Genomic DNA, 288,358 nt, shown 5'->3' with positions numbered 1-288,358 from the left:
GAGGTCTAACATAATTTCCTTTTTGTTTGCTTTTGGTTTTAGGTACATCTATAGCAAGCCTAATTATTGGGCAAGGGACTACAACTTGATTGTGAAGGAAATTGAAGATAATAACAAGATGAAGCTGCAGCTGATGGTGAATCACACGATCAACTTCGGGGACGTGTTGGAGAGGCAGATCCGGAGGTCTGAGTTGCTCTTGGAAGTGAAGAAGATGCTCCAAGAGTTGGACATAGGCTACAAGCTTCTGCCACAGGAAGTGAGGTTGGCAAAGAATGAAGTGACCCACAGTGCCATCTCTTCTCTAGTGAGGAGCTCACAGCTTTCAAATTAGGGGATGAGAAGGGTTCCTTGGTAGTCTTTCCCACATAGATAAAAGAGAATTAATCAAATAGAGAGAGAGAGAGAGAGAGAGAGAGAGAGAGAGAGAGAGAGAGAGAGAGAGAGAGAGAGAGAGAGAGAGAGAGAGAGAGAGAGAGAGAGAGAGAGAGAGAGAGAGAGAGAGCATTCCTTTGTCTGTGAATGGAAGCATCCTAGGCCAATTTTGATTTCTTGAGTTGGAGATAGAATTGGTCATTTCTTTTTTGTGTGTATATACACATTTACATAATTGGAAGTATCACAAGACAATTTTGATATCTTTATTTGGTCATTTCTTTTTTGTGTGTACATACACATTCACATAATTGGAAGTATCCCAAGACAATTTTGATATCTTTATTTGGAGATGGAACTAGTCCATGAACAACTACTCCATAAGAAATTGAAGAGGAAATATCAAAAGTAAAGAGAGCGAGAGGGAAAGGAGGCTAATCAATAAAACTAATGGTTTCAGAGTATAAAGAGTATCTTTAAGGGTTTGCCTTGTTGTTTGAAAGGCCCTAAAACAAGGGTTGAAGTATTAATGGATTTAAAATTTTTATATTCTACATTCTATATCAATATCTAAGTATGTTCATGCTTTAAGCTTTAGGAAGCATCCCCCATGAGTAAGTGGGTTGATGTATATATTATTCATAAATTATATGTATCGTGAAAAAGGGATTCTAAATTGAAAAGTAAAGGTCCACAAGTGTGTGTATAGTGCATCAAAAAGCGAGGTTTAATGAAAAACTAGGCACCTAGATTCTCATGGTTGTTCACATCAATGTTGTCTCAGTGCTGCTTGACATCGAGGTTCAAAGCACCAATGTCAGTGAAACAATTAGGGTGCTTCGCATCTTGATGTAGGTTTCATGTACTTGTATGCCATCACCTACATATATTGCCCTCTCTCTCTCTCTCTCTCTCTCTCTCTCTCTCTCTCTCTCTCTCTCTCTCTATCTATATCTATATCTATATATATATATATATATATATATATATATATATATATATATATATATATATATATATAGATATAGATATAGATAGAGAGAGAGAGAGAGAGAGTGTGTGTGTGTGCTCTACGTGAGGACTTGAACAAGCTCAATTTTGTAGGGCGCTTCTAAAGCGATGATGGTATTTAAAACCTCTCCCCTCCCCCTCCCCTCCCCCTCCCCTCCCCTCCCCCCCCCCCTCTCTCTCTCTCTCTCTCTCTCTCTCTCTCTCTCTCTCTCTCTCTCTCTCTCTCTCTCTCTCTCTCTCTCTCTCTCTCTCTCTCTCTCTCTCTCTCTCTCCATCATTCCAATTAGCTAGATACCAAACTATCTACACTATCTCTAAGATTAGTGCAAGAGAAAAAGCAACATCTCATCCTCACTTAATGCATGTTTGTGAGAGGGAAAATAATACCATGAAATGCCAGCGTAGATTGCCCATACATAAAAGCAGTAAATAAATAATCAAATATCATTTAGTCTTCAAAGAGTTTTCTTTTGCTAGCATTGCTATCAATGATAGCAAGTGTTCTCATTTCCACATGCACTAGCGATGAAATTTTAGTTGAAGCATTGTATGTGGACTTCTCTTCTTTACAAAACATGTCACAACACAACATTAGAAAGAGAACATTTTATGAACCCACGAAATAACAAAACTAATTATAGTGAATGCAAACGAATACCTTTGTTGATATCCATATTTAGTTGATGTAGCACAATCAAGCAACACACGTTGGGAAACTCCCATCATTGCCACGAAGGAGGAATCCTCCTTGAGTGTGATTGAGATACAATGTGGATGTGCAGATAGGGGGTGCTACATAATAGCACTGCATATATCCCTTGTAAATTATCCCAATAAATAGAACTTCAAACCTTTGAACAAACGAAAAACTCCCAAGGCACTCAACCACATGTGTAGGATATCTATACATTTTAGGCTATTGTGCAAAAGGTAGGAATTTCTCTTGCAACATAATCTGAGCTTGAGATGTAGAACATCTAGAATCATCATTTTCCTACAAAACAAAAGGAAAAAAAATTAAATAACAAAGATGAAATGATTCTAGAAAGAGCAATAATGTTCGAAACAATCAAGTGTCACACACATCACACTCTTTGTAATACTTCTTTGTATGCAATATTGACAGTGGAACGTGCTCAACGATCATTCTCATATAGCAAGATTTTCAACCCAACAAATGATTTCACTCCAGAAAACACCACATACAACTACCTATGCATGAAGCCCAGGCTTTTAAGATATAGCCACAACAGAAGTCAAAGTCTATCCTTGAGCCTTGTTAATAGTCATTCCAAATATTATGGTTGCCTCATAGAGAAGGAAAAGTGCAAGGTTGTAGGAATGAATGTGATTCTTGGAATGAACACCCTAGCACCAATGTTTGTACTTGCAATTATCTTAGCTCCCAAAATCTTGCTACTAAAAGCCTTGCAGATTAGCCTCGCCCCATTACATAATATTGCCTCATATCTCTTGGAATCAAACACAATGCTTCTAAATTCAATTGTTCCACCTCTACATTCCTTGGAGCAAGAATCATCCTTTCAATAAAGAAGGTTGCTTAATCATGCTCATTGGAAAAGTCATTATAGACATATGCAATGACATTGCCAACTAATCCACCCTGTATTGCCATGCTTGTAGGCAATGTAACTCTATTACTAGCATCTGTTAAGGCAATACCATATCTAATACCTTGAAGCCACCCACTGAATTCTGTACCCATAGAGTTATCATTAGGGCACACTCGTATGTTTTGTGACAACTTAAAATTTTCACATGTTGCCACAGAGCTAAGCGACAAAGGGATGCACTCACAATGTCCTCACGACCTCCCTTGATCACAACAAGCAAGATTTGTCTAAAATATTCTCCAAACAACATGATCCTTCCACCTAATCGTTGATTGCAAGACATGATATCTCTTTAACTCCTGTACAAGGCTTCAAAAGCATAATAGTGCATCATCAAAGCCTCATCATACAAAATGAGGCAAGTCTCCCTTAATAATCTCGATAGATCATTCTATGCAGGCATGTTGCATGTAGAGTGACCATCCAATTGTAATGGGATATTGAATCTCGAGTTTGCTGTGCGACTATTTGGCAATACCAATGCAACAATCCTTGATGATGTAGCATTAGAGAATTTTAATGGTCAAAAGGAGGGAAAATAAGAGGAGAGGGAAGGAGTAGCGTGTTCAATAGGATGGAGGCCAACATTACATTGGATTTTCTCAAAAATTACTCACAAAATAGGAAAAAATACCCAAAAACCTTTTTTGTTTAAGGAGAATACCCTCTAAATGTCACTATCTACAGGCAAGAAGAAGATTTGGAAAGATTCTGGAGGGAGGTTTTTCAAAAACTCCCCCGCCTTCTCCTAGCTACCGAGACCTTCTCCTCCTCCTAGAGCTCTTTGCACTCTTTCTCTTTGTTGTCAATCTCTAATTACTTTCCACCCTCATCATCTAAGTTCTCGATGTTCTATAGTGGTTGCAAACAATGCTACTCCATTGCCTCGCAGACCTTTAACTTCTGTCTTCTCTATCTTGGTTCCCATTACCCTTGATGGGAATACATGGACAAAAGTTCTCATCTCTAAGGGATCTTGGGTGCTCATGCAGCCACGACAAGGAAAGCACAAGCATGAGGGAAGTGTCTATAAATGGGCATGGAAGGGATGTGTGGTGGACTTTAAAATTCCATAGCGCAAAACAATTGTGAAGGAGGTGCTCATGCAACACGTGCACATGCACTATCAGATTGTAATGGCACTCGGATATGAGACAAGGCTTCCACCTCATAGCCAAACTGTAGGTTTGACTTAACCTCTTGGTTTTTATGTATTGTTATTGTCATTGCTTCAAACATTTATTGTATTTTATGTGAGAATATAGTGTGTCACTGTTTCAGACATTTATCCTTCATTCTATGAGGGGTGGCAGCACATTGAGTGCATTGTAGGAGTCATCCATGTGCTTCATGGACATTTTGGATAGTTATAGTATGAGGGAAGGACTAGGGAGAGCTTGCAGATGAAGACCTCTTCTTTTATGATCATTTTTACCAACTTTAAGATCGGTCTCATACAAAAGGTTACCTCCAAGCACTCCCTTTAGATGCAGACAAGAATAGATTGACATGGCTAGTGCCCAATTTCTTTGGAGTAGAGTCTACACGAAGCGAGATATACAGAGATGTGCAACGATCATTACGGGCTACCATTCCAATGAAATTAGTGAAGATCATGCTGTCTATCAACCCATTGCAAGGGAATGTCATGAGCTATGGCATCAATCAAGAGTCAGATCCAGGAGAAGGTGGACTTGATGATGACTTCATCCTCTTTGGGGAGTGCTCTTGGTCATTCTCATCTTCCACCTCTAGTATCAACATCACCATGGAGGGGCCTTCATTAGGTTGGGGCAGTGCACCCCTGCATAGCCTGGTTTTCTTTTTCCTCATGAATCTTCTCTTCCCATATGGATGCAGGTCCTCAACTTGTGTCATCCCCGCTGCAATAGCTTGACCCGTATATGACAAATAATATGGCATTCGAAGCGCTTGGCATCCATATTCTATACCAAAAACTCACAAAGCGAATTGCGTTGCTACCAATATCACCTTCTCAGCATTGGTTGCCACAGGATGGCCACCCAAATACCTTGAAACTACCTTCAATGCAAAAAGAGGTAGCACCGCATTGTTTGGAGAGAAATTCTTGTGAAATATTATGATCTGTCAAGAAACAAGAAAAGAAAAGATGCTTGTAAGGAAACATTGCCAAATAATATGTATATAGATATTTGTATCCCCGTTGTGTATATGTACATGTGCATGTACCACTTGTTACTTTTTTATGATTGAAACATCCCACATAGTGGGCAAACCCGGAATCCTTTATGGTCTCTTTTAAATTGGAGGAAGATGAGGATGCACTTCCTATCGACCTGCTTTGTTGGTTCTTTTAATGAACTCATCTTTGCAAATGAGAAGCTGGAAATCAAACATATCAAAATTGAAAAATGCCATAGGAATAGCAACCACTTAACACTAAGAACAAAAGGAACACACACTACCACATGCTTCTCATCGTTTTCTAGCATTCTTTTAGACCATAGCAGGATTGTCCCCCCAATGTCTGGCATTGCTTCTCTCTCTTGGATCTTGCCCATGTCCAACACTCCTAAATGCTCTACAGCTTGAGCAGTCTCTATCTCGGGGGGAAACGGGCCTCCTCAAAAAACTGTGTGAGTAGTTATTTTCGTGTCATGTAATCCCCCTCCTTGACTTTTGAGTCGGCCAAGAAATATTTATCTTCTTCATCCGCAATGAAGCCAATATCATCATTGTTGAATTCAGCTTAATGCCGCAAGACAATAGTTCTCACACATATTTAGTTGTTGCATAATGTCCACTAAAAAAATAAACTCTTCATTTTTCGGGCCCATCTTGAAGCTCAGCAAGCATGATAAAGGAAGGACTTGAGGCTCGTCCTCCATCTCTTTACCCTTCCCTGGGTCATCCACATCAAATCCCGGCACTACAGGATCGCTACTTGCCAAGGCTCGCTCTTCCTCTAAGTTGATGGGTATCTCTTCATCATAATCCTCATCCTTTGCCAGCAATTGAGTGCCTAGAGCCTATGCTTCCGCATCATCTCGAAGCTGAAGGTGCAAAAAACACAAAAATCCGTACTTGTACACTGAACAAGTTGACATTTCTTTGAATGCAGGGGACAAGTGTCCAGGCACACTATGCCACATGAGGGGATCTTCTCCAAATCCCTTCTATTCTTTCTTGCACTTGCTCTATCTGATGACCAAAGCCCTAGATGGACATAAGTCACTCCATCCAGCACAACAACACTCGCCACGGTCAAACTTTTGAACTCACATTCAAAGTCCTCAAAGGCATCGAATGCTAGCACCTGCTCTAATGGAAAATCTACCGTAAACATACAAGAGAGCTCGTGTGCTCTAAGCACAACACTTGCTTTGTAAAAAAATTCAAAAAGCTTGTCCTCTAGAAGCTCCTCAGCAATCTCATCATCCCAAGAAGAACGATGTTGAACAACGAACTTCGGGCCATCACTTGATCACAACTCCCAAAAAAGGGGCTCAAGAAAATAGGAACCAAAGATTAGTAAAAGAATTAGGAAAATAGGAACCAAAGAAAAAAAAAAATCAATGAAATAGAAAAAAAGGAACTTCGGGCCAATGGGCAAGAATGGCGCAAGTGAGGCCCAAGGACCTTCTTAGGGGCCCTCTATCACACCATTGTGACCCATGTTGATCGCCTTGGGTGTGTTGAAGGCCAATGGGTCAAAACGACGTGAGTGAGGTCCAAGGACCTTCCTAGGGGGGCCTCTATCGCACCGTTGTGACCCACGCTAATTGCGCTAGGCATGTTGAAGGCCAATGGTCCAGAATGACGCGAGTGAGACCTGTTGAGATGGCAAGCTCAACACATGTGGACATGGATGATGGACCGCCTGGTTAGATGGGTCCACACGTCTACACTTAGCACGTCGGTGGTCATTATGACTCTCACATGGCCACTAACTCATTACTTATTATATTCAGGTTGTTACACCTATTTACAACTGGCATAGTTATAGCGCCAGTCGACTAGTGTAGTCGGTTATGCATTGTTTGACTTAGTAGGCCACTTTCCTTTTATGTTGTATCTTATCTATACTTTGTGTACATTGTAAAGAGTGTGAAAGAAGAAGAAGAAATCAGCAAGAAAACGTTTTGGCCTCCATCTCTCTTCTTGTCTCTTGAGTGAGCTTCTCCTTGTGCATTCTGTGTGTGTTCGGCGCAGCATCTTGAGCAACCCCCTCCACCACGCGATTCTTGACAAGACCCAAGGACTACCAATTGGTCCCCTTATTGCACGGGAGAGTTCTCCTAGTCCGGTGGTGTAAATATTTTGAGCTAAAGGCGAAGATTCCCCAAAAATGACCTAAAGACAGACAAAGGAAAGCAGGGAGAAGATGAGAAATGCAAGAGGGATTACTTTTGGTTTGTGACAGGAGAAGACGAGAAGCAGCAAGAGGGGCCGTCATCATACATCGTTGTGACCAGTAAGGGAAGATTAAGCATACCTTGTATGAGATGGAAAGGAAAGCAGATAAAAGACAAGAGGTGTAAGAGGAAAGAAAGCATGTAGAAGACACGAGGTTCATCAAAGCCAATCATATGAAGAAGATGCGAGGTTTGTCAGAGCCAACTGCTGACGACAACATGGAGAGGACATAGAAACATGACTCACAAGACTGATTTGATGGGAAGTGTGTCCGTATTGTTCACATTAATGCCACTTAAAGTGACATGTATCAAGTTTGTTATGGGGGCCCACCAGCCCACGGCCCTGGTGGAAGCTCATTCCTTATTATTATTATTATTCTTTGAGAGAAACAAAATTTGATTAAAAGGAAAAAAAGAAATTACAAAGTGCCATGAGGAAGGTCCATGGAGAGACTCTTAGTAGCAACACATACTAACCATGCACGCAGGCTTAGAGCCAAGCACATAATAGGAATCATACCCAATATGGAATGTACATAATAGTCTTAGAACCAATCACATAATAGGACGAGTTTGTAGACAAAACACAAGAAATGGGCACCGAATCAGACATAGGAAATGGATGCTGAATTTGCTCACCTCGTTCCCTTGCCTCTTCATATTCGTGTTGCTCACTTGGTCCCCTACCGCTTTGTCCTTGCATCTTCGAGTTGCTCACTGTTAGAACGTAAAGCTTCTCATCTACCAAAGTATGTTAAGCCTCTCATCTTCCAAACCTGGTTGTATTTTTTGCAATAGGGTTCCATTACTCTCTGTATCGCTTCCTTTCTTCTTAGGCCATCATAGTGTGAGAGAGGCCCCTCAATTCGTCAACCTCGCCCCCTCGCCCTATGATGACCTCCCTTCTTGGGCCATCACTGTCAAGAATCACGTGATGGGGGAATTTTCTTGAGCTGCTACACCAAACACACACTGTATACACAAGAGGAAGCTCACTCAAGAACACAAGAAGAGAGATAGAGGCCAAAACGTTTTCTTGCTGATTTTTCTTCTTCTTCCACACACTATACAATGTACACAAAGTATAGATAAGATACAACATAAAGGAAAGTGGTCTTTTAAGTCAAACAGTGCATAATCGATTACACTAATCGACTGGCATTATATCTTTGCCAGCTGTAGGTAGGTATAAAAAACTAAATATAATAAGTGATAAGTCAGTGGCCATGTGATTATTATAATGACCACCAACGTGCTAAGTGTAGATGTGCGGACTCATCTAGCCAGGGGGTCCATCATCAATGTCCGCACATGTTGAGCTTGCCATCTCAACACTCCCCCTCAAGCTCAATTCTATCTCTACAACTCCAAGTAAGCTTCGAAACTTTCGAAGCTTCTCTGCACCCAATGCCTTTGTGAAAATGTTAGCTATCTGATCCTGTGTGCTGATATATACCAAGTCAATATTTCTTGCAAGTACCTTCTCTCTCACAAAGTGGTAGTGCACCTCAATGTGTTTTGTCCTAGCATGGAACACTGGATTCCTTGCTAGATGTATGCTGCTCATGTTGTCACAATGAATGACAATTGGACCAGAGTCCCTGCACGTCCAAATCACCTAATAACTTTTGCGGCCATACCACCTCACATGCTGCCATAGCAGCACCTCTATACTTAGCCTCTGTACTCGATAAAGCAACTGTAGGTTGCTTTTTGCTCCTCCATGTAACTGCTGTACTACCAAGGGAAAACATGAATCCACTTTTAGATCTTGTCTAACATGCTACTAGCCCAATCTGCATTTATGTATCCAAAGACCTGTACGTCCTTACATGCCTCATAAAAAAGTCCATAATGTAAAGTGGACTTCACATACCTGAATATACGTCTAACTGCATCCAAATGAGGCTTTCTAGGCATCTACATAAACTGACTGACAAGGCCAACAACATAGCTCAAGTCTGGCCTTGTGATAGTCATGTAAATCAAACTCCCTACTATCCTCCTGAACATAGTAGGGTCTTCTATCTCATCCCCAACGTCAGCACTCAACTTCACATTTGCTCCAATGGTACTGAAAGATGCTTACATGCTGTCATACCATACTTAAATAACATATCCAAGCCATATTGCCTTTGGGATAGCCATATACCATCATCATATTTGATCACCTCAATACTAAGAAAGTATCTCAGCTTACCCAAATCTTTCATCTCAAACTTCTTCTTTAAAAAGTCCTTAACTTCAGCAATCCCATTGTCACTGTCACCTGTAATAATCAAGTCATCCACATAGATGACTATGATGACCAAACCTGCATCTCCCTTTCTCACATAAAGTGAGTGATCAACATCAGAAATACAAAATCCAATATTGACAAGATACTCTCCAATCTTGTCAGACCATGCTCTAGGTGCTTGCTTTAGCCCATAGAGCGCCTTCTTTAACCTGCACACATATGTGGGATGCTCTAAATCCTCATAACCTGTTGGCTGCTCCATATACTCTTCTTCTTGCAATTCACCATGTAAGAAGGCATTCTTAACATCCATTTTCTACAAACTCCAACCTTTGGCTGCTGCCAAGGCAATCACATACCTAACAGTTGCCATCCTAGCAACCAGACTGAATGTCTCTTCATAATCTATGCCATATGTTTGACCATAGCCTTTTGCAAACAGCCTAGCCTTATACCTGCTAACTGAACCATTTGCATTATTCTTGACTTTGTAAAACCACTTACAACCAATAGCTTTCTTACCCTTAGGTAAGGGTACCAAATCCCAAGTCTTATTGGCTTCTAATGCAGCCATCTCCTCATCCATTGTTGCATCCCAATGAGCATAACCAACATCATCCTCAAAACATGTGGCATGCTTCACAGACTTTATGCAATTCTGTAACTCTAAAAGAAGGCAACCCTGTAACCAATCTTCTGGACTGCATTAATTTCAGCCTTTGCACATTTGCATATCCAATATGTTTATGCCATATTCCAATATCTGCAACTACTCCTTTTCCTTTAGCATATATAGCAGCATCCATTACAAGAATTCCAGCATCTAAAGTGAACATTCGACCAACTCTACTTACTTTTGCGACTAACCTGCACTTATCATTAACGTGTTCTACAAAACAACCTTTTGCATTGAATTGGACCTGCAACCCCTGCTCTATCATTTGGCCAACATGTGCATGTGTTGCTTTGTTTTTAGGATATTCCATTGCATTGCTATAGTGACTCGGCTGCACTCGGTATACCCTGGTCACTCAGCAGGGTATACTGGCTGGCATTGACAGTCGACAAGTCGAGGAGGTAGCGCTACGAGAAGTTAACGAGTGTCAGCAAATGGAGCGCCTTACACAACAAGAAGAACTAGATCGTGCCATTGCTATAAGGCATGTAGAGGCTATGCGGGAATTTGAAATAGACCAAGCAAAGGTGGAGGAGTTTGTACGTGCGAGAAGGGTAGCCGAGAGGGAGCGGAGAGAACAATTGGAATAGGTAGCATGGGATGACATGGAGGCTACCCGTTGACCAGAGGGAGTGCCAGACACGACCCCTTCCACGGTGCCAAGGAAGTCAACAAAGGGGGAGGCGGAGTGGGAGGGGGAGAGAATTAGCTCATTGATAACAAAAGCAATAGATAGTAACTCTAGAATATCAAATGTATTATCATTCAAAAGCATGTATAATACATTGGGGTGATAATAGTTATCAAGTTTACAATGTATCATGAATTTGAGAGGTCTCCTCTTGTATTCTAACCCATCGGCGATTGTGATAGTGTCGACCTTGCCTCCATCTTGTGAGTCCTTCAAGTGCATTTGAATTTTTGAATGCTTCGATCTTCTTGTCTTTCTTTATCCTAGCATCTTGTACTGCTTGTGGAATGGCTGATGATTTTAATTCCTCTTTTGTTTGTAGTATCTGCAATATACTTCTGTAAAACTGTTGGAATAGCTCGCAAAGATTGTTGACTTTTCTACTACCACCACCATGTTGGGTATGCTTGAAATATGCATTGCGTGCCATGTAATGGGACTTTTCCATGCCTTGTGTGCTCCAAATACTTGGATCTCTGTACTTTTCAATGAAATATGGCATATGATTGTATATGATGTGCTGCAGATAAATGTTTAGTCTCGGAACAGTGTTTAATAGACACATACAATTTTATACTAACATGTATGAAACCAAAGACTTGTCTTACCATGTACGGTGTGAAATTGATGTCTTCCCATGCTTTTAGGAACTCTTTCTTGAATAGATCTAGAGTAGTTTGAAACATCTTCTTGTCTGTATTTGTCCATGTCTCCTTATCCAGCATATGGAATATGATATCCACAGTATGCCACACTTCTACCTTTGCATGTCTTGAAAGAGGTTCATGATCCTTTATTATGTTGTGCAACCTTCTCCGTTGCTCAAATTCAATCCTACTTACATGTGTCCTTTTGTAGTAGTTTCCACATTTGGTAAGCTTTTCTCGCATGTTGTCGATGGGTCTTGAGAGGAATCATCTTGCCTTCACGCCTCCAAGAGAAACTTTTCTTGGTATGTCTATTTCATTGTTTGAAATTTTTTGATCTTGCACGATTTGTACCTCTCCTCCATGAAGCTTCATGTCTGCCAATAACATCTCAAGAGCGGAAATCCCCTTCTTTTGTTTTGTGTGGTTCCTGATCTTTCAAGCAAATCCAATGTACAGGTTGACAAGCTTCTCAATCACCTGACAAAGTGCATGCATTGTACATATATGTATGTTCGATATAGGTATATCAAAGATTGGTTTGAAATCTTTGTCGAATTGGTGATGATTAAGCGCCTTCTTTCACCACTTTTGATCAAGTGTTTTTGCATCCTCCATGCAATACATGCAAGGAAGGGTGACTAGGCCTTTGTTACAATTATATAAGCACTTTAAAGTCTTGAAGTCTAATGCAAAATGCCAAGTAACTTGAAAGTTTCCCCTGTTTGGAGCCGATAGTGTCTTTTGTCTTTTCATTTGACCATTAATAGCATTTGGTATTGGAGTCATTTGAGCATTAATAACATCTGGTAGTGGAGTCTTTTGAAAGACCCATTCCAATGCTTCATAATTCTCTGACACAACCAGAAATGTCCCAAGCCACCATAAATTCATTTTGGACTATAGATTGAAGTAACGGGGATCATCCCTTGGCATGTTTGGCATTGCCCTGTCCATCAATGTAATGGCTACCCTCTCCATCTTAACGTCTTTGAGAATCTGACACTCATCCATCTTTAATGTAAAGTTCAATATGCCATTTGTCTCTGCATGTGAGATGTTGTAAAACTCAACCATTCAGACTTGTAGTATCTCCAAATCCATGAAGATATTGTTGTATTCGTCATAGACAATCAAACCCTCTTTTGCTTGAAACTCTCCATTGATGCGATAGGACTTTTCAACATACTCCTCCTACTTTAAGTTAAGATATTTCCGAAGGCTCCAAATTGCTACAATTGTGGGCAAGAGCTTTGGCTTAATACCCTGTGATTTAAATGAACTTGTAACCTCTTTTTGTTAGAAACCATAGCCATTGAGACTTATACCACTCTCATCCATGGCACTCTGTATACCCTCCACAGAAACCGTGTTTTGGCTCACAAATCACTCAACAACTTGCCTTTGCACTACCTTAAACTTCTTCTCATGTATGAGTTCTTTTGCAATCTTTGAGCTAACAAGTAAAGTTGCTTTGCAAGGTTGACATTGGGGTTACAATTTTCCTTTTTTGGCTATAGCACATTCCTAAACAAGAGGGACAATGTAAAAAGCAAGGAGACATGATAACAAAAAAGCACAGAGTAGTAAGACAAGAGATTCCTAACCTGATAGCCCTTATTCGTTTCTTTATAGCTCCAGCCTTCGAATCCTCTATGTTCTTTAGTTCTTGTTTCCTTTGTCGAGGGCCAAGCAATGTTTGCTTCTGTCTCAAAATTTGCAGTTGCTTGTTCAACCTTGCTGTCTCCTATTGTTGGGCTTTGATCTTTTCTTCTTGGAGGTTGCATTCTGCCTTTAAGTTATTGATGGTTCTACTCTTGATGTGCATCATTGCATTCTCCATTGCAGGTGTTGTAGTGATAGCTTTGCAATAGCCAAGAAGGCCATTCTTACCATCTCCGACAAAGCTAAGAAGGGTAGTCGGGTTTGAAAAGGGTGGGGTGTTAATAGTGTCAGGATCTTTGGGATAAAGAGACCCATCACACCAAAGGTCGACATGCCTTGCTCCTCCCTCACGTAGTTGTGTCTTCACTGTTTATGAGATGTAATATCCTCCCCTCCTTTTTTGTAATGGGGCATAAACATTCTCTAAGTCTATGTGGAGTGATACTTGGCGTTGATGTTGAGAGGAGGTTGATGCATGTTTGTGTCTGCCATTGCACCTATGTGTGGTGGATTTTGCACCATTGCTATAGAAGCAGGAAAGGCTTCAAAAACTCTCATTTTTTGAAAGTTTTAAATTAGCGGCATTTAATGATATTGCTTTCACCTTAGGGAAGAAGATAATTTAGTATCCTGACCATTTGGTATAGATGGGGACACTTTTTGGCCCAAAAATAAGAAATATGTTATTTTTCTAGAGAGAGAAAGTTCAAGGTTGTATTTTCTTAGAAGGCCCGTTTTTGACCACTAAAATTATCTAATGTTGCCAAAGTTAAATGACCTTGTGCATGCAGTGTCACTAAAATACATTTGTAAACAAATGTCATGCCTGACCTTCCACGACCATCCAAAAAGAAGACATGCCTCTCACCAACATGCAAGGTGCCAAGAACAGCATGAAATGCGGTAGTATGTGCCCCCTCACATTGATTAGATTCAAACTCCTTAAGAATAGGAGCATTCCCTTGCAATGCTCCACTTTGTAAACTAAAATTTTGGCATCCCAAGGAAATCAAACAAAGTTTGGCCATGCTATCTCAAGAGTGATTACAAGTGTTTCAAGGATTTGTTTCTTGCCTCTAAATGTATTCGATCACCAGTGCATGCCAACCATTCTGAACCTTTAAGAAATATTCTTTGTGAGTGAAACTTAAAATCTTTCCCACAACTACCATAGAGAGTTTGATTTGCAAAACTCCAATATTGCCATATATAAATTCCTTAACTGCATACCTAGCTATATGTATGAAGCCTCTTGTAAACATTGAAATCATTTATCATCACTCTCCAACATACCCATTGTTGTGAAAGCCTACTTGAAAGTGGAATATAACACAAAGCCAAGAGTTCTCAAAGTCCTAAAACAACGTGCTCTCTCTCTTAAGCTATTAAGAGCATTCGTATAGATAGTACCATTCACCACATGTAGGAGAAACAAAGAACATCTGACCAAATGGCATTACCTTTTTTTCTTTTTGTCCAAACCCTTCTTCTTACATTCCAAACCCATTGAGTAGAAAAATCTTGGTACAACAATGTCCTCACTTCTAGGTACTATTGTTAGTTGTAAGACAATAAGAAGAAATACAAAGAAAATCATGCCTACAAATTTTGGAGAAAATAATTATTTATGTAACACATGGTGCTATTATTCATAAGAGCAAGGCTGCCTCCCATGTAAATTGTACTTAATAGCTAGTATTTTGTGACTAGTTGATTCTTTCATCAAGACTATAGCTTACTTGCATATAAGCAAGGCCATGATCGGCTGAAAAGGACCACAAAAGGGGTAGGATTCCCAAGGGGGATGGGAAACCCTAGCCCTAATCTTTTTGTATTTAAAGGATGAGAAAGAATAGAAGAGGCTATTCATGTGTGTGCAAATTTTGAGCTATTTCTTTCTTGCTTTTAGTTGTGAGAGAGTGAGAAACTTGAGAGAGAGAGAGTGAGGGATTGAATAGGTGACACTTTCTTTTTTATTCCCTTAATCACTCTCTCATGCCTAAGCTCATGCTTCTGAAAGGTAGAGTGAAAGTGGAAGCACAAGTGGAAGTAAGAGAAAAGAAAAAGCTATGGACGTTCAAGCAAAGAAGAGAGAGACCAATATGTGGGAACTTCAATAGTCACAATGTGTGACATGACTTTCTTTATTTTATTGTGATAATAAGAATAAAGAATAAAGTAACAATGACTGTCGACCACCATTGTAATGTACATGTATGTAGGCATAAGTATAAGTAAATGTAAGTGGCTAGGCATAGGTAGCCTTTAACCCCCAACAACATCCCACTTAAAAGCAAATGTGCCCAAGTGAAAAAAGTGACAAAGTATAAAGTGTACATTGAAGTACAACATGATAAAGAATAGACGTCATCTCACCCTACGCACATCCTCTTTTTAAGGAAGGCGTAGCATTCAACTAGGGAACTTTTAGTGAGTAGATTTGCAGGATTCTTGTAAGTTGAGATATTGACAACTCTATCTACTTGTCCTCAATCACCTCTCTAATGAAGTGATAAGCACCTCAATGTGCTTGGTTTTCACATGAAAGATCAGATTACATGCCAACCAAATGACACTCATAGAGTTTGAATGCAATGTAGGAGTCATAGTCATACCTGCCCGCAATGCACGAGACAACCTAACCATAGGGCTTCCTTGCAAGCCTCAATGGCTACAATGTACTTAGCCTCAATAGTAGACAAGGCCAATGTACTGAGCCTCAATAGTAGGCAAGGCCATGAATTTATGTGCTTAGCACACCCAAGAAACAACACATTTAGCAAAGTGAAGGCATAGCTAGGATAGATTTTTTACTATGTGCATTTCTTGCATAATCAGAGTCCATGTAGCCCACAATTCTAGTTTCTTGGCCACAATAACAAATGCAAATATCTACAGTGCCCTTCATGCATCTTATGATGCTATTTACAATGTTCTAATGTTGCTTGCAAGATGTCACCATATAACGAGCCACAACTCCCACTGCAAGTGCTATATTAGGTCTAGTGGCTATCATGGCATACATCAAGCTACATATTGTAGATGCTTACATAATCTTAGCCATCTCAACCTTCTCATCATCTAACTGGGGATAATCTTTGAGACTAACATTCACATGAGAATGTAATGGGTAGCCATTAGTCTTATCACTTTGCATATAGAACCACTCAAGGACTTTATGAATGTACTCCTTTTGTGAAAAGTAGAGAAAACCCTTAGAGCAATATGCATGCATTGTGCATATCAAGTATATGAGAGGTACATCCCATGTCCTTAATCTCAAAGCATCCAACTCATCATGAGCACTCCTAATAATTAGCATATCATCAACGTATACCAAAATGATAAGGTTGCCATCACGGGCCTTCTTGTGCAAAGACATGGATCCATATTACTATGGGAGTAACCCTATGAATGGATAAATGCACAAAACTTATGATATCATTCCCTAGGTGCCTGCTTAAGTCCATAAAGACTCTTTCTTAAATTGCACAGTAGGTATTCCCTACCCTTTTCCTCAAAGCCCTTAGACTACTACATATAAATATCCTCATGCAAGTTCCCATGAAGAAAAGCCATTTTCATGTCCATCTGGTTCAAGTCCAAATTCATATATGCAACCAAGGCCAATATCAAGTGTAGGGTAGTCATCTTGACCACATGAGAGAATATCTCATCAAAATCAACTCCCTTCTCCAACTTAAAACTCTTAGCAACTAACCTAGCCTTACATGTTGGCTTGGGGCGATTGACTTGGGGCGAGCAGGGGTACTTTTTGACCTTTACATCCACTTGTATGGCAATACATGTTTCCCATTGGAAAAACATGTATGGTTTTTCTATAGTGAATCATACTCATACATTGTGTGGCCCTCTTCCAATGGTGACTATCACCTCTACACATAGCCTCCTCATAAGTGAGAGGCTCACCAACATCTATCACCATGACATAATGCATAGAGGGATCAAAACAATCAAGAGGACATGAGGCTCTAGTGGAGCATCTCAAAGTTGGATGTGGGGCCTACATCACTTGTCCTCTTTGTCCAATAATAGAGGTCCAATATCATGATCTTGTATAACAGGTGGATCCTAGGCTACTACATCATCAATTGTTTTTGTAGACTGTCCAACTAGGGCTGGCTCTAATGTAACAGGAGGCTTCTCCTAAAAGATCATCCTATGAACTTGAATTGTAATAAAGCATAAATGACTTAGTCTAGGGTAGACTAGGGTTAAGTATAAAGGTGGAGATGTAACATGTGAAGTATCTTTTTTCCATTTTACAAACATTACATGTTTGAGGTCTCAACCTCCCACCATCTAAGAGGGTGAATACTCTTGGCCACCATAGCTTGGGGTGCATACCATGCTGCAGGCACTCATCATTTGATTCTCATCCAACATTGGTAATATCATTTCATGCTTAGCCACCTTGGCTATGGTTTCTTGGCATTTTATGTCTATTTCTTGTATTTTTCAATTTAATGGCTTGCTATGAGAATTAGCTTCTTTACATTGGTATTAGAGCATGGACTTTGATCCATGGGAAGAGTCATTTTCTTGGAGAATTTAGTCATAAGGATAGGTACCAGTTAACTGGAGTACCAAGATTTGGTCACAGGGTCTGGTACAGTTCAAACCGTGACTAGTCAGAGTTCTCTGCAGTAAGTCGGGAATAATTTTGGAGGTTTCTTGAAGAAGATGGAGGTTCTTGGCTGAAATAGCAGGACATGATCAAATGGAGGCCCATTTTGAAGATTCTTGACCTTAACTAGAGTCTAAACTGGGGATTATAGAAGTTAAACCTTGGATTACTTTTTGGAATAAGCTTCTTTCCTCTTTCTCAAGCTTTCTCTTCAAGCTGCCATGGAGGAAATTACTCATCTCTCTCTCCCATTGTTTCTATCATCTATGAAACTTATATAGGATCAAAGTAGGCATCCTAAGCTTGAGATTAAACACCTATATGCTTGGATTTAGTGAAGTATCCATCACGTGGTTGAAGAAGCATGCTGGCAGTATTTTGTGCCAATTTTCCAGCACTTGAAACTACCATTTCATCAAACGTTTGAAGATTGGAGGCTACAAGCTCTTCCACAAGGTTATTTGGATCACAAAGGTGATGTATAAGGCATCACTGGCATTCTTCCTTCTCTTCTCTTCATGATTGAAGCTCTCTTCAAACCCTAGCCAAGGCTGAATATGTACATGATGAATAATCCTACAATTTCTTGAAGATCTTGACTTCTTCTAGCTTCCTAATAGCAAGGGCAAGCATCTACATCAAGCATTGGACATTGAGCAAACATTGGAGCTTCTAAGCAAGATTGAAGTATTTTATTCATCTCAGATTGGGAAAAATAGGGCAGCCATCAATCTTCATCAAATCTTACTTCATTGAGGCTTCAATTCATGGGACTTTTGTTGCCTACAACCTCGGAAGGTTCAATTGAAGGTATTTCTTAAAGATTGGGCTTACATTGAAGAATTTCTTCAAGATTGAAGGCATTTTCAGCTACTTGAATATGGCAATGTCTGAAAATTCATGGAATCTTTGACTCTAACAAGAATCTCTACTCTTCAAAGTTCAAAGGAACTTCTCCAACAATCTATTGTAGATTTCTATCAAATCATTAGCTTCTTTTGATTGCATTGGAGCAATCTTATTAATGTGGAGTTGAAGATTACATGGGAGCAATCATATTGGACAAAGATTTCTTGAAGTTGGTCGAATGATCTTAAATCTTGGTTTGTTGATGGTCGTTTATGTTGCATATTGATTGATTGGATTCATCTACTACTCTTCATCAACATTAAAGAGGTAATTCTATTGCTTTAAGCTTAATCTCTCTCTTCATCCAATTGTTGAACCAATCCCATTGTTCATAAGAGAGATTGAGTGTAATAGAACCTCTTAATTCCCATTGAGGGGCATGTAGATTTCAACCTAGGAATGATTATCATTGCTTGATGAAATTTTTTCTTGCCCATTCAAATGTTGATGCTCAATTGATTGCATAAATGCTACTCGCTGCCTACTTAACTTGGAATTTTGTTGGATGTTTGAACATTGATGCAACAAGACTGAAAGAATGATGAAAATGGTAAGTGGGAATATTGTAAAAGTAGTGAGTCACTGCTAAAGGTTAGTGCCCTATCCATAGCCCTTTCAATTAAGTCATTTCCCAATAACCACTTGCATTTCATTAATGAATTTAAAGGCTTTTTCAGTCAATGCATAGCATCCTTGTTTGATTAGCCATTAGAATGATGTTGGTTCTTGCAAGGAAAAAGCGAATGCCAGGTGAATCGAGAAGACAAAAGAGAGATGACCCTCCCTTCCCGATTAAGACCCTGAAGGGATGCACAACCTGGCTTGAGGTGGAACTTTACACACCCCTCTTGTCTTGGAGCCTATGTAATTTTCAAATTTAGGTGCAGATACATTTCCTATTATCAGATTTTGGTAGTAGTACAGTAGCGATCATCCGTATTCAAGGTACCACATGTGGTTGAAGGTTCATTTGGAACAACATTGGAAGAGGTGCAAGGCATCTCCTATTTTTCGGATACCTACAGGTGTTGGATAGAGTTTTTACATTTCAAATAGTAGATATATACCAATCTACAAGTTATTCTTGAGCCCTACAGGTACCCCATAACCCTCTTCTGGTTGCTACAATGGTTTACAAGGGTTTCGTCTACTCAGGGTATTCCTACAGGGTCAAACATGGTACTTACAAGTGGTGGATAGGGTGCAGGAAACTCCTATTTAGACCTGAAGATTCAATCACAAAATTTTTTGTCTTGATCCAAATTGAGAACTTGATAGCTCCATTTGAAGAGGGGATCCTAAGCTTTGATTTGAATAAAAAAATTTGGCAATCCGATATCGGGAGACCAAGTTATTGCTGATTTTCAGACACTAGGTATGCTTAGATAGCACCTAGACAGCATATAGGGGCACACTGTTTGACATTGTTCCACTCAAAGTATCCAATGTAAGTCCATATCTTTTGAAGTCTGGTATATCCCCATATAATAAGCTTCCCATAGAGCTATTAAGCATTGGTATTAGTGCCATATTCTAAGAGAAACAAGGGATTAAGTGACAAACTGTCTACTACTACATCACTGTCTTCTAATGGCCAGGAATAAGAAGAAAGATCCCATTGCTGAGGCATTGAATGATGGTGCTAGGGACTTTCAAGAGGATAAAAATTACACAAATGAAGCCCATAATTTTGATCAAATAGATGAAGAATTAAGCATTAGGATTGCTTACAGCACACATCATGGACAGATGACATACATGAAGAGCATGCAGGGAATGATTATCTTTTACTATCAAAAGAGTTGGGACATGTCAATGAAGGCCTTTCTAAGGATTTGAAGACTTTGAATGAAGGCTTAACACAAATAATCAAGGTTTGTTGCAAGGGATGGTACAAGTAAACCAAGGAATCTCTGATTTGCAGTAAAGCAACAAATCTTTATTCCAAGAACTCATCTTAGCCACAAAGGAAATTGGAAGCACGCCACAAAGGGAACCTCAAACTATTGAAGACTCCCATGCAATTCCCTTTGTTGCTAATTGATGGGACAAAAAATGGGCCGGCACTGGCTATGGCACTAACTTGACCTCATGCACACAATAGACACCTGCACCACCACACGGCCTCATGGGCCAGGAGCGTCTGTAATAACTAAATGCACACTAGACACATCTAATATTGTGTTTGTAGCTGGATAAGAGTCCAACGCCACCTTCCCCAAAACCTTGTTGGCCTCCCGAGCATCCCCAATTCCCCATTTGACATCCGATTTGGCCATTGAAAAATTTTGGGCATTCGTCTTGAAGTCCCACACTGCCAGACATCTCCAGAAGTCTTGTCTAACAGTTAGAAAAATTATGAAAATTCCCCAACCGCTGCTTGGTGGGACTTTAAAGCACTTTTGGGGCCTTGTCACTTAAAATCGTACTGATTGAAGCTGCTGCCTTCGACGAATTCTATTTTTTCCCTGAAATTTGGATTTTTTGGCTATTTTTAAGCACTTTTTGACATCAAAAACCATTTGTCATTGGCGACCACGGGATAGGGCGACTCAACCCATCGAATCCCACGAACAGATCTGCACAAAAACAACCAAAGGAAGCATCAAGCTAATACAAAATAGATACGCATCAAAACACATCACAGCTCTCACCCTACGCCCTGACAAAACCAAGGCATGAAATCCACAAGGAGTAGACCTAGCATAATCTAATAAGAGCCTAAAGCTAGTCACTAACCTGTTGCCCTAACACAGCCAAGCTGAAAAGAACTATCAAAGAGGTCATCCTAAGTGGTGGTCTGAACTACCTACCTAAGGACAACTCAATTAGGAGCACCTACTAGGCGAGGACTCCTATAGCCTAATCAACAAATATTATCTTTTAGCACATTGGTCCTTTAGTCTCTTATTTTCCATGCTCGAGTGTGTAAAAGGAGGGAGTTGAGCATAGTAACCCAAGGAGAATAAGGCATCGACCTTAGGTCCTGTCTTGGTACCCAAGAACCTACCAAGCCCTCGCGAGGCGACACTTAATCCTTTTCTAACGCTCACTTTTATTTTCACTCCAACCTTCTTTTATTTGCTTTGCTTTTTAGCTAGTTGCAACCCCTAGGAATGTTCAAAGAGTAGAGAGAGAGAAAGGGAAAGACTCCATATCCATGAGCCTTCAGGCTCTCAAGCTCATTCCTTCATTTCCACACACTCTACTGAAAAGCACACACACACTACAAGATAAAGTGACCTAGTGTAAACGTAGACTAGACTGACTAACTCTAGTCAGGTTACTGACTGACTACTAACTCGACTTATTTAATGTAGTCACATGTAGACAGCTGTACACACTAGCTGTCATAGATGTCAGTCATAGATGAAGACACACTGACGGTGAGCTTGATTTCTAACACTCCCCCTCAAGCTCAAAAGACAAAACTCAAATCATCTGCATCACTCCAAGTAGCTGTCTAAAGTGAATGAACTTATCTTTACCAAGTGATTTGGTAAAGATGTCTGCTACCTGGTCTTCAGTCTTCACATGCTCCAAGTCAATCTGATCTGCTAAAACCATTTCCCTGATGAAATGGTAGTGAACCTCAATGTGTTTTGATCTTGCATGATAAACAGGATTACTTGCTAACATAACACTGCTCAAATTGTCACAGTACAGCTTGACTTTGCTGTCCAACTATACTCCCAAATCATTCAGTAACTTCTGTAACCACTTAGCTTCACAGGCCGCTAAGGCCGCACCACGATACTCTGCTTCCGTACTGGACAATGCAACTGTAGGCTGTTTCTTACTCTGCCAACTGATCATGCTACTACCCAATCCAAATGCATAGCCGCTGGTTGACCTCCTGTCATACGTGCAACCAACCCAGTCAGCATCAGTGTACCCCATCAAGTCAAGGGGTTTCCCATATGCATAAAACAGCCCATGATCTGTGGTACTCTTTACATATCTCAAAATTCTTCTGACTGCATCCAAGTGTGGTTTGCGAGGCTTCTGCATGAACTGACTGATCAGCCCCACAGCATAACTCAAGTCAGGTCTAGTGATCGTGAGATAGATCAAGCTGCCTACCATCTGTTTGTACATAGTAACATTCTCAATCTCTGTCCCAACATCAATCTGCAGCTTGACATTCTGCTCCAAAGGCGTATCATAGGTTTGCAATCAGCCATACCATATTTCTGTAACATGTCATGAGCATACTGCTTTTGTAGTAGCCATATGCCTCGAGGTGTAGAGACAACCTCAATCCCCAAAAAGTATTTCAAATCTCCAAGGTCCTTGACCTTAAATTCAGTCTGTAAACATGTCTTTATTTCAGCAATCCCATTTTCATCATCTCCTGTAATGATTAAGTCATCAACATAGACAACTAGAAAAACATAGCCACTATCTGTCTTCTTCACAAACAGACTATGATCAGCATCTCCCAATCGGAAACCATGTTGCTGTAAATAACTGCTGATGCGAGCATTCCATGCTCTGGGTGCCTGTTTCAACCCATATAATGCCTTTTTCAGCCGACATACATGTGCTGGAAATTTTGGATGTACATAGCCTTCAGGCTGTTCCATGTAAACCTCTTCCTGTAATTCTCCATTGAGAAATGCATTCTTTACATCCATCTGCCATAGTTTCCAGCCTCTAGCTACTGCCAAAGCAATCATAGTTCTAACTGTAGCCATCTTTGCTACAGGACTGAAAGTCTCCTCATAATCAAGACCATACTCCTGCGCATACCCTTTTGCAACCAGCCTGGCCTTATATCTTTCCAATGATCCATCTGATTTACATTTTACCTTATACACCCACTTGCATCCAATAGGTGTTTTACCCTCAGGCAACTGTACCAAATCCCATGTACAATTTTCAGCCAAAGCTGAATATTCCTCATCCATAGCAGCACGCCAATTCTCATCTGAAACTGCCTCATCAAACTTACTTGGTTCTCTAAAACCTGTTACTTTCGTCATATAAGCATAATGACGGGCTGAATATCCAGTGTAAGTATACCTGTCAACAGGTCGTTTGACCCTCTCTGATCTCCTGAGCTGTGGCTCACTGTGAGCTTGCCTCTCATGAGGCGGCACATAACGGCTCTGTCTAGCACCTGGCGTCATAACAGACGGAATCCCCAATTCACTATCTAAGCTGTCACTGCTAGATGAATCATAACCTGCAGTGAGTGGACCTGTTACATCTTCAAAAACCTTTTATTTTCCCTTATCTGTTCTCCCCTTCACTGACATATCCGTGTCAGTGGATGCAGTAGTGCGACTCCGTAATCGTCCTGTCCAAGGACTCACTGTAGATGATACATCACCTGTCTGACCAGTCATGGAAGTACTCTTTGCAGGAGTATTTTCAGCATGACTCATACTGGGTGAGCCATCAGTAGGCACTGCAACAGGATTCCCATACCAAGATGCTAACTCATCAAATACCACATCTCTGCTTATGAGTGTCTCATGCGTAGAAGGTACATAACACTTATAAGCTTTCCGTTCCTGTGCATATCCAATAAACACACTTTTCACTGCCTTAGGATCCAATTTCTTCCTCTTCTCATCCGGTATATGCACATATACAATGCTGCCAAATACCTTCAAGTGTGAAATATCAGGTTTATGACCATACAGCCATTCATACGGAGTGACCTCATGAATCCCTGCTATAGGGGTTCGAATCAGCACATATACAGCAGTCACTACTGCTTCAGCCCAATAACCATTTGGCAGACATTTTTCATTCAGCATAGCTCTAGCTGACTCCATCAAAACCCTGTTTTTCCTCTCTGCAACACCGTTTTGCTGCAGTGTATAACTGCATGTGAGCTGTCTTCTGATCCCATGTTTAGCAAGATACCTGTCAAAGTAGTTTGAGACATATTCACCTCCTCCATCTGATCTCAAACATGATATGTAACAGCCCAATTCATTTTCAGCATGTTTCTTGAAGTCTTTGAATGCATCAAACACATCATCCTTATGTTTCAAGATATAAAGCCAAGTGTACCTGCTGAAATCATCAATAAATGAGACATAATACCGCGCACCGCCAAAAGAAGCATTATGTGAAGGACCCCAGACAACATCAGAGTGTACCAACTGTAAAGGCCTAGTGCTGTTTTTTACATGTCTCATGAAAGGAAACCGTGCCTACTTCCCAAACTGACATGCAGGGCATACATGACCAAAATCATTATACTTGAATTTAGGTAATCCAAGTACTACTTCTTTCTGCTGCATAGATTTCAGCTTTTGTACATTGACATGTCCAATCCGCTTGTGCCAAATCTCTACATCCCGAATGGCACTCTCATCATGAGCAAACATCGCTGCTTTAAGCTCAAGAATGGTCGCTTCCAAAGTAAACATCCTGCCATCCCTTCTGCCCTTGGCAATTAGCTTGCAGCCATTTCCATACTCCTCAATGAAACATCCATCCTTGTTAAACCTCACTTGCAGATTCTGTTCTGCCATTTGACCCACAGACAACAAATTCTTTGTTATGGTCGGTACATGTAAGACATCATGCAGGCCTTTCTTCTTGCCATCAAGCATCATCAATGGAACAATCCCTTTATGCTTTATGTCATGTTGGGTATCATCCCCAGTACATACATGACCATGTGTACCTGCAACCATCTCATCAAACCACTCTCCATGCGGGGTCATGTGGTTTGACGCTCCAGAGTCAATGTACCATCTGTCATCTCTATCATGTCTCGATGCATTTTTAGATACATGCTGCATGGCAAAGAGTCTATCAACTGATTCATCATGAGCACCACTGGAAGATGCATAGTGCCCATGCTGTCTGCTCTTTGCCTTCATATCTCCTTGCTTCTTGTAACAATCCTTTGCAATATGCCCATACCGGCCACAATAATGGCAGTCCTTGTCCCTGTTGGACTGATCAGACAACTGCCATGAACCAGAACCACCACCTCTACCTCGGGGTGATCTCCCCCTGCCTCTAAACCCACCAGATCCACGCTGGCCTTGTGTATTTGCACCATGCCAATTACTCTGCTGCTGCTGCTGTCCATAAGTATTACGAGTGTCACCACGGCCTCGAACTGAACCACGACCTCTAGATCCTCTGCCACGCTGGCTAGAGTACAACACAATGTCTCTACTCTGAGATGCACTAGAACCTATATTCAAACCAAGTTTGACTTTCTCATGCAGCAACAAAGCAACTAGCTCTTCCCAGCTAGGGGGCTCTTCTCTGACAGAAATGGAAGTGTCAAAAGCTTTGTACTCTTTGCCTAAGCCATTCAAAGCAACAACAATCATATCATCTTCTGATACACTTGAGCCAATAGTAGCAAGTTGATCAGCTATGGTCTTAATCTCCGTGGTATACGTCTGGATGCTCTTGCCATTCCTAGACATGTTGTTGAACTGCTGTTTCAACTGGATCTTTCTTGCATGTGTCATAGTTCCATAATTTTTCATCAGTATGTCCCAAGCATCCTTCGGAGTCTCACATCCAGTGATTTGAATTACCATAGCATCAGATATACATAAGGAAAACCAATGCAGCACCTTGCATGCTCTTTCATTCCATAGCCTGTAGGCTCTTTTCTGTTCATTTGTTGGATTGTGTGCAGGCAACTCAGGAGCAACTTCATCTCCTGTACATAAATCCCAATAACCTCAGCCAACCAAAAAAATTTTCATTCTGAATTTCCATAATGTAAAGTTTTTATTATCCAACTTCTCTCCAACTATCTGAGTGATATTGTCAGTCCCATGTGCATTAGCCATGATGCAATAGACTGCCTATCAAGTGCCTAACTCCCTGCAGTCCAATAAGTATGACTGACTAAGTTCAGTCCGTAACAGTTTATGACAGTTTTCTGCACTAAATTGCAGAAAAAAACCAGGGTATTTCAGCCCACTGACACCCCAAAACAACCCTCAAACAAGTGGTCTCAACTGTAGATATAACTGTCAATACATAAGCTATGTGTTTGCTTCAGCTTAAGCTTATGTAACCTCACTGCCAGGGTACATACATGTAGTCTGAAAACTGTAAACTGTGAGTAACCAGCAGCAATTTCAAGTCCAAAACTGAGTGTTTCAACAAATTCAGTTTCAGGTTGCAGTCAACCAAAATTCAGCATACCAAGCTCCAAGCAGCTCCAAAATGTCTTTTGACCATGTCATACATTTACTTTGTAGTAAGTTCAATACATGAGCATCTGAGTAGGCATAGACAACCTGTCTTCATTGACCAATGGCATAAACCTCATGTGAGCTGTTTGTAATTAACCAGGACAGTGTAACTACATTTATTTCAGCTTCAAAATTCAATTTTCAATGATGCTCATTGCTTGCTTCAATTCTCCATGCATTCAGCATGTATAGGCCAGTTCATATAGATGATGGAACCCCCAAGATGACCTGTATTGCTTCAGTAATGCACAGTACTTGTCATTGACTGTATATGACAGTTTTCAGTCTGTCATTGATTTTCAGATCTGAGTATTCTGAGCAACTGTGTATGACAGTTTTCAGCCTGCCATTGATTTTTAGATCTGAGTATTCTGAGCAACTGTGTATGACAGTTTTCAGCCTGCCATTGATTTTTAGATCTGAGTATTTTGAGCAACTGTGTATGACAGTTTTCAGCCTGTCATTTATTTTCAGATCTGAGTATTCTGTCATTGACTGTGTATGACAGTTTTCAGCCTGTCATTGATTTTCAGATCTGAGTATTCTAAGCAAGAGATCTCAGCTCCAAGACATTTGATCCAATGTATACATGCTTTGACACATTCTTGTGCTCCAAAGATGCTTTCTGAGTGTAGTACAGGGCTCCTGTGTGTCAGTAATGACTGAATGCATGCTGTCCATTCATGTTTACAACAGTTCAGAAATGATTACAGGTCTGTGTCTGTCACTCCAGCTCATAACAGAGCTCCCACACAAGCATTTACTCCTTGCACACTTCAAATACCTTCAATAGTGAGCATACATGCTCTATGAACCTTGTCCAGGTGCCCCATTGAAGATTGACAGGTTGCTGTCCACTCAGATCAGCAGGCGCAGATTTTCAGATACAGGTTGCTGTCTATTCAGATCAGCAGGCACAGATTTTCAGATATAGGTTGCTGTCCATTCAGATTAGCAGGCGCAGATTTTCAGATACAGGTTGCTGATTTTCAGGAGACAGTCCACGATTTTCAGACACAGGTTGCAGTCCACGATTTCAGGACACAGGTTTCAGGAGGCAGTCCACGATTTTCAGACTCAGGAGGCAGTCCACGATTTTCAGAAGGCAGTCCACGCTGATTCCTTCCTTTGACTATGGCTTCATTTGCAAGTGTCCAGCTTCTTCCTCATTCCTTACTTCCATCTCCTTTGCACTGCAAGTTGTCATGCCCATTCTCCCACAGCCTCATGGATGAAGCTCTGATACCATGTTCAAAGAGTAGAGAGAGAGAAAGGGAAAGACTCCATATCCATGAGCCTTCAAGCTCTCAAGCTCATTCCTTGATTTCCACACACTCTACTGAAAAGCACACACACACTACAAGATAAAGTGACCTAGTGTAAACGTAGACTAGACTTCTAGTCAGGTCACTGACTGACTACTAACCCGACTTATTTAATGTAGTCACATGTAGACAGCTATACACACTAGCTGTCATAGATGTTGGTCATAGATGAAGACACACTGACGGTGAGCTTGATTTCTAACAAGGAAGACAAGGCATTCGCCTCGGGTCTGACTTGTCCCCAGGAACCTACCAGGCCTTCGCAAGGCGATAAACAATGGCTCAAGGATTTTTCTTTCTTTCCTTTTCTATATATATATTTTAATAGGGGTTAGACCCCTTTTTACACATTTTTGTATATTCATAGATTTTCTCTCATATATTTAGGGCTTTACTTCTTTATATCATCATTTTAGTAGGCTTCTCTAACTGCCTCACACTAACAGGACCTCCTAGAACGGCTGCCTAGTAGGTCAGTAGAACACGGTCACTAGAACTTCCTTCAAAAACAGGTCTTTTAGTGCCTGACAATGCCTTTGCAGGAGGCAATGACTACTCAGACCTCCCACAGACATACAAAACCTAAACCTGGGACGCCATGCCTTGATTGTCAGTCCCCAACCAACAAAAAGTACCCCCTTACACATGTATCATTATTTGCTTAAGGGAAAAAAAAAGAAAGGGGACGAAACCACTTGGAATGGCCACAAGAAGCTCCTCCATAGCAAAGGCTCTCTATAGTGACTTCATCAACTGGTATGATGCAATCACTAAAACAACAAACCATTAAACGTACTTGTACCAAACAGACACATGGCCCTCTTGGCCTAAAGAAATAACACATTTGTACTACAAACTAACTGGCCCTCTTAGCCTAAAGAAATCAAACATTAAAACCTTAAAACAACTGGCCCTCTTGGCCTAAAGAAATCAAACAAACTAGCTCATATAGATCCCTCCTTGGAAGAAGGCAGATATGCAAAAATATGCTCTATTCCAAGGGGAAAAATAAAGCTCTCAGCCCTAAACTAAATGCATCAAGTTGTGACCCATACCTCTTGCATATATAGCAAGAGGTGTACACATAACATGTCGTTTGACCAACCTATGGGTCCAGGATAATAGTGGTAGATGGGTCTCAGCGACTCTTTGCATTACCCATATCAACCATCACCTAGACCCAACCTATGGGTCCAGGATAATAGTGGTAGATGGGTCTCAGCTACTCTTTGCATTACCCATATCAACCATCACCTACCATATAATGCGTGGTCTGATAACATTCCCCACAAACGACCAGATCTTGTCTTCCGGACTGTATATGTCTCATTGAGTTGATTTAATATCAGATGGGAATTCCCTTTTACTAACAATTGCCGAATACCACCTTTCTTGGCAATATTCAGTCCCATAATCAAGGCTTTATACTCCCCCATATTGTTAGTGAATCCTACCCCGAGATAAGCAGCTAATTTCATTGTAACTCTACGTTGGGAATCTTGGATAACTACTCCAACACTCCCTTTTTTATTAGGGCCCCTGGACGTCCCATCAAAATATAATGTGTACATCCACAATGGGTTTACACAGCCAGCCATCCAGAACTCCACTATTCATAATTATGATAGTCAAAATTCAACATATTGAGAGGATGAACTGACTGCTCCATCCCACCTTCATCATTAAAGACTACATGGATGCTTGTCAAAATCTGCAAACAATGATGATATAAGACCTTAATCTCCCAAATGAATGTCCCGTCGTCTTGCTCAATCACTTTATAGTCTTTACTCCACTAGATGAGCTTTCCTTGATAATATCGTTGCTCTAAGTATGGGTGCTCTAAGTGAGGGATCAGTCGACCCATCAACCTCTATCGCTGTTTCCTTGCAGATGTCTGATTAAACGCGCATAGACCTACAAGGCACTTATGTCATTAGCGTAGTGATACATAATAAGGTTTAATCTTATTAAGATTAACCTTATTCTTAAACTCCACACCCTCAAGATCTACCAATAATGCTATGGATTTATTCTTCTCAATCTTGACAATCCTATACGGACCATCCCATTTGGGCTCCAGCTTTTCGAGAAATAATTCTCTACGAATGCTATGGATTTATTCTTCTCAATCTTGACAATCCTATATGGACCATCCCATTTGGGCTCCAGCTTTTCGGGAAATAATTCTCTATGCGCATCATAGTACAACATTAGCTGCCCCTTCTTAAAAGTGTATTTCTTTGCTTTTAGGTCATGGAGTTGCTTCATTCAATGCTTGATCACCTCCTAATGTATGAATCTAGAGCAGTAATTATAGGTTGAATGATGAAGTACACCTTGCATTATGACAAACAGTTAATTGCAGACTATTCTCTGTGAATGCAGTAAGATGCATCTCAATTTTTATTGAATACATAGGAAGGACATACAAAATCAACGTGAACTAACTAGCATTGTTTATGCCTTCAAAATCTTGTACCTGAGTATGAGTAGGAGTCCAAACTTCAAAGATCTAAATGCATTTACAAATCTGGAATGGTCTTGAAATTAGTCCTGGAATTGTACCAACTTTAGTCTGGTACTACAAGCACATTGAACTACATGTTGATGTCATTTGATGCTTGGATCTTACTACATGGAATATGGATGTCTTGAAGAATACTAGAAGATTTTAGTGCTCAGTTTTGGGCTAATTTATTGGTGGTAAGACATAGAGAAAATTCAAAATTTAGTAAGGAACTTGCTGTTGGTCACTCCCAGTTGATATTGCAGACAACTTGGCTTCATATTTAATGGATTGATTGGAGTGCATACAAGCACCCTATTTGTGAAAATTACTTGGTTTGTAGGAAGTCAATCTGAGACAATTTTTATTACTGCAGTAAATACATTGTGTTGTAGACATCGCAAATGCAGAGAGAACAGATAATATCACTCAAATAGTGGGTGACAAACTTAATAACAATAATTATGCCATTTGGAAGTTTCGAATCAAGAACTTCCTGATTGGAAAGGGTTTTTGGGATTTAGTTACAGGTGTTGAAAATGAACCTAAACTTCCTGACAAGAATTGTACAGCTGAACAGAAGCACATCGAGCATGAATGGAAAGTGCCCTACAAGTGTTGCATTAGTTGTCTTTGTGCATCTCGGATGCACTGGTCATGCAGATAATGAACTGTAAGTCACCAGAAGATGCATGGAATATTTTGATGCAACATTATGGCACGACCCCACTAGTGCTCGCAAAATCCAGCTAAAGCAGAAGTTCAACAATATGGATCAAAAAGGTTGATGTATACAAGGACTATGTGACTGAAATTAAGACCATTGCAGATCAGCTAGCACTAGTCAAAGCTAATGTTCATGATGAGGATTTAGTGGCTGTTACTCTAAATGGTTTCGGACCTGAGTACAAATCATTTGACACCTCTATATCTATGTGGGCTGAAATGCCATACTTTAATGAGCTTGTGTCATTGTTGATCCATGAAGAAGTCAAATTGGGGTTAACTACAGGATCAAGTAGCTCTAAAGGCAAAGATGATGTGTTCTATTCTAATCAACGTGGCCATAGCAATCGAGGAAAAGGGTTTGCTCATGGATGAGGAACACAACAACATGCATCTCATGGTAGTAATGCCTTACAGGGTCAGCAGGCAAGAGGTGGTGGTCATTCTAGAGCAAGGGGGAGATCCACCCAGCCCTAGGGGCAAAGGATCCTGGCAGTCACAACATATTCATGACAATCCGAACAAAGATAAGGATTGTCACTACTGTGGCAAGTATGGCCACATTTTCAAAGAGTGTTGGAAAAATCAGGCTAATCAAAAAGGTAAACAATAGGGACATTATGTATCATCAAATCATATAGAGGATCCTTCCACTAACAGATTATTTGCCATTACATATGTTCAAGATTGTGCACCTAAGAATGCTGAAACAAATAATGTTTGGTACATTGATTCTGGAGCTTCAAATCACATGACACCTCATGGTGATTGGTTTACAAATATGGTTCGTGAAAAGAATGGATATGTGTATACGGGATGATACTCAACACACCATTGAGAATAAGGGCATAGTTCCATTTGTAAAGCATGTTCGAAACAGTACGAGACCATTACAGTTGATACACTCTGATGTATAGGGACCATCCCCCATAATGTCTCTCTGGGAGGATCTAAATACTATGTGACTTTTATAGATGATTTTAGTTAATATACCTAGGTATATATCTTGAAACGCAAGTGTAATGTCCCCATTACTTAGTTTATTTTAAGGTGCGTATACATGGTATTGTACGTCCACACTTTTTTTTTTACTACAAAATCTCTATTGGATTTACAAGAAGCAGGATTAGTTTTCTAGTATCATGTTTAGATGACTTAATTTCCACTTAAGATTGATTCAAATATATACTGTGACTTATTTTGAAGGGAATAAGTCGTCCAAGACAAAAGATGGATAAAAATAATGTGATTTATAAAAATCATCATTTTCTCCTAATTTTGATGGATTTTTGTAATTCTGCCCACCAGCGCTGACTTGTCGATAAGATGTGTTCCAATTGTTTTAAGTATCCAAATGTCTATATTTGGAGTTCATACGACGAAGTTATGATCCAAACAAGTTGCAGGACAGAAAAAGAAAACGAAATCTTGTCATCGATGATGTCATCAAAAACGTCAAAAAGTAGGCGCCCTCTCTTTACCCCTCCCCCCCTTGCAAAAACTATAAATTGAGGGCTTGAGGATGACCACAGAGAGCAATAAGAGCAATCTTGATGAGGGCAAGATGCTGATCGAGAAGGAGGAGCAACAAGAGCAATCTTGACGAGGACGAGACGTTGATCCAGAAGGAGGAGACTCTATCTGAGATATGCCGAAGGTCTCTCATCCTCTTCTACTCTGATCCGAGAAGAGAAAACACTGAAGAACTCTATCATATTCTATCATACCTCTACTCTCGTCTCTATTCCGTTGTGGCCGTGAAGAGAAAGAATTCAAAGTACAAATCGGGAATGACCCTAATAACGTGAAAGCAACAGTTGGAGTTGCGAGCACGGGAGTCACTAACAGAGTTACAGGCGCGGATAACAACTCTTTACCAATTACGATATCATAAGTTTTTCTAAAAAAGTTCTATCCAAATAAGATAAGTCTCTTGAGAAATACTAACTTAAGGCCTAGAAACTTGGTTACAAGAACTGGGAAGTTAGAGATCCCAAAATCTAGATGCCCCTAATTAAATTCCAAGGGGAAGATTTTTATTATGTAAAACTCAAGTGTCGATTGTTACTAGAATTAAGCATCACTTGAAATTTTCATGATTGATTGAAGTCATAACTGCTTGTAGACATCAATCTTGTTTGTGATTTTCTAGATTAGATCTTGATTGAATTAAGTATTGGAACATATAAGAATTGAGGAGCCCTATACCTCCCCCAAGGGTAGGTGTTGAATCCCCATACCAAGAGGGGATGTTTTTACCACTGCAGAAGCATGGACCGGCTCCGATGGGGAGAGGTCTCCTAGCAAGGATCGTATTAAGTAGGAGGTGGAAGGGTGCCAGGGGGCTCTGGCTAGTAAATCCTTTTTCGCACCTAGGAACTACTTGGTCCCCTGTATGGCCCGAGTTCTACTTGGGACACCTATGAACGCTAGCTATAGGTGGATTTGATCTTGGTGACGTGTAGATGCGACGAATGAGGTAGCACGTGACGTGCAGATGCATCGGATGAGGCATCACGTGAAATTGTAATTTTTCTCCTGTATGGGTGGGAGAACACACATTATGGAATATAATCAATGAACTTGTTTTATTCTGATTGTATGTTCGTGAATAAATTACGTAAACGAACAACTGTGCATAAAAGGATTTTAATTAATGAAGTTGTTTTTATATGTTTCACATAATGTGGTAGGTAATTAGATAACTAAGAACTTCCATAGAGGGAAGCTGGTGGATGGATTCCCGATGAATCTAGTCCTATGGCAGGGTAGTCTCGGTTAGCCAAGAGGTTTCCCCAAAAACAAACATTAGGAAGAAACTCTAGGAAGGGTCGATTTGTTGACTTACTTAGGGTTTGGTCTCAGAACCCGAACTGTAAATTATCTTAGGGGAAAGGTACTGCAGTTGTGCCAGAGCACTGCAAGGGATTTTATAAATCCTTAGCCTGCTACTAGAAAAAAGCATTGTACTCCATGAACCAAAGGTAATGGCAATTGCTCCTTCCAGAAGAGAAGCCTCTCAAGGACACCTCCGGATGTGAGTTAGTTGTTGATAGGTGACTGTTAGGTCAATTAGGAACCTTCAAGTCGGTCCTCCATGGGTAATGGCAGGACGCTTCCCTTGCGGGGTAGACCTAGGGTTAACTAGCCAGACAAAATCCGATCATTCTAGTTAGAGTATAGATGGCGACGGCTGGAAGATAAACTTTAGGCGACTACTAAAACGTTACTCATCACGTAATCAAAGGCGAGTATGTCACAGCAAGGACGAAGTGTTTGCTGTTTTCAAAGAGTTCAAAAGGCAAGTTGAGAAGGAATTTGAATGCTACTTCTCATGCTTGAGATCTGATAGTGGCAAGGAATATATATCTAATGAGTTTGACAAATACTTAGCTATAAATGGCATTCGCAGGAAACTCACATGTAGTTACACCCCACAATAGAATACTCGGCCCTCGGACACCTGGGTTCGGATCGGCCGAATTTTTCATTCGGACAGTCACACACGACCCTTACCACTCGGCCCTCGAACGTGCCGAATCGGGCACTGGGACCCTGCAACTCGGACCAGTTGGGCCGAGTATGCAGTTTGACCAAACTTTCAGAAAACTTTACCTGACCCAGCCAACACTCAACAGCGTGAACTGTCGGAAGCCCTTAGGAGCAGTGCACCGCAATTGAGATGCTTGCAGAGGGTTAGATACCCAATGGATAGACTTACATACAATGGATATTATGCAAAATATTATGCATACATGACAAAGATTATGGAGTATAAAGAACCTGCTACATTTGCTGAGACAGTAGTGGATAAGAATTGATGCAAAGCCATGGATGAAGAAATGGCCACATTGACTGAAAACCAAACTTGGGATCTTGTTTTATTACCTGATGGTAAGAAAGCCATAGGCTGCAAATGGGTGTACAAAATCAAATGCAAGTCTGATGGCAGCATAAAGAGGTACAAAGCCAGGTTGGTTGCAAAAGGGTATGCTCAACAATGTGGCTTAGATTATGAAGAAAATTTCAGCCCTGTGGCCAAGAGGGCAACCATTAGAACTATAATTTCCTTGGCTGCAGCAAAGCATTGGAAATTGCAGTAGATGGCTGTAAAGAATGCATTCTTGAATGGTGACCTTGAAGAGGCTGTACTCATGGATCAGCCTGAAGGGTATGTACACCCTTAGTTTCCTCGTTATGTCTGCAAGCTGAAGAAAGCCTTGTATGGGCTGAAACAGGTACCAAGAGCTTGGCATGCACGAATTAGCAGTTACTTGCAAAGTTTTGGTTTTATGGTTGCAAGGGTTGATCACAGTTTGTTTGTTAAAAAGACATGTAGAGGATTGGTTGTTGTAGTCATCTACGTGGCAGTCTTTATCAAAATTGAAAGCCTACCTATGATCTTCTATGTGATGCCTAACACCAAGGCTGCTGGTGAGGAATCACTGCTAGGATGTGCATTCAAAAAACAAGCACACTGCAATGTCAACTATAACTCACAGTGCATTCACCTCACTATTGGCAATGTTTGGATAGTGATGCCTTTTACTAAGGGTAGCATGGCTCCGTCAAAGCCTACAGTGCCACCAGTAGAGGAACCTAGTGCAAGATCTAAAGAGGGGGGTCGTGACTTGTCTCACCCTACCAAGATGAACCGGCCACAACCCAAAGGCGCCATACCCAAAACCATTGAGCAACAGCTCAAATGGGTGCCCAAACAACAACCACCCCTAGAAGCCAAACTGCATGAACTTGTAACCACAGAACCTTATGCCCTAGGCCTAGGGGACAAAGCTAGTAATACAAAAACGAACGAATAGTCAAGCTGCAATGTATGCCCAAAGACCTATTGCACGCTTAAGTCTACTACGAAGGCAACATCTGGATTTGGTTGCCCATGACCACAAGCGGCATGCGTGTCCCTCAATCCAGGCCAGGAATCCAACCATGAAATCCATTTGATGGACTATAGAGCCCAATTTCTCCAAAGAGCTTGCCTTCATGCAAAGGGTAGACGATTGGAAGCCCCAAAGGCAGGATGGTCTTTGATACCATTGTTGCATAGATCCGATATGAGATGCATATGTAGCAAATGATAGAAGCTCTCCCTCTCACTCTTTTCTCATAAAATGAATAACACGACTAACTTAAGCCAAAATTAGACTAAAGAAGACAAAAAGTAAAGTAAAGTGCAATGAGACGACACACTATTGGGTATATTTTCCCTCATACATGGAGTGGCCTGCTTCTCCATGTATGTAATTTATAATATTTTATTTAATCTTGCTTTGCCCAAAATAGGCCCTTTATATCACTCTTTTGGTAAAAGAGTCTAAATTCACTAAATCAGAGGCCGCTAATAGTTGTGTATCTCTTTACATTGAGAGGCATCCATTATTTATAAAATATCTTCATAAAATCTCTAATAAAACTATCATATCAATAAATAATTACAAATGGTTGTGTGCATGCCATAGCCTAACCTGTGGTGTATCTTATTAAATAAATACTAAATAAGGAAGTGTTCTCCAAATTAAATTGTCTGTGCCGTGCATATCCAATTTGTCATATCTGCTTTACACATCCATTGTCACAAATTTAGAAAATTATTGCTACTAAAATAATTAATTGAATTAAAACAACTAGACATAATAAATCATAAATAATTAAATTTTCATTAAATATCAAAAAACACATAGACGTCAACACTTGTGATGTGGATGTTGTGGCATCACCATAGATGGATTCACCCCCATTCACACCTTCAAGTCTCACACCCAGAAAGGATTGGCATCCCCATCAACCTTCTACCTAAGAGAAAGTTCATCCACTCTTAAGAATGTGCCACTACACATTGAAGGAGAACCATTTATGGTGCTCATTCCTTCAACATGCACACAGGGGAGAACCATTTAAGGCACTCATCCCCTCGTGTAGATGTGCCTTCTAGGAACAAGAATCTCCCTACTCAATTTAATCTTTAAGAGGACTTCAAATATATAAGAATATTATTTCATGCTCCAAGTTAAAATGCTATTCTTATCAAATGATCTTGTTGTTGATATATCAATCCTAGATGATAGTTATGTAGTGGTTTGAGCAAGATGATCATAACATATAGGTATATTCACATCATCCTTAGTGTGAAGGGTTACATTAGTACATGCACTTCTATGGAAGCTAGATTTGTGCAATCTCATGTGAATGAAAGTTGAGGAGAAAAAAAGGAGTATTCTATTATTGTGCCTTCTTTTATTCAAGATAATGGAAGATGAAGATGTGGTTCTCTCTCATTGCTCCTCTCATTGCTTTCCATTAATTGCCTATTTCTTATTTCTGATTGTAAGAGAATTGTTCTATTTGTGGGTGAACTTAGCTTTAATGTTGAAGCAAGCAAGTTAACTCTCCATGACTAGGAGTAGGGACTTCACACTCATCGTAATGCATTAGAATGATGCAACTTCCCAAAGGGTTTTGAGTGAGGTTAAATAGGGGAGATTTTGGGCTTATCATCTTTGAAGATATTTTGGTTTGAGGAAGATGGTACATAAGAGTGTACTTAGTTCTAATAAGGAGATTGCACAACAGAAGCCTTCTATAAATGCCCTTATCTTAAAACCTCAAAAGAGGCTAAGAAAACTTTAAGCCTTAAGTAATGTAAACTTAGAAATAAGCTTCCATGGTCTAAGACCTCACTGCATCTCAAACTACATTCATTACTCTATTTAGTTAACATAAGTCCACATTATAAAATTGGAGCCTCCATCTATGGACTTTGAAGAATAGGTCTCCCTTATACTTGTAATGGGTTGCAAAAAGAAAAGCTTGAGCACAAAATGTCAATATGCAATTCTCAAACATTAGAGTTAGTAATTTTCTTAATCCCAAAATGGATTTGCCGAAAGTGGAAGACATATTTATCTTTCGGCAAAACATAGTTATCTAGTGAAAGTAAACGTTATTATGGGAAAGGGACCTTCTTTATACTTTGAATCTAACTCTGAGTGCCATTTATTTCTTTCATCTTTGTCAACATGGCTCCATCAAGATTGATAACTTTTCAAATTGATTGATTTCATGATTAGCAAAGGAAGACAATCAAGTTGAGTTCTTCTACCACAACTCAAGGAGCATATGAACCTATCTAAATGTAAAACGTAAATACAAAAACCAAACAGGAACGAGTCAATAATATTTTGTTTTGTGAGCAACATACTGATATGAATTTTTTTTGTTAAAACTATTGCAAGACATCGACCATACAAAATTGATATTTTTTCATGTTTGCAAAATAGTTTTTTACGCTCTTTAGATGTTCTTTTTGTACCTTTCACTATTTAAAAGAACACATGGTACTAGCTTCAACTACAACATTATGATGCATTTTAAAGCTCGTGTTACTTGAGTATTGCTCCACACATACCACCTATACCTTTATGAAGACCATCAAAATAAGGTAGGAAGATAATGAGAGATTCAATGCTATTCCCATTTTATTATGATAAAAACTATGAATCATTGAACTTTTTTAATTGCTTATGTAGAACCAAAAAGACCACCCTGCTCTATGAATGTCCCTTTTTTACTTGGAGAATATAAAAATGAGTATGAGTTGGCATAATCAAGGGACTTACTATTTTTTAAGTGTGTAAAGTAACTAATATGTTGATTCTCCCTGAAGAACTTTTTACATGTACAATAGAATCACAAAAGACAAGGAAACACAACATCTTAATCTTACAGGTGAGCTCAATTCTCCACTTAGAGATAAAGTAGACAATACAACATACTATTGTGGCACAAGATATAAGCTAAATTTTATGTTAAAATTAGCTTATACATGTTGAAGGGAATCTTGCATTGAAACATTGTTTTTACATGATAAATTAAAACAGTTTGATATTTTGTGTCAATGATATTGTGTTTCTTAATGACTCAAAAGTTTCGTCAGAGACAAATGATGTAGCTCCCACAAAGCACCATCCTAGATTTTTGTGCCTCTTCACTAAATTACTATTATATCTTCTTTGTTAACACCTTGCTGATGTAGTCTTAGGAGGTCCATGAAAATATCATAACATAGAATATGCATGTTGAAAATGTAAAACTTGAAGATGTACCTTGATACACTTTCTAATGTTTAACATACATTGTGATAAAGAAAGCTACAATAAAGAAAGATACACACATATAATATCTAGTTCCACCTTGTTACGAGGCTGATGTGACTTATACGACTATCTTTATACCTTTAGTATCTAAATTAATTCTTTCTTTAAGATGAAAAACAATATATATTAGCTAGAGGAAATCATAACATCTATTTTCAAGAGCCAAAACACTCATAATAAATTTGAAAGCTCAAACTAAGTTTCTAAATGTAACCATTTGGGTTCACCACAAAAATATTCACAATTTCCATTTTGGATGAGACTTGACGTGTGCAAAGAGGTAGAGAAATTCTTTGAGCAAGTCATAAAGGCTTAGTTTACTCCTTTTTTTATCTAAGGCTGTTTGAGAGCCATTCTAAGCTTCATTTTTGACCTGTAAGTGCTATGTTCTCCTAATAAGAGACAATTATAAAATAGCCACATGTACAAGATGCAATAAGGATGGAGATAACAAAAGTTCAGGAGAGAGAGAGAGAGAGAGAGAGAGAGAGAGAGAGAGAGAGAGAGAGAGAGAGAGAGAGAGAGAGAGAGAGAGAGAGAGAGAGAGAGAGAGAGAGAGAGAGAGAGAGAGAGAGAGGGGGGGGGGGGATATGTATCATTTTAACTTACTCTCTTTCACTTATCAATCTAAAGTGAAAGACTCTTCTAGTTGAACTAGTATAAAAGATGCTTGAAAAATACCAATTTATGTATGAAATGAGTAGCACCCACCTTAATGGTGTGTGAAGGAACTTCTCAATTGATCAATTCTATTTGCTATTTTGAGCTTCATTTTTGACATGTAAGTGCCACATAGGCTATTTAATCTTTTTTACAATTCTACATAGGTTGTTTAGAACTTGCAAAATAGGTCATGGCTTATAGTGTTCATTATATAGATTATCTGTATTTGGTAAACCACTAATAGGCTATTAGAAACAAGTGGTTTCATGTTACATGTTGTTTGATATATGTTGCAGTTTGTAGATTTCACAGTTTTAGAGTTTGTTGTTGGCTGCTATTGTATGCAATGACTATTACTATAATACAGACTTTAATGTATATGTTGTGGCAATTCTTGGGATGTATATATTCTCATAGTTGTAACATACTATCCATGTATATTTGCTCGTGAATGAGCAATAACACTATTCTTTGATGTACTGCAGAGGCTCCAAGGAGATCAGTCTATTGATGTACTTTTAAATAGTTGCACGTTATTATATTGATATATTTATGAGGAGGTAACATTATTGAGTATGGTTCATTTTGTATCTTCTCTTAGTTTTGGTTATACTAAGTAGGTACCACAAAGATTTTACCAATTTTATCATGTACTTTGTTGATATTCTAGTTGCTATTACTTGACAATTAGTTGCTTTTTTACACATTTAAAGAGGATTGATCAGAGCTTGATGCATTGGACAAATCCGCTACTAGGTTATACTTAGTAAAATCTATGTGTTTTACAATATTTGTGAATAAGACTACTGCATATGACTTATGGAAGAAGCTTTGTGACACTTGAGAGAAGGAATTTGGCTCTAATAAGGTGTCTCTCATGAAAAAGTTGTTTGCGTTATAGATGAAGGAGGGTACTATTATCATCTCCCATCTTAATAAATTTAATATCATATTCAGTCATGTGCAAGCACAAAAGTTGAAATTTGAATATGAGGTTTAAGGTAATATTTTTGTTGTACTCCTTGCTTGCATCACAAAACACATTTGAGACACGCTCAAGGACCTTCTAGATGTACTCCTTCTGTTACAAGTAAAGGAGCCCCTTAGTGGTGCGCAGATCGGGTGCTGTACGCTCGCGTAGTGAATGCTGGAAGGTTCCCAAGAACAATAGAACTCTACTTTTTGCACAAATTACAAGGTAAAAAGCATGAACGACAAGAGCATGAGACCAATTGGGTGCAATCTCCCCCCATGCCTTGTGTAAGCGCTCCACAAAGCATGTATTTTATGTATATTTCATCTTCAAGCTCAAATAATAGCCCAATTTACAAAATAGCAAGCTTTTAGCTTTTGAGTTTGCTTTAACACAAAAATAGGAATAAAGCTAATGGACGGTGCCCAAAGAGTCTGGCACGCCCAATACAATGTCCAAATAGAAATAACATAATCGTGTGCCCATGCGCATACAAAATAATAATAAATATCCGACCCCTCAATAAATAGGCGTGACAAAATATAGGCGTGGCGCCTATCAAAATATAATCCATAAATCAAATACTCGCTATCCTCCAATGCTTTCCTCCGCCACTGCTGCTATCTCTACACATCAACTGAAGCATTCACAACCGTTAGTAAAATAATACAATTAAACCGACAAAACTGAATACCTAGCAATCTTCAGCTACATAAATAAATCAACTGGTTAGAAATAAATCCTAACCTTAATTTATTACGAGTGCGCACTCTAAACTCATAAACGTTTGTTAATTTAATATGCATTTTGCGGAATCACCCGCTATGAAATCACCCATGTACACACTAAATTAATGAAACGCCCGAAAAGGACAAGCGTCCCCATCAACCTCGCACAAAGAATCCACTTTGTGTATGAGCCCCGGTCATCAAAGTTTACGAAATCCACCGTAAAACCTCACGGAATCCACCGTGGCACGGAATCCACCGTGAAATATGCCTCCTGGCATCATACCCCCGGGATGGGATAGCAATTGACCTCAATTGCTATTAGCTCAATGTGGAGCTAACAGAGTGGGGAAAGCATTTAAGTCTCTAGCGTGCATCCATTGTGCTTCCTCTACAGGATGGTTCTTAAATTTAACTAGATATCTAGAATATCTTCGGCCAGTTCTAGTGGTCATAAAGTCAGTATCTATGATAGCTTCTGGTTCAAGTATTTCAGTCTCTTCCTCTAATAAAGGTGGGTTTTCATAAACAGGGTGTACAGGTAATTGGCCTCTAAATGGTCTCAATAAACTAATGTGGAATGTGTTGTGAATTTTCCAATGAGGTGGTAATTCTAACTTGAATGCATTGTCATTTATTTTATGAATGATCCTAAATGGTCCATAGAATCTAGGGGCTAATTTCGCAACTGGGTGTCTATCTACACTTTGTAGCCTACGTTTTTCTATTCTCAACCAAACATAGTCATCAACTTTGAAATTCATTGCTTGTCTTTTCTTATTCGCTTGTTTGGTATATGATTGCTGGGCTTTAGCAATCATGTCTTTAACCTCATCAAAAATAGTATTATGCATACTAGCAATATCATCAGCACTCTGAATTCTATTTGACAAAGATGCAACAGGTGTAGATAATCTATATCCATAAATCACTTCAAACGGTGCTTTCTTTGTAGATGTGTGTGCTGTATTGTTATATGCAAACTGTAATAAATGCAAATGTGTGTCCCATGTCTGAGGTTTAGAAATAGTATATGCACGTAAGAGATCTAGAATAGTGCTATTAGTGGCTTCTGTTTATCCATTAGTTTCTGGATGAAATGCAGATGAGAAATCAATCTTTGTGCCTAGGTTAGCAAACAGAGTAATCCAAAAGTTGTTACAAAATCTAGAATCACGATCTGAAATAATAACTTTTGGCAATCCATGGTTAGTGAAAACAGTTTTCAAAAACAATTGTGCTGCTTGTGATGCTGTTAAAGTTTTCTTACATGGTATGAAATATGCTTGTTTACTAAATCTATCTACTACTTTCCAAATCATATCATGGTTAGATTTAGTATTATGTAACCCAAATATAAGAAAGGGGTAGAGAGTATTGGACTTAGCACCACGTGCAATGACAAGATTCCCACAGGTAATCTTCTATGATAAATCATTAAAAGAAAAACTACATAATATGTATCATCCAAAGTGCCAATAGAGATAAGGCTCTTCGTGAGAGTCAGTACATGACGTATATCATGAAGAGTAAACATACTACTTGAATTAGACATCACTAATACCAACTATCTCTGATGCTAGGTTATTACCCAAACAAACTAATCCAGTCAAATAGCGATAAGAGTGAAACCACTCTCTATGAGGGGTCACATGAAAGGAAGCCCTTAAATATATCAACCAACATTGAGTATAGCCTAACAAAGCATCAATCGGTTTGTGAAGTATCAAGAGAAGAAGTTACAAAAATGAAATCATCATAAGAATTGTTGGGGGTAAATGCGCCTCTGTTTGGGCATGACTACATAACTAGTTTGATGCCTACTGTATCCCAATTGATTGGGGGATTGAAGCTACATGTAATGCTATGATTTTGGCCTGATTTTGGGGCTGGAAATACACATTTTATAATAGTAAATGCATGCTGAATACTCTTGGGCTAAAACTATCTTTCATGCTTTGACATATGCCTATTGGTTCCGGATGTATGTCTTGGGTTATGCTATGATGTATTGATCATCGAGGGATGACTTTGAGCTTGTCATTGAATCTGGATGCTTTTGGAAGCTTGAGCTTATTTCAGCCCGCACTTATTGACATTGGTATATGCTTTGACAGTGATGCTTCTTGGGTTTATGCATACCCGTTGCCTACGGCTTGATGCTCATGTCACAATTGATTACCCTATGCATACGTTGAGCTTGAGTGCTCATTGAAGCTCCACCTTGGATGCATTTTGGATTATCTAGAGTAGTCTTGGATGTTACTTGGCTTGTTAGAGTTTGGATTGGGATGTATTTGATGTCTTACATGCTTATGGATGCTACATACGGATGCTCTACAGCCTACATGTTCGGGATGTACTATTGATGTATTGTCTTGGACTTATGTCATTGGCACTGTGTCTTGCCTTGGCTTGAGCTCTTGAGCTCGTACATACGACTTTTGTGCCAGTGGGAGCATTCTTGAATGCTTATCAGACATTGAGCAGGCGGTACTTTTATGCATTGAGCCGTTACATGCTATTGATCAATTACAGACACTTGAGACTTTGGGACTTCTTGATACTTCATATGTCTTGGTTCACTGTATGCTTATGAGCTAAGTCTCAGTTTTTGGATCTGTATCTTTGTGAACTGACACCTACTTGTGTCAAGTTTTGGTAGTGGCAGGAACACTTTGCCCCATTGATTGGGAGGTGTGCCTACTCACTGGCAGATGTTTGTATGACATACTTGGGTGTTGGATTCATGCTTATCGAACGTCATATGCTTATGCTATGCCCGCATGATGCCGGATTTGGACTTGGAAATATCTGATTGCCTTGGAATCCGATTTTGGCACACTTAGCTCTCTTTTACTGAAATCTGAAATTTATTACAGCAAGCATATATGTATGGACTGACATGGATTTTTCATACTGAAACACTCTAAAATTATGTACTTTCACTAGTACTTGGTGGAAAGCAGCTTTGGTTCCACTTTCCTCGCCATTTTCCCTCTATTTTGGTGATTTTTTTGTCATTTTCTGAAGTAAACAGCAAGCAGTTTTGAACTGTCTACAGTCTTCCAGCTGCATTATGGCAAGTTCGTCCACTGATCATGCTATTTTCAACATCACTAAGCTTGATGATATGAATTACTCTTATTGGAAGAGCCAGATTTGGCAAGTGGTGGTGCAGAAATCGCAGATCAAACCTTTGAGGTTAAGCGGGCATCCGCCTGTAACTATGCCAGATGAGGAATGGCCTGAGCTTGATGAGTTATGCAAGTCCACTATTGTATTGTCTCTCACAGAACAGGTTCACTATAATGTCTTTGAGGAAGAACAGAGTGCATGGAAGTTGTGGGAAAATATCAAAAATCTCTATGACAAGAAAAGTCCAGCGAGTCAGATGTATTGGCTGAAGCAGCTTAGAATCTATGCATGAAGGAGAATGTGACTATGTCTGCTCACTTGAGCCAGTTCCATGCTATACTTAAGAACTTGAATTTGCAAGACATCACCTTTGCAGAGGATGTCACTCCTCTTTTCTTGCTTGGTACTCTTAATGAGTCATGGGATGTATTCCGCACTGCAATATGTGCCTCTACTGCTACCTTGAAATTATCTGATGTTGAGAGTGCTCTTCTGTAGGAAGAGGTTAACCGTAAGAATTTGGATGCCTCTCATGTGTCTCATGCTATGACAATTAGAGGTAGGAATGATGGATATGGAAAGCATGGCAGTGGTAGTGGCCGTGGACGGGACTCTTAGAAATCTCGGTACAAGTCTCATGGGAAGTCACGTAGCAAATCCCGTGGCAGGAATGCAGATGTTACTTGTCACCATTGTGGGAAAAAGGGCCATATTAGGCCACAATGCTATGAATTGCGCAATGAAAGGCGCAAAGATAAGGGGAAAGACAAAGTCCAGGATAAGTCTTCTGATCGCAGCATAGTACCTACAAAGTCCAGTGTTAAAATTAAAGAGATCAATGTTATGCAGCCTGAGAATGTTGATGATGATGATTATATCCTAGCAGCTTCTTCTAGTGCTTCGCAAATGACAGAGATACACTCTATGTATGCACAGTGTTGGTTCTTGGACTCAGGTGCATCCTTTCATGTGACACCTTGCCGAGAGTGGTTTCATTCATACCGTACTGTTTCGGGTTTTGTGCACTTAGGTGATGACAGCTCTCTTGATATTGTGGGCATTGGTGATGTTAGGCTGCAGTTTCCTTCTGGCAATAGTTTTGTTATGCAGGATGTACATCATGTACCTACTTTGACACGCAGTCTCATGTCAACTAGACATCTTGATGACGCATGATATCATGTATGTTTTGGAGACTCTGCATGGAAGATCACTCATGGCAGACTTGTGATTGCGAGAGGTGCCAAGGCTGGCAGTCTCTATCCCTTGATTGTATCAGCTTCTTCCCTTGATCATGTTTTGTCTATGTTAGATTTCATGGAAGCAGGAAGGAGAGCAACACGGAGTGAAGCAACATGCTTCCTCTCTCTATTCTTCTTATTATTCATTTAGCACACACATAGTGCATATACAACCTAAGGTCATAAAGACCATTCACACTAGAAGTAACACCGACTTATTTAATACACCTAACTGATCTAGCCAGACTAGCTGTGTCCACACACATGTATGAGCTTGATATTCTAACACTCCCCCTCAAGCTCAAGACAACATATGTACTCCAAGCAGCTGTCTAAAACCACAAAACTTATCTTTACCCAAGGACTTGGTAAAGATATCCGCTACCTGTTCATCAGTCTTCACATGCATAAGATCAACTCGTCCTGCAAGAACCATCTCTCTGATGAAATGATAGTGTACCTCTATGTGTTTCGTCCTGGCATGATAGACTGGATTCATAGCCAGGAGTACACTACTCAAATTGTCACATAGTAACTTCACTGGAGCATCTACCTATATGTCCAAATCAGCCATAAGCTTGAGCAGCCATGAAATCTCGCATGCTGCCAATGTAGCACCCCTGTACTCTGCCTCAGTACTCGACAAAGCAACCGTAGGCTGCTTCTTGCTGCTCCAACTAATCATGCTGCTACCAAATCCAAATGCATATCCACTGGTAGATCTACGATCATATGAGCAACCTGCCCAATCTACATCCGTGTATCCACTCAATATCAAGGGCTTATCTCTGACATAGAATAGCCCATACTCTACAGTGGACTTAACATATCTCATAATGTGTCTAACTGCATCCAAGTGTGGCTTTCTAGGCTTCTGCATAAACTAGCTAATGAGCCCTACAGCATAGCTCAAGTTAGGCCTAGTTATGGTCAAGTAAATCAAACTGCCAGCCATCTGCCTGTACATAGTCACATCCTCTACTTCAGCCCCAATGTTCATGTCTAGCTTGACATTCTGATCAAGAGGTGTATCCAGCCATGCCATACTTCTTCAGCATCTCTATGGCATAGTGCTTCTGCATCAGCCATAACCCATTGTCAGCTGGAATTACCTCAATGCCTAAGAAATATTTCAGTTCTCCCAGGTCTTTCATGTCAAATTCAGATTTCAGCATCTTCATTACATGTTGTATGCCCAAGTCATCATCACCAGTGATTATCAAATCATCAACGTATATGACCAGCACTACTAAACCACTGTCAGTCTTCTTTGTAAATAGGCTATGATCAGCCCTGCCAACAGCAAAACCCAATCTCTGCAAGTAGTTACTGATCCTAGTATGCCAAGCTCTCGGAGCCTGTTTCAGCCCATACAATGCCTTTTTCAGCCTGCATACATAATGCTGAAAATCAGGGTGAACATACCCTTCCGGCTGAACCATATAGACATCTTCTGCTAGGTCACCGTTAAGAAATGCATTCTTAATGTCCATCTGCTGCAATTTCCAGCCTTTAGCAGCAGCCAAGGCAATCACAGTGCGTATGGTTGCCATCTTGGCAACATGGCTGAATGTTTCCTCATAATCAAGTCCATATTGTTGGGCATACCCCTTTGCAACCAGCCTGGCTTTGTATCTCTCCACATTGCCATCTGACTTGCATTTGATTTTGTAGACCCATTTGCAACCAATGGTCTTTTTCCCTTCAGGTAGTGGTACTAAATCCCATGTTTTATTTTCAGCCAAGGCATTCATTTCTTCATCCATGGCTACACACCAATTCTCATCTTTCACTGCTTCAGCATATGTACTTGGTTCTTTGACCTCCATCACTTTTGTCATGTACGCATAATGCTTTGCAGAGTAGCCACTGTATGTCAACCTGTCAACAAGGTATCTGACCCTCTGTGAGCGTCTAAGCTATGGTGCACTACTCGATTCCCCTCTCTCATGAGGCGGAATATACCTGCTCTTCCTTGTGCCAGGCATATAGACAGTCGGAATACCAAGTTCGCTGTCTAGAGTATCACTAGACTTATAGCCAGAAGTCATTCTGCCAGGTGTCATCATCCCAGATGCATCCTCAATAACTTTCTCTTTTCCTTTGATGTCCAAAACATCATGTCTCCCCCTCACCGACATATTGGTGTCAGTGGGTGGACGGCGAGCTCCTCAATCTCCCTGTCCATGGGGATACTGTCTGACTACGAGGTCCTGTCATAACAGTACTCTGCTGTAAATCAATTATAGAGACATGAGTGGAAGGAGTATCCGCTGGCACTGCAACTGGTGATACATACCAAGAACCCATCTCATCAAAGATAACATCCCTGCTTACCAAAGTCTCCCTGGTAGAGGGATCATAGCATTTGTATGCCTTCTTCTCCTGTGAATATCCAATGAAAACACAATTATGTGCTTTGGGATCCAACTTCTTCATTTTCTCATCTGGAATATGCACATAAGCAATACAGCCAAAGACTTTCATGTGACTTACATCCGGCTTATAGCCATACAACTTCTCAAACGGTGTCATATCATGAATGCCTGCAGTGGGAGTCTTGTTCAAAATGTATACGGCTGTCATAACAGCCTCTGCCCAATAGTAAAGTGGCATATGCTTTTCATTCATCATAGCCCTACCAGCTTCCATCAGAATTCTATTCTTCCTTTCAGCTACTCAGTTTTGCTGCGGAGTGTAGCTGCAGGTGAGCTACCTACGAATGCCATTTTCAGCCCAGAACCCATCAAATTCATTTGATACATACTCCCCACCACTATCAGATCTCAAGCAAGAGATGTAGCATTCAAACTCCTTCTCAACCTGTGCTTTAAATTGCTGAGAAACAGCAAAGACCTCATCTTTTGTTTTCAATATGTAAAGCCAGGTATATCGACTGTAGTCGTCAATGAAGGATACATAATATCTAGAACCTCCCATAGATACATTATGAGCTGGCCCCCAAACATCAGAATGCACTAACTACAATGGACGTGTACTCTGTCGTGCATGCCTAATAAATGGCAATCGTGACTGCTTACCGAACTAGCAAGCCTCGCATACATGACCAATATCTGAATATTGGAACTTCGGCAACCCTGTAACCAACTGTTTCTTTTGCATAATTTGCAGCCTTTGCAAATTGACATGCCCCACTCTCTTGTGCCATATTTCCAAATCCCTAACAATGCCAGAACCATGGGCAAACATAGCTGAATTCAGCTCTGGCAAAGAAGCATCAAGAGTAAACATTCTGCCATTTCTGTGACCACGAGCTATCAACTTGCAGCCATTTCCAAATTCTTCAATAAAGCAGCCATGCTTATTGAATCTAACCTGCAAGTTCTGCTCCGTCATCTGACCAACAGATAACAAGTTCTTCGTAATTGAAGGGACATGCAATACATCATGCAAATTTTTCTTTCTGCCATTATGGACCACAAGAGGCACTTTGCCTTTATGCTCAATGCTATGCTGCGTGTCATCACCTGTGCATACATAGCCATGCTTTTCAGCCACCATATTCGTGAACCAATCACCTGAGGGGTCATGTGATTCAACGCCCCTGAATCAATGTACCACATTGCATCATCAGATGATTTTTCAGCAGCCTTATCTTTGACATACTGCATGGCAAACAGTCTATCACCAAAGTCATCTGCCTGACTGGACGTAGCATAATGTCCATGCTGCTTGCCCTTCTGATTTCCCTGCTTCTTCCAGCATTCCTTTGCAATATGCCCATACTTTCCGCAGTAGTGACAATCCTTATCTTTATTTGGATTGTCTGACTGACGCTACTGCTGCCATGAGCCTCTGCCACGGGAGTTAGATCTCCCCCTCCCTCGAAAGTTTCCACCACCTCTTGCATTTGATGACTGCTGATTGCTATTACTATAGGATGCATTCTGCTGGCCTCCTCTGCCCGATCCATAGCCTCTACCATGGCTACCACGACCACGCTGATTCGAATAAAAAACTGCATCCTTATTCTTTGAGCTGCTTGACCCTGTAGCTAAGCCAAGCTTCACCTCTTCATGAATCAATAATGCAACCAGCTCATTAAAGTCAGGCATCTCAGCCCGCACAGATACTGAAGTGTCAAAAGACTTGTACTCCGGACCCAAGCGATTTAAGGTCACTGCAACCATATCCTCATCTTCTACCTGTGAGCCAACAGATGCCAGCTGATCTGCTATGGTCTTAACCTCTGTGACATAATCTTGTATGGATCTGTTCTTCCTCTTCATGTTATTGAATTTCTGCTTCAGTTGTATCTTCCTTGCACTTGTAGTTGTGCCATAGTATTTGACCAATATATTCCATGCATCTGCTGGGGATTTACAGTTTATGATCTGCATCACCATAGCATCCGAGATACATAGTGAAGCCAATGTAAAACTCTGCGAGCTCTTTCCGTCCAAGCTCAATGCGCTCGTCTTTGATCAGCTGTAGGATTCCTATCTGGAACTTCAGGTTCAGCCTCAACACCTGTCACTAAGTCCCAGTATCCTTTGCCTATCAGAAAGTTCTCCATGCGGAACTTCCATATTGCATAATTGTTGCTATCAAGCTTTTCTCCCATAATCTGGGTTACATTATCAGTTCTATCAGCATTTGCCATGTTGTAAACCTTGCCTCACTACCTACAAACCAAGATCTTCTTAACAGTTTAACTTCAGCCCGGAACTGTTTATGACAGTTTTCTGCAATTAATTATAGTAAAAAACCAGGGTATTTCAGCCCACTAACAGTCCAAAACAGCTCACAACCAAGTGGCTTAACCTGTGAGCAAAACAATCAGTGCAAATACTATGTATTCACTTTGGTTTGAACTGCTGCAACCTCACTGCCAGGATACATATATGCAGTCTGAAAACTGTAATTCTGTGAGTGACTAGCAGTGATTTCAAGCCCAAAACTGAGTAGTATACATGTCATACATGTCCCAAACTTCCATGGATAGCTGCTAGTACATGTGTCAAGCCATGCATAGGCATAGAACCACAAAACAGTATATAACCAGCATATATGAATATCGTAAATAAATTCACAGATTTCAAACAGCCAATGCACTGGCAACAGGGATTAATTTCAGTCCCAAAAATCCATAAACCATCTGCATCACTTCTGTTTCCAATGCTCAAGCATTCAACAGTCATAGACCAAGTCTTCAAGTACCTGTGGAACAAACCCAGCCAACTAGTTCTTCAGAAATAACCAATTTGTGCTTTATGTCTGCAAATTTTTTTTCTGTTTTCAGCCTATCACAGGCTCTCAAATCAGGTCATTCCAAGCTCCAAGTTTATGTCAAAATACCCAAGAAATATGACATGTCTTCTACCAAGCATCAAGTGCTACATTCAAGTTCAATGTACATGCCAAAGAGCATCCAAAAATGCAGACTTCCCAAGTGTATAATGTCACTGTAAGTTCAATGACAGTTCAGCCCTGTGTATTCAGATCTGTACACCTCTATTACAGCTCCCACATGAGCTCCCACAAGAGCAATAGTAAGGTATACCCTTCAAGAACCTTCCTTGGTATGCATCCAAGCTCTATGCCACCTGACAAGTGCTATACTTCTTGAATCTCAGCCAATGAGAGCAGCCTGTTCATAGGCACAGCCCACACAGATTGTTCAGAGTATATTCAGATCAGATTTGCCCACTTGTTGATGCTCAATGGAGCTTTGGTGAGTCTCCAGACAAGCCACACTCTTGGTGATGCTCAATGGAGCCTTGGTGAGCAGTCCATGTGCTGAATCTCAGCCATGGAGTTCAACCTGAAAATAGGCGCAAACACGCTGGCTGGGCAGATCTATGCTGCTATACATCTTGCTTATTACTATAATAATAATGCACTCACTGGTGCTCAATCATTGGAAGGCTCCTCAGTAAGCCACAGCTCTTACTTCAAGCAATGAAACTCCAATGCTTCACAGTACATACCTCTGTGTGACCATTGATGGAAATGACAGTCAGTCCTCTTCTTTTTCCAGCCCTTCAAGTCAGTCTTCAAGTCTTCTTCTTTAGTGCATTCCACCAGTGAGCCCATTCATGGCTCTGATACCATGTTAGATTTCATGGAAGCAGGAAGGAGAGCAACACGGAGTGAAGCAACATGCTTCCTCTCTCTATTCTTCTTATTATTCATTTAGCACACACATAGTGCATATACAACCTAAGGTCATAAAGACCATTCACACTAGAAGTAACACCGACTTATTTAATACACCTAACTGATCTAGCCAAACTAGCTGTGTCCAGCTCATGTCGGTCAAACACACATGTACGAGCTTGATATTCTAACAGTCTGTGGATTCTATCCCACATGTATCTCTTTGGCATGCCCGTTTGGGCCATATGTCTTTGAAGAGAATGAAAATGCTTTCTGGTTTGCAGTACTTACGGCCCCTTGGTTATGCATGTTTTGATTCATGTGAGCATTGTCTTTATGGTAGGCGGACTAGGTCTACACATAAGAAGTCTGGTAGGCCACGCATGAGTGAGCCCTTGGCATTGGTACATTCGGATGTCTGTGGGCCCATGCCTTGTCAGTCTATAGGTGGTGCAAAGTATTTTGTTGCGTTCATAGATGATTTTTCACGGAAAGTTTGGGCTTATCCCATTAAGCTGAAATTCGTTGTCTTGGCTGTGTTTCAGAAATGGCTTGCATTGGTTGAGAACCAATCTAGGTATAGGCTAAAATGCCTAAGGGCAGATAATGGGGGTGAGTATGTCTCACGTGCTTTTGAGCAGTTATGTGATGAGAGGGGTATTAAGCATCAATTGACCGCCCCCTACACCCCCCCAGAATGGTTTGGCTGAGCGGATGAATAGAACCATCCAAGAGCGTGTACGCAGTATGCTTAGCCATGCAGGCCTACCATAGAGCTTTTGGGCTGAGGCAGTTACTACATCTGTGCATGTCATAAACAGATCACCCTCTAGTGATTTGGATTTCTAGGTTGCAGAGGAGGTATGGATTGGAAAACCTCCCTCTTATGTGCATCTCCGTGTCTTTGGATGTGAGGAATTTTGCCATGTGCCCAGGGACAAGAGAAGTAAGCTGGATCCCAAGAGTGTCAAATGCATTTTCCTTGGTTATGTGGATGCAGGCAAGATGGGTTATCGTCTCTGGGATCTGCAGGCGCGGAAAGTCATCCGCAGTCATGATATAGTCTTCCATGGAGACAAGATGCATAGGCAGCCTGAGAGAGTTGTTGAGATCTGCAGGGTCATATTCCAAGAGGAGCTGAGAGCTCCCGCACAACTAGTTGGATAGCCTACAGCTGCAGTAGATACTCATGGTCAGGGCATTGGACAAGCAGCTAGGCAGGCAGTAGAGCCTGCCGTGAGATAGTCTACTAGAGACAGACGTTCACCAGATAGATTTCAGCCCTCGATACATTATGTCTTGGTTACAGATGCAGGAGAGCCTTTCACTTATGATGAGGCTATATGCAAGGGTGATATTCACTCCTAGGAGAGGGCTATGCAGTCTGAGATAGACTCCCTGCATATGAATGACACTTGGGATTTGGTTTCCTTGCCTATGGGCAAGAAGGCTTTGCCATGCAAGTGGGTGTACAAGCTAAAAAGTACCCCTGGACACCCCAAGCCGGCATACAAGGCTAGATTGGTAGCAAAGGGTTTTAAGCAGGAGCATGGTGTGGACTTTGATGAGGTCTTTTCTCCTATGGTTAAGATGACCACCTGCGCTTAGTCTTGGCTTTGGTTGCTCAGCTCGACTTGGATTTATACCAAATGGATGTTAAGACGACTTTCTTACATGGGGACTTGCATGATGAGATTTATATGGAGCAGCCTAAGGGCTTTGCAGAACCTGGTAGGGAGCACCTAGTGTGCAAATTGAAGAAAAGACTTTATGGCTTGAAACAGGCACCTAGGGAGTGGTATCATAAGTTTGATGCCTTTATGCAGTCACAGGGCTACAGCCGGAGTGCTATGGATCCGTGTCTTTACACGAAGAAAGCTCGTGATGGTTCTTTATTGATTTTGATACTCTATGTGGATGATATGTTGATAGCAAGGAAAGCTCATGATGAGCTAGATACTCTTAAGGCTCAGCTCAAGAAGAGCTTTGAGATGAAAGATCTGGGACAGGCCGCTCACATACTTGGTATGCGCATTACACACAACAGGCATCAAAAACTCCTCTACTTGTCACAAAGGGAGTACATTCATAAAGTCCTTGAGCGCTTCCGCATGCAAGATGTAAAGCCTATTGGCTGTCCATTGCCTTCTTATGTGAAGGTATCACGTCTGCATACAGAAGAGCAAAAGGCCGAGATGGCCAAGATTCCCTATGCATCCGTAGTGGGCAGTCTTATGTATGCCATGATAGCCACTAGTCCAGATATTGCCTTTGCAGCTGGTGTTGTGGCACGCTATATGGCTACACCTGGCAAGAAGCATTGGGATGCCGTGAAGGGTATTATGAGGTACCTGAAGGGCACTGCAAATATGTGCATATGTTATGGCAGCCAGGATACAGGAGTCGTGGGGTACACTGACTCTAATTATGCAGGACATGCAAATAGTAGGAAATCCACTTCCGGCTATGTATTCACCTATGCTAGAGGTACTGTTTCTTGGATGTCCAGGGTGCAGAAATGCATGGCCCTTTCTACTACAAAGGCCGAGTATGTTGCAGCCACTGAGGCTTGCAAGGAGGCCACTTGGTTGGGTCGTTTAGTTGCTAACCTTGGTATTGATGCTATCCCTACACTGCATTCGGATTCTATGAGTACTATTCAGTTAGCGGTCTTCCATGCAAAGACGAAACACATTGAGGTGAGGTATCACTTCATACGTGGGTTTGTTGAGGACAAGTCTATTGATCTTATCAAGATCTCGACTGACCAGAATCCTGCAGATCTGCTCATGAAAAGCCTCTCTACAGAGCGCTTTGTCTTCCTCAGGACGTTGATGGGCATGGGATGAGATGACATCTTTCCTCATCCTGTTGTACATGTGTACATGTTGTACTGACTTTTTTCTTTTTCTTTTCACTCCTCACTGGGGCAGATTCGCCTTTAAGTGGGAGGTTGTTGGGGGTAAAGGCACCTCTGTCTAGCCGCCCGTGTATTACTACACTGACAGTCACCGCCACTACACACTGCAGGTGGCGGGCGCCCATCACCGTCACTTTATTCTTTATTCTTTTAGTGACAGTTTGAATAAAGGAAGGCCCTATCACACATTGTGACTGTTGGAGTTCCCATTTCTAGTCTCTCCCTTTCTTGCTCTTGCTCTCCCACCATAGCTCTCGAGTCCAACCTTCGATCCGTCGCTCCCTTTCAAGAATTAGTCTCCATGAAATTAATCTCTTCAATCTTAACACTAGACTTGCTAGGGACAATGTTGTGATCATCATTTTTGTCTTATACTTTACCCTTGTCCTTTTCCTTGCACTTGTCCTCACATATTTTATGGCAATGTGGTCGAATATGTCTTTCTTTCCCACAGTAATGACAAGTCACTGAGGACTTACAGTACGGGACTTACTACGAGACTGTCCATATGACTGAGAACGAGACTATTGAGTGTCTCTCCCATGGCAGTCATTACTACTCCTACCATTGTTGCCTCTAACTGTCAAAGCATGTGAGGTTTGGAAAGCATCGATATTCTTTTTGTTAACCTCTTCATTCAAAAATGCACCCTCTACATCTTGTAACTTTAACACATCAGTAGTAGGCATGTTTACACACATAACAGTACAAAATGTATCTCATGATTCAAGCAATGTAAGAAGAGAAACAAAGGGGGAAGATTACCCTTGAATTCAATCCCCTACTACGAAGACAAATGGTTGAGAATGGAATGAAACTCATTTAAATGGGTTGACATGAAAGTGCCCTCCTTCATGCGAAAGTCCATGAGTTGCTTCAGCCAATACATCTGAGAAGCAAGGATATGCTTGTCACAGACATTGTGAATCTTATCGCGCATAAGTCCCATGTGGACTTTCCATCAGAACTCATCCAGTTCAGCCCAATCTTATGCATCAATATGTTTGTTGTTTACCGTATTTACCGCAGCACAGAGGAGCGGGAAGATGGAGCAGAGGAGCGAAAAATGGAAAAAAAGGAAATAGCAAAAAAGGCACAGGATAAAAAGGGAAAGGCGCCTTGACCGGTAACCCGACCCCGAAAAATTTTAAATGTTCGGGCACGACCCCCAGAAAGTCTCAGTGTTGCCCCGAGACAGCAAAAGAGTAAAAGGTGCACCATTAAATGTGGAAGCGCTCCTCAATCCTTGTAAAAGAGTGCCAGGCTCGCTCCTGTGCAAATTGTATACATTTGTTGGGAATAGGATAAATTAGAATGGTGGGAAATGAGAAATGGGCTTACAGGCCAATAGCCGGCCTTGTAAAAAAGGGGATGACCGCCCAAAGAAGAGAGGACATGTATATAAAGTTTAAAAGTGAATGAGAAGCTCATTCTTGTGTGTGGCAAAAAGTGGCTCTCTTCTTCTTCTCTTCTTCTTGCTTGTGTGTGCTCTTGAGAGAGGAAGTGTGAGAGTGTGAGGGAGGGAGTGTGTGGGAGTAAAGGATCAAGAGGGTGAAGCTCTTCACCATCTCTTCTTCTCTTCTTCTCTTCTCTTCTCTTCTCTTCTCTTCTCTTGCGCGCACGACTATGGAGGATGGAGCTCATGGGAGAGGGATTGAAGTTGCTTGAGCTTGCCACAAGGATCATGGAGCTACCGGTGTGCAAGAGAGAGGAGGGTACTCGATCGAGCATCAAGGTAAGCTCACTACACTCGTAAGGTAGGCATGGCACATCGGCTATGTGAGAGGTAGCCATGGCCGCTCGGCTTGAAACACTTGATCAATAAGCAGTCCGTAGGTCTCGGGGTAGAGCTTGTAGCTCCCCTTCATTTTGGTTCCGTTGTCGGGACCGATGGAATTGAGCCTTGAGCGCCGTGCGCATCAAATCGAGCATAGGAGTAGGGCCTCTGCCCGAAATGGTGCTTGAGATAGATAGGAGATTTAGGAGGTTTAATCGTTGGAACAAGTAAGTATTTTGGGTTTTTGATGAGTGCTTGAGTAGGTAAATACAACTTATGCTTAGTTTGGTGATTTTTTGTTAGCATTAGATAGGATAGGATTAAGATTCGAAGCTGAAAGGGTAGGGTTTTTGCTGCTGTAAATCTGGTTGCAACAAGAAAAAGAAGGCAAAAATCATGTTTTTAAGGGGGAAATCGCAACGGGGAAAGGCTCTAAGGTTAGGGAGTGGTTGGGCAATGCTATGTAAGGCTGGGGTAAGGGGAGAAGAGCTCATTTGCATTCTGACTTAGTTGAGAGAGAGCAAGAGAGAGTGAGAGAGAGCTACAGGCACAGGAGAGGAGCGGACACCCTTCGATCACACTTCTGGGGTGCTACAAGTATACAAATCTCTTCCCCGGCATGCCCTTGTGTGTATTTAACAACTTAGAGTAGCTAATCGTCAGCAAAACACTAGATTCGGCACCATTTTCATTGTCGAAAGTGCGCCGACCCCGACGCGTTCGGACGCCCGAACCCCAGAATCGGGCAGTTGGCTGCCCCGAACCTAGGGTTCGGCATTCGGACTTCGAGCATTCGACCACGTGCCATTCGGGCTTCAGGCTTCGCCCGCCCGAACGAAGGCATTCGGGCTTCGGAGTTCGACCTTCGGGCCATCTAGCCATTCGGACCTTATCATTCGGGATTCGACGGTTTGGCCCCTCCGAATTCAAGATTGGGTCATTCGTATTCGGACGGTCGAATCGGCCCGCCCGAACCCGGCCATTCGGCCCAACTCGAGTTCGGCCCTCGAACCCAGCCATTTGGACTTCGGCCCTCAGACTTGGCCATTAAGCCTTCGGCCCGACCGAATGAGACATTCGGAATTCGGCGGTTCGGATGCCGATTCTAGGATTCGGACCCTGCCATTCGGACCAATTTTGGCCGAATGCATTTTTCACATTATTTTAATAATTTAAGCCCAAACCCGCATTGCCGACACTAGTGTGACCTTGTAGGTGCAAGAAAATCAAAGAAAACTTGGCCGAGTGGCTAGGAAACCTAGCAAAGTATGTTGATGCAGCCTAGTCGCAACCGCAGAACAGACATCAGACCCCCACATACCTGAGAGACAAGGCAGAGACCCAGATTTTAACTAGGTAGCTGTGTGCTGACCTCATACCCAATGGCCAAGAGCTGAAGGTAGCATTGACATCGCACTTGAGTGCCGTAATCCAGCACACACAGTAGGCCACATTGGTTGTGAACTGAAAGAGCAGAAAGCCTGATTTCGCACCAAACGCACAGACACCGCACTGAGTGTACATAATTTGAGGATTGGTTGTAATAACAAGGAATACACTTGAACATAATCATTCAAGGAACCCACCAATAGGAGTGAACCCCAAGACTTGGCAGACAAATAGGGTTAGGACCCAGGAGGACGTTAAGTGGATGCGAGGATCCAGAAGACAACAACATAGAGGATTAGGCACTGCCAGGACTACTCGAACTGATCGCGACAGCCTCGTGGAATTGGAGGCAGAAACAATGTCAGGATCAAGAGGCGACCGAGAAGAGGACCTGGCTAGACCTAGGACAATTCCCAGTCTCAGTACAGGAACTAGTCCATGACTACGATTTACTTACTAGGACCGTGATCCAGGGCAGACCTGTAGAAGAAGTGGTAGCAAGCCTCGAGAAAGAGAGAAGAGCAATCAAGAGAGCGCTAGAAGGCATAATTGCCTACAACCACAAGCAAAGGGCCAGAAAGCTACAGCAAGTTGTAGATATGTACGAGGCTAGAAGGGTGCTAGACCTAGCTGGGGCAACCAAATTTGGACCGAATGAAGAGAGGGAGTGGGCAGCAGAGGCTGACATGACATTGAGCAAACTTGTAGCCAAGCGACTCATGGACAATACATCTGTTGAGTAGAGTGCTATAGCCCTAGCCACCACACTGCTCTCGGGATTGGGAGTCACGCAAGGGGCTAAAGGCAGGCCAGAATCCCTATCGTAGCAAAATAGCTAGCGAAGTATGAGCCTAGCAGTGACCCATACAGCTTCATGGAGCAGTTTGAGCAAGTATGCGAAAGCAAACAGTCTTACTGACCTTGCGCAACGCTCTCAAGCTTTTGGCCTGTGCTTAGGCGATAAGGGGAGAATCTGGTATTCTAGCCTCGATGACGTAGAACATACAAACTTTGCTCGCCTTAAGGACCTCTTCATCAAGAGATTCTCGGAGGCAGGGTATTCTGACAACCTCATCATCCGGTTGATGAATATCAGCCAAAGGGAGAAGGAAGACGTCAGGGACTACGTCACTCATGTGCATAGCCTCTTCAAAAGGATCCTTGCCAATGAATGACCTACTAAGAGGGCAGTGTCTACAGTATTCATGAACGAAATTCGGAGTGAGGAGCTCTACAAGGCTTTGGCCAGTAACTCTACCTTGCAACGAGACGTGCTAGCTAGAGTTTTTGAATAGGCAATACATGTAGATGATCAGCTTAGGGAACGAAGCATGAGGACTGCCAGCCGAGAAAGTGCAAATCAGAGGGATCCAGAGAGATCAACTATTTTAGGAGAAAAAACAACTGCTAGTGTGCAGGAAAAGGGAAAGAGTATGGACCAAGGCCAAGAGATGGCGAAGATAAGAATGGAGATTGCACGACTGCAGGAACTGATAAGGAAGCCTGCGCGATCGCATGTATAGTATATGTACTGTGGTGGCAATCACCTCCCAGCTGAATGCCAAGATCCTAGATCTAGGCCATGCTCAAATTGTGGTAGATTTGGGCATGATGCATTGCATTGTAGGATGCCGAGGAGATTCCCATACACACAGCAGTACAATCCTCCGTACTTAGTAATAGACCACCCAATTTCCTTGGGAGGGGAGCCCAATTGGCACTCCCTGCACCAAATGACTCGAGACCTACCGTACCTAGGCTGGAGATGAACCCAACAGGCATACCAAGACCACCAGGGCCTTTTGTAACCCACCCATCGACGAGCGATGCTCCAGTTCACTATGTGGAAGAGCCTACTGAAGAGGAAACATATGTCAACCCGTACATATCCTATGACGAGGAGGGCAACCCAATCCTGATGGACTATCGGCCACCCAGTGCCGGTGATGGCATTAGGTAGAGGAAGAGGCAGAGGCTTTGGAGGGCCAAGCCAAGATCCAATCACATGCTAGACCTGCGGTCATCCAGGCCACATTTTATCACGTTGCCCAGAGAAGGAACAGGCTAACAAGGACAAAGCGGATCTCTAATGCCAGGACCTAGCAATCTTAACGCAGCCTCGATAGGGAAGAAAAGCCGCAGGCAGAAGAAGAAGAGATCGGAAGCTAGAGTCGCACTAAAAATCGAGAGTGCTACGACTCTGCCTGGAAAGAAGGTCTCAGATGCAGAGGCAGAGACCTCAGCCCCGAAGACAGCTGAGCTAGGGAGTACCAATGTAGGGGAATATCCCCATCCCAAATGGCAACTCGAAGCTATAGTCAAAGTCAAGGAGTGGGTCAAGGATGCCCAGGAGCACCTCAAGGATGCTGAACCCATACTAGAAGATCCAATGGACGATTTTTCCAGCGTGAGCACACCAGTCTCACCCACAAAACCACAAACTAAAAGTGTATCCTTGCCACAGGGGGCAACTCAGCAGCAAGGCCAAAGGGGGACTTACCAGGGCAGACAGAATGCATGGCCCAGGAGTGCTAGCCTTAGGGGAGGACAAGAGCCCATCAGTCTCCTTGCAACCTTGCTATCCACCCCAGTAACTCTAAGTGTAGAAGACCTGCTTAGGCAGAATCCTTCTTTGTGGCAGGAGTTAAAAGATTTGGTGGAGGGACACACAGGACTTACGGGTGCTGATCAGCAAGATCATGATGCAGTTACACAAATCCTAAGTCTAACTCTACAGTCCACTCCTAAGTCATTGCACGTCAACGCTTTCTCGGAAGGCACTGAAATGCATGTAGTCCTACCTGTTCTTGCCTTAGGAGATATGATGCGGAAAGGAATTGTAGACACAGGCTCCGGTGTTAGCGTACTAAGCCATGTAGTTTTAGAGGCATGGGGAAACCCTCCTGTAGAGACTGCCAGGTTCAATGTCACATTAGCAAATGGAATGAAGATAAGGCCATTTGGAGTCTTAAAGAACTGGCCAGTAAAGATTGCAGGTATGCAGTTTTCCATGAACTTCATTGTCATGAAGGGAGTGGACTACGACATACTGCTAGGCGGACCTTGGATGAGAAATGCTCGAGTCATTGAAGATTGGGGGAATGGTTTGATCTTCCTAGGGAGCAGAGCTGAAGCAGTAAGGGTAGAGTTGGACACTTGGAAGACGACCCCCATTGACCTAAATGCCATCTCAGTCATGCTGAAAGGTGATGCTCAAACGACCAAACCCTATGGATCACTCACTAAATATATTCCCTGCCCTGAGGATGAGCAGGATTGGATGCATGTCTTGGCAACCATTGACCTACCATTCTCAGATGAGGAAGAACTATATTGATAGGCTGCCAAAGCTGAAACCATGCCAATAGAGGATCCAACTGTGCCACTCTGCATGATGGCAGGAAGCCCACTCAACCCAAGGAAACCAATCTCATTCCATATCCCCAGCAATAAGCTAGAGCTTCAGGAAATCGTAGAGTATCTGACAGACACACTGAAGGGCAACTTGGCTGCCAACCTAAAGCCTCTACGTGATCTGTTGACTAAGCCAGAATGGAAATGGACCAAAGTCCATGACCTGAATTTGTTATACAATTGGGCTTTAGTTACTGACGACAAGGAGACTTAAGAGGAAAGCTTAGGCGATGATGAACGGTCTGAAGAGCAAGTTTCTGACAATGAGGAATATGAGGATTGCCGCTCTACAGGAGATGAAAGTGAGGAAGGGATAGATACACTAGAGTATGACACAGAAGGGAGAACGATAGAACAAATCAAGGCAGAATCGAGACCCAGGAAGGAAAGGACGAATTGGAGTGAAAAAGGAGTCATGCGGATGGAGTGCGATAGATCCTGGCTAGAACACATGGGAGCCGTGGATTAAGAGCAAGCCGGAGTAGCACGACCATGAATGATCCTAGTGCTCAAGACGGATGCACCTACTAAACTATGACCCCCTGGGAAAACTCCTTCCTCGAGTGAGGGATGCGAGTTTAACTCGGAGTCGGAAGTCAGCACTGAGAGTGATCCCGAGATACCCCAACCCTCTAAGGTCAAATGCACAAAAGGGGACTTGCCAGTCCACCTAAGGCGCAGGAGATTAAAGGAGGAGGCCAGGATGCGAGCGAAGGGCTTAGAAGTAGAGAGGCAAAAGAAACCGCAGGATCTACCTGAATGATTTACAAAATTTAAAAAAGGTGACAGAATAGTGATTTTGCTAGGTACAAAGAGGCAGGGCCAAAATAGTGAATCGATCGAAGGACCCCCCAAAGTCAAGGAAGTCAACTTGGCTAGGGAGGGAGAAAAGCCAAGACCTGTATTCATTGCAGACGATTTGACCGAGGATGAGGAGGCCAAACTTGTTGCAGTCTTGCAAGAATATATTGATGTATTTGCCTTGACATTGGAAGAACTTAAAGGGGTCGACCCTAGGGTTGTGACTCATAATATCCCAATGGTCCCTGATGCAGTGCCAACAAAGAAACGACCTTACCCCATGAATCCCAAACACGCCCATGCAGTAAAAGAGGAGATTGATAAGCTCATGAAGGCGGGATTCATATATGAGATTGAGCACACGGACTGGGTATCAGTGATTGTGATCGTGATGAAGAAGAACAAAAAAATCCGAGTGTGCGTTAATTACAAGAAAGTTAATGCCGCTACGAAGAGAGATAACTACCCTTTACCATACACCAAGCACATGCTTGAGAGAGTAGCAAGTAAAGAGGCCTACAGTTTTTTAGACAACTTCTCGGGCTACAATCAAGTGCAAGTGCACCCCGATGACAGGCACAAGACTGTCTTCGCCACGGAATGGGGTTTATTCGCCTACATCGTCATGCACTTTGGGCTGATGAATGCGCCTTCGACTTTCCAACGCTTAATGTGCACTATCTTCAAAGATATACTTAGGTGCAAACTAGAGGTGCTTGTAGACGACTTATGTGTACAGTCTAGTTGGGCCGAACACTTAGAGAAATTGAGAGCTGTCTTTGAACGGTTTCGGTTATAAAACCTCTCGTTGAACCCCTTGAAATGCCAGTTCTCGGTGAAACACGGATGTATCCTAGGGCTCGTGGTGTCAAAGAACGGCATCGCCACGGACTTTTCATAAGTCAGAGTCATTGTCGACCTTCCGCCACCCAATAACTACAAGGGAGTTCAGTGTTTCTTAGGACATATTGGATACTATCACCGCTTTGTACTAAACTACGCACTGATTGCTAGACCATTGTACAAGCTGTTGATTGTGTTCGAGTGGACTGAGGAATGCCAGCGCGCATATGAAGAGTTGAAGAAGGCTCTTACCACTGAACCAATCTTACGAGCCCCAGACTGGAACATAATGTTTCATGTGCACATAGACGCCTCTAAGTTTGCTATTGGGGCCATGTTATGCTAGCCTGGTGAACATAACTTAGACTATCAGGTGAGTTTTGCCAGCAGGCAGCTCACAGAGACCGAGATGAATTATTCCACCACAGAAAGGGAGGGGTTGGCCATGGTATTTGCTGTAAAGAAATTTAGACATTATCTATTGGCCACTCCCTGTTGAGATATCAAGCTCCACCCGTGATATGCCAGGGTGACCGTTGTGCATTTATATTACCGACTTGTCAGTTGCAGATGCGGTTGGCACACCGCCCATGAATAATAGCTAGATGACAACTATCATTATCTACTCTAGTTCGTGGCTCAGTTAGTATGCCACCTTGTTAGTTGAGTTTGGTTTGAGACCCATATATAGGGTTCTTCTATTTCTTTGTACTTGAGTTCTTTTGGCTTACACAACTAAGAAGAGGAAAACTGTTTTCAGCCTCCACCTTTGTGTGTATTCCCCCATTGTGCAAGCAAGAAACCTACAAGTGAGATTCCTTCCTTCTCTCCCACAATCTTGACATGGTATCAGAGCCTTGTTCGTGGTAAGGAGCTCAAGAAAGCAAGCCAAGCTCACGGTGTTCTAGTAAGAGGAGCAGTGTTACTTTCATTTTTTCTGTTTTGGGAGCAGATCTCTGCAGGTAGCACAGCCAAAAATTGCAAGAGTGCGTTGTCTCAGGTTAAGACGCCCTTCGCGGTGAAGCAAGAGGGCAGTATATGATGCGAGTAAGGGCTTTAGCCCTTGGTGACCCTGTTTTTTTTATTTGAGGCCATTTCGGGGCCTGTTTTGGAGGCGGAAGTTTTCTGCACGCACTCAAGAAAAGGCCTAGTTTTATGCTGTGCAACCACTGTTCTATAGATGCAAAATCGTCACTAGGAAGTGACTATGTGGTCAAATACCACTTTCGTCAGTTTTGCAGATTTGCCCTTGTGAGGCTGAAGCTGTGTTCTTTGCAGTGACAGAATTTTTTGCAGTGTTCTGTAATGGCGTCTGATTCTCTCTCACAGATTGTCACTGAAAAGCTTGACAAGAACAACTTCCAAGCATGGAAGTTTAGAATGACGAATTTCCTTATGGGAAAAGGATATTGGGAATTTGTTGCAGGAAATGAAGACAGCAAATGCAGGCATTTAAAGCATGGCATGAGAGAGCCAGGAAAGTTATGTATTGGCTGTCTATCAGCATTTCAGACTCTATGATTGTGCATATTCAGGATGCAAGTATGCCAAAGGAGGCATGGGATACTTTGTCAAAAATGTATAGCACAAATACGCAAGCCAGGAAAATGCACTCAAGCAAGAGTTGCATAATGTGCAAAGAGAAAATATGAGCATCAATGACTACCACATGAAGGTGAAGAAGATTGAAGATGCACTTGCTTCCATTGGGTCGCCAGTGGAAGATGATGATTTAGTTTCTGTGACCTTGAATGGTCTAGGAAAGGATTATGCACAGTTCCAAACATCCATTTCTGTCCGTGAAAGATTTGTTTATTTTGAGGAGTTGATTGCTCTTCTAATTTCTGAGGACCAGAGAAATGGTGGTGCATCTTCTTCAGGAGGAACTTCAAAAGAACCTGTCTTCTACTCAAATGTTGGAAGAGGTAGAGGCAGAGGTAGAGAAGGCCGATCTGGAGGCCGTGGTAGAAATCAGAATATGCAGCAAACGCAAGAAAACCAGTCCTATGGAAGAGGACGTGGTAACTCTAGAGGCAGGGGGAGCCAAAGAGGTCGTGGTGGATGGCAAAGAGGCCAAAATGCAAACAGCAATGTTGAATGCTACTACTGTGGTAAAATGGGTCATATGGCTAAAGACTGCTATAAAAAGCAGAATGACATCATGAATGGGAAATTACAACAAGGAAATTATGCATCTTCTAGTAGACAGGGTGATGACAGAAATGAGCATTTGTTTATGGTGCAGCACATGAACAATTCTGTGACAAGTGCAGAAGAAAGCAACGATGTGTGGTATGTTGACTCAGGTGCATCAAACCACATGACAGGTCATGCAGAATGGATGGAGGATACAAGGAAAATGGAAAAACCAGGATTTGTGGAGACTGGTGATGATACTGCACATCCTATTGTGCAGATTGGAAATTTTCCTTTGTCTATGCAGGATGGGAAAAAGAAATACCTGTCCGATGTATTTCATGTCCCGAATATCACCAAGAATCTGGTTTCTGTTGGTTAAATGGTTGAGCAGGGCTTGCAGGTCATATTTAATCCTCATGGATGCTTTGTTGAGGATATGAAAAATAAAGGTCACTTGATAGCAAAAGGAAAGAAGAAGGGCAGAATGTTTACGTTGGATGCAGACATGCCTGAATCGAGTGCAGCAATGTTTGCACATGGGACCAGTGTAGTTGCAGATATTGATATCTGGCATAAACGCATTGGTCATGTTAATGTACAGCGACTTAAATCAATACAGGCTCGAAATATTGTTGCAGGAGTGCCTAAATTCAAGGTTGCAGAAATGCATAAGGTATGTGAAGCCTGTCAGTTTGGAAAACAGGCAAGGAAACCATTTCCTAGACATGTTCAAGAGAGTAAGAAGCCATTGGAATTAATCCACTCTGATGTGTGGACTACTAAAGCTGCATCTCTTGGAGGCTGTTATTATTTTGTCACTTTTATTGATGACTATAGCAGAAAAGTTTGGGTGTATTTTATGAAAAAGAAAAGTGAAGTTTTTGGGCATTTCAAAACTCTTAAAGCTATGGTTGAAAAAGAAACAGGCCTGCAAATAAAATGCCTAAGGTCAAATGCAGGGGGAGAGTACCTCTCAAATGAGTTTGCAAGGTTCCTGCAGAAGCATGGCATAATGCAGCAATATTCATGCAGTCATACCCCACAACAAAATGGAATTGCAGAAAGGAAAAACAGGCATATTGGAGAGGTATCTCGTGCCATGCTCAACGAAAAAGACTTGCCAGATTTTTACTGGGCTGAAGCAGTTGCTACAGCAGTCTACATAATGAACAGGACTCCCACTACAGCAATATATGGGATGACTCCAGAGGAGAGGTATACTGGTAGGAAACCAAATATTTCTCATTTGAAAATTTTTGGGTGCATTGCCTATGTTCATGTGCCAGATGAGTTGAGATCCAAGTTGGATGTTGTTTTTTATGAGATGAGTAGCTGGTATAAACCAGTAAATGTGATTGATGATGTAGATGCACAAAATGGTAATGCTGCACAGAATTCACAGCAACAGTCACAAAATATTAGTGGACCTGGAGTGTCCTCTAGCAGCAGTTCATATTCTTCGCCATGGACAGGCAGATTAAGATCAAGAGAATCTCCTCAAAATAATGCAGATAGTGGTATGCAGGTTTCACGAAAAGGAAAAGAGAAGGTAGATCAGTCCATGTTTGATGTGAATGCAGGTCACTCTTATATGGATGGTGAATCCAGTGGCTCAAAACAGAGCATTGATGATGAGTTGGGTATTCCTTCTATTGCTACACCTGGAGTAAGGAATACCAGGGATGTTTTGAGAGCACCTGGGAGTGAACCTACTTTGCGCAGGTCTACCAGAGCTAGGTATCCTGTGGATAGGCTAAAATATGATGGATTTACAGCCATTCACTATGCCTATATGGTCAAAGTGATACAGGAACCAGAACCCACTTCTTTTGAGCAAGCCATGGGAAAAGAAAAATGGGAGAAAGCCATGGATGAAGAAATGGATGCCTTGGAAGCAAATGCTACATGGGAGTTGGTATCTTTGCCTAAAGGTAAAAATGCAATTGGCTGTAAGTGGGTTTATAAGGTGAAGCACAATACAGATGGTTCTGTGAATAGATACAAGGCAAGATTAGTAGTCAAGGGGTATGCACAAACATATGGCATTGACTATGAAGAAACATTCAGTCCGGTTGCAAGGATGGCAACCGTAAGAGCAGTCATTGCTATGGCTGTATCAAAGGGATGGTCTTTACATTAGATGGATGTAAAGAATGCCTTCTTGCATGGTGATTTGCAAGAAGAGGTCTATATGGAGCAGCCACCAGGTTATGTGCATGCTGTTCATCCTGAGTTTGTTTGCAGGTTGAAGAAAGCCTTGTATGGCTTGAAGTAAGCACCTAGAGCATGGTCTGACAAGATAGGATAGTATCTTGTCACTATTGGCTTTCAGATTTCCAAGGCAGATTTCTCACTTTATGTGAGAAAAACAGAGAAAGGTATTATGCTACTTGTCATTTATGTTGATGATTTGATTATGACAGGTGACAGTGATGAAGATATCCTTCATGTGAAAATGCTATTGAAGCAAAAGTTTGAGATGAAGGATTTGGGAGAGCTGCGTTATTTCTTGGGCATTGAGGTGATTAGATCACCAAGTGGGATACAACTCTTGCAGAGGCAGTATGGATTGGACATGCTGTCCAAATATGGGATGACAGGCTATAAGCCTATTTCAGTTCCTTTGGAGCAGAATGTGAAGCTGAGCGCAGATGCAGGTGAGCTTCTGGAAGACCCTACTATGTACAAACGCATAGTAGGAAGTTTGATTTATATGACTATTACCAGGCCAGATTTGAGCTATGCTGTTGGATTGGTAAGTCAGTTTATGCAAGCTCCAAGGAAATCGCATTTGGATGCGGCTAGACACATACTCAGATATGTAAAGTCCACATTGCAGTATGGACTATTTTATGAGACTGGGGTTCAGATACAGTTGCATGGATACACTGATGCTGATCGGGCTGGTAGTATTTCTGATAGACGATCTATCAGTGGATATGTGTTCTCTTTTGGGAGTGCTGCAGTCACTTGGAGCAGCAAGAAACAACCTGCAGTTGCCTTGTCGAGCAGCACAGAGGCTGAGTACAGGGGTGCAGCAATGGCTGCATGTGAGGTAGCTTGGTTGCATAAGCTATTTTATGATATGCATCAGCCTACAGATGGACCAGTTGTCATTTATTGTGACAACATGAGTAGTATAAACTTGGCAAATAACCCAGTCTATCATGCTAGAACAAAGCACATTGAGGTGCATTATCACTATGTACGGGAGAGGGTTTTACTAGGTCTTATTGATCTAGTTTATATCAGCACAGAGGATCAGGTAGCTGACATATTCACGAAGGCATTGGGCGCAGAGAAGCTGCGCAAGTTCAGAGACCTGCTTGGTGTGCAGGAATTGGGATTGAGCTCGAGGGGGAGTATTGAGATATCGAGCTCCACTCATGATATGCCAGGGTGACCGTTGTGCATTTATGTCACCGACTTGTCAGTTGTTGCAGATGCGGTTGGTACACCGCCCATGAATAATAGCTAGATAACAGCTATCCTTATCTACTCTAGTTCGTGGCTCAGTTAGTATGCCACCTTAGTTAGTTGAGTTTGGTTTGAGACCCATATATAGGGTTCTTCTATTTCTTTGTACTTGAGTTCTTTTGGCTTACACAACTAAGAAAAGGAAAACTGTTTTCAGCCTCCACCTTTGTGTGTATTCCCCCATTGTGCAAGCAAGAAAGCTACAAGTGAGACTCCTTCCTTCTCTCCCACAATCTTGACACTCCCTTTGTTTTCTTTGTTGACCATCAAGCCTTGCTCTATCTCGTGAACAAGCCTTGCGCTACTGGACGCATAGCTAGATGGTTACTTCTCCTATTGGAATTTGACTTCTCTGTGGTGGTACGCAAAGGAAAGCAACATTACATGGCTGACCATATGTCCCGCATACCCACAGGAGAAGCCGTTGGACAAGGCATACCTGACGATTTACCAAATGCTCATCTCTTTAACCTGTCTAGTGAGAGCGAATTGTTTAAAGCTGATCTGATGCCATATTGGGCATATGATATAGTTCAGGTGTGCTGGAGAACTGATTACCTAAGAGACCAATTGAAAAGGCCAGGCTGAGGAGACTTATTTTGAAAATCCAACCATACCAATTGATAGCAGGCTAACTCTATAGGTTAGGACAAGACGGTTTGTTGCGCAGATGTGTGTGTGAGCACGAGATGCACGATGCATTGAAAGAAGCACACGGCGGAATCACTGGAGGACACTTTAGCGGGGATACAATAGCCCGAAACGTGCTGCAATCCCAACTATGGTGGCCCACCCTATTCCGTGATGCTGCTAAATTTGTGAAGCACTGCGACGAATGCCAAAGAACCAAGGTGTCCATGTGCAAAGATAAAATGGAGTTGACCCGTGTCATAGCCCGACAACCCTTTGAAAAATGGGGCATCGACTTCATTGGACCTATCAATCCCACGGCACAGTACTCTCAGGCTTGCTACATCATAGTGGCAACTGATTACCTAACGAAGTGGGCCGAGGCAAGAGCTACAAGGAAGAACGATGCTAGAACCACTACAAAGTTCTTGTGGGAGCAGGTCATTTCACGGTTTGGATGTCCAATAGAATTAGTCAGCGATCAGGGCACACACTTCGTTAATGAGGTGATATCGCATCTGCTCTCTACTTTTCTAATCATTCACAGAAAATCCTCGCCCTATTATCCTTAGGCTAACGGACAAGCGGAATCCACCAATAAAATCCTAGTCAATGTACTCACAAAAGTGGTATCTACATCTCGGAGTGACTGGGACAACAAGTTAATGGCGGCCTTGTGGGCCTATCGTACGGCTTATAAAATGGCTACAGGCCAGACGCCCTTTAGGCTGACTTATGGAACAGAGGCCATCCTGCCCTTAGAGTTTTTTGTCCCTAGCTTAAGGATAGCAATGCAGGAGCGCTAGGAGGAACGAGACGCTTGGACAAATCGCTTGGTAGAGCTAGAATGTCTCATGGAAACCCGGGTCTTGGCCACCCATGCGCTCATTTGTGAGAAAGCATGAAGGAAAATGTGGTTTGACAAGCATGTCAAACAATGCGACTTTGATCAATACTCTGTGAAGGGTCACAAACAGAAAATGAAATTCCATGGACTGGGACCTTTCCGAGTACGCGCAATTAGTCGAACGGGCAACATTGAATTAGAGACGCTCGAAGGCGAAGGAATCGGCTTTTTCAATGGCAGTCGCATTAAAAAATACTATCCTCCTTCCCACCCGTTGCATGAGCCACCTATGCTGGAAGCCCCTGTCAATGTCTGCGTGGCTACTATTATGGAAATAACAAATCAAGATGAAGAAGCAGTGGCACCCGCCTACTTACGAATCACCGTCATTGCGGAGAAGACCTATTCTTTTGATGCTTTGATTGACGAAGGTGCTGATTACAATATCTTGACGCATGACCATTGGACACACATTAGTCAACCTAAACTGCAGCCCACCAATGCCAAACTCACCCCATTTGGGGGCAATGCTTACACGCTCTTAGGTAAGTGCAAAGTGGTCATTTCTATCGAGTCTGAATGTATACCAGCTTTCTTTCACATGTTTCCTAACACAAAAGGGGCCGGTAATATGTCACTATTAGGTCGTACTTTTAAGAAGCAGACGAATTGTAATGTGGATTATAATCTAGATCGCATCCATCTTGCCATAGGCAATGTGCGCATAGTGACCACTTTTAGCAAGGGCTATTCTAACCCTTTCAACAGTATGAAGCCACCGGTAGGAATCGCTATGACCACACTTACGCTCCAGTCTACACAGAAGGACACTAAAGTCTCACGCCAAGCTCTAGACCCTAGACCCAAACCCACCAAGAGTGCTCACAAGGCCAAGGAGTCTAAGCTTATATGGGTGCCAAAGCGGCAAAGACCACCTCCGGGTAGACCACCCAAACATGCTTCTAAACGCCAAACAATCAGTCATCACAGCCTAAGAGGCAATTTGGATGCTATCCACATAGGCACACAACCATGCCACGATAGATCCCCAAGGATCTCTTGCGAGCACAAGGCTACTATGAAGGCAACCCCTAGATTTGGGTGCCTAAGAAGGGCAAGTCTAAAGGATCATCTCCAAGCAACCTCACTCCAGTGAGAGAGGCTTGCAAACATAGCGCGTGGGGCTTAGTTAGCAAACCACTGTCGGCTGTGACTAATAAGTCCCAACTGATTTATTGACCAAAGCAATCGCTAAAAGCCTCAAGCTTACCTCACTCAAAAGAGTTGAATACTTCCATGACTGTGCACTCAGAACCCAGCACGACTCCCATGCCACCAAAGCTTCCTACAACACTTCAAAGTGCTGCGGAGTGCAAAGCCACACCCATGACACCAGCAATGGAGTCACTGCTGTCCAGCTCAATTGCACCATCACCACCAACAGGTCTTAGGCCTTCCTATGCGGTGCGCTCTTTCCTTTCCCTGGCTAAAGACCTTGCTGAAACTTCGGGAGATGACCTTGTGACCTGCATTAAGGTGTTAGACCACACCTTCACCACATTTGCAAGGAGTTATGAGCGGTTCGACCTAGGTCTTCTTGATGAACCACTTGCTTCCGATGTTCGTGCATTACCATGTACTTGGGAGGAATACGAGTTTATGATCGTCAAATTCCCCAAGATTGCTGCTGAACTAATAGAAAATAAAGAAATCTCAAAGGAGCAAGCTGTTCTCAGGCGACTAATCACCTCATACTGTAAGCCTCCTCGTTCTGCTCCCGAACAAGAATTACATGAGCTCACGCAACTTGCAAGCTCAACTTCCTCGTTCTTACAACAGTGGTGCACTCTGCGGACCCAATGGGAAAAGAAAGGCTGTCGTATCATGACAAATGCTGAACAAAGGAGGGCAATCAAGACCATAGAGTACGATCCTACTTATGTGGCACCTCTTTCATTTAGAGTTTTGGCCATTACCCGGAACCAACACTTAGATGACCAGGTCCTAGCCCATCCTTACATTGGCCAATTCCTTACGGAAGAAGCACTGCACGTTGCAAGCCACCGTAATACCAGAGATATTTTTCACGATGTCTTGACCTATATCTCCCAAGTTTCTGTACAACCCTGTGAACTCGATCGTCACGCTCAACTTGAGTACAACCCTACATTTAATGAGTGGTTGTTGGCCGGAACACCCCATCACAATCACCTTTGATATCCGCACCACTTCGTTCAAATCCTAGGAAGGATTTTCATCTTTCCGAGGGGGAGGAAGGCCAAGAAGGCATAAATAATTGTTGAAAGGTTGAACTCAGTAGTGATCAAAATAAAAATCAGTGAGCAAAATTGTTCAAGTTCCTTGCATTCCTATTTGCGTAATTTTCATGCTTAGCTTCATTTAGCCATGTTTTCCTTTTCCACTTGTGATTAATGAAAAGTATTTTTGCTTAGCAGGAACCCAAGATGGCTCGTCACGATCGCACTCATAAGCTTCCCTTCACGGAAGAAGAAAAGCAAAAGTACATGCTGAATCTGGAAATTCAAGCTTACGGACGGCTGAATTTTCGAACTGTCCACAACCTATCCAGGGTCGTGGAAATGGAGGAAGCAGCTAAGCAGGTCATAGAAAAGTGCAAAATGACCAAGTATATGGAGAAGGCGGAGCAAAGGGTGGATCATGCAAGGCGTGTTGAGTTCTTACGAACTTTCGACTCTGCCTCCAAGAGTGCCACGGTGACTGTGGGAAGGGGGGATGCGACTAGGCAAGTCAGGGTGCCCTTAAGCAAGGAACTAGTAGAAAAGGCACTGGGCCTAGAATCAAGGGCCGTAAAGAGAACAAAAAGGGATGTCTTCGCCATGCTAAAAATGGACAGGAAATAGGTGCGATCCAATGATGGAGTCAACATCCAGGACATCCCTGATGATGAAATCTACATGCATGCTAAAGTCATGCACACCCTCTTCTCCAGCCATCGATACACTGCCTATATGGGCAGAATAAATGTGCCTATGCTCGAAAGCCTCGCGGCCAATGCACCAAAAGAGGTCGAGTGGAATGAGTATGTAAGACACACAATTGAGAAAGCTGCCGTAGCACTGGATCTGGGAAACCAACCTGCTGGAGGTGAATCCCCAGCAGCAAAAGACAGGAAAAAGGCCGCCTCCAAAGCATCATTCATTGGATATGGAGGTGTACTAACCGCCCTCATTGAAGAAGCGGTAAAGGAGGCAGGAGCAGCATAGGAGGAGCAGGAGAGACTGCCACCCTCACCACACTATGAAGAATCCTCTGGCTCTGACGAGGAAACAGAAACTGATGAGAGTAGCGATGAAGAAGAAAAGCAAGAGGAACAATGCCATCAATAGCAAAGAGAGCAGTGCACTAAGCGCTTCCAATAGCAAAGGGAAGAAGAAAGAAGGAAGAAAGAGAAAGAGGAACTGCAAAAAGCGCAAAGAGTGTTAAGAGCCCAGGAAGAAGAGAGGAAAAGGAAAGAAAAAGAGGATGCACAAAGAATGGAAGAGGAGTCTAGAAAGGCCGAAGAGGAGAGGAAAACAAGGGCTGAGGAGGAGGAAAAAGCCTCGAGGAAGAAGGAACAAGAAGATGTGGAACTTGCAATTCGCCTATCTGTGGAGCAACATCAACGGAAAAGAAAGCAAACCCCGCCCCAGGAGGATGAGAACCCGGACACGAGATTGAACGTGCCAGATCCCATCCCACCGCTGGTCGTCGTCGCAGAGGGCAAGGGCAAGAAGGCCATCATGCCTGTCCCTTTACCAGTTTTGTGCCAACTAGCCCTGCTGCTTCCATAATAACCATCCCCACCTCAGGAACTTCGCCAAAGGTCTATGAGAGCAATATGGTCACATGGCTGCAATTCCTGGTGGAAAGGGAGTTGGCAAGAGAAGCGGGCGTGGCCACCCCAGTATCAGGAGTGAAGAGGGCAGCCAACGGCTAATGTGGAGCCAAGGCCAGAGCTTAAAAGACAGAAAACAAAAGCTATTATCACCACCGCCACCATGTCCCATCCCCCACCTCTAGCAGGCCAGTACGATGAGTACATTAAAGAGCTACTCTCGCAGCTAGAAAAGGCCAAGGAAGAAAAGAGAACTGCCATGGAAGTGTTGGCAATAGAGCGAGAATCAAGAGCCACTCTCCAGCTGGAGAAAACTAAACAGATAGCAAAATACCAAAGGGAGATTGCTATGCTAAAGGAGGAAGCCAGCAATAGAGATGTAGAAGAAGCAAAAGCCCTAAAGGAACGTGATGCTACCTGGGAGGGAAGAAGAAAAATCCTAATGGATCACCTCAACGAAGAGAGGGAGACCACTGCTCACCTGCGGCGCAAGAACGACCAGCTCACTGTAGTCAACCTGGAGGCACAAAACCAGCTTGAGAAGATCAAACAGGAGACTGCAGAGCTAGACCATCTAAGAGGAGAGCAAGTGCAAAGAATGCAGGTGAAGCTAGATCAGCTCAATGCACAGATTGCCAATGAACACCAAGAGCAATCCTGCCTGCACCGCGAGCTCGAAGACCAAGAGCAACGACTCATGGCTATGACCCTCCATCAGGGGAGAGCCTGGAAGATATGGAGAAGAGAGCGAAGGAATGGGCTAACCACAACGAAAGGAGGGTACGAGACTTGGCATGCCGATTGGCCAAAGCAAAAGGAGATAGAGTGTTGGCTGAAAATCAGGTAGAGGCTGCCCAGCTCTCTATGATAGCCCAGCAGCACACCTTCCTCAACACGCTGCTTCACTCCACCAAAACAGACGAAAATGAGGCCAATGATCAGCTGCTGCAGAAGAAGCTAGCCATTGCACGCAAAGCCCTAACAGCAGGCCTGCACGTACCACTGCAACTAGGAAGCCCGCCACAGAGCCTGGAGGAGCAAAGAAAATACCTTACACAGGTAGGCCTAACAATGCAAGGAATCGACGAACTTGGCTTCACAGAAGAGAAGGCGCAAGAAGACGTGCAAGCAGAAGGGGGTGAACCAGAGTTTGATCTGGGACCTCAGGAGGAGGACTATGTCCCACCACCCCCTCCTCCACGACAAGATGAAGTGCAACCCACTGACACATCCACTCTGAGAGGAAAGCAGCCCTAGCTAAGCACAGAAGAGAAATGGTGGAGAAGGCAAGGAAGAAGCTGAACGTTAGACCTGTCCCAAGACAACCTGGGCCTCTCCCACCGCGCCCTGAGGACCTCCCCGTTGGATTCCATGCAGAGTTGATCATCTGGGAACAGCAAGAATGTGCCTGCAACCCCTTCGACTTGAGCTTTGAGCTTCCCACTACACTAAATAGAGTAATGCCCATTGAACTTGTAAACGATGTAATCGCTATGGGTGCAAGGCTCAAGGACAAGTGGCTAGCAGAGCGAGAGGCCAACCCAACTGCTTGGGGAGCCGAGGACTGCAAATTTTGGCATGATAAAGTCCTCCAGGTGCGAACGGTGGAGGGCTATAATTGCCAACTGGAGAAGACGCATTTTTATGTCAACCTTGACGCTTGGATGGCGTTTTGTAACTCCCTCCCTTCTGAGAGAAACGACCCCACTTTCATGCCGTATCCTCGAAGGGTAGGCGTGGATTTTAACCCGTCCATCCACGGCAGGTTCAACTTTCCTATCATCTATAATGCCAATAGCACCTCCTATAAGGATGCCCTTGTATTTACCCTCCCTAATTTGTACAGTTCCATAGATAGATTCCTTAGTGAGTTCACATCCTGTCCTGACCCCGCCTTCATAACAACCTGTAATTATCTTAGACTAATTAGGGTACTAATCCACCAAGAGCCTGCACCTCAAGAATGCCACCTCCCACCCCTTTACTTTGACCCCAATGCCATAGATAGATTGCCTAAGGCGACTTTCATTGTTCTGGGCTTCCTTCATTTTTTTCTGCTAGCTAGTCCTGCAGGGCCCATGATTCGCCTCATGATGCGCGCTACTCTTTTGCCATCCTTCTATATTCCACTGCTTGAGGATATGAGCGAAAGTAAATTCACACAGTGCAACCACCATTTCCTTTCCACCACCACTCTCAAAAGCTGTCTCAATCTCAAGGGCTACTTGTTGAGTCACAGATTCCTTAACAAAGCTCCTCGCCCTCCACAATCCCCTATCTGCCATTCGGATGACGAGGATTAAACTCCTGTCATGCCCTTGTATCACATGCATCTATGTATAGCCTCTTCAAAAAAAAAAAGGCACAAGGCAACAAAAGAAAAGGTGAACTAGAAAGAAGAGACAACAGTAAAGAATAGCAAAGCCAAGGGATGAATCTACTACTAAGCAAAGATAAGAGAGAGAGGACTTCACATGATGCGCTTGCAACTTCCCTTCGCCTTGTTGTGCACCACAGTCACTGCACCTAGGGTTCTCCCTAGCCCCTTTCCCACTTCACACTTAGGGTACATCAAGGGCAGGACTTTCAGACCTGTCACCCTAAGACTTGCACCGCACCTCCAATGACACACGAACTGGGTCCTCAAGTGTGGGACATTACCAAGGCCTTGCCCAAGGTTAAGACCCATCTCCCAGTTCCACTGCCACAGGCACCACGCACTACACAGAGAGGCAGACACACCCCTTAGGGAGTGCACAACTTTTCTTGCAAGTTATGTTCGAGTTTCAAGAATTGGCTACTCAGTTGAAGAAGATCACCCACGGCATCCTTTAATAACCAAAACTTTTTCCATGTGCCGGACATGACACCATTGTTGCTGTTTTAGGAGCTTTTCCGCATTGGATTGGATGGACCAACATGCTTCATGTCGCCAACCATCTGCATGTTGATGGCTACCATGATTGAACCAAATCAAGCAAAAGGAGTACTCAGTAATAGATCTACCATTGGCATAGATCTTGGAACCTCATCTTCCAAAGATGCATGCCTAACGCCTCAAGATCTACAGATCGCTTATTGATTCCATAAGTCTGAAGATTTTCAATGCAAGGGTGAAGATCTTCAACGCAGCTCTGAAGATCTTGAAATCAAAGACAAAGATCTTCAAATCAAAGACACAGATCTTCAATGCGAAGACAAAAATATCTTTGCCAAAGTAGACTTCGGGGGGGGGGGGGGGGGGGGGGGGGGGGAGGGGGGAAGGGGGGGGTTTTCCTCCAGGATAGATCCCTCCAATACCATCCTCTTAAGGGATTGCTTATTGATCAAGCATTTCTGATGCTCGAAAGATGACCGGCTACATATTTTTCACCAGTCAACTAGAAAACCTATCAGTCGTCGCAGAATGGAAGCCACAACTGTGTGAGAAATGCCGAGCATCTTCATGAAGCCTAAAGCACGCTGGAATCTCTCCTAGTCACTCAATCACCTCTCATTCACACCCTTATCTTTGAATCTGTATCATCGACCCACCAGTTTCACTTAGCAGCAGACCCAACTATCCCACTACTTCCCACCGCAATGCCATGGGATTGGCACTTGGCTAGGAGGGGGGTAATGTTTACCATATTTACCGCAGCACAGAGGAGCGGGAAGATGGAGCAAAGGAGCGAAAAATGGAAAAAAGGAAATAGCAAAAAAGAAAGGGAAAGGCACCTTGACCGGTAACCCGACCCCGAAAAAATTTAAATGTTTGGGTACGACCCTCAGAAAGTCTCAATGTCTCCCCAAGACAGCAAAAGAGTAAAAGGTGCACCATTAAATGTGGAAGCCCTCCCAAATCCTTGTAAAAGAGTGCCAGGCTCGCTCTTGTGCAAATTGTATACATTAGTTGGGAATAGGATAAATTAGAATGGTGGGAAATGAGAAATGGGCTTAGGCCAATGGCCGGCCTTGAAAAAAAGGGGATGACCGCCCAAAGAAGAGAGGGCATGTATATAAAGTTCAAAAGTGAATGAGAAGCTCATTTTGGTGTGTGGCAAAAAGTGGCTCTCTTCTTCTTCTCTTCTTCTCTTCTTCTTGCTTGTGTGTTCTCTTGAGAGAGGGAGTGTGAGAGTGTGAGGGAGTGAGTGTGTGGGAGTGAAAGATCAAGAGGGTGAAGCTCTTCACCATCTCTTCTTCTCTTCTCTTATCTTCTCGTCTCTTGCGCGCACGGCTATGGAGGATGGAGCTCATGGGAGAGGGATTGAAGTTGCTTGAGCTTGCCACAAGGATCGTGGAGCTACCGGTGTGCAAGAGAGAGGAGGGTACTCGATCGAGCATCAAGGTAAGCTCACTACACTTGTAAGGTAGGTATGGCGTGTCGGCTATGTGAGAGGTAGCCATGGCCGCTCGGCTTGAAACGCTTGATCAATAAGATGTCCGTAGGTCTCGGGGTGGAGCTTGTAGCTCCCCTTCATTTGTGCTTGGCATCCTCATGTTTCAAAGACTTAACTTGCATTTTCTACACTAAAACTTGCTAGATTTGGGACCAAAAAAATGTTAAAGATATCACTATCATTAGAACCATTAGCCATAATGGGACCAAGAAAATGCACAAAATGAAAAAACATGCTACTATAATAACATGCAAATCAGCACCGAAACCACTACCAGATCAAGCTAAAAACAAGAGGTACTAACCACGTAATGAGCTGGCCACAAACTTAGTGTAAAAGACTGTCAAATGGAGGTGACTGCTCACATAAACAATGTAGTAAATTGCAATTACAACATGTTGAAAATATAGTACAACAGTAAGAAATCAATACCAAAGAGGGGCAGTCACTGATATAAGATAAACTACAATTGCTAGGGAATAGCTACAACTAGTAGTGAGTGAATATGAAACATGCATCGAGAATTGTCAAATGACCAATATATCAGACTGAGATATATCCCATAGGCATAACCATCATGCATAGAGTAGGTTTCATAGGTAATAAAAGAGACCAATCAATGGCACAATGGACTGAGCAAAGTAACGAAAGCTCAATACATAGCCAACCAAGATGCATAGATAACTGACAACATCGTGCTAGAGATAGGTACTGGCCCAAAAGCAATGTTAGATCAACCCATTAAGCATCAACTATATACATAAAGCAGGAAGAGAGCATGTATATATCACCAGGTCCTATGATCTCATTATAAGACCCTCAAGCTCAATTGTATAACCAAATGCTCAATGTAATATCCAAATGTCAACTAAGCTCAATACATAAAGCCTAGTACCTCCCACTGCAACAAAAATTGAATGCCAAATGAGCAAACAAGGCTCAAAACATCATGTGGAAGGCATCCATACATCTAAGATCCAAGTAGCATATATCCCGGAGCATCCAAGCCAAGTAACTTACAAAGCTCTTATTGTAGCATCCAATGAACATACATAATAGTGAATGACAGCCAATATCAAAAGTCAAAGCTCCAATCTCAGCTCAAGAGCATGTAAAGAGCATAACCAAGCATGTAAGATCAATTGTTGTAATATTTCCATGCAATAAAAGTTAGTTGGTTAGTTCGAAAGTTAGTTAGTCAATTAATAAGTTAGTAAGATTACTAACTAAAGACTAACTAAGGTTAAAAAAAAACCAACTAACATTAATAGCTAACAATTTTTATTTAATTAAAAATATATTTAAAATTTGAGAATCGTAAATCTGATATTTTTCTCGAATTGACAAGGACCGTAGCCACCCTTCACGGAAGTTACAAGGTGAACGAGACTTATGAGCCATATTAATCACTGGTATTAATGTGTATAGTTTGGATGGTCCAAAAATATTAGATTTTGGGCAAAACTAGCATATTCTAGATATTTTAGATATTATCCTAAAAAGATAGAACTGAATGTTATTTAAAAGAAAAGACAAGTGATGTTTTAGTTAGTTTTGGAGATTTTTTATAAAAAGAAAAAAGATAAAGAGAGAGATTGGCAAAATCGCATGCACCGCGATCGCAATCTACAGGCAGTAGACAGCACTTCGAATAGAGAAAAGAAGAAGGAGTGAACTGAGAGCTTTCCAACCAAGTGTCTTGGAGTTTTATCCCCATTTTGGAGCCAATGGAACCATCAGATTTATGAGTTAAATATCAGATCACTGAGTTTTCCAAGAGTCCCTCCACCAAGAACTCTTATTCTCAGCCTCATCCCCTCCTCTAATTCATTATAAATATGAGGCATAGGGAGACACAAGGGAGCAAGAGACCCCAAGAGGCTATGAGAGAGATAGAGAGAAGGATACCCCTCCAAGAGATTGTGAGAGAGAGCGAGAGAGAGAGAGAGAGAGAGAGAGAAGAGTTATCCCAAGAGGCTGCACAATTCCCTCTATCTCGATCCTCGACTCAACCATCTTCTCTTATGCTCTCCCATCTCGAATCTATTCCGCCTTCTTAATCTCTTAAGTCTTTGCGGACGATGGCCTCCAAGCAAAGAATGTCGCGTGCAGATGGCAATCCTACAACCAACAACGAAGCTTTGGTTGAAGGCATCATTGTCAATCCAATTGTGGACCAATCATAAGTAATGTATTTCTAAATTGATAGATTCTTGCTTTGATTCTCGCATGAGATAAATTAGGCTCCATACTATGATGTACGAGAATAGGTCATGGGAAAGGATATGCCTCTTCTCACATATTTGAAAGATGGAGTTTGCAAAGTGCATGTATTAAGAAAAGTTAATTGCACTTAGTTGCATATGGCTTATTTGTTGATAGAGCAATCGGTCACGATTTATGAATAGCATAATCGTAAAAAGAATGACATTAGGAATTGTGCATACAGGTATTTAGTAAATTTTTCATAGAATCACTCTTTGATCCCAAGGGGGAGAGCAAATATGCAATGGAATTATTATCACGCATATTCTTGTATTGTTTGGAAAAAATACAATTAGTTTTGTTGGTTAATTGACCAACACCCTAAATGTTTTTCTTTCAATCAACTGATTATTGCATTATTGTGATTTGGATAAATATTCCAAGTGCTTATGTTTGATGGCAAAAGTATGGCAAGGGTCAAAAATGACAAGTAGCCATGGGAAATAAATGAATGTTTCACCGGAAGATGATATTAAGCTAATTGCCTTGATTGTGCTTGATTCCTAAATGGATTAATTAAGGAAGGATATTTTGTATGGGCAGATCATCTCCAAGATCTCACCATGGATTACCCCGAGAGGGCAATACTTGATGTTGGGGTAAAAGGCCCTTGGGCCTGCCCATGTACAGTGACAGCCCATATTCTTTATTCATATATATATGAAAGTACAATAAGGCTGTCATAACCATTTTTTTGTTGACAGCACCTACATTGTGTGTGCTCTTCTCTCCCGCATCTCCTCAACTAGTATCAAAGCAATTGTCCTCTTCTACAGGTTTTACAGATTCTGTTTGCTTTCATTGTGGAAAGATAGGGCATGTGAAGTGTAAATGCTTCAAGTGGATTAGAGAGCAGAAAAGATTGCACTGCACTAGACATGAGAGTAGAGTCACTGATACAGTAGGTGAGACTATTGTTAATAGTGGTATGGTGCATATAGTTACCCATGATGATGCAGTTGAGCCTAGACTCATGGCATCGTGTTACCTGCAGATTACTTGCTCAGTGATATGGCCTATACCTTTGATTGGCTTTTAGATAGTATGGCATCTTGTCATGTTACTCCGCATAGAGCTTGGTTCTCTTCTTATAGGGAGGTTGACGGATATATTTCTTTGTGCCTTGAGCAGGATTTTCATGTTATTGGTACAGGGGATATACACTTAGCTTTGCCAAATGGGTATTCTCTTATGCTCCGTGATGTCTTGCATATACCTATGCTCAATAAGAGCATCTCTATCAGTCAGTTGCATGGTGCAAGATATTATGTCTCTCTTGGGGATACTTCATGGAAAATCTATCGTGGTTGCTTGGTATTGGCTAGAGGTGCTAGATGTGGCAGTGATTATGTAGTGCATGTCTCTCATGTGGGAGATTCTATGGTTGCAGTTATGCAGATACCACATGTATTGTTATGGCATTGTTGCCTAGGCCATGTACGACACACTGAGATGGATGCTTTATGCGATATGGGCTTATTGCCTGCTCTTCCCCATGCTACTTGCCCTCATTGTACTCATGGTCCGTGCAGAGCCTCTTTGGCTTATGGCGATTGTGTGAGGTATGCTCCTCTAGATCTAGCCCATGTTGCAGTATATGGACCTATGCCTTCCCAGTCACTTGGTGGAGCGTCATATTTTGTGACCTTCATAGATCATGCTATCCACCGTGTTTGGGCTTACCCTTTGGTACGGAGGATTGAGGATGCCACAGCTATGCTTGACTGTTGAGAAACATGCGGGATCTAGAGCATGGCAGTGAGTTATGGTGGATGGAAGGAGAAGTGTGGACTCATGATGGAGAAGACAAAGACACTGTTTGTTACACAAGTGAATTAGGTTCCAAGATTGAGACTTGGACTCATAAACACAATCTTGTGTATGTGGACAATGACATTAACACTTCACTGAAAAGAAAAGAGTACTATCATTGCATTAAGAAAAGGAAGCAAGTACAATGCTTTATAGGAAAGTAGGAAACTGCAGTAGGCACCACTGTGCATATGGGATAGGTAAGCCTGCATGTCCTTAGCCCTAAAGCTCCATACAAAGAGGCTGTTTAGTGAGTGTGATTGCTGATTCTCAACACCCCTCCTCAATCACAACTAGAAAGGGCAAAAAGTGTGTAGAGGCTGTAATGAGAACCACCTGCAAAGTGTGGGCACACCACAAACATGGTAGACACCAGAGGCTGTCGCAAAAAAGGCTAAGTGTGGGCACCAAAACATGATGGACATCCAGAGGCTGTAACAGGGGCCTCACAAAGTGTAGAGGGACTGTAATGCCAAGTTACATGAGGAGTTTACAAAGCTTATGGCAGGAAGCATTAGGGCAAGGAAATACAAGGCTTTTAAAACAGTCTATCAGAGTAATGAGAGTAGAAGGACTGATGAGTCTTGTCCTTCCAATCCTGGTGGTCTTCATCTTCATCTTCTTCTTCATCTTTAGGTACATGGTCTTCTTCTTCTTTCACAGCTGATACCATGTTGAGAAACATGCGGGATCTAGAGCATGGCAGTAAGTTATGGTGGATGGAAGAAGAAGTGTGGACTCATGATGGAGAAGACAAAGACACTGTTTGTTACACAAGTGAATTAGGTTCCAAGATTGAGACTTGGACTCATAAACATAATCTTGTGTATGTGGACAATGACATTGACACTTCACTGAAAAGAAAAGAGTACTATCATTGCATTAAGAAAAGGAAGCAAGTACAATGCTTTATAGGAAAGTAGGAAACTGCAGTAGGCACCACTGTGCATATGGGATAGGTAAGCCTGCATGTCCTTAGCCCTGAAGCTCCATACAAAGAGGCTGTTTAGTGAGTGTGATTGCTGATTCTCAAGATTGACATGTTTATGGATTCTACTGGTTGCAGGCCTAGGTGCTTGCAAATGGATTATGAGAGCTATGCTATCTCTCCTAGCTTACGGATCTCTTATCAGCAGTATGGCATTGATTTCTTATGCCCCCGATATTATGGCATTGCTCATGGCATGTGCTTGACCTTATAGGCGAAGGTTGCTGCTATGCTTACCACAGCTAGATTATCTTATGGTTTTTGGGCTAAGGCCCTTATGATGGCAATCTACTTGGTTAATACGACTCCGTGCTTGACTTTGGATGGTATTACACCGCATGAGGCATAGAGTGGTATGAGACCCTCCTATGATAACTTGAGGATATTTGGCTGCCAGGCCACTGTCAGTATGCCACATGAGCCTATGTCATGCAGATGTCTTCTCCTTGGTTATGGAGATGGTGACTTTACGGCTTGCAGGTTTTGGGATTTGGATGCCCAGCAGGTTTTATGTAGCCTGCATGCTGTCTTTTATGAGACGCAGACACCTCTCAGGCCTCTTGATGTGCGTTTAGTGCACTTTATGGTTGATCCTATAGCCATATATTAGTCTTCCACTTGCTAAGGCCGCATATTGTCTTAAGACACTGTCTCACTTGTGTCTGTGGGATGCTGGCCCTCTTTCAGTGAGATTGACTCTGGAGAGTTTGGATGCTCTTCGTTGTCTTGTATGCACCACGGTGATGCTATGTGCTACTCTGATGATGATGATGTATAGCCTTGCACTCATGAGTTGTGCTGGATTGCTCCATTGTATGGAGCTGCAAGGATCACTTGCCTCCTAGATGTCTTGGACTCGGAGATTCCTTATACTTATTGCGTGGCTCGCTTCCCAATTGGGCGTTGGGTAAGATGTCATGATTCCTCACCTTGTCTCTTTTCTTTTGTTTTATTTTTTCACTCCCTGGCCCATTGGCCTTTTAGTGGGAGGTTGTTGGGGTAAAAGGCCCTTAGGCTTGGCCGTGTACAGTGACCGCCCATATTCTTTATTCATATATATATGAAAGTGCAATAAGGCTGTCATAACATTTTTTTGTTGACAACACCTACATTGTGTGTGCTCTTCTCTCTTGTATCTCCGGCATCCCTTTCACTCCATTCACGAGCCGAAGGTCGAGTGGTGAAAAGACCAACCACAGAAATGACATCTCACTCCTAGACCGCTTGTGGGTCAGGTGGAGCTCTGGACACCCCTTCCCTGTCCAGGATGGAGTTGGAGATCCCCGTGAGCCCAATGTCTAGGGCGTTGGAAGATCCTATTCTAGATAAAGGATGGAAATTTTGGTGCCATGTGATTTGGACCAGGTACTTCTATTCGATAGAAGGGATACATAATTCTCCTGTATGGGCAAGAGACAAAGATTAACTTGAAGATAAGCTAAGGAACTTGTTTATCAAAAGGACTACTTGTTTTGTTTTCGTGTCTGTGCTATAAATTATGCAAAAAAATCATGTTCCCTAAAAGGCCTAATTAAGAAAAATGATTGTGAATGTCATACATAAATGTGATAGGACCTAATTAGAAAAGTAAAGCTATCAAGGGAAGTGGGTGGGCAGAACCCCGATGGGTCCGTCCTACTATAGGGTGGTCCTAGAGAATTGGGAGGCTTCTCACAAGGATTTATCGTCGTTTGACTTGAGGTATTGTTAAGTTAGAACCTGATTTATGTCATTTTAGGAGACCGGAATGGGACTATGCCCTGCGGGCAGAGAGGTTGAGTGGTGCATCCCTCTCGTTTCCCATTCTCTTTGAACCAAGTGCGGTATGGATCCACTTTGGATTGGGTATCTCTGTGTAAAGTAGGATGCCCAAAACCTGATGCTAGAATGCTATCAGGAGACCTTGACAGCTAGAAACCCAGATTTCAGGTCAATACTAGTGGGTTCGATCACGAACATTCCATTGCGAGGCAGACTTGAGAAACCCTAGGCGACAAACCCCGAAACATTCTATGGGAGTGCCGAGCAATGACACTTAGATTCGTTTCTCAATGGACTGCTAAAATGTGCTTGGATAGTCGATAAGTGGGCACGTTACAATTGTATACCCTAGTGTAGCATCTAAAGTGCTCGAGTAGTATCCAATGGCAATAGGCATACAAGATCCCTAATAAAATAGTATTCATCCTTGCTTATTTCAACAATGAAAAACCTTTGTAAAACTGAGCAAATGAGTGCCCAAATCAATCCAATAGCATTCCAATACATTAACATAGTATCCCCAAATGATTCAGCATATCAAGTAAACATCCCGAGAAGCATAAGTAACCTCTAGATAATGAGTGAAGGGCTATCGAAACTAGTAATGCAACAAATTATCATAAACTGTGAGCTAATGGTTGAACTCGAGAGCTTTGAATGATGCCTAGAATCATAAGACAAACGCTAGGAAGAGTCCACAATGTTGCCAAGTTCCAGGAGCAATGGCAGGAGTTGAAGATGAGATGGAATAAAGAAAATCTGATCAGAAAAGGGGATAGCCCAATCGCACAAATTGCATTTGCTGTCCTAGGCTCAATGCTAGTTGGGCTAAGGTCAATATGGCTCGAGGGGAGCTTGTGGGAAGCTCAATGAAGCTCTAGAACATGCCTTGACAAGCTAGGAAGTAATCAGCAATAATACACACCACTTCGAGCTGAGCCATGGCTACCATGAAAATTGTGAACGGAAGGTATTTTCCACAAGCTAAAGCAATGTCAGGTCCAGACTTGAGCTCTCAGGGAAGATGGCTCTGATACTAGTCAAAGGGAATGAGCCTTAAAGTGGAAGCACAAAGCAGTAGCAAGAGCTATGGTGGAAGGAGCAAGAGTGAGAGAGACACACACACACACAAGATGCGGGAACTCCAACAATCACAATGTATGACCTTCCCTTTATTCAAATGTCACTAAAAGAATAAAGAATTAAGTGACAATGATGGGTGCCCACCGCTTGCAATGTACATGTGTGTGGGTAACTAATACACGCTACAGGTACTATCGGTGTAATTAATATATGGGCAGCTAGATACAAGCGTGTTTATCCCCAATATGTGGTAAAATAGTTCATATTAAGAAGGACTATTATTAATAGAAGTAAGATTAAAAAGATAAGAAAAAGGGGGATAAAGATGTTGAAAAGAAAGAAGGTAAATGGAATGTGAATATTCAAGAAATAAATGTAGTGACTGCACATAATTGATTATACTTGGCAAAGCACTTCGTAGTGAGACTTTTCATGAACAGATTTGCACGATTTTTGTCAGTGGAGATCTTGACAAGGTCAATAGACTTGTCCTCCACGACCCCACGTATGAAGTGATACCTCACCTCAATGTGTTTCATCTTCGCATGGAATACTGGATTCTTGGCTAGCTGAATAGCACTCATAGAATCCGAATGCAACGTAGGAATAGCATCAATCCCAAGGTCATGAACCAAACGGCCCAACTATATGGCCTCCTTGCAAGCCTCAGTGGCTATAACATACTCGGTCTCAGTGGTAGATAGAGTCATACACTTCTGAACCCTAGACATCCAAAAGACAGCACCTCCAGCATAGGTAAATGCATAGCCAGAAGTGGACTTCCTACTATCTGCATGTCCTGCATAATCGAAGTCTGTGTACCCCACAACTCTTGTATCCTAGCTGCCATAGCAAATACACATATCTATTGTGCCCTTTAGATACCTCATGATACCCTTCACGGCATCCCAATGTTTCTTGCCACATGTAGCCATATAGCGTGCCACAACACCAACTGCAAAGGCAATATCTGGACGAGTGGCTATCATGAAATACATCAAACTGTCCATGGCTGATACATAAGGGATCTTGGCTATCTCGGCCCTCCGCTCATTCGTATGTGGACAATTGGCCTATGAGACCTTCACATAAGAAGGCAATGGATAGTCAATAGGCTTCACGTCCTGCATGCGGGGACGCTCAAGGACTTTATGAATGTACTCCCTCTGTGAGAGGTGGAGTAGTCCCTAATGCCTGTCGCGCTTAATGCGCATACCAAGTGTTAACCCTCAAACAAATAAGGTGGAAAAGCTGAAAAATCTAAAGCAGAAGACAAGGCCAAGGCAAAAGTCAAACAGAAGACGAAGGCACGCCAAGAAGAATTTAGAAACACAAGAAGTGCAGAAAAGTCCTAAATCAAGGGAAAAGGCGCACAAGAAAAAGCGCGAGTCTATACTTTTGTGAAAAAGTGCAAGGCGCACCATGATTTATTTTAAGAGTGCCGAGCTCTCACTTGTGCAATTTATAAAGATAGATGGGAAGTAGGAAGGAAGCTAGGAAGATAGGAAGATAATGGGAAAAAGGGCCTAGCCGGCCATGTAAAAAAGGGGATAAGGGGATGACCGCCCAAAAGGAATTTCGAGTTATGTATACAAAGTTGAAAAGTGAATGAGAAGCTTATTCTTGTGTGTGGCAAAAAGCTTCTTATTCTTCTTCTTCTCTTCTTATTGCCTTCTTGCTTGTGCTTGAGAGAGGGAGTGAGTGAGGGTGAGGAAGTGAGGGAGTGAGTGTGTGAGAGTGAGAGATCAAGGAGAAGAAGCTCCCCATATCCTCTCTTCATCTTCTTCTCTTCTCTATTCTTCTCTTGTCTCGTGTGGCTATGGAGGATGGAACTTGTTGGAGAGGGATTGAGGTTGCTTGAGCTTGCCTCAAGGATCGTGGAGCTACCAGCATGCACAAGAGAGGAGGGTGCTCGATCGGGCATCAAGGTAAGCTCACTACACCCCATAGATAGGAAGGGTGCATCGGCTATGTGAGAGGTAGCCATGGTTGCTCGGCTTGAAATGCTTGACCAATAAGCAGTCCGTAGGTCTCGAGGGTTGAGCTTGAAGCTCCCTTCACCAAGAATGTGAGAGGCCTGTCCCAAATCCTTCATCTCAAAGCTCTTCTTTAGTTGAGATTTAAGAGCATCTAGCTCATCATGAGCTTTCCCTGCTATTAGCATATCATCTACATAAAGTATCAAAATAAGTAATGAGCCATCACGGGCTTGCTTCGTGTAAAGACACAGATCCATAGCACTCCCGCTATAGCCTTGTGACTACATAAAGGCATCAAACTTATGATACCACTCCCTAGGTACTTGCTTCAATCCATAAAGACTTTTCTTTAACTTGCACACTAGGTGTTCCCTGCCAGGTTTTGTAATGCCTTAAGTTGCTCCATGTAGATCTCATCATGCAAGTCCCCACGTAAGAAAGCCGTTTTGACATCCATCTGGTACAAGTCCAAGTCAAGTTGTCCAACCAAAGCCAAGACTAAGCGCAAGGTGGTCATCTTAACCACAGGAGAGAAAACCTCATCAAAGTCAACGCTATTCTCCTACTTAAAACCCTTTGCTACCAATCTAGCCTTGTATGCCGGCTTGGGGTGTCCAGGGTTACTTTTCAGCTTGTACACCAACTTGCATGGCAAAGCCTTCTTGCCTTGAGGTAAGGCAACCAAATCCCAAGTCATATTCTTATGCAAGGAGTCTATCTCAGACTGCATAGCCCTCTCCTAAGAGTGACTGTCACCCCGGCACATAGCCGCATTATAGGTGAGAGGCTCTCTTGCATCTATAACTAAGACATAATGCATGGAGAGCTCAAATCTATCAGGTGGACGTCTATCTCTAGTAGACCATCTCACGACAAGCTCTGTTGCCTATCCAACACCCTCGCCATGTGTACCAACTATTGTTGTAGGCTAACCAACTGGCTGTGAAGAAGCACGTGGCTCCTCCTGGAATATAACCCTATGTATCTCTAGCACCTTCTCAGACTGTCTATGTATCTTGTCTTCATGGAAGACTACATCATGGTGGCTGCGGATGACTTTTCGCGCCTGTGGATCCCGGAGGCGGTAACCCATCTCGCCTACATCTCCATAGCCAAGGAAAATGCATTTGATACTCTTAGGATCCAGCTTACTATGTTTTTCCATGGGCACATGGCAATATGCCTCACATCTAAATAAACGTAGATGTGCATAAGATGGAGAAAGTCCATACCTCCTCTGCAACCTAGAAATCCAAACCACTGGAAGGTGATCTATTTATGATATGCGCAGCTGTACTGATTGCCTCAGCTCAAAATCTCTGTGTAAGGCCTGCATGGTTAAGCATACTGTGTATACGCTCCTAGATGGTTCTATTCATTTGCTCAGCCAAACCATTCTAGGGTGGGGTATAGGGGGCGGTCAAATGACGCTTAATACTCATCTCGTCACATAGCTGCTCAAAGGCATGTGACACATATTCTCCCCCATTGTCAGTCCTAAGACATTTCAGTCTATGCCCAATCTAGTTCTCAACCAATGCAAGCCATCTTTGAAACACAGCCAAGACATCTGACTTAAGCTTAACAGGATAAGCCCTGACTTTACATGAAAAATCATCAATAGACGTCACAAAATACTTTGCACTACCCATATACTGACAAGGCATGGGTCCACAGACATCCAAATGTACCAATGCCAAGGGCTCACTCATGCGTGTCCTACCAGACTTCTTGTGCGTATTCCTAGTCTGTCTGCCATAAAGACAATGCTCACATGAGTCGAAACACGCATAGTCAAGGGCTAGTAAGTATTGCAAACTAGAAAGCATTTTCATTCCCTTCAAGGACATATGGTCCAAATGGGCATGCCAAAGAGATACATGTGGGATGGAACCCACTGACAAAACATGGTCAACATAGGACCCATCAACTACAAGAGGATAGAGGCTGCCAACCTTGGCACCTCTTGCCACGTGTGATCTTCTAGGTAGAATCCCCAAATGAAACATGAAACCCAACATTATCAAGCTGCCCTGTAGACAAAAGACTGTGTGTAAGCGCAGGTACACCACGCGACTTAGACCTAGACTTCTGTGAGTCTTTGCCACATCCATACCCACGGTCATTCTTTCCATTACCATCTCTGCCTCTAACAGTCAAAGCATGTGATACATGAGAGGTGTCCAAGTTCTTACGGTTAATCTCTTCCTGCAGAAGAGCACTCTCTACATCAAGCAAGTTCAAAATAGTGGTAGGAGCACATAAGGTAGTGCGGAATACATCCCATGCTCACTAAGAGTCCCAAGCAAAAACAATGGAGTAACCTCATCATTAAAGGTAATGCCCTGCGAAGTCAAGTTCTTGAGGTTAGCATGGAACTGGCTCAAATGAGCAGACATTGTCATATTCTCCTTCATGCACAAGTCTATAAGCTGCTTCAGCCAATACATCTGACTTGCTAGACTTTTCTTATCATAGAGGTTTTTAATCTTATCCCAAAGCTGCCAAGCACTCTATGCTTCATCAATCACATAGTAATGCACCTGTTCAGTGAGAGACAAAATGAGGGTAGACTTGCATAACTCATCAAGCTCATCCCATTCGTCATCAGCCATAGTTTCAGGCTACTCACCATGCATCCTTAATGGCTTTATCTGAGATTTATGCACCAATACTTGCCAAACTTGGCTCTTCCAGTAGGAATAATTTGTACCATCAAGATTAGTGACGTTGAAGATAGCACTATCAATGGAAGAAGATGCCATACTGCAGTCCAAAATGTGCTGACAGTTCAAAACTGCTTACTATTTTTTGCTGTTAACACCCAAAATACCACCAAAACCAAGGCAAAATGACCACAAACTCATAGCTAATGATTCTGCCTACTAAGTACCATCAAAAGTACATAAAATTAGGATGATTTGGCATGAAAATTCTACGTCAATCCATGCATAACCGCTTGCTGTAATAAATTACAACCAGGTACAATGAGAGCAAATTGTAGGCAAAATGAATGCACCAAGTCAACTACTGACTGTCAAAGCATAACCATCATCAAGCGGACATAAATCATCAAGTGACAGCCATACAAACATCAAGCAAATAACCAAGCATGTCAAATGAATCCCGTCAGTAAGCCGGCACACCCCTATGTAATAGGGCAAAGTGTGCATAACACTAACAAGGCCTAACACAAATAGGTGTATGCTCAGGAAGTGCAAAGCCCAAATAAGCCCAAGTACATCTATGAGGACCATAGCATATCAACCATACAACATCCAAGTGAAGATCCCAATCTCAAGTATCTGAATACTCAAGTAGCATAAACCACCTGCTCAATGTCTATCAAGCATCCAAAGACACTCCCACTGGCACAAAATCCGTAAATATCAAGCAAAGAAGCTCAACAAGGGCATAGCATCCATAGACATTAAGTACATCCAAACTGTAACTCTGGCAAGCTGAGAAATAGCCAAAGTAAGCTCTAGGAAATCAAATGTCAAGCCAAAGTAAGGCTCAAAAGCATCCAACTCCAAATAATGTAACAACCATGTAGTAGTGGCATAGGCCAAGTATGTGAAGACCAGTCAGACATAAGTGAAGTACATGCCATAAGTACATCAAAGATGGAGATCCAAATGCTATGTGAAGAGAGCTCAATCTCAACCAATGATCCGAAGCAATATCGAGCTCAAAGTCGATCCCCGATTATCAATACATCAAAGTACATCTCCAAAGCATATCCCGATTCCAAGAGGCATAGGCAAACATGAAGTAATAGACTTCAGCCCACTATTGTACAATAGTGATTTACTGTTCAAAACTAAGATTTTTCAGCCCAAAAATCAATCCAAAGGCATGGCAAAATACTAGCACTACATCCACCAACCAATAGACATCAATGGCCTAGTATACGGGCATCAAGTGAAGTGAGATATGCTCCAATATTCATGTAGAGTTCTGTGACAGACATAAATAGCAAGTTTGTTGTATACACAGTCAAACTGGAGCTGAATATAAATGCGCCAAAGCCTTTACAAGGCTCAAAGCATGTCAGGGATCAATGTAAGCAGTGCCACAATGCCCAAGAGACCAAGCTTGATCATCAGCAAGACCATGGGAGCTATCTAGGGGTAGCAGAAAACACGCGCAAATCATGTTGATTTGTTGATGGCTTCTACTGAGGGTAAACCAGATGAAAAAGTGCTCAATCTTGAGCCAATGAAGGCCTACTACAAGCCCAAGCTGTCCTGGAAAGCCTTCAGGCACGGTGTAATGAGAACAAGTTGCAATGGTGGGAGCTATGGCTGCCCCTAATCTTGCAAAACATGTTATACCTATGAACAGTAATGAAACCTTGAAATAAATGAAGAAAAACCCTTTGATGCAATGTCTTGAGGGTGCCCAAAGGGGCTAGGTAGGTGCTCGAGAAGCCGGGGAGTGACGCAAGCTCAAGAGAGTCGGCTATGGCTGTCGGGAAGGAGACCCAATGAGTGTAGGTAATCAATAGGAAGCTGAAGACTCCACGAACCAAGCTTGAGTAGTCATGAATCCATACTCTGATACTACTTGAAAGGTGAGAAGGATAGAAGCTTGCTTAGAAAAGCTATGGCAGGAGAGCAAGAGCAAGAAAGAGAGAGTGACCAAATGGGAACTCCAACAGTCACAATGTGTGACCGAGCCTTCCTTTATTCAAATTGTCACTAAAAGAATAAAGAATAAAGTGATAGTGATGGGCGCCCGCCACATGCAGTGTGCAGTGGCGGGTATTGTCAGTGTAGTAATATATAGGCGGCTAGGTGGAGGCACCGTTACCCCCAACATTGTGCACCATAAGCATTCTTTGAAAAATAATATCTTCACTTAATAAAGTATTGCACCAAGCACAAATCACGTTAGTCCTCCCTACCATTTAACTATCAAGAATGAGCAAGTAGTGTCATATGCAAGCCTATGTATGACAACCTACAATCGTGCGTTGTCGCACAGAATTCGCGCGGGGGTTGTGAAAAGCCACTCATCGCAAGGACGCTTAGCAAGATGGGAGCAAAAGATAATGTTAAGTACTCAAGTCAAGATGAATACATGGAGCAAAAAGAATGCTTGGATTTCATATTTGATCAATTACATATATTGGTATTTTTAGAAAAATGAGAAGTGGGATTACAAGAAATCTAATCCTTTCAATACAAGTTCTCATACATGGATTTCTTGTTTTGATTTCAAGCTATGTTAATCATCACCATGACAAGGTCATGTGCAGAGAATTTACAAGTCCAATAAAGCCCATAGAAACATAGAATTGCAAGAATGTGAGTTATAGATGATCTCTTCTCAGGACCACTTTCAATATTTCGAGCTAAGGTAGAGACCCATAATTCACTTTGAAGGGTGGAAGAAGGGTGGAAACAATCGTTCCATGATCACACTGTTCTCAATAGTTGCTTTTTGGGTCCTTTGTTGATTCTAGAAACATGGCTGATTCAGGGTGGCAAAATTAGATTCTGTTTTTGAAATAGCCCCTTCATCTTTGGTAGTTTCCAGGTCTTTTGATCAAGCTATGAAGTCTTTGAATGGCTTAGAGTCACCTCAGATGACAAAGTAGGAAGAGCACAAGGAATAACAAGAAGCCATGATTAGGTTCGTTATCACAGAGGAATGAAAAGGAAGAATAGTTACATGATTTTCTTGATAGCACGTCGACGGCTTCAGTTCGGTTATCATCCCTTCGAAACACATATTGGTTCTCCTTCTTAATCGTGGTAAGGCTATTGAATGGAGTTGTTGGCACAAGTGCGATCGTAACCATCCGTTGTCTTCTCGTTCTTTTGTTCCTCCCAGTCAAGCATGAATACTTTTAATGATTGAGAGATGCCTCAAGATGTCACCTCCTCGTTACTTTTATACTCTTCTGCACCTCAAAAAAGCTTCAGAAAAAGTAATCCTTGAAGGTGTTGTCATTAATACCATTCTTTTCCTCTGTTTGAGATGCCAACGAAAAGCTTTAAAAAAGCATTCTTTATTTCGTCTCTGATTGACGTCAGAGCTTACATTGTTGTGCTATCGTCATCATCTCTCCGAATCTGCGAGCGCGGATATTTTGATAATCCTTCTGAAGCCTTGGTGGCCTGTGGAATTAGTACCCCAACGCTAGGCTTCAGCCATTACTCTTCCCGACTAACGACTGAGCTTCTCTGCCCCGCCAACTTGCAATGGCACCGTTGATGGTCTCGTGAAAGAGAGTGACGGTGTTGTTGACGATGCTATTAACAAGCGTGGGGTCTTGGAATTTGATGAGCACATCCGTCAAGTAAGGCCAATTCAAAGCACCACATGTGGGTTTTTCTGAGTACAGGTCCTCCATGCGTGGATTCACGGCTGCTTCTTGTTTGTAAGCACCAAGCACGAAAGCGACGACGCTCAATGTAGCATGTAATCAATTCTTGGGGTATCCACTTCGCTTTACATGATTGTCGGTCCATGCCACTCGAATAGGTTGCAAAAGCTCCCCCTTCCCTTGTTGATACCTCAAGAGTAAGCTAATTCTAGGATAGCACATGCACATCCATTATTATCACTACTGCCGATATGTTCATCATTCTACTCCTAGGATGACTCATAATGGATGCCCTGGGTATATTGTCAGCCCAAAACTCACATTGTTTGGTAGGCTGTTGGTTAATTCAACTTCTACTGCTATGGTCAATATAGAGGCATCACTGTTGTTATATTCATCAATGCACTTCACTTGTGCATGTAGATTCGGTGCACCATGAGATGCATAGTGGCCAACCTTTATTGGCTTTTCTTGTACATGCACACCCTCCTCTAAAAGAAACATGGGCAGCTCTACCCTTTATACCATAAGAATGAAACTTTCATGTGTCCTTTTCCCACCCACATGCACGGTCACGTCGCATTGCACACACAACGATGTACCATCCACTGCAAAAGATGTATGCATGGTTAATTTTGCAGATGTTGCAAGGCGGAACTTTTCGAGCCTCTGCAAGCTCTAAGCAAACATGTCTTCCTACATGGACGAGTCATCCTCCAGAAAAGTAGAGACATCCTCAACAAGGTTGCACTTTATCAAATCTCTTCCTTCTAGTCGACAAAGCAAGTAGTATGCTATATTATGACACTCTATTGAGACATATCAGAAATGTCTAGTTCTTCAGAAGCTGCAGCTACTCATGCAGATGAAAGTTCTAGCATGCTTGTTAAGCATGCTTTCAAAGCCTTGAATGCAACACCACTAAACTCCTCATCTTGGAAAACTAAGTCCTCACTCCACTCAAAAATTTGTATCAAGGCATTAGATGCAAGATCAATCGTGCTTGGGCAAAATTTAGCATATCTCGGAATCAGCTCTACAGCAATTCGTTGAACCCTTGAGCACCCTTTGACTTCTGGAAGTAAAGCTTGGTTGCTATCTTGATTAGTATGCATTGTTTGAGTGCTAGAAAAGGGAGTCATGCCTTGTAAATGTGCAACACTATTGATTATGTTGAAAATCTAGCACTCCAGATGCCGATGATTCAAGGAATTTCACCCCCATAATGTTTCCTTCCATGTTTGCTAAAAATGCCTTCTCACTCATGCAAAATATATTTTCTTTGTTAGCTAAAGCAGATAAAATATAACCACCTTTTGCTCAATATGCCCTTTTAGCTTTTGTAGGCTGCTAAATGTTCAACCAGTTTCACATATGAAGAAACATATCATTTGCATTGGCAATATCTGAATTGAGTCACATGGGGAAAGTCCAAAGCGAAGGACCCCTTGCAAATAACATCCTCAAGAGAAACTTACAAACCACTAAAGTAGACTTCATTTGTAATGCTCTTCCTTCCACTTGATTTGTGAGATCTTCTCATGCCAAAACAATGTACGTATCTGCCATAAACCAACAAGTATAGTAATCAAATCAAGAATCCACTTGTAGTGAATACATAGCGAGTAGGTAGGATGAAGCTCATCTCTATGCCTAACTGAAGAGAGCAACTGAAAATCAAGGCATGTCTCAACAAACTATGAGATATCTCTATACATGCCCCTCCACCAATAGCACTCTTTAATCTTCTCATAGGTCTCCCAAATAGCTCGATGTCCAACCCAAAGACTTTCATGAAATTCTTTCATGATTTGCACGTGTGAGGCTCTACCATAGACAACTCTCAATGGCTGTCCTCCTCGCTTCCATGGATGCTTCCAAAGTAGCTCACTTCAAAAGTAGAGGGTACTCAAATAATGACCAATTTGTAAATACTCTCGTGTATATAAAGACTCATCAAAGCTTTCCAAAGTAGACACATGGCCTGCAAGAGTGCACACTCCCAATCGGCACATGCATAACCAAGGAGCAACAACACATCTACTTGCGACAAGTCAACCTCTCCACCAATGAGCTCAGGGAACTTGGATTTGAGGAACAAGAGCAACCCCATCCACCCCCAGTCCAACCCACAATGGAACAAGACACTGAGGAAGGGCCGGACTTTGAGTAGGCATTCGAAGAAGAACCGCAAATAAGAGAGCCCAATCCGTTGCCCTTGCCTAATCTACCCCCAGAACAGCCAAAGGGTGCCTAGGTTCCTGAGCACATTATTGTTCTAAGAAGAAGAAGAAGATGTGAACTTGTGGAGCAAGCTCAATAAAGAGTGCGAGCATGGCCACAGCAGTTGCCTGATGAGCCCATGCCACTACGCAAGGATCATCATCTCGTCAAGTGGCTACAGGAGCTGACTATCTGGCAATAGCGGGAGCTCCAATCGCGACCCTTCGAGTTCTCCTTCCTCTACCCACGAGCCTTGGACTGAGTCTTACCCCTAGAAGTAGTGGAAAGGATCATTCATTTGGGCAATACTCTAGTGAACCGATATGATCAGCATGCATAGCTGAAAGATCAGCCCCATTATCATCATCATCAATGCAAGAAAAATCCATGTCATCATACCTCGCTCATGAAAGTATATTGGCTATTGGATTGTCTTTACCTGCTATGTGCCTAAACTCAGGATTCATGGATTTTATGTACCCGATCCACCTAAGCATGGCAACATAATCTTCTTTTCAAAGAGTCGAAGCAGATCTCAATAATTTCTTCAATTTCTGCGTAGCTTTAGTATGTCTCATCTCCTGAGAAAAATGCAGCCCTTTTCTCAAGAGCTGGTAGAGATCATCTACAATATAAGCGAAATGAGGAATCCAAATTAGATAAAACACACAAGCTCCAAGAAACCTGCGAACCTCCGAAGTAGAAGAGCAAGTCTCCGCAATCTTCTCTATGGCATCAACCTTTGTAGGAGAAGGCTTCTTGCCATAATATCCACACATATATCCAACAATCAAAGCTTCTCTGGCTCCAAAAATATACTTCCACCCTGACAAGGTCAAATTTACTTCCTCTAGCTTGCAAAGAATCCTCTCAACATCTCTAATATGTGTGGCAACAAAGAATCTGCATCCATGATAATCTAAAGTCTTGTCCTTCTCTTTCTCCAAGCAACCCTGGATAGGCAGATCATCAATGAAAGGCATGGTAAGCTCTGTAATAAAATCCCATAAGACCTTGCTCATCCCATTCATCATATGTGCAACCGAATTGGTAGCTCCTTGCAGAAGCATACACATTCGGACAAGGCCTAAAGGTGTCTTCATCGTAGTCAAATCTTTGCTCTCAAGGGCAAGTTGGAACTGGTCATATCCGAAATAAAAATCACCGAGTGAATAGATAGCATGTCGCAGCAAAAGCTTCGGCAAACTCATCCACAATAGGTCTTGCACCAACATTTCAAATAGTGACCTTATTCATTGGATGTAAGTCCTGTATGAATCTGAGTGTCCCATTCTTCTTAGGAATTGTGAACCTTCTATTAGAATATGGAGTTAAAGATGATTCTAAAATTCCCGTCCTGATCCATTCATTCAAAAGCTCCACCAATTTTGACAACTGAGCCCTAGGTACAAGAATAGGTTGTAGATTCCAAGGGACATGCAAAATGGTAAAAATAACCATGCGTGCCACAACCCTAGGATCAATGCATCTAATCTCATGTGGGAAAAAAGCAAAAGCTTTCCCATGTCTGCACAATATCTCTTCAAAACATCTCACCTCTTCTGGAAGTAGAAAATCTTCATCTCTTTCAGTGTCTCAGCTAAAAACTTGTGACCAATACCGGCAAGATCTTGTAAAGGAGGTTGCATAGCAGCTCTCCTAATCATATCATCATTGTCCAAAGGTAGCGGTCCTGCAATTGGTCTAACCTTCTTGTCAATTGTCTTATATTTTGTCTAAACTCTGCCTTCATTGCTACAACCTGCAAATTTTAGCTCTTATTGAAAATACCCTGGTAAACACAAATTCTGTTGTGTATAAACAGTAGCATCCAACTCTTTTTGCTGAAATATGTCAACAAAGAATACTTTTTTATGAGAATCCTTAGCACCCAAATTCTCTTGAAGCATGAAATCAACAATTTTGCAATAGATCGCCAAAGAATGGATTTGTAAGACATATGACAACTCTTAATTGTTAGTTTTCAGCAATACTGAAAGTTCTTCTGTAGTATCTGAGCATGAAAGCCCATCATAAAGACCATCTACCCTGTCTTCTTCGTGCAAAATACCTGCAAACTTCAATTCTTTTTCTTTTCTCTTCACATACTTCCTAGTAGCTCTAGGCATATCAGAAATATTCTAAAAACACAAAGTACTTTCAGTGGATACACCATAAACACATAAGGAAAAACTGCCACTACCAGGAGGCGAGAGCTTTCCCTAACTCGTACCACTATTGTTTTGCAAGACAGTGGTACCTAGCAAAAAATCCGGCTCTCCTATGCTGGAATAGGGGAATCCCTCAAGGAATCCTTATTCCGTTGATGGTTGACACAAATTGTCATGAACTAGATAGCCCTCTTTCCATCCTTGCTTCGGATCATCCATGCATAGGTAGACCCATCATCCAGAACCTTATCCGAAACTCAGCAATAAATGGTTGCCCCAAAATAATAGGATAGGAACAAGAGTTCTGCACAAAGAAATGATAAGACTTACCCACATCTCCAATAGAAATCTTCAAGTTCGGACAAGCATCATACAAATCTCCTACAGTGTTGTTGGCCGCATGCATGCACCAACCAAGACTACAATCTCCGTAGTTGCACGAGCCTAATGGCTATGAGAAAAATGGCTACGAGGCACCAATCTAGGTGCATCTTCACTCTCAGCATATTGTACGGACTGAAGTAAAGGATGAAGAGACTTCTTGGACTACATACATAAGGCTCCATCTGTAGACTCCTCAATAGTCTCCTCATGAGAATTATTCTCCTCAATCTGCAACCCATAGAGAATAGCCTCGGCAATAGCTAAAGCCTCTCGATGGATCATATCCTGTGTTGACTCTTCAATAACCACTCGTTTTCTTTTAATGGTGTCGATGATAACATCATGAAATTCTCTTTTTGCAATCCCCACCAAGAGTAAATTCAGATTTGCAATTAAGAATCTAATCCTCAAGTATCTTTTTCAAGTCCGTAGTCATCTCAATGTTGGAAAGCAACTTGAATCCAGGTTAATTTTTCAGCTTCGAATCCTTTGTCTTTGGGGCCTTCTGATCTTCTTGTACTTTCGGCTTCTAAACATCAGACATACTCTGCTTCGGTTCTGAAGAAGAAGGCTGAAGAGCTGGATCATTCCTCCTAGTCACCCTCTTCAATCCTTTAGGCTGATCATTATCTCTTTTCCGCTTCTCTTCAACAAGCACATCAAATCCTTGAGACTTCGCCATATAAGCATAGATAGAAAAGACATCAACTCGATCGTTCCATCTAATACCTTTTCTGATAATGTCTCTTATGGTTGAAAGTTCAGATGATGAAGCTTTTCCCTTCTTTTCTACGTGCAATGCATAGGACCATAAAGGAGATTTATCCTTCGGCAATTATTCCAATTGAAGGCCATAGGCAGTAGCTTCTCTTGCCACTTCTCACATCACATAAGAAGAGCACAAAAGAGACTCCTCCAATATTCATACATCCTTTACCAAATTTTGGTTTAATCAGTTGATTTGTATCTCCGAAACATATCATCTTGTCCTTCCAGACTACCAGCTTCAGCCTTTTTGCCTCTTCAAAATCTTGACAGTCCTTCCACTCATGGTCTGTACTATCACACCACATGCAACAATGAACGGGATCTTTTCTAGAAGAATTTGTAGGAGTAGAAGAGGTTGGGGCCAAAATTGGAGTTGGGCTAAGTGGTTGCTCCTCCCTTCTGGTAACAATTTGAAAGCAACAAGTCCTTTGTTGGGTTGATAGACCCACTCTTTAAACGTGTTCCACATGTAGCAATACCATAATCCTCTAGAAATATTTGTCTTTGAGTTCTAGTTTGAGACTTGCACAAACAAATCGGTCACTCTAACCCACAATGCAGGCATGACAAGCCATAGGAAATAGTTGCTTCTATTGGACGGAACTCCAAAGAAGCACAGCTAGCTTTCAAAGGCTTTAAGATAGGCTAAAACATTTCAGCCATCAAATAATTTATGCTCACTAACCACAGCCTTGATCGCTTTGGTTGCACCATGAGTATGCTCTTGATCTTGATGCTGCATTCATTGTTGATCCAATTTTTGCTTATGTAACTGTTGTTGGAAGAAAAAGTTTGTAATAATGTCTTCATCTCATCGGTCGAAAAGGAAGAAGTACTCAATATGAAGGCGGATTGTTCAAAGAGTCTCCCATCTCGACGGTTAGAAGTGATGCTTTCACATTGGGTTCACCAGATGTCGCATGGAATTCACGCAGGGATTCGTGAAAAGTCGCTCATCGCAGGGATGCTTAGCAAGATGGAAGCAAAAGATAATGTTAAGTACTCAAGTCAAGATGAATACATGGAACAAAAAGAATGCTTGGGTTTCATATCCGATCAATTACATATATTGGTATTTAAAAAAAATGAGAAGTGGGATTACAAGAAATTCAATCCTTTCAATACAAGTTCTCATACATGGATTTCTTGTTTTGATTTCGAGCTGTGTTAATCATCACCATGACAAGGTCATGTGTAGAGAATTTACAAGTCCAATAAAGCCCATAGAAACATAGAATTGCAAGAACGTGAGTTATAGATGATCTCTTCTCGGGACCATTTTCAATATTCCAAGCTAAGGCAGAGCCCCATAATTCACTTTGAAGGGTGGAAACAATCTTTCCATAATCACACTGTTCTCAATAGTTGCTTTTTGGGTCCTTTGTGATTCTAGAAACATGGTTGATTCTATGGTGATCCTATGGGAGCGATAATCCAAGGTGGTAGAATTAGCTTCTCTTTCTGAAATAGCCCCTTTAGCTTCGATGGGTTGCCGGGTCTTTTGATTGAGCTATGAAGTCTTCGAACAACTTAGAGTCACTTCAGATGACAAAGTAGGAAGAGCAGAAGGAATAACAAGAAGTCATGATAAGGTTCATTATCAGAGAGGAATGAAAAGGAAGAATAGTCACGTAATTTTCTTAATAGTACATCGGAGTGATGACTAGCTTCAGTTCAGTTATTGTCCCTTCGAAACACATATTGGTTCTCCTTCTTAAGCGTGGGAAGGCCACTGAATGGAGCCATTGGCACATGTGCGATCGTCACCATCCATCATCTTCTCGTTCTTCTACTCCTCCAAGTCAAGTGTGAATACTTCCAATGATTGAGAGATGCCTCAAGACATCACCTCCTTGTTGCTTTTATGCCTTGGTGGTCTGTGGAATTAGTACCCCAAAGCCAGGCTTCTGTCATTACTCTTCCTGAGTAACGACTGAGTTTCTCTACCCCTGCCAACTTGCAATGGCACCCTCGATGGTCTCGTGAAAGAGAGTGACAGTGATGTCAAGGTCTACTTAGATCATCATGATGCTATTAACAAGCGTGGGGTTTTGGAATTCAATGAGTGCATCCACCAAGTAAGGCCACTTCAAAGCATCACCTCTGGGTTTTTTTGAGTAAATGTCCTCTATGTGTGGATTCATGGCGGCTTCTTTCGTAAGCACCAAGCACGCAAGTGACGACGCTCAAATTCGTGGGGTATCCACTTCGCTTTACACGATTGTCGGTCCATGCCACTGGAATAGGTTGCAAAAGCTCCCCCTTCCCTTATTGATACCTCAAGAGTAGGCTAATTCTAGGATAGCACCTGCACATCCATTGTCAGTAATGTTGATATGTTCATCATTCTACTCCTGGGGTGACTCATAATGGATGCCCTGGGTATATTGTCGGCCCAGAACTGAGATACTTTGGTAGGTTGTTGGTTAATTCAACTTCTATTGCTATGGTCACTACAATGGCATCATTGTTGTTATAGTCATCACTGCACTTTACTTGCACATGTAGATTCAGTGCGCCATGAGATGCATAGTGGCCAACCATTATTAGCTTTTCTTGTACATGCACACCCTCCTCTAAAAGAAACATGGGCAGCTCTACCCTTTATCCCATAAGAATAAAACTTTCATGTGTCCTTTTCCCACCCACATGCATGGTCACGTCGCATTGCACACATAGCGATGTACCATCAACACTACAAAAGATTAATTTCGCAGATGTCGCAGGGCGGAACTTTTCGAGCCTCTACAAGCTCTAAGCGAACATGTCTTCCTACATGGACGAGTCATCCTCCAAAAAAGTAGAGACATCCTCAACAAGGTTGCACTTTATCAAATCTCTTCCTTCTAGTCGACAAAGCAAGTGGTATGCTATATTATGACACACTATTGAGGACATATTAGAAATGTCTGGTTCTTCAAAAGCTATAGCTACTACTGCAGATGAAAGTTCTAGCATGCTTGTTAAGCATGCTTTCACAGCCTTGAATGCAACACCACTAAAATCCTCATCTTGGAAAACTAAGTCCTCACTTCACTCAAAAAATTGTATCAAGGCATTAGATGCAAGATCAATCGTACTTGGAAAAATTTAGCATATCTCGGAATCAGCTCTATAGCAATTCGTTGAACCCTTGAGCACCCTTTGACTTCTAGAAGTAAAGCTTGGTTGCTATCTTTATTAGTATGCATTGTTTGAGTGCTAGAAAAGGGAGTCATGCCTTGTAAATGTGCAACACTTTGTTGATTATGTTGAAAATCTAGCACTCCAGATATACTGATGATCCAAGGAATTTCACCCCCATAACATTTCCTTCCATGTTTGCTGAAAATGCCTTCTCACTCATTCAAAATATCTTTTCTTTGTCAACTGAAGCTGATAAAATATAACCACCTTTTGCTCAATATGCCCTTTTAGCTTTTGTAGGCTACTAAATGTTCAACCAGTTTCACATATGAAGAAACATATCATTTGCATCGACAACATCTGAATTGAGTCACATGGGGAAAGTCCAAAGTGAAGGATCAACATTACGACCTTTTGCTTTAATCCTTGAGTCTTCAAAATGGAAACCTTCATATGAACCTGTTTTTCCATGCATTGTACCCTAACAAGAATATGCTTTGGAAAAGAATATTGTGCCCAATCATTCAAACGATGCTTCCACACAAAAATTTATGAATGCACTAAAGAAATTGTGCATGGCCTAACTACATGTGCTCGTGCGTCATGCAAAATGCAAACAAAAAGACACACACAATGGGAAATAAATTCCTAGTGATGCTAACTAATGTGATCAAATTCTTGGCAAAAAACTCTGCCCTTAGATTCGTTAATACCTCCATGTGGCGAATTTGTGACTTTCAAACTTATTAATGTGATTATGAATGGTAAGAAATAATTAAAGAATCATAAGTAAGAGTTAAAGATGATTTTAGAATCCACTGGGATTCCTCAAGAGAATGGCTTTTGTATCTGACTAAGTATCAGTGATACTGATCATATAGTGGTTAAATCATAGTCTATTATCTTTTAGGAACTAAAATCTCAATATCCTCATCTAATAAAGATAGATACTCAACGATAGGAGTGGCAAGAGGTATACCTCTAAAGGGTTTCAATAAATTGATGTGAAAGGGGTTATGGATTCGCCAATGTGGAGGTATACCTAATCAAAAAATTTATCATTAAACTTGTATACAATGCAAAATGGACCATAATAATGAGGAGCCAATTTGTTCTTTGGATGTCTGACAATATATCTTAATCAATGCTTTTCTAAGCGCAATAATACTAAATCGTTTTCATCAAATGTAATTGTTCAACGTTCCTTTTACTAGCTTGAATAGTGTAGTGCAATTAAGATTATTTAATGTGTTCAATGACATCATCCAAAAATTTTCTTATGGTGAGATACCAAAGCATCAGCAACAGTAGGAATATCATAAGCTATAGTGGTCATAGGACTTGGCAACTTCTTACCATATACAAATTCAAATGGTGCTCAACTACTAGTGATAGAGTGAGGTGTATTATTATAAGCAAATTGTAAAATAGGCAGACGTTGGTTCCAATGATTAGGTTGTTTGATCATATAAGATCGAAAGAGATATTTCATTCAAGCTTTGCTTTGTTTCCTAAGAGCACACTTGGCTTGGGTATGTGAAAACAATGGGAATAACTCTAAATTTGTATTGCTATGTAAAGCAATATGCTCTCTTTGAAAATCAAAGGATATTGAATGAACACAATAGTTAATGTCAGGGTTACACTAGTGGCGAAAATGTATATCTAGTATAATATTAGAAGATTGTAAAGGACCCATAAGAAAATTATGTTTTTCTTTGTAAGGACCCATAGCTATTTCTAGATCTTTAACTTCAGAGGTTCCATTATATCTTATTCCTTAGAAAGTAAATTTTATCTTATACAATGATGGAGTGGTTAACAAGTGCAATCTTCTAATCGATTTCTCAGAAATAAAATCATGTGAGCAACCATCATCATGCAAAATAACTACATCTAAATCTTGAATAGTGCTTTGCATATTTAATAGAGCATGAAGAGAGACGTGCATATCTTGCTTACCTTCAATTGTTGCTTCTTGTGGTGGTCTAATCTAGAGTATAGGCAAGTAGCTCTAGACCTTCAACTTCATGGATTCCATTACATCATATTCCTTGGAAAGTAAATTTTACCTTATACAATGATGGAGTTGGTACAAAGTACAGTCTTCTAATCAATTTCTCAGAAATGAAATCATGTGGGCTACCATCATCATGCAAAATAACTACATCTAAATTTTGAACAGTACCTTACACCTTTAATAGAGCATGAAGAGAGATGAGCATATCTTGCTTACCTTCAGTTGTTGCTTCTTATTGTAGAGAGTTGGCGGTCTAATCTAGAGTATAGTCCAACAATTCTTCAATATTGTGCAATTGAGGAGTGATGTTATTGTTGGTAATTCTATTGTTTTTATTGTTGTTTGGCAATTTAACTTAGCAATTTACTTATAGATGGCAGAGAGGACCACAATAATAGCATGTAGGTTTAAATTTCTTACATTGAACATTAAGATTTGTATTTTAAAAATTTACCTTGGGTTCTCTAGCTTGTTAGTTCGTAGTGTCTGTAGGTATGAAATTGGGTGATGGGATTGCACTTGAACGGAAAGAAATGAAAGGTTTTTGTGGATTGTGGTTGTTGTTGTGAAAACAATTTTGAGGGGATCGTTGAGTGTAAAGAATATGTACAATGGCTTGGATTTCGTTTTCAACATCATGTGCATGGGATATAACAGCTTATAAAGAGGAAGGCTTAAGAGAATGAAGCTTAACTTGTACACTTGATTGGATTCCACCTTCATATTTTTATTAGAGCATATATTTTGGAACTTTCTCTAGCATACACAAAAATAGAAGTCATTGCCAAAACCGCTCAGTGTAGATAACTACACTCTCACATTCTTACCATGAAAAATTTGCCTAGTTTCTTTGAGTGTTAAGATAGAATTGAGGAGGTAAGAAAGAATCCTTGAAATGCTTTTTGAATGGATCCCATGTGATAGGATGACTAACACTTTGGTGGTGTATATTCCAACATAGGAACACTTTGTCGGAATACATTCCACCATATGAATGCTTTGTCAAATAGATAATTTATGATATACTTGAGCTTATCCTTCTCGGGAAAGGATTATTGATAAATTTTTTTACTAAACTAGCTAAAACATGATAAAATAATATTATTGTCCTTATTACCATCAAAATTTGCAAATTGGAAAGGCTTATTCCTTCTAGATTTGTTGTGCATCAAAGACACCACGAAGAATGCATGCAATGGGATCATCTTCTTCTTGGATAGATAGGTTTGTTATGCTTAAGCGCTCTTGAAGAACACAAGTAACCTCAACCAAGTTGTGATGCAAAATATTAATTTGTTGTTGAAGGGTAATCTTCAGAAGAGGACACTTAACACTCATTTCTTCCATATTAGAAGGCCCTATCATTGTCAAGAAACAATAAGCTTGGTGGATAAATCAATTGATGAATAAATCTGCAAAGGAATGTGGCTTGTGAATAAGCTTCAAGAGCAATAAGAATATTTGAAATATCCTTTGAAACAGTGATCACATCATGCTTTTATAAATTATCCCTCAAATAATCACTAGCGTATGTGTGCATACAATCATCATACTAAAGAGTGTGTATCCAAAATAATTATGTGATACTCAAGTGCCAATAAATATTCCTTGTGCACTTATACAATAATTATCATTTGCACATCATAAGCGCTTTTTGAAAAATGATATCTTTAAGCACTTTTTGAAGAAAATATCTTTACTTAATGATTTACTGCACCAAGCACAAATCACATTAGTCTTTTTAATTATCAAGCATAAGCAACCAATGTCATACGCAAGCCTATGCACGATAAGCTACAATCATGCGATAATTAAACAATATGAAAAATCTAAATAAATTAAATCATAATTTTATTTTCTTATAATTATTCATGTAATTTTGGTAACACCATTATGTATCTTTTGTTAAGAAGTGTAGTAACTGAGAAATCAAATGTATCTTTGTGACATCACCGATTGGGACATATGTCTACAAAAGAAATGGAAATGCTATCTCATTTGGGTTACTTGCCTTCTCTTAAAAAATTTGATCTTTTTGTTTGTGAGCATCACATATAAGAAATCATACATGTTTAGCCCATTAAAAAAACTTAAACAAAAAAAAAATGAGCCACTTGACTTAATGCACAATAGTATAAGTAAGCCTATGCCTAGAAGTCTATAGGAAAAACATCTTATTTTATCACATTGATTAGCTACTAGCGTTCTGTGCGTGCGAAGCGCGCACAGAACGCTAAGCCGCTTTGCGACAGCTTCGCTGCCTCGAAGCGGCAAGCGAACTTTGCGTGCACAGAACGCTAGGTCGCTTTGCGACAGCTTCGCTGCCTCGAAGCGGCAAGCGAAGTTGCCGTGCTACTTCGCTCAACAATCCATTTCTCATCTTTCTCTCTCCTCTTTTTCCTCTCTCTCTCTCTCTCCCCCCCCCCAAAATTCCCTATGTCTAATTTTCTCTCTCTCTCTCTCTCTCTCTCTCTCTTTCTTTGCCTTCTATTTTAGTTTATTTTTTTTCCTCTCTTGGTTCTCTCTCTCTCTCTCTCTCTCTCTCCTTTTTTTCTCTCCCGCTTTTCTTCTCTCTCTCTCTTCATCCTCTTTTTAAAATTTTTCTTTTCTCTCTCTCTCTCTCTCTTCTTTTCTTCTCTTTGTACTTTTCTTCTCTTTCTCTCTATCTCTATCTCTCTCTCTCCTCTCTTTTTCTTCTCTCTTTCTCCTCTATTTTTTATTCTCTCTCTTTTTAAATTTCATCTTTTCTCTCTCTATAATTCTCTCTACATGTTCTCTCTCTCTTCTTATTCTTTTTTCGCTTTTTTCTCAGTCTCTCTTAAAGTATGTAAAATTTATATTTTTCTTATATATAATTCTCTCTTTATGTTTATATTCTCTCTCTTCTTCTGTCTCTCTCTCTCTCTCTCTCTCTCCGTCCCCTTTTCTTCTTCTCCCCTTTCTCTTAATTTTTCTTTTTTCTTCTCTCCCTCTCTCTCTTTTAAATTTTATCTTTTTATTCTCTCTCTCTCTCTTCCCCCCTCTCTCCTTCTCTCTCCCTTCATCTCTCTCTCAAAAAATATTTAAATTTTAAAAAGACTTTTCTCTTTTTTCTTTTTTCCCATCTCTCTTCCTCTTTTCCTCTCTCTTATTCTTATTCTTCTCTCTCTCTCTCTCTCTCTCTCTCTCTGTGTGTGTCTCTCTCCCCCTCTCCTCTCCTCTCCTTCTCTCTCCTCTTTTTTCCTTTTTTATTCTCTTTAAATTTTTTCCTTTTTTTAAATTTTATCTTTTCTCTCTCTATAATTCTCTCTTCTTATTTTCTCTCTCTCATTTTCTTCTCTCTGTCTCTGTCCCCCCTCTCTCCTCTTTTTTCCATTTTTATTTCTCTCTCTCTCTCTTAAATTTTATATTTTCTCTCTCTATAATTCTCTTTCTCTCTGTTCCCTCCTCCTCTTCTTTCTTTTTTGCTCTTTGTATATTTCTCTCTCTCTCTCTCTCCTTATTTTAATTAAACAAAAAGTTTACATTAAAAAGTTTAATCTGAGAGAGAGAGAGATAAAACCTAGGCCCTACGCATGAGAGAGAGGGGGGGAGGGAGAGAAGAAAAATGTTTAATTAAAAAAAGACTATTCTCTTTTCTTTTTCTCCCCCTTCTCTCTCCGTCTTCTTCTTTTTATCCTTCTTCTTCTTCTCTCTCTCTCTTTTATTCTATCTCATTCTCAAAGTGTGTGAAAAACTATATTCGAAAAATTTTAAATTTAAAAAACTTTTAAAATGTTTAATTAAAAATTTTAAATTAAAAAGTTTAATTAGAGAAGAGAGAGAGAGAGAGAGAGAGAGAGAGAGAGAGAGAGAGAGAACCTAGGCCCTACATATGAGAGAGAGGGGGGGAGGGGAGAGGAATTTAAATAAAAAGAGAAGGGGATTTTAATTAAAAAAAGAGAGGTGAAAAAAAGAGGTTTTAATGAAAAAAGGGAAGAGGAAGAGAAAATGAGATATTACACGTGAGAAAGAGAGGAGGGGAGGGGGTTTTGATTAAAGAAAAGAGGTTTGAAAAAAGGGGTAGGTTCGGGAAGCTATCTGGAGGTTCGAGGCTTTCCGAACCTACAACTAAAATAATATAGCAGTAGAGAGAGAGAGAGAGAGAGAGAGAGAGAGAGAGAGAGAGAGAGAGAAACTTTTGATTTAAAAAGAAATTTGATTTAATTAAAGGAGAGAGAGAGTGAGAGAGAACCTAGGCCCTACATATGAGAGAGAGGGGGGGAGTGGAGAGGAATTTAATTAAAAAGAGAAGGGGATTTTAATTTAAAAAAGAGAAGCAAAAAAAAGAGGTTTTAATGAAAAAAGGGAAGAGGAAGAGAAAATAAGATATTACACGTGAGAAAGAGAGGAGGGGAGGGGATTTTGATTAAAGAAAAGAGGTTTGAAAAAAGGGGTAAATTCGGGAAGCCCTCTAGAGGTTCGAGGATTTCCGAACCTATAACTAAAATAATATAGCAGTAAGATTTTCATACATTTGAGAGAGAAGTGAACCATATGAAAAAGAATATAATGCTAAAATTTTCAGGTATTTTGAGAAAAAAGTTTAACATAGTATATTAATATGAATATGAATTATCCGAGCAGCTGACAGCCACCACGCATACCATGGCTTCTTCTATGGCGTCGCCGCAAGCCAGGTCAGGGTCGTTTACTGATGCTCAGGCTTTTACTGATGATAGCAGAAGTGCGTTGCAGGCCAAAGGACCGCTCTCGCTCGGCAGGTGTCAGAGGAAGAGAAGGAATCTGCTTTACACCCATCGCCATGCTAACGTAAAAATGGCAATCACATGCACGGAGATTACCCTTTTCATGGCCGTGGTTGGACGACACCTGCCTTTGAGCAGGATCGTGTGCACTCGGGCCTCAAGTAAACAGCAGATTGAACTCAGTAACATTGCGAAAGAGGAAGAAGCAGATGTGAGTTATGCCATCAGTGACGAGGCAAGAAATCAAAGTACAGCAAGACCGGATACTGAAAGTGCTGATCTCTCAAAAGAAGAAAATGAAGGCATTAACTTTATGGAAGGAGAACTCTTAAGAAGAGCTGCACTGGCATCAAGTTCTGATGCATGCATTGCAATCATATCGCAAGCATGTGGTGAGCCCGGCAGGCTTTTGACAGCAAATGAGTGTTCTCAACTTATCCGAGCAGCTCTTGCAGAAAACAATGCAGACTTGGCGTTTTCTATTTTGAGTGCAATGCGCAGCAGTCAAATTCAAAGAAGAGTTGAGGCAGGCAGTACAGGCATGTATGAGTGACCTTGATCCAGACTTACTCTACTTGTTTGCTACTGGCATTTGCATGATTATGCCAAAACATTTGCATATTTTTGAGGGCTCCCAATCATATGATATGAGTCATATTTAGTGTAGGTGCTGAAAGGATAAATGTTACATACAGTATCAATCATGAAAGGGACTTGAATGGAACATCAGACTTGTCAATTGCTACAATTGCATATACATAAAAAGGTGTACAGGACCACTAAAGTGATACTTGATTCCACTTGTGAATTATATAGGGGAACATTGAGATGTGGTTAAGTGTTTTATGCACTGCTGTAACTTTCTGTCAAGTGTGCATTGTGTTGAGGCTGTTCTATGTGTTTAGCCTCTCTCAAGGCTCAGAAATTTGAAGGTTGTGCTGTAAATGTGGCTTTAGCTGATGCATGTTCAAATGCTTTGGGCAGATGGTACCATCTAATGGAGATTTTGTGTCATGCCACCAAAGTAAGTGAGGAAGGAAAAGGAGACAAAGTTTTAAATGTGGCTTAGGTGGACAGCTGTTTTCCATAAAAGAAAATGAGGCAGATCCATTTGTGTGATCCACCCAGTCTTGCATAGATACGGATATGTGACAATAGTGTGTGCTAAAGCGAAGTGCAAGGCATGTACAAGATGTTGGTTGGAACCCTGGAAACTGTGTTGCCTTATCTTATTTGAAGGCTTCTTCAAAGTTTGGAGTCTTATTGGACCTTCCTACTTTTGTGTTCTTGTATATGTTCAACCACTCTTTGCCCTTTTGTTGCTCATCTCAGCTTGCAAGCTGTGTCGTACTTGCCTCTGCATATGCAGATTGTACAGTTGTATCTATTCTCTCTCTTGTTGGGTATTTATGCATTGAGTAATAATCATTCTTTCCACTTGAATGTTTTTGTGATTTATGAAGGACAAGGTGAGTGAAGTTTGGCTTGTCTTGAGCATTTGGTGGTTTCTGATTCAATGGATAAAGTCGTCAATATCGTGGGCTTGACTTGTGGCCACCTAATAGTGATGGGACTAGCATATTTGGGGAGGCTTTCTTGTGTCCTAGCATGCATGGAGAATCGTCTCATGGTGAGTAGGAGCACACGCCGACTCCTCACATGTTTCACGCTTCTCCATCTTTTCTTCATGTCTTCCTTTGCAAGGGGGATAGGGTTATTTGGGCCACCTTGAGCGTCCTTGTGTTCTTTTCTATGGCCGCCCTAATTTTTCTAGGAGAGGGGGTGGCTGGTGGCCTTGACTTGGTGCCAATCACATGGGGTTGATCTTCACTTTGGTAAGTTCTAGCAACAAGTTTAAGAGGGATCTAGTAGCTAGGGAAGCTTTGGCTCTTTGGATGGCCGAAAGCTGGCTTCTGAGAGAGATGGTAGAAAAGTATCCCATTCGTACTTGATTACTTTTTTAAACAAGGAAAAATGCGTGTACTCGATGATTAGGATATTTGCAAGAAAATTTTATATGAGTCATGATGCGCCGAGCATTGAATATCCTAGCATACACAGGACTTTGGCCTTGGTTACTCATTACTTTTATTGGCCGCATATTGAGACTATGGTTGCGTCTTATGTGCGTGAGTGCCTGCAATGTCAACTTAATAAAGTTGAATGGCACAAGTAGGTGGAGATGTTGCATCCTTTACAAATTTCTAATAGAAAGTGGAGTAACACTTCTATGGATTTTGTAGTAGGATTGTCTCGTACGAATTGAGGCCATGACATAATCTAGGTTGTGATTGATTGATTGACGAAAATGGCTTGATTTATTTCCACAAAGATGATTGTGAAAAGCCACAAGTTGGTTGGTCTCTTTGTCAAACATCTTTATAGACTTTATGGTTTGCTAGATGAAATAGTCAGTGACCGGGATCCTAAGTTCACTGGCCATTTCTAACAAACGGTTTACCAAAAACTGGAAACTCAATCATCCATGTCGTTCTTGAAACATCGTGAAACCGATGGATAACCGAAATGACAAATCAAACCATGGAGGATATGTTGCATGCATGTCTTGTGTAGGCAATTTGGTTGGGAGTGTTATGCTTCTTTGTTTGAGTTTGCTTATAATAGTGCTAAGCATTTGGCTATTGGGTATAGCTTGTTTATGGTTATGTACAATTATGGGCCGAAACCACAGATTGCCATAAAGTTCACGGGGGTGAAAATATAGTTTGTAGTTGACTTTCTATATGATATGCAGGAGATATTGATCATTGCTAAGAAAAGCATTAAAACAGCATAAGATCGTGCTACATTTTATACTAACCAACATTGTACTCTCAAGAGCTTCAAGAGGGTATGTAGGTTTACCTTAAAGTCCCAAAGGACTCTAATTCAATGACTGCAGCTAAGGACTACAAATTGGCTTCGAGATATTGTGGTCCTTTTTAGATTACCAAGAAGATTAAGTAGTGTATCCTATGAGTTGGATTTATCTTTAGAAGTCAAAGTTCACCTTGTGTTCCGTGTGAGTCATTTGAAAGAACGATTGGGACAAGGTGAATTGATTGTTCCAATTGAGGAAGTCCCATGGCTTGAGGATATTGCTTGATATGCTCCACTCAAATCCGAATTGGTTCTTGACCTTAGGACTAAATGACCTCGTCGAGTATTTGGTCAAGTGGAAAAGCCACTTGGAGGTGGAGGCTACTTGTGTTAGAGTGGAATATGCAGTCAATGAATACTGAAATGAGAAGGCTGTCGAAGTATCTCCTCGAGCCGATCTCTCTCACTACTTGAAACACAAGTGATTGTGGGATGGCTGCATGCTCAGTCTAAATAGCTGAAAAAATAGCCGTAAAATCACGAGGTCAGGTAGCCAAAACTAACCGACCAATTGCAAATATTGCCGATTGCACATAAAATAATAATAAAATGAGCGATCTTGATTAGTTGTGCCATGTGACATTGCCATGTGGTCCAACTTGCCTTGTCTTGGTGACTATTGAAAATGCCCAAAAATGATAGGAAATGTGTAATTGTGCTTGATAGTACTAATTGTACCTATTGTAGCCTAACAATGCCAGGCGAGGGGATGACTAAATCTCTAACATGCGCTCTTAAATCGTGGATGCGGCATAAGGCTCGGGGATTTTGAGTGTTGTCATAGAACGACTTGAGGAAGTGCCTTCATAAACAAATCTACCAAATTGTCTTGTGTCTTGTAGTATACCACATCAATAGTCTCATCCAAGATCTTCTCTCAAATAAAATGGTACTATATCTCAATGTGCTTCGACCTAGCATGAAACACAGGGTTTTGTGCCAAGGCAATGCAACTCTCATTGTTGCAATGAAATGTCGCAGGACTTGTCTGTGGGCAACCAAGCTCTCCTAGTAACCTTCGAAGCTACATAGTCTCACATGTGGTAGAAGAGGCTGTTCTATACTTCGTCTCTGTAGAAGAAAGGGCAACTGTGGGCTACTTCTTGCCACTCCACGCGATAACACTTGGACCCAAAGTAAAGTTATATCCTGTTTTGTTGATCTCTATTGGTCAACATCTCTGGCCTAATCTCAATCCTTCCAACTTGTAAGAATTAAAGCTGAATCTGCAGTACCTTCTGAATAATGAATAATGAATCCTCATAGTAGCCTTTCATGAATCTCCTTGGGCTCACTCATGAACCCTACAAGCAAACCTATTGAAAAGCACAAATCAATCTGAGTGTTTAGGAGCCATATCAATGACCCAATCAACTCTTTATATCTGGTGGCATCCATTAGTGGTGAATTTGCATGGGTTGTAGTCTTTCAGTTTAGATCCATAGGAGTAGAAATAGCCTTGCATCACTCCATCTCAAACATAGTCAAAAGCTCCTGCACATACCGCTATTGGGAGATGAAAATCCCCCCTAGAGTTTGTCAAATCTTATGACCTAAAAAGAAATGGAGAAGTCCCATATTTGTCATCTCGAATACCTCGTGGAGTGCCTCCTTTGTTTGCTTGACCTTTTAGGCATGGTCACCTATGAAGACGAGATCATCCACATAATGATCGAACAACGCTTGCCCTCTAGCTAAGGTGTGGACATACAATTGGGGATTAGAAGAGGAATGCCAATATTCTAACATCCCTTGGATGAATGAGTCTATCTTCTCATTCCAAGCATGTGGAGTTTGTTCGAGGTCGTAAAGGGCCTTTCTTAACTTGTACATATGTCCATTGGATAAGGAAAAATCAAGAGATCACTCAACATAGATCTCCTCCTTCAAATCTCCTTTAAGGAAATCAGACTTCACATCAAGTTGATGAACTAGCCATTGCTGAGAACGGCCCTAATGGTAGCCATCCGAGGTGTAGGTGCAAGTTGTCATGGAAGTCCACTCTTGGCTGCTGTCATGGTAGCCATCCGAGGTGTAGGTGCAAGTTGTCATGGAAGTCCACCCTTGGCTGCTGTGCAAAGTCCTTTGCAACGAGCCATGCCTTGTGCTTATCTAGAGTACCATCACTATGATACTGCTGGGATAAGTGCACAATGAAGCACGAGACAGAAATGGAGCAAGAGCAGTGTTGAGAGTGAGAGTGAGAGAATCCCAAGATGAGTGTACCAGTTGAGTATGGGTACACAAAGAATAAAATGTATTTATATATTAGGGTATAAATAAGGGTGTGTTCACACTCGCAAGTTTATACATACGGAGATTAAGAGACTTTACAGCCAACAACCTCCCACTTGAAGGCTTGAAGTGGTATCTTTAAGCTAGCCAATTCCCACTAATCAGATGCAATGCTCATGCTGAGCCTTTGCAAGACTCTTAGTGAGAACATTTGCAAGGTTATCTTGGGTTTCGACCTTAGTCAGTGTGACAAGACCATCATCCAAGACTTGTCGAATGAAGTGGTACTGAACATCTATGTGTTTGGTATGTGCATGAAACATAGTATTCTTAGTCAGACATATGGCAATGTGGCTATCACAACCAAGCGCATTGGAGTACGGGAAGAAAGACCAAAATCCTTGACCAAACGACCAAGCCAAATAGCTTCCTTAGAAGCTTCTGTGGCAAAAATATATTCAACCTCTATAGCACTCGGTGCCACAATTTTTTGCAACCTTGAACACCAAGAAATAGCAAGTAAGGACATACCCAGTGGTAGATTTTCTAGTGTCAAGATCTCCTGCAACGTTCGAATCACAGAGTCCCTGCAGCTTTATTGTACCCTTTCCATAGCATATACAATTTTTTTGTGTATCTTTTAAGTATCTAAAGATACATTTCATTGCTTCCCAATGTGGCTTGCCAGGGCTAGACATGAATCTACTAACAACTCCCACTACATGAGCAATGTCAGGACGAGTTGCAACCATGGCATACATCAAAGAACTACAAGCTGATGCATAAGGTATGCCCTTCATAGTAGTAGTAGCTGCATCTTCTTTTGGGTAATCAGCTTTGCTAAGCTTTGTATGTGGCGGTGAAGGCACACCAAGAGGCTTAGCATCAGCCATATTAAATCTGTCAAGTACTTTGCTGATGTACTTGTCCTGGGAGAGAAACAAGAGATGTTGCTCTCTATCTCTTTTAATGCGCATGCCTAAAATGTGTTCAATTGCCCTCAAATCTTTCATTGAGAAGGCTGAACACAGCTGCCTTTTAAGAGCATTTGAAGTACTCTTTTACTTTCTTGAAATCAGCATTTCATCCACATATAAGACCAGCGCAATAAGGCTTTCATCATTAGCTTTTTTAGTGTATAAGCAATGATGTGCATGATTGCGTTTAAATCCATGACTAAGCATAAAAGTATCAAACTTTTTATACCACAGTTTAGGGACTTGTTTCAGCCCATATAAGCTGCATTTCAACTTACAAACTAAATGCTCTTTCCCTGGAATAGCAAAACCTTTGGGCTATTGCATGTACAGCTCTTCATCTAGGTCACCATGAAGAAAAGCAGTCTTTATATCCTTCTGATCCAACTCTAAATCCAAGGATGTAGTGAGAGCAAACAAGACACGAAGTGTAGTTGTCTTGACCACTGGTGAAAAAACCTCCTGGAAGTCTATGTCTTTCTTTTGTGTATAGCCCTTAGTAACCAAACGTGCCTTGTACTTGGGCTCCAGTCATTACATTTCACCTTGTAAACCCATTTATTAGGGATAGCTTTCCTATCCTTAGGCAAAGGTACAAGCTCCCATGTGTTATTCACATACAAAGACTTCATCTTTTCTTGCATAGCAAGCTCCCACTTTCTCTTGTTTTCACATGATTGTGCCTCTCTAAATGTCAAAGGCTCATCTTCATCAGTTAATAAAATACAATCCAAAGATGGTTGAAACCTTTGTGGCTGCCTTTTGACACGTGTAGACCTTCTTACCCAATGATCTGTATTGTTAGGCAATGGGCCTATATTCTCAGGAATGCTCACATCATCACTTGGTGGATGATTTTCAGCATTTTCTTGCTGCTGTAACCTGTTTTCAGCATGTGCTTCTTGCTGTCCTATTCCATCATGTGCATCTATTTGCTGTCCATTATCTTCTGGCTGTAGCTCAACATGTTGCTGCTCATTTTTAGCATCAAAAGGAACATAATCTTCAGCTAATGGTTGCTGAATAGTTGGCTGTTCATGCTGAAATTTGACATTCTTTTTGTCAAGGTCACCATGTGTAGCATTTTTCAGCAACTTTGCCTCATTAAATTCTATGCCTTGCTTGCGTACTATTTTCCTGTCGTCCTGAGGAAGCCAAACTCTATAACCCATCTCTCTCTCATCTCCATATCCCATGAAGATGCCCTTGATGGATTTCATGTCTAGTTTATTCCTTTGATGTACAAGAACATGAACAAAGGCATCACAACCAAAGACAGGCAAATGGTCATTTGAAGCAGTTTTGCCAGATCAAACCTCTTCAGGAATGCCATTTTCCAATGCACTATTGGGAAAGTAATTGTATACATGGACTGCAGTTTTAAGAGCCTCTCCCCAAAACTGATGTGGGAGATTGGTTGTAGATAACATGCATCTAACTCTCTCACAAAGTGTGCGATTATATCTTTCAATCTCGCCATTTGATGCAAGATTATAAGGGGTTGTCAACTCCCTCTTAATGCCATGCATCTCATAAAACCTTGTGAACTCATTAGAAACATACTCGTCCCCATTATCCATTCTTATAGCTTTTAACTTGAGTCTTTTTTGTGTGGTAACAAAGGTATGAAATATTTTGAAAGCATCCAACACTCCCTTTTCGCTCTTTAAAACATACACCCATGACTTTCTATTGAAATCATCAATAAAAGTGACTAAGAGAGAACTTGAAGGTCTTTTTGGCTTATATAGCCAAGTCTTTTATGCCAAAGTTCCATTTGTGAATGAACTTTAGCCACAGTCAAAAACTTGCCAGGTAATGCTTTACAATGCAAATAGTACAAAGTTCCCTTCTTGTTGCCTTTAACAATTAGCATATGCCATAGAGCCCTTGTGGACCTTTCAAGATCCATCACCTTCTTGTTGCCTTTAACAATTAGCATATGCCATAGAGCCCTTGTGGACCTTTCAAGATCCATCACCAAAGGTAGTGAAGTATCCTCTTGCATTAAGCTGCTCAATTGACAATAGAATTTTCTTTATGCCAGGTACATATCTGACATCTTGTAAAATCAACTCTTGGCCATTTTCAAGAGCCAAGTGAATGGTACCTACACCCTCTATTTTGTGAAGGAAACTACTAGGGTTTGCACTGAGGACACACAGAGTGTATGACCACGACAGAAACATAAAGAGACAGACACAGACACAGAGGGCAAAACTCAAACCCTAAATGCAAAACTCAAAACTCAAACACAAATAGAAGAAGGGAGAGAGAGAACACAACTCTGAAGTGAATGAATGCTGTAAGTGAATGTAAGAGTGTACAGTGTGCTTAAGGGCAGAGCAATGTCGGAGTGTGATGTCCACCGAAGACGGATCCTAAGTCTATGACCACCTGTCGGAGTGTTGAATAGTGAATGGCAACAGGCTGGTCACCAAAACACAATAGTCTGGAGGCTGGAAACTGGTAAACACAGCAGTGTACCACCAATTGGAGGCTGGAAACTGTGCACAGTCTGCTGTAAACAACAGGCTAAAACAGTGTCTGAGAGGGTCACGGCTTGCAATACTGAAAATGTAGGCTGGCTGACCCTGGAGATGATGGACAACAAGCTGAACAGCAGTCTGGGACAATTTGTAGTAGTCGCCAGCAGCAGCTGAGAGCTGTCGCCTATAGCAATGGACAGGTTGAAGATAATGTGGCTGCAGTCGATGATGGCCGGATAGCAGATGGAGGTGGGCTGCAGGCTGGAAGCTGACCGCCAACAGCGGCAGAGGGTGTGTGGGATGGTATAACCTTTAAACAAGGATGATGGCTGAATGGGGACAGCCTGTCTATTTATAGATGTGGAAGGACGGCCCAAAAATTAGGGTTTCCACTAAACTCTCTCGAACCGCTCCCCGTTTTAGGGTTTCCATTGAACTCTCTTGAACCGCTCCTCGTTTTAGGATTTCTCTCTAAAAGAGCATTTTTAGTGTGTTTTGGGGCTGTTTAAGAGGCTAATTAGCAAGTAATGCATATTTTAGCTCAACACCCCTTCTCAGGCCCAAAACTGAGCTAAAAGGTTAGGCCAGCCATTGTGATGTTTATGTACCCCAAGGCGTCCCACCTCAAAGCAGCCAACGCATCGGACAAAGGGTGCATGTCAGCTGCTCAGTGGCCTACCAAGACTACAGAGGCGATGGTTATCTTACCAAGGGAATCCAAGTAGCCACCCAAGAGAGGATAGGGCATCGGACAAAGGGTACACATCGGCTGCCCAGTGGCCTACCAAGCCCTACAAAGGCGGATGGAACTACATGGTTTTTTTTTTTTTTGAATAAGTGAAGTAAAATTGATGGGATGCGGCTGGTTGAGTAAAAGTGACTCAGAAGACGGGAGTAGGGAGGGTACACCCAACACATCACAAAACAGTACAAGCTAACCCATCCACTCAGGGTGTCGACGATGAGGAAAAATAGGGGAGGAGGTATCCATGTGATGAAGAAGGATGGTGGTGTGGTAACAATAGCTGTCGGTGGAAACAGCTTAGGATCCGCGGAAGTGGTGCTCTGCATAATGAGATGCAAAGTATGCTACATACTGAAGAATGCTCATGCAGTAGGTGCCACTTGGACTGTGTTGTACAACATGTATTCATGCAAAAACAACTACATATTGCGTCCACTGTGCCCTTTCAACGAAACATTGCAAACAATAAGTATTTGCAACTCATTGAGAATGAGAAATTTCATGATACCTGTGTAACAACTTGTCTCGTATTTACAAAAGTATACCCTTCAGATTGCTGTGAGTGGAAAAATGTTGAGAGTTTCACTGGTTCTTTTAAGTGTTACCACCTCGAAATTGGTAGATTGCTCTTTGAGAGGCGTACGGCTAAGCAACTCGCAGAGGACCTTATTTTTTTCTATGACTCCGAAAAATTGTTCACTTGCCCAAGCACTCTAGTACAAGGATGATGTAATCAGGCAATGCAAAGGGTAAGGTACAACATGGGGAAGAAGCCGATGTCGAAGACAAAGTGCTGAAGCCTGTAGAATACCAAGAAGGGTAGGAACCCCCTCTCAACCTAGATGTAGATGCCGAAGAAGGAAGAGGAGCTTGATATCGGTCTTCATATGGTGCCGAGAACCATAAGGAATGAAAGAAGATGAAGTGGAGAAGAGCAAGGTAGAAGTCACCGCCATGATAGTATTGAGAGAGATGCTGTATGATCCACCTCGGGAGGGGAAACCGCCATGCTGGAAGAAGAGCAAGCACTCCTAGGATGATGAAATCATTGAAGGAATCGATTAGGCACGGAGATCGAGGCAGACAATCATTACGCAGAGTGAGAGAGAGAGAGAGAGTGCGAGTGAGCAGAGTAGAGAGTGAACACGTTTTTTGGCACAATGACGAGTGTACCACTTAAGGTTTTTAGATAGATATATGTATGAAAGTACAATGTGCTAAGGGTGTGTTCACACCCGTGCACATATAAAAGACACAATGACCCTTTATTTCCAACAACCTCCTACCTAAAGGCAATGTGCCTTAAGAGGAGAAAAGAATCAGCTAAGTTTAAGTATGTACAAAGCTGAAATAAATATATCTATCCAACTCCCATCATCTGTCAGTAATGAGCAAATCGCTCTGCTGGAAGACCCGTCGTGAGAAGGTCTGCAGGATTATCATCTGTGTGCACTTTGACAAGCTCAATGCTCTTGCTGTCAAGTACTTCTCTAATGAAGTGGTACTTCACCTGTATGTGCTTTGTCTTTGTATGAAAGACAGGATTCCGTGCTAGCATGATAGCACTTTGACTATCACAATGGAGAATAGGTAACTCTGTGATGCCAAGCTCTCCCTCGAGACGTGAAAGCCATAAAGCCTCCTTGCATGCCTCAGTGGAAGCTACATACTCTACCTCTGTAGTAGACAATGCAACACACTTTTGTAGCCTAGAGATCCAAGAGACCGCTCCTCCTGTGAAAATAAACACATACCCAGAAGTGGACTTCTTGCAGTCCGTATGACCAGCATAGTTTGCATCCGTAAAGCCAACAACAGACGCCTTCTGCTTTCCAAAGTTTCCAAAGTAGATGCACAACTCCTTTGTGTCTTTGAGGTATCCCATAATACCTTTCACTGCATCCCAATGCTTCTTGCCAAGGGTTGCCATGTATCTGCTAACCACTCCCACTGCAAAAGCAATGTCAGGACGTGTAGCAACCATAGCATACATCAAATTGCCAACAGCTGAAGCATATGGCATCTTGGCCATTTTAGCTTTCTCATCATCAGATGTAGGGCTGTCCTCTGCATTGAGTTTCACATATAGAGGCAATGGAACCCCAATTGTTTCCCCCCCCTCCATATTGAAACACTGCAAAACTTTGGAGATATACTCTTGCTGAGATAGATAGAGTAAGCCTTTAGATCTATCTCTGAGTATTCGCATGCCAAGAATGTGATTTGCATCACCAAGATCCTTCATGTCAAAGCTGCCATGAAGACTTTGCTTCATTGAATCCAAGACATGAGTATCCCTGTCAGCAATTAGCATGCCATCTACATACAAAACCAAGATAATCAGGCTGCCATCTGTTGCCTTCTTGGTGTACAAGCAGTGATCCACTTGACTTCTATGAAAGCCTTGGGACTGCATGAATGTATCAAACTTATGATACCATTCTCTTGGTGCTTGTTTCAGTCCATACAAACTCCTTTTGTTCAACAAACCCTTTAGGTTGTTGCATATATATGTCTTCATGCAGATCATCATGTAAAAACGCAGTCTTTACATCCATCTGTATGAGCTCCATATCCTCAATTGCAACCAAGCCCAAAATGGTTCTCAATGTAGTCATCTTGACTATAGGAGAGAAAATCTCATCAAAGTCAATTCCATGCTCCTGCTTGTACCCCTTTGCAACCAATCTTGCTTTTACTTTGGTGAGGAACCAGAAGTGACCTTCATTTTGTAAACGCATTTGCATGGAAGGGTTTTTTGCCCTTTAGGCAACTGCACCAAGTCCCAAGTGCCATTTTTTTCAAGAGATTCCATCTCTGACAGCATGGCTTTATACCATTTCTTGCTGTCTTGTCTGTCCATTGCTTCCTTGAAGCAAGACGGTTCACCAGAGTCTGTCAACATGACATAATCAGCCACATTAATTGCACCAGGAACAAATTTGTCAGGTTGTCTAGTAGCCCTAGACGATCTCCTAACCCAATGGTCATTATTTGCTGGCTGTTCGTGCAAATTTATTTTTTTCAGCATGCTGTCCTGGCATTTCAGCCTGGAAATCAGCATTAACAACTTGCTGTCTTTGCTGTTCCTGCACATGTAATGGCTCATTTTCATGGGCAATAGTTGCCTGATCATTTCCAGCATCATTTACATCAGGTATTTGTTGCTGTACAGTGGGTACATTTTGCTGTCCAAAAGGTATTTCTTTCCGGAATACAACCCTATGGACCTCCTAAGTCTTTTCGGGCTGTTTGTGCATGCGATCTTCCCAGAAGATAACGTCATTGCTGCGTACTATTTTCCTTTTCTCGGGATCCCACAATTTATACCCCATTTCACCCTCGTCACCATATCCTAGGAAAATGCATTTACAGGACTTTGGCTCAAGTTTGCTGCGTTTTTCTTTACGAATGTGCACAAAAGCCTCGCAGCCAAACACTTTCAGATGAGCATATGAAGGTGGCTTGCCCGACCATGCTTCTTGGGGAAATCCCCCCCCAAAAGACCTGTTTGGTGAGCGATTAATCAAGTGAACGGCTGTCATAATAGCCTCTGCCCAAAAATCATGGGGTAATGCAGCACGAGACAGCATCGTACGGACCTTATCCTGTATGGTCCGATTCATACGCTCTGCAACTCCATTTTGGGGTGGATTATGAGGGGCAGTGAGCTCCCTCTTTATCCCTTTGCTGCCACAAAATGCCTGAAAGGCTTTGGACACATATTCCCCACCATTGTCAGAGCGAAGACACTTAAGTGCCTTATCTGTCTGATTTTCAGCCAATGCCAATAATTTTTTAAACTTATCAAGCACTTCATCCTTGCTACAAATGGGGTAAACCCATACCTTCAGTGTAGCATCATCGACAAAGGTGACAAAATATTTATTTCCCCCTAACGATAATCCTAGCATTTGACATACATCCGAATGCACTAACTCTAGAGGAGAAGATTTCAAAGAAAGAGACTTTTTGTGAGACGTTTGTGCATGTTTGCCATAAATACAATTATCACAGTGCTCAAAATCATCATAATGAAGACAAGGCAAGTAACCCAAACGAGAAAGCACTTTCATTCTTGTTTGACTCATGTGTCGGAACCGGCCATGCCACAAAGAAACGCTTGGCTGCTCGTTCATGGCAACAACATGGTCACGCACACTAGATACATGAAGTGGATACAAAGTATCACTCTTGTAACCTCTGGTAATAACCCTAGGTCCCTTACAGATCTTCCATTTTCCATCACCAAAGGTGGTATGAAAACCATCATCATCTAGCTGCCCTGTGCTAATCTAGCTCTTCTTGAGCTGAGGTACATGTCGTACATGCTGAAGTGTAAAGATAGAGCCATGCTGAAACTGTAACTGTACACTGCCAATACCTGCAATCTCACATGCATAGTTGTCCCTAAGATGGGCAACACCATGTCGACCCCTTGTATAGGCAGAAAATTACTCACGATGAGGAGTGACATGAAAGGAAGCACCTGAATCAAGAATCCAGGTATGCATGTCATCATCTGTATCTGCAAGTAAAGCATGTGCGCCAAAATGTGAAGAGACAAAGAGTACATCACTCCCACCGTCACTGTCATGAGTGACTACATTTACCTCTTCAATTTTTACACTGCTCTTCTTAGGCTGACTGTCCTTCTTCTCTTCCTTGCAATCATCTGTCTTCTTGCCTTTTCCTTTCTCTTTCTTCCATTTGTAGCAGTCATGTTTAAAGTGAGCCTTCTTGCCACAATGATGGCATTCAACATCTTTGCCATGTGATTTACTGCGTCCCTTGCCATCATATTTGCCCTTTTGCTGTGATCTGCCCCTAGTATGCAAAGCACTGGAAGACTTACTGGATGCATTGTTCTGCCGATTCATCTCTTCCATAAGTAGAGCACTCTCTACATCAGCATACAAAAGGATCACATTAGAATTGCTCATAGCAGTCCTGAATGTATCCCAACTCTCTGGTAGAGTGCAAAGCAATAAAGTAGCCTTAAATTCCTCATCAATCATGAACTTCAAGGCAACCGGCTGGCTGAAAATGGAGTTAAACTCACTCAAGTGAGTAGACATTGCTGTACCTTCTTTCATACGCAAATCCATAAGCTTTTTCAGCCAATACACTTTGCTTGCAATACTCTTCTGTGCATATAGTTCTTCCAGTCTGGTCCATATGGTATATGCAGAATCCAAACCTTCAATGTTGAAGAGCAAGGCATCAGAAATCGATAGCTCTATGGTTGAGTGTGCAAGCTCATTCAACTCATCCCAATCGTCCTGATCCATGTCCATAGGCTTTGCCCCTTTAGTTTTGATCGGCTTTGCCTACTTCTTTTGTAACAGGATATTGTAGCACTGTTTTTGCCACACTGCAAAATTATGTGCGCCTTCAAGCTTCTTTATATGCATCAAATTATTGCTGTCATTGCTGCCAGCCATGGTTTTCAGCTCAAATGTGACAAAAAAACCAGTAAATGCAGGCCCAAATTGTCACCCAAGTGACCAAGGTACAAACAAGTACCAATCAGCAATAAATGACCATGCAGAAGTACAGATTTCAGATCTGTAATTCAGTTTTCAGAAGCACCAAACCAAGTGCTACAGCATTATCCAACTGATTACAGCTGTTCCAAGGGCATGTGCATCACATTACATGAGAAATCCCAAAATTTCAGCTGCAATTTCTGTTGTACGTGTACCCACGGGCATAAAATTTGACACGAACGGTCAAAAGCCCCAAAATTTTGTGCTTAAAAGCGTCAAACACACATTTGCATTTGCTCTATCATGCATAGGACTGTCCAATTTTGCCAAAATAAAGCAATTTCAGCAAAACCCCTAAATTTTACCAGGTGTTGATGTCTAAATTGCGTGGAATTCAACCTGCATATACATAAAATGACCAAATGCTGCACAAATTTTGCCCAAATCGCAAAAGCCCCAAATTGCACGGGGTCCAATGTGCCTCAATGTCAAGAAATTGGGTAAATTTCAGCCCAATTTGTGCATGTACATGAAAAGCCCCAAATGTCGGGGACAAAATGTCACAAATTCCTGCAATTTTCGGGACAAATATCACTATTGCATCTTGCACGCATGAAATCTGGACAAATCCCCAAATTTTCCAAGTCCTGCGTTCACTAATTTCAGTGAAATTGAAAGAATTTCTCTAAAAATGTGAAAAGCCTCAAAATTCCCTTGGCAAATGTGCACCGACTTTGCAATTTCTAAGTCAGATTGTCCAATTTTGGGTTGAGATCCCTAGATTCGAGAAAAGCCCCAAATTTTTGAGCCGATTTTGCACAGATCTAAAGTCTTGTGCTTACATGCGTGAAACCCCGTCAGTGGATGAAGCAATTGAAAAAAAAAAGATTGAATTTTGGAAAAATCTGATAGGGACGGGTCCGTTGACCCGCCAGGCATCGCCTGACCGTCACGCCCGCCGGCTGGTCGCGCTCGTCAGTGCCCGGTGCAGTTGAGTCGCGTGGCAGCTTGTCCTCGTGCAGTCCGACTGTCACGCCGCCTCTTACACACCGCCCGACTGCTGGTCGTCGCCAGTTTGCAACGTCGCCTGCAGAAGTCGCACGTCAGCTACAATCCGTCGCACGCTTGGTCCACGCCTGCTGCAGTCGACTGTCACCGCCTATAGCTTACACCTGTGACTCTCCTGCTCGGCTTTGAGCTCTCGTCACCACGCTGGTCTTTTGCCTCAGCCTGACGACCATCTGCAGCACCTTACGCTCTGATACTAGTTTGAAGGAATTGATTAGGCATGGAGATCGAGGAGGCAGACAGTCATTACGCGCAGTGAGAGAGAGAGAGTGCGAGTGAGTAGAGTAGAGAGTGAACACGTTTTTTGGTACACTGACGAGTGTACCACTTTAGGTTTTTAGATAGATATATGCATGAAAGTACAATGTGCTAAGGGTGTGTTCACACCCGTGCACATATAAAAGGCACAATGGCCCTTTATTCCCAACAACCATGAAAGGAACGGTGCGCATTCCCACGTCTCTAGCCCAGGGAGGACCAAAGCAATCTACAAGTTAGCCCTACACTGAAAGAAAAAACCCTGCAAAAGAGATGAGAATCTGCAAATACAAAGGTTAGTGGTGAGATGCTCCAAAGCAAAACAGAATAGAAAGAAAATCTAACTCAAAATAAATGCAATGAATGTGTATGTGTGTGAGTAAATGCAACGGAAGACAAAAAAAATGGAAAAACTAAGGATAACGAATCCTATGGGCCCGACTCTAAGAGTGCGAAAAATGAACGCTAGACTGACCTAGGGTATCCGAAAGGACCTAGAGGCATGTGAGTCGAAGAAGGTGGCTACCATCGCGTATGTCCAGTAGTAGCAGGGCTCTGTGAAGGGAATGCCTGACGAGGTGGAGAGGAAGGTGAGATGGATGCATGAAGTGCAATGGGATCGGAACCTGCAGACCAATCAGCCAATCCCGCAGGGGTAGTGAAAGAGATGGGCTGCTGAGGCTGTACTCGAGCCACATGTCCAACAGCAACAACAACGGGTGCTGAAGGAGCATGAAGCAGGGGCGGAGGGCGTAGCCCCATTGGACTATGCAGTCGCAACGGTCTACAGAGGCTGTTTAGGTGGAAGACCTCGGGCCTTGGAGCGACACTCCTCGTCCACATGGCTTGCTTTCTGGCAATGTGTGCAAAACCGGTTTTTCTTAGGGAGTTGCTGCTAGATAGGTCTAGATTCTTTGGTTCCATCTGAGGAAGAGGAGTCACCCTTTGATTGGCTTGCCTTCGCATCTAGCGAGTTCTTGCCACTAGTGGTTGTCCCTCCCGAAGAAGAGGCAACCAACCCCCTTCGCTCTGAATAAGGCTGTGATGAGGATTTTTTTTGTGGACTTGATCATACAACCTCGCGTAACGCAAGAACTAACACTCAAACTCGTAGAAGGTTGACAATCTAGGTTGGGAGATGATGTGTTGAATGAAATTGAAGTACTTATCAGGCAACTTATTCAAGAAGAATGTAACTTAATCGTCATTTGACTTTGGAGAGCTAGTAGTGGCGAACTCGGCAAGTAACCGCCTATATTCAGCCAGCTTGACTTTCAGATCATCCCCGTCCTTAATAGAGAACTCTTGAAGCTCAAAGTCGAGATTGATGCTCCGAGTACGACCACGAGCCGCATAGCGGTCGAGAAGGTGACTCGAACGCTTTGACGCGAGCGGGAAGTGCTACAATTGAAAGTGAAACTCAGGAAGCAATCCTTGCATGAGCTCAACATTGGCTGTGGCATTGCGGGCTCTCCATTGATGGATGTAATCAGGGTGAGCTAGTCGAGGGTCCGGCAATTGGCTCTAGACCAATGACAAGGTTCCAAAGACTATGAGACTCAAGCACTTGTTGCATGAAATTAGACCAAGTGGTGAAATTTGACCCGTTAAAACGTGTCTTATCCGTGAAGGCATTCTTGCCCGTTGCAATAGGAGTGGTAGTGCTTGAAGATGGATAGTGTGAAAAAGTGTAGTGTGGGTAGGATGGGGGAGTGGAGTACACTTGGGAATGGGCCCTAGAGTGCCCACCACGCATGCGTGTAGTGTGCAAGGTGGATCCATAGGTAGGGATGGGTTGACTAAGCATGGGCATGGTAGCCACATGAGGAACCCAAGGAGGTGGGACGGGAACACGGTGAGTAGAAAATGGGAATCCCTCCGTAGGTGTAACCCAAGGAGAGTGGAAAGACGCACCATAAGCTGAGGATGGAAACCCCTGTGTATGAGTGGTCATGGGAGATGTGAAGCTGGGGATAGTGAGGGGGATGCCCATCATAGTCGTCCCAAGAGTTATGGGTGTACTCATGTGTTGAAAGGTGAGAGGCATTGTGTTAAAGGGTGGCATTTCCCCTAACGAAGTACCATGGTGCAAAGAGGTAGAGAATGGGGTGGAGAAGGAAAAGGTGCTAGGAGTGGAGATGGAAGATCCAGCCCCTAGGGTGTGTGATGCAGATGTGGAGTGTAATCCAAGGTTTTGAAAAGATGATGAGAGGTGTGATATAGAAGAGGGTGGGATGGGAGGGAAGTGAGAAGTGTGTGTGATATGCTCAAATGAAACAGAAGCTGTAGATGTACTTGAATTTCGTCTGCTTCGTGAACCCCCTCTATTGAAGTTCACATATGCAAAGCCATCCGGATCCTGTATCTCAAAAGAAGAAACAAGCGAGGGTTTTGATTCATGCAACACAAAAGAATTGTACAAACTTGACATTGGACCTGGCTGAGATGATGAAGATGGATTGCCAGATGTTCCGAATGCCGTATGTCCTCCATGATCAGAGAGGTGGCCAGCCTCACCAACCGGTCCGGACACCATCCCAAAAAGTGGAGTTATCTACTTTCTCCAAGCATAAGATACCTATAGGAGTATCTCCCAATATTGATGAGATAAACTCATCACTATAAATAACTGCCTCAAGGCACCACTGCATTCTCTTAACTTGCCTAGCATCAAGAAGTTAAAGTCAAATCTAGTATCAGAGTATTTTAAAAGTGTCTTCTTCGACCGCAAAGAGAAGTGATGGCGAAGAAACTAGTGATTCAAAACAAAGCTAACCATTTGAGCTCCTTGCTCTATGACAGGTGCAATCCATGCAGGGATGTGGTAGCAAAACTGGTAGGAGGGGTGTAAACATCACCATACTTGTTGCGATAGTACTTCTCAAAGTCCTCTGTCATGTTAGTGAAATCTGGTGAAGGTGGAGTGTCGTCCTCTTCACTAAGTCCATAATGCCGTCTTAGGGCCTCCAATGATGGAGAAGCTTGATAAGACATCATAGGAACTGGAGAAGGGTCTGGGACATTGTGATTCGGTTACGAGTCATATTGTGTGCCTCGCACAAAGACTAGCTCTCCACAATATCTGCAGGATACTCTTTACAAGAGCACTGGCTTTGATACCATGTGAAGGAAACTGCTAGGGTTTGCACTGAGGACACACAGAGCGTACGACCACAATAGAAATACAAAGAGACAGACACACACAGAGGGCAAACTCAAACCCTAAACGCAAAACTCAAAACTCAAACACAAACAGAAGAAGAGAGAGAGAGAACACAACTCTGAAGTGAATGAATGCTGTAAATGAATGTAAGAGTGTACAGTGTGCTCAAGGGCAGAGCAATGTCGGAGTGTGACGTCCACCAAAGACGGATCCCAAGTCTATGACCACCAGTCAGAGTGTAGGAGTGCTGAATAGTGAATGGCAGCAAGCTGGTCACCAAAACGCAGCAATCTGGAGGCTGGAAACTGGTAAATGCAGCAGTGTTCCACCAATCGGAGGCTGGAAACTGTGCACACTCTGCTGTAAACAGCAGGCAGAAACAGTGTCTGAGAATGTCAGGGCCTGCAATGCTGAAAACGCAGGCTGGCTGACCCTGAAAATGATGGACGGTGGGCTGAACAACAGTCTGGGACAGTTTGGAGCAGTCACCAGGAGCTGAGAGCTGTCGCCTACAGCAATGGACAGGCTGAAGATAATGTGGCTGCAGTTGATGATGGCTGGACAGCAGATGGAGGCGGGCTACAGGCTGGAAACTGGGCGCCAACAGCAGCAGCAAAGGGTGTGTGGGCTGGTGTAACTTGCAAACAAGGATGATGGCTGAATGGGGGCAGCCTGTCTATTTATAGATGTGGAAGGACACCCCAAAAATTAGGGTTTTCACTAAACTCTGTCGAACCACTCCCCATTTTAGGGTTTCCACTGAACTCTCTCGAACTGCTCCCCGTTTTAGGATATTGTTGCCCAAGTAAACCTTGCACAGGCAACATGCAGAGTATTCAGAAAAGGACTCCAAAGAGGGAGTAACATGAAAAGAGGCACCTGGTGCGCAGATCGGACGCAGGTAGCTCACGTAGTGAATTCCCAAAGGTCCCCAAGAACAAAGCACTCTACTTTTTAGCACAAAAACCAATGTGAAAGCAAGCACGACATGAGACAAGAGACAAATTGGGTTGAATCTCCCCCATGCCTTGTGTGAGCGCTTCACAAAGCATGTATTTAATATATATTTCCAATCTTTTTGCTCAAAAATAGCCCAATTACAAAAATATGACAAGCTTTTAGCTTTTGAGTTTGCTTTCTACCAAAAATAGGAAAATAAAGCTAATGGACGGTGCCCAAAGAGTCTGGCACGCCCAATCTCAATGTCCAAATAAAAATAACATATCCAGGCGCATAAGTGCATACAAAATAATAATAAATAGTCGATGTCTCTATAGACATAATCAAAATATAGGCGTGACGCCTATCAAAATATAGTCCAAAGGTCGAAAACCCGCTAGACTCCAATGCTTTCCTCCGCCACTGCTGCTATCTCTACACATCAACTGAAGCATTCACAATCGTTAGTAAAATAACACAATTAAACCGACAAAAGTGAATACCTAGCAGTCTTCAGCTACATAAATAAATCAACTGGTTAGAAATAAATCCTAACCTTAATTTATTACGAGTGCGCACTCTAAACTCATAAACGTTTATTAATTTAATATGCATTTTGCGGAATCACCCGCTATGGAATCACCCATGTACACACTAAATTAATGAAACGCCCAAAAAGGACAGGCGTCCCCATCAACTTCTCGCACAAAGAATCCTCTTTGCGTATGAGCCCCGGTCATCTAAGTTTACGGAATCCACCGTAAAACCTCACGGAATCCACCGTGGAATATGCCTCCTGGCATCATACCCCCGGGGTGGGATAGCAATTGACCTCAATTGCTATTAGCTCAATGTGGAGCTAACAGAGTGGGGAAAGCATTTAAGTCTCTAGCGTGCATCCATTGTGCTTCTTCTACAGGATGGTTCTTAAATTTCACGAGATATCTAGAGTACCTTCGGCCAGTTCTAGTGGTCATGTAATCAGTGTCTATGATGGCTTCTGGTTCAAGGATTTCAGTCTCTTCTTCTAGTAAAGGTGGGTTTTCATAGACAGGGTGGATAGGTAATTGTCCTCTAAATGGTCTCAATAAACTAATATGAAAGGTATTATGAATTTTCCAATGTAATGGCAGTTCTAACTTGAATGCATTGTCATTAATCTTATGAATGATTCTAAATGGTCCGTAGAATCTAGGGGCTAATTTGACAACTGGATGTCTATCTACACTTTGCAGTCTACGCTTTTCTATTCTAAGCCAAACATAATCATCTACTTTGAAATTCATGGCTTGTCTTTTCTTGTTGGCTTGTTTGGTATATGATTGTTGGGCTTTAGCAATCATATCCTTTACTTCATCAAAAATAGTGTTATGCATAACAGCAATATCATCGGCACTCTGTATCCTATTAGACAAAGATGCAACAGGTGTAGATAATCTATGTCCATAAATGACTTCAAAAGGTGCTTTCTTTGTAGATGTGTGAGGTGTATTATTGTAAGCAAACTGTAATAAATGCAAATGAGTATCCCATGTTTGAGGTTTAGAGATAGTGTATGCACGTAAAAGATCTAAAATAGTGCTATTTGTGGCTTCTGTTTGTCCATTTGTTTCGGGATGAAATGCAGATGAAAAATCAATCTTTGTGCCTAGATTTGAAAACAGTGTAATCCAGAAATTATTACAAAATCTAGAATCTCTATCTGAAATAATCACTTTCGGCAATCCATGGTTAATAAAAATAGTTTTCAAAAATAACTGTGCTGCTTGTGATGCTGTTAAAGTTTTCTTACATGCAATGAAATATGCTTGCTTACTAAATCTATCTACAATTGTCCAAATCATGTCATGGTTAGATTTAGTATTTGGTAAGCTGGTAATGAAATCCATAGATATATGTTCCCAAGGTTTAGATGGAATAGATAAAGGCATTAATAACCCATACTGTTTACCATGATGTCTTTTTATTCTTTGACAAATCAAACATTCAGAAACAAAATTAGATACATCTGCATCCATATGCGGCCAATAAAAATCTTCAGTTAACATGCGTAATGTAGAAATGATACCTCTATGACCTTGATATGGGGGACAATGAATTTCATTTAAAACAAAAGATCGGAATGGAATAGTAACACACAGTCTCTTTTCAAAGAACATGAATCCATCATTATATGATAATGAATCAACAGGAATGAAATTATTTTGAACTAATTTTTGCCAATCAGAATGAAAAGTAATATCCTGGTGATATGTGTCTTTCATAGCAATCAAAGAATCAAAAGATATGATAGAAATGTTATGAATTGCAGGTCTTCTACTCAATGCATCAGCAACTACATTTTCTTTTCCAGGTTGGTATTGAATGATAGGATGGAAACTTTGAATGAATGAAGCCCATTTGATATGACGGTCAGAAATTTGGGGTTGGCTAAGTAGATGTCTAATGCTTTGCTGGTCGGTCTTTATCATGAATTCTGAACCCATTAAATAATGCTTCCATTGTTTCAATGCTTGGACAACTGCTAAGAGTTCCTTGTCATAAGTGGAATATTTAAGCTCAGAGGGTTTCAGCTTAGAACTAGAATATGCTATTGGATGGTTATCTTGCATTAACACGGCTCCTATTCCTGATCCGCTAGCATCAGTCACGACTAAAAAGAATGGTCTATTAAAGTCAGGCAATTGTAGGACAGGGGCATTGGTCAATGCACGTTTGAGTAAATCAAAGGATTTCTGCTGGTTTTCAGTCCATTGATAAACAATGGCTTTCTTAAGAAGTTTGGTCAATGGTAAAGCAAGTAATGAGAAATTATGTACAAACTTCCTATAGAAACTAGCAAGACCAAGGAATGAGCGTAGTTCATGTACATTTTTAGGAATAGGCCAATGCAATATTGCGTCAATTTTCTTAGGATCAACTTTTATTCCTTCTTCTGATACAATATGACCTAGATATTCTATTTCTGTCTTAAAGAATTCACTCTTGTCAGGATTTGCAAACAATTGATTTTCTTTCAGTAATTGAAAAACTAATGATAAATGCTCATAATGCTCTTTTTCACTTTGACTGAACACTAAAATATCATCAAAGAAAACAATCACACAATATTGATATTTTAGAAAAATACGATTTATCATTCTACTGAAAGTAGCAGGTGCATTAGTTAATCCGAATGGCATAACTAAGAATTCGTAATGGCCAAACTGTGTCCTGAATGCAGTCTTAAATATGTCGGATCTATCTAGCCTCATCTGATGATATTCAGATTTAAGGTCAATTTTACTAAATATAGAAGATCCTTGCAGTTTGTCCATAAGGTCATCAACTCTAGGTATAGGATACCTATTCTTTACAGTGATCTTGTTTAATGCTCGGTAGTCAATACACATCCGATAAGTATTATTCTTTTTCTTGACTAGGAGCACAGGTGCACCGAATGGAGAACTGCTAGGTCGAATTAAACCTCTATTTAGTAATTCTTCTACTTGAGTCTGGATTTCTTTTTGCTCTATTTGATTGTGCCTATATGGGGCTTTGCAAGGTGGTTGTGTGCCAGGTATTAGGTCAATCTTATGGTCTTCTGGACGTGATGGAGGTAAACCTGGTGGTAGGTCTTCTGCAAAACAATCCTTAAAATATGCAAGAAATTCCTTATGTCTAGGGTGCATATGAGTTTCTTTTGCGTGTAATTCATTCACCCAAATGAGATATGATTTAGTATTCTTGCGTAGTGCACGTTTTGCTTGAGTATGCGAAAGCAGTGGAAACATATGAGATGCATGCATACCAAATAATGTAATAGATTTTCCTTGAAAATTAATATTCATTGTGTGTGTGGAATAATCTATATTGGGATTATGTTGGTGTCTCCATGGCATTCCTAGAATAATGTCGCTAGATTGTAATGGGACAACTAAGAAGTTTCTTCTTTCAATATATGGACCAATTTGAATTTCTAAATTTTGAACTTCTTGTGTGCCATTGTACCTAGTGCCTAAAAATGCAGCTTTTATGCGATAGTGCGTAGGTACTGTATGCAATTTCAATTCCTTTACCAATTTTGCTGAAATAAAGTCATGCGTACTACCGTCATCATGCAATACAGTTCTTTCTTTTCCATGCACCATACATTTCATAGTCAACAATGAATGTAAAGTAGGCATACCTGGTAAAGTGTCGGAAGTAGTAGTAGGATCATCTTCTTCTTCAGTGAAATCCGGCATATCCTCATGCTCTTCTTCGTCCATAGCTCCAAGGTAGTTGATATGTGCTGATGGCTTCTTTGAATGACAATTTGCTGCGAGATGGCCTGGCTGGTGACACTTGTAGCATACGATGGGCTTGGCTTTGGTCACATTATTTGCAATGGCTGGGAGTCTGGGTATATTTGGATTTGCTTGTTGGATAGGCTTAGGATTTGGATTGACAGTAGATGGTAATGCAGGTGGTTTAGGCCAATTCTTGCGGAAAGATGGTGATGAAAAACGACCTGGATTAAACCTTCTGAAATTTGAATTGAATTGTTTAGATCCATAATTACCGTTTGCTTGGAATGGCTGTGGTCGTCGATCTCTTCCACGTAACTTATCTTCAGTGTCGTGAGCTAAGGAGATGGCATCTTCAAGGGTAGCAGGCTTGAACATGTTCACCTCAGCGTAGTAATGTCCAAGAAGTCCAGACATGTACTTCCGCTTATGTGTCGTCTCTGGTACGTCTTCAAGCATGCGTAGCTGTAGGAGTGCATTCCAAAAACGCTCTGTATACTGTGGTATAGGCTCTCGGTCGCGTTGTTGAAGTAAATCCCATTGCTTGATTGCCTTCTCATGAAATTGCGGTGGAAGAAAATTTTGCATAAACTTCTTCTTGAAATCTTCCCATGTAGCAGGACATTCTATGCTCTTGCGGACGACAGTCCACCAAAGTGATGCTCTATCTATCAGATGATTAGTAACACACTTGATTTTATCTTTCTCAGGATAAGTTTCCTCATGGAAATAGTCATCAAACTGGCTAATGAATGATAAAACAGTCTTTCCTTCTCTTATGCCATTGAAAGTGCGAAACTTGAAACTTCGTTTACTTATCTTGGATTCCTTGCGAATGGTTTGTGCTTCAAGAGTGGCGTCAATGGTACGGCGAATCAGATCTTCAGCTTGAGGTTCTTCTTTATCAGTGGACGCTCCTTGTAGCTTTGTCAATTGCGCTTGCAAGGCTTGCCTAGCTCTTCGCTCTTCGTCCAATTGTAACATGATAAGATCCAGCTTTTGCTCCATGGTAGGCTCGGGTAGGTCGTCTTCAGCCATAGGATCATCCATATGTGGGGTAGTCATCCTGTAAAACTCAACAAACCTTACTCACTCAAAATCAGTTAGCGGGATGAGCGTAGCTCAAATTTGGGGTTACAAGGCTATGTATTTTTGGGTATTTTCTTCTTCAATTTTCAGAAATTCTGAAATATTTCTGTCTCTGTTTGCTGAAAGTACTTCAACGAACTTGTAGATAGGTAAAACAGCTTGCTGCGAACAACTTTCCAGTTCTGAGTTTTTGCAAACGAACAAGTCTTCTAGGAGTTTCAAGCGTTAGTCAGTTCTGATTTAGTCTGACTTGCAGAGTTGCAGACTTAACAGACTTGCAGGGTTGTGAACTTGCTGAACTTAGCTGACTTGCAGAACTTGCAGGACTTGATTCCAAGTGACTTGCTGAACTTGACTTCTGTAGTGCGAGACCCGGAGTATTTTGACTTGTCAGATCTGTGTGACTTGCAGAGATTTGTATGATTTGGCTTAATTAGGCTTGGTGATTAAGCTTAAGAGCTTAATTGGTGGACTAGCAGGCCGCCGTTTTTGAATCGTGGGGGGGGGGGGGGGGGGCGTTTTTGATTCCGCGATTTTCGGGGCTGATCTTCTTGCCAACGATTTGAAGTTTATGAAGCTTATAAGCTTCTTAAGCTTAAAACTAAGCTTTTTAATGAAGAAGATTAGAGGTTTCTCACTGTTCTATCACGACTTGTTCATGGAGTTGAGGGAGTGGTCCTCCGCCGACAGAGAGTGGTCCTTCGCGATCTGACAGTAGAAATAGGGGTTCTTGATCGCCAGAAGTCTGCCTGTATCGACGGTTCGCGACGAGATTGACTGTAGAGGCCGTTTGTTCCTGGAGCTCCGCCTTCGCCCGAGATTGGTAGCGATTGGAAGCCCTTGATCTCTGCTCCGCTCTGATACCACTGGTGCGCAGATCGGACGCAGGTAGCTCACGTAGTGAATTCCCAAAGGTCCCCAAGAACAAAGCACTCTACTTTTTAGCACAAAAACCAATGTGAAAGCAAGCACGACATGAGACAAGAGACAAATTGGGTTGAATCTCCCCCATGCCTTGTGTGAGCGCTTCACAAAGCATGTATTTAATATATATTTCCAATCTTTTTGCTCAAAAATAGCCCAATTACAAAAATATGACAAGCTTTTAGCTTTTGAGTTTGCTTTCTACCAAAAATAGGAAAATAAAGCTAATGGACGGTGCCCAAAGAGTCTGGCACGCCCAATCTCAATGTCCAAATAAAAATAACATATCCAGGCGCATAAGCGCATACAAAATAATAATAAATAGTCGATGTCTCTATAGACATAATCAAAATATAGGCGTGGCGCCTATCAAAATATAGTCCAAAGGTCGAAAACCCGCTAGACTCCAATGCTTTCCTCCGCCACTGCTGCTATCTCTACACATCAACTGAAGCATTCACAATCGTTAGTAAAATAACACAATTAAACCGACAAAAGTGAATACCTAGCAGTCTTCAGCTACATAAATAAATCAACTGGTTAGAAATAAATCCTAACCTTAATTTATTACGAGTGCGCACTCTAAACTCATAAACGTTTATTAATTTAATATGCATTTTGCGGAATCACCCGCTATGGAATCACCCATGTACACACTAAATTAATGAAACGCCCAAAAAGGACAGGCGTCCCCATCAACTTCTCGCACAAAGAATCCTCTTTGCGTATGAGCCCCGGTCATCTAAGTTTACGGAATCCACCGTAAAACCTCACGGAATCCACCGTGGAATATGCCTCCTGGCATCAGCACCGCTGTCCACTATCCATGATTGGGACAGCCCATCATGAGTTGAAAGTAAGGCATCAATTACCTCTTTTTTGGTGATGTGCATATCAGCTATTGCTGCCATAACATCTACATCATTGCATGAGGTTACAACAAGTATCTTTCTAGTGTCGGAGAGCTCTTCAATGATCACACTAGATGCAATGTTTGCCTTTGCAACTTTTTTTGAGGTTGAGTTGTCATCATCTTTCTTGTCTTTTTTCTTTTTCTCTCCTTGCTATTTCTTTCTTTCTCGCTCTTTCTTGTAGTACTGACAATTGAGCTTTTTATGCCCTTTATGCCCACATTGATAGCAAGTAGTATCCTACTGTTTGCCCTTGCTTGTACTCTTGCTTTTGCCTTTATTTCTTGCATTATCTCTCTTTTTTGACTTGCCTCTAAGATGATAGGCTGAACCATTGCTTTCTCCATTGGACTTTATTCTGATCTCCTCATTGAGAATAGAGCCCTTAACACCATCAAAGGTTAAAGCAGGGTTGTTGCTTAGTGAAACAACCAAAGACTCCCATCTATTAGGCAAAGTCATCAACAAGAAAATAGCCTTCAATTTATCATTGAAGGGCTGCAAACTAGAGTCCTTCAACTGACTTAAAATCCTTGTGAAAGTAGTCGAATGCTCTGATGTTGGCTTAGACTCATCCAACTCCATGTTCACAAGCTTGCACATGAGATGCACTTGATTTACTGGAGTTGTATTTTCATAAGTGTCCATCAACTTTTTCCATATGGTATAAGCCATATCAAGATGCTGAATGTCTGTAAGTACATCATCTAATACAACTATTTTAATGTATGCAATGGCCTTCTTGTTGAGTCTAGCCCAATCCTCATCTGTCATAGCTGCAAGCTTGATTTCCAAAGGGAGCATCATCACAATCCTTGAGAAACAAAATGCCTTATATCCTGTCCTTCCACAAGTCAAAGTCAGTGCTATCAAACCTCTTGATTTCAAGAAGGGATTTAGTATCATTGCTGCTAGAAGCATTAGTGGCCATTATTCATCAAAGTGTGAAGTACCAATGCTGTATTTTATGACAATAAATATTAGGCTGAATATTCAGCTAATTTCAGCCCAATATTTTAGGAGATAAGAGCAAGATTTGATCCAAGTCCTGTTAGCAGATTAGTCAGCTCAGGGGTGAGTCTGTGCTGCAGAGGCTGTGGCATTTCATGTAGTATTTTTCTGACATTTTCTAGTGCCCTTTTTAGGGTTGGGGAGCATTTAATGCTGGCCGACCAGCATTAAATGCTAGCCAACTGTATTTATTGCTCCCCCCATTTTATGCCTATATATTGTTTGGGCTGCTTCTCCTCTGGTGTACTTCAGCCATCATTTGTGGATCTTCTGGGGAGAGAGGAGCCAATGTCAGGGTGCCCACACAGCCAATGACTCACTGTTGTATGCTGCTGTCTCGTGTTCGATATGGATTCCGTTTCCTGAGCATACATCTGAGTTCTCATTTGTATTTGTGTTCATTCATTCATTCTTTCTCTTGTCTTGTGTTTCAGCAGTTTATTTCAGCATGTTGTTTATGCTTCCATTGCTGCACCACTTTTGACAAGTCCATGTACAGCAATAGAAGGAATGACTTTCAACAATATAACTGATATTTCAGCATATAATCCATGCTTACACCATTGGAAAGTGACTCCCACTTCAGCAATATCACCAAAAATACATTTGCAACAGTCCCAGATTTGCAAGTGATCACTAAGATTGCTGCACCATAAATATTTAGCAATATATCAACTCAATGGGAGCTGCCAAATATGTGTACTGCATATAAATTGCCCATAAGCACTTCTGATACATAGAAACACTAGAATTCTCTGCAATTTCTTCAAAATCTCACAAGTGGGAGATAATAAGCTCGAATTTCATTGCTTACAGCACCAAGATTGCTTCAGCAATGTTCCCAATGTGCATTTCGCACATCAATTTTTCCAAAATTCACAAATTTCAGCAAAAGCCCCTAAATTTCATTGATCAATCTGCCCCAATTGCATTAATATGTGTTCCCGAGAGCATAAAACATGCAAATTTAGCAAAATTTTGCAAAAGCCCCAATTTTCTTGGGTCCAAATGTGCATCGATGTGAGTAAATTTGGCTCAGTTGAGCAAAATTTCATTGATACATGAAAAGCCCCAAAATTTTCAAGACCAATGTGCTCAATTTCTGCAATTTTTGGGTCCAATGCCACTATTATGCATGACAACATCAAATCTAGGAAAACCCCTAAATTTTCAAGCATAAATATGCACCAATTTGGGAGCTGTGCTTATGTATGTAAATCCTTGTCAATGAAAAGGGGAATAGACTATAGGAAATAATTTAAAGAAAAAATGATGAAAAAGGAAGTTGCCGAAGCGTAGTGCCCGTTGACTTGCCTCATGCCTGACCTGTTGCCATGTCGGACTTGCACCGTCACCTACCGACCTGTATATTGAGTCACCTATCTATCATGCCATGACCTATTGCACCACTCTAGTCACACTGATTGCCTGTTGGTCTCTGTCTAGTCACGATAGTTGCCGATGGGCTGCCGCCTGGTCAAGTTGAACGCTTACTCGCACTCGATTGGTTGTAAAGGTAAGCTGTGTGACTCCTTCGCGTGCACACAAAAAATTATCGGAAAGTGTAAATACTCTTGCCTTAGCTCTAATACTAGTTTGTTGGGATGGGCGTGCAATGAAGTGCGAGAGAGAAATGGAGCAAGAGCAATGTTGAGAGTGAGAGTGAGAGAATCCCAAGATGAGTGTAACAGTTGAGTATGGGTACACAAAGAATAAAATGTATTTATATGTTAGAGTACAAATAAGGGTGTGTTCATACTCGTAAGTTTATATACGCGGAGATTAAGGGATTTGACATCCAATAGATACTTGCTCTTAAAGACCCATTTGACTCCAATCACCTTTCGATAAGCGATCCAAGGCACAAGATTGTAAGTGCCATTCCGCTCAATCGCATTTAACTCCTACTCCATAGCGTTCTTCCAATGCTGTGATTGTAAAGCCTCCTTCATGTAGGTGGGCTTCTCATCCTGCATGATACGAGTTATTAAACAATAATCAGTATAAACAAGCTCAGTGGAATGTGTTGAGTTCCTTCAAGAGTACCATGGGCCATCTTGCAGCTGCCACTACTTAGGAACTCTCAATTTGTGAATCACAGTGTATTGTTAGATATGCTCAATGCCCCACCCTCATAAGGTGCCACCAATGATCCATGGTGCTCAAAGTTGTAAGGTCCCCATTATGAGGAGAAGCCAAATGTGAGCCCGGACATTGGTTGAATCCTGACTTATATATCAAATGAAGTCTATGTGACCAGATGGCAAAAAGGTGACCATTGTGGGTTTAATCTTTGGGTTGGACTGGCCCCCCCTGGCGGAGGTCCGAGGGCAGTGCCCCCGGCCCGACGGTAAAGGGAATATTCCCTTGCCGACTAGTGGAGGCTCATATGGTAGGTTGGTCATGCCGACCTAACCGCCTTCACGGGCTATAAAAGCTAAATCCCTTCACAACCATTGATTATCTATCTTTCACCCAGTCAGAGTTGTTCCAGCTAGCCTTAAGCTCTTCACCTATCTTCTGTCTAGATTGCCATCTAAGCTTCACTGTGGAAGCGCATGGGTGGACAGAGCCATCTCTGTATCAGTTGTTTGGAGCTAAAGAAATTTTCTAATTCTCCTCTTATCTGTTGTGTACTCTCTATCTCTATCTCTTGCTCAAATTCTGTTCGCTGCGCCGTGTAATTTTTACATGGTATCAAAGCCCAGGGGGCTCTAGGGATCGAAGAGTACGCAAGAGGCAAAGGCTTCAACAGCAAAGAGGAACAATGTCGTCTTTCGAAAGCGGTTTTGGCGCATCAGAAAGCGGTGCAGGAGGTGGTACTGCTGTACCAGCTATTCAAACACTGAGGATTCGTCCATTAACCTTCCGCGAAGGCAAGTTAGATGGTACAAACTATACCTTGTGGAAGTTCAAATTACCAACTATCCTTGATTTTTATGAGCTTTTGGAGACTGTGGTGGGGACTGACATAGAACCACAGCCTACCCCCGACCCATCAAATCCTAGTGTAATGATTCCTCCGAATGCAGATCTTCTACGAGCTTGGAAACGAAGGAATGCAGATGCATTGTGTCTTAGTTATAAGCTGTTCTGATAGTGTTCAGACTTTGATTAAGCATACAACCAAAGCATCAGAGGCTTGGAATGTACCGAGGAGTCAGTATGAAACACGAAACCAAACAAGGATTCAAAACTTGGAGAATCAACTAGTAGCGGAGAAGTTTGCTGAAGGAGAGACAACTGAAGTATTCATCACTCGGATTAAGACTTTATGCGACCAGATGGCTGGTGCTGGGATGCAAAAGACTAGCGAGGAGCTAGCTCAAAGGTGTCTTCGGATTTGTCCACAAAAGTTTGATGGACTAGTAACTGTCCTTAATACTCAGGTGAGACCTCAAGCTTTGAGTTTTGAGGAGTTTTGTGCATTATTGCTGGAGAAGGAGTTGAGGTTGAAAGCCCGAGAAGGAAGCAACAATGGAGATGCTGCATTCTCTGCGAATGCAAAAGGCAAAGGTGGTTCCTCCACAAAAAATGATGGTGACAAAAAGAAGGGCGGTAAGAAGAAGTTTCAAGGAGAGTGCTTCTACTGCAAGAAGAAAGGACATGCAATTGCAGATTATCGTGTCAAGAAGGCAGATGAAAAGAATGGTACCCTTAAAAGTAAAGGGAAAGAGACAGCCAATACGGTTGAAGCAAAGTTGGAGTATTCATGGCGACCATTGAGGAGGTGTGCTTCTTGGCGCAAGAAGAATGTACCATTGACTCATGGGTGTTGGATAGTGGGGCCTTCCATTACATGACTAACAAGAAAGGTCTATACAGTTCTATGTAGCCTCTAGAAGAATCCATCACTGTGATGGTTGGAAATGATGCAAAATGCCTTGCTGTGGACACAAATACTATTTCATTTGTTGCTGCAAATGGTGATGTCAAAAAGCTTTCAAATGTGTTGTAGGTTCTCGAAATTAGGAGAAATCTGTTATCAGTTGCTGCCATAACTGATCTTGGTCATAAAATGAGGTTCAAGAAGACATGTATAGAAATTCTTGACAATGATGGCAAAGTTGTTGGCAAAGGAGAAAGAAGGAACAACCTATATGAGCTAAGTGCTCTTACAGCCACCGTTAGAGTGGGCACAAGTAAGCTTTGGCATGAAAGGTTTGGAAACATCGGATTTGCAGTGTTGAAGGAGATGCACAAGCAAGGTATGGTTACTTACCTACCTGCAATGACTGAATTGAAGGAACCATGTGAAGCTTGTATGATGGGCAAGCAAAAGAGAAATGCATTTCCACAAGAAAGTAAAAATAGAGCACAGGCTTCTCTAGAGTTGGTGCATGTTGACTTGTGTGGAAAGATGCCTGCACGGGCCTTGGGGGGATTTTCTTATTTTATGTTGATTGTCGACGACTACAGTAGGAAGATGTGGGTGTACTTTCTTCGTGATAAGGCTCAAGCTTTTGGTAAGTTTTGAAGAATGGCTAAAACTTATTGAGAATGAAACAGGAAAAAGTGTGAAGAAATTTAGACCAGATGGTGGTGGTGAGTTCAACTCAAAGGAGTTTGAAGACTTTTGCAAGAGCAAAGGGATCTAGTGTCAATTGACAATGCCTCACACACCTCAGCAGAACGGTGTTGTGAAACGCAGGAATCGCACCATTGTGGAGATGGCAAGATGCATGCTAAAGGGCAAGGAATTGCCTAACCATTTTTGGGCTGAAGCTGTTAATACTACAGTCTACATTTTAAATCGGAGCTACACAAAGGCTCTCAAGGGAAAAACACCTCGTGAGGCTTACACTGGTAAGAAACCATCTGTCTCACACTTCAGAATTTTTGGATGTGAATGCTATGCACATATTCCAGATGAGAAGAGAAACAAGTTACAACCAAAAAGCAGAAAATGTATCTTCTTGGGTTATAGTGATGAGTAGAAGGCTTACAAATTATATGACCAAGAGGCAAAGAAGATCATTGGGAGCCGTGATGTGGTGTTCAATGAGCAGCTACATATAGTGGAGGAGAAGGCAAGTTCTTTCACTTTATTATGGAAGCGAAGTAGTCCACTATGAACCTGTCCTGAGAGTTGTCCCTATCCTTAAGGAGGAGGAAGCATCATCTGCGGATGATGAGAAAAAAGTTCACCAACCTGACATCACCCCACCGGAAAAGCCATTGCCGCGTTGGGTGAAGTAGCTCTATGACCACAATAATCCTATGCCCACATCTGTTGAGGAGAAGGCAAACGGACCAAGGAGGTCTTAGAGAATAGAGAAGCAAAGGAGGGCTTCTGCTCACATAGTCAATATGGCCTTGATGGCTGAGATTATGAGAGAAGTAAAGGAGCCAACTGACTTAGAAGAAGCACTTGCAGATTCAACATGGAAGTCAGCTATGCAAGCCGAGTATGACAGCATAATGAAGAATGACACTTGGGAGATAGTGAATCGGCCAGCAAAGCGGAAGGTTATTGGCACCAAGTGGATTTGGAAGGTAAAGTACAAGGCTGATGGTACCTTAGAAAAGTACAAAGCTAGACTGGTTGTATAGGGTTTTTTACAGGTTGAAGGGTTTGATTTTCAAGAGTCATTTGCCCCAACTTCCAGAATGACCACTATTCGCACAGTACTTGCAGTGGCCGCCCACAAGCAGTGGCCAGTTTACCAAATGGATATTAAGTCAGCGTTCTTAAATGGTGACCTCAAGGAGGAGGTGTACGTGGCTCAACCACCAGAGTTTGAGGCCCCCCATTCTGAGAACAAAGTGTGTAAGCTCAAGAAGGCATTGTATGGGCTGAAACAAGCTCCCAAAGCATGGTACCAACGGATAGATAAGTTCTTTTTAAGCTTATACTTCAAAAGATGTGTCTCAGATGCTAACTTGTATGTTTACAGGGATGGTGAAAAGTCTGTAGTGATTGTCCTATATGTGGATGACCTTCTTATTACAGGTGACTATGAAGATATGATCAACCAAACTCGAAATGCTTTGAGTTCTGAGTTTGAAATAACAGCCTTGGGCTTGCTGCACTATTGTTTGGGAATCTAACCAAATCAATGCTGGATTATTATCTTAGGCTGTTTCCTGATTAAGTTTTGCTCTTATTGAAATTTGACACCAACAGCATTTGGCATAGATAGAGGCCCATAAGATCAGTGGTATTATGTTAGTATAGTGCCATTAGTTGGTTTGTTAGATTGGCAGGTATCTAAGTGGGAATACATAAACGTAGTCTTTAAATGTGAGCTTTTGTGACTATCCATGCCAAGAGAATAAGTCTCTGCACACTTTTGGCTGGGAATTTGGGTACATAACATTCGCCTAAGATTTTGACTTGTTATTCTTGAACATGCGTAGGTTAAAGGGTGAAGCAGATTATATGCTTTGTATTTGACTAAAGGGTCTTTCTATCTCTTAGCTCTCATGATTTATACGTCCTTTTGTTAGCTGGCTTTTCCTTTGCTAACGACTGTATGGATGTTGTTTGCAGACTTTCTTGAAATGAGTTATTGTAGTGAGCATTTGCATTGACCATCCTTAACATACTTAAGGGCTGTGTTAAAGACACGTATGTTGTTTTATGACACCAAGTCTCCAGCTATTTTTATCTAGCAATACTTATACATTGATGCCATTATAAGCACTTTCTCCTGTCATATGTTTGCAGATGACTTAATGTTGGGGGGATGGAGATGGCCTCAGCCAGATGTAAGCACCTATGTTACTTTAATACGGGGCCTAGCTGCAACTTTGAGAGTCACTGATGCCATTCGAGCTGTTGGCGATGTTAAACGCCGTGGCATTCCTGCTGGAGACGAGGTATCGAGGAATATCTTTTTGAGATAGCTTGTGCTGTTTAAAGTTGGAGTTGTATTGATGTGAAAACAGAAAATGAGAAATATCTTGTATGTATGCATGCTTGTTGGAAAGAAGAGAAAACTCAATTGTGCATAAGAGCAATGCAGTTTTAGATACACCTTCAAATAAACACAATTTCAAAATGCACAGTAACTGCTAATTACTCAGAGTCTCAGATAGAAGATGCACTTCATTAGACATATGGGTTGCAAGGGATGGTGTGTTCATAGTTGCTATGTATGAAAGGCATGATACCGTATGGTACAATATCAAATCGTGCATTAAGAATTTATAAGGTACGGTGCAATATTAGTATGAAAAAAGAAAAATTTATGTTGATTATTTTGGACTAAGGAGATAGAACACATGTTTAAAGCCCGATCGCAATGCCATTAGAGTATATAAGATGAATACATAAGGGTAACAAGCCAAAACCTGTATGCCAATGCCACATGCGTAACATGCACTACAACTTACAAGTAGATAGATGAGAGTGGATACATCATACATCATACACCATGCAATAGGGGCAGTTTGTTTGTACTAAAAGGGGCATTTTTTTGTATTATAAAGGGAGAAGGAAAAAAAGAGGCAGTTTTTTCGTACTAAATCGTGTGGATGTGTATGGTATCCTACCATATGGTTCAGTCCATACCATGCACGGATGCAAGTATGGGTGTGCTAACAGGAATGGTGTGAGAAGGGGCCTAAACTGATATTTATCACTCGACTTCTTATTTCAATGGATGATTGAACTGTGGTCTGGCCTTTTACAGCCCTGGCTGCGACAAGGGCCAGAAATATTTTGTGCGATTTGCCAACAGACCAATAAGGGCAATTGAAGGGGTGGTCAGACTGTTCAAATTTACTTGTAGAGCGATCAAATAGACCATGTAAAAAAGCTCAGAGAATAGTTCTTGTTCCAATGGATGATTGAACTGTGGAGATGGCCTTTCACAGCCCTCGCTGCATCAATGCCAGAAGTGTTCTGTGCTATTTAATAATAGACTGGCGAGGCTCATCGAAGCTGTAGTTGGGACTATTCAAATTTTCCTGTAGAGTGATAAAATAGACCCATGCAAAAATCTGAGATGACTCATGCTGGGAAGTGAGTTTCCAAAGATGTTTCTCTAGGAAAAGAACATGAATGGTGGTATCGGAGGGGTTTTAGTTGAAAGGTCGTATCCACCAGGAATTAGAGAGAGAAGGAACTAGAGAATAGGAGATAGAAGAGAAGAAAAAGAAAATGCAAGAGATTCAAATGAATCCCAAGAATACTGGAAATCAAGTTCTCTTCAAGATATGTCCACACATCATGAATCAATCATAAAATCTTCTGCCAAGTTTGCCAAAGCATTTACAGAATATAGAGACAAAGCTCAATGATTTGAAGCACTAAGTATTGATAGAACTTGGCAAGAAGAGGTGACTATGGAAGCAAAAGGTTAGGTGATATGTCTATGTCACATGCTTATTCTATGAAATTTCTTTCAATACTTCATCTTCACTTGATCAAAATTGACATTCACAATCTCAATTCCCACCCATATGACCCACGTCACAAATTTTGTCTTTTTCTGTTGCATACACACAGACCCATCTATTCCACCATTCACTACAGTAGGGAGCATCACTCCATTAGGCATGTATCCCATAGATGAAATTCCTATCCCTTAGCTTGGTGGAGTGGTGGTGCAATGGTGATACCGTGTGTTAGAGATTAGTCAACCCCTGGACCAGCATTCTTAGGATACAATTGGTGTAGTTAGTTCGCTCGGAGCGACTTACACATTTTTCTTGTCAGTTAGTGGGCATTTCTAGTAGTCACAATGTACAGGTACCTTATCACGGGCTGGGGTAGTGCCACATGGCAGCCATGCATCAGATCACTAATTATTTTATGCATTTTTAAGGAGTCGGTCAGTTTGCTGATCAGATTGGCCATTTTTGCTGGCCGCCCAACATATTTATTGCTTCCTTTTGTATGATTTATTGCCCATCTCCAGCCTTCCCTCCATCACTTGTCTTCCAGGTGTTGGTGAGAGAGATTCGGCTTCAGGAGATACATTGACAGCCCTTGTATATCTACCCTCTTTATTTCAGCATTCATTGATTGCAAATTTTTGCGTTCTTCTATCTCTTTTCTCTCCCCCTCTTCTCTTGTGTTTGTTATTGTCTTTCAGTCTTGTCCATACGCTTTTGCATTCGCTACACTTTGACATGGTATCAAAGTAGTGTAGAAGGACTAATTGATCGTGGGCAGACTTGATTGGGAGGACTCTTTGCAACAAAAGTTTGCATTTACAGTCTAGGAGGCTCAAGTGAACAGGTACAATGCGGTGAAGGAGGGAAATTGCTATTTTTTGCAGGTCCTTGCTGTTGGTGGAGGAGGAAAGGCTGTGTTTTCAGCCTTTTAAAGCAGATTTTGAGATTTCATCGCCTCTGGTGGGTGAAACTCATTAAGGACAAGCGGAGGAAGCCTTGGCAAGCAGCAGCACCATGTGTGGAGTCATAGGGGGTTACCCTTGTGTTGGTGAAGGTCATTTTATTTACAATGTCGATCAAAATTGACGTGGAGTTTCAAGCTATTATGGACTGTAAGATCCCCGTATTGCCGGTTGTTCCTTTAGATCAAAAGCTCAATGGGAAAAATTACTGCTTTTGGTATGTAATGATGCTTGCCATATTGGAATCTTATGATTTAGCAGAGCTTGTGACTGAGGTTGTAGAACATTCTATAGCCTCTGCTGCCTCCAAGCTTTTTGCACATGAGAATCCGAGCTGATGAAGGTACAGGCCCATTGGGACAAATTGAATACCTGCATCTGTTCTTTTCTCTTTCTGTCTTGTACTCTAGCTGCCATTGCTCACATCCAACACTTGACCGTGGCTTGGGAGATATGGTTAGAGCTAGATCAAATGTATAATCGGATAATCGTGATGAAGTGGGTGTCTTTGGAGGTTTAGATGAGGACTCTGAGTCGTAACAAGTCTTTGTCTATGTGGGAGCATGTTAATAAGCTTCGGCAATTATAGATGTAGGTCTAGAACACAGGGAAGGTGATTACCTTGGAGGACATAGCAATAACTCTTCTTTCTTAGTTACTACGCCGATTCAGTGCATTCTACTCCACCTTAATTGCTTCAAGGTAGACAAAGACCCATAAGTGGGAGGAGTTGGTTCAAATGGTCTTGGACAAAGAGGAATAACTCGAAGGTCGGAATGCTCCTAAGTTGGAGGCTTTGACCGGTTAGTCTTCCCAACCGAAGCGGAAGAACAAGAAGAAAAAGAAGGATGAGAAGTCCAAATAGAGGGCAAAGTCAAGGAGTTTACTTGCTACATGTGTGGCAAGACAGGTCATGGGAAGAAAGATTGCCTCGACAAGGACAAGGCGGACTACAAGAAGGAGAAGACTACAAAGGACTCAGGAGTGGTGAGTACTCCTTCATCGACCTCCTTCCTCCATCTCGAAGTGATAGAGGATGTTCCTTTGATGGCCACTGATGCAATGATGATGGCTCCACAATCTTGTGAGTGGACTATGGATAGTGGCGCTTTCCGCTACATGACTCCTTTAAATGGGATTGCGTGTATGTGTTTGATGCATGGGCAAATCCTTATAGGTTATAGTTCTTTGGTCCCCATCAAAGGCAAGGGTGATACACAACCGATTCTAGATGGGCAAGGCGGTGCCTAGACATTAGAGGTGCTCTATGTGTTGCGTCTAGGGTATCATCTTATTTTAATGAGCAAGATCTATGCGCTTGTTTTGATGGTCAAGTTTGATAAGGGCTCCTTTTGAGTTCTTGATGGTGTATCTCGACAGGGTATTGCTTTACTTTGGCTGCAAGTGTTATCTCATGGAGTAGCAAGAAGTAGCCCATAGTTGGCCTTTCTTCTACAAAGTTGGAGTATAGAGCGGCATCTTCTACCACGTGAGTCATGTCGCCAGGAGAGCTTGGAGGTTGCTAGGAGAGCTTGGTTGCCCTCAAATAGGTCCTGTGACCTTTCATTGTGACAATGAGAGTTGCATTGCTTTGGTACGGAACCTGGTGTTTCATGCTAGGTTAAAGCACATTGAGATATAGTATCATTTCATTCGAGAAAAGATCTTGGATGAGACTATTGATGTGGTTTATCGCAAGGTAGAGGATAATCTAGCAGATTTGTTTACAAAGGCACTTCCTCAGGTTGCTCTCTGACAACACTTTATATCCTTGCATCTTATGCCATGTCTAGGATCTGAGAGGAGGTGTTAGAGATTAGTCATCCCTTAGACTAGCATTCTCAAGATATAGTTGGTGCAGTCAGTTCTCTTGGAGGGAGTTACACATTTTTCTTGTTATTTAGTGGGCATTTTCAACAGTCACAATGCATGGGCACCTTATCATGGGCTCGGGTAGTGCCATGTGGCAGCTAGGCATCAGATCACTGATTATTTTATGCATTTATGAGTAGTTGGTTAATTTTCTATCACATTGGCCAGTTTTGCTGGTCACCCAACATATTTTATTGCTTTCTTTTGTGCTATTTATAACCCCTTTTCGATCTGCCCTCCACACTTGTCTGCTAGGTGTTGCTCAGAGAGATCTGGCTTGAGGAGATACATCGACAACCCTTGTATATCTACCTTGTCATTTCAGCATTCATTGATTGCAGATTTCTGTGTTCTTCTGTCTCTTTTATCTTCTTCTTTTCTCTCATGTTCATTGTCTTTTAGTCTTGTCCATACGCTTCCGCATTCACTGCACTTTGTAGGAGTTCCAATTTTCAACCAAGCATTTATGGGTATCCAACCTATGTGTATCAAGCCCCTCCCATCCCTACCTTCTCTCAAGTAGCTACACAATTTGTCAATATGTCAATGCCTAGTAGGCCATCCTACGTCTTTTTGGTACATGCACCTTACGCTAACCAATTACCTTCTTTGGTTCAAATAGCTAGAGTCACCATGTTACATACAAAAATACGTAGCTTTGGCATTATTAAGTTGTGCGCATGCGAGGTGCACATATGAAGTGTAACTTAGTTAAATCATGATGATGGCCTAAGGAATCCATGTGAGGAGTGGTTGAAATTGGCAAAATTTGTATAAAGTTACATTGGACAAGAACTTGTGAGTGCTTGGTGTCAGTTGTAGAAATCACATGGTGCAGCGGACAAAATGTGAGCAAGGAGTAGAGAATACACAACAAATATGAGAAGAACAAAAATTATTTTAATTTCAAGCAAATTGATACAAAGATGGCTCTGTCCACTTGTGTGCTTCCACTGTGAAGCTTAGATGGCAATCTAGATAGATGATAGGTAAAGAGCCTAAGGTTAGGAGGAAGAACTCTAATTGGATAAAAGAAAGATTAACGATGGCTTTGGAGGGGTCTTTCTTTTATAGCTCGGGAAGATAGTCTAGTTGGCCTATTCGACCATATTATGAACATTTCCTAGTCAGTTACCCCTAGATTCTCATCAAGGATGCTATTGGCCCCCTTGAGTCCCCCCAACCAAGGGCTGCAGAAAGTGGCTCCGAGACCCCAAAATAGGGGTCCTTGATAACTCCTACACTCCGTAACTCGATGCATTGTTCCTCGAGTTGCTACTAGCATAGCTCTATCTAACCCAAAGGCTAGATCCACAAAGGTTACCTTTTTGCCATCCTATCACATAGACCTCATTTGACATACAAGTCGGGATTTGGGCTCATACATGGCTTCTCATCATAATTGGGGTCTTATGACTTAGACTACCATGGATCATTGGTGGCACCTTAGGAGGGTGGAGTATTGATCATATCTAACATCCCCCTTCAATGTCCACCCGTAGATGAACTACTTTCTCGGCCCAATGCCGAGTCTCTAAAGATGATCTCGAAGCAGATCCTTCGTAAGAGCTTTGGTGAAGATATCTACTTCATTCTGCTTTGTGGGATAGTAGACAAGCTCTACTATCCCATCCTTGATTAAGTCACACACATAGTAATACTAGATCTCAATGTGTTTGGTGCGTGCATGAAAAATTGGATTTTTGGCAATGACAATGTAATGTTGATTGTTACATCTTAGCAATGTGGAATCTTCATCTTGTACTCTCATATGCCATAGGATGCTCCTTAACCATATTGCTTTGTATGCAGCAAAACAAGCTGCTTGTACTCTGCTTTGGTAAAAGACAATTCCACAATTGGTTGCATCTTACTGATCTAAGAGAAGATTCCTGAGCCTAAAGAGAATTAATATCCAGAAACTGATTTCCTGGAATCATTGTCACCTACCCAATCTGAGTCACAGTTCCCTACAAGAGCACTTATGGAACTGTATGTGATACCATAGTTAAGAGTTCCCTTCAAGTATATGAGCATTTGCATCCTAGCTTTTCAATGAATTTCTTGTGGTTTGTTTGAGGACCTGCTCAAAATACCAACAACAAAACTGATATCTAGCGTGATGTTGCACAAGTAGATAAGATTGCCAACCAACCTTTTGTACCTTCCAATGTTTGCTAGTACTGATGTATCCTCAATGGATAACTTCACATCGACTTCCATAGGTGTAGCTATCTCCTTATCCTCTGTCATGCAAATGCTTTCAAGATCTCCCATGCATACTTCTTTTGAGAGAGAAAGATTTTGCCGTGCTCTTGCCAGACTTCAATCTCTAAACAATAGTGCAACAAGCCCAAGGCTATCATTTCAAACTTAAGGGCTAAAAGCCTTTTGATTCTGATGGAGTGTATATTCATAATTACTTGTAATAAGAAGGTCATCCATATATAGAACAATCACTACAGGCGTTTCACCATCCCTATAAACATACAAGTTGTCATCTAGGGTACATCTTTTGAAATTTAAGCCTAAAAAGAATTTATTTGTTCGCTAGTACCATGCTCTAGGGGATTATTTCAGCCTATATAATGTCTTCTTTAGCTTATAAACTTTGTTCTTCGAATGGGGGAGCCTCAAACCCTGGTGGTTGAGCCACATACACCTCCTCCTTGAGGTCACCATTCAAGAATGCTAATTTTGTGAGAGTGTGCAACGGAAGAAGAACACGAACACAGAGGAGGGGAGAGAGAAAGCAGGGAATGAATGAAGAAAATCTGCATTGACTGAAATGAATGCTGAATACACTGAAATGGACTGATCAGTCCTTGCACGTAGCCCGGAGCGTCAGTGAGGGCACCAGAACAGACTGAAAGCAATGGCAGCACCAATGCCGGAGTGGGAGAGGACGGAGAGTGTGCTGAACCTGCAGAAGAGAATGCTGAGAATGACTGGGGGGCTGCTTTTTATAGCCCCAGGCCAGAAAACTGGCCGGCCTGCCAAATCTGGCCGACTTGGCCAGATCTGGCCGACCTGCCCAAAAATCTGGGCCGATTGCACACCAAAAGGTCCAGTTTGGGCTGTGTGACTCCCGGAAAAGGAATGTAGACTAAAACAGCAGCTACCAAGCTGACAGAGCTCCTCTGTCTCCTGCCAGACTCTGACAGGAGCTCACAACCAGGAGATGAGAGACTGAGAATGATAATAGAGCAGGCTAACAAATTTAACATCCACTTGGTAAACTGGCCACTTCTTATAAGCAACCACTGCAAGTACTATACGAAGAGTGGTCATTCTGATAGTTGGAGCAAACGATTCTTGAAAATCAACTCCTTAAATTTGTGAAAATCCTTGTGTAACTAATCTGGCTTTGTACATTTCTAAGCTTCCATTAGCCTTGTACTTTGCCTTCCAGACCCACTTGGTGCCAAAAATCTCTCTCTTTTTCTGGTTGATCCACTAGCTCCTAAATATCATTCTTCATTATGCTGTCATACTCAACTTGCATAGCTGCTCTCCATGTTGGATCGGCAAGTGCTTCTTCTAAGTCTTTTGGCTTTTTTACTTTTCTTATAATCTTAGCCATCAAGGCCATATTGACTATGTGAGTAGAAACCTTTCTTTGCTCCTTTGTTCTTTGAGATCTCCTTGGTCTATCTAGCTTTTCCTCAATAGTGGTAGGCATAGGATTACTGCGATCATAGAGCTGCTTCACCCATTGCGGCAATGGCTTTTCTGGTGACATGTCAGCTACATGTATTTACACGAACAATTAGAGTGCATTGATAGTTGTGTGAAATCCAATATTTCATGCAAGAACAAAGCACATTGAGGTGCACATGCAGGGGAGATTGATTTGGTCTATATATCTACATAGAACAACATAGCAGACATTCACCAAGGCTCTATCCAAAGAAAAGTTTGAAGCTTTTCACAAAGCGTTAGGCTTACTTCAATTGGGGGATTAATTTGTGACATTTCTATTTCGTTCACATCATTCACTGCAAGGGGGGTTTGTTAAATACACCTTGTATTTTCCTTTGAGTTGTTTTGGTGTGAATACACCCTACCATGGACACTTTTTACCCCCTTGTGTGGGAGGGGTTTTTTCCCCGTGTGAACACACTTTAGCATGTAGGTCTATATAACCTTAGGGTTGTACATTGTATTCTCATTCTTGTGATTCATTTTAGTGAAGATAATCTTGCATGCTTCTTTGTGCGTCTACTCTCACTCTCACTCTCTACTCCACTTCTGTCCATTTGATCCAACATAAGGCTTAAAGCTTTGGTCATTTTTGTCTTTTGTTTCATATGAAGTTGAATCTTATAAAAATCTACGGCCACATATGATACTTGATACTTTCATACCTGTTTGTGTTAGCCATATGGAAATGTATAAAAAAAACTATGTGTTGCAGAGGAACAACTTGCAAACTGCTGGACTCTTAGCTGAAGATGGTAAAGTGCTGAATACAATTGTACGAGCTCAACAACCAGCTGGAGAGACTTATGGCATGAGAGATGCAGTTCCACTATCCAGACCCACCACACAACAGTCTTCTTTCTTTGAATGTGTGAAAGACAAATGAAGATGAAAGAAACTGAACAGCAAGGCCCCTCTCACTCTTGTCACAAACACTAATAGTGGTGGCCAGAAATTCTGCAGTACTGAGATGAGACACATGTACAAGGGTTTTGAATATATCCATACATCATACATGAAAGTGAGGTAGTTTCCTTCATTGAGGCACCCATGTGGAGGGCCAAAAAGTGGGAATCTGGAAAAATGAAGCTGATTTTTTGATTTGAATGAGTCCTATGCACACCTTTGGAGTGTAGGAGAATAATATGCGCTAATCTAGACCCTTTGATCTCTTGGATTCTTGAAAATACTTGACTGAACCTAGCAGGGTAGTCAGCTGGGAAAGCAACAACAGGGATGGTATGACTCTGAAATGCCTTATTTCCTATCTCGATGCCCTTGTTGAGGGCATGGATGAGATTCTTCTAGATGTACTGTTCAATGTTCAGTGTTGTGACTTTAGCTAATGGCTAGATAATGGACCTTCCAGACATGGGAAATAGTAAGACTGGCCATTAGGCCCTGATACATGTTTACAAGGCATTCATAATAAACACAAGGCCCAATCGGCCTGTGAACAAGGTTAAATGGAGGTATTCTATAAATTAAGATCTAATGTGACTAGTTTAACCCGCTAAAGTCTGACTGGGAATCAGTATGACTGTGTTCAAGTTGGGTAGGAGGCCCATGCACTTTTATACAAATATTATACTAGATGAGACAGAAGGATTGCCTATCTCACAGTTGGAGAATTCCAGGTATGGGAATTCCTAGAAATCCAGAAAGAATGTGGCAGGTTTTAAAAGACACCCAATGATCCCTATAGAAAGATATGATTTGCATAAAGTTGAGTAAAGAAGAGTGGAAGAAATGTACTCATCAGAACTGGGACTAAGTCAGAAAAAGACTGTACATGTATGTCAGTCTTATAAGAGTGAAGATCTACGAAACATTCTCAGTTATTTCTAGAGGGTTTTAAGGTTTTATGTGCATTTGGGCTATATAAGGCACATTCCATACACGATTGGTGTTCAAGGAGTGAGTTTAATTAGGCTTAAAGCTAATGTTTAAAGGAACTATCTAACTTTAGAAAGTGGTTGAACATGCCATGTAACATGAGTAAATAATTGGTAAGCCTGAGCCTTGATTGAAACTCTGATGGTTGGGTGGTGATTCAAGCTTTTGGCTCTCCTTGAAGGCCATTGGGCCAAGCTTCCAGGAGAGTCAATGAGGATGGGAGAATGTGAGGATGCCTCCTTGGCATTTGAGAGCAAGGCTTTACTTCTCTGAGAGGTTTGTGGCCTACCTATCAAATCCTGTGTTCTCTTCAGGTGACTTTTTTAGTCTTCTGTTTGAAGCAATGGAAGGATCTAGAATCCGGAAATTGGCGACATTGACTTCTCACGTCTCAATGTATTCTGCAAGCATTATCTATGTTCCATGTGCACCAACATGATAATCAACTTGGAAGACAAAATATCTTGCCTTTTAGATCAGTTCTTATCCTTGCAAATAGTTAAGCTTTATTATCTCAGACAATTACATTGATCATACAGGTGCCTTTTGGAAAGGTTGTGAAGTGCCCTACTTGTGATACTGCACTTGCTGTGGTACAACCACACCATGGGGTGCAGGTAAATTCTTTGTGCTTATGATATTTAAACTTGGCACTTGCATGCTGATAGCTAATCAACATATATTTCTGGATTATGCTGGGATTGTCCATCTTCTGATGCTTCTCATTCTCTAATGCTGGTAAGAAATAATACTGTTTATGGTTATAAAAACAAATTGTCGGTTTAGGTTTATGGTCTTTGTGATTATTTAGTGTACTGTTATTTTCATTTAGTATACCAATGCAGGAAAGAGTACGACTTAAGAGTGGACACAACTTTACTGTTGATGGGCTTCTAGCTCACCTAATTTTTGCAGCTTTGCAGCTAGTGCCATGCTCTAAGTGCCGATATCAATATGAGCTGATGTCTGGAGATGTAGTCAGCTGTGAATCTGAGGCAATCAGGTGAACTATGACATAATGTGGGCAATATCATTGAAATAAAGATTCATTTGGTAGCCATGAAATAAGTTGAACCTTAGGTTTCATTTTTACATGTGGTTCAAAATGTGTTTTCTAATATCTTAAATTTAGTTCTAAGTTTACTGCAGGTTCATGCTTTTTCGTTTTTATTAGTTTTGAGTACTGGTGTGATTGAAATGGTGTTATTCATGCATGTCAGCAAGCATCATTCTGTTAGTTAAAGGTAACAGAACACATTCTTGAAAACATACAACAGCAAAGCAAAGAAACAACATCCCTGCTAGCTAGTTTTTGGGTGCTTCTCTTGTGAAACCTCACTAGCAACCCTTTGTTGTAGTCTCGGGGCTAATGCATATAAGGCTCCTGATTAAGGCTTGCTTAAGACTGCTTATCTTGGTGTGAATCTATCTTTAAACAATGTGCTCAGTCCTCCACTTTATGACATTAATGTATCTAAACTACCCTACCCACTTTTATAGCTCTAGAAGCCTCTTCTCCTTTATTATCCACACTCACTTCCCACTTGAACTCTATCTATGTAGAGGCACCATTTACGGTCATCATACGCATGGTTCTGTCTAGTGAGGCAATCTCATTATATCTTTCTAAATAAAAAACATGGCAGTATATGCTTGACAACAGAGCTGGATATAGAGTAGAAGGTTCACAGCAGTGCTGAAGGTACATCAGTAGATATAAGGCGTCTCGAGCTGGTTTGGGTGGGGTAGGGGAAGAAGCAGCCAAGGAGGTTGAACGTGACTTCACTAGGTGCTGCGCTCCAGTAACTTGAAGAATAGGCTACTATCCTCAAGTTATAAGAAAATACCACCTGTCTTAGTTTCTGCTGGTGCTGTGAGTCTCCATGGAGCTGCTCTCAATGATATAGAGACCAAAACTCAGTCAAGATGGTATGCACAAAAGGAGCCTTACTGAAACCAGCCTTTCTTCTCGGATAGGGTGGTTTAACCTGATTAAGCACTTAATTACAGCACTCAGCAAATGAAAATAAACTGAAGTGCTCACTTTACCTTCATAAACTTGGACAGTGGACACCCTGTTGGCCCCAAAACTGGCACCCCTTTCGGTATTTCTTTAATTTCAATTGCTAATGGATAAATTACAAGCCGAAATTTCACGATCTCCTTGGCTGATTCAAAAGCCCCTTGCTGTTCCAATAATCAGCAAAGCATTCGGGCAAATTGCCCCTTGATTTTCACGCAGGACTTGCTCTAATGGAACCCCAATTGGTCAAATGCTGCCCCAAGTTCACAATAGATGGGCTTGCATCTGAAATCCTCACAATTCCACAAATTTCCGGTGCTGATTTCAGTGTACAATGCCTTTGACTGATGGCACGGGTCTCAAAGTGGCTGCTAAACCCTAATTACTACTATAATTTAGGGTTTACAGCAGTAAACTCTCTACTGTCCACCAAATTTGGCTGTACTCTGCTACCAATGGCTGAGAATTACTGGGAATGCTTGAGCATAGACTGGAGGAGATGAGAGAAGGCTGTAGAGAGAGAGAAGATTAGCTGAAATGTATCTTTTGATTCGTAGCTCTGATGACAAATCTGATGGCACCAATAGCTTCAAATAGGGGGTAAACATCAGGTCAGCTCCTGGCGAGCCCTCCTCTCCTACCGCTGCCTCTCTTGAGCCGGAAGAGAAAACTTGCTGCCCCCTATCTTGTTGCGGCGCGCAATCAGTCTCGTCGTTGCCTCTCAGAGCCAAATCTGATCACCTCCTCTCCCTCTACCAAGCTTAGAATGGCTCCAATTCAGCTTCCACCATCCTCCAACAGCCTTCTCCCTAGTTGCATGGGAAAATTTTTGCCAAGTGGCAGCCTTCCTAATGCATTTTCAGCCATTAAATTAATTTTTTAGAATTAATTAATTCTGAAAATTAATCTTAGTCCTTTTGACCCTGCCCAAAATTAAACATGCCCATTTGTAATGAAATTGGCTAGGCCATTTGCAACTTGGAGTGGTTCCCATCCTCTGTTGACCTTAGACTAGCATTAATTAATTAATTAATGTTAGTCCCTAGTGTCAGCACTGACACTTAATGGCCAAACAATTGTCCTAGGGTCCAACTTGGCACCAACTGACCACCAAAACCCAGTTGGCATAAATTAACACAACTTTTGCCTTTAACACCCACTGTATCCTCGGGGTCCTTGGCCTGTTTCCATGAAATAATTGCCATGTGTATCACATGTGCTAAACAACCTTGCACATTTGATTAATAACTTAATCAAATGTTACTAGCAAGATTAAAGCATCTCAAAATTTCATGTCCCCATGACAGGCCTCCCCCTTGAAAACCTTGCAATCGTCCTCGATTGCACTGCATTGGGCCAAAGCAAAAGTATATTGCACTGGAATTTCAATTTGGCATGACAGTCACCACAACATTGGCCACTGTTGTCGAACCGTTGCATATGCGCAAAACTTATTGAAAATTTCCAGCCAGCAAAACATAATAGAAAACTGAAAAACGGTCCAAAACCATTGCTAGAAACCATTGGATGCATCCATAACTCATGTTTCTCAACCGTTTTGACTTCAAAACCATAGTAAAGCATATTTTCAGCATAAACCATGGCTGAAACTGTCAATGACATTTGTTTACATGTGGCTGTCCATGGAATCAGCTGTAAACCATTAAAAACTGAGCATGACCTGATCATGGACTGATATGAGAACTGATCACAAATGGCTGCAAATGTGACTCCAAACTGATCACAAGCTGATGGTAAAAAAACTGGTCAGAAACTGATGCAAAACTGATCCCAAAGTGATCATAAATGGTTCTCAAATTGATCAAAAACTGAGCTGAAACTAATCAGAAATTGATCTCAAATTTGAGGCAAAAGCTCATGCCAAACTGGTCCAAAAACTCATGCAGCATAAGTATAGTCTCAGAGCCGCGGTGACAACCATACTCATATGCATGTATCTCACAGTGACTAGTACACCGAGTAGTGACCTCATGGCAGACATACTGTCAGCACAGTACCTTGGATGCATGCTGAATACATCCGAGATCCACTACATACGAGAGCTGTCCAAAACTGGTGGAGTGAAAGTGCTACCTCCCCCTTGAGCATCAAGCAATGCTCTGGACCCTCGCTCTGCTGAACCTGAGTAAGCCCGATCCAAAGTCGGCTCTAACTGAAAGGCATTGAGATAAAGTTGCAACAACTGAGGATGGTCTGCCAAGTCATCCTCTTCTATCCATTTTGCATCCATTGGTGAATAGTTTTGAAACTTCACCAAATATCTTTTGGAAACTTTACCTTTGACCTTCCTTAACTTATGTGCTAAAATCTGCTCGGGTACCAAGATCTCATCTAGTTCCTCAACCTCTGGCTGAATTTCAGCAGATACATCTTCTGGCACATCACCACGAAAAGGTCTCAACAAACTGACATGAAAGGCATTGTCTATCCGTCAATGTGGAGGTAATTTCAGCCGATATGCAACATCGCTGATCTTTTCCAACACTTGAAAGGGCCCATAGTATCTCATGCTTAACTTCGGATACAACCTCTCTCTTCCCTTCATCTTTTTCAGTCTTGTCTTTTCGAAACATAGCAATACATAATTACCCTCTACAAGCTGCAAAGCACGTCTATGGCGATCAGCTACCCACTTTTGCATATCCTGTGATCTCTGAAGTGCATACTTTATCTTTGCATAGGTTGCATCCAAGCTTTCCACAAAGCGATCAACCTCAAAGATCTTATCCTTAGTGTGCAAAATAGGTGGAACCTTCTTGCCACCCTCAACCACCTCAAATGGAGCCTTGCCAGTGGAACTATGCACCATATTATTGTATGCAAACTCAACCAATGGCAAATATTGCTTCCACTGTGTCTTGTGGTCTGAAACATAGCACCTCAAAAGATCCAACACTGTGGAATTTGCTTCCTCAGACTGACCATCTGTTTGCAGATGGAAGGATGATGATAATTTCAGCATGGTACCCATATTCTCAAACAATCCCTTCCAGAATAGACTGGTCATCCGAGGGTCTCGATCACTGATGATCGACTTAAGTATACCATGATACTTGAAAATGTGCTGCATAAATAATGGTGCCATATGATCAGCCTTTATTTTCTTCCTCACCGGAATGAAATGGGCTTGTTTGCTAAACCTGCAAATAATAGTCCATATCCCATCATTCCCTATAGGTATCCTAGGAAGCTCAAAGATAAAGTCCATAGCAATGCTCTGCCAAGGCCTATCTGGAATAGGCAAGGGCCTGCAACAAGCCCGGTATCTTTTGCCTATCATGCTTTACCTTCTGACATATGATGCATGCCCTAACATACTGCTCTACATCATGCCTCAAAGCTGGCCAATAAAAGAAATGCTCCACTGCCTTGACTGTGGCATCAATACCTCTGTGTCCTGCATACGGAGAAGCATAACTTTCAATGATCACTCTAGGCCTCAACTGCTTTGTGACACAGTCGTCCATGCATCAACAGAAATCCATCTCTTAGCATAAAATGCTCATGCCTTTGGCCATTGCAAAGCTGATCATAAACATTAGCAAAGTCCGAATCAATAGCATATTACTCTTTCATGGCATCCAACTCAGTGTGATAAACCATAGTGACAGCTGAAATTTGTGGCTTACGTGACAGTGCACCAGCCACAACATTCTTTTTACCATCAATGCGTACAATTTGAAAATGAAACATAGAGAGAAAATTTACCTATCTCATATGCTTCTCTGACAACTTTGTTTGCGTCAGAAAGTACCTCAAAGTCTGATGGTCTGTCTGCATTGTAAAATCAGCCCCCAACAAATAATGTTTCCACGTAGACAGTGCATGAATTATAGCCAAGAGCTGTTTCTCATAAACCTGTAAATTCCTATCTGCACCGTGGAGAATTCGGCTCTCATAAGCCACAACTTAGCCATCTTGCATAAGGGCAGCCCCAATGCTGTTACCACATGCATCACACTGAACCACAAATGACTTCCTTAGATCAAGCAACACAAGCACAGGATCTGAAGTCATCTTTTCCTTCAACTTTTCTGAAATTTCCACTGCTGTCCATCTAAATGGCACATCTTTCTTTTGCAAAGCATGCAATGGAGATGCAATTTCAGCAAACCCGCGTACATACTTCCTATAGTATGAACATAAACCCCAAAAGCTGCGGATCTCATGAACATTCTTCAAAGCTGGCCATGAACGTATTGCTTCAACCTTAGCAAGGTCCATACGAATACCATCAGCCGATACAATATGTCCCAAGAAGTGGATTTCATGCAAAAAGAATTCACTCTTCTTGTCATTGATAACGAGTCTATGCTTACGTAGCTCATTGAAAACAATGTCTAAGTGCTTTCTATGCTCCTTCTCATTCTTTGAATAGACAATCATGTCATCAAAGAAAGTACCCACAAATGCCCTATGTGGCCGAAAGATGCGATCCATCATTCGATTAAAAGTGGCAGGAGCATTCGTAAGTTCAAAAGGCATGACAAGAAATTCATATAACCCAAAAGATGACTTGAAAGCTGTCTTAGGCACATTCTCCGGTCTAATGCGTATCTGATGATACCCACTTTTCAAATCTATATGGCTGAATATTGTTGCCCCCTGCAATCTATCCATAACATCATCGATCCGAGGGATCGGAAAGTGGTTCTTTATCATGATCTTGTTTAGAGCATGATAGTCAATGCACATACGCCATGAACCATCCTTTTTCTTCACCAAAAGCACTGGAGAATAGAAAGGAGATGAGCTGGGCTGAATCAACCCTTTTTCTAACAGCTCATTTATTAGACTCATAATCTTCTCCTATTGGGCTGCACTGACTCTATAGGGTGGTTTATTAGGAGGGCTATGTCAGAGTGTAGCGATACGGAAGCGTGGGACCAAGACTGAGAGAGAGAGAACGCAGAGAAAAGAGAGAGAAAGAGACAGTGGAAGATGAAGATCTGCTCTATAAAGTGTGCTGTATACAAAGATATGCAGATATGTACACGGGCGCAGTGCGCGGGACTGCGTGTCTCCACCTCGACGATGCAACCTGCTGTTCACCTCGAAGTCCGCTGCAGTCTGCACGATCTCCAACTTGAAATCTGCAGACAGAGATGAAATCTGCACGAGCCTCCAACCTGTAATCTGCGAACAGAAGTGAGAGAAGATTGTTGGAATATCGGCTATAAATAGCCACAAAATAGGCGCCCAGTAAATGCAGGTCGACTGCATTAAATGCAGTCGACTGTCCAGAAACAGGTCGGACTGCTACGTGGCAGTCCGACTGTGCAGTCCGACTACAGTCCCGATAGGGTCTGATCGCTAACACCCCCTCTCAGAGCCTGGGCGGGGCAGAAGCCTGAGGGATCTGGCATGTCTCCGAAGTAGAGCCTGGGGAAGTGCCTTCGTAAACAAATCTGCAAGATTGTCCTCCGTCTTGCAGTACTCCACAGCGATGGTCTCATCCAGAAGCTTCTCTCGGATGAAGTGGTACTGGATCTCTATGTGCTTTGTCCGGGCATGGAAAACAGGATTCCGTGCCAAGGCAATGCAACTCTCATTGTCACATTGCAGCAAAGTAGGACGAGTCTGGGGGTTGCCAAGCTCCTCCAACAATCTCCGAAGCCACACGGCCTCACATGTGGTGGAAGACGCAGCCCGATACTTCGCCTCAGTAGACGAAAGGGCTATCGTGGGCTGCTTCTTGCTACTCCATGAGATAACACCTGCACCCAAGGTAAAACAGTAATCTGTTGTAGACCGCCTATGGTCCACATCACCAGCCCAATCTGAGTCGCTCCAACCTGCAAGTACAAGATCTGAACTACCTGTGCCTGCTGGATAATGAATCCCTAAATCAGATGTCCCCCTCAAATACCGAAGTATCCTCTGGGCAGCCTGCCAATGCACCATTTGAGGTTCACTCATGAACCCCGCCAAGAGCCCAACAGCAAAACAAAGATCAACACGAGTGTTGAGGAGCCAAATCAATGATCCAATCAACTGACGATAGCGGGAAGCATCCGCCATGGGAGAAGCTGAATGTGAAGTGGCCTTCCAGTTCGGATCCATAGGAGTAGAAATGGTCCGACAATCCTCTATCGCGAAAGAAACCAAGAGCTCCTGTACATATCTCTGCTGAGAAATGAAAATCCCCCTCTGAGACTGATAAATCTCATGGCCCAAGAAGAAATGGAGTAGACCCAAATCCGTCATCTCGAACGTCTGATGTAAAGCTGCCTTCGTCTCTTTGACCTTCTGTGCATAATCACCTGTGACAATCAAATCATCAACATACAACACAAAAAGCACACAACCAGCCTCGAAAGTGTGTATATAAAGCTGCGGATCGGCCTTGGAACGCCGATATCCCAACTGTGACTGAAGGAACGAATCAATCTTCTCGTTCCATGCACGCGGAGCCTGCTTGAGGCCATACAAAGCCTTCTTCAACCTGTAGACTTTCCCATCTGAAGATCCAAAGCCAGGAGGCTGCTCTACATAGATCTTCTCCTTCAAATCACCATTGAGGAAGACCGACTTCACATCCAACTGGTAGACAGGCCATCTCCTATGGCCAGCCAAGGCAAGAACAGCTCGAATAGTCGCCATACGAGCAGTGGGGGCAAAAGTATCATGACAATCAATCCTTGGGCGCTGTGCAAAACCTTTAGCAACAAGGCGAGCCTTGTGCTTGTCCAAAGAACCATCGCTAAGGTACTTGGTCTTGAAGACCCATTTGACGCCAATCACCTTCTTATTTGGGGGGCGAGGCACGAGTGACCAAGTGCCATTCCTCTCAATAGCCTCCAACTCGGCTTTCATAGCTTTCTTCCATGGTGCGGACTGTAAAGCCTCCTTCACGGAGGTGGGCTCTCGATCCTGCATAACACGGGTCATCAAACAATAGTTAGAGCAAACAAGCTCCGTAGAATGTGCCTGGTGCCTCCGTGACTCTCGCGGACCATCCTGAGGTCCCCACTCCTCAGGGACCCCCTCGATCCCTGAATCACGCAGTGTGTCACGGGCCCAACGAGGAGGAGGCCGGACCTCTCCTCGTCTCTCTCCATCAGCTGAAGACTTTGGGATATCCACCGGTGGTAACTCCTCGGGGGTGACCGGTGGAACAGTAGACTTTGTATCAGAAACAGAATCGGAATCAAAAGGCGCGGGCTCCAAAGGAACTGTCTCGGGAGCCCAACTCTCCCCTGGATCTCCAAGAACGGGATGCTCCTCACCTGCTGCTATGGCCGGAAGATCCATGAACCGCATATCTCGATTGGTGTACACATCCCGCTTGACGGGATCATACAAACGATAGCCTTGGGACTGAGAGCTGTAGCCAACAAACACCTGTCTTCGGGAATCTGCTTCAAATTTATCACAATGAGTCTTGGGAATGTGAACATAGGCATCACACCCAAAAACCCTAAAATAAGAAACATCGGGCGGCTTAGTCCCAAAGTAAGCCTCAAAAGGGGTCATCCCATCAATGGCCGATGTGAGGGATCGGTTAAGGATGTGGACTGCAGTAGCCACAGCCTCGGCCCACAGAAACTGAGATGTCTGTCGGTGCTCCATCATGGTGCACGCCATCTCGATCACATTTCGGTTCTTCCGTTCAAGAATGCCATTTTCTTGAGGAGTGTTGGTATTAGCAAACTCCTGGTGAATACCTTTATCTGCATAAAAACGAGCAAACTCATTAGAAACAAATTCACCACCCTTGTCGGATCGCAAGGTCTTCAATCGCCGGCCTGATCGGTTCTCCTCAAAGAAAAGCCAATCCTTGAAGTGGGAGAAGGCCTCCGACTTCAACGCCAAAAAATAGGCCCAAGTCATCCTGCTGTAGTCATCTACGATCAACATGAAGTACGAGCTTCCTCTCAAGGACTCGTTCCTCATAGGGCCACAAAGATCCGTAGATACAAGCTCCATCGGTGAAGTAGACCGCCACGAAGCTTTGTTGGGAATGGCATCCCTATGCTGCTTCCCACGAATGCAGGAGACGCATGGCTGCTGGCTCACCACTATGTCCGGCAATCCTTGAACAGCTGTCCACGTGATGCCCTCCGAAGATAATCATAGTTGAGGTGACCAAACCGAGCATGCCATAGCTCTGACTGTGTCTGAGAGGTAAGAAGAAGAGTAGGGAGGGCAGTAGAAGACGTCAATTTGTAGATGCCGTTCTCCTCATATCCTGATGAGAGAACCTTCCTTGACACACGATTAAGGACTCGCATCGAATCACTGTCAAACTCCACCAAAAGTCCAAGGGAACAAATCTTATGAACCGAAAGTAGATGATACCCTAAACTTGGCACATGCAAGACCTCTGAGGTATGGGTACCGCCACGTCCATCTGGAATAAGCTGCATCTCACCCCGGCCTGCAATAGACACCGAAGAGCTATCTCCAATGAGAATCTGCCCACGTGAAGGTCGCAATTGGGCAACACCAATTGATGAAGGAGTCATGTGCCGGGAGGCACCACTGTCAACGATCCACTCTCGAGCCTAGGGAGCTGTCATCGCAGCATCAGAAGCATTCGGTGTAGAGTCCTCAATGATAGCTAGATGAAGAAACGCAGCTGATGAGGGTGCAGCCACCGCTCCAGAATCCTTCGTGTCCTTCTTGTTGGTGTCCTTCTTGTCTTTGTCAGGGTAATCCTTCTTCCAATGGCCAGTCTTTCCACAAATATGGCATGTGGATTCTTTGTCCTTGTCCTTTGACTTGTTGTCCTCCTCCTTCTTTTGGTCCTTCCCCTTCTTTTGAGAGGCTTGACCTGTCAAGGCTTCCGACTTGGAAGCATGCTGTCCCTTCAGTTGTTCCTCTTGGTCCAAGACCATAGGAACCAACTCTTCCCACCAAAGAGTAGACTCACGCTCCGAAGCAATAAGGGCGGAGTAGAAAGCACCGAATCGTGGCGGCAACTGGGACAAAAGTGTGATCGCCATGTCTTCGGAGAAAATCGGCTTCTCCGCATTCTGAACCTGCATCTGAAGCTGTCTAAGCTTGTTGATGTGCTCCTGCAACAACGAAGAAGACTTGTTCATGGACAAGGTCCGCATCTGCACCTCCAAAGAAACTTGCTTCATAAGGGTCATCCGGTTATACATCTGATCAAGCTCCAGCCATATCTCCTGAGCCACCGTCAAGTGCTTGATGTGGGCTATCACGGCTGTAGTACAAGACAGAAAAAGTGATGATGCTTACAGTTCTTAGACATTCATTCATTTATTCTTTTGTAAATTATTATAGACATTTGTAACTTCATCCGCAGTGTCTAGATGATATGATTGTAAAAGGGCGCTTGGGCAAGTGAACAATTCCCCTGCGAGGACACTGTCCAAGTGGTACCGCTCATATAAGCATGCATCTGTGGCATTTATCCCTTTTCGGTCTTTTGGAGTGGTCGACTCTAGATCCACCATATTCGTGGCATTACCCATGGCAGTCTCCAAGGCAGTTTTCCTTAGCTTGCTTGCTTGCTTTGCTTGTCTTGCTTGCTTCACCTATTTGCTATATCCACAGCTTAGCCTTCTTCTTCTTCATTGATACCCAATAAAGGTAGGAATAGTATGCTTGTTTTGTGATGGTCTTGGGTCTGATTATCCTTTATGATTCTATCGTTTGGGGCACGGATACTCAGTAGGACGAAAATTGATTTGAACTTCCACTAAATGCTAAATCTCTCATATAAAAAAAAAAAACACAAAAAAGTCCATAGCTGATTCCATCCGTCTTTGTAGGGCCTGGTAGGCCGTTGGGTAGCCGACGTGCACTCTTTGTTCGATGCCCTGTCCTCTCTGGGGTGATCACTTAGGCTCCCTTTGTAAGATAACCATCGCCTCTGTAGTCTTAATAGGCCATTGGGCAGTAGCCGTGCACCCTTTGTCCGATGCTCTGGCTGCTTTGGGGTGGAACGCCTTGGGGTAAAAGATCTTTCTCATGGCACCGTTGTTGGGCTTAAGAGGGGGTGTTGAGCTAAAAATGCATTAGCTTTACTTAAACAGTCCCAAAACTTGCTTAATTAATGAAGAAACCTTATTTATTTAAAAGAAATGTGATTCTAGAGAGTTTCTGTGTCCCATAAGCACAAGCCCACTTGGGAGGGCCCAAACTTTCTATAAATACGTATACTGCCCTCCATTGAGTCCTCAATCTTGTTTTTGTAGATTTCAGGTATTTCAGCTTGCTGCGCATACCCCGTTCGCGGAGGACATCTTAGCCGAAGCTATCCATCGCTGTCTACAATCAGCTGGCTTTTGTTTTTCCCAGCCCTCTTCATGCAATTTGGAGGTGATCCTAGCCAGGCGATTGTTGTTCCTGTACAGACCTGCTGCCGTACAGCCTGCCACATCATCACAGCCCTGCGTTTGCTTCCTGCAGGCTGTCGCCCAGCTGTCCTGCCTGTCGACTGATAGTTTTCTCTTTCCTCCACCAGTCGCCAGCTCCTGCAGGCTGTCGCGAGGCTGGCCAGTCTGCGTTTGACAGATTTTCACTCTCCTTTGTTGTCACCCAACATTTGCAGCCTGCGTTTGGCTGTTTTCTCTCTCATCAGCCTGCGTTTACTGCATATTCTCTCTCCTCACTGCCGTTTGCATCAGATCCAGCTTCTCACAACTGAGTTTGCTGGTGTTCGATATCCGGAGGTTGCCTTGCTGCGCTTCGGGATCTGTTTGGAGTACGTCACACTCTCAAGCTCATTATCCTTGTCCTAATCCTTGAGATACAGCTATCACCACATTATTTCAATTTAATGCATTTAATGGACAAAAGATCACCACATTATTTCACATATCTACAGCTATCACAAATCCATTTAATCTGCCTCCCATCCCATGCTGTTATTCCACTGCCACATCTATTCAGCCTCCATTAAGTGCACTGCATATTGCCTCTCATGTAGGATCACATGTGTTTTCATTCACCACACCAGGAGGTTATTCAAAATTAGGCACAGCCGTTAGGACCTCATCTTTTCCTCAGCTGGGTGGTGTTCCACCTTTTTCTCATGCACTTTCGGAATCATTGCAACTTGGGTATGACCCAACCAACATTTGGATAGGGCTTACGTCTCCCATTGCCTCCACCTCTGTCTCCACCGACAGCTTATAGAAACATTCATGTTCCAGTGCCTCTGTATCAATCGGCAACCATTGGACACTCACAACCTATTTCTTCTTATCAGACACCACCACCACCACTACCACCACTATCATCTTATCCTCCATATCCATCTTACCCCACATTCTCGACACCTCATGGTTCTACCTCCTCTTTCACCAAGTATGCATTCAATAATAAGACTCGTTTTAACGAGTCAAACTTTACAACTTGGTCGAACTTGATGAGACATGACTCACAGAATCCATGGGATCTTGTGCAGGGATTGGAATCCCAATCCAATCCCGCACTTGTTCCATACGAGGTCGTCCGCTCATGGAAGGTTGGGAATGTCTCCGCTATTGTCAAGCTGATGCACGGCTTATTACCTAAGTTTCATTCTCAGGTTCAACATTTTGACTTAGCGTCAGAGCGATAGGCACACTTGACTGACCGACATGTGTCCTGGATAGGACCTGTCGAATTAAACTTAACAATGAGCTTCAAAACTTTAAAATCTTTGATCGGGATGACTTGAAAGTCAAGTTGACTGAGTATCTATGTCTCCTTACCGAGTTTTCCACTACAGGGACTCCTAAGTCCTCTGACGATTTGTTTCTTAACAAGCTGCGTAAATACCTCAATTTTGTGCAACAGTGGTTTCTCTACCCAATTTACCCACATTCTATGAATTTGAATGTCAGCTATTGTGTTATGTATGGCCGTTCGATTAGTTTCATATGGATAATATCTCAGAGAGGGCTCTTGTTGCTCATTCTCAGAAGGGGCAGTAAGAGAAGGGTGAACCAAATCCAACTTGAAATCAAAATCAAAATCAAAATAAAATACAAGCAAGGGAATCACAAGGAAATTCTCAGTCTCAACTCAAACCGGGATGGCAAAATGTACCTAAGAAGAATAGGTATTGTCAACATTGTCAAAAGGCTAGCCATTTTAACGACGAGTGTCGATCAAAGACAAGAGACGTACCACAAAAACCCAAGTCACAGACCCCTGCTCCTTAGTCGGGCAACCCCCCTCAAGGGAGGTAGGGTGATGGCAAGGGGCAATGGAAAGGTCAAACCCACACTGCCATCAGTCAGTCATCTCACTCGACAATGTTCTCAACTCTAGAGGGCTTGTTTGATTGGTTTGTGGAGGCCCACATCATCTCTGTAGAGACATCCGATGCGAGTCTCGTCCACATCTGTGAGTTGCCTCCCAGCGAGGTTACCGTAGAGACCCACTCGTCACAACCAAGCATATCAACACCTGTTTGGATTGTGGACAATGAAGCTATACATTACATAACTCATATAGAGAACACCTTTCGTACCGGAGTCCTTGTAGCCGAGTGGGTGTGCGTAGAAAACAACTCCTTAGTCAAGATCTGGGCTCAAGGTTGCGTCAATTTTGCCATTGACAAGGGTTCGGATTTGGCTTCGTTGGACAATGTATACTATGTCGCTTGAACTTGTTATCTGTTCAACAACTATGCCGGTTGGAGCTAGCGCTTTTCTTTGCAGCAACCATTGTTGAGGTTCTTGACTCTCAGATTGGTTTAGTGATTGCTTGTGGTGAGGCACAGTCTAATGGCCTATACCACATGACCCATTTTCTTAACAAGCCGATAGTTGAGGACTCCGTGTTTCATGGCTTCCAGACATTAGCCACATCTCGAGAGCTTACAAACAATGAGCGTCTTTGGCATTTCTGCCTAGGACATCTTAGCTATGACTCTCTTTATGAGTTGTCTCCTCGTGAGATGGTTGAGGGCCTTCCTCGCCTAAAGCTAGCTGGAGATGTTTGTAGAGCATGTTAGCTTGGGAAGCAGCACCGTACCCCATTTCCTCAGCAGTCTACACATAGAGCTAAGGTGCCTCTTAGATTGATTCACATTGATCTTTGTGGGCCCACATCCATTGCTGCCTTGAATGGCATGATGTACTTCTTTTTGATAGTGGATGATTATTTGAGATACATGTGGGTGTACTTCCTTAAGCATAAGTCTGATGCTCTCATATATTTATTTGCTTGGGTGCTATTGGTTTAGACGGGCCATCATGTTGGTTGCATGGGGAGTGATAGCGGTGGCGAGTTCATCTCCCATCAGTTATCTGAGTTTTTACAGCAGCATGGCATCTCTCGCTAGCTCACCTCTACCAACTCCCCCTCTCAGAATGGAGTCGTATAGCGTTGGAACTGGATAGTCATGGAAATGGCATACTCTATGATGTTCGCAGTAGAGCTCCCTGAGTATCTTTGGGTTGAGGTTGCTAACACTGTAGTGTACATCCTCAATTAGTATCCAATTGCGGCTCTTCCTCAGAAGACCCTGTACGAGGTATTCTTTGGCTCTCGACCTGTCATATCCCACTTCAAAGTCTTTGGGTGTCGTGCATACACACAGATGCCCGATGATAAAATAGGAAAGCTCACTCCCTAAGCTGATCTCCTTATCTTTGTCGGATATTGCTTTGAAGCGAAAGCCCACCGTTTGTTCGATCCTCGGACGAACAAGGTGATCATTAGGAGAGGGACATCATCTTTGACGAGAGGGATATTGTACAGTCCTCTGCACCGGATTCCAATCCAATTTCTCCTTCCACATCATTGGAGATCATGCCTATTGAGCTTGGTCTACTATCCGCTCCTAGCCTACTTGCGGATTCTTTCGCTCCTAGGTCCCCTCCACGAAACTCGTTACCTCATTGTATCAGTAGACTAGGCGGGATTTGGGGATCTTACCATCGGATTTTACACCGAAGGGGACCTGGAAGATCTACTTGGCTTGCACCTTAGGCATCATTTTCGTTGCTGTTTACAGCTGATTACATAGCGCTTTCTGAGGCGGATACATGGTAGGAGGCCCTTCAGCACCCTCAATGGCGAGATGCGATGGAGAAGGAGCTAGAGAGTATTGATCGAAATGAGACTTGGATATTGGTGGATTGTCCGAGCCATAAGAAAGTCATTGGATGAAGTGGATTTTTAGAACCAAGCTAAAGGCTGATGGGACTTTAGATAAGTACGAGGCTCACCTTGTCGTGTAAGGATTTGAAAAAAGCATGGTATTGATTATGAAGAGACCTTTGCATCTACTGTGCGGTTGACATCTTTTCGATTATTACTCGCGCTAGCTTCTCACTACAGTTGGCCGATACATCAGATGGATGTCAAGAGTGCCTTCCTGAATGGTTATTTGGAGGAGGAAGTCTATGTGGAGCAGCCGCTAGGATTTTCTTCTGCGAACTGGAGGGATAAGATATTCTGCTTGCAAAAAGAACTTTATGGGCTGAAGCAAGTACCACGGTCTTGGTTCCATAGGATGGACAAGTTCTTACAGACTCACATATACCATTCTATCCCTTATGACACGAACTTATATATTCGATCTATTGTAGAGGGGGTTAGCTATATCCTGCTATACGTTGATAACTTACTCATCACAGGCTCAAATTCTGCTACCATAACGGAAATCAAGGTAAAGCTTAGTGCTACATTTGAGATAACAGACCTCAGTTTGTTGTCTTACTTCTTCGGGATGGAGGTAGTTCGATTTGGCGGTTGTATTTTATTGTCTCAGCAAAAGTATACACTTCAGCTCGTGGATCAGTTTACTACGGATCAGACATGACCAGTGGCCACGCCTCTCGATCCTACTGTCCACTTATCGAAGGTACCCTAGGTTATCCCTTCGATACACATACCTATAGGCTTGTTGTAGGGAAACTTGTTTGGTTAATTCATACTAGGCCAGACTTAGCTTAGTCAGTTAGCATTCTCAGTCAGTATTTCATAGCACCTAGGATGTCACATTGGATTGCATGTCTTCGTGTGTTGTGTTATTTACGGTGTATTTATTCTTATGACATCACTTATGGTTTTGGTTTATATTTGCAAGGGTATATTGATTCAGATTGGGCAGGAGATTTTGACGCCCGGCATTCCCACGGTGGCTACCTCTTCACCTTGGGCACGGCTCCCATTTCTTGGTCCAGCCGTAAGCAAGAGATGGTGGTGGCTTCCACAGCCGAGGTTGAGTATAGGGCTCTCTTCGATTGCACCGCTGAGGCCATCTACGTGAGGAGCTTATTGGCAATGCTCACTTCTCTTGTGACTCTTCCATCGTTTCGTTGTGTATTGTGACAATTGGAGTGCCATTGCCCTTGCGGGCAATTCGATCATCATACCACGGACGCGACATATGGGAGTCCACTTCCACTTTTTCAAAGAGCAGGTTGAGCTAGATACTATTCGCCTAGAGTTTGTGGCTTCATTAGACAATTTGGGAAATATTTTAACCAAAGCGGTCAACCGGCGAGTTTTTCAGTACCTTTTACCCAGGATCGACTTGGGTACACCCTCCCCTACTTTTTCAAATTGATAGGGAGAGGGTGCTTTCCTCTTGCTTTCCCCTTTTAGTTTGAGAGGGGGCGGCTACTTCTCTTGATAGTGACAGTGATGATGCTTACAGTTTTTAGATATTCATTCATTCATTTATTCTTTTATATTGTACTTATGGATATTTGTAACTTCATGCGCACTGTTAGGATAACAATTGTAAAAGGGCACTGTCCAAGTGGTACCATTGCATTGTATTTTGCGTAAGCATGGCATCTTGCATCTCCTTTTGCATTACCCCATGCATTGGTATTCTGTTCATGTAGACATGCATTTGTATGCGTTTATTTCTCTTCGGTCTTTTGGAATGGTCGACTTTGGATCCACCATATTTGTGGCATTGCACATGGTAGTCTCGAAGTAGTTTTTCCCAGCTTGCTTGCTTGCTTTGCTTACTTCACATCTTTGCTATATCTGTGTCACCCACACCTATCATTTTTCTTTTTCACTGACACCTAGTAATGGTAGGGATAGCATGCTTGTTTTGTGAAGGTCTTGGGTTTGACCATCCCTTATTACTCTCCTTTTTGAGGCACGGATACTCAATAGGACGAAAACTGATTTGAAACCTTGACTTAATGTTAAATCTATCAAAACTACAAAGCCCTCAAAAAAAAAGAGAAAAAAGTCCATAGCTGATTCTAAATCACCAGCAACTCCTTAGATTAAATTAGTCCTTGATTGACCTTCAATGTATGCACAATCCTTGAAAGATATTGTTCATTCAAGGGATGCAAGCTCGTTTCTCATATCCTCCATTTTGTTGATGTGATCCTTCATAAAAGAAGAGTCATCGACTGAGAATATGTGAAGCTTCTTCTCCAAGGTGATATGGTGGGCAAAGTCTTTTGATGATAGAGGGAAGAAAGCTTTGTGCACACTTCAGCTGGTTTGCAATCTATGTACACAAACGAAGATAGAATCTTGTAGGCTCATAAAGATAGAGGACCGGGCTTGAGAGTTGAGTCGATTCCAAAGGGCTACACGATCCATAGTTGAACCCACTGTGAGATCCTCCACGGGACATGGAATGGGGGCAGTCACAAAAGCTCAAAGATCAAATGTGTCAAGGATATGCTCCACTTTGTAGGACCAAATGTGTCAAAGATATGCTCCAATTTGTAGGACCAAAGGGTATAATTAGATCCATCCAACCAATCTTCTTTGGGTAGAGAAGGGAGAACGGGTATTTGAACAAAGGGTGCCATCATAGGTATCCTAGGGTGAAAAGGACAAGCATCTAAATAGAAGGTGCCAGTGCAAGTATCCTAGGGCTAGAAGGACGAGTCCTATTGGAGACGTGGAGAGAGAGGCGAGGTAAAGGCTACTTCGATACCTGTCAAGTGATGGTGCCTGTTCAGAATGGGGCTTTGACATCTGATTCTCGCAATGTTCATGATGCCTATCAGCGGGAGTATGAATAGACTCCTTATTGGAGTCATCAAAACCATTGAACCAGTGATATTCCATATATCTAGACTTGCAAACACACTAAATCTCTTGCATCTTGTTGTAAAAGAGCCTAAACGGAGAGAGTAATCAGCTACTCTAGCAAAAGATTATTTGTAGATGTCCCACCTTTGTGGAAAGCACCTAAGCAATGCAGAAAATCTGCATTTTCTACAGCAAACAGTAGGCTGAAAATTTGCATTTTCAGCAATAGGGGGGCCTCCTTTGTCTGGAACCTCCATGTCCTCACTTAGGCGATGATACCATGTGAGTGCAATGGAAAAGAAACATGAACACAAAGAGAAAGGAGAAGAGAAAGACATCATGAAAGGAAGAGAAATCTGCACTCAATCTGAAATAAATACTAAATACAATGATGGACTGATCAGTCCCTACATGCAGCCCAACTCATCAGTGAGGGCATTGGATCAGGCTGATGATGAAGGCAGCACTAGAGATGGAAACAAAGACAAATGTCAAAGTGTACAACCTGCAAGAAACTGAGATGACCTGCCCAGAGGTGAAGGTAGATATAAATAGCCATAAATAGCTGAAACGGGCTGACCTGAAGCTCATTTGAGTCAACCAAACAATTATTTGCAGGCTCATGGAGAGCATAAAGACATTCTTTTATTAAGCAAGTGGCTCTATTTGGTTAGTATGATAGACACCACCTCCTACTTTGTTTTAATAGATTCCCTACAAAATATCATGTACAAGTCTTGAGAATCTAGCCTTTGGAATGATAAGATCAAAAGAGCATTGGTACTTATATGCAGCTGGCCAGCCATAATTTGGCTGACCAGCTGCTTGAGCTCAAAAAATGATGACACAAGCTAGCGATCAGGCTGCCCTACTCCAATCACTGATGTCCAAGCTGGCTGCCCGCAAAAACCGCTGGAAACTGCCTATTGCACAATATGAACACACCTGATACTCACTCAAAAAGAAATATAGACTAACAAAATGCCCTAGAACAATCAGAGCTCCAATGTCTCTGTTAGACTCCAACTAAGCTCACAATGAGGAGATGATTGACTAACATAAAAATGGAGAATGGCATCGCCCCTTAAATCAGTTGAAAATTCTCTTTGTACATTTGCTACACGGAGTATGGGGTCTTTAGTTAATGGGCAAACCTGATTGTTGCTGTAAATAAGGGTTTCAGCAGCAAAAATTACTGCTGCTCTTCACCAATGGCTGGAATATGCTGATAATAGTTGAGGGAATGTCAAAGAATGAGACAGGAAATCAGCTGAAGAGAGTATATTTTGAATGGTAGCTCAATGGCAATTTTGATAGCATCAATAGCTTTGAAATGGTGGTAAGACCCTAGTGTGATAGGGAAGCCCTCCTCTTCTATCACGACCTCTCATTGAGGTGGAGAAGGAAACTTGCTGCCCCTGTCCTATTGTGCTGTGCAATCAGCTGCCGCCTGTCTCATATCCTTCCTTCCTCAACCTCTAAATGGTGGGACCAACCTTTACTAGTCCTCCCAATTAGTCTTCCCCTAACTTGTGTGGAAAATTTTGCTAAGTGGCAGCCTTCAAAATACAATTTTCAAGCATTAATTAATAAATTTTCAAAATTTAATTTCTGAAAATTTATTAATTTTTTGTTCGTCCCTGCCCAAAACTGGCTGGTGCCCATTCACTTTTAATGTGCTAACCCCATGGAGCTTTAAGTTGTTCTAGTCATTAATTGGTCTAGGACCAGAAATAAATAAATAATTAATGTCTAGCCTGAATGTCACCATTGGGCATTTTAATGGCCCAATTAATGTTGTGGACCTAAACTGACACCGGGCACCCACAAGTACCTGTCTAGCATAACTTTACATAACTTTTGCCAAAGTCATCCACTACTCACTTAGGTACTTAAGACTATCACCACGACTTAATTAACTTGCACCTCACATGTGCACAGCTAAGTATTAAAATTACATGTCCTTGTGATAATGTATTTTTGTGTGACAAGGCCGACTAAAGCCGAAGCACCCAAGAAAAAAGTAGGGAATAAGGAGGTAGAAGACTTATTGAAGGAGCATATTGATGTCATACCACCAATTCTCCCCATAGGATTGCCACCTATGAGAGATGTGGACCGTAGGACTAAACTCATCCTAGGGTTAGAACCACAAGCTAAGGCCCTGCACTGCATGAATCACATAATTAATGGATTTGAAGAAGCAATTAGATAAATTGGAGGAAGGAACAAGTGTCAAAGATTCATCCATTCAAGCACATCACCTTTTGTAGCCCTAGTGCTATTTGTGAACAAGAAGGATTAAGGATTAAGATAATGCATAGACTATAGAACCCTCAACAAAATCACCACTAAGAACAAGTACCCCATGTCGTGGGGGATTATTTGTTGGATAGATTACATGGAGCCAAGTACTTTAGCTGCATAGGTCTTAGATCAAGCTGTCGTTAATTTTGCAAGTTGAAGAAGATATTCTCAAGACAGCCTTTCACAAGTTGAAGAGGATATTCTCAAGACAGCCTTTCACACTAGACATGGAAGCTTTAGTTGCTAGCCTTAGGGTTTGGGCTTAGCAATGGACCACATACATTCTTTGGGTTGATGCTTATTGGTCAATTTGCGAGACTGTAAGAGAAGTTAAAGTGTTATTAGGAATATGATTCATTGCCTATGAATCTAAGGAGTTCACAAAGAAGAAAGCCGTTGGAGCATCCATGAGATGGGGATGTTAGCAATGATCCATTGCCTTAGAAAGTGGAATTAGGAAGCATTACATTCAAGACAAACACATATTGGTTTCCACTGACAATATATCCTTGAAATACTTCCAGTTCCAATCCAAGTTGTTTGCCAATCACAAGCACAATGATTAGACTTCCTTCTAAAGTTTAACATTGAGATTAAGCATAAGTCCAATTCCACTAATAAGATAGTTGATGCATTCAAGCCACAAGGCTGACTTAAGGGCACTTTGCAAACTACAATTCCATGAGTTGTTAAAGGAAGCCTTGGAAAGTGACAAGGAGATTCAAGAGCTTATTAAGTAGAAGCGGGTTAAACACCTCATGGTACAACATAGAGGAAGAATTTCTTTTTGTGGGGCAACGACTCTACATCCCCAAGAATAGGGATTTCAAAAAGATTATTCTATATGGAGTGCATGATGGAAAGCTAGGAGGACACAAGGTGCAAAGCAAGAACTTAGAAGCACTTAGAAAGGAACTCTTTTAGCCCAACATTAAAGAGGAAGTGGTTCATTATGTGAAGACATGCCCAACTTTGCACATGGTGAAAGCACCCACAACTAAAGTAATGGAACTACTTCAACTTGTGCCAATGTTAAACATGTTCATGGGATGCCATCAACATGGATTTCATAATGGAACTCTTGGAATCTCATGGATATACAATTATCTTTGTAGTGGTGGATTACTTCTCTGAACAAGTTCACTTTATCCCAACCAAACTGCAACTTAATGCCAAGGAGGTAGCGATGAAACCAACCTTCCTTCTATGGAGGGGTGGTAATAACTTGATTATAACTTAATTCTGGCAAGCAATAATTAATGGAATGCTGAAATACAAACATTTACTAATCAATATTGGACATTGGACACCTTGTTGGCCCCAAAATTGACGCTTATTTTGGCATTTTTTAATCTTTAATTGCAATTGAATTCGAATACAAAGGGATTTCTTCAATGCCCTTTGCAATCCAAAAGCCCCTTGCTATCAATAATGACAAGTAAGTCTTCAAATTGATTTTCCCCTTGATTTACTCGGGCAATTGGCCTTCATTGACTCCTTGGGAAAATGAAAATTTCCCTCAAATTCGAATGTTGGCTGGTCCCTCGAATCTTGTTGAGAATTAATTCTTAGCCCTCAAAATCCAAGTCTTGAGGCTTCAATCTTCTGGCATGCTTCCCAATATCGCTATCAAACCCTAATTTTTGCTGTAAATTAGGGTTTATAGCAGAGAAAAATACAATTTCTCAGCCTCCACGGATTAGAGTGCTGAGATCTTTGGAGCAAGGCTGGAAAATGAGAGAGAATGCTGAACAGTGAGAAAATTTAGACTTCCATCGCAAGAAAGATGGAAGAAATCAACTGTTGCACTATCTGAATACAATTTCTCAGCCTCCATGGATTTAAATGCTGAGATCTCGCAGCAAGGCTTGAAAATGGCTGGAAAATGAGAGAGAATGCTAAATAATGAGAAAATTTAGACTTTCGTTGTGAGAAAAATGGAAGAAATCAATTGCTGTTGCTGCGCTGTCTAGACAGCCATGAAAACTATCTCCAATGATGGAACACACTGAATATGATGTTTGTTTGGCTGAAACAACCCTCAAATTAATATCATCTATTGCTGTAGTCTCTTCAGGGCATGTCACTAGCTTGCAGAGGGTCTTTTGTTGGTTGGAATGGCTTGTCAATTGTTGTGATAGCCTTCTCTTTGTCTCTCTCAACTTGCACAAGGCTAGAATGACACCCCCGCCCCCTCTCTCTCTCTCTCTCTCTCTTCCCCCCCACCCCAATAGCCTAAAAAATATTTTTTCCACTTGCATGGGCAAGTTTTACCAAGTGGAAGCCTATAATCCCATTTTTTAGTATTATCAGTGTTATTAAATTAATTTTCAGCTCCAAAGTTCTGAAAAGTAATTTTAATAATTATTTTAGTATCCAAAAATTAGTCTGACCAACCAACAATTACATTGGCTAGGCCAATTAATCTCCCAAGTGTTTGTGAGTGTTTTGTAGGCCTGATAGTGGTATTAAGTATCATTAAATGCCAAATCCCTAGTGTCACCAACTAACACTTGTGGCTAATAAAATGTCTTAGGCCAATTTCTGGTACCAGATATCACCTAGCATTTGTGCAATGTTACTACCTTTGATCCATTGATTTCCTCGGGTCCTTGGCTCGTAAATATGAAATAGTCTCAGTTGTAGCCCTCCCCTTGAAATCCTTGTAATCGTCCCTAATTGCAATGTATGATGCATCAAAAGCAAGGTAATGCATTGGAATTTCCACAAAGCATCATAGTAAAGACAACATTGGCCCCATTGTTGCCAAACCATGTGACAACCCAATACATGCTTAAAATTACCAGCGAGCATAACATAGATAAGACTCAGCAAGAATCTTAGAAGCATTGCCAGAATATCATGGGATGCATCCATCACTCACGAGTTCAACTTATCTAGCAAAACTAAACCATATTATAGCATAAACCAACCATAAACCTTGGCTGAAACATCAATGGTATCATAACACATGTTGCTGCCCATACAATCAGCTGAATACCATTGAAAACTAATGACCATTTACCGCAAATCAATATAAGATAAACAATCAGTAATGGTCAAAAATCAATGATCCAATGCTGATCATAACTGATGCTACATCGAGCAAAAAGTGATGCAAATGTATAGTTTTAGAGTTGCAGATAATAACCATACCATATGCATATCAAACATAGTGACTAGTACACTGAATAGTGATCCCGTGGCAAGCATACTCTCAACTATAGTACCTTGAATGCACATTGAATACATCTAAGTTCCACTACATCTAGATAGAGATGTCCATCACTGAGGTGCAAAGGTGCTAGCTCCCTCATGAGCATCAAACAATGCTCTGGATCCATGCATGTGACTAAGCCCAATCCAAAGTTGGCTGTAATTGGAAGGCGTCAAGGTAAAGTTGCAACAACGAAGGATAGTTTGTCAAGTCATACTCCTCTATCCATTAGGCATCCATTGATGAATAGTTCTAAAACTTCACCGAATACCATCTAGAAACCTTATCTCTGATCTTTCGCTCTGTGTGCCAATATCTACTCAGGTACTAATATCTCATCTAGGTCCTCAACCTTGGGATGAATTTTAGTAGATGCATCCTTTGGCACATCACCATGAAAAGGCCTCAATAAGCTCACATGAAAGGCATTATGTATCCACTAGTGTGGAGGCAATTTCAGCCTATAACATACATCACTGATCCTCTCCAATACTTGGATCAATCCATAGTATCTCATACATAGCTTTGGATACAATCCCTCTTTGCCATTCATCTTTTTCAACCTTGCCTTTTCAAAATGCAGCAATACATAATCGCCCTTTGCAAACTGCAAAGTAGGTCTATGACGATAAGTTGCTCTTTTCTGCCTATCCAACGATCTTTGAAGTGCATACTTAACATTCTCATAAGCTGCATCCATGCTCTCCACATAGAAATTAACCTCAAAGATCTTGTTCTTTGTGTTCAAAATAGAGGGTACTTTCTTACCACCCTCTACCACCTCAAAAGGAGCCTTACTAGTGGAACTATGCACGGTGTGACACGATATTATTGTATGCGAACTCAACCAATGACATATACTGTCACGGGGATGTGAAATTTTGAGATGCTTTAATCTTGTTGATAACATTTGATTAAGTTATTAATTAAATGTGCAAGGTTGTTTAGCACATGTGATGCACATGGCAGTTATTTCATGGTAATAGGCCAAGGACCACGAGGATGTAGTGGGTGTCAAAGGCAAAAGTTGTGATAAGTTATGCCGACTGGGCTTTGGGGGTCAATTGGTGTCATTTTTGACCCTAGGACAATTTTTTGGCCAATACGTGTCAGTGGTGGTACTAGGGACTAGCATTAATGAATTAATTAGTGCGTGTCTAAGGGTCAACAAAGGTTGGGGAACACTCCAGGTTGCAAATGGCTAAGCCAATTTAATTATGGATGGGCACATTTAATTTTGGGCAAGATCAGAAGGGTTGAATTTAGTTTTTAGAATTATTTAATTTTGAAAATTAATTAAACGATTGGGTAATACTGGAAAACGGGTTTAGAAGGTTGCCACTTGGCAAAAATGCCCATGCAAGACTGAAAAAGCGTTGTTGGAGGTTGGAGAGAGAGATTCAGTTCATTTAGACTGAGGAAAAGAGAGAGAACAGGCTGTTAGTCTGAGTTTTTTGCTATGAAGGGACTTCTGGAGGCTGGAGCAGCATGACCAAGCCATCTGATGTAGACGAGCAATTCTGGGACCCTCAAGAGCTGATGACAGCTGATTGGGCACACGACAGCAGTTTGAGGCCTCTTGGCAGCTGGCAGCAGCATTAAATGCTGTGGTACAGGCGGCAATCAGATTGCAGTTCTTTCTTGCGTGAAAATCTGAACTTTCTCTCTCTTTTGGCATTCTCTCACCTTCTGCAGCTTGTGCCTAATTAGTCATTCTTAGCATTTCTCAGCCTTTTGGATAAGATTTCAGTCAAATTTGGTGGACAATAGAGAGATCTCTAGTGTAAACCCTAAAATTCCATAGCAGTTAGGGTTTGATAGCCACCTCGAGACACATGCCTATTGGTGAAAGCATCTTGTACTGAATTCAGCACCTGAAATTTGTGCAATTGTCAGGGAATTTAGATGCCAGCCTATTCATTGTAAATTGGGGTAAATTTGTGTGATTGTCAGGGAATTTAGATGCCAACCATTCATTGTAAATTGGGGCAGCATTTGATCTATTGGTGGTTCCATTTGTGTAAATCCTAGGTTAAAAATCAAGGGGCAATTGGCCGGAATTGATTACTAATTGTTGCTACAGCAAGGGGCTTTTGGAACAGCAAAGGAGATTATGAATCTCAGATTGTATTCATTCCATTAGCAATCAAGTTAAAGAAATACTGAAAGGGGTGTCAGTTTTGGGGGCAAGAGGGTGTCCAATGTCCCAGATTATTAAGGTAATTTGTGCATTTCAAGTTATGTTCTTTTTTGATTGCTGTAATTAAGTGCTTAATCAAGGAACTACCACCCTTTCCAAGGAAGGCTGGGTTCATGGTTTCATTGCTAGGATACCACTCAATCTCTTGATTTGGTGGACCTGAGGCACTTGATTGCAAGCCAAAGCTTTGTGCTAGTGCTGATTTTCACTTTCAACTGAAAAATTATAGCAACATGCCTTCATATATAGTGAGATGCAATCGACTAGTGATGATGCCTCTCAATATAAACATTCACATGGAAATGAAGGAAAAGATGACTGTAGATCTTGTGCTTGTGTTTCTTTTTGCAAATAAAGTGTGGCTAATTATATTACTTCAGAAAAAACCTGAATACAAGGAAGTACTCATGCTCAATACACTAGCTAGAGCTGATGCAGAGTCACAGATGTATCAAATGTACAAGCCTCTCAGGGCGGTCTCGGGGCAAGAAGCTATGGAGAGGGGGTGTATCGCCATCTAGGGTTGCTTGCTTGCATCACAAAAAATAGGTCCTGGCCACCCCAAGTGCCCATAAAATGGAAACAGAGCTCCTAATGAGCTCTAGACTCGCCCTGTACCTGGTCCCATAGGCCGCAGAGGGAGTGAATAATGGAGGTCCAGAGCTCTGCTAAGGTCGCCTATGCTGAAACTCTCTCCCCGCCAAAAGCCTCCTGACACCGCACCTTCCAAATATGCCATCGAGTAAGACTCCCTATGATCTCCCATACCTCAAAGCAGTTTGTTGTGGGCTCCTGTACCTAGCAGATGGGTAGAGCCTCTAAACCGACCACTAGCACGACCCTGCCTTAATAATGAATATCGTGTCCTGCATCTTGGCCTCATACGGAAGGTGACGGCCCTCGTGATTGCTTGCCAGCAGAAAGCTCCCCATGAGATACATCCAAGGCTTGGTGCTATATGGCAGAGGATGCGGCATGCTCCCCTCTACACAAGTTGCACTGCCTCACACGACCAAAGGCAGTGCTTTGGAGTTTCCAGAGGTTGCTGTATGCAGCGCTTACAACCTCCCTCCTCCTGCATCTGGGCTAGCCAACTTCCCACCGCCAGACCTCCATGTGCCACCAGCCATAAGAAATATGATACCCTCCTCGGCCTCCACCTATCCCATAGGCGACGCCAAAAGGTCCGTCGGAAAGTCTCTGTGATGTTGTGCTCTGCCCAGTGCCTGCTACGTGATGGCGCCCAATCCATGTCCTCCTGCATTAGTACGTGTCTACCAATCCTGGCTGTGTACTCCAAGAACCTCGGTGACTTCTTGGCGACCGCAGTAGCCAGCCATAGCCACTCTCCCGGATCCCACTCCAGCTCATCAAGTGGCCTGCCCTCCCAGATGCAAAGGCGCCACTCCCTGAGCTCCTCCCAGAGAAGACATAAGGGTCCAACCGCCATGTCTTTCCCTGAAGGCCAACCACTGAATCCTCCTCCATGAAAGGACAGCTATTCCCTCATCCTGCCGCCCTCTGTCAAGGGCCAAACATCCCCCCCTCTTGCATGGTGAGGAAGGTCCCATTTGGAGCACCGCCCACTCTACCTGCCACCTGTAGGGGGATACCTGCTGGTGAAACCCTAGCGGCCCATACCTCCCCGAGCTCTATTGGCTCTTGTATCGGGGGGGCAAGCCACTCCTGAGGTATTACTGCATCTATCTCCCTTCTCCCCAACTCAACTCCTCTTTGGCAGCCTGATGCTCATTGCAACATCTCCTCGTCCACCATCCTGTACACCTCCCACCATGTCCTTATGGTACGAGCCGGGCCAGCCTCCCAGCTAGCCCACTAGATGTGGGGGCGCTCGCCAATCTGTACCCCATCCCAATCTCTGACCTGGGGGTTCCAAATCACCGGCTGACAGTCTATCTCCTCCTGGCAGCTTGGGGGGCTCTGAATTAGGACCTTACGGAAGCCCTGCCACACACGAAATAGGCTATGTAGGAAAGGGGATCTTGGGGGGGTGATTTGGGCCATTGTGAAGATTCATCTCAGGGATGGCCTCCAATCACCGCCAAGCCTCGGTCTACAATCCTGGAGACCCTCCTGCAATAGGACCTTCCAAGTTTACCCTCCTGGTATGAGGCTGCAGACTACTAGCTTGCCCAAGAGAGCCATACTCTGATACTTTAGGTCTATGATCCCAAGCCCTCCCTGACCGATGCTGGATGATGGTCGGCCACGCCACCTTGGCCCGGGAATCCCTGGAACCATCTGACCCGGACCAAAGGAAGTTCCGCAGTAGGTGGCAAAGCTGAACTACGCAGGATGAGGAGAAGCACCAACATGAGACGATGTAACAAGGCGTCACATGAAGGACCTGGTTAACCACCAGGGCTCGGCTTGCTAGGGAAAGGCGAGCAGTATTCCAGTAGGTTAGCTTCCTCCGAATAGAGTCAAGGACTGGAAGAAACTGCTGGGTGGGAGGGTTGTGGAGTCCCACCTGGAACCCTAAGTAACGGACGGTCTGCTCTCTGCACACCCATCTAAATCTCAGCGGATGCTCCACTCCGTGCTAGAGTCTGGGTCTATAAGGAATCCAACCGACTTTCGCCAGTTGATTTTTGCTCCCGTTGCAGTACAGAACACCTCAAGAGCCAGTCTCTCTCTCCAGCATCAACTCATCGTCCTCTATGTAGAGTGTTGTATCATCTGTATACTCTGAATCTAATAGCTTGGTCTCCTCTCTCACTGGAAGTTGGAGGCTGCATAACCCCCTCACACGTGATCTGAGGAAGTGAGACATTGCCTCTGCAAGGAGTAAGAACAAGTATGGGGCTAGGGGGCAGCCCTGCCGGACCGATCTCTCCAGTCGAAACTCCACCCCTTGCCTACTACCTATGAGAACCCTGTTGATAGCCAATCTGTAAAGTGTGAAGACCCCGTGGATCCATGCTTGGGGGAAGCCCAACCTCAACATGGTGCCCTCTAAGAAGTCCCAGTCCACCCTGTCATAGGCTTTCTCAAAGTCTAGGAGTAGTACGTCCAATCCCTGCCCATTGTGCTAAGCCCTCTCTGTTGTCTCAGAAGGTGAATACATTGTCTAGGATGCTCCTATCTTGGACAAAGCCTATCTGTGTCTCATGAATGATGTTTGGAAGCACAGGGCGGAGTCACCTACCAATTATCTTTGTCAGTGCCTTATAGGCCATTGACAATAGGTGATCGGTCTCCACGGGGATAGCTCCAACCGGTCTCCCCCTTTGGGGAGGAGATTGATGAGGCCTGCTGAAAGACTCCCTGGCATTTGTCCTGAAGTGAAAATCTCCTGGAAGGCCAATAGTAAGAGGTCCTTCACCACCTCCCAATAGGTAGTGAAAAAGGCCTTAGAGAGGCCATCCTCTCTCGGGCATTTCTACCCGTCCTGTGTATGGAAATCCTCCTCTAGTTCCTTCTGTGTGAAAGGGGCTAGGAGTGAACGTCCCATCTCCTCTGTGACGAGAGACGGGATGTGATCCCAGACCTGCTCTCTACATCACTGTCCTCTAGTTGAGACTGTCTCCTGTTGGGAAAGGCACTTGTAGTAGTTGGTGGCAATCTCCATCACCTCGTCTGGGCTGGAAAGAGTCCTCCCATATTGATCCTGAAGGCTACGTATTTGCTCTCCTGAGGTGCGGGGCTGGTGCACCTGGAAAAACTCCCTGCACATTGTGTCCCCCTTCCGCGTCCAAAAGGCTGCTGAGGTGCGGAATGAAAACTTCAAGCGCTTGTCCTCTAGACCGGTGATGGTTGTTCGCGTGCACACCTCATGTGCGTGGAGGGTGGGATCCCCTCTGCGAGGTCTCGCCGGAGTGCTCTCTCCTTCTCCCAACTCTGCTGTTTGGCCTGTAGGTCTGCCTCCTTGCAGATACTGCTCGACTCAGCTAGGACCTTTGCCACCTCCTCTGCGATCCGGTCCCTCTTGCCCTACTCCCTAGTCCAGATTTGCTCAATTTGTCTCTTCACCTCCTACTATAGATCAAGCCAGGGATCCAATAGGGTCGTGTGTCCAGGGCTGATGTTGGGGGATCAAGTGTCAGGAGAAACAGGCAACCCGCCAACTGCCGTACTTGGCTTCCACAAGAGCATCTCCATTCTCCCACATAGAACCTGTCCAACCGCTTCAACAGGACTCCACCTAGCCGCCTGTATTCCCAAGAGAAGTCCAACGACCTGTCCCTCCTGTGGAAGGCAAGGTCTCTCCAAACATCGCATGCACCTCCTGCCAGTAGAAAGACCTCCCATGCCTCTTGCTCCTCCCCAACCATGCCCTGGTAGTTTCTACCTCTACCTTGCTAGTCTTCTAGAGCCTCTAGGTTGTTGGAGTTTCCTCCAACAAACGAGGAGTCCACATCTGGGAGTCCTACTGCGATCTCTATCGAGAATCTGCTGCGTGCCCTAACCTCAGTAGGGGCATAGACATTGAGGACTTCAAGGCATGAGTCCCCAATATCCAATCTGATCCATAGAACCCTCCCTGCCACTATCGTCCCGTGGTCTCATACACAGGCAGTGAGACTCGGGCCAATAAAGGTGCATACGCCTCCACTCCTACCGTGGGCACCGATGGCATGCTCCCAGTAAGTATGTGAACTTTCCGGGAGAACCTTTCCTACCCGCTGGGCCTGGGCGGGAGTGAGCTTGTGCTCCTGCAGAAGTAAGATGTCGATCCGTCCGGCAAGGGCAGGCTGTAGCTCGTGCTGAACAATCAACTTCTTGGAACCACGTGCTCCATTATAGTGGAGGCTATTCACATTCCAGGATGCAAGATGTAAACTCATGGGGAAACTTGTGACTAACGGAAGTGGAAGTTGCTGATGAAGAGGAATAACTATGAGGCATGTCAATACGCTTTGCCGTAGGCATGGACGGCAAACGCCAGTCCCCCATGGTGTCCCTCGAGCGGGGACCATGGGGGTGATAGATGCTCCAGGTGGTACCACTAATGCATCTATCAGCCAGGCTGAGAGTTGTGACTTTGTACACTGGTAGAAACGAGCCGCCTGTGCCAAGGGCCACTTGATCACATCCATCAGAGCTCTCCACTATGGAGGGGCTCGAAAGATAATGCTCAAGTGTGGGACCTCGACACTAGCCTACCAGTTAATGTCCATCATGCAACCTGGCCACTGTTGTGCAAACAGTGCTAGTGCTCCTCCCATCCATTGGGAGATGTGGTCTGTCACCTGACTCTTCACCTCCTCGTCTATCTGTGTGGTCTTCCAGTCCCTTGAGTGAGAGGACTAAAGGAAGAAGGCGTAGTTTGGTCCATCTTATGGTGCTAGTAGATGGACCTTGCTACTCCTTGACTTGCATACCACGAAGATCCCACCTCCAGAGGTAGTGGAAACTCTCCGCACTCTGCAACTCTCAGGTAGGAACATGGGCCACTGCGGAAGAACTCCTGCGGTAACAGCTTCGCATGTCTCGGGAAAGTGTGACGGGCTGCAGGGACAAATGAGCTGGTGGTTGTGTGGTGAGGGGGGAGGGCAAGACTGCTAGTGAGAGGAGGATGTAGGCGTGTGCAGCTCATCACCTCTTGTGGGATGTGGAAGCTTTCGCTCAACCGCCAAGACCCCCGGACCGCTTATTGCTTCAAGCGTTCTAAGCCGAGCACTAATGGCTACCTCTCACATAGGCGACGCGCCATCCATATCTACGGGTGTAGTGAGCTTACCTCCATGCCGTTCGAGTTACCTCCTCTCCCGCGCACTCCGGTAGCTCCACGATCCAAGTGCAAGCTTCAAGCAAGCTCGATCCTCCCACTCCACGCTCCAAGCTCCATCGCCGCGAGCAAGAGAAGAGAAGAGAAGAGAAGAGAAGAGAAGAAGAGAGGAGAAGATGGAGAGCTTCTCCACCCCACGGTCCCTCACCCTCACACACTCACTCCCTCACACTCTCACACTCCCTCTCTCAAGCACAAGCTCAAGCAAGCAAGAAGAAGAAGAAGAGGAGAGCCACTTTTTGCCACACACAAGAATGAGCTTCTCATTCACTTTTCAACTTTATATACAAAACCCTAAATCCCTTTTGGGCGGTCATTCCCTTTTTCCCTTTTTTACATGGCCGGCCGTAACCTAGGCCATTTTTCCCATTGTCCTTCTACCGTCCTAGCTTCCTTTCCACCACCCATCTACATTTACAAATTGCACGGGTGAGAGGCCGTCGCTCCTTGAATTAAACCATGATGCGCTTGCGCTCTTTTACAAAAGTTTTGACTTGCGCTTTTCCTTGTGCGCCTTTGTATTTTAAAATGCACATTTCCCCTTTTGCATTTGCCTTAGACTTTTTAAAGTTGCCCTTGCACTTTTGGCCTTTTCTCCTCTTCTTTCTTTAGTCGGGCTACCTTTTTTCTGCCTTTGCCCTGCGCCTTTTTTATTTCCTTTTTCTTTCTTCGTTGCTTTCTTCGTGTTGGGGCTAACATTACCCCCCTTCTAGACGAGTGCCAGTTCCATGGCACTCACCGTCGTAGGTAGCAGGCGTTAGCATGCACCGAAGACGTGGGTGGCAAGGACAGCGGGGGTTGCCATGGCGGAGTGTCGGTAGTGATGGAGAGGAAGGTCGTTGGGGGTACGATGGTGGGTTAAGTTGTAGGTGGTAGGGCAATGGAAGTTGGTGGTAGGGCTGCAATTTGGGGGGTTGCCCGGATGGAGTACAAGTGGCAGTTTGTTGGGGATTCAGTGTATGATGATTCTTGGCAGGCTTACAGGGTGATAAGGATAGGAATTCAGAGTTGAGGGTTGATGAAGAGTGAACGATACCTTCGTTAGAGTCGTCAATACCTGCAATTGAAAAACCTCCCATGTGGACTCTCCCTAAGGGTAGTGCTAGTCTTCTTTTCGTGCGCAAGACATATTTTGATTAGTTTGGGAGACAGGTCAAACTCTAAGCAAGCCTGGAGTATTGTCGTGCACTTGAGGACCCAAACCGTGTATAGATTGTAGTGCAGATATTATGTGAGTGCTGTGCATACTTAGATATTATGTAGGTAGAAGACTGCGGCCTGGTGGCTCATAACGTCGTGTGGATGAAGCAGTGGTCCCTGGTGGAAAGAAGTACATGTGAAGGTGGGTGCGCCATTGTGTGCATTGTGATTGTAGACGTAGCAGGATTGGGCACAGGAATAGTGTACGAGCCGAAGGTGGGCGACATTGGCCTGTGGATGAGAACTGTGTAGTGTTCATGGCCCTTTGTGTGGTGCGTGCCCCAATTAGGTGCCATGGTTTTAAGGCAGAGTGTGAGAGGGCATTGTGGGAAGGTGCAGGGTGACAGGTTTAACCACAGGTGAGACAAGCTTCCTAGGGCTGTCCTGCTCTTGATGTGCCGTGAAGTATTGTGGGTGGTGTTAGGGGACTAGAGACGGAGCCAGCCGACCAAGGTCACTGGACGCACCTAATTTTGAGGACCCCTAGTGAAAAGCGACTAAGAAGATGAAGAAAAATTCTAGAGGAATACAATCCCACACTCAAAGGGCACGAGATCCTTTTTTCCTCCCAGCCTTGCCTCGTTATTGCTAGCAACTCTCTTCATAATCCGATTGCCAGCCGTCATTTGTTGGTGAGTCCTACTATTCTTGGACTCTCTTTAATTCTAGGCTCCCCTAAACCCCCTTTAGGCGTCCAAGGCCCCGGACGGTCATGCCTCGTGCTTGTTTCTCGTAATTTACCTTATAAATATAACATTTCCTTTCCCTTAAGAATCGGTTTCGTCCTCAAAAACGATACTTGGAAGGTCTAACTGTAAATTGGGAAACCTTTTCTTTAAGGTACTTACTTGCTCCCATGTTGAGCTTTCTTCTGGACAATCTTTCCACTTAACCAAACATTCTTAATAAATAGTATTCCTTGTTCGTGTGTTACGAACATTTAATATTCGTTCTGGTTCATGTGGATTAGATTGGTAATCTAATAGCTCCTCAATGTTATCATTTAAGATTAGATTATCTAAATCACCCAGCTTCTTCCTTAACTTACATGAAAAACTGGATGTATTTTACTACCAGCAGGTAGTTGGAGCTTGTAAGCCAGTTCTCCCACCTTTTTAAGTATTGTGAAAGGACCACAATACCTGGGTGAAAGCTTTGGACATTGTCCCGTTTTCATGGTTTTGGTTTGTTCAGGCACCTTAAGATAGACCAATTCTCCTTCTTCAAAGGAGATGTCTCTTCGGTGAGGATCTGCATATGCTCTAGCTCGATTTTGAGCTTTTTTAATATTTTCTTGAGCAAATTTTAACATACTATTCATATCCTCCAAAAAATCCTTAGCTGCCTGAACCTTTTCCTTATGCAGTCCTACTGCATAAGGAGCTCTGGGTTGAAACCCATACATTAACATAAATGGACTATATTCAGTGGAAGAGTGCTTGGCACTATTATATGCAAACTCTGCTATCGGTAGATACTCTTCCCAATTAGTTTGCCTTTTACTTACATATGCCCTAAGCATATCTTCAAGGATTTGGTTAACCCTTTCAGTTTGCCCATCAGTTTGCGGGTGATCCGCCGTACTCATGCTAAGTTTAGTATCCAACTTCCTAAATACTGCATGCCAAAATTGACTATCAAATTTTCTATCGCGATGAGAAACTATATTTGCCAGAAGACCATACAATGGGTATATGTTCTCTACGAACAATCTAGCCAATTCTGGTGTTTTAACATCAGTTGAAGTTGGAATGAACCTAGCCATTTTGGTTAACCTATCCACAATCACCCACACAGAGTCGTGCCCCCTCTGTGTTCTGGGTAAAGCAACAATAAAATCCATGGAGATACTCTCCCATTTTCCTGAAGGAATCTCTAGTGGATGGAGAAGTCCTCCCATTTTCAATCTTTCATCTTTATTAACCTGGCATTTATTACATTTGACCACATAGTCAAGGACGTCCTTATTCATTCTAGGCCAATAGTACTGCCTTTTAATAAGACTATAAGTCTTATTAACTTCTGGATGTCCCGCACTAGGGGTATCATGACACTCAAAGAGTATCAGGTGCCTTATTTCTGTATCTTTCGGAACACATACCCTACCCTTGTAGAGTAAATAACCATTATCAATGGTAAAATTCTTCCACTTAAATCCGGTTTGAGCAACCCCTAATGCTCCATTTCCTTGTTGAACATCCTCAGATATTCCTTCCTCAGTAGAAGCACTTTCGTTTGGGTCCCCATTTTTTATTGCTTCCCATATGTTGGAATATGCCGGATCAACCTGGCATTTCTCTTTTAAAGATTCAAGCAAGTCGGAAGTGAACTAAGTAAAACTCAATTCATTTATGATGGGCATTCTGCTGAGTGCATCAGCTACTATATTATACTTTCCTTTTCTATATCTTATCTCATAGTCGAACTCTTGGAGGAGTTCGGCCCATCTGGCTTTACGCCCGTGTAAATCCGGTTGATCATTAAGCCACTTAATGCTTTCATGATCCGATAAAATCAAAAGTTTAGCACCGTACAGATAGTGCCTCCATTTCTTCATTGCATGTACTATTGCATACAGCTCCCTCTCATAAACAGAATAATTCTGTTTTGCACGGTCTAATTTCTTGCTTTCAAAAGCAACTGGTCGATCTTCTTGTAATAAGACCGCGCCTATCGCCTTATTACTGGCATCGGCTTCAACCACAAATGGTTTATTGGGATCCACTATTAATAATATTGGAGCTGTAGCAATAGCTACCTTAAGTTTTTGAAAACTTTCATTTTGGTTTGTTCCCCAATTAAAGCTCTTTCCTTTCCCTTTAAGTTGGTCTGTCATTGGAACATGTATTTTGGCATAATATCGAATGAATCTACGATAAAATCCAGATAAACCTAGGAAGATCTGTAGCTCTTCCAGGTTCCTTGGAGATGGCCATTCAATAATTGCCCTAACTTTTTCTGGATCTATCTTGATTCCCTCTTTCGAGATAATATGCCCCAAATATTTGACCTCTTGTGCAAAGAATTCACATTTAGTTTTCTTCGCATAAAGGGAATGTGTTCTTAACAGTTGGAATACTAATTGTAAATGTTCCAAATGTTCTTCTCTTGATTTATTAAATATCAAGATATCATCGAAGAAGACTACTACAAAATGTCCTAGATAGGGCCGTAAGACACTATTCATCAACTTCATAAAGGTAGCTGGTGCATTAGTGAGGCCAAAAGGTATTACTAAAAAATCATAATGCCCGTATCTAGTAGAAAATGCTGTCTTAGGAACATCTTGTGCCTTAATTCTTACTTGGTGATAGCCTGATCTTAAATCTATCTTTGTGAAGAATTTTGCCCCTTGTAATTGATCAAAAAGATCTTCCATTCTGGGCATAGGAAATTTATTCTTCACCGTTATTTTATTAAGTGCTCTATAATCAACACAAAGTCGCATAGAACCATCTTTTTTCTTTACTAATAAAATTGGCGAAGCCCAAGGTGAATTACTAGGTTGAATAAACCCTTTATCAAGGTAATCCTTAATTTGTCTTTCAACTTCTTGGTGCTGTGTTTCACTTATAAGGTGGTTTAGAAATAGGGTGAGTATCCTTATTTGTGTCAATTGGGTGATTTATATCACCCTTATCTGGTGGAAGGCCGCTTGGTAAATCAGAAGGAAACACATCTTTAAAGTCATCTAACAAACTACTTAATTCATTATTTACATTCAACTCACAAACATAAGAAAATTGTTGCTTTATATTACAGAAAGTAAAAGTGTTTTGTACAGGAAGAGACCATAACATGTATACCTCACAAACTTCCTTCTTTATCAGCTTCTGAACCTCAGTGGAACACAACATAGGATTATCAGATACTTCATGTTCACCTTGAATGACAAAAGTCTTACCATCCCTTTCAAATTCTAGTATATTATGATGATAACTACGTTTTAAGGATGGTTCCAATCCCCATAGCCACTCCCTCCCTAGAGCAATATCAGCTCTTTCCATGCTCATAATTTGAAAATCAAGTTTATCTTTATATCCTTGAATCTCAATTTCCAAATTGGATACCATTGTATCCCATATTTTATTATCTTGACCTTGCATCATACGAACAACATATTGATGCCCACTCTTTTGTTGGGGAAGTTGCTATTTTTTGACAAGTGCATAATTTATGAAATTGTGGGTAGCAGAGTCATCAATCATGACTCTAACCCTCTTTCCAGCTATCAATCCATGCACTCTGACTAAATCATGTGGCCCAAAGGTAGGCTGCCACATAGAAGTTGACCTACAACACTTGTGTTGTACATCCATGTGCAAGACCTCTAAAGATTTATACCTTTCATGCCCCTTTAATTCTAAGGTCTGCACTACATGGATTTGTTTTTCCTTTCCCTTGCCCTTGTCCTTATCCTTTCCTTTGTCTTCTCCCTTTTTCCTTTGAGGGCAATTCCAAGCAGCATGATTAGGGGATAGGCAATTGAAACACAGCTTTTCTTTTTTGGCCTTATCAAAGTCATCTGGACTTAACTTTGGCCTTACATATTCTTTCTTTTCAAAAGGTTGTTTTTACCCTTTAAAAATGGCATTTTCCTTTTAAATTTGCCCACAAATTTTGAGGTTTCCAATTCCTTAGACTTGGGCTCCGTATTAGTGAGACTAGTGAGTGTACCTGGACGCGTACTATCTTCATTGATTAATGCAAATTTAATTGCCTCTTCCAGCGTCTTAGGTGAACTCCTTTTTACTTCCTTTTTACAGGCCTTATCTAGTCCCCTAATGAATCCTCTTGTCTTTTGAAATTCATCTATTCCTTCCAATTTGAGGATTATCTCACAATATTCCTCCAAATATGTCAGTAGGGGTCTTCCCTTTTGTCTGACATAATCCCAATCTTCCCAAATTCTTTCCATTTCATTTTCAGGAAGGAATTCTTTCAAAAAGACGGATTCAAATTGAGCCCAAGTTTCAGGTATTTTATTTGCCTCCTTTAAAGTTCGCCACCATTTATACGCTTTGGGCCCCAAAGTTAAACTAGCCTCCAGTGCTTGGAGATGTGGAGTATTTTTAAGTTTATGTAAATCTTTCCATTTTTGGAGAAAATTAAATATTGTATCTTTATTTCTATCTTTTTCCTCCCCGTGAACCTGAGGGGGTTTCATATCTTTTAGAACTGGATTATCCCTCAACTTGTGGTGGGGTTCTTTAGGATCTCGCATAGTCACATCTAAATCTTTCGATGAAGATGGGATATCCGAGGTTTCTATCTTATTTTTATCACTTTCTAACAATAAAGTTAATTGATATTTTATTTCAGTGAGTGTTTGAGTTAAAAATTCTATTTGAACCCCCTGTGCTTGCACACGAGCAGTTAGATCATCAAATTGTTCTCGTGTGGCAAAGAATTCTTCCCACTGTTCTTCTTGCATCTCCGTTTCATGGGAATCTACCATAGGGTGGTCCCCAGAACTAGAACCTTCCATTACTCCTTCTTTCCCTCTGCCATTAATACACTGGAATTGGAAAGCGAAGATAAGAAATTTGCATACAAAGTAAAATACTTCCCTGGTTATAATGACAGGGCAACTGTTGCTGGTTTATTAATAAGCCCGAAGAGTAAGGAACAATTTTTGTCTTCCCGGACTAAACCGGTAAACCAGTCACGCTGGAAATGAAGTTCTTTGGCAGAAACGGAACAATCACGTGAACCATCGGTATATCTTCTATGTATAAAACGGGTCTGATTGACTTCAGTCAGCTGGTAACGATTTTACTCCTGGCTTCAGTCGGGTGGAGACGAATCTGCTGTAAAACTGGTCTTCGAAAACAGCCGTGTGACGTGTAGGACTTGAAGTACTGTCTCACGCTTTGATCTCCTTGCGGCGTCTCACGCGAATAGACGTCTCCTTGCGGCGTCTCATGCTCCTTGCGGCGTCTTCACTCTTTTCACCTTCTCTTACGGCGTCTCATGCTTTTTGTCTTCTTTGCGGCCAGTTTTAACGTATGACGGGCGACGTGTTCGTCAAATCGCCTGGCCTCGCCTGTAATTGCCTGAAAAAGACTTCACGAATGACTAAAAAAACAGGACCTGACGGCTCCAGCAGGATACGATGGCTGCTCTGATACCAATGAAAAGCGACTGAGAAGATGAAGAAAAATTCTAGAGGAATACAGTCCCACACTCAAAGGGCACGAGATCCTTTTTTCCTCCCAGCCTTGCCTAGTTATTGCTAGCAACTCTCTTCGTAATCCGATTGCCAGCCGTCATTTGTTGGTGAGTCCTACTATTCCTGGACTCTCTTTAATTCTAGGCTCCCCTAAACCCCGTTCGGGCGCCCAAGGCCCCGGACGGTCAGGCCTCATGCCTGTTTCCCGTAATTTACCTTATAAATATAACACCTAGGTGCGGTGATGTGTGTGTGGGTTTTTTTTTTTTTTTTTTTCCTTAAGAGTACAACCATTGCAATATGTGGGGGCTGTGAGCCTTTCAACGGGTTGGGACATTGTCAAGCCTCAGAGGCGTGGGAAGTGGATGTGACCGTGATGAATTTACCCTAGCCTCGTTGTTAGGAGAGCCGTTGTTACGATATTGGTGCGATTGCAGCGCTCCTCGTCGTGAGCGCAGAGCGTGACTCAAGAAAACCCATGACTACGCGTGCGTTCGTGCGATGTGTGCACTTGCGAGGGTGATGGTTCGTGTTCAGCAGCGTGACTTTGTTGCGGTTAGTGCACGGTCATGGTTCTGTAGTGACCCAGGCATTGAACATGTTTGCACGAAGACCTGTGTTATCCTGCATCCACTTGTCACGTCATGAGCGCACATGCTTGATTTCGTTAAGTAATTCAACAGATGTAGTTATGTTAAAACATGACTTTCTAAAATACTATGATGTTAGTTACACTGCATATGCGATCGCGTGTCAAAGATGCGGCATACATTAGCTATAGGCAGCAGACGTTGCATGAATGGGGAGTTTCTATTCACCCATCAAAAAAGTCAAAAAGTTAGGTCCTGATAACTTGTTAAGTTGCTCGTCATCCTAGGGCTTAGTCGATTTCTACTAGGCGGGGAGAGTCCGATTGGTTGGGCGACTGGGCTGGGGCTGGTGCGGGATTGTCGTGAGGTCGGGTAGGGCACATGTCGGCCGGGACATGGATGGTATAGTCCTGGGCCGCCGCCAGTTCCAAAATGCTTTTAACTAATTCGTCGAACTCTTCCCTGTCCCTGGCCGCCTTTCCTGCTCTTGGGCATCTAGTGGTTGAGCGCTTGTAGGGGATTTGTACAACTGGTGTTGTCACGGCTTGCACGGGTTTTTATGCCTTCGTCCAGGACGGTGCCGTTTAGGTCCGCGCTTCTTTGCATATTTCTTGAGAGTGGGTACATAGCGTACCGGGGGAGGGGCGCGTGCCGTGTGCTCCCGTCGTCTGCGAAGAGCGTCTCTGCACGCCAATTGTCCGTGGTTCTCCATGTTTTCCTTCTGGAAGCCTGCACGATGCAATCCAAGGGTTAGGCCTTGATATGGAATAAGATTGTTCGTATAGGAGGGATTTCAATGTGGGTTGTCAAATGCATATGACTAGAAGAGAAGGTGCGGAACATGTTGTACTCGTTGTAATGGTGTCCCTCTGGTCTCTAACTATGAGCAAATCTTGACTCACGTCGAGTTACATCAGTGGTGGTCTTACGTTTGGAGGGCTCACCCTCGGAAGAATAGGCCGGGAAGGGAAAAGTATGTAGAGAGGGACTGCGCCCTGCTTACATCACGAGGGATGTTGGTCAGGGCTTTCCATGGTGGCAATGCGGGGTGCATGCCCTTTGCCCGGAGGCGGACATGATCTGGTGCAAGGGGGGACCGGCCTAGCGTAGCTTGTTGGCCCCAATTCTTCTATCTGCGCTTGACTTTTTATTGCTTGTGTGTGTTGATAATGTCTATCCAGGGTGACACAAAAAATCATTGTTTATATATATATACATTTTTTTTCGAATCCTTGTCACTTCACTAGGATAGAAACCAATTGTAGAACTCGGGATTGTACTGAAGTGTGGCACACGCATCTAGTACACGTGGCAGTTTACTCAACACTGATAAATATTTCGCCACATCGAGTAGCATGGAACCTTGTCCGAGTCTACTGGTGACATGTAACTCCTCCTCAGTGAGAACCTTATCAAGCAGAGGGTTTTCTTGGCTTGGTTCAGCCAAGTCCTTGCCCCGAATGGCAGTCAGCACTCGAAGGGATTTTGGTGCCACATAGGTTGGGTCTCTTTGGGATCGCCATTTGGCCAATCGCTCCTCAGAGACTGTCATGATTTGAGCCCCTAGTTCGGCCATTGCAACACGGCTTTCACACCAACGCTGCTCAAATCTACTTCGGCCTGCTGACATTTGCTTTAGTTGCTCTATGTCTACGAGATTCGGTTGGCAAAGCGCCTCATTGAATGTGACAGTTAAGCGCAGTTCGTCGGCTTCCTCACCCGAGATGAGTAGCAAGCGTTCGTGCAGGAGCTTGCTATAGTGCTCATCAAGGTGTTCCTACTCTTCCCAAGATAAAGGGAAGGACAAGTAGTCTCCAAGCTGCTCTTTAGGGAATGTGCGCATGTCTGCCAGGACATAGACACGTGCGAACACCGTGAGCTTGGCATCCAACTCAGTTAGGCATTCTGAGACATCTCTATGTTGGACGAGGGTTTGCTCGGTTGCCATCTCATGCAAGGCTCTAGGAGTTTGCCTGGGCTTTAGCGTAGCTGGGGACTCAGGCCTAGAAGAGCAAGATCGATCAATGCTAGGAGTGCTCATGCGCTTGGGATTTCCATGGTTCTCTTGAGGCTTCGTCATTGCGTCATGGTTCTCTTTGGACGTGACTGGTATGAATTTGTCGCCCTGTTGTGGCATCGTTGTCTCCACCCTTGATTGGTCGATGAGAGTTCTATTGTCGGTGGATTGAGCGTTGGAAGCAACTGTTGATGGCAACGGTTGCTTTAACTTTTCAGAGCACGCGGATGTGTTTGAGGTTTCACTGCTATTAGGAGGGACAACAATGGGTTCAGTGGTGGATGGACATGATGCTTTATTCCCCAGCTCTCCAGCGCTCTTGGTCTTAACACTCTTGGGGTCCACGACCACCTGTAGCTGCTGTTGCTTGCGCTGTTTTCTCCTCTTTCTCTTGGTCAGTGAAGGCATGTCTCTCAATGGTTCAGGACCTTGGACTAGGTCAACCGTTGTTGTGCCTGGTTGGTCCTTAGCATTTCCTTTCCCTAGTGTGTCCTCATGGAACGTAGCCGTGGCCCGCTGAATAGCCTTGCTAGGTTGAGTGGGTTGGTGCGTCATTTTCTTGGCCACACCTTTGAGGGGTTTTTCCTCGAGCCTAGGCTTCAGGTGCTTGGGACAGGTGGGAGTTGTCAAGGCCACTGGTTGTGGCACCTCCTCCTCAGATAAAGTGTTAGAGACACGTTCCGCAAGGGGTGTGGTTACAGTCGAGGGCTGCAATTGCTGCGATCCCTGGTCGGGAGCAGTAGCATTTAGTTCAGTGGGTTGGTTACTCTTGGTGGATCGCTGTGTGGAGTCCCTGGGGCGATCGGACGTGGTCGTGTCTTTTGTTGTCCTCTGAACACTCACCTGTGTGGATTGATTCTGAGTTGATCCAATTACATTGGGTCGCACGGGAGTATCCTTGGTCCGAGAGCTACAGCCACCAGTGTCATGTTTCTCCTCTTGGGTATTTGGAAGCTTTAATGGAGACAGAGGTTGGGAGTGAGCCCCTCCCGTTGACAGCTGTCGTTGTGCCTCCGGGGTCCGTTTGGGAAGAGAGGACGTAGGGGACCTAGGACTCTTGGGCGGACCTGGCACCGGCTGAATGATTTGCTTGTGATTGTTGGGGGATTCCGTCGTTAGCTTTACCGAGCAATCAGCCCTATCATGAGTGACGTTGTGCCTGTGGTGCTCCTTGTCCCCTTGGGAAGTCAAAAGCTCCTTGGCCACTAGTGGACCTCATGCACATTCGACGGATCTCTCGGATATTTGCTTGTTAGGCATGCTAGGCTAAGGATCTAATATTTGATGGGTCATGTTCGGTTTCTTGATTTCGAGACTCGGATTCTCGTTTAGGGATCCTCCCATGTCTCATTCTTTTTTACCTAATTTGGGCTCCTGACCGAGGTGGTTTAGCAGGAGGTTTCGGTATCCAAATCCATCGGGTGCCTGCATAATACCCTTGAGCACGAAGCAGCGCCTTGGATATCCATCGTGGCGTCGTATGTGCTCTCCATGGATGCCTTTGTCTTTAAGGCTTGGGCTTCTTTCGTGATCTTCTATGATATTTGTAAGTCCAAGCCCTATCCTTGGGCTTATCTCCTACCCTCTTTGTTTCAAGTATGGCCTCACTTACTGGTTCTCTCCATTCAACCTACGCTTGTATCAACTCTTTCAACAGCTCCCTGCTCACATTACTAGGCTTGCTTGGTATGTCAGAATGCTCCTTGCCCTTCTCTCGAGGGTTGGTGAGGTCCCCCTTGCTAAAGGTCGTGATTATCCTCACACTTGGTAGTGCTAGGTGTATCCTCTGTGCTATATAGTCGGCTTCACACCTCGTTGCCTTTTTTAAGGGCTTTCCTAGGAGGATTTCCTTTCCATAATTCTCACTATTCGAAGGAACATAGAACAGGACAGACAAGCTTTCTGTTTCAATGGTTACCAGGATTCTGCACTTCCCTAGAAGTGCTTGCGGGTGTTTCCCATAAGGATTAAGAGTTGCATTAGTTGGTTTGAGCTCTGGTTGACCCAACAGCGTCCATGCTTCGTAAGTCAAGATATTGAAATCTGCTCCTTCATCAATGAGAGCATCAACACTATGCTCTCTTTTTGCGGTGAGTTTGACCCTAAGATAAGCAGGTGGTACTATGTCTTCATCGTCCGGGTCTTGGTTTATGGCGTCAAGCCCTCTGATACATGCCCTTGAGTCCCTAGCTGCACAGTCAGACGTGGATTCTCCACGGAGATCTTGGGTTGTCTGTGCAGTCCTGCTCAGGGTACATCTATCGTCAGGACTGTCATGTCTAGTCATCTCTGCATTGGTAGCTTGATGATGTTGCATTTTGCTTTGACTAGACGTAGATTGAACACAATGTACATGTGTCCTTGTAGTGTGGCCTTTTTGCCCTTGATGGCTAGATTGCCCGTTAAGGTTCTAGGGTCTCTGTTTGCCTCTATTCGGGTGCGGGCTTCTCGTTGCTCCTTTCCAAGTGAGCATCCATGCTCGCATAGGGCCATTACTGTCCGAGGGTCTAAGTTGGAGGACCTGTCATGGCACGCGTTCTCTCTCCAACCTACTTGGGGCGGATACGGAGGGGGCAGGGCCCCCTTTACGGGAGTCCGGGAGGAGGTCCCCTCCCCGACCCGCAGGGTCGTTACGGTAAGCACCATGCACAGCTTGGAGGATCGTTCCGCCAAATCTTGAACCACTTGCTCGAAGTTTTGGCCGAGTGGTGGATCTACGATGCACCTTTCGCTCTATGTAGCCTGTGGAGTCAATTTCGGGGTTCAGAGCTCTTTCTCTAATTCGTTGCCTCATTCGTTTTTGGGTCTAATCAGGCTTTTCCACTCGACGGTTTGCGTCGAAGTCCTTGGTCTCGCAACTGCCTGCCTCTAGCTACTAAGCGGCTGCGCCCTACGATTTTGCCTATTCCGTGTGCCAGAATCAAGTTCTGAGTGTCCTAAGGGCTTTCGATAGTTCACGCTATTGAGTGTTGGCTGGGTCAGGTAAAGTTTTCTGAAAGTTTGGTCAAACTACACACTTGGCCCAACTGGTCCGAGTTGCAAGGTCCGAGTGCCCGATTCGGCACGTCCGAGGGCCGAGTGGTAAGGGTCGTGTGACAGTCCGAATGAAAAATTCGGCCGGTCCGAACCCGGATGTCCGAGGGCCGAGTCAAGTGGGCCGAGTAGGGGGAGGCAGGGTCAGGTGGCCGAGTGGGCCGAGGGCTGAGTCAAGTGGGCCGAGTAGGCCGAGGCAGGGTTAGGTGGCCGAGTGGGCCGAGACTGAACTCTAAGGTAGTCCGAGTGCTCGATTCGGACGGCCCGAGTGTGGGTGTCCAAGTGGTAGTGGTCGGGTGGGTCGAGTCGAGCGGTCTGAGGGCGGAGTCTGGGCCTCGGACCCGAGTTGTCGTTACTCGGACGCGTCGGGCGCCGCGCGTCTTTTCGCCGACTGTCACGAAATTCGTCGTGCCGGGCGCTGGAGGCCTTCCCCCTTGTCGAGCAGCTCCAGATTGGTCCTACTACTGTAGGGGAAGGTGTAGAATTATCTGGGCTAGCCAAAGATCTCTGTGATGCCAAGATTGAAGCGGATTCCCTCACCAAGCTTTCCTCTTCTCTCCTGCTCTCCTCAAACCCTGCAATGCACAATGTGGCCTTTCTTGCTACTTTTGGCCCTTACACCCCTTTCCGGGTATGGTATTGGTGCCCCATAACTCACTTGCCGACCTTAGGCATCACAAGCGAGTTTTTTATCACTTTTGCACGATTCTTGCCCTGTTTTTGCCCCGTTTTGCAACAGTAACCCTAATGCTTATTTTCTTTGTTTTTCTTTGTTTTCTCCTACTCTAATGCATCCAAATCACAAAGTAAAGACCTACGCTACTCCATCTCACAACATAAATCTCAAAAAGCAAAAAACCTACTTCCCAAGGAGATCGAATACCATCTTCAACCCCCTCATTTCCTAACTATCTCAAGCACCGGTTCGGGGAAAGCCCTTACTTCGATGCTCGATTCGAAGCGCGCAAGCGCTCAAGGCTTGAATCCGTTTATCCCGGCAACGGAACCAAAATGTGGGAGCTTTCGCTCAACCGCCAAGACCCCCGGACCGCTTATTGCTTCAAGCGTTCCAAGCCGAGCACTAATGGCTACCTCTCACATAGCTGACGCGCCATCCATATCTACGGGTGTAGTGAGCTTACCTCCATGCCATTCAAGTTACCTCCTCTCCCGCGCACTCCGGTAGCTCCACGATCCAAGTGCAAGCTTCAAGCAAGCTCGATCCTCCCACTCCACGCTCCAAGCTCCATCGCCGTGAGCAAGAGAAGAGAAGAGAAGAGAAGAAAAGAGAATAAGAGAGAAGAAGATGGAGAGCTTCTCCACCCCACGGTCCCTCATCCTCACACACTCACTTCCTCACACTCTCACACTCCCTCTCTCAAGCACAAGCTCAAGCAAGCAAGAAAAAGAAGAAGAAGAAGAGAAGAGCCACTTTTTGCTACACATAAGAATGAGCTTCTCATTCACTTTTCAACTTTATATATAAAACCCTAAATCCCTTTTGGGCAGTCATTCCCTTTTCCCCTTTTTTACATGGCCGGCCGTAGCCTAGGCCCTTTTTCCCATTGTCATTCTACCTTCCTAGCTTCCTTTCCACCGCTCGTCTACATTTACAAATTGCACGGGTGAGAGCCCGGTGCTCCTTGAATTAAACCATGATGCGCTTGCGCTCTTTTACAAAAGTTTTGACTTGCGATTTTCCTTGTGCGCCTTTGTATTTTAAAATGCACATTTTCCCTTTTGCATTTGCCTTGGACTTTTTAAAGTTGCCCTTGCGCTTTTGGCATTTTCTCATCTTCTTTCTTTAGTCGGCTACCTTTTTTCCGCCTTTTTCCTACGTCTTTTTTATTTCGTTTTGCTTTCTTCGTTGCTTTCTTCGTGTTGGGGTTAACATGGGAAGAGGGGGGGTGGGCCGGGGGGGATCACCTGTACTGGGTGCAGATCAGGGGGGGTGCTCGACAGGGGAGATGGTGTGGGGGAAGAAGATCGAGGGATGGTGGGGTGCTCGGAGGTACGTGGCGGGTGTGGGGGGGGGGGTTGGTGGCCTTGGAAGGGGGGGACTGTGGGCTAGGGTCAGTGGGGGATCCATGGGAAGGGGGGGGGGGGTGTGGAGGCTGTGGGATCTCAAGTGAGGTAGCCTGCGGCGCGGGTGGTGGATGTGGGGTACTGCGGTCTTGCGGGGTGGGGCGGGCTGCGGGGTGCTCTGTCGAGGGGCGTCGCTCGCCCTCCCGCTGTCGTGGCTGTGTCTGAGAAGTTGACTGCAGCCCCCCTTACCGTCTCCTTCTCTGTCGTCTCTGGGCCCATGTAAAACCGTTAGTGTCCACCTGCGGGCCTGTTGGTGGAGCTGCCTTGGCTCCGAAACACATGCAATTTGCTGCGTAATGCCCAAAGTTGTGGCATCGCAGGCATTGCGCTGGTTGCCCAGTCACAATGATCTACTACCTAAAGGAGTAATCTCTTGCCTCAATCTCTAGGAACTTTGGTATACTCTTTGTGTCTTTCATGGCTACTTGTACCTTTGGGACTCCTGCAGCTGTCACTGCATCTGCGAAGGAGGCACGAAGAACTGTGCCGAAGAGCCGCCTAAAGTCCTCCACTAACTGGCGATACTCTACTGCCAGCCCGGGGAAAAGTAAAGTGACTAGATGTCTGAGAAACCTGTTATGGAGCACAAATGTCTCCACTATGAAGTTGTTGTACCAGGGAACCATGTAAACGACCCCCTTCGTGGAGGCATAGGGTGAGCTCTCCACTAACTCACGAGCTATGTCCGCAGAGGTGAGTTGAACCATGAAGATCCCTTGGCCCATGAGGACTGCCTCCACAATCTACGCTGTGCCAATGCGCAGCGTGGAGTGGAGCCAATCCCGAAGCTAGGCTCTCGATGGGGAGTGTCCAACGACCTGACCAAAGATCGTTGTTTCTTTCAACTCCAGCTCTGTGGCACGGACGGCTAAGGGCTGTTTCTCAAAGAGGATGATGCGCAAGGTGTTTGACTGGGGGGTGGATCTGCCAGGCAAGCCCATGTGCTGCAGGGCGGAGGCGATAGGGGCAGCGCAAGGGGTTCTTTAAAGCCTCCTTTAATATCTCAACTTTGCAATTAGCATAGCCATGGCATCTTGCTTCTTTGATCCTCTTTCTTCATTCTTTAAGGTCCACCCTTGGCAGGGCAAGCACGCCACTGAGCCGCAAGCAGGGAGGGAAGGCTGATCGGGTACAACTGGCTGTAGACAAGGGGCGCAGGCAAGGGGGGTGACAGAATAGGCGACAGATGGAGAGGACAGGGGGGGGGGCTCTAGTGTTGGCGACGGAGAGGGAATAGACGGGCGGGCGTGATTGACCAGGCCATGGTGGCGTGGCGAAACAATCAGGGCGGCAGTAGCTCACGCGACGCGACGGACGGAGTTTCGATGCACCTTTGGAAGGATGCGATGCCTTGCTTGGGATGCCTTGGTTCCATCATATGCATGCAAGTGTTGATAGTCATGATAAAATTGTGACCCTTTATCATAGAGGCAAAGTTCATACTTTGGATGTAAAATTGAAAGGGAGATCTGTCCCTCTTGTATTTGCTTCTACCATGTAGGTAACTACATAAATGCAAGTTGGAGCACGCAGCAGGTAGAATTTAGGGTTTTCTCGTGAAGAAAATCAGATTTCTCTCTCATCTTGGCTTTCTCTCACCTTCTCCGACATTCTCAAGAGATCTCAACATTTCTCAGCCATTTTAGTGTAGATCTCAGCCAAATTTGATGGACACAGAGAGATCTTTGCTGTAAACCCTAAATTTTTGTACAAATTAGGGTTTACCAATGTGCAAACGAAAAATTCCAATGATAGGAGTGACTGGCTCTGTGTGCCCCTTGCATGCCATACCAATCTCAACCATTGGCCCAATCTCATCTTCTTTGATGCCTAGACAGGCAGCCATGTCAATAGAGATAAAGTTTGATTGTCCTCCTGGATCAAGGAAAATAAGTGCATGTTGATCTCTAATTTTGCCCCGTGCTCTATAAAGCTCAATGCTATCATCATTGGGCTGATTTGCCACTACATCAGACACTAAAGCAGTTGAGATTTTGCTCTTCTTTCCCTTACTAATCATCCTTACCAACTTGCCATTTATTAGGACAACTCCTTGCCATATGCTTCTCTTGCTCACAAATAAAGCATTTATTTGCAAGCATGAGTTCCTTACGATATGCGTCATTTTTCCTAGACTTTCTTTGCCATCTATTGCTCTTTCTAGCCCTAGTTTCAGATTTGCCCCGATTTTCAGCTTTATTTTCAGATCTTCCCTTTTTCTCAGCCTTTACCTCTTTGACATTTGACTTGACATCATTGTCTTGGAACCATGCATCCTTTCCACGCAGCAATGTATCAGTTGTAGTAGTAGTTTCTATAAGCTGTGACATGTTGGAAACAATGGACTTATGCAAGAATCCCGAATTCCCTTTGGCAAACCACGCATATACTTCACTTACTCATGAAGGGGAAGTGACCGATAAGAAGTAACAGGCAACAAAGCATCCCAAAACTTCGTATTGTATTGATCCAATTTCTTGCAATCATTTGCATCTAATTGTTTCCATGTTGTCATCATATCCACTTTAAATGTGCTTGTCAACTAGTTTGAAGCAAACATTTGCTTGAACATAGCCCAAGTGGTAGGTGCTCTTCCCTGTATAAGAAGTGTAGACCACCACTGTAATGCATTTCCCTTAAAAAATGTGACTACGTTACTAATTTTAGATGCCTTTTTAAAGTTTCCTCCCGAATAGGATGTATCAAATTGCTTTATGAAAATGAGAGTTTTCAGCTTGTCTTGTGCACCAGTGAAAGTTTCAAACTTCACACTTTTGCCACCCTCATCATAGTCCTTTGTCAAACTTGTGGGAGTCAATTTGTCATAAGTAGGTTGTTGCAAAAAGGGCGCACTAACAGCATTTTCATGATAACCATTACTTGACCATTACTAAATTGTTGTGCTCCAATAGACCCAAGGGATAGGGATACATTTCCATATGGCCCACTTAGTGCCCCAAGAATCATTCCTATGCTGCCATACATGGGATTTGGCATACCATTTGACATACCTAGATACATCGGATGTTGAGAATCATGCATTGCTGCTACATACCATAGGGATTTATGACATACATTCCTGTATGCGCTCCTTGACCAACCATTGCATAAAAAATGGTGCCACCACCAAAGCATCCTTGTTGTACCATGTTTGCATATGCATGAATACCCTGTTGTCTATATTCCCATCGATTGGCACTACCAAGTTGGCCATGCATTTGCACTTGTTGTCCCAAGGGTACCAATTGTTTGTGCTCACTTAGCAACTTTTGGCTCTTCCAATGGAGGCTTAGGCATTTCCTTTTGTTCTTTTGGCTGTCCTGAAGCTCTAGAAGGTGTCTTCTTCACTTTGCCTTTGCTGTCCTTCTTTGGTGCATTCAAGAATCGAGTAAAGTGAGCTTATTATACAAACTATGGATGGGATGAGATTTGATTGGCTGACAATGTTTGTCATAATGAAAGGAGGTGGTAGTTATGGGCGAGGGAAGAGGCTGCTGATGTAGGTGATGGGGACAACAAGCAAGCGGAGGGTGCAAAGAGAGGTGAGGGATGGTGTTGACATGCATGCAGGGCTAGCAGGGGGCAGCTTTATGCTTCACTACCTGTTTGAAACTCTTGGGTCCTGTACCCAGATAGATCAGCAAAACAAGACAAAATTGGGGTAACAAATAAGAGGTGGCTGATATAGATGGTGGCAAGGGTGAGCAGGCAAGTTTATCCAGCGGAAGGGGGGAAAGGCTGGTGCAAGAGAGGTGAGGGGGTGGCTTCAAACTTCACTATCCATTTGAAACTCTTGGGTCCTTACTCAGACTTAACAGCAAAAACCAGATGGTGTTAGGGTTAGGGATATGGTGACAATGAAGGATCCTCTTGTAAGGTATTTTGGGTCAAAGCACTAAAGTTCCAGTCTCAAGTGTTTCAGAAGTCTCTCATCAATGAGTGACTTGGTCTAAACGATGAAAATATTAAGCCTCTTCTTGTTTCAAGTGCCATGGCTTATCGATGTTTAATCTTGGACCTGTTTGAACCTTGATAAGACTAGTAAAGTATTGTTTTTGCTCTATTCCACAAGCTTAACGTAACACGTTGACCCAATTAAATCTTTCTGCAGTATGAATATTTCGGCATTGGAAAGAGGCTTGAGAGTATTGCAAATGAAGAAACAACCCTTGCCTGCAGCAGTCCATTCTTTCGTGGTATTTCTTGGCCTACTGTGCTCATATAATACTCGTCTATTGTTCCTTCTTTTGGTTTCAAAGGCAATTTTTGAGTTCTTGTGCACCATTCAGATTCTCAACAATAAGAAGCTCCTGTAAGTCCTTTGTTAGCCAAGGAAGTAAACTAACCTCCTCTAGATATGCTAATTTGTTCCATGTATTCATTTGACACAAGTCGTACATGAGGGGCCAGTGTTTGGCCAGGAGAGGAGGATGATGGGGGAATATGGAGTTCTTACTAATTAGAATTTTCCAAACAAGGAAGTTCTTTAGATCCCTGTTCAAATATCATTCAGCCTCTTCCCTATTATTGGTGACTCACACAAGGGACCCCACATTGTTTAGGCTATTGATATACCAGTCGCAATCTAAATTATTCTATGCCTAGACAAATTGGTCACAGCAATCAAATATTTTAGGATGTTAACATCATGAACCATTGTAGGTGCGATCTCCAGATGGGCTTGCTCGAACTCACAGGTTTGCTACTTCATCAGCTGATGTTCCAGCACAAGGAGGAGAACGGATAACTGTAGCATCTGCTGCACCAGTGAACTCTGCCAGAGGAATTGGACCTTTCAAGGTGAATGCCAGAACTCCAGGCTGGCGCCCTAGTGAACCTATGTCAATAACCAACCACGTCACAGGAAATGTGTCTCCTCTTCTGCGAGCTCCTCCAAAGTCTGGTAGTGGAGCTGCCTTAGACACTTCTGTGGTCTTTCCTGCAGCGTTTCTGCTGGCAAGCAGTGATGCTGCAACAGCATTAATTGATCCAACTCTCCCACGCACAATCGCTATTAGTGTTGCTGTTGCAGCTGTGCTTGGAACTGCGGCTAACACTTGGATTCTCCCCCAAATAAATCAGGTAATGGAAGAGATCTCTTATTACAATCCTCCATAATGATTGCTGAGAGGTGTTTTTATGATTGGATAAGAGAGTTATGGTCATCGCCTACAGGTGACTGAATATGTTTTAGGCTGACCTGTTCCCTTTCCTTTTCTTTTCAGCTTCCTGAAAGGACTGCAGAGGCCATAGCATTGAGACAGGAGCTCCTTGCACAGTATGAGTTGTTACAATCACGCCTTCAAAGTCTTACACAAGAAGCTGCAGCAGAGGTCTCCTCCACTTTGGAATCACATTCTTGATTAATCACCCTTGTGCAACTTCTCTTTTGTATTTTGATTTTGCTCCCAAAATGTTCCTTTGTAGGCATATAAATCATATCATTGTTGTCAGGTACGTATGCTGGCCCGCATGTGCCAGTTACAAAACAAAATGGAGGCTATAAGAGAACCAGCGTACAGGTACAGGAAGTATCAACGAGCTGCAGCACACATAATCGTTGAACTGTATAGCATCCAGACTATGATTATATTCTGATTATGCACAATGGACTCACTTATGACCTTAATCACAGTGCCCGGATGGAAAGAGTTCGTAGAGTATGTGAAGGATTGGATGAGCAATTAGCAGCAAGGTTGGAGCTAATTGACAGCTATTCTAAGGTTGAGATTAGTTTCAAAATATTGACAACTCTTAACAGTTATGGATATGTTGAACTTAAGTTTAGTTTCAATTTTTGAAGCCTTAAGGGTTATGTGGTGTGCTGAAGAATTGACCTTACACAGGTGGCATCGATGATAGAGATAGAAGTTGAGATCGATGCTGATGTCCTAGCTGCAGAAGCTGGAGGTACAGTGGTAAGAAAAAGGAAACTTGAGCACTGTATTTGGAGTCTGTTTTCTGAATATTCATAAGTAATCTGTGTGAAAATTTATTGCAGGCTACGATTTCTGAACAAATTGAGAGGTTGAATGAAGTGGAAAATCTTCAAAAGGTCATACTTAAGCTTCTTTTCTCTTCTGTATTGTACAAACTGATTTTGGACACTTCTTAATGCCGTTCTTAAATAAACAACATGAAAGTGTGAAGAATTTTGGACAAGGTTTGCTCATGGATACCGATAAGAAACCTCTTCATCTACCAAACAGATCTTTCAACACTGGAAGTATGCTCAGTGCCATATATGGGAATAATTTCAGGGTATGTATTAGCTACCTGTGTTAGTCAAACGACTAGCTTTCCTTGCAAGACAAGCAAGTTCACAACTAGCTTATTGCAACGAAAGCTTTGACTGCAACCCAAGGTGCACAAGGAACATGTGAAGTAACAATGCCCTGGTACAATCTTGCTAAGTACTAGCTAGCTGGTGCATTGTTTAATGTGTTGACTCTTTGTTGTATTACCTAGCAGAAGATGTTCGTCACACAAAATCCAGTGGGAAACAATTTAGGACAACTTTGTGTATTCTAGACATCTTATCATTGTTTTAATGTTCTCAACATCTAAAGGCTTACAAGATTAAAATCAGGTTTAGTAATTACCCTTGGTGAAAATGTGCTGCAAGTAGCACTATGAAACATAACATCATTTAGATTTATTATGGTCTAAATTCTTAATACGGTGAAGAACAGGATTCTTGGGAAAAGACTTGGGAGTACAGAAGTGTCTTGTTGTGATAAAGATCAGTTCCCATGCTCTCCAGCCTGTCATACCCTTGCCGATATCCAGCTTCTCTTGGCACATTCATTACCCCTGCCCCTCTCTTGCGACATGCTACCTGCTGTCTGATGCATCTTCCCTGCTATTATCTCCCTCTGCCTTTGGCCATAAAAAGCCACAAAAAGAAATCTTAACCCAAACTGAACATTTCTATTGCGGACATTTGAAGAGTTTCAGTAACAAATTCCTACCTTGGATGCTTATTTACATTGATTTGTTTCAAAGCTTTCCTTGCAATGAGCCTTCAAATGGGTGCTCAGTCAAACTAGCACTCAGATCCTGAGGCTTCCTTAACTGGTTCCTGGACTGAAGATATAAGCTTATTACATAGGGTTTATTTTGGGATGAGATTGAGAGGGTTGCATACTCCCTCCTCTATACTCTTTGAATTTTAGGCAAATCTCGCTGTCTATAATTTGCATGCCATACTGGCATGAATCTGTTGCTTTGAAGTGCAAGAATGCTGGGCCCATTAGTCATGGTAAACCAAGGGTAGGAATGTGTTATATAGCATGTGCTAAAACAAAGATAGTGTAACTATCAGGGATGTCCTGTTTGTAACAAGTCAGCCATGCCATTGCTGCATGAATAAATATCATGTCATGTAAACAGAGGGCTCTTTCTGTTAAAAGCTTTGGTCATCTTCTGCTTGTGAGCCAATACTGAGTTAGTGAAAAATGTTAGGAGCTCTGTCCAGTTAGGTTGCAGCTTTGGCCATTGCCCATTTTTAAATTCCACTCGTGCCACTTTTGGCTTGTATGCCACTGCAGGTAACTGTTGCATTTGCCTATTTTAGGGAATCTTCTCATATGGTGGCACACTGTTGGACACTCCAGCTTGCCATCCTTCCACTCTTCATCCCTCAGTGCCCTCACTTCCGCATGAACGAATGTCATGGGATGCAAACACATGGCTCTTTCTGTTAGCTGCTTGGCCATCTCTTGCTTGTGAACCTGATGCTGTAGTGAAAAATGTTAGATGTTGAGCTAAAAATTCATTAGACTTAATTAAAGAGCACCAAAACTCAAATTAATCAATGAATTTAACCTGTTTGTTAAAAACAAATGCGGTCGTGGAGAGTTTCAGTTCCCGCATGCAAACCCTAATTTGGGAGGCCCCAAACTTTCTTTAACAAGCTACTCTTCCACTTAGTCAATCTTGTGTTCATGGAGGACATCTCAGTCGAAGTTGCCCTTTTTATGTCCTTGGACATCTTGACGCTAGTAGCATTAATCACGGTGGTTTTATGAAGTGACTTAGTACGAATGCACTAAGGACACTTTGGGGTTAGGGCAGCCGAGTCTTGGACTCTTGGCCCATCCGCCGATGCATCCGTATACCGGGATGGTATGGATTAGTGATATGGCATGCCAATGCTTGGCATGCAGTTGTGACTCGGACTGTTGCTAGCTCCTAGGCTCATGAGTAAGCCCGTTTGGCTCTATGGTTGGGAGATGAGTCGCATGTCGAGTCCCTTTTATTGTGGGTTTGGTTTGCATTGTGTCTTATGTGCAGGTTGGATCCTAGGGGGATGATGCATTGCAGTCCGGAGTTGACTTTTTACACGATATGAAGGAGATATTGTTGATTGCTAGGAAAATCATTCAAATGGCCGAGGATCGTGCCACGTGTTATGCTAACCAATATCATACTTCTAGAGAGCTTTAGGAAGGCATGTAGGTTTATCTTAAAGTCTCAAAGGACTCAAACCCAAAATGGTTCTTGACCTCAGGACTGAACGATCTTGTCGGATCATTTATCCCAAGTACTTAGTAAAATGGAAAAACCATTTGTAGGTGGAGGCTAGTTGGGAGATGGTACATTAATTGAAGAGCCATTTTTCTTACTTTGTCCTTGAGGATATTGCTGAGGACAGCAATCATTCGTAAGGAGGAAAGTGTAATGTCCTTGGACATCCGGACGAGCAATAGTAGCATTGGCCACAATGGTTACGGAGTGATTTAGTGTGAATGCACTAAGGACACTTCGGGATTAGGGCAGTCGAGTCCTATTTATAGGACTCAAGGCCCTATTGTGCACATTCATTGTGTGATTACCACTCTTGGACTCTTGGCGCGTTGGCTGATGCATCTGTACATGGGATGGTGTGGGTTGGTGGTATTGGGACGTCAACCCTTGGGATATGGTTGTTACCTGGAGTGTTGCTAGCTCCGAGGCTCGTGGGTAAGCCCGTTTGAATCTTTGATTGGGAGGTGAGTTTGGTGTCCAATTGCTTTTGTTGTGATTTTGACTTGTGTCATGTCTCGTATGTAGGTTGAATCCTAGGGGGACGTTGCAGCCCCACACTGTCTACCATCATCTAGTGCCAGCTTGCACCCTTCTTCTCACTATTCTCTTCTCTTCTTATTGCTGTCGGCAGCTGTCTATCATGGCCTAGACTTTGTGTTTACTATATGGCAACCATCTGGAGGCTGTGTATTCAATGCTCCAAGGATTCTATTTCCTGTTGGTGACCATCCCCAAGCTGTGTTTATTGCACAGATCACTCCATCTATTGTGGTCATCATCTTCAGAGGTTGCATTTTTCCTAATCAACTACTGCCTGTGCGTGGAGGACCATTTGGAGGTTGCATTTTGACCCCTACTTTTGTTGCATTGACTTCAAAACACTCCGCTATTGCGTTTGCACATTTTCTCTCTCCTCTACGTGTCTATCTGATCTAGCTGTCCATAGCTATGTTTGTTGCTGGCAGACTCCTATGGAGGGTGTCTGGCTGTGTTTTGCGATCCATCGGAGCATGATACACTCTCCAATTCATACTCTTTGCTCCGGTTGTTGAGACACGAGGGGTCAGTATTTTTTCATTGCATAGTGTGTTTGCTACATACGCATCGTATTCTATTTAGATTCATTTAGTTTCTTATTTACTGTGTTCATTGTCTTTGAGTTACCCTAACCCTATTTGTTTTCTATTATTAGTTTGTGTTTTGTTGTACGATTATGTTTGAGTTTTTGTGTGTTAGGATATTTCTCCACATTGTATCAAAGCTAGTTACTCTCTGAAGAAACCTAGACCTTGATTTGAGAGCTCTTCTTAGAAGCTAGGAACTATAGTAGGTCAAGTGACTTTGAACACATCTATACCAACTCATGTGAGAAGGAGAGAGGATCGAAGCTCAACTTAGAGTGCACTAAACAGTGTGAGAGTGAAGCACGACACCCAGTACAATGGACTGAAAGAATGTCATCTGAAAGTACAAGGTACAATCCTTAAACCTTAGGGTTGTAGGGAGTGTTCACACCCGAACACGATAAGTGCCTATAAGCATGTGACACAAGCACATACGAAATAAGACTAGATCTAGGGACAAAAACCTCTTGTCTATTGATCACCGACACTCCTATGTGAGGATAGGCGTAAGTGAAAACCCAACAAACCCCCCCTGGAGTGAAAAGTGATCAAAAGTACAAGGATCATCCGCCACCAAAGGAGATCGAATTTAAATAATTGCGAAATGCTTCAAATTGAGGAAGAGCTTTGGTGAAGATGTCTGCCACATTACTGGTGGTAGGACAATAGACAAGGCTGATATCACTTGCATGTAGCCTCTCTATGACAAAGTGATAATGTATCTCAATGTGTTTCGTGCGTGCATGAAACACCGGCTTCCGTGCCACTGCAATGGCACTCTGACTGTCAGTGAACAAAGGAGTAGGCTCCGTAATAGATACATCCAGATCAGCTAGCAAGCGTCTAATCCATACGTATTTAACTGTGGTAGTGAAAGCTACCTTGTATTCAGCTTCACATGACAACATGGCAACAGTGGATTGTTTCTTGCTAAGCCAAGATACACAAGATGAGCCAAGAAAGAAACAATTGCCACTAGTGGAGTGATGTGAATCATAATCACCAACCCAATTAGAATCATTGTAAGCATGCAATTGTAGTGGTCCTCCCTTGGCATAAAGCAATCCAAGGAATCTAGTACCCTGCAAGTAACGAAAGACACGCTTAACAGCTTCCCAATGTGACATGCGTGGCTGATGCATGTATCTGCTTAGGGCTGAAATTGCGAATTGTATGTCCGGCCTAGTGTTGCATAGGTAAATAAGACATCCAATTGCTGGAGCATATGTGTGTATATCAAATAGATCATTGCCATCATGTAATGACAGCTTTAGTCCAAGTTCCAATGGTGTATAGGCTGGCTTGCAATCCTGTAAGCCAAACTTCTTAAGAAGTTTACCACTGAATATTCAGATCAGCCAATGGCTGATTTTCTGCATTTTCCAATGGAGCAGCTGGCTAAACATTGAGTTCACTAGCTGAATCACCAAATGTAATGGGCAGCAGCCCTTCAAATACATCATGGGCAGCCTGATATGTGTCTAAACCAGCAAGGGACAATTTTGATTTTTCATCAAATTGTACATCCCTACTAACAAACACCTTTTAAGAGACAGGATCATAAGAGTCTGTAGCCTTTGCTCTCATTACTATATCCCACAAAAATGCATTTGACAGCCTTGTTATCCAACTTTTTTCTGAGTACCTGTGGAATGTGTGCATATGCAAGACACCCAAAGGTATGAAAGTGTCCAACAGAAGGTTTCCAGCTGTTCCAAGCCTCAAAAGATGTAACTTTCTTTAATGCTTTGGTGGGGCATCTATTCAAAACATGGCAAGCACACAAAACGACTTCCATCCAAAAACTATGTGGCAAGCTCTTTGCTTTCAGCATACATTTGGCCATCTCCATGAGTGACCGATTCTTCCTCTCTATAACCCCATTTTGCTGTGAAGTATAAGCAGTAGTGAACTGATGGATAACGCCCTTCTGCTTCAAAAAAGAATTCAGCATAGAGGACATATATTCCCCTCCTTGGTCCGAACGGAGAGTCTTTATTCTACAACCAAATTGGTTCTCAACAAGTGCAACAAAAGCCAAGAATGCGTTATACACTTCTAACTTTTTTGCCTAAGAATAGACCCAACAAAATCGAGTAAAGTCATCAATAAAAGTCACAAAATAGTAACATCCTCCCAATGACTTTGTCTGCATAGGCCAACATACATCTAAATGTACTAATTGTAACCTGGTTGTGGCTCTAAAAGCAACATTACGGGGAAACAAAAACTCATGCATTTTTCCCAAAATACATCCCTCGCACAATTTCTCAGAGGTCTCTCCAGAAGAGGTAATCCATCTAGCATCTGTGTACACTATAAGAGCATCAAGCTACCAAAGTTCACATGCCCCATGCGAGCATTCCATAACTCTGCCTGTATCATAGTTGGAGTAAGAGTGGATGCCAAGTATGCTGACTGATCAAGTGAAAGAGCATCCAATGCATATAACCCATGACATAAAGTGCGAGTCAAGACTAAAGTCATGTGTTCTTTGTCTCTCACCATGCATCTATCATCATCAAATGTGACTTGCAAACCACAACGTGCCAAAGAAGAAATAGAGAGCAAATTCTTCTTTATACCGGATACAAACAAAGCATCTTGTAGGCGGAGAATAGAGCCATCAATGGCTGTGAGTACAATCTTCCCAATACCTCTAACAGGGTATGATGCATTGTTGGCACACTGTACAGACTTGCCAATTGGAGCTGCACCAACAGAAGCAAATAGATCTCTGCGAGATGTGATGTGCCTAGAAGCACCATTGTCAAAAAATCAAGTGCTTGCATCCTCAATAGAGCTAAATGCTCGATCAGCCCAAGAAGTGTCATAACTGCATGTGTAAAAGCAATAGTCCTTGTCTGCAACAAAAGACACGGACTCAGTAGCAGTGGAAGGAGCATCAGAAACAAACATTCCTGACTCCTCCTCGGTGATGCGCTTTCTACGCTCAGTGATGTAGTGGCCTGGCTTCTTGCAATAATGGCATTTGCCCTTTTTGGCTTGCGTGCCCCCTTGTTTTTTACTTCCTTGTGAGGTGTCAGAAGTTCTAGAGATTTGCAGAGCATTTTTTACTTGGTTGCCTTTGCCCTGTGTCTAACCATAAAAGCCTGCTCAGAGGCTATGACATCCACACCACTATTTGTTCTTGTTTGCTCCTCTTCTAGAAGAAAATTTACTGACTGAAGAAAAGTAATCGGTTGCGCAGTAATCCTCATGCTGAGGTTTAAGGCCGTATGAAAAGTCAAGTACGAAGGAGGTAATGAGTCCAACGTAGTAGATATCATCTGTGCATTTGAATAGTACTCATTGATATTCATAAGTTGCTCATGCAAGTCCCGAATTTTGTTCAAGTGATCGTATATAGAATCACCCTCATCCATCTTCAATGTCTCTAGCTCTTTCTTTAAGAAAAAGATGCGAGTCTCATTCTTACCAGCAAACATCTACTCCAAAGTTAGCCAAGCTTCTCGTGAAGAAGCTGTTGAACGAATGTGGGGGATGATGGACCGCTGAATTGCCAATGCAATTACTGACAAAGCTTGTGCATCCCGTGTATCCCATACTTTTTGAGCTGCTGATCTTTGGGTAAGTGGCTGAAGTAGAGTAGACTGAGCAAGTTGAGGTGCCCGTTGTCCATGTCCTTCTGGAGGAGGAGTAGGTGGAGCCACAACTCCGGACCTAACTTCTTCTCCACTGACATAATCCCAAAGATTTTTCACAACAAATACATTCTTCATCATGAAGGACCAAAGTGAGTAATCGCTACCATCCAATTTGTCCCTTGGATACATAGGTAAAAACATCACCTCCCTGATTTGCCATGATAATCAATGCCAAAAGAAGCAAATGAGCAATGTCCAAGCTGGACCAAACTGGAAGTCTCAAAATTTTCAAAAATTACAGCAAATAGCTTGCTGCAATTAGTACACTGAGGTACACTCTGTCAAAACTGTCTGTAATGCATGCAGTCCAAGGTGCATTCAGTGTTTAGCAACACAGTATGAGCAAAAACCCCAAAATTGTCCAAAACAGTCTATCACTGATTGAGATTGCAGTACATGTGCTAATGTCTTCAAAAACCTTAAAAGACCCAAATTTTTTGATAAATTTGCCTAAAATTTTGCATCAACCGTGTCTCGGACACGTACTCTTAAAGTTCTGTGCCTGCTTGGGCAGAAGCCCCCTTTTTCCAGAGATGAATTCTGGAATAAAAAATTAAATTTTTCTAAAAGAAAAAATTTACCTTGTCGAGCTGAGCTAATGGCGGATTGGCGGACTAAGAAAAATGGCCGACAGGCTCTGCGTTGGACACAAGAGCTCAGACGGGCGGCCGTTGAAGACAAGGTGGCACAAGCGAGCGGCACTGGAGGCAGACGTGGCGTTGCTGGCAGAGTCGAACTAAAAGAGGACGAGCGGTGCTCAACAGGCACCATTGTAGAAGGGGCAACGCAGACTAGGGTGAGGGCGATACAGGTCAAGTGGCGGGCGGCACAAATAGGCGGCGCCAACAGGCACTAGGGGGCAGCAGGCGAATTGATAGACGAAGGGGCAATGCTGGGCATCGCAACCAGGCTTGTGGCAAGCGTCAGAACCTTGGCGGGAGGGTGCAAATTGGTGGGCAACTGGGCATTGGTGGTGCAAGATGACTACTTTTGACGAGCTCAGGTTGACTGAGCGGGATCAAGGCAACTCCTAGAGCTGACAGTGGACTGAGGGTTGATCTTGAACTCCCGAAGGCTAAGCGGAGTTGAACTGAGCAAAGCCTCTACTCTGATACTAAATGTGAGAAGGAGAGAGGATCGATGCTCAGCTCAGAGGGCAGTAAACAATGTGAGAGTGAAGCATGACACTTGATACAATGGATTGAAAGAGTGTCATTCGAAAGTACAAGGTACAACCCTTAAACCTTAGGGTTGTAGGGGATGTTCACACCTAAATACGATAAGTGCCCATAAGTGTGTGACATATGCACATACGAAATAAGACAATTAGTCTGGGGGGAAAAACCTCTCTTATCGAGAGTAAAAAGTGCCTGAGTGTCCTATTGATCACCGACACTCCTATGTGAGCGTAGGCGTAAGTGAGGCATAAGTGAAAACCCAACAACTCAGTCCGGAAAGGAGCCTATGGTGAGAATTAAGCAGAAGTGGCATCCATTGCCAACTTCCCAAGATTCTAACATGCCAGAGATCCTTCTAACCTCATTGGAGACATCATCAATGAGGAACTGCAGTTGATCTTGGCTCACAGAACCAAGAAATATGAAGAGTTATGTCAGTAAACCTTCAAACAAAGATTGCATAAAGAAGGTATACTTGATTCTTTCTCATCAGATGTAGTGCACAAGTTTGATGATGTTGTAGGGCTATCAAGCCTCCATTAGGGACAGGTCCCCCCTCTTGAAGAGAGAGATCCAGAGTACATTTTCTACTTTCAGCCTATCTCTAATACTTTGGTCCAAGGTACACAAGTCTCTACTTTTGTTGCTTCATCTCTCTCTTTTTCTTCACTGCCTTTGCAACATGTTGGTAGAGACCAAGTTGAAGCAGAGTACCATACGCAGAACATATATGTCAATTCAAGAAGGGGTGATTAGAGGGCTTGTTTGATTGGTTTGCTGAGGCTCACCTTGTCTCTTTGCAGACATCTAAGGATTCAACTCTCGTTCATATCTATGAGCTATCTTCCAACAAGGTGACTACAAAGTCCCACTCTTTACAGCCGAGCACTTCTCCTTCTGTTTGGATTGTGGACAATGGAGCTGCATATCACATGACTCCCATCCTAGATTTATTTCTCATCCGAGTCCCTGCAATTGGGTGTGTCTGGGTCAGAAATAACTCCTCCGCCAAGATTCAAGCTCAAGGTCATGTTAGTTTTGATACTGATTAGGATCTAGATCTGACTACCTTGGACAATGTCTACAATGCCCTGCAACTTGGGGTGAACTTGTTATTAGTTCAGCAACTTTGCTAGTTGGAGCGAGCGGTTTTCTTTACAGTGACCATAGTGGAGGTCCTTGACTCTCAGAGTGGTTTAGCGATTGCTCGAGGTGAGGCATGAGCTAGTGGCCTGTACCACATGACCTAGTTTCTTTCCTAGATGATAGTTGAGGGCTCCGGATTCCACCACTTCTAGACTTAATCCACCATGACGAACAATGAGTGTCTTTTAGCATTATGGCTTGTGCTATTTTGGGTATGACTTTCTCTATGAGTTGTCTCGCCTATGGATGGTTGAGAGCCTCCCACGCATGAAACTATTTAGAGATATCTATAAGTTCTATTAGCTAGAAAAATAGCATAGTACTCCCTTCCCTCCGCAGTCTACACATAGAGTTGGGACGTCCCTTAGATTGATCCGTGTTTATCTTTGCAGGCGAATATCTATTGCCGCCTTGAATGGTGTGTTGTACTTCTTTTTGATATTGGATGATTTCTCTAGGGTATATGTGGATGTATTCCTTAAAGCATAAATTTGATGCATCACTTTGCAAGCCAGTATCTATTGCCGCCTTGAATGGTGCATTGTACTTCTTTTTTATAGTGGATGATTTCTCTAGGTATATGTGGATGTATTTCTTAAAGCATAAATTTGATGCATTCACCTACTTTTTTGCATGGGTACTGTTGGTACATAACTAGATTGGTCGTCGTGTAGGATGCATGTAGAGTGATAGTGGTGGTGAGTTTATCTCCCATGATTTTATTGAGTTTCTAGAGGAGTATGGTATCTCTTGTCAGTCTATCTCTACCGATTGCCCTTTTCAGAATAGAGCTGTAGAGGGTAGGAATCGCATACTCATGAGTATGGTATCTCTTGTCAGCCTATCTCTACCAATTGCCCTTTTCAGAATAGAGCTGTAGAGGGTAGGAATCACATAGTCATGAACATGGCACTCTCTATGCTATTCATAACAGAGCTCCGTGAGCGCCTTTGGCTCGAGGCTATCAACACTTCAGTATACATCCTGAACCGGTGTCCCACTATGGTGGTCCTCTCAAATGACTCCGTATTAGGCATTCTTTGGCTCTTGGCTTGTAGTTTTCTACTTTAGAGTCTTTGGGCATCATGCTTATGTGTACACTCTTGATGATAAGATATGAAAGCTATGATGCGGTCCCTAGCTACTTCACTGATATGCCTGGTGGTGAGTCTGTGGTGTCTCGTGATAATGGCTCTAATCCGACTGTGGTGTGGCCTCCTCGAACGTGGTCCTGCTAGATGGGGTCGTCATGCTCAAGGAAGGGAAATAGCTCTATCCAATGTGACTCCACGGTGTGGCCTGTAAGGTGTCTGGCGAGGTGGCTCTGTCTCTGCAAGGCTGGTAGTGTCAGTAGAATCGGCTCTGTAGAAGAAGTCTGTCACTGCTCTGTGTGTGTGTCCCTTTGGGTGAGCTGGCCTCCTGTTTCGCAATAGTGCAATTCGGCGCCTCTCGAGCTCCAGGAGGAAAAGACCTAGGCATCTCTGGTCCTCGTACTCCATGACGCGACGAAGGGGTCCAAATCCATCCCAGAAGAGGCAATCGTACCGTCCTCATATGTCATAGTATACTGTGCATTTGCATATGTAGTGCTCCTCCGTCTCAGGCTCTGGACCACAAAGCTAGCAAGTCCTATCCTTTGCTAGGGTATTTGTCCATCTACCTGTCTCCATCTGGAGCCTATGTGAGGAGGTGCGAATCTGTCTGATACCCATCTCAGGCTCTGGACCACAAAGCTGGCAAGTCCTATCCTTTGCTAGGGTATTTGTCCATTTGCCTGTCTCCATCTGGAGCCTATGTGAGGAGGTGCGAATCTGTCCGATAGCAACCCCTACGCTATGGGAGAGATGGGTGTGTATATATGCTGGCCGAATAGTGAAACCATCATTAGAGAGGCACAAGAAATGACTCCTATAGAACTCCATCCTCGATCCTAGAGGGAGTGGTGGGTGGATCCATGTCCTTGCCATCTCAATCCTCAAGATATCAGCTCTAATCACCTGGTTCAACTTTGATCGGCTAAGAGAAAGTGTAGGGTAGTCAAGGCTATAATCCAAAGGTGGAAGACGGTCAATATCCAAACCATGTAGGCTCATCTAAATAGCCATCTGTGAAAACCAACAGTTCTTCTCGCCTCTTGTTGCTAGTTGTCTAGATGAGGTTAGTGCCAATCTAGAGTATGTATGGCGTGGAAGTTCCCATAGTCTGTGCCAAAATGTCACTGCCCTGAAGAGTGCCTCCATGACTATGGGTGTTGCCCCTAGCTCTGCTCTGACAATGGGGTGTGGGGTGGAGGGTTTACTCCTTAATCATGCATGCTATCATCATAATCAATGGCCTTTCCATGCTATCCCAGCCATCATAATAATCCCTCTCTACTCCAATCTGATTAGTGAGTGAGCTAAGGCGCCTATGGTACAAGCTGCAACCCCATACCTCTGCTCCATATAGTAATGTAGGTGTGACTAGGGTGTCAAACAACCAAAGTTTAGTGTGGGGCTCCTGGAACTGTATGTGAGCACATTGACTCTCAAGTGCCCCTAGTGCTGGGTATCCATGTGCTAGATGTGCCTCTGACGCCCCTCTCAACGAAAAACGTAGGCCAGAGAAAGTGACTCCCAAATAGACATATTCCCTCACATGCGTATGTCTCCCCCAAATGTGAATTGGTACATAGATCTAGTCACCCATGCTGCTGAAGTATTGAAAACCATGGCTTTGGTCTTCCCAAGGTTCATTGTGAGGTCTTTATCTCTACAAAAGATGTGCAAAGCATCTAGATGGCACTACAAACCCTCCGGTGAATCTGAAATAAGAAGAATATCATCTGCATATAGTAATATCGGTATCAGCACCCTTGCTAGGTTGGCTCCAGCTCCTCCTGGGTCTATGTAATCAGACACTTCATCTATGTATAGACCAAACAATGTGGATGAAAGTGGACATCCTTGTTTCACTCCTATAGTATTGTCAATCCTCTCTGATAGCCCCCCAAGTGCTCATACATGACCTGTCACTGCCTCATATAATGCATAGACACCCCATCATATACCCTCTGGTACTCCAATGTCCTGCAATCTTTGCATGATGCGTGTACAAGGCACTGTATCAAAAGCCTTGTGAAAGTCTACAAAACAACAATAGATCCTCTTGTCTCGGGCTCGACCCTCCTCAATAATGGCCTTCAAATCACCACATTAGCTATTTGAAGGAGTCAATTCTCTTTTGGACTTGAATGCACGGAGGACAGCCCGTGTATTTAATTAGCATGGACAAACTTTATTTTGCCCACATATAAAATTTTGTTTTTGAGAACAAAGAATAATCAAATAAGGTTGATAACCTTTCTTCTTAAAAGATTTTACTAATACATTTTTTCCACTGTCCAATTGAAGCTTGTTGGGTTTGACTCATGCCTACACTCGCAGTGGAGTGTCGATGATCCACACTAGGACACTGGGGCACTTTTTACTCTCCGTAAGAGAGGTTTTTTCCCCCAGTCACATTATTCTATATTTGTGTGTTTAAGTTACACAATTCGGTCACTTACCACACTTCACACACTTTCGAGTGTGAACGCACCTTAAGGCACTTACACAACCCTAAGGTCTAAGGGTTGTACTTTGTACTTGACTTATAGACTAGTGAATGAATCGTGCGTTGAGCTATGTCTACACTCACTCTCTCTATTGTCTACATTGTGTGTTGAGTTGATTGCTGCCATCTCCTTCTTCAACATTTGATATCAGAGCTGAAGGTTTGCCAAGCTCCTCGTCAGCCTAGCTCGAGGCTCGCTCAGTCTAGCTCCTCCCAGTCCGCCAGCATGCTCACCACTTTGCAGTACACCCCCCGACTAGTGCTCATGCCCCCAACTAGTCAACAGCTGCTGCGCTGCCTGTCGTGTGGCCACCGTCTTGCAGTGGCCACTGCCTAGCAGCCGCGGCCACCTCCCTATTCAGCAGCCCCTTGCAGTGCTTGTGCAAATAGCACCGCCTATGCAACACCTCGTCCAGCTCCACTGCCAGCTCCAGACATTCTATTTACTAGCCTGTGTTGGCAGCTCTTCGAGCTCATCTAGGCTGCCGCCTGCCAACTCAGGCAATCTCACCTGCAGTTCTAGTATCCACCCGCCTCGTCTTCGGCTCGTCTCAGATATGACAAGTATATTTTATCATTTTATTCAAGAAATCAGAGCTACAGCAAGGGGCTCTTGCAAGAACTGTGCATTTTTGCTCCAAAAAGTGCTTTTGTGCACAAATTGCAGAAATTTCTTGGAATTCAGGCCAGAAAATTTGGAGCTTTTGCATGAGTGGCAGACATTGGCATATGTACTGAAGATTCAGTCTGAAATTGACTGAAATTTTGCACATTGGACAGTTAAAGTTTGGGGCTTTTGCATTTTTTGTGCTGCTGAACATTGTTCGTGCATTGGACAGTATGCTATTTGCTGAAATGTGTAAATTTCAGCACATTGGGATAGTAGTGATCAAGTAGGACACAGTTTTGTTAATTACAGCTTGGTGTTTGCTATAATTTCTGGAAAATTGCAGATTTCCAAGGTATTCCAGCTTTGGTTATTGCTCGTGCCTTTTGCAAGAGTGACATTTATTATAGCCAATCAAGGATAGAGTGATGTAGTCACTTATGTATCTAAAGAGGATAGATTGGATGGCAATAACTATTCTCTATGGTCCTTCGTGATGAAGAATGTGCTTGTTGCTAATCTTTGGGAGTATGCTACTGGTGAAGAAGTCCATCTTGGAGTTGTGGCTCCTGCAACTCCTCCCCAAGGAAGATGTGGTCGGAGGCTAGCTCTAGATCAGCCACTATCCCAAAGAACAACTGCACAGAAGGTTTGGGACACTCAGGGTACCCAAGCATTGTCACTTATTGCATTGGTAGTTCAGCAGTCCATAATCCCGCATGTACGATCTGCTACTTCTTGAAGAGTAGCATGGCTTTCACTTGAGTAAATGTTTGCTGGAAAAAATGAGACACGTTTCTTTCTTGAAAAAGGAGCTTGAAAATGTGAAGATGGACGAAGGTGATTCTATGGAGGATCATCTTAATAAAATTCAAGACTTGCGTGAGTAGTTGATGAATGTAGATGAGTATTATTTTGATGTATAGATGATCTCTACTATTGTGAATTCCTTGCGACCTTCTTATTTGGCCTTTGACACGGCATTGAATCTCACAATGAGAATTTCTTTGCAACCACTTATCTTTCTTTAGTTGGTTAGTTTGTTACTGGAAAAAGAGCAAAGAAGGAAAAACAATGGGGTGGATATTTTAACCTCAGAACAAGCTTTTATGGCAAGATAAAAGGGTAGGGGTAGTTAGTCTAGGAATGCTTCGTAGAGTTTTGGAAGCTCAAACACTTCATAGAACGACAAGAAGCAGGGGACATGCAAGCTAAGAAGGGCAAGTACCATTATTATAAAAAGCTAGGTCATTACATCACAGAATGTAAGAAATGCATTACCAAGGAGAAAAAGGAGTCTAGGATGTCTGTTTCCGATGCACCTTCTACTTCTACTGCTATTGCTATGGAGTCTACGTCATTTGTTATTGACCATGACTATTGTTTTTACACTTACAATTGCGATTCTTCTTGGGCAAATAGAGCATTAAGCTCTATAGAGGATGCCAGCACTTGATTCTTTGACAGTGGTGCTTCTAAGCACATTACATCACACAGGAATTTGTTTGCCTCTATTGTTGTAGCTCCTATTAGCAAATTTGTGCAATGTGCCAATAATGCATCTTATCCTATTAGAGGTGTTGGAGAGATTGACTTGAAAGCCATTGATGGCTCTACTCTCCGTCTGTAGGATGCATTATATGTGCCAAGGGTAAAGAAGAAATTGTTGTCCATTTCTTCTTTAGCAAAATGTGGAATGCAAGTCACATTTGATGATGACAAATGCATGGTCAGGGATAAGAAATTCTTGACTTTGGTATTGGCTGGCACATTATATCATGGACTCTATGAGTTAGATACTCATTCTATCGATTAGTCAGTCTATTTGGTATCTACTCTTACTCTTGCTATGTCACAGGTAAAGTTATGGCATGCTCGCATGGGGCATGTTAACTATGGCAATTTCATGCTTATGCAACATACTCAAATGTTAGGTGGTTTACCTCTCCTGGAGAGACCTCCTGAGCATATTTGTGAGGGATGCATTTTGGGAAAAATGCATCGGTTCTCTTTTTCTCGTAATGTTGCTTTTAAGGCAACGGCCAGCTTGCAGATTGTGCATTGAGATGTATGTGGACCTATGTAGACAAAGTCATTGGGTGGATTCTATTATTTCGTCACCTTCATTGATGGCTTTACTCGCTTTTGTTAGGTCTATTCATTGGTATTGAAGTACGACACACTCTCCAGCTCATACTCTTTGCTTGGGTCTTCGAGACATGGGAGTTCGGGGGTTAGTATTCATTCATTGCATAGTGTGTTTGCTGCATGAGCATCGTATTCTATTTAGATTCATTCAGTTTCTTATTCACTGTGTTCATTGTCTCTAAGTTATCCTAACCCTATCTGTGTTCTATCATTAGTTTGTGCTTTGTCGTACAATTGTATTTGAGTTTCTATGTTAGGGTATTTCTCCACATTAGGAGCTGTGTCCAATTAGGCTGCAGCTTTTATTCCACTCATGCCACTTTTGGCTTGTATGCCAATGCTGCATCTGCCTATTTTTGGGCAGCTTCTTATATGGTGGCAGCGTGTTGCACAGTCCAGTCCACTATCCTCCCACTCTTGACCCCTTAGTGCTCTTAGTGCCAATACATGTTGCACATCATGTAGGGCCTGCCATCGTGCACATTTCCATCTCTTAGGCTGATGGGTTCAGTGCTATTAGTATTTTCAGGATTCATTTCACTTCATACTGCTTGAATGTGTATTATAACATGGTGTCATTGTCAAAACTTGTGTTCTACTGGCTATGGTTCCTGTATTTTCCTGTGATTTGATCAAACATTGCTACATTTGCACCAGCCATTGCTATGCTTTCCCAAAATCCTCGACTGTTGTGGCTGATTTTTGCACTTAAACAGGTCCTATTCAACCTCAAGCAGGAGCCAAAGACTGCATTTTCTGTTGCCACCCATGTTGCTGGCAGTTTAAACTAGTCACTGGAGCTTTATCCATGTTTGTTGAAATGAAAAGAGAAAGAAAGAGAGAACTGCAACATTCAAAGATAGGTTTTTGAGCGAGTTTTAAAAAACTAATACAAAAAGGAGGAAATGCAATAGTTAGAAAGAAAGGAGATAAAACATTCAAAAACATTTTCATACAAAAAGGTCTGTGCTCTTGGTACTGAAAACAATACCTTGGCAGGCCTGCAAATTTTCACTTTCAACCCTAATCAAGCCTAAGTGGAGGTCCCCATTAGCACCTAGGAGCAGCCTGGATTTTAGCAGCTATGTATTGCTTCTGTGCAGATGCTATTTTCTAGTTCAGCTATGGACTCATTTGATGAAGACTCTTCTATGCCCAGTCCTGTCCTCTTTTATTGGACAGGGTATCCACATATTAAGGCACAGGCTGCCCATATTCCCACGGTTTGGAAGCTAGGTGCTGTGGCTATCCTGATATTGCCATCATTGCTTTTGCTGCTGAGTGTCTTCTCCATTGGTCAAGTGAGAGATCATGTGATCCTGAAGCTTTCTGATAGGGGCTGCCAAAGTCCTGAAGGAAATTGTCTACATGGTGGTGTCATATCCAATGGGATAGCAATGATGGAGGTCTTTGTGGCAGCAGTGAGAATGCATCTACCAAGTTGACCCTTGGCCTACTCACCAGGCTCTTAATGTTCTAAACTAGATGCAGCCATGAGGTAGGGGAAGAGTTTACCATTCACTCCATATGATGCCACTCAACCACTTCATAGTTTGAAATCTAGCCATGCAAGGGGGAGCCAGCTAAATCTTTCTAAACATTTATGCACTTGCAATGGATAGAATGAGCAAGAGTGGTGTGAAAAAAAGTATATTATCTTGAAAGTGTGTCTTGAAAGAGATTCGTTTCTTCATGATGTGGGCCTATTAAATGAGAATGATTCTCCAAGAAACTATGCTATCTGCAGTTGTTCCACCGACCAGTAAGGCATATCCTATCTTTGTGATACTGAACTGTTCTATGGGGATGGTTGGGTATCACGTGGATGAGATGAAACATAAAATGGGGAACGAGAACGAGGAACAGGGACGGGAACGGTGAGAGCAGGCCAAGCCTAGGAAATAGGGACGTGGGAATGGGAACGGCATTCAAAAATTAAAATTCATGAAAAAAATGTAATATTTCACTTGTAATCCATGTGGAATGTTAAAACCAAGGTATATAATCCACAAGGACAAATCATTTTAATTTTTAACTTTAAAGATATCATGTATCATTCTAAAACTAGTCATTACAAATTGAATTACAACTTACAAGGCTCAAGAGTCAAGCTAGTCAACACATAATACATATGTCATAAAAACAATGAACAATGAACCAAACTTTAAAGTCTAAGCTGAAAGAACATGCCCATTGCCCAAAAACTTAAAAGACTACAAATATGAAGTCTAATCTCTAGACTGAAGCAAAATGCGGCATGCCAAATTAGCCCAAAGGGCAACTGCAAGCCTGTTAAGTACAAATATAATGTCGGCTTGACTCAATGGCCCAAGTGTCACACTGTCATTAATGATCATAATATCATATATAATGTATATGTATCATGCAACTCATGATAAGTAAACTAAATCAAAGATTATCGTCATGATTTGAGGCTGCTCTAGCTACTCCTAAAGTGCCAGCCTCATCATCATGTGTACCATGAACGGTTGCATCTCCCTCAACATTAGCATGTGTCTCCTCTTCTTATTGCATCTCCCACTCGGTGAATGGATCGGGCTTTGTTGTCATATTGTTATATAACATCCTCAAATTAGCACTAACAAATACTAGATCGTTTGTCCTCTCCACACCAAGACAGTTCCTCTTCTTTGAAGTAATGTGAGCGCTTGCACTCCACAATTGCTCCAAACAAGAGGAGCTAATTGACTGACTCAAAATATGGATGGCTAGCTGCTGCAACTCAAGACCATCTGAACCATAGTCCCACCACAAAGCTGCCCCACTTACAGCAATCCTCCTGTGCATCCCCACAACCAAAAGAACCCCGAAAGGTCCTATAATATGAAAGATGGTCTTTGATCTTTCATCTAGAGTCATGATCAAGCACTAGACGAGACAATATAAGTCTCCCTGCATCTACCACCTCAGTGTCATGCTCCTGATCCTTTCCCTAGAACTCAGGATCCACAACAAATGCAGTTGCATGCATGATTAAGCTATAAGAGTTCCACCTCATCACAACTAAATGGTATATCTCCTCATATGCCTCATCATTTGGTACAAACTCTTGCATCTTTTCATTTAGCCTATCCATAGTCTCATATAGCTTGTCAATGCAAGGTTGCATAGCATCCATAACCTGCAATAAATGCATAATCCGTGATACCATAGCATCTATTCGCTTTGCATCATCCCAAAAAGCGGAGTTATTTACTTTTCCCAAGCATAAGATATCTATAGGAGTATCTGCCAATGCTAATGAGGTGAACTCATCACTAAGAAATAACTGCCTCAAGGTACTACTACATTCTCTTAATTTACCTAGCATCAAGAAGTTACTGGTATTAGAGTATTTTAAAAGTGTCTTCTTTGATCGCAAAGAGAAATGATGGTGAATAAACTGGTGATTCAAAACAAAGCTAAACATTTGAGCTCCTTGGTCTATGACAGGTACAATCCATGACAAGTTACCAATGTTCTTTAGTAGGTTATTCAAGCAATGAGCCATACAATGTGAAACTATAATATGCAAATAATATCCTTAGATAATAGCACTTGTTGTCCTATTTGTGGGCTCTCCATCTATATCAAATTCCACAACATGCTATGGGCCAATAAGCTCAATATCTATAATCCACTCTATTGCAAGTACATCTACTAACTTTCCTGTCCCTGATGCATCATGTGAAGATATGAAATGCATTTCCGCACGAGAATAAGCAACCATGCCATGAATGGATCGCTTGCATGTATCACTCCAGTCTCCAACCATCAACAATGAATGAAACTTCATTTTTAGCCCACAAGCTCTTTCTAGTCACTACTGCTTGCTCAACAAAGCGCTTTTCCTTGCTGAGCAAAGTTGTGCGTAAGGTCTCTAATAATGGAGGTACATACGAAGGGCCATACTCACCAATCTTCTTGCACATCAATTTTAAATACTCTAATCTGGCTATACAAAATTGAATGTAGTCATGATAGAAAAAGCATGCGAGTGATGTATCCACCTCTTCCTTCTTCTTGGGATCCCAACTAGCATCAAGTGTGCTTTGTCTATGTGTAACATGTGGTGCCATTAATGCCATGGCCAATACAATGCCTGCAAAAGGTGTGAGATAGCAGTTCCTAATTACTGATCTTTCTCTAGGCACATCTAATGGGTGCAACACGTCATGGTCTAGATGGAAGATAAGCTTGTTGACCTGCTACACTGTCATGAAGCTCCCTTTGCTTCTCCAAGGTTACATTAAGACAAATTGTACCTCTAAATTTGGCTCATGTAGAGATGAGCTAAGACCTAATTATGCATAAGACAAAACAAGTGGCAGTTAGGAATCCATATTCTAATATTTAAGTAGCTTTGAAAAATTAAAATAAATAAAAATTTGAAATAGAAATGCTTGGTTTAACGTATTATCTTGTTTGCTTCACTAGTTCGCTTGTATGGGCAAAACTTGCAAGCCCATGGTCGAGATCCTCCACCACTCAATGGATGGTCAGCATTTACTTCTTTCCACCATGGCCAATCATCAGACCTTTCTCAACCACTAGCACGACAAGCGGGGCAGGAAGATGAAGCCATTTCAAGCTGAAAACTAAAATAACAATGGTTGAAGAAAAGCCTAAAGGACTGGCTGTTATGAAGAGACTTGAGAGAAGGGACAAGACATAAGAGTGAGGGAGAAGTTGAGAACTTAAAACCTAGAAGAGAGAAGGGAAAAGGAGAGAGGGGAGAAGAAAGAAGAGAAGAGGAGAAGAATGGAGAAGAAAGAGAAGAGGAAGTAGAGGAATAAGGAGAAGAAGGTAGAGGCTGCGGCATCAAGTATCAGGAGAACTGGGCAGTGATCAGTAGACAAAGTAGTGCCAGTCAACTGCCCTACCTAGCCTCTGTGTGAGAGCATCCCCATTCTCCCATATAAAACATGTCCAGTCACTCCAGCAAAACTCCGCCTAGCCACCTGTATCCCCAAGAGAATTCCAGCGACCCCTCCCTCCTGTGGAGCTGGGTCTCTCCAAAGCATCCCGTGCTCCTATTGCTAGTAGAAAGACCTTCCATGCCTCCTGCTCCTCCCCAACCATACCCTAGTAGTTTCTGTCTCTGCCCTGTTGGTCCTCTAAGGCCTCCAGGTTGTTAAAGTCTCCAACAATCTGGGAGTCTACCTATGGGAGTCCTGCTGTGATCTCCACCCAGAACCTGCTGCGTGCCCTAACCTCAATAGAGGCATAGATATTGACTCCAAGGAACGAGTTCCCAATATCCAATCTAATCCATAGAACCCTCCCTACCATAATCGTCCCGTGGTCACCTATGCAGGCGGTGAGGCTCAGGCCAATAGAGGTGCATACACCTCCACTCCTACCATGGGTACCGATGGCGTGCTCCCAGTAAGTGTATGAATTGCCTGGGTGTACCTTCCCTACCCGATGGGCCTGGGCGAGAGTGAGCTTGTGCTCCTGCAAAAGTAGGATGTCGATCCGTCCAGTGAGGATAGATTGCAACTCTTGTCGAACAATCAACTTCTTGGAACCATGTGCCGCACTGTAGTGGAGGCTATTCACATTCCAAGATGCAAGATGTAAACTCATAGGGAAACTTGTGATTGACCGAATAGGCATCTGTTCTGTGTGGAAGTTGCTAACGAAGAAGAAGAGCTATGGGGCATGTGGATGCGCTTTGCTGCAGGTCTGGATGGTGAGCTCCATTCCCCATGGTGGCCCTCGGGCAGGGACCATTCTCCTGTATGAGGGGTTTGAAGGAAGAAAGCATAGTTTGGTCCATCCGGTGGTGCTAGTAGATGGACCTTGCCACTCCTTGACTTGCGTACCATGAAGATCCCCACCTCTGGAGGTAGTGGGAACTCTTCGCATTCCGTAACTCTTAGGTAGGACCACAGACCACTGCGAAAGAACTCGTGTGGTAGCAGTTGCGCCTGTCTCGGGAAAGAGTGACGGGCGGCATGGCCAGATGAGCTGGTGGCTGTGTGGGGAGGGGGGAAGGGGCTAGGCTGCTAGTGAGTGGAGGATGTCGGCATATGGGGATCCTCACCTCGTGGGGAGAGGGGGGATGGGTGGGGATTAGGGGGACTAATCGACAGGGAGATGGTGGGGAGGGGGAGGGTTGAGGGATGGTGGGGTGGTCTGAGGCACAAGGCGGATAGGGAGGGGGGGGGGGGGGGGGGGGGTGGCTCTGGAGGGGGGGCTGTGGGCTAGGATCGGGGGGGGGGAACCGTTGGGAGAAGGGGGGGGAGGAGGGTGGATGTGGGGGCTATGGGCCCTCGGGTGAGGTGGCTTGTGAGGGGGCTATGGGCCCTCGGGTGAGGTGGCTATGGGCCCTCGGACGAGGAGGGGGGGGGGGGCTGCAAGGCACTCTGCCGGGGGGACAATGCTCACCCTCTTGCTTCCTGTTGCTATGGTTGTGTTTGAGGGGCCTGCGGCCCCCCTTGTCGTCTCCCTCTCTGTCATCTTTGGACCCGTGTAAAATCGTTAGCATCCACCTATGGGCTTGTCGGCGAAGCCGCCTTGGCTCCAAAGTGCGTTGAATCTGCTACTTGATGCCCAAAGTCATGGCAACACATGCACTGTCCTGGTTGCCCAATCACAATAACTTGCTACCTAAAAGAGTGTCCGCCTGCCTCAATCTCCAAAACTGTGGTATATTCTTTGTATCTTTCACTGCTACCCGTACCTTTGGGACTCTTGCAGCTGTCACTGTGTCCGCGAAGGAGGCGGGAAGAACAATGCCGAAGAGCGGTCCAAAGTCCTCCACTAACTGGTGGTACTCTACCGCCAATCCGGAGAAGAATAGGGTGACCGGATATCTAAGAAACATGTTATGGAGCGCGAATCCCTCCACTGTGAAGCCACTGTACCAGGGAACCATGTATATGACCCCCTTCGTGGAAGCATAGGGTGAGCTATCCACTAGCTCATGGGCTACGTTTTCCGAGGTGAGTCGTACCATGAAGATCCCTTGATCCATGAGAAATGCCTCCGTGATCTGTGTTGTGCCAATGCGCAGCGTGGAGTGAAGCCAATCTCAAAGTTGGGCCCTAGATGAAAAGTGTCCTACAACCTGACCAAAAATCGTTGTTTCTTTCAGCTCCAGCTCTGTGGCACGAACGGCTAAGAGCTATTCCTCAGAGAGGATGATGCGCAAGGTGTTTGACTGGGGGCACTCGCAAATTGCACCGGTGTCTCTGACCCCAGAGGTTTCCATCTCGCGTCCCTGCTGAGAACCTACCAAACATGCTATTGTGCTACTTGGGGGGGGGGGGGAGAGAAGTTGGTGCAAAGGGAGGGAGCAACTAGAGGGGGGAGGAGAGGGAGGGAATGTTGTTTTCTGACAAAACGAGGGAGGTGGTAAACTCCACTGACGGCCTGCTCGCCATGAGCACAGCACGAGTGGTGAGTTTGCCAGACGGAGTCAGGGCCACAAGATAGAAGAGGTGGAGGGGATTAGATGGAGAAGACAGGAGGGTCAAGCGGAGGAGGTGGGGGAACAGGCGAGGGGAGAAGCTAGCATGGAGGATTAGGTGGTGGGTCAGGCGGGGGAGGAGAATGGGGGTCAAGCGGAGAAGGCGGGGAGGTCAGGCGGAGGAGGCGGAGGAGACGAGGGGAACAGATGGAGGAGGCGGTGGGACAGTGGATCAGGTTGCACTCCACGGGGGTAGGCGCATCATGGGGGAGGGGCGGCGCTGGGCAGGAGAGCAGCGCGCCACAGGACAGTGGTGGGGGGCACACTGGTTCGATGGCAAGGGGGGAGGGAACAGCAGCGTGTCGGCAGAAGCTTGGGGATCAAGTCGGTATTGCTATGTTTTGAAAAGACAAGGCTGAAAAAGATGAAAAGAAGAGAAAGATTGTATCCAAAGTTGAGTATAAGATACTATGGGGCCTTCCAGGTGTTGGAGAAGATAGGCGATGTGGCATATTGGCTGAAATTACCTGCACATTGGTGGATATGCAATGCCTTTCATGTCAATTTGTTAAGGCCTTTTCATGGTGATGTGCCAAAGGATATTTTTGCTGAAATTCAACTTGAGGTTGAGGAGCTGAATGAGGTTTTGGTACTCTAGCAAATTTTTGCACATAAGGAAATAAGGTCAAAGGTAAAGTTTCCAAGAGATCAAGGTTGCAGCCATACGTACATACAGATCAACCCGTACCATACAGATCGTACTGTACGGATCCGTACGCGTATGAATTGATCAGTATGTTTTTCTTTTTTGAAAACCCCTTTTTGACCTTCAACGTACGATTTGGGCTTATTTTGGAATTTCGCCTGCAGCGCTCTATTTCGTTGTCTCTGCACACTATGCACATTGCAACCAGGTAATTCTTACGCTCTCTCTCGCTCATTGCCTTGGTCCCTCATGATGCATCTCTGTCTCGTACTGTACTCTCTCTCTCTCTCTCTCTCTCTCTCTCTCTCTCTCTCTCTCTCTCATATCCAGATAGATGGGAGGGTATACAGACAGAAGAACGCATATGCCCACTATGCGACAGAGAGCCAGAGACAGAGGAACACTACATCTGCCGATGCTCTGTATATTACGACATACGAGGTAGATACCACTGTCTGTTTCGAGAGGGTTTTGGACCCCTGAGACGGATCATGCAGTATGAGGATCAGAGATGCTTGGGATTTTTCCTCTTGGAGCTCCAGAGGCGCAGAGCAACAATTGTACGGAGTAGGAGGCCCCCACAGCTCGGCTCACATAGACAGAGAGCAGTCACTGACTTTTTCATGGATACACGACAGAGTATGGCAGATACCACTACTACTGCCACACAGCCTACAGGAGTACATCATCATTGGACCTCATCTTCTGTAGGTGTCCCTTTGGATAGAGCAGTGGCACTTAGCCGGTCTAGGCGCCCACGTCCACCCGGACGAAGGCCTAGACATCCACACCACAGACAAATTAAAGCCATCATTGAGCGCCACAGGAGACAGATGCCAAGACGCCTTAGCTATGCAGAGATACACTTCCCTAGAGAACAGACATATCATTGACGGAGAGTTTTCCTTTCTCTACTCTCACTTTCAGATCACTGACATGTTTCCCTTTTATGGGACACTATTTCATTTCATTTCCTTTTCAGTCTTATAGGCATGTTTTTCATCTTTTTTCTCGTTCTAGATGAGAAACACACCATCATTGTATGTACTGCTTTGGTCTCACAGGCCACATTGGCCTTTTAGAGACGTTAATATACTCTCTCTCTCTCTCTCTCTCTCTCTCTCTCTCTCTCTCTCTCTCTCTCTCTCTCTCTCTCTCTCTCTCTCTCTCTCTCTCTGACGGGCGAGCGTGCTGGTCTGACGGGCGAGCGTGCATGATGGGATGCTGGTCTGACGGGCGAGCGTGTCTGACGGGCGAATGTGTCTGACGGGCGAGCATCTGACGGGCGAGTGTCTGACGGGCGAATGACGGGCGTGCTGACGGGCGAGCGTGTCTGACGGGCGAGCATGCATGACGGGATGCTGGTCTGACGGGCGAGCGTGTCTGAGGGGAGAATGTGTCTGACGGGCGAGCATCTGACGGGCGAGTGTCTGACGGGCGAATGACGGGCGTGCTGACGGGCGAATGCTGACGGGCATGTGACGGGCGTGGACGAATGCTGACAGCGAGCGTCTGACAGGCGTCTGATGGGCGTGGACGAGCGTCTGACGGGCGGGACTGTCGTGAGTGCCGCCACCAGGGAGCTGCTCTGCAAGGTCACGTCTCTGCACAGGGAGACAGCCACTGTTCTGCAGGACACGAATGTACTTAGAATGACATGAATGCTGGCTTGTCTGCTGTGTCCTGGGTGAATGTACTGTGGCAGCAGTGACGAATGCAGACACTCTCAGATTGCAGACACTCTCTCAGACTGACACAAATGCAGGCACTGTGAATGTACTGTGGCAGCAGTGACGAATGCAGACACTCTCTCAGATTGCAGACACTCTCTCAGACTGACATGAATGCAGACACTGTGAATGTATCGTGGCACTCTCCCAGATTGCAGACACTCTCTTAGACTGATATGAATGCAGACGCTGTGAATACACTGAGATTGCAGATATACTCAGACTGATGTGAACCTTGCATGCTGTGTGGACTGGAAACCTACGGGATCTCAGACTGACGCACATTAAAATTTCATGTTACAGTCATATCTTATGATGCAGTCACATTGACAGTCTATGATATACTGTCTCTAGTTCATGCTAGAGTGACAGTTTATGTCACTGGTTTACTACTCTACCCAGACTGTAAACAGTTTTATGCTATAGCGCATACTATAATTACGATGGAAGAAACTGACAATGAAGGAATCACAAAACCAGCCATGGAGACAATGTTTCATACACCGCCAAAGAACACGAGATACAAAACCTATGGGCGTAAAACCCGAGATTGGAATGTCTCTCCAGGGTCGAGTAGATATGGGAAGACATCCCGCAAAATTAATGAAACACTATATGAGGAGATGTTGACCATACTCCGTGCTGAAATACGTACCATGAGGAAGGAAATGGAAAAGGACATACAAGAGCAGGTTCGAGCTGAAATGATGGAGGAACTAAAAAAGGAGATGCAACAAACTTTGGATGCACGCATGGCAAAGAAAGACTCATTGATCTCTAATCTACAAGAAGAACTAGACGAATGCAAAAAGAAACTGGACACACAAAAGGAACCACAAACCACACCGGAACTACAAAAAGAAATGGATGTTTTAAAAAAGGACATGCACACCTATGCAAGTGTGGTGGAAGGCACCCAAAAGAAAATGGAGAATGTTGAGAATACCGTCAAAGAAAATGCAGAATGGATAGATGTGGCAAAAAAGAACAAAGGAATGCATGGCAACAAAGTGGAAGTCATGAATGCCACCTTGGAAGAAGAGGCAAAAAGGCGGGTACGCGCACTCCACGTAAGAGTGGTTGGACTAGACGAGAAAAGCTCCCCAATTGAAGATGCTACAGCTCTTGCCACCAAAATTGGAGCTACAAATGTACCCATCGTTGGGGCTTGGCGAGTCGGGAAGGCTGACACAAAAACAAAAGTCCTCATCTTAAAGTTTCGAGACCTGGAAAAGAAGAGAGCCTTCCTCTCTAAGAGGATCGCTCTCAAAGGAGAAAAGATCTACCTAGATGAAGACCTCACCCCAGCCCAGTTAGCCCACAGGAGGGAAAATATGCCACGTGTTCTAGAGGCACGGAAAGCAGGTAAATGGGCTGTATACAGAGATGGAAGAGTCATCATCACAGAGAAAAGGACGGCATGACGGTGCGCGGCCTATGAGACCCTGAAGTTCACACTGTGGAATTGCAATGGCTCCCTTAAGACAGATGTAGGTTATTTTGAGGATACTTTCAAAGGTATAGACATTGCTATGTATACTGAGACACATCAATGTAAAGACAGCCGTTTACCCGATGTATATGGATATGGATAGGAAAGTGTATATCGCCCTCAACCTAGACGGCCTGGAGGGACGAGGGGATCAGGAGGTGTGGCAATTCTATTTAGAGAAGAGCTCCGAGATACAGTCCAAGTGGTACATAGAGATGTGGAGGCAAGATACATGTGGATCAGGTTACGTACAAGCAGAACTCGCGACATGTATATTGCCATATGCTATTTTCCCCCTGCATACTCTAAGTTTGCCCCTAAAGAGGCATCCCCGTATACACCACTATATGAGGACATAATGGGATACATGAGAATTGGGGATGTTCTACTAGCAGGAGACTTTAATGCACGCACAGGAAACAACCAATCTGCTTTCTTTGACACTAGTGATGAGATGTTCAGAGATATTGCATTAGATGAAGTGGGATTAGTTAGATCAGCCCAAGATAGAGAGATAACAGAATATGGAACACACCTACTGGCACTAGGAAGTGCACATGGTTTGGCCATCCTTAACGGGCTACCACAGTGGCCAAGATCTAATGGCTTCACATGTTGGAATAACAAGAAGGGGTCAAGCACAGTGGACTATTTGATTGGATCACCCAACTTGCTACCTGACATAAAAAGTTTTGAAATCTCAGACAGACCAATTGGATTAGTAGCAGACCATGCTATTCTAGCTTTCACAATGCAATATGGGCATATACATGAAGCACAGTCACATATACCAAAATTACCACGCTATGATTTTGTGGAAGCGACCTCACACATATATAGCATTACTGTGCGAGATGCATTGAGGGAGCTAGACACACAGGCCTCTCTGGATGAGTTTACAGGACAGTTGGCCGAGATAATACACACTTCAGCAGCATACGCTTTCCCACACACTACACCGTCAGATAGACCTCCATGAGGTAATGCTCCACAGAATGGCTGGTATGATGATGAGTGCAGAGAGACACGAGCACGTTTTCAGCGAGAGCTGGCACTTGGTATATGCACCCATAAGCATGCTCGAACACTCTTCAGACGGTTGGTACGCAAAAAGAAGCAGGAATACCTGAGCAGACTAGAAACAGAAATGTATTCCATGTTCTTGGGGCAGGACAGCAAGAGAGCGTGGAAAAAGATGCATGAGAGCCAGCCACTCCTACAGATTACTAGACCAGATGATTGGCATGGATATGCTTGCACACTCTATGATATCCCTGGCCAAGAGCCTATGCCACTCCCCTCAACCTCAAGACCAGCAAATTGCAGATTTTTCACAGAAAAAAAAGTGAGGAATGCCATATGGAAGCTGAAAAATGGAAGAGCCCAAGACCATGAGGGTTTAGTGGCTGAACACTTCACGCATGCCTGTGATATTCTGGCACCAACGCTGGCTCACATCTTTAATAGGGCAGTCTGTGAGGGATTTCCAACCTGTTGGCCAGACCATATTATTGTGCCGCTCTTTAAGAGTGGAGACCCCGCGCTACCTAGTAACTACCGAACTATCATGATTGGACACATGCTGGCCAAGATATATGGCTCTATCGTGGAACAAGCGTTGAGTGAATGGGCCGAGATGCATGGCCTGAGGTCAAAAGGCCAGGCTGGCTTCAGGAGGGGACATACAACTCTAGACCATATCTTTACGTTGAGGGCAATCATTGAAGAAGGCAAGGCATTCAAGAAAAAGATCTATTGTTGTTTTGTGGACTTTCGCAAGGCCTTTGACACAGTGCCACGTGCTAGACTCATGAAAAGAATGCAAAACATTGATGTGCCCGTAGAGATACAGTGGAGTATCTATGCCCTATATGAGACAGTGACAGGCAGAGTACGAACACCTGAGGGCATCTCAGATACAGTCAATAGCACCATTGGGGTGAAACAAGGCTGTCCACTTTCACCGACACTTTTTGGGCTGTATATAGATGAAATTTCAGAATATGTGGATAGGATAGGTGGGGCCGGAGCCAACCTAGCTGGAGTGCTGATACCATTACTGCTTTATGCCGATGATATTGTACTTATATCTGACTCACCTGAGGGACTAAATAGACACTTGGATGCATTATCAGCTTTTTGCAGAGATAGAGATCTTAAGGTGAACCTTGGGAAAACTAAAGTTATGGTATTTAACACTTCAGCTGCTTGGGTGACAAGAGCTGAGCACCAGTTTACTTTTGACGGAGAGCCAGTGGAGATGGTTAGGCAGTATGTTTATTTGGGGGTCACATTGAAGGGACCACAGTTCTCTTGGAGAGAGACATCAGAGGCTCGTTTGGCAAAAGCATATGCAGCCTTAGGGGCATTGGAGAGGCAATGTGCTCACATACAATTTCATGAGCCGCACACCAAACTGTGGCTTTTTGACACCTTGGTTACACCCACACTCCTATATGGGGCAGCTATTTGGGGTCCGAGTCTCTTTCACACGAGGAGACAGCCTTTGGGAGACCAGGATGGACCAGAGAAGGAATACTATGATGGATGGGAGCATATGGAAAGACCACTGGTCATGATGATCTCACGCATGATACGAGCGAAGAGCTCGACCCCACATGAGATTATCAGAGCTGAGTTGGGGGCATCACCCATGGTGGCTGAGGCCTTGGTTCAGGCAGTGACTTTCATACATAGACTATGGGAGCTCCCCCAAGATAGATACCCACGGCTAGCCCTGGCCTCTTCTAGACAACTAGCAGCAGACGGTGACAGACACTGTTGGTATGCTCAGATGAGCACATGGATGCGTCTACATGGTCTGCAGATTGACAGACTACCCCCCTTTGACTATAGCCTGGATTGCCCTACACTTGACCTAAGCCGATCAGAGCTAAACCATGTGATCAGAGCAGACACACTGAAGTTAGATACGGAGAAGACCTGGATCCGACCCCCCTCGCCCCATGGCACGAGGATGGCACACTACCAGACCCACTTCCTCCAGGTATCTGAGGATGGTTTCATCACCCGACCCAATTACATGGACACACAGCTGCCTCATGGACTACGCACAACTATTGGTCAGATCCGCACCTCATCCCACCACCTGAGGATTGAGACAGGCAGATGGGAGGGTATACAGACAAAAGAACGCATATGCCCACTATGCGACAGAGAGCCAGAGGCAGAGGAACACTACATCTGCCGATGCACTGTACATTACGACATACGAGGTAGATACCACTGTCTGTTTCGAGAGGGTTTTGGACCCCTGAGACGGATCATGCAGTATGAGGATCAGAGATGCTTGGGATTTTTCCTCTTGGAGCTCCAGAGGCGCAGAGCAACAATTCTACAGAGTAGGAGGCCCCCACAGCTCGGCTCACATAGACAGAGAGCAGTCACTGACTTTTTCATGGATACACGACAGAGTATGGCAGATACCACTACTACTGCCACACAGCCTACAGGAATACATCATCATTGGACCTCATCTTCTGTAGGTGTCCATTTGGATAGAGCAGTGGCACTTAGCCGGTCTAGGCGCCCACGTCCACCCGGACGAAGGCCTAGACATCCACACCACAGACAAATTAAAGCCATCATTGAGCGCCACAGGAGACAGATGCCAAGACGCCTTAGCTATGCAGAGATACACTTCCCTAGAGAACAGACATATCATTGATGGAGAGTTTTCCTTTCTCTACTCTTACTTTCAGATCACTGACATGTTTCCCTTTTATGGGACACTATTTCATTTCATTTCATTTCCTTTTCAGTCTTATAGGCATGTTTTTCATCTTTCTTCTCGTTCTAGATGAGAAACACACCATCATCATTGTATGTACTGTTTTGGTCTCATAGGCCACATTGGCCTTTTAGAGACGTTAATATATCTCTCTCTCTCTCTCTCTCTCTCTCTCTCTCTCTCTCTCTCTCTCTCTCTCTCAACCGCGAGCGGCCAATGTACTACACGATTAATCTCATCTCTCTCTCACTCCCGAGTCTCTCTCTCCCTCTCTCTCTCTCTCTTTCTTCCTTTAAAGTATGCTCTAAGCTCTGTCTCTCTCTTTCTTTGTGTCACACAACTTCCAGGATCCAATATGTCGAAGCCATGCAACCCCTACTGGCAGGAGCACACCAATGTCATCCGTGTTATTAATACACCGACCCAAGCTGGTTCTGGCACGCGTAGATGGCAGTGCAAGTATTGCAACTTCGAGCTCACGAGCACAATTTCTCATGTCATGATACATTTGACAGGTATTGGCACCACCAGCAATTGTGGTGGGTGCAAGCAAGTGCCGCAGTATATCAGAGACAAGCTCATTGTTGAGAATTCATCAACAGCAAGGGGTTCAAAGAAGGTAAGGGGCAGCCCAACACACTCTAGATGCACTTCATGATGCGCTTGTGGGGGAGATGGGTGATTCTTCCACACAAGATAGCCAGCCTACAAGGGGCAAAAAGAGGGCCCGTGTCATGCAGGAGGTTGATGAGGATGATGATGCACATGTGCTGAGACAGAGTACTTTGCCTTCACGTGTGTCATCTCTTTCGTGGGGTGAAAGAGAGACAAAAAGTGGCTAAGATGGAGATTGCTCGCACTCTTGTGGAGTGCAACATCTCCTTCAATGTACAGAGGACTGATCAATGGAAGAGAATGGTGAGGACCATAGCAGAGATTGGCCACACAGACTCATGGTCCGAGGTGGAGTATAACAAAATGCATACCACGACACTTGAAGAGCAGAAAGCCTTGATAGACAAGGCATTGGTACTTGTCAAGGCAGGATGGTAGTCTTTTGGGTGCACCATCATATCTGATGGCTGGAGTGATATGCGTAGACGACACATTATCAATATTTTGGTGTCCTCATGTCTTGGCACATACTTCTTGCGGATTGTGGATGCAAGAAAGGCAGGAGAATCCATCAGTGCTGAGTTTATTTATCACCACATCAGACATGCAATTTTGCATGTTGGGCCAGAGAATGTGATCCAAGTGGTGACAGACAATGCTTCAAATTGCAAGCGTATGGGTGAATTGGTCGAGGCAGAGTTTCCTCGCATTGCTTGGACTCCTTGTGCTGCACATTGCTTGGACCTGCTGATGGAGGATATCGGAAAGTTGCCATGGGTGCAACCTCATGTTGCAGATGCCACGAAGATCAGGAGCCATAGTGCACTTGATATGGTGCGACCCTCGAAGACCAGGTTTTCTTATATGTTCCTAGTCTTGCAAAGGCTTTTTAGATAACGGGACCCAGTACTACAAACTATGGTGGACTTGAAATGGAGGTTTATGCACCATGCGCAGATAGAGGCCACTAGATACATTCAGCAGAAAGTGCTTGACGAGGCCTTTTGGACAGACGTATAGAGCTTGATAGTGGCATTGTAGCCTATCCATGTCCTCCTCCGAGTCACAGATATGGAGGGCTCTACAAGAAGCCAAAGCTGTTTAGTGAGAGCACTCTGCTCACGCAGAAAGACCAGTACATCAACATAATGTACAAAGAGGATGAGCAACTTGAGGTTGATGCAGAGATGGTGAGTTTTATGAACAATCTAGGACCATCCTTTGCTAGAGCAGTGGTTTTGAGAGAGGAGGCTACAAAATTTCCTCTCATGTGGTGGCAGAGCTATGGAAGACAAGGTCTTCCAAAGCTGACTCATCTTGCTCTCTGAATCCTCTCATAGGTACTCTTAACTCTTTCACAATTGCATCCATCTTTAAAGTTTAATTCATTAAGGGTTTTGACCCCGAAATCGTATCGTGATTTGTGATCGTAGGATTGTTCTACTGTTGCTTGTGAGCGCAATTGGAGCGCCTACTCCTTGGTTCACACGAAGATCCACAATCGACTTTGTACCGCTCAGCTGGAGTGATTAGTGTATTGCCGAGCTAACATGAAGCTCGTGCGAGATTATCATGCTTTGGGGACACCCAAGTAGGTATATTTAACTGTCCAATGTCGTACGTCTTTTGACACATTTCAATATAATTAAGTCATTTCTTGTGGTTCTGACTTGTCGGATTTTGCTTTTCCATGGGCAGATCCGACCCGTATGAAGATGGTGCTAGCCTCTACTGAGGACAACGTGGAGCAGCATGTCAGAGACGAGCAGGTAGATATTATACAACTTCTTCATAGAGAGTTGGAGAGCATCGATCGTCGTGTCACGAGGTCATGCGCACGGGCTTTGGCGATACCTTTGCGTGAGGAGGCTGCAGATTCAGAGAGTGCTAGATGGAGGAGCATTCGTCGGGAGAAGGTGCCTGTTTGTACGCAGTGGACTCGAGCGAATGAGGCTGTCACTCTCATTAATACTCAGAGAGAGCCAAGAGATGATGATGTAGCACATGGATCTCATGATACATCTTTCACATCATCACATGTGCCTGTGATGGCAGAGCCTGAGTTTGACGACGAGGGCAATGTCCTGACAAATGGGGACTTGCTCTGTTCTGGTGCATCGTCATCATCATCATCTAATGAGGAGTTTTGACTCTTAGATCACGTTTCATTGTGGAGTCTAGACTCTGGACTAGCCCTTATGGGCCTTTTGAGGACATTTCTATGATGTAGTGTTGCAGCTTGCTATGTAGTGTGTGCATTGTATTCAGTTTGTTTTGGAGCATTTGCAGCCTTTTAACATGGATGAGAGTCGGGACTTTTGTTGTGTAAACACTGATTCATCAGTTTATATAGAGCTAAGAGTGGTGATTGGTGATTGAAGATTGATCTCTAATTGAAAACTGGTTTTGGTATTTGATGTTTGATTTCTGAAGTAATAAGTTTTACAACGTGCAGCAAGGGTTTTGTGATTACTAATCAAATGCGTAATAGCAAAGACCTTATTAGATTGTCTTGTAGGTCTCTCTCACAATTTAAAATGTATTTGGATCTTTTTATGTTTATTTTGATATGAAATGCCATATAAATTGATATTTTTTACAATGGTACGTATTTTTACGTACACAATTTTTATCTGTACGGAACAACGTACAAATACATACCGTACATTACGTACAGTACGTACACATCAACCTTGCAAGAAATACTTGGTAAAATTTTAGAATTATTCACCAATGGATGCCAAATGGATAGAAGAGGATGACTCAGCAGACCATCCTCAGTTGTTGCAGCTCTACGTAGATGCTTTTCACGATTGCAGGCATAGTTGGATTCAGATGCATATGATTCAGTATACCAGACGTGTAAACATCTTTTATGCATACTTATGAAAAGCCATTTCATACCTCTCCATATTTTGGGTTTTCTAAAAATGGCTCCCAACTTGTCAAAACTGCTGCTTTTTGCTTGGTGACATTTTTTGCTGCAGTCTCAATATTTTCCCTTGTAGATTATCTACATGTGCAGCCTACACGCCTCAATTTATTCATGTGCAACCAACAAGATCAATCGTCAACCTATGCACTGTGCAGAACCAAGGCAGCATATCCAAAAATTTAGATTTAGGGCAGTGTGCTTAGCATGTGCAAAAATAGGGTAATGTGTGCTCAACCCATGCATATTGCAGTGTGCTCATTGTTGAATGCTCAGCCTCATCCTCTCCCTCTCTCCTGTGCTGTAGTTCTGAGTGCTTTATAGTCTAAAGTCTCTCAAAATTCATATAGTTCCCTTATCAAATTTCATTGTCTTTTATGCTTGGTTTTTAGAGTGTAAGCTTTGTTGAAATGTTTACAATTCCTCCAAGGTTCAACTTATCATTTTTACATATTTCTAGTTTTTAAAGCAAAAAATCAGAGCAACATATGATTCAGCTGGAGGGTCTGGATCATTCTTTAATTATACTTCGTACCCATATACCTATGGAAGTATGAAACGTATGTTATCAACTATAATTGTAGGGATTTCAAGGGGGAGGTCTGTCATGAGGATGTGAAATTTTGAGATGCTTTAATCTTGCTGATAACATTTGATTAAGTTATTAATTAAATGTGTAGTGAGGGAGAGACACGAAGATTGAGATAGACTGTCGTTACGTGCACACACACACACACAGAGAGAGAGAGAGAGAGAGAGAGAGAGAGAGAGAGAGAGAGAGAGAGAGCAGAGTAGAGAAAAACTTGTACATTTTTTTCGTAATTAATACAATTACCTTTTACGAAAAGCAGAGTAGAGACGTTTGTAGGTACAATGACGAGTATGTACCTTTAGGTTTTTAGATAGATATATATATGCAAGTACAAGTGCTAAGGGTGTGTTTACACCCGAGCACATTTAAAAGGCACGAGGCCTTTATTCCCAACAACCTCCCACCTAAAGGCAATGTGCTTGAAGAGAAGAAAAGAATCAGCTAAGTCCAGGTATGTACAAAGCTGAAATACATATATCTATCCAACTCCCATCATCTGTCGTCAGCAATGAGCAAACCACTCTGCTGGAAGACCCTTTGTGAAAAAGTCTGCAGGGTTATCATCTATATGTACTTTGACAAGCTCAATGCTCTTGCTGTCAAGTACATCTCTAATGAAGTGGTACTTCACCTGTATGTGCTTCGTCTTTGCATGAAAGACGGGATTCTATGCAAGCATAATAGCACTCTGACTATCACAATGGAGAACATGTAACTCTGTAATGCCAAGTTCTCCCACCAGACATAAAAGCCATAAAGCCTCCTTACATGCCTCAGTGGCAGCCACATACTCTGCCTCTGTAGTAGACAATGCAACAGCCACATACTCTGCCTCTGTAGTAGACAATGCAACACACTTTTGTAGCCTGGAGATCCAAGAGACTGCTCCTCCTGTGAAGGTAAACACATACCCACAAGTGGATTTTTTGCAATCCGCATAACCATCATAGTCTGCATCCGTAAAGCCAACAACTGATGCCTTCTGCTTTCCAAAGAAGATGCACAACTCCTTTGTGCGTTTGAGGTATCTCATAATACCTTTCACTGCTCCCCAATGCTTTTTACCAAGGTTTGCTATGTATCTGCTAACCACTCCCAATTGCAAAGGCAATGTCAAGACGTGTAATAACCATAGTATACATCAAACTGCCAACAACTGAAGCATATGGTATCTTGGCCATTCAGCCTTCTCATCATCAGATATAGAGCTGTCCTCTGCACTAAGTTTCACATATGGAGGCAATGGAACCCCAATTGTTTTCCCCCCCTCCATATTGAAACGCTGCAAAACTTTGGAGATATATTCCTGCTGAGATAGATAGAGTAAGTCTTTCGATCTATCTTTGAGTACTCGCATGCCAAGAATATGATTTGCATCACCAAGATCCTTCATGTCAAAGCTACCATGAAGACTATGCTTCAATGAATCCAAGGCATGAGTATCCCTGCCACCAATCAGCATGTCATCAACATACAAAACCAAGATAATCAAGGTGCCATCTGCTGCCTTCTTGGTGTACAAGCAGTGATCCACTTGACTTCTATGAAAGCGTTGGGACTGCATGAATGTATCAAACTTATGATACCATTCTCTTGGTGCTTGTTTCAGCCCATACAAACCCTTTTTGAGTTTACATACAATTTTTTCTTTCCTTTGTTCAACAAACCCTTCAGGCTGCTACATATATATGTCTTCATGCAGATCACCATGTAAAAACGCAGTCTTTACATCCATTTGTATGAGCTCCATATCCTCAACTGCAACCAAGCTCAAAATGGTTCTCAATGTAGTCATCTTGACTATAGGAGAAAATCTCATCAAAGTCAATTCCATGCTCCTCCCTTTGCAACCAATCTTGCTTTGTACTTTGGTGAGGAACCAGAAGTGACCTTCATTTTGTAAACCCATTTGCATGGAAGGATTTTCTGCCCTTTAGGCAACTGCACCAAGTCCCAAGTGCCATTTTTTTTACAAGAGATTCCATCTCTAACAACATGGCTTTATACCATTTCTTGTTGTCATGTCTGTCCATTGCTTCCTTAAAGCAAGACGGTTCACTACAGTCTGTCAACATGACATAATCAGCCACATGAATTGCACCAGGAACAAACCTATCAGGTTGTCTAGTAGCCCCAGACGATCTCCTAACCCAATGGTCATTGTTTACTGGCTGTTCCTGCAAATTTCCATTTTCAACATACTGTCCTGGCATTTCAGCCTGCAAATCAACATTAACAACTTGCTATCCTGGCTGTTCCTGCACATGTAATGGCTCATTTTCATGGGCAACAGCTGGCTGATCATTTCTTGCATTTACAAGTTCATTTACAGCAGGTATTTGCTCCTGTACAACTGGCACATTTTTCTGTCCAAAATGTATTTCTTCTCGGAATACAACCCTACGGACCTCCTCAATCTTTTTGAGTTGTTTGTGCATACAATCTTTCTGAAAGATAACGCCATTGCTGCGTACTAGTTTTCTTTTCTCAGGATCCCATAATCTATACCCCATTTCACCCTCATCACCACATCCTAGGAAAATGCATTTACAGGACTCTGGCTCAAGTTTGCTGCATTTTTCTTTACGAATATGCACAAAAGCCTCATAGCCAAACACTTTCAAATGAGCATATAAAGGTGGCTTGCCCGACCATGCTTCTTGGGGAACTCCCCTTCCCCCCCCCACCAAAAGACCTGTTTGGTGACCGATTAATCAAGTGAACGGCTGTCATAACAGTCTCTACCCAAAAACCATGGGATAATGCAGTATGAGACAGCATCGTACGGACCTTATTCTATATGGTCCAATTTATACGCTCTGCAACTCCATTTTGGTGCGGATTATGAGGGACAGTGAGCTCCCTCTTTATCCCTTTGCTGTCACAAAATGCCTGAAAGGCCTTGGACACATATTCCCCACCATTGTCAGAGCGAAGTCACTGAAGTGTCTTATCTGTCTGATTTTCAGCCAATGCCAAGAATTTTTTAAACTTGTAAAGCACTTCATCCTTGCTACGAATGGAAAAAACCCATACCTTCCGTGTAGCATCATCGACAAAGGTGACAAAATATTTCTTTCCCCCTAAAGATAATCTTGGCATTTAACATACATCCGAATGTACTAAATCTAGAGGAGAAGATTTCAAAGAAAGAGACTTTTTGTGAGATGTCTGTGCATGTTTGTCATAAATACAATGATCACAACGCTCAAAATCAGCATAACAAAGACAAGGCAAGTAACCCAAACAAGAAAGCACTTTCATTCCTATTTGACTCATGTGTCCCAACCGGCCATGCCACAAAGAACCGCTTGACTGCTGAGTCACGGCAACAACATGGTCACGCACACTAGATACATGAAGTGGATGCAAAGTATCACTCTTGCAACCTCTTGCAATAACCCTAGATCCCTTACAGATCTTCCATTTTCCATCACCAAAGGTGGTATGAAAACCATCATCATCTAGCTGCCCTGTGCTAATCAAGCTCTTCTTGAGCTGAGATACATGCCGTACATGCTGAAGTGTAAAGACAAAGCCATGCTGAAACTGTAACTGCACACTGCCAATACCTGCAATCTCACATGCATAGTTGTCCCCAAGATGGATAACACCATGTCGACCCCCTGTATAGGCGGGAAACCACTCATGATAAGGGGTGACATGAAAGGAAGCACCTGAATCGAGAATCCAGGTATGCATGTCATCATCTGTATCTGCAAGTAAAGCATGTGCACCAAAGTGTGAAGAGACAAAGAGTACATCACTCCCACTGTCATTGTCATGAGTGACTACATTCACCTCTTCAATTTTTACATTGCTCTTCTTAGACTGACTGTCCTTCTTCTCTTTCTTGCCATCATCCGTCTTCTTGTCTTTTTTTTTCTCTTTCTTTTATTTGTAACAATCATGTTTAAAGTGACCCTTCTTGCCACAATGATGACATTCAACATCTTTGCCACGTGATTTGTTGCGTCCCTTGCTATCATATTTGCCCTTTTGCTATGATCTATCCCTAGTATGCAAAGCACTGGAAGATTTATTGGATGCATTGTTCTACCGATTCATCTCTTTTATAAGTAGAGCACTCTCTACATCAGCATACAAAAGGATTACATTAGAATTTCTCATAGCAGTCGTGAATGTATCCCAACTCTCTGGTAGAGTACAAAGCAAGAAAGTAGCCTTAAATTCCTCAGCAATAATGACCTTCAAGGCAACCTGCTAAATAGCTGAAAATGGAGTTAAACTCACTCAAGTGAGTAGACATTGCTGTACCCTTTTTCATACGCAAATCCATAAGCTTTTTCAGCCAATACACTTTGGTTGCAGCACTTTTTTGTGCATACAGTTCTTCCAGTCTAGTCCATATAGCATATACAGATTCCAAACCTTCAATGTTGAATAGCAAGGCATCAGAAATCGATAGCTCTATGGTTGAGCGTGCAAGCTCATTTAACTCATCCCAATCGTCTTATTCCATGTCCGTGGGCTTTGCCCCTTTGGTTTTGATCGGCTTTGCCTGCTTCTTTTGCAACAGGATATTGTAGCACTGCTTTTGCCAAACTGTAAAGTTATGTGCTCCTTCAAGCTTCTTTATGTGCATCAGATTAGTGCTGTCATTGCTACTAGCCATGATTTGCAGCCCAAATGTGACCAAAAAATAGCAAATGCAGGCCCACAACTATCACCCAAGTGACCAAGGTACAAACAAGTACCAATCAGCAATAAATGACCACGCACAAGCACAGATTTCAGATCTGTAAATAAATTTTCAGAAGCCCCAAACCATTTGCTAAAGCATTATCCAACTAATTACAGCCGTTCCAAGGGCATATGCATCACATTACATGAGAAATCCCAAAATTTCAGCTGCAATTTCTGTTGTACATGTACCCACGGGCATAAAATTTGACATGAACGGTCAAAAGCCCCAAAATTTTGCGCTCAAAGCATCAAACACACATCTACATTTTCTGTCATGCATAGAACATGCCAATTTTTTCAAAATAGGGAAATTTCAGCAAAACCCCCAAAGTTTACCAAGTGTTGATGTCCAAATTGCGTGGAATTCAACCTACATGTACCTAAAATGACCAAATGCTGCACAGATTTTGCCCAAATTGCAAAAGCCCCAAATTGCACGGGGTCCAATGTGTCTCAATGTCGAGAAATTGGGTTAATTTCAGCCCAATTTGTGCATGTACATGAAAAGCCCCAAATCTCAGGGACAAAATGTCACAAATTTCTGCAATTTCCGAGGCAGATTTGTTTCTCCTGCATCACATTCCCCAAATCTAGAAAAAGCCCAAAATTTTCTAGGATCCAATGTCAAGAGATTTTGCTCAAAAGGGCCCAAATTTGACTAATTTGAAAAAATCCCCAAATTAATTTGGGTCAACGCTCGCAATGTCTGCAATTTCTGACTAGATAGTCAACTGACAGACATGAACTATGTGCAATTTGGGAAAAGCCCCAAATTTCTGGGCCTAAATCTGCCCAAAATCCTGACTATGCATACACGCACGAACGCCCGTCAGTGAGCAAAGGGCTTGGTTGCAGGGAACCTTTTAAAAAATTTAAAAGTTTTGTAATAATAATAAAAAGACGAATCTTCCCCGTTTTCACCCGCCAGTCCGTCACCTGATCACGTGACCCATGTCTGCCCAGAAATGACCTCACAGCCCGTCGCCTAATCTCATGAACTGCATCTGACTAGGAATATCACCGCAGCCCGTCTCGCTGCAACTGACTGCCGTTTGGAGCTGCCCACTGCCTACACATCACATCTGGTGCTGCCCATTGCTTGCCAGGTCAGCGCCTGCTATTGCTTGGTTAAGAAACGACCTGTCATGATCCTGTATGCATCAACCAACTACTCGACTGTGATAGTTCCTGCTCGTCGAGTCCATCTGGAACTCCAGCAACACCTGAGCTGTCTCTTGCTAGCTTTGATACCAGTTTGTAGTGAGGGAGAGGCACGAAGTTCAAGATAGACTATCGTTACGCACAGTGAGAGACAAAAGAGAGAGAGAGAGAGAGAGAGAGCAGAGTAGAGACGTTTGTAAGTACAATGACGAGCATGTACCTTTAGGTTTTTAGATAGATATATATATGTAAGTACAAGTGCTAAGGGTGTGTTCACATCCGAGCACATTTAAAAGGCACGAGGCCTTTATTCCCAACAAAATGTGCAACGTTGTTTAAGCACATGTAATACACATGGCAGGTATTCCATAGTAACATACCAAGGACCCTGAGAATGCAGTGGGTGTCAAAGGCAAAAGTTATGATAAGTTATGCCAACTGGGTTTTATTGGTCAGTTGGTATTAGATTGGATCCTAGGGCAGTGGTTTGGCCAATAAGTGTTTGTGTTGACACTAGGGACTAGCATTAATTAATTAATAAATGCCAGTCTACGGGTCAACAGAGGTTGAGGACTACTCGAGATTTCAAATGGCCTAGCCAATTTAATTATGGATGGGCACATTTAATTTTGGGTAGGGTTAAAAGGGTTGAAATTAGTTTTTAGGATTATTTAATTTTTAGATTAATTAAATGGTTGTATTATGTTGAAAAATGGGTTTAGAAGGGTGCCACTTGGCAAAAATGCCCATACAAAGTGAGAAAACGTTTTTGGGGGTTCAGTCTCAGCCATTCAATTAGTCTACAACTTGAGAGAGGGAGAGAGAGAACTGTTGGTCCACTTTTTGATTAGAGAACAACAGTTTGCTGCAGAAGACAACTATCTAGGGGCCTTAATAGGCAAGTGATAATAGGGAGTCATCCTCCAGGGGCTGGCAACACCATTGCTAACTAGGTGACAACATTTTGGAGGTGCTTGGGAGTAGGTGAATGCGAGCAACAGGCAGAATTTAGGGGTTTCTCATGAAGAAAATCTGATTTCTCTCTTGTCTAGGCTTTTTCTCACCTTTTCCAACTCAATCTCAGGAGATCTCAACATTTCTAAGCCATTTTGAGCAGATCTCAGCCAAATTTGGTGAACAACAGAGAGATCTCTGCTGTAAACCCTAAATTTCTGCAGAATTAATGGTTTGACAGCCACATTGGGACCCATGCCAATTGGTGAAGGCATTGTACACTGAAGTCAGCACCTGAAATTTGTGTAATTGTCAGGGAATTCTAATACCAGCCCATTCATTTTAATTTGGGGCAGCATTTGACCAGTTGGTGGTTCCATTTGTGCAAGTCCCAGGTGAAAAATCAAGGGGCAATTGGCCCGAATTGATTGCTGATTGTTTTTGTAGCAAAAAGGCTTTTGGAACACCAAAGGAGATTGTAAATCTCAGCTTGTACTCATTCCATTAGTAATTAAGTTAAAGAAATACCGAAAGGGGTGCTAGTTTTGGGGCCAACAAGTTGTCCCATATCCAAGATTATTAAGGTAATTTGTGCATTTTAAGTTATGTTCATTTGCTAATTGCTGTAATTAGCTGCTTAATCAAGGAATTACCACCCTTTCCAAGAAGGAAGCCTGGTTTCATTGTCTTAGGGAGTACAACATGATCTTCACAGGAGAGATGGGAATATCATGTTGATTGTTGCAGTACTAATTTAGAAACGAACCTTCAACATGACTTATTTCATTAACCATCCTTTACTGTGGTTCAATGTGTTCTTATGCACCACTACTGTTTCCAGAGTCTGTATCTTTTACTATTTTAAGTTCAGTTTTGAGAGCAAGTGACAGCATACAAGATATGCCCTCCACTATCAGGCTCAGGTAGATGAACATCAGGTAACATATGAAATATGAGAGATTGCTGGGACTACTAGCTTTACTTGCTGTGGCCTGGCTTCAGCTTGAGCTTAATTTGCTGGAGTAACTTTCACATATAGTGTTCACATGTGCCTTGTAACTTAACACAAGAATACACTTTGGAGTAAGCTTTTCATAATAGTGAATGATAGGGATTTGTTCTGTTATCAATAACCTTGCTAATGGAGAGGGATTCAACATCTTACAATGTTTAGATATTAAGGTCTTTATGCTCCAAAAGCAAGATTATGGGTGACAAGTTTACTACTGAGTCAATAGGTGATAACGTAGCTTGTAATAGTCAGTATGCTGCAAAAGAAAGACTATGGATGCTGAGCATTTACTATAAACTAATGCATGCCTCTTATTTGAAGCAGCAATGGAGAATGCAAGCTGAAGCCAATGATGAGCTTGAAAGGCTTCTGCAGTCCTCGCCCCTGCTTTCTGAGTCTGGTTGATCGTTTAGGCGCAATGCCTTCAACAGAAAAGAACAGTGAGCATCAGTCCCCTTTTCCACATAACTGGCAAGGCTTCTCCAATTTTTAGATGTAAAATAATGCCTTGCTTTGATTTTGTTATTACAGGTGTCGATTGACATGAAAAGACGCTCTGGAATTTGCCTTTTGCTTACAGTTTGCAGGTTATTGTTTTTCCAGATACTGACTCACCAAAGTGGCTGTATCCGATCTTTGTCTCATATGCATCACTTGTCTCCACGTATAGTGAGTGCTGAATGCTCAGAGTTTGTACTATGGATGGGAGCAAAACAAAGATTGATGGCCAAGGGGCTTCATTTTTTGAAGGAGAAGATAGACTTCTTTAGCTGGCAATCTTGGGAAATTGTTAGGTTGTATAATAGAACAGTTCATCATCCAGATCCTCCTCTCTTAGAGATGTTCTTACAAACAATAAGATTGTAAAACATTCTTGTACACTCGCCAAAAGTCACTTGTCCCCATGTAAGCTTTCACACTCTTCCATAGGAAATGAAATGAGGTGAATGTGTATCATGGTATGCCATTTAAGCTAGAAGAAATGGTAGAGTGGTGGAAATGTGACTTATTATAACAATGTGTAAACCAACAATTTCAGGTGCTTCAAGGTAAAATTGACATGCCAAAAAGCCACATGTTAAATTGAAGCTCAGTAAAGAGAGACAAAGAAGACCAACAATTTTCAACCTAAAGAAAGGGTCATCAAGGTAAAATCAGCATGCCAAAAGTTCACGTGTTAAATTGAAGCTTAGTAAATAGAGACAAAGAAGTCAATAAATGTTTTCTGATGTTCTATACCTAGTAAATCAACACGTATACATAAAGGTCGGTATGATGCTCATTGCTTGGTGAAGAAAAATACTAGAATTCATGTTGACTGCCAGCATTTCATGAAGTTGTTTCATTACCCTTCCTATATACTACCCATAATTAGATAGATCACACACACACACACACACACACACACACACACATTGATTAGTATTGGTGAGAGGAGATACATTTTAAATGGATTCCACAAAGTAGGGGCAAAGATGGTTAACCATTTGCAAATATTAATTGTGGACAACCAAAATGAATTTCATTTTTGAGTTTGAGCACATTTACCTTTTTTCTCAGAAAAGGTGGAGCCAAATTTTGTTCATAGCAAAAGCCAATATTAAGGTCATACATAGGCCATTATTGAGATGATATGTATAGCACTAACCGTATCCTACGTGATGGAGCAACTTCTTGCCAAGTTAAAATAGATTAGAGAATAGGATGGTAAGTGTAATGTTGTTGGAGTAAGGTTTGTAACATCCCAGATTCTTATGGCACACTTAGCCCAGGTAGCCCTAAGCCTGATTTCTACTTTTGTTTTCCATGCCACTTCAACAACAGGAGTGTCCATAAACCTCAAAAACACATTTTGTTTTAAAGCACATCCCCAAGCTTCATGAAGGCTTTTGTATGTGAAGGATTATTTTTTAATGTTTTCATTAGTGATATAATACTTTCTTTGATATTATTAATGAAAAATTAGTGTGAATAATGAGGAAAAATAGATGAGTGGATCGAGGCCATTGCCTTAACTAGTGTTTAGATATTGATTGGTCGAGAAAAAGCACAAAGCTATTGCAGAAATATCATTATGCTTCTCAGATTTGAAGCAGTGTATATGTATTCCATTTTTGGGTGGCTTATTATATGCATCAATGTTCTGAGCCAATCTCTAAAGTTGTTGCATTGAAGTACACGACCTCTTAAGCATTCAACATGACTACATCCTTGTAAATCCTTCCATGATGTCACTTTTCCTCCTTTGCCTTTGCCAATGAGCTGCCTTAGATTGCTCTAATGTACATAATCAAAAAGACATGCAAAAATTCCATAATTTTGAAACAATAAAGCGGTTTGCATGAGTATCTAAGCTAGTTAACCTGTCAAATGGCTAGCTCGCTGGCTAAATGGAACAGAAGAATCATGGATTCCTTGTTTGCCTAAATGAAGAGCTACTTGCAAAGTTAGCATGGTTTACACACAAGACTCGCCAATGCCCACCAAGAATTTCGGAACCATAGCCTTTCTTGAATTTAATGGGTGTTGGGGCAAACCCAAGCGCTATGGATGCTTGAGCTATTTCTCATACTAACCTTGAAATCGGGACAAATTTTTACAATCTCTTGGAAACAGTCATTGCAACACAGAGTGATCTTCATTGGGGAGCAGCTGTAGCACCAGTAATGATCTCCTCCTCCCACGGACACCCAGCATTCCACCAGCAATTTCAGGTAGTCTTAGGACATATATACTGCTGGTTGATCCCTCTGATATATCTAATTGTAGTGCTTCTTCCTGCTGGTACTCTGCACCAAATTGATGATTATGATCAGACATCCACTACTCATTGTAAGAGGCATATTGACTTGCTTACCCATGTGCCACGCATTTATGGCATTAGAGGATGTTATAAAGACGGACCAACAGGGAGTCGTCTCGGGACTCCTCCCGGCTGGCACTCTTGGAAACAATTCTGATGATACAAGGTTGTAAAGAATCATGTAGAAAGTAGTAAGCACCAAGTTGTAATAATGTAGTTTATTATAATTTATGATGGCTTTCTAGATGCAAATATTTGATTAGATTATGATAATCAAAAATTTCTCCCAAAATACATTTTCAGGCCATTGGCCAGTACAAAGGCGAACCTAACTTGGCCAACCCCTTTCTATCAATTTTCCCAACTATCCTTGCCATGTTCCAGTAATTCCAGGCTTTACCCGCTACAATTCCCCAATCAACTTCTTTCCAGACTCCTTGAATCCTGGATAGATTTCTCGCTTCCCAGATTTCAAGCAAGGTAAGAATCCTGAGGGTATTATGAGTTAAGATTCTATATTTCCCTTTAACTATGACACCCCAAAAATACAAGGCATAAGACCATCATTATGGGCATTTCCAATGCTCATTTTGGTCATATAGATTATCCATGCAACTGCAGCAATGCATCCTTCCCAAAGAATGTGGGAGCAACCATCGCTTTTGCCTCCCCATGTGCAGGGTTCTCATTTTGAGCAAGGCAACCAGGCTCCTTTGCTCCGAGTTCACGTCGAAATGACTTTCTTTTAGGAGAGGCGGGATTTGACCATGTCGTCCCTATGGCACCATGGTCCAAGATGGTTGAATGTGGATCCTTGTGAGCCCGGAACTCTTCCGTGGCGAAACTCAACAACTCCAAGTGCCAAGTTACCCTTGAGTGAGTTAGACAAATGCATTACATGTGCTATGAGCGAGCCAAGATGCGGAAGGGATATGAAGGGCGTAACGGCCTGTGACGCGACACGACGTGATGAGTGCATGCTATGACGTGATGGCGTCATCTTGGCATATCTTGTGAGTTGGCTTCTGCTTCGTGTTCAAGACGTGACGCAGTGCTGCGTGCCCGCGAACCATTTTACTTGTGTCGGATCCGTGTTGCAGACCCGTGGGACCAGGAGAGCAGTGTCACACTTTTCTACATCTCCAAATAGGCATGGGTGTCCCTGCATTCCATGCTGCTCTCTTTTGTGAGCAACCCTCCAATGACTACTCTCCACGCAAATACATGATCCTTCAAGGGGATTTTAAGTGACTAGAGGCTCTCAAGAATGAGCTTCAATCTGTCAGTGAACAAATTAGTTCTCCATAACATGTTGACCCTGTTAACTAGTGGTTCTTTTGGCTGCAATGACTTCTTGATCCTCATGTAGTGCTATCATTTCAAGCAGCTTCTACCTTCAAATTTGAGAGAGGATTTCTCTATGATTACTTAAGGGCACACTATTATCCTGATTTGTAACATTGCTTGCTAGCAAGTTCCATGTGAATAGACCTTTAGGCAATGGATTCCCATCTCAATTTGTCGATGGTAGGCTGAAATCAAACCCAACCGGCAATAGGAAGCTGGAAAAGAAGTGTTAAATGGTAAATAGCAATGGGAAGTAGCTCAATTGAGATATCCTCCGTGTAAGATATGGCTCTTGCAAATTGCAAAAATGAGATTAAGGCTGAGTGGTGAGCAGCCTATCTATTTCTAAATGATTGGGTTCTCTTAAATTAGGGTTTGTCTTATGGGACACTAACACTCTCTAGGAACACATTCCTATTTGTTTTGGGGTTGTTTTAAGTGGCTAATCAGCATATAATGCTTTCTTAGCTCAACACCCCCCTCTCAAGCCCAAAACCAGAGTCAGAAAGGGATTGTACTAGCCCAAGCCCATATGTTTTTCTTTTCCCCAAGGTGTTCCATCCCAAAGCAGCCAAGGCATTGGGCAAAGGGTGCACGTTGTCTGCCTAGTGATCTACCAAGGCTCTAGAACCGATGATAATCTTACCAAGGCAACCCAAGTGATCACCCCAGAGAGGCCAATGCATCACACAAAGGGTGCTCATTGGCTACCTAGTGGCCTACCAAGACCTACAAAGATAGCTAGAACCATAGTGGACTTTGCTTCTTTTTCTTGAAGGGCTTTTAACCGTTGATTTGATTTAGTATTAAGTTTAGATTTTCAATTGATATTCATCCAATTGAGTAATCTATGTCCCTAGGGGAGAATGAAGGGATGGTTAGACCCAACACGCCACAAAGCAGAGAAGCTATCAGTGATGAAAAAATCTATGGAAAGTATATGGGAAGCAAAAAAAGATAGATGGTAACAAATGGAGATTGCTTTAGGAGACTACCATGTGAGCTGCCATGAATATGATGGATCCAAAGTCACGACCACACTTTCACCGAAAAGGGATAAATGTGCACAGATGCATGTTGAGAAGCATTAAGAGAGAAAGCTGCTAAGATGTACTCATCATCTGACATTGGTTGCATTGCATTTAGCTCTTCAATCTCTACACTAGAATTAATAGGAAAAATATTGCAATCATCAGACTTTTCTTGCACTTTGCTCTTACCTTTCTCTTTGTGCTTATCATCGTGTGTCTTATGGCACTATGGCTGAATATGACCCTACTTCCCATGGTAATGATATATTAAAGAGGACTTATAACCACGGGACTAACTACGAGACTACTTGTGAGATTGAGATCTCTATGAGTCTCAATCATGGTAGTCATTACCACACTTACCATCATGTCTCAATATCTTAGAGTTTTAGGCCATCCTTAGGTATATTAACACACATGGCTATATAGAAAGTGTCCCATGACTTGGGAAGTGTCACAAGCAAGAACAAGGGAGGTAGATTATCTTTGAACTTGATGCTCTATGAAGTCAATTGGCTAAAAATTGAATGAGACTTATTCAAGTGAACGGACACAGAAGCCCCTTCCTTCATGTGAAGGTCCATAAGCTATTGTAAGCAATACATCTGCAATACATGACTTCGCTTGTCATAAAGAGTGCGGATCTTTGTCCATAACTTCTAAGCATTATCCTTAAGTGCAACAACATTGAAATAAACTTGTTTAAACAATGACAATATAAGAGTTGATTTGCATAGCTCATCCAACTCATCCTAATCATCATGATCCATGCCTTCAGGCTTTACATTGTCGGTTTTCAATGGCCTAACCTACTTCTTTTGGACCAATACTTGCCATGTCTACATCTTTCAATAGGTGAAATTTGTGCCATTAAGCTTTTCAATATTGAAAATAACACTATCATTCAAAGAACCAACCATAATGGCAGTATACCAATGCAAAATTCAAGAGAATGGGCTATAGTAAATGATTGCAAATAAGTTCCCAAACTTAGCCAAAACAAGGGCAGAGCAAGAGAAAATACCAAAGTATAGAACTATGCACTAGTTGGTAAGCAATAGACTTCCAAAGTAAAGTATCTACTCTCCAAGACAATAGTGAAAACTGTAATTATAATACCGCTATAATAAATGCAGCAATATGACCAAGATCACAATGGGCAAATAATCATAAAATACTCTGCCACCACTGAAAGCAACTAGTAGTGAATAGACATATAATTAGTATTAAAGTCTATCATAAACTCAAGGGAGTCAATAACCAATACATCCCATAGGCATAGATATCATGTAAGTAAAAGATCTCAAGATCAAGTGTAGAGATATATCAACTAGAGAGTAATGAAGCTCAATACATAACTGAGAAGCATGTGTACATCACCGAATCATGTTGACAGAGGTAAATGTCAATGTCCAAAGCATGTAAATCAAATCAACCCACTAGTAGGTATAACCGCATCCAAGAGTATCCAAGACAACATGTACATAAGGCAAGAGTCCCATTGTCTCAGTAAACCAAGCTCAACTGCATAGAAAATCCAAGGCTCTAATTCAATGTATCCAAGTAAATGCAAATATCTCAAATGCACATCGTCTAAACCATATCCAAAGTGTGAAAGAGCAATGCAAGGCTCAATACATCAAGTATATAACATCCAAGTGTCCATAGACATCAACCAATACATCCGGGAGTATAAAACCCAATTAGTCTTCAAACCCATAAAATGCCAATCATTGAAGTAACTGAATCATGTAGCCAAAGGTCCAAGATATCAAATGTAGCTCAAAACTAAGTCCCAAAGCATTCCATAATCATATCCGGGTCCAAGCATCAATGCTAAGCATCAATACATTCAAGTGGCATACTCATAGAGTATGTAGACTTGAAACGCATAAAGCATAATATTAATACCTTGATGTCCACACTGTATAAATCAAAGATCCCTACTTGAAACTGAGCTAAGCATGCTCAAAACATTTCAAAGAGCACCTCGAGATATGTACCAAGCATCCCAACACCAATACATAGATGTATGAGCATCAATGGAGCTCAAATAGTGAAGAAATGGTTGTCCTTGATTGTATGACACCAAGTTGTCTTGAGTATGCAATCAATGAGTGAGGTATCCACTTACAAAGAGTGCTCAAATGGGTCCCAAACAATGTTGGAAAAGTTTCCAAGTCTTTGCCAAGTGCTACAGGAGCCACAGGAGCTACCAATGGCTGCTAGAATGTTAGGGACAAGAGATTGAGATCTTGTGCAAATCGTGCTCATCTACTTGGTGTGTCTGCTGGTCCTACCGCTCACTAATGAGTCCCAAAATAAGGCTCTTTGAACCCCTAGAGAAAGCCTCAATAGATGGAAACAAGCAAGGAAGAAGCGAAAGCACAATGCATACCTTGCAAAGAAGAGGGATGAATTGCCATAAAATCTTCAAGCTAAATCTTTTGCCACGAGATCTGAAGTGAATGATGAAGAAGCTTCTCGAATGGTAGGCTACGATACCAGTTGGGCAAGCAGAATCAAAAGAGATGCGAGCTATGGGGGATGGAGAAAGAGAGTAAGACAGAGACACACACAAGATATGGGAACTCCAATAGTCACAATGTGTGAGTGGCCTTTCCTTAATCAATAGTCACTAAAAGAATAAAGAATAAAGTGAGAGCGATGGACGTCCGCCACCTATATTGTATAGGTGTGCAGTCAATATGTGTGCAGTAAATATAGGGCATTGTAGACACATGTGCCTTTACCCCAAACAAGAAAAACTACACCAAACATATCTCAACACACACATACAAGCAATCCAATGTGACATTTTAGGTGCATTGAAATATTGATAGAGTAATGACACAAAATATACAAGATGATCCGGCCTAGTGTAAATCAACCAAAGAAGTTTTCCTGCAATAGATCTACATGTGTGCTTATCAAAGGGCTAGCCTAGGGAATCCTTAGAAAGATTTGCAATGGGATCGAGAGGTGTGGCCGTAGGCCATGTCTAATCAATGTAATACTGCTCAATTAATTGAAGGGCATACTTCTACTAGGAGATAAAAATACTATCCCCAAATCAAGCTACATCTATCCTTAAAAAATAGGGCAACTGACTAAGTTTAGTCATCTCAAATGTAAAACAAAGTTGAGCCTTTATATCCACTATGGTAGTAGAATTTGATCTTGTGATAATTAAATCATCAACATATAAAAGAATATAGCTGATCCTACTTGAAGTGGTTTTTACATATAGGTTTGGTTGTTAAGGATAGAATGATAGCTATGAATCCTAAATAAATTATCCATTCTATGGAATGAGGAATGTGCTACTTGCTTCATTCCATAAAAAGTTTTTTGTGAATGAAAGACCTTTTCTTTATGGTCCATAGAAGGAAATCTGGGAGGCTACTCCACATAGATTTCCTCCAAATAACCTTTTAGAAAGGCACTTTTGGCATCCATTTGATAGAGTGGCCAACCATGGTGAGCAGCACAAGTGCAACCAACAATGGAATGATATCAACTATGTAGTGGGTGCAAAGGTTTCCTCATAATCAAAGCCATGTTTATGTCAAAAACCTTGCACTACAAGGAAAGCATGTATTTATATTAAAGTTCCGTCGGCTTTCAATTTAGTTCTAAATATCCACTTGATCGTGATGACTTTCTTGTGGCTCGAAGACAATCCATCCAGGTCCAAGTCTCATTTTGGTCAATGCTCTCAAGCTCTTTTTCCATGGCCTCTTGGCATTAGGGATGCTTTAGAGCCTTCTATCAATTCTCTTGCTTAGAATGTGCTTATAATTTATCATCAAGATAGACACGAATGAAGCAACTGGTGCAAGCTGGGTAGATCCTATAAGTCCCTCTAGACAAGAATGTTGTGGATGGGTCCCTAAACCCCACATGGTCTGCTGGTACCAGCAAGGTAATGAGTCTCATGAAGAAGGCCTAGATATTGAAGACTCGACATGTGGGTCGTCAGGAGCAAATATCACATCCGACTCAAACAAAACTATCTACAATATAGGAGGGATTGGCTCAAAGTTGTTGGAAGAGAGGGAGACAGACAGAGTGGAGCGGAAGATGAGCCTCAGCTCATTGTTGTTCTTCTTCCATTCTTCTTCCATCATACTAACTGAAAGAGACTTACACACATAGGTATGACTAACCAAGACTAATTGTGGTTAAGTCACTGACTACACCGACTTATTGAATGTCACACACATGTACAGCTGTATCAGTCACACACATGAAGATAGACTAACTGAAGAGTAATGGGAGCTTGATATTCTAACACTCCCCCTAAACTCCAAGTAGCTGTCTAAAATATATGAAATTTTCTTTACCAAGAGACTTGATAAATATATCTGCTACCTGATCTTCAGTCTTCGTATGAATCAAGTCAATCTGCCTTGTAAGAACCATTTCTCTAATGAATGGTAGTGAACCTCAATATGTAACATTACCCCCCTCCTAGACGAGTGCCAGTCCCATGGCACTTACTGGCACAGGGAGCAAGTGGTGGTAGGCATTGAAGACTTCGGGGGGACAGGGGCTTGGGGTCTGCACTAGTGACCGGTTGCATGGGGGTTGGTTGGGGATGCCGCGTAGGATGATTTTGCCGGCTCGCTGGATGCTGGTGGGCAATTAGCATGGGAGGTTGATGAAGAACGAATGCCACTTGGGTTGTGGTTGTCGACACCTACAATTGGAAACCTATCAGGTGGTCGCTCCCTAGGGGTGGTCCTAGTCTCTTTATTGTGCACAAGACTTAGTTTGGGAGACAGGTCGAACTCTAAGCAAGCTGAGAGTGTTGTCCTGAACTTGAGGACCCAAACTGTGAATTAGTTCTTTGTAGGTATTATATGAGTGCCGTGCGTGTGCATATTTAAATATTACGTAGTTAGAAGATTGGGCGGCAGGGGGCCGCGTGGAGCAGAAGGGTGGCAATGGGGAGATGAAGTGCACCTTTGACTCTTGTTTGGAGGCGTCGTTAAGGGTGTCCCATTGTGTTCAGGACTTGCTTGCTTTTCTTTTCTTCTTCTTCTTCTTCTTTTTTTGGCCATAGTTACATGGGGGCAGCAGTACAAGGGATAACAGGAGTTCTACCCCTCATCATCCGAATGGTGGGGAAGGGTGGGTGGAGGCCGGGGGGCCTTGTTGAGGAATTTTCGGCTTAGTAAGTAGCCTTTAGTATGGAGGCGGGTTTTAAGGGTGGTGGTGGAGAGAAAGGGGTGGTTGCACTGTGTGAACTTGCAATCATTCATGTCTTCCAGCAGTGCACCACAGAAGGATGGCAAAAGGGCAGCATGCATCATGAGACGAGTCATGGTGGTGCTGTCTATGGCATTGGGGTCAAAATAGAGGGGTGGAAGGTGGCGCTCTTGGGGTGCAGGTTCCTGGTGTACTAGGATTCTAATTAATCTAAGGTAGTTACAGGTGGTGATGAAGGCTGGGTCAGGGCAAGAAGTGAATTCAGTAAGGAATTTATTTATGGAGCTGTACAAGTCGGGCAGGGTGAAGAGAAGAGCGTTCCTATGGGAAGTGGCGTTGACATTATAAATAACGGGAAAGTCAAACCTGCCGTGGATGGACGGGTTAAAATCCACTCCTACCCTTCGAGGAAACGGCATAAAGGTGGGGTCGTTCCTTTCCGAAGGGAGGGTGTTGCAAAACGCCATCCACGCCTCCAGGTTGACGTCAAAAATGCGTTGCCTCCAGGTGGGTTGGGAGCTATAGCCTTCCACTGTGCGAGGTATGTGGAGGACTTTGTCTTGCCAAAATTCGCGGTCCTCGGTCCCCCAAGCAGTTGGGTGGGCCTCACACTCTTCTAACCATCTAGCCTTGAGCCGGGCCCCCATGGCGATGACATCCTCCACCAACTGAATGGGCAGCACCCTATTCAAGGCGGTGGGAAACTGGAAGCGTAGGTCGAAGGGGTCTCGGCTATACTCTTGCTACTCCCAGATAATCATCTCAGCGCGGTACTCAGCGGGGGAGTCTTGGGTGCGCAGCGGGAAAGGGGCAGGCTGTTTCAGGGCGGGTCTGGCCTTGAGTTTTCTTCTTGCCTTCTCCACCAGTTCCTTCCTTCGGGTGGTGTGGGCCGCTCTTCGTTCGGCGGGTGCGTCATGGGGTGGCACTTCGGTTTGTTGGGGTTGAGGGGGTGGCGGGGCATATTCCTCGTCTTGAGGCCCTAGTTCAAGCTCGGGCTCACCCCCTTCCGCTTGCTCCTCCTCCTGTATTTTCTCCTCAGTGAACCCCAGGTCATCCATCTCATGTGTTGTCAGTCCTGCTTGTGCCAAATATTTCCTTTGTTCCTCCAGGCTCTGCGGAGGGCCTCCTAGATGCAGTGGTACGTGCAGGCCTGCCGTAAGGGCCCTGCATGCAATGGTTAGCTTTCTCTGCAACTGATCATTGGCCTCTTCTGTTTCTGAGTGGGTGGTGTGGAGTAGCGTGTTGATGAAAGTGCACTGCTGAGCCATCATAGCAAGTTGGGCTGCCTCTGCCTGGTTTTCAGCCATCACTTTGTCGCCCTCCACCTTGGCCAGCCGGCGTGCTAGGTCCCGCACTCTCTGCTCGTTATGATTTGACCATTCCCTTTCCCGCTTCTCCATGTCTTCCAGGCTTTCCCCCTGTCGGAAGGTCATTGCCATAAGTTGTTGTTATTGGGCTTCAAGCTCCTGGTGCAAGCGGGACTGCTCTCGGTGCTGCTCTGCAATCTGCTCGTTGAGTTGGTCCCGTGTCACCTGCAACCTGCGCACCTATTCTACCCTCAATTGATCCAGCTCTGCAACGTCTTGTCTAATTTTTTTGAGCTGGCTCTGCGCCTCCAAGTTGGTTGCAGATAGCTGGTCATTTCTGCGCTGAAGGTGGGCATTTTTCTCCCTCTCCCTGGTGAGACGCTCCATTAGGATTTTCCTTCGTCCTTCCCAGGTAGCGTCGCGCTCCTTCAGGGTTTTTAGCTCCTTCACCTCCTTGGTACTAGCCTCCTCCCTAAGCACAGCAATTTCTTTTTGATATTCTGTTATTTACCTTACTCTGTCCGGTTGGAGGGCAGCTTGCAATTCGCGCTCGCTGCCAGCTCTTCCACCACCACCCTCCTTTCCTGCCTGGCTGTTTGCAACTGCACGAGCAGCTCCTTTACATAGTCATCATAGTGGCCTGTTGGGGGTGGGGAGTGGGGCATGATCGTAGTGGTGGCAATCTCCTCCACTTTTTGTCTTTTCTCCTCTGGCCCTGGCTCCAGCTCGGTCGTCACTGCCCTTTTGGCCCATGAGACTGGGGTGGCCCTGGCTGCTTCCCTTGCCAACTCTCTTTCCACCAAGAATTGTAGCCAGGTGACTACATTGCTTTCATCGACCTTTGGGGTGTGCATCAGGGAGGCTGTGTCAGGGGGAGTCACCTTGAGGGAAGTGGCTTGCATGGTTGGTGCGAGGAGAGGGGCGATGGGTCTAATCGGGTCTTTTCCCTTCCCTTCTGTAGGAGGCGGCGACACAGGTTCCGGCGCACCAGTGTTGGGACCGGGTGCTTCAGATTCGGATTGGCATGCCCTGCCCGCTCCCTCTATGTCTCTCCTTCGATGTTCCTCGATGGAGCGACGCGTTGCCAGCTCCAATTCTTCTTCTTCTCTCCTCCTCAGCTCTTCCTCAGCTCTTTTTCTTCTTTCCTCTTCTTCTCTTACCGACTCTCTTCGGGCCCATTCGAGCTCCTCCTTCTCTTTTCTCCTTCGCTCCTCCTCTCTCTTTCCGTGCAGGGCTTTGGTCCGTTGCTCCGCTTCCCTTTCTGGTGCAGCCTGGCGTTCTTCCTCCTTGTCGGTGTCCGTCTCTATTTCATCCGACTGTTCCTCCGCCTGGGGCTGGGACTGCGACGGCGATTCGCCTCCTTTTCCGCCACCTCCCTGTTTGTCCTCTTCCGCACGTCCCTGCCCTATTGCCTCGTGGAGGATCGCAATGAGGACACCTCCAAAACCTACGGTGGAGGCCTTGGAGGATGAGGCCTTGCGGGTTGATCGAGGTGAGGGGGACTCTCCTGTTACGGCCCTTTCTCCTGTTGCCAGGGCCTTTGCTGAGGCCTCAATCGTCCTTCTCACGAAGCCGTTGAGGTTCACCTCATCCAGTGCCTGAGCCGCAATGCTTTCGAGTAAAGGCACATTTATCTTGGACATGATGCTATTGTACCGTTGACTCGAAAATAGGGCATGCATCATTTTTGCCTGCAGCTGGATCTTTGGATCAGGGATGTCTGCCAAGTTGACTCCGTCGTTGGTGTGGACTTTCACTTTGTCCATTCCCAACATGGCGTAGACATCCCTTTTCGGCTTCTTCTCCACCTTGTTCGGAAGCTCCAGTGCTCTTTCTACCAGTTCAAGGGTCAATTCAACCTGCACCTGTTTGGTGGCTCCCGCATCCCGTACTGTGATGGTGCCCCTATTTTTGTTGAAGGTGCGTAGGAACTCAGCGCACAGGGTATAGTCTATCCTCTGGCCCACTGCTTCCAGATACCGTTGTAAGTGGCATTGCTCCATGATCCGTCGCACCGCTGGTTCCTCAATAACCACATCTTCCAAGTTGAATATGTGGCGGAACTTCAGCTGATTGAATGCTCTGGTTTCCACCGTGAGGCCGTACCGCATCTGTTCCTCCTCCGAGATAAAGCAAGGCTTGATGCTCAATGAAAAAGATGAAGGGGGTGGCCAACAGATAATGCCTAAATTTCTTTACAACAAACATCTTGGCTAACCCTTCCCTTTCTGTAGTGGAATAGTTCATCTCCATTTCAGTGAGCTACCTGTGCTAGCAAAAATCACTAGGTAATCTAGGTTATGCTCACCAAACTGGCATAGAATAGCTCCAATAGCAAACTTAGAGGCATCTATGTGTATATGAAACGTTATGCTCCAGTCTGGGGCTCGTAAGATTGGTGCAGTGGTGAGAGCCTTCTTCAACTCTTCATATGCACGCTGGCATTCCTCAGTCCACTCGAATATGATCAGCAGCTTGTACAATGGTCTAGCAATCAGTGCGTAATTTAGTACAAAGTGTCGATAGTATCCCGTATGGCCTAAGAAACACTGAATGCCCTAGTAGTTAATGGGTGGTTGTAGGTTGACAATGACCGTGACTTTTGAGAAGTCAGTGCCAATGCCATTCCTTGACAATACGTGCCCTAGGATACATTCGTGCTTCACCCAGAACTGGCACTTTAAGGGGTTCAACGAGAGGTTGTATAACCGACACCGTTCAAAGATAGCTCTCAACTTTTCTAAGTATTTGGCCCAACTAGAGTGTATGCATAAGTTGTCTACGAACACCTCTAGCTCGCATCTAAGCATATCCTTGAAGATAGTGCACATTAATCGTTGAAAGGTCGCAGGTGCATTCGTTAGCCCAAAGGGCATAACGATGTAGGCGAATACACCCCACTCCGTGGCAAAGGCAGTTTTGTGCCTATCGTCAGGGTGCACTTGCACTTGATTATAGCCAGAGAAGCCATCTAGGAAGCTGTAGGCTTCTTTGCCTACTACCCTCTCTAGCATGTGATCAGTATACAGTAAAGGGGTAGTTGTCCCTCTTCGTAGTAGCATTAACTTTCTTGTAATTCACGCACACTCAAATTTTACCATTCTTTTTTATAACAATCACTATAGTTGATACCCAATCCGTGTGCTCAATCTCATATATAAATCCCGCCTTCATGAGCTTATCGATTTCCTCCTTCACTGCATAGGTGTGTTTGGGATTCATAGGGTAAGGTCGTTGCTTTGTTGGCACCACATCTTGAACCATTGGGATATTATGGGTCACAACCCTAGGATCAACTCCTTTAAGTTCCTCCAAGGACTAGGCAAACACGTAGACATACTCTCGTAGGAGAGCAACAAGTTTAGCCTCCTCATCCTTGGTCAAGTCATTAGCAATGAACACAGGTGGAGGCTTCTTGCCTTCCCCTGCCAAGTTGACTTCCTTGACCTTGGTGGGTCCCTCAATTGGTTCCTTGGTTTGCCCTTGTTTCTTTGCTCCTAGCAAAATCACCACTCTATCACCCTTCTTAAACTTTGTGAAGCGTTTGGGGAGATCTTGCGGCTTCTTTTGCCTCTCTGCTTCTGAGTCCTTAGTTCGATTCCTGGCCTCCTCCTTTAGACATCTGTACCTTAGGTGGACTGGCAAGTCCCCTTTGGTCCCTCTAACCTTAGAGGGTTGGGGTATTTCGGGATCACTCTCTGTACTGACTTCTGACTCCAAATTAAACTCACATCCCTCACTTGAGGAAGGAGTTTCTCCAGGGGGTCATAATTCAGTAGGTGTATCCGTCTTAAGCATTGGAACTACCAATGGTTGCGCCACTCCTGCCTGCTCGTAATCCATGGCTCCTATGTGCTCCAACCAGGATCTATCGCACTCCATCTGCATGACTCCTCTTTTATTCCAGCCTACCCTTTCCCTTCTAGGCCTAGAGTATGCCTTGATTTGTTCGATCGTTCTCCCTTCAGTGTCATATTCTATCATATCTAACTCTTCTTCACTCTCGTCTCCAATAGAGCGGTAGTCCTCGTACTCCTCATCATCAGAGTCTTGCCCCTCTGACTGCTCGTCATCCCCCAGGCTTTCCTCTCCAATCTCCTTTTCGTTAGTGACTAAAGCCCAATTGTATAATAGGTTCAGATCGCGAATTTTGGTCCATTTCCACTCAGGCTTAGCCAAAAGATCACTTAGGGGTTTTAGACTGGTAGCCATGTTGCCCTTTATTTTATCGGTCAGGTACTCTATGATTTCCTGAAGCTCGAGCTTGTTGGTGGGGATATGGAACGACACCGATTTCCCTGGGTTACGTGAGCTTCCTATCATCATGCAGAGTGGCACGATGGCTCCCTTGCTGGCATGCTTGGGGATTTAGCAGCTTGCCTATATAGCTCTTCCTCATCTGAGAATGGTAGGTCAATGGTTGCCAAGACGTGCATCCAATCCCACTCGTCCTCGGGGCAAGGGATGTACTTGGTCAATGGCCCATAGGGTTTGCTTGCCTATGCATCACCTTTTAGCATGGTTGAGATAGCATCAAGGTCGTCTGGGGTAGTCTTCCAAGTATCCATCTCAACCCTTACCACTTCTGTTATATTCCTCGAGAAGATGAGATTGTTACCCCAATCTTCAATAACTCGAGCATTCCTCATCTAGGGTCGGCCTAGCAGTATGTCGTAGTCCACTCCCTTCATGACAATGAAGTTCACAGAAAACTGCACCCTGCGACCTTCACTGGCCAATTCTTTAGGACCCCGAATGGTCTGACCTTCATTCCGCTAGCCAATGTGACATTGAACCTAGCGATTTCCACGGGTGGGTTTCCCCAGGCTTGTAGAACTGCGTGGCTCAAGACACTGACACCGGCGCCTGTATCTACGATTCCTTTTCTTGTTACATCCCCCAAGGCTAAGATAGGTAAGACTGCATGAATCTCAGTGCCTTCCCAGAAAGCATTGACGTGTAGTGATCTTGGAACTGAGTGTAGTGTTAGGCTTGGAATCTGCGTGACTGTGTCCTGCTCTTGCAAGTCAGTGGCAGTGTGCTCCTCTTTTCCCTCCACCCAGTGCTTTAATTCTTGCCATAAGGAAGGGTGTTGCCAAAGCAAATCTCCTAGGCTCAAGGTTACTGGCGTGGTTACTAAAGTGGTGAGGAGGTTGCTGGGTGGTTGCCTTCCTCCTTGGTCAGCAGTCTTTGGCCATATGTCTTGGTTAGCTTTCTAACATGCTTCTTCCTGGTCTTGCCTCTGTGGCATCTCATGTGGTGTGGGTGCATTCCCTGATTGAGGTCACGATAGTGAAACTGGTAAACTCACACTAGAGAGATCTTCAATTTGGTCTTCCAATATGGGCTCTAAGTCCTTAAGGTGTTCCTGGGCGTCCTTGACCCACTTCTTGACTTTGGCTATAGCCTCGAGTTGCCGTTTGGGGTGGGGGTATTCCCCTACCTTGGCACTCCCTAGTTCTGCTATGTTAGGAGCTGAGGTCTCTGCCTCTGCATTAGTGACCCTCTTTCCTATCACTAGCGTTGTAGCTTCCTCAGTCTTAAGGGTAATCTTTTCTCTTTCTCCTTCTCCTCCGGCTTTTCTTTCCCAACAAGGCTGCATCCAGGTTACTTGGCCCAGGCAATGAGATGCCTACCTGTTTTGTCTGTGCTCACGTCATGACATGTAGTGGGATGGGCATATCCTCACTATCAAAGGTCTTCACACCAAACAGCCCCAAGGGTACTAAGGGCACGTTGGCAGAACTAGTTGATGGCTTTTGTCTAGCACACTTAGGAAATAGGTGTGTGCTTCCACACTCGTTGCATCGAAGGTCAGTTTTGTCCTTGTTTGCATGTTCGCTTTCCGAGCAGTGTGATGAAATATGGCCTGGATGACTACAAGTCCAGCATGAGATTGGATCTTGGCTTAGTCCTCCAAAGCCTCTGCCTCTTCCTCTACCTAGCACCATCACCGGTATTGGTCGGTAGTCCATCAGGACTGGATTGCCTTCCTCATCATAGGATATGTATGGGTTCACGTAGGTCTCCTCTTCACTAGGTTCTTCCACATAGTGAACAGGAGTGTCACTCGGTGGATGGGTTACATAGGGCCCTGGTGGTATGGGTATGCTTGTTGGGTTCATCTCTAGCCTAGGAATGGCCGCTCTTGCGTCATTTGGTGCTGGAAGCGTCAACTAGGCTCCCCTGCCAAAGAGGTCAGATGGCCTATTGCCTAAGTATGGAGGGTTGTATTGCTGCACATATGGGAATCTCCTTGGCAGCCTGCAACGTAATGCGTCATGACCAAACCTACCGCAGTTAGAGCACGGTCTACATCTAGGATCTTGGCACTCGGCTGGGAGGTGGTTACCGCCACAGTGTATACACTGCACATGTGACCGCACATGTTTCCTCATTTGGTCTTGCAATCGTGGAAGCTCCATTCTCACCTCAGCCAGCTCCTGGCCTTGGTCAACACTCTTTCCCTTATCCTGTATGCTAGAGTTCTCTCTCTCTTCTGAAACTGTTGACCGCTCTGGAACTCTCTGACTTGTACTGTCCTGACTGGTGTTCCTCATGCTTTGCTCCCTAAGCTGATCGTCCACCCTTATTGCCTAAAGACTCCAGCTAACATGTCTCAGTGTAGAGTGGAGTTACTAGCCAAAGCCTTGTAGAGCTCCTCGCTTCGAATTCCATTTATAAATATGGTAGACATAGCCTTCTCATTAGGTCGCTCATTTGCAAGGATCCTCTTGAAGAGGCTACGCACATGAGTGACATAGTCCCTTACGACTTCCTTTTCCCTTTGACTGACATTCATCAACTGGACGATGAGATTGTCAGAGTACCCTGCCTTAGAGAATCTCTTGATAAAGAGGTCCTTAAGATGGGCAAAGTTCGTGCACTCATCTGCATCTAGACTAGTGTACCAAATTCTCCCCTTATCACCTAAGCACAGACCGAAAGCTTGAGAGCATTGTGCAAGGTCCGTGAGACCGTTTTCTTCCCAAACTTGTTCAAATTGCTCCACAAAGCTATATGGGTCATTGCTAGGTTCATACTTGTCTAGCTGCTTTGCTACAAAAGGGATTCTAGATTGCCCCTTTGCCCCTTACATGACCCCTAATCCCGAGAGTAATGCGGTGGCTAAGGCTATTGTGCTCTGCTCAGTGGACGTATTGTCCATGAGCCACTTGGCTACGAGTTCACTCAACGATAAGTCAGCCTTTGCTGCTCGTTATCTCTCTACATTTGGCCTTGCTTTGGCTGCACCAGCCAAGGCTAGCACACATTGGGCCTCGTACATGTCTACATCTTGTTGGAGTTTCCTAGCCTTCTACTCATGGTTATAGGCAATTATGCTCTCTAGTGCCTTTCTAATTGCCTTTCTTTCCTCTTCTAGGCTTGTTACCACTTCCTCTACTGGTCTGCCCTGAACTACTGTCCTAGTCAATAAGTTGTACTCATTGACTAACTCCTACACTAAGACTGGGAATTCTCCCAAGTCCAGTCATCCTCTCCTTGTCCGCCTCGTGATCCTGACATTGCTCCCACTTCCAGCTCCACAAGGTCGTCGATCAATTTGAGTAGCTTCGACAGCGTCCGATCCTCTATGTTGTCGCCTTCTGGATCTTCATGTCCTCTTAAGGTCCTACTAATGGGGCTCTCAGGCACCCAACTATGTTTTGGGATCTTCTCCTAATAGTGGGTTCCTTGATGTTATTATATCTCCTGATGAGTTCCTTGTTATTGAAAGCACTTGTCAATCTTATTCACAAGTTTTGCTTCGTGCTTTCTAGTGCTTAGTGCGAAAACAAGTTTTTTCTTTTCTTGTAGTGCACCTTTGGTGATAAAATCAAAAGTGAGGTGCGGATGCAAGAAATGCTCAATGCAAACTCCACTCTTCCCCTCACATTCGTAGCTTGATATGGCTCTAAGCGCAGGTTCTGGCTGATCTAAGGTCTTACTGAAAGTCCATGCTGCGTTCTCTATTCTGCTTCAGGGTTGGTTGGTTGGTTACCGAAAGTCAAGTCAAGTTCTAAATTCGGTCCGCTCAGTGTCTAGTTGTTTGGGGTGAATCCTCGGTTATCTTGTTTGGTCTCTGGCTTCTAAGCGCTAAATTGGGTTTCCAAGGGGGTCAAAGATGTGAATAGGGTGGCCAGGACTGTCAGGCAGGTTAAAAAACCCTCTATTTTAAGTTCTAGTGAAGTGCTCCGATTCTGGGAATCGGACGGGCTGGCCCGATTTTGAGACTCGGACAGGCTGGTCTGATTGTGAAAATCGAATAGTCCGATTTCTACTTTGGTCTGATTTTCCTAGTCGGACAGGGGGATCCAACTCCTGCGATAGGATGAGTGGTCCGATTGTGGCGCTAGGACCAATGGTCCAATTCTCACACTAGAAAAAGTGGTCCGATCCTTACAGTTGGTCTATTTTTTAGACTAGGATACGTGGTCCGATTTTGGCATTGGGTCTGACTGCTGGAATCAGATCAGATGGGGAGGTCCAACTCTCGCAGTCGGACGGTCCGACTCTAGAAATCGGGTAGTCCAATTTTGGGAATTGGACCCAGACAACTTGGTCCGACTGCGTAGACGACAGCCCGTGGGTTGCGCGTAATGACTCAAGCTTAGTGCCTACTCCATGGAATCATCCAGTGCCTTCCAGATAGGTGCAAAACACTACAAGGAAACAGCAGACATACTTGGAATCACTGTGGTGCTCGAATCGAACGGCACTCCAAAATTTGTGCCTCTATTTTCCTATTTTCAGTAGTAGCAGAACCCTTTCTATTATCCTTCTTTTTCCTATCCTAATCTTAACCTAATGCAACAAAAATAAAAAATAGAGATGGAGATGGATGATCCTACTCTAATATTCAATAACAAATCAAAATACTTACTTGCTCCAAGGATTAAAACATCCTAAATCTCCTAACTATCTCGAGCACCGGTTCGGGTTGCAAACCCTACTTCTATGCTTGATTCGATGCACGCGGCACTCGAGGTTCGATTCTGTCGGTCCTGGCAATGGAACCAAAATGAAGGGGAGCTATGGAGCTCTACCTCGAGACCTACGGACCGCTTATTGATCAAGTGTTTCAAGCCGAGAGGCCATGGCTACCTCTCACATAGTCGACACACAATGCCTACCTTACGGGTGTAGTGAGCTTACCTTGATGCTCGATCGAGTTCCCTCCTCTCTCTTACACTCCGGTAGCTCCATGATCCTTGCGGAAAGCTCAAGCAAGCTCAAGCCCTCTCCGTCAAGCTCCATCCTCCATAGCCGAGCGAGAAAAGAGAAGAGAAGAGAAGAAGAGAAGATGAAGAGAGAAGATGGGGAGCTTCTTCTCCACGATCCCTCACTCTCACACACTCACTCCCTCATTCCCTCACACTCCCTCAATCCCTCACTCAAGCACAAGCAAGAAGGAAAGAAACAAGAGAAGAAGAAGAAGAAGATTTGACCACACACAAGAATGATCTTCTCATTCACTTTTGAACTTTATATACATGCCCTACTTTTTGGGCAGTCATCCCCACTTTTTACATGGCCGGCCATTAGCCTAGGCCCTCTTTTCCTATTTCCCACTGTTCTAACTTATCCCATTCCCAACTAGTGCATACAATTTGCACAGGAGTGAGCGTGGCACTCTTTTACAAGGATTCGGGAGTGCTTTCACAATTAATGGTGCGCTTTTACTCTTTTCTTTTCTCGAGGCGACATTGAGGCCTTCTAGAGAGGTCGTCATTCAAAATTTTCAGGGTCTGACTTCCATCTAGGGCGCCTTTTCCTTCCTTTGTCCTGTGCCTTTTCGGTTATCTCATTTTTCCATTTTCCTGCTCCTCTGCTCCATTTTCCCGCTCCTCTGTGCTGCAGTAAACAAAAGGATTCCCATTCCTCCTCTTCAATAGTTCAATACTGAAATTCCTCAATCCATGAATCCATTTCTGACTGTATCCTTTAATTCATGAATCTTATGCACCTTTTCCATTCTGAAACATCTTGCTTGATGCCCAAAGACTAATTTGCAAGATCACCAAGTGTTAGGGGTCGAAAAGCTTCCCCATTAAAGATTACTTCAACGTACAAACCAACTTTGCACTGAACAGAGGTCATTTCACAATTCAGACAATCGATTACTCAAAACATTTAACAATTTTGAATACAGATAGAAACACAGGCAGAGAAATCTGTGCTATTCTTTCATCACTTTCTGAATAACCATATCGATTACAGATTCATCTATTCTCTTCACACAAAAAATAGGCACGAACAGATCTCACGACTCCTCCTTCTAACTTCCCAAGAAGATTCATAATCTACTCATGATTTTTCACATTTGATCAATTTACAAAGGTTTAAAATACCCTTACAAAACCAAGTAAAGAACTTCTAAGTTATACCTTAATCATGCCTTTAACAAATAACTACCCATCGTAGAAGTTTTGTCAAAAATATCTCTATGAGTTTGTTGCAGGTGAAGAAAAGGAGCCAAAGTTAAGTAATCTTGCGACTATAGAAGAGTTAAAGGTGTGAAAAGAATGGAATGCAAAAGATAAAAATATAATATATTGATTATCTATAATCATTGATAACACTATGCTTGGGTCATATAAAAAATACAAAAACTTTATATGTACCTTGGATAATCTTCGAGAGTATGTTTTCAATAAATACAAAGGTACAGAAGATTAGCTCAAGTAGCCTTGAAGAGAGGAAATATATCTAAATGTGAGTATGTTTTAAAGGTCAAAAGCATTGTAGATGCCTTAGTAGTTATTGATGCAATGCCTAATGATGATGATTTGGTTTTATCTACTTTGGGTGGCCTTAACAATGTAAAGGCTTGTAGATCTTTTCTTGCTTCTGTTTATATATGGAAGCTATTTTTAAATTTTGATGAGTTGATCTTTGTCATGATCACTAAAAAGATCAACATGGAGGGTGAATCATTAGAAGAAAGTGGTAAAACAGGTCCAAGAATTTTACTCCACTTTAGGAAGGAGACATAGTAGGTCCTCCTCAAGAGATCATGGTGTGGAATGTACTGGTGATAAATAGTAAAACATGTTAAATCAATAGTTTGGTGATATACAAGTTTTAAGAGACTATGGCAACTTTAGAGATAGGGTGAGCTCTAGAGAAAGAGGGGGATGGCAGAATAGAGGTTTTAGCAATTCTAGTATTATTTATCATTATTGTAGCAAAATAGAATATATTGTAGTCTAGAATTATGCTAAGAAGGAGGATATCCATAGTGGTAAATTATAGCAAGGAGACTATGCATTGTCTTCACGATAGAATGAAGACAAAAACCAGTGTCTTTTGTTATGTAGCATATGATAAATGATGTTATAGGAAAGGAAACATATGATGATATATGATATGTTGATTTAGGTGTATCTAATCATATAACCAACTATGCTAAATGGTTTAGAGAGATGCAAAATTTACAAAATCTAGGTTATGTGTAGACAGGTGATGATTCATACCACCCAATTTCACATATTGGAAAAGTTTCCTTGTCCTTGCATGATGGTTAGACAAAGAGTCTGTTAGATATACGAAATGTGACATCCATCGTAAATAATTTAGTATCTATTAGTCACATAGTAGAGTAAGGATTGTAAGTTCAATTTAATGCAAAAGGCTTTTTTGTGAAATATTTTAATGATAAGTGCAAGTTAGTTGCAAAAGAAGGTTGGGGGTAAAGGTTCTTGTGTCTAACCGCCCATGCATTCATTACACTAACATTATCCACACACTTGTACACTACATGTGGCGGGTGCCCATTACTGTAACTCTATTCTTTATTCTTTCAATGTCATTTTAATAAGAGAAGGCTGGTCACACATTGTGATTGTTAGAGTTTCCACATATGGTGTCTCTCTCTCTTGCTCTCTTGCTCTCTTGCTCCATTCACCATAGCTCTTGCTTTGCTGTTACTTTCACTTTTGTGCTTCCACTCGGGCTCTACATTTCAATTGGTATCAAAGCCAACCTTGAGGAGCTTATTCATCCTTTGCTTTAGCCCGGATTCAAAGCTTCAACTTAAGGTTTCATGATAATGTATGCATTGAGTCTTTCCTTGTCTTTATTTCAATATTGCTATAATTATAACTTTTGGTGCATTGTCTTAGAAAGCGAACATTGTACTTTGGTAGTATATTTCTTGTGGTTACTGGGCAACTTATACTTTGGTATTCCCTCCTATTTTGCCTTTGTTTTGGATGAGTATTGGGGAATGATTTGCAATCATTTATAGTAGCCCATTCTCTTGGATTTTACATTGGTATATTGTCATTACGGTCGATTCTTTGAATTATAGTGTTATTTTTAATATTGAAAAGTTTGATAGTACAAACTTCACATATTAGAAGATGCATATATGGCTAATACAGTTCAAAAGAAGCAGGTTAGGCCTTTGAAAACCAAGAGTGTAGAGTCCGAAGGCATTGATCAAGATACTTGGGACGAGTTGGATGAGCTACATAAATCCAGTATTATATTGTCATTGTCAAAACATGTTTATTTAAATATTGTGGCACCTAAGGGTAATGCTTGGTAGTTATGGGAGAAGAAATGTAATCTTTATCATAAGCAAACTCCTACTTCCTAGATGTATTGGTTGAAACATCTCATGGACCTTCGCTTGTGAGAGTGAGGGATCTTGGAGGTGAGGCTCTCCACCTTCTCCTCTCTTCTTCTTCTCTTCTCTCCTCTTCTCTTATCCCGCGCGTGGTTATGGAGGATGGAGCTTGGAGGAGGAGGCTTGAGGATGCTTAAGCTTGCATCACAAATCGCGGAGCTATCGGAGTGCTTGAGAGAGGAAGCAACTTAATCGGGCATCAAGGTAAGCTCACTACACTCGTAGAAAGGGATAACGCGTTGGCTATGTGAGAGGTAGCCGTTAGTGCTTGCTTGAAATGCTTGAACAATAAGCGGTTCGTGGGTCTTGGTAGTTTCTTGCCTCTACATTTTGGTTCCAACCAACAGATTCAAGCTTGAGCGCTTGCGCGCTTCAAATCGATCATTGAAGTAAGGGTTTCATCCTTGAGAACCTGAGCTTGAGGTAGATAGGAGGTTTTGGGTCCTTAATCCATGCTACAAGTAAGTATTTTTTATCTTTGATGGTTAGTTTAGTAGGAGAAATTAGTTCAGTACCTTGCTTTCGATTTGCACTTAGAATAGGTTAAGGTTAGAAAATCGATTGGAAAAGTATAGGGTTTGCTACTGTAAAACAGGCCAAACATGGCACAGATCTATGAAAAATGGGAGGAAGGAGAGCTGAAGGAGGTTGAGACCAATAAGCAAGGGGGCAGGAGTGGCAAGAACCTTGTGGAGGAGGGGTTTAACAGCCAGGAGACCAAGGGGAAGCTCATTTGAAACCCTGGTTGCTTGAGAGAGAGAGAGAGAGAGCCTCATTTTGTGGACTTGCCTCAATTTCATTGCCGACAAGTTCATTGGCCACTACAGGTATTCTCACACCTTCTCCTACATGTGTAGTTAGGATCTAGAGGTGCTTGAGTAGTGCGAAGGCTTTGATTGCTCGGCAGGGTGAATTTTGTGCTAGCTCCAGTGAAAACACATCGCGTTCAGCCCGTTCAAGTGATGGCGATTCAGGGCCGAGTCCTAGAATCGGCCCTCGGCCCCTATATTCAGCCATTATGTCCCTTCTCATTCGGCCATTTGGCCGCCGGCTTGACTCGGACACCCACCGCTCGGCCCATCCGAGTCGATCATTTGGACAAACTAGGCATTTGGCCCATCTTACTCGGACACTCGAAAATTCAGCCCTCGGTCCTGTCGACTCGGCCCAATCCCACTTGGACAAAGCCTGTTCCAATTCACCATTCGAACCTCAATCCACCTGACGTGGCCCTCGGAAAATTGAATTCGGACTGTCCGAATTCGACACTCGGACTAGTTGCATTCAGCCCTTTCTCATTCACCCCTCGACCATTCGAATGGGGGCCAGAACCAGACATTTGGCCCTTGCAATTCGGACCTGTTGGGCCGAGTCTGAACTTTTAGAATCTTTTGAACATTAGACCATACCACCTAGTCAGTGGTTGTCTCAACATCTGAAGACCACACAAATGCTCGAGACGCCTTTCTGGCACAAGGAACAAAGGGATAAGCAAGAAGCAAGCACAGAGGCGACGCTAGTCGACCATTTAGCTATTCAACTCAACAATAGCATCAAGTGGAGTCTTAGAGCACTATCAAATCATGATGTGATAGAGAGAGTAGCAGAAAACCATACAAATCAATAGGGATGGCCAAAAATCGGGCATATGAGCCTATCGGGCTAAACCCATGACAAGAGTGATAGAGTCATTTAGGCACTTTTCTTCTCACTCACTTTGAATTCTAGCCCTCAAAGCACGATGGAGAGAAGCTAAAAGCATGATTTTGCACAGTGCTCATAAAAGAGCACACATATGCACACATGCACAGAGTTAGGGTAAGTTGAGGACTGAATGTAATTAATAAGGAACTCACCCAGATATATGAACTTGAAGGAACCCATGAGTAGGAGAAGACCTAAAGACATAGGCAGGTGATTGAATCCCCAAAGGGAGAACCAAGCAATGAATACAGTTGAAAACTCAATGCGCCTGAATGGTGATGGTCCAAGGTGCACGATTTGAACTTGAAGTACAATTGGGCCTTACTTCTCGACCAACAAGAAGGGAATAGTAAACTAGGAGAATCAAGAGCAACCGAAAAAAGATAGATTCGATGACAAATATGAGGACTATTGTTCCTTCAGCGATGGGAGTGAAAAGGGAATCAATACCCTAGAGTACGACATTGGGGGGCATATAATCGAACAAATACAAGCAGACTCCAGACTATGCAAGTCAAGTGCACTTAAAGGTGGAGTCAGACATAAGGACTGCAATCAAACTTGGTTGGAGCACATGGGTGCAATTGACTACGAGCAGGCAGGCCTAGCTTCGCCAAAGGATGCATCATTGCTGCGCACAAACTCACCTTTTGAGCTACGATTGCCAAGGGAGAGCCCCTCTTCTAGCGAAGATGGAGAGTTTGATTCTGAATCATCAGAAGTAAACTTAGATAGTGATTATGAATTACCTTGACCTCCCAAGACTAGACACACCAATGGGGACCTACCTATCCACCTAAGGCGCCAACGATTGAGGGAGAAATGATGGAAGATACCTAAAGAGACGCAATTAGAAGAACAATGAAAACTGCAAGACCTACTGAAACGATTCACAAAGTTCAAAAAGGGAGATAGGGTGGTGATCTTGCTGGGAGCCAAATGATAGGGGCATGCAAGTGAACCAATCGAGGGACCCGCTAAGTTCAAGAAGATCAATTTAGCCTGGGAATGGGAGACCCCACAACCAGTCTTTAGAGCAGATGACTTGGCTGAGCAAGATGAAGCAAGTATCATTACTCTCTTGCGAGAGTATATAGACATCTTTGCTTGGTCCTTAGAAGAGCTCAAAGGAGTAGACTTGAGCGTGGTGACTCACAACATACCCATGACGCTTGACGCAATGCCTGCCAAGTAGCAATCGTGTCCCATGAATCCAAAGCATGCTCATGCTATTAAGGAGGAAATTGACAAATTGATGAGAGCAGGATTCATCTATGAAATTGAACACACAGACTGGATCTCACCTATAGTCATTGTACTAAAGAAGAATGGGAAGATTAGAGTGTGTGTCAATTACAAGAAGGTAAACGCAGCTACTAAGAGAGATAACTACCCAATGCCATAAACCGAGCATATGATTGAGAGAGTAGATGGTAAGGAAGCCTACAATTTTTTGGACGGTTTCTCTGGATACAATCAAGTGCAAGTGCATCCTAATGATAGGCATAAGACTGCATTCGCCACTGAATGGGGAGACTTTGCCTACATAGTCATGCCTTTTGGATTGACTAATGCACCAGCCACTTTCCAATGATTGATGTGCAAAATATTCAAAAGACGTACTGAGGAAGGAGCTAGAAGTCTTCATGGACGACTTGTGTGTTCACTCCACTTAGATAGAACACTTGGATAGAATTCGAGCAGTTTTTGAAAGGTGTCGACTATACCGTCTCTCATTGAACCCCTTGAAGTGACAATTTTGGATGAAACATGAATGTATCCTAGAACACATGGTGTCAAAGAATGGCATTGCCACAGATTTTTCAAAGATCAAGGTCATTGTCGATCTTCCACCCCTAGCTGATTACAAGGGTGTTCAGTGCTTCTTAGGACATACCGGGTACTATCAACATTTTGTGTTAAACTACGCATTGATTGTTAGGACTCTATACAAGCTATTGATTGTATTCAAATGGATCACAGAATGCCAATGCGCATATGAAGAACTAAAAAAGGCTCTAACCACCGCTCCGATACTACGAGCCCCTGATTGGACACTCACGTTCCATGTGCATATCGATGTTTTGAAATTTGCCATAGGAGCTGTGTTGTGCCAACCTGGTGAGCAGAATCTCGATTATCCAGTGAGCTTTGCTAGCAAACAACTCACTAAGATTGAAATGAATTACTCAACAACGGAGAGAGAGGGATTGGCCATGGTGTTTGCCATAAACAAATTTCGGCACTATCCTTTGGCCATGCCTTTTACTTTCTTTGTCGTCCACCATCAAGCCTTACTGTATCTGATTAATAAACCATGCACTACAGGATGCATTGCTAGATGGCTTCTTCTACTTTTGGAGTTTGATTTCTTCGTGACAGTGTGTAAGGGGAAATATCATTACATGACTGACCATCTATCTTGCATCCCCATAGGAGAACCGGCTGGACAAGGCATTGTGGATGAACTGCTAGACGCGTATCTATTCCGCTTGTCCAGCGAAAAAGATTTGTTTAGAGCTGACATGACACCTTATTGGGAAGATGACATAGTTCAAGTGCTTGAACACGGACTATTGCAATGACCAATAGAAAATGCCTGACTTAGGCGGCTTATCCTAAAATTTCAACCTTATCAATTGATAGCTGGCCAACTTTACATGTTGGGCAAGACGGGTTACTGTGCAGATGTGTGTGTGAGCATGAGATGCATGACGTACTGACAGAGGCACATGACGGATTCGTAGGACGACATTTCAACGGAGACATGATAACTCGCAAAGTGTTGCAGTCCCAGTTGTGGTGGCCTATCTTCTTCTGAGACGCGGCGCGATTCATGAAGCATTGTGATGAGTGCTAATGAACTAAAGAACCTATCCATAAAGATCGCATGGAGCTAACCCCAATTATCACATGATAACCTTTCGAGAAATGGGGGATTGACTTCATCGGTGCCATTAGTCTCGTGGCACAATATTCATAGGCTAAATACATCAGTGTGGCCACGCCGACCAACTCTATAGGCTAGGACAAGACAGTTTGTTGCGTAGATGTATGTGTGAGCACGAGATACACGATGTATTGAGAGAAGCGCATGGTGGAATAGCTGGAGGACACTTTAGTGGGGATGCAACTGCCTGTAAGGTGCTACAATCCCAACTATGGTGGCCCACCCTATTCCGTGATGCTGCTAAATTTGTAAAACACTGCAATGAGTGCCAGAGGACTGAGGTGCCTGTGTGCAAGGATAAGATGGATTTGACCCCCGTAATAGCATGACAGCCCTTCGAAAAATGGGGCATTGACTTCATTGGACCTATCAGTCCTGCGGCACAGTACTCCCAGGCATGGTACATCATTGTGGCAACTGATAACCTGACGAAGTGGGCAAAGGCAAGAGCCACTAGGAAGAACAATGCTAGAACCACTACGAAGTTCTTATGGGAGCAGGTCCTTTCACATTTTGGTTGTCCAATTGAACTAGTAAGTGATCAGGGCACGCACTTCCTTAATGAAGTGATATCCCACCTGCTCTCGACCTTCCTAATCGTTCATAGAAGGTCCTCGTCCTACTACCCTCAAGTAAATGGCCAAGTAGAATCCACGAATAAAATCCTAGTCAACGTGCTTAGAAGGTGGTATCCACATCACAAAGTGACTGGGATAACAAATTAATGGCGGTCTTGTGGGCCTATCGTACAGCTTATAAGACGGCTGTAGGACAGATGCCCTTTAGGCTGACTTATGGAACGGAGGCCATTCTACCCTTAGAGTTATTTTTCTCTAGCTTAAGGATAGCAGCCTAGGAGCATTAGGAGGGAAGAGAGGATTGGACCCACCATTTAGTGGAGTTAGAGCGTCTCACAGAGACTCGACTCTTAGCCACCCATGCTCTGATTTGTGAGAACTCACGAAGAAAGATGTGATTTGACAAGCATGTCAAACAGCGCAACTTTGATCGGGACCTCGTTCTGCTATACTCTGTGAAGGGTCACAAACAAAAAATGAAATTTCGAGGACTAGGACCGTTCCGAGTACTTACAATTAGTAGAACAGGCAATGTTGAATTGGAGATGCTCGAAGGTGAAGGAATAGGCTTTTTCAATGGCACTCGCATGAAAAATTACTATCCTCCTTCCCATCCATTGCACGAGCCACCTATGCTTGAAGCCCCTGTCAACGTCTGCGTGGCCACTATTACCGAACTGACAGATCAAGATGAAGAAGCAGTGGCACCAGCCTACCTACAAATCACGGTCACTGCAGAACGGACGTATTCTTTTGATGCCTTGATCGACAAAGGTGCCGACTATAATATCTTGATGCATGACCATTAGACACGCATTGGTCAACCTAAATTAAAGCCCACAAATGCTAAACTCAGGCCATTTGGGGGCAACACTTACTCACTCTTAGGAAAATGCAAAGTGGCTGTCTCTATCGAGTCTGAAACTATACCAGTCTACTTTTATGTGTTGCCAAACACTAAAGGGGCCGGTAATAAGTCACTACTAGGTCACACTTTTAAAAAGCAGACGAACTGCAATGTGGACTATAACCTAGATCTCATCCATCTTGCTATAGGCAATGTGTGCATAGTGACTACTTTCAGCAAGGGTTATCTTGATCCTTCTACAATTGCAAAGCCACTGATAGAGACCCCTACGACCACGCCTATGGCCAAGCCTAGGGAGAAGGGTTGTGATATCTCACCCCACATTCAAACTACTAGAACCAAGCCCACCAAGGCCATTCACAAGGACACGGAGTCCACGCTCATATGGGTGCCAAAACGACAAGGGCCACCTCCTTGTAAACCGCAGAAACATGCTTCTAAATGCAAAAACTATCAGTCACAGCCTAAGAGGCAGCTCAGACGCTATCGATGTAGGCGCACGACCATGCTGTGATGGATCCCCAAAGATATCTTGCGAGCACAAGGATACTATGAGGGAAACCCCTCGATATGGGTGCCTAAGAGTGGACATTCAAGAGGCTCAACTCTAAGCAACCTCACTCCATCTAGAGAGGCTTGCACATACGGAGCCCAGGCTGCAAAGCAAGCTGAACCAACACCGGTTGTGATTAATGAATCCCAACTCATTTATTGTCCAAAGCTAGATGCCCCAGAATTATCCAAGTCAGAGGAGTTGAGCACCCCCATGCTGGCTCAGATAGAATGCAGCACACCTCCTATGCCACTGGAGCCCCCTGCAGCATCTCAAAGTGCTTCTGAGTGCAAAGTCCCACTTGTGGCACCATCAATGGAGTCACCACTCTCCAACCCAATTGCATCGTCACCACCAACAGGTCTTAGGCCTTCGTATGAAAGACGATCTTTCCTTTCAATGGCCAAGGATCTTGCTGAGACCTCGAGAGATGATGTAGTGACATGCATCAAGGTGTTAGATAACACCTTCACCACATTTGCTAGGAGCTATGAGAGGCTTGACCTCGGACTTCTCGATGAACCCCTTGCTTCTGATGTTCGTGTGTTGCCATGCACTTGGGAAGACTACGAATTTATGACAGTCGAATTTCCCAAAATTTACGTCGAATTAATCTCTAATGGAGAAATCTCAAAGGACAAGCCATTCTCAGAAGACTAATTACCTCATACCACAAGCCCGCTCACTCTGCACCTAAACAAGGACTGGAGAAGCTCACGCAGCTTGCCAGCTCTGATTCTTCATTCTTACAACTGTGGTATGCCTTGCGACTCCAATGGGAGAAAAAAGGTTGCCGCATCATGACCAATGCCGAGCAAAGAAGGGCAATCAAAACAATTGAGCATGACCCTACTTATGTCGCACCTCTTTCGTTTAGGGTTTTGGCCATTACATGCAACATACACTTAGATGACCATGTGTTAGCCCACCCTTGCATTGACCAATTCCTTAGGGAAGAGGAACTGCACATTGCTAGCCGCCTCAACTCCGGGGACATCTTTCATGATATCTTGACCTATATCACCCAAGTTTCCATACGACCATGTGAACTTGATTGTCATGCCCAACTTGAATATAACCCTAACCTCTATACTTGGCTGTTGGCCAAGTAACTCGCCCCACAAAGTCCATGTGATTCCTCCTTCTTCCCTTGCTAATCCTAGGAAGGATTCCATTAAAACTTAAAGGGGGGGGGGGGGGGGGAGCAAAGTGAGAGCCAAGTGATCTAGCAAGGTGTAGTGATGGATGAAAATGATCAACTGAATTTAAATAGGAAAGAATGCAAGGAGGAAATAGATGTTGCTTTTGAATTATTTCCAAGTTTCATACCTCTGAAGCAGCACAGCAAATTGTCACGCATTCTTTCTTGGGCTTTTGTTAGTGATGAATCAATTCATAACGCTAATATTGGCATGGTGTAATGACAGGCACTTACCATGGCAGGACAAGAAAAGGGGGGTAAACTTCCATTCACTGAAGAGGAGCTGACAAAGTATGGGATCAGTGTTGAGACACGTGATTTAGCCAGTTCACATTCAAACATACCCTGAATTTAGGCGATGCCATCCTAGAAGAGCCGGCAGTGAAGGAGTTGGTGGATAAATGCAACCTTCGAAAGTACGTGGAAAAGGTCGGATAGGCTGTAGATTATAGCATGTGCGCTGACTTTTTAAGGAGCTTTGATGAAGGTAGGAGCTATGGCACGGTCACAGTAAGGACTGGTGACCAGGAAAGAAGGGTGCAAGTGCCCCTTAATGCAGCTATCGTCGAGAAAGCCCTGGGGCTTGTGTCCAAGAAGGAGAGGCGCCCAAGAAGAGATGTATATACCATGATAGGAGTCAAAAAAGATGGCGTGCACATAGTGGATGGAATTAGTTTGGCTGGTATTCCAAACCCCGCAACAAAGATGCAAGCTAAAATGGTCCACAGCCTTTTCTCAGGACAGAGATACAACGCTTTAATGAACAGAATCGGGGTGCCATTACTAGAGAGCATCGCTGCAGGAGTTTCAAAGGAGGTGGATTCGAACGATTTTGTGCAGAAAACTATCAAGAGTTCAGTCGCGCTCCTAGCTCCAGCCGCAGCAGCACAATTGGTGGGGAGTCTCCTGCTTTTATTGCACGATCCACAAGGAAAAAGCTTGCCTCAAAAGCCTCCATAATCAGATATGGCAGTGTCCTAACGGCAATCATCCATGAGGCTATCAAGGATGCTGGTGTAGATGAAGAGCAAGCTGTGCATCAAAGCTCACCTCACCGTGAGGAAGAAGGCTCGAGTGAAAGGACAATAAGTGACAAAGGAGAGCCGGAGGTACCACCTACTCAAGCGGCTAAACCACGAGAGCAAAAGAAGAGTGACAAGAGCCAGAAGGAGAAGAAAGAAAGACTGAGCAAAGAAGAGAGAGCCGAGATGAAGAGGGCTCAAAGAGAGTCAAGAAGGGTGGAGGAGGAACGAAGGAAAAAAGAAGAGAAAGAACTCGAAAAAATTAGAGAAGAATCAAAGAGGGCAGAAGAAGAGAGGCAAAGAAGGACAGAGGAGGAAGCCGAAGAACTAAGAATGAAAGAACTTGCTGAGTTGGCAGAGGCCACTCATAGATCTATCGAAGAAACCCATGGGGGAGGAGAGATCCATCCTTTGAGTCCCCGCCATGAAGCTGAAGTAAGTGGCAGTGTGGAAACGGCCCCAGTAGTTGTAGGCAAGGGCAAGTCCCTGCTGCACCCCCTACCTTCCTCCTTTGTGCCAGTTTCAACCGACACCACAACCACAACCACCCCACAACCCACGCCCTCTCTAGACACGGCCCAATTGATGAACATGATGCAGCTACTTGTCAGTAAAGTGGCTGAAATTGTACTAGAAGCCGAAGCAAAAAGGCCCATTGCCACCGCAGATGCCGAGCCTAGGCAATATCAAAAAGACAAAAGCTAGAGGCATCAACCATTATAGCCCCTACTCCCATGCCATCTGGTGCTGACTATGACGCTTCTGTGGTTGAGCTTCTAGCACAATTGGACAAGGCAAAAGAAGAAAAGAAGATAGCCCTAGTGGAGTTAGAGAAAGAAAAGGAAACTTCGGCAGCCTTAAGGCTAGAAGTTTCAAAGCAAGGAGCCGATCGAAGAAGGGAAGTGAAAAATCTACAAGGTCAGCTGGAAGAAAAGACCAAGGAAGCCCAGGACAATGAGAGCTGCCTAAGACAAAGACTGGAAGATGAAGAGCAAAACCTGGTGGCAGAACAGCGAAGATTGAAATTACTAGTGCAGCAGTATACTGACTTGCAACAGAGAATTGCCGAACTGGAAAGGTACAAACAGATAGAAGCTCAGGAGGGCGAGCCAAGTGAGCAACAAGAAGATGCCATAGCTTTTTGGCTATGGTATGAACTTGAAGAACGAGACAAATTGGAGAGGGAAATAGAGTTTCTAGAACAGGAAAGGCCGGGAGTTCCCGCAGTAGAAGCACAAAGGCTGCAGAATGAGGCACAATGACTGCAAGATGCATTGGAGATTACCAAGGGAGACATAGAGGCCCTCATGGCCATGGCCTTCACCCAAAGAAGATTGCATTTCGCAGAGATCCAAAGTCACGAGCAACTTGTGCAAGAAAACTCAGAGCTATTTGCTAAGACAGAAAAAAGATTCAGCATTGCAAATCAGGCAAAAGAAATTGCTAAAGAACAGCTGGCTCGAAAATCTAGGGAAATAAACCAACTCTGGTTCTTAACAAATGAGCAGCAGAGTAGGTTGTGACAACCTTGGCAAGTGAGCTGGAGGAGGGAAGAAAGAAGATGGACGAGAGAGCCAGTGAGTGGGAAAGAAACAAATTTGAAAGAGTTAGGGATTTAACAGAACGCTTGGCGGTGGCTAAGTGCGAGAGAGTGCTTGCGGAGTCCAAGACAGAAGCTGTTGATGTATGTGCCAACACACAAAGGCAAGCCTTCCTCAGCACAGTACTACACGTCACCCAGGCGGAGGGCAATGATTTAGTGGAGAAGGTAAGAAGGAAGCTAGAACTGACCACCCGAGCACTAAAGTATGGCCTTCAAGAACGGGAGCTTCCAACAGGCACAGGAATCACAAAAGAGCAGCAATTTCACTACCTACGCCGTGCCGGCCTCTCCACCGTTGAGCTTAAGGAACTTCGGTTTGAAGAGTATGAGCAGCCACCACCACCACTACAAGCAATTCCATCAGTTGTCGAGCAGAATGTCCAAGAGGGTCTAGACTTTGAGCAGGATGCTAAAGAAGAGCAATAAAGAATGCCCAATCCGCCTCTACCAAACCTCCCGCCTGAAGAGCTCGAAGATGCCCATATGCCCGAGCGCATTGTGGCAGCCAGAAGAAGACGAGAACTAGCAGAGGAAGCCCAACGCAGAGCACAATCACTGCCAAGACAATTCCTTGAAGAGCCTGTGCCACTACGGGGGGATCCCCATCCTATCGATTGGCCTCAGGAATTGGTCATATGGTGTCAACAAGAGTTTCAGACAAGGCTGTTTGAACTTTCATTTGCTTATCCATGCTCTCTGGACCGTGCTTTGCCTCTAGTATTCTAGCCAAGATCAAGGATCTGGCTAATGATCTTGCAAACAGGTGGATAGAGGAAAGAAGCCTCATAATAACCAGATGGAGGCAAGAGCCTGAAGACTACTGGCAAGACAAGGTAAACAGGGTCCCAAAACTGTCCAAGGCTATGAGGCACAGTCGAAGTGGCGAAGGAGGATTTGG

General features: G+C 43.0%; 3 protein-coding genes, 1 long non-coding RNA gene and 1 pseudogene across 6 annotated transcripts in view; 4 read left to right on the top strand and 1 right to left on the bottom strand.

Moving 5' to 3' along the window:
* LOC148030657 (mechanosensitive ion channel protein 6-like) overlaps window positions 1-647 on the top strand; it is a 5,302-nt gene extending 4,655 nt beyond the window's left edge. The window contains exon 5 of the mRNA XM_087687006.1: window positions 43-647. Within this exon, the coding sequence (XP_087543132.1) occupies window positions 43-334 (292 nt within the window). The 3' untranslated portion in view covers window positions 335-647. The remainder of the gene's footprint in view (window positions 1-42) is intronic.
* Window positions 648-110,672: 110,025 nt separating this feature from the next.
* LOC148030654 (Pentatricopeptide repeat (PPR) superfamily protein) lies at window positions 110,673-253,792 on the top strand. Of its 3 annotated transcripts, none has more exons than XM_087687003.1 (13): window positions 110,673-111,342; window positions 145,920-146,071; window positions 156,567-156,644; window positions 156,951-157,030; window positions 207,694-207,778; window positions 208,245-208,664; window positions 208,808-208,915; window positions 209,037-209,104; window positions 209,218-209,305; window positions 209,429-209,500; window positions 209,584-209,637; window positions 252,970-253,085; window positions 253,177-253,792. In XM_087687003.1, the coding sequence occupies exons 1-12, from the start codon at window positions 110,703-110,705 to the stop codon at window positions 253,048-253,050; spliced, it is 1,926 nt and encodes a 641-aa protein (XP_087543129.1). In that variant the 5' UTR covers window positions 110,673-110,702; the 3' UTR covers window positions 253,051-253,085; window positions 253,177-253,792. The 3 variants fall into 3 exon arrangements, with proteins under 3 accessions (XP_087543129.1, XP_087543130.1, XP_087543131.1); XM_087687004.1 differs by having other exon boundaries at window positions 253,249-253,788; XM_087687005.1 differs by having other exon boundaries at window positions 111,225-111,346; window positions 253,177-253,786.
* Window positions 217,502-240,980, top strand: LOC148030656 (uncharacterized; annotated as a pseudogene).
* Window positions 240,918-243,499, top strand: LOC148030655 (uncharacterized). Its single transcript, XM_087687297.1, has 2 exons — window positions 240,918-241,290; window positions 242,981-243,499. The coding sequence occupies exons 1-2, from the start codon at window positions 241,028-241,030 to the stop codon at window positions 243,435-243,437; spliced, it is 720 nt and encodes a 239-aa protein (XP_087543423.1). The 5' UTR covers window positions 240,918-241,027; the 3' UTR covers window positions 243,438-243,499.
* A 1,091-nt stretch (window positions 253,793-254,883) lies between the features above and the next one.
* On the bottom strand, window positions 254,884-255,579 carry LOC148030653 (uncharacterized). The gene is made up of 2 exons (XR_015692281.1): window positions 255,503-255,579; window positions 254,884-255,434 (listed from the first exon to the last, which is right to left on the bottom strand). It is a non-coding gene; the product is annotated as an uncharacterized LOC148030653 (long non-coding RNA).
* Between the last annotated feature and the right edge of the window lie 32,779 nt (window positions 255,580-288,358).

Source organism: Lygodium microphyllum, chromosome 10 (genome assembly GCF_053477565.2).
Source record: "Lygodium microphyllum isolate KBCC chromosome 10, Lygodium_microphyllum_v1.1.10, whole genome shotgun sequence".
Lineage (NCBI taxonomy): Eukaryota > Viridiplantae > Streptophyta > Polypodiopsida > Schizaeales > Lygodiaceae > Lygodium > Lygodium microphyllum.
Note: the sequence above shows the minus strand (reverse complement) of the source record. Positions and strands in the feature narration are given on the sequence as shown.

Bases quoted from the DNA above. Each gene is read 5' to 3' on its own strand.
- LOC148030654 (XM_087687003.1), top strand. From the start codon at position 110,703: ATGGCTTCTTCTATGGCGTCGCCGCAAGCCAGGTCAGGGTCGTTTACT. The intron at 156,645-156,950 runs GTAAATTCTTTG...GCAGCTTTGCAG, and splicing joins AACCACACCATGGGGTGCAG to CTAGTGCCATGCTCTAAGTG. The intron at 209,501-209,583 runs GTAAGAAAAAGG...AATTTATTGCAG, and splicing joins CAGAAGCTGGAGGTACAGTG to GCTACGATTTCTGAACAAAT.
- LOC148030655 (XM_087687297.1), top strand. From the start codon at position 241,028: ATGTCGAAGCCATGCAACCCCTACTGGCAGGAGCACACCAATGTCATC. The intron at 241,291-242,980 runs GGTAAGGGGCAG...TGCTTTTCCATG, and splicing joins ACAGCAAGGGGTTCAAAGAA to GGCAGATCCGACCCGTATGA.